This window comes from Ptychodera flava, chromosome 9 (assembly GCF_041260155.1).
Source record: "Ptychodera flava strain L36383 chromosome 9, AS_Pfla_20210202, whole genome shotgun sequence".
Taxonomy (NCBI): domain Eukaryota; kingdom Metazoa; phylum Hemichordata; class Enteropneusta; family Ptychoderidae; genus Ptychodera; species Ptychodera flava.
Window position 1 is genome coordinate 35382512 of NC_091936.1, and position 279854 is coordinate 35662365.

The 279854-nt window shown below is 37.3% G+C and overlaps 9 protein-coding genes and 1 long non-coding RNA gene across 10 annotated transcripts; 6 read left to right on the forward strand and 4 right to left on the reverse strand.

Annotated features, from left to right (window-relative positions):
- The first annotated feature begins 15584 nt into the window (after positions 1-15584).
- On the forward strand, positions 15585-49535 carry LOC139140838 (sorting nexin-33-like). Its single transcript, XM_070710287.1, has 14 exons — positions 15585-15727; positions 17662-17823; positions 20062-20280; positions 26276-26370; positions 27286-27376; positions 36953-37078; positions 37255-37369; positions 38536-38666; positions 39827-39930; positions 41045-41148; positions 41473-41550; positions 42295-42461; positions 43153-43267; positions 44703-49535. Exons 1-14 carry the CDS (start codon positions 15716-15718, stop codon positions 44840-44842), a joined length of 1659 nt encoding a protein of 552 aa, XP_070566388.1. The 5' UTR covers positions 15585-15715; the 3' UTR covers positions 44843-49535.
- A 4600-nt stretch (positions 49536-54135) lies between these two features.
- Positions 54136-146328, forward strand: LOC139140840 (MAM and LDL-receptor class A domain-containing protein 1-like). The gene is made up of 62 exons (XM_070710289.1): positions 54136-54383; positions 57144-57287; positions 63493-63610; positions 69147-69391; positions 73273-73401; positions 74480-74830; positions 75618-75758; positions 76215-76471; positions 77014-77098; positions 77554-77697; positions 78008-78125; positions 78659-78903; positions 79482-79607; positions 80108-80449; positions 81097-81237; positions 81549-81805; positions 82910-82991; positions 85507-85650; positions 86101-86218; positions 87107-87351; positions 89571-89705; positions 95922-96263; positions 99046-99186; positions 99784-100040; positions 100483-100564; positions 101067-101294; positions 101514-101770; positions 104038-104125; positions 104700-104873; positions 105490-105644; positions 106180-106513; positions 106648-106910; positions 107435-107519; positions 108218-108289; positions 108404-108550; positions 108894-109156; positions 109642-109729; positions 110671-110823; positions 112326-112679; positions 113334-113474; positions 114067-114329; positions 115549-115696; positions 116617-116757; positions 117319-117581; positions 118058-118172; positions 118862-119002; positions 120117-120385; positions 121125-121242; positions 123540-123680; positions 124248-124510; positions 127763-127892; positions 128532-128675; positions 129887-130149; positions 130545-130782; positions 131590-131846; positions 132433-132661; positions 133544-133806; positions 134299-134536; positions 136975-137231; positions 137817-138051; positions 142689-142825; positions 146201-146328. The coding sequence occupies exons 1-61, from the start codon at positions 54329-54331 to the stop codon at positions 142790-142792; spliced, it is 11466 nt and encodes a 3821-aa protein (XP_070566390.1). The 5' UTR covers positions 54136-54328; the 3' UTR covers positions 142793-142825; positions 146201-146328.
- Positions 143946-145076, reverse strand: LOC139141291 (uncharacterized protein C17orf113-like). The gene is made up of 2 exons (XM_070710916.1): positions 144521-145076; positions 143946-144190 (listed from the first exon to the last, which is right to left on the reverse strand). Exons 1-2 carry the CDS (start codon positions 145074-145076, stop codon positions 143946-143948), a joined length of 801 nt encoding a protein of 266 aa, XP_070567017.1.
- On the forward strand, positions 145452-168019 carry LOC139141292 (MAM and LDL-receptor class A domain-containing protein 2-like). Its single transcript, XM_070710918.1, has 32 exons — positions 145452-145481; positions 146176-146328; positions 146893-147058; positions 147859-148002; positions 148324-148586; positions 149627-149717; positions 149984-150127; positions 151251-151501; positions 151779-152052; positions 152716-152827; positions 153365-153527; positions 154241-154409; positions 154697-154840; positions 155321-155580; positions 155982-156072; positions 156625-156777; positions 157066-157226; positions 157708-157918; positions 158266-158412; positions 158926-159188; positions 159491-159755; positions 160077-160496; positions 161269-161418; positions 162112-162383; positions 163257-163350; positions 163936-164085; positions 164191-164313; positions 164481-164693; positions 165442-165492; positions 166240-166380; positions 166597-166775; positions 167846-168019. The coding sequence occupies exons 1-32, from the start codon at positions 145452-145454 to the stop codon at positions 168017-168019; spliced, it is 5622 nt and encodes a 1873-aa protein (XP_070567019.1).
- A 2208-nt stretch (positions 168020-170227) lies between these two features.
- LOC139140839 (uncharacterized) lies at positions 170228-171809 on the reverse strand. Its single transcript, XR_011554074.1, has 2 exons — positions 170830-171809; positions 170228-170420 (listed from the first exon to the last, which is right to left on the reverse strand). It is a non-coding gene; the product is annotated as an uncharacterized lncRNA (long non-coding RNA).
- Positions 171810-198631: 26822 nt separating this feature from the next.
- Positions 198632-204664, forward strand: LOC139141293 (uncharacterized). The gene is made up of 3 exons (XM_070710919.1): positions 198632-198768; positions 201496-201741; positions 202938-204664. The coding sequence occupies exons 2-3, from the start codon at positions 201505-201507 to the stop codon at positions 203046-203048; spliced, it is 348 nt and encodes a 115-aa protein (XP_070567020.1). The 5' UTR covers positions 198632-198768; positions 201496-201504; the 3' UTR covers positions 203049-204664.
- A 14769-nt stretch (positions 204665-219433) lies between these two features.
- LOC139141294 (uncharacterized) lies at positions 219434-219763 on the reverse strand. The gene has a single exon (XM_070710920.1). It carries the CDS (start codon positions 219761-219763, stop codon positions 219434-219436), a length of 330 nt encoding a protein of 109 aa, XP_070567021.1.
- Positions 219764-228318: 8555 nt separating this feature from the next.
- LOC139140841 (uncharacterized) lies at positions 228319-243361 on the forward strand. Its single transcript, XM_070710290.1, has 2 exons — positions 228319-228480; positions 242130-243361. The coding sequence occupies exons 1-2, from the start codon at positions 228338-228340 to the stop codon at positions 243190-243192; spliced, it is 1206 nt and encodes a 401-aa protein (XP_070566391.1). The 5' UTR covers positions 228319-228337; the 3' UTR covers positions 243193-243361.
- A 9023-nt stretch (positions 243362-252384) lies between these two features.
- On the forward strand, positions 252385-261886 carry LOC139140842 (uncharacterized). Its single transcript, XM_070710291.1, has 5 exons — positions 252385-252565; positions 256302-256360; positions 256608-256722; positions 259744-259846; positions 261187-261886. The coding sequence occupies exons 2-5, from the start codon at positions 256321-256323 to the stop codon at positions 261277-261279; spliced, it is 351 nt and encodes a 116-aa protein (XP_070566392.1). The 5' UTR covers positions 252385-252565; positions 256302-256320; the 3' UTR covers positions 261280-261886.
- A 6028-nt stretch (positions 261887-267914) lies between these two features.
- Positions 267915-268907, reverse strand: LOC139141295 (galactosylceramide sulfotransferase-like). Its single transcript, XM_070710921.1, has one exon. The coding sequence runs from the start codon at positions 268905-268907 to the stop codon at positions 267915-267917; it is 993 nt and encodes a 330-aa protein (XP_070567022.1).
- Between the last annotated feature and the right edge of the window lie 10947 nt (positions 268908-279854).

The following is a 279854-nucleotide window of genomic DNA, read 5'->3' on the forward strand; positions in this document are numbered from 1 at the left end:
TGTCATACAATATTAGTAGAATCTCGTATCAAACAAATTCATGAAACAATGGGTGACTTTGCCCCTTAATAAAGATGTTGAGACATAAAAGCTACAATATCATTCAACAATATACATAACCCATGTTTCATACCTTTTCATGAAGGGTAGTCATCTTCTCTACAATACAATCAGTGTATTCATCCCTTTCCTTGTCATCTACTTCAAAGATTTCTCCCATCTTGTCCTGTAAATGTGCAATCTGGATAGGGTAAAATATCACCGATTAATTACATTCCATGGATCTAAGTTTGCAAAGTAGAATGTACAAACTTGTAACAGTGTTTAGGAGCTCTTTGCAAGAAAGCTTGCACCTTGAAAAACACTATTAGAAATGTCACTAAGGCATATGATCACCAAGAAATAGTGTTGGCGATTGATGAAAGTTAAAACATGTCTGTCATAATCTACATCGTATAATTTAAATGTTGCAGCTATGATGATGGGGTGCATCAAGATATTGTGCACGAAATACATTGTTTATAAACAAAAACTCGCACAGGTGAAGTTCCGACGGCTGTTTCCCTCTGAGGACACTACTCTATTGAAGACACTTTTGCTGTTCCCTGGGCATTCTTACCAGACAGTTTCAATATATTATGAACTGCTACAATACTTTCAAAAAATTGCTGACAAATGCTTCCACTTTGTTGTACGACAAATAACGATTCAAAAACTCACCTCAAATGGTAATTTTGCACGTCTATGCAGCATCAGATAAAATGGTGTATACTTTGTCGTTGCCTGCTGTGCAGTGCGTAGTCCAAACATAACAGGATTCAAAAACTCATCCCAGTCATCCTGGTTGTCGTTGATCAGCTTGCTGATGGCTGTCTTCACTGTCTGGTTTGTCTTTTCATCCAGTCCATTAGTCTGCAGGTGATATGCGGCACTAACACTGTGCTCAATACCTACAAGTTGAAAAATTCTCTCGTTGACCTGAAAGCAGAAAAAGAAAAAAGGTAATTCTGTGCATCAAGTGAAAGTTGTCAATTTTGTAAGAAAAAATTTTCAGGATTTTTTCCACTTTGATTATAACCCTCATAATTGCAATAGTTCCCCCACTGATAGTCAAACTCTCCAATTTCTGCAATTCTTTTCTGATCTACCACTAATGGAGCTCATTAAATTGCTTGAAGAAAAAAAACTTTTGTTATCTTAGTTTTTACAAAAATCCAAAATTTAATTTTTCCCTCATAGAATTAACACAGGAATGGCGACCGTTTTGAATTTTAAATATAACAAAATGTTGAGTAATTTGTTTTGCTTGTTCCAAACTTTGCTCTATGACCCTTGATTTTTATTGTTGATTTGGTAAGAGAATAGTCGTAAGTTTCATTCAGGAAAGTTTGAGCTAAAGTTTTGTGCACGAAATACATTGTTTATAAACAAGAATCTAACACAGGCAAAGTTCCGACGACTGTTTCCCTTTAAGGACACTACTCTACTGAAGAAACTTTTGCTGTATGAGCTAAAGTTTAAGTCTTTCACTTTCATGGCGCATATTACCTTAAGAACAAGTTGTATTGCAATATTTACATGTTGCAAGACTGGAAGCGAAAAAAAAATGTGAAGTAACTAACCTGGTTTATAAATTCTCTTCCTTGATCTGAAAGGATTCTTGTTGGCATGCCTAACCTGCAAATTACAAGGAGATACTGAGTATGTAATGGTTGACACTGTTGCAATGGACACACAGATACACAATACCATGCAGCCTGGTATATCATAATTAATGATACAATCCAGTGCCGCCAAGCTTACAGCTACGCCCGCCACGCTATCATGAAGGCCAACATGCTGACGAGTCCGGCCGCCATGCTGATGACATGGTCACAATGTTTGTAAAATCTTTTCATTTTCACCAACATTAATGTTGAGCATAAGATTGCCTTACTAAATACATATAAGTGAAGCATTATGGTAACTTACCTGTAGAAGGTATCTACTAGACGGGCAGCAACCTCAGCAGCAGTCTTGTTTCGGAGTGGATAAGCCTCTGGCCATTTGGTATAATAATCTGTTACTGTCAAAACATACTGGTAGCCATTCATGGTTGGCTTCAGGGGACCAAAGAGATCCATCCCAAGAAGATGCCATGGCTCTGTCACCTTTATAGGACGTAATTCTGGTGCCATCGTCTTCACCTTTTAAAACGCTGACACTTGTCGCACGCATCGATCTGACAAAGAAAAATACCAAAAAAAAGTTAAGGTGGCACTGCATGTTATCTGCACACATTGTCAAATCAAAGTTTCTAATAAAAGAAACAAGATAACCCCCTTTTACTACACATTTTCAGACAGTTAAGTATTTAATATTAGCAAAGGAGCAATTGAAATTTTGAAATTCGAAGTAGCTTCATTTCAGGGGTACAAATCATCCATTTCAGTATTATATTGCCATCTAGCAAGCAGCTTTGGTGAAGATTATTTATTTTTTTAATTTTTGAAGCACTTTGCACATATTCAAATATAAAAGAAAAATCTAGCCATATACCCATGATGCAAGTACACATCACAAAATATCAAACTTGCCGGTAACTGCAATCCTCAAATTATTTTAGTTGACAGGCGTCATTACACAAATACATGCACACATACCGTACATACATACACACAAACATAAATACGTACATACATACATACAAACATACATACATATATACTGGTACATAAATACATACATTCATACATGCATACATACATACACACGCATGCATGCATACATACTTACATGCATACATACTTATACAAATACATACATTCATACACATGCATACATAAATACATATGTACATACATACATGCATACATACATTAAAAAGGTCAATTTTTTGTCTTGGAACCTTAACTTGACACTGATAAATGTCCTTTTCACTGTTAAAGCAATGTGAGCTTAACATCTGTACTGAATAAAATCCAATGATACATGTCTCAGTGTTTCATCTAGGATGCTACACCAGGGTGGGGATTGGTCTCCCTCTACTGTAATTTTTGAGGGGGATTTTAAAATTTTGGGAGGGATTTAACTGAAACATATAATGGCATCTTTATACATAAGTTGTAATGTTGCAGTGATGTTACTTGTATTATACATACTGCAAGCCATAAATAACTTGCTTACACAATCCAAGCTGCTGGCTGCAAACACCATCCTCTATACGATTTTTTCAAAAGTCAACAAATTTGCGTATCACTATTGTGAATGTATAGGGCTTCCAAGAGTGGCAGACAACTCATTAATATTCTTAATACTTCTTAATACATTAATACTTCTTTGTCTTTTGGCCAGAGGTCCATATATCTTTCTTTCATGAATTTGACTTTGTTTGTGTACTGTCTATTTACTGTCTGTTCTGTGCTGTTTTGTGTCTATGTTTACAACTATTGTCTTACAAATTTTGACCCAGTATTATTGGATTATGGATTGGTATGATTGCGATTATTCATAAGCATTACTATTCCTAAAAATTGAAGCATATTCTGTATGCTAAATTATTCTGTATGTTTGTTTGTACATATTCTGTATGTTTGCTTTCTTAGGGCTTGATGTACATTCAAACATAAAAATTAACAATAGTTAGCCATTCCCACAGTACTTTCAAGGGATTTTTTTCATTTTTCACTTAACTGTCTGCACTACGAAAAGCAAGAAAAAACTCTTTTGTAGTTATAAAGGAATGTTTTGTAGCTTCTGAAAAAAAAAGTACTTGTTTGTCACGTTTTTACAGTGCTTATATCATCCCTCACTACTGTAAGTTTGGATCAACATTGCCCTATACAAACCAGTTAGCTGTATTTTTCTAGTGACCTAGCTGGTCTTGTAATTTTGTGCGCAGACTCAGTAGAGTTAAAACGAACAACTTAGAGGGTCGAACCTTAGTAAGCCATGCAGAGTTTCTCGATGTCAGACTCACTCCAGTTGCTTTTTGTCAGTCATTTTAGAATGGGAAAATAACAAACAGAAAGGTTTGTTGTCACCGACAGTTAACTTTAGGGTTTATTTGCCCCCAAAAATAAGTCAGTGTCTGTTCAATGAATTCAAAAACCAGACCCATTGACACCACAGCATGCTTGTGACTTTCATTGCATGCAGTCTGCACTGAACACGTTCCTGTGACAGTAAAAGTCCAAATTTTCGTGTCAATTTTGCTATCAGAATTATTTTCAGAGTGTTATGGACATCCTTTTTGTGTCCTTTTCTCAATCGTATAGAGATAATGTGAAACAGAAACCTTATTGGGCTAGGGCAATGAACTTTTGTGAACGTAACTCTCAACTGGCTGACAGGCTTTCATATGCAAAATCAGCGTACGGAAATTTACGTGTGGTATTGTTTCAACAGCAATTTATTGAAGCAGTTCAAAAAGTATCAAAATCGAACTAAAATTAGTCCCTTCCATGTAAATGTTCTTGCAACACTATACAATGCCCGTTACCACAAGTGCCGATAATGGGTCAAATGCATCAAAGTGTGACACCCATGATAGCAGCCATTCCAGCCAGCTCAGTGCAGTGCGCGATGGGTCGCCCCTTCTACCTGTGATTGGCGGCGCGCAGCACACAAAAGAGGGGGAATCCCGCAATCACACAGCCAAGATGAAACACAGTTATGGCTCCGTACATGAAAAAATTGCGGCCATATTGGATCATATCATAAAAAAATACTGCAATTATACGGTGTCGCTCACATTTTATCAGAATTGGTACATACCAGTATGGGTACCAAAGATCAACCAGAAACACAAGAATGACAAAAGCAAGTAAGGTCTGCAACTTAGGTAATGGACGTAAACTTTAGAAACATGCATACCAACTTCTACAGCAATGGGACAAGCAGATCCTACATACATTAGCAAATGTCAACAAAAAAATTAGTAAGAGAAGCGTGACAAAAAGAAAAGGTTGGAGAGGGGGGAAAAAGTGGGAAAAAATATAAAAGGGATCTTTTAAAAAGGAATGCTACCTCATCAATCTTCTATCCCCTACCCCCTCCTGAATATCAAATGTTCCACCCCTTGGTTGACCATGTTTACATAAGACCAGCTGGCAGTATATTTACAACTTGGGGATGTTTTAATTAATGCTATGAGTGCTATCATTCAAATGTAAACAGCACTTAAATCAGTTACAGATAGTGAAATTGTTCCACTTGGGGGGGGGGGGGGGGGGTGATTACAACATCTGGAATTACCCTGGATCCAAATTTCTCATCAGTTCTTGTGTGTCTTACATGCGAAAATTGCAAAAATTGGTTCGCCATGAAAAAATTTACCTCAGCTTTGTTTTCTGGATCAAATTTTACTACAAATTGATATTAAATATGACAAAATTATGTTCACAGCCTTCGAAACTGTCTCACAACAAATCCTTGGTTGGTGTAGGTCATTTAAGGTCACAAAAGAAAATCACCTAAAATATAACTATTTGGGGGTTTCCCAACACTTTGAGCAGAAAATTTATCTAATAACATCCCTCGGGACTTCTGTACCAAATTACAAAGCTATCAGACACAAATAATTTTGAGAACAAGTTTTCTTGACCACATATGACAAAATTGTCTTAAAAATACAAATTTGTATATTTCGGGACTATTTCCACATATCTGACTATTGTCATCCCTGGACATCTGTACACCAAATATAAAAGCCGTCTGTCCAGGGGCTTTAAAATGAAAATATTTTTAACGATTTTTTGACCAAAAATGACAAAAATTTTTAAACACAACATATAGATAGTTCCATTCTAATTTATTTGTAACTCAGTATGTCAGCTGCACTGCAAACTTCTGTCTTCCAATTCGCTCATATTTACTTACACAAATTCCATCAATATTTCGATATATGGTAATCAAATGATCCTTGGAATCCAAATTTGATACCTGGCATCTGACGTGACTCTCGAAAACAAGACTATTGGCAAAAAATTGGTAAAAAATTCAAAAATATACTAATTATATGCTTTTCAATCAAAATATCGCATACATTGTTCCCCCTGTCATACGTACCACATAATAAAGTAATCACTCTCTTATCAATATAACTTGCAGATTATGAAAAATATTGTTTTTCTTATTCTTTTAGTTTTATCAACGCCTACAAGATTCCATTTGATTATAGATAACCATCGAAGCATTCCAAAGCTGGCCACATTTAACGTGGACATTATTCAGTTATGAGCTCCACAAACTTGATCAACAGAAAGACTGGCAAATGGATGGACATACAGACAGACTGACATGCACAGACTGGCTGTGATAACATTGGCTTCTTAGTGTGCTTTGGCCCATGAAGAGTGATAAATATATAACAAACAGCTGGATGTAATGATAAAATAGTTACAAATATATATACAGGCACTCAGGGTGAATATTATAAATTTGATTAGTTTCTTGTCCTCTTTCTACATAGCAGTTTTTGGAGAAAAAAAATTTTAACCAAAAATTGTGAAAATTTCCCCCAAATTACACATACAAAAAATTTACTACAATTTTGACAAATCCCAAAGAATATAGATACCAACTTTCATAGCAATTTGACAGGCTTTTTCAGAGAGGAAAATTTTTTGACTAAAAACTGAAAAAATTACCCCAAAAATGCAAACATGCAAATTTCATCTACATTTGTACACACCTAATTTAGAATACCTAAAGGAACCTACGTACCAAGTTTCAACCAAATCTGACCAACGGTTACTGAGTTCTAGCAGTTTGCAGGATTTTTTCCTTGTTTCTCCTCATTTGCATATTTTCGACACTGACATGTTCATTTGAACAAATTCACATCTCCACCCCTGGGTACACCTATATACCAATATATATTCTGAGGGCTTTCCAATTCAGAAAATAGTCTATAACAAATTGACATAAAAGCCATAGCTCAACACACGCTCTATATTACCAAATCAGAAAGTGAAACTTACCCAACGATCCACATCGCCATCCATGCCCCTCCAGTAACATACAGATGAAATCTTCTTTTTGGTTCTCTTCCTGCCAACATGTGCTCCCATCGGTGAATCATGGCATTGTTGGAAAACCAAATTCTTCTCCTCATCGGTGAACAGAACTCTCCTCCATTTGTCTTCATCTTCTTTATTGCTTCCAACATACCACAGAACTTCACCTAAAGAAAACATGAATCACAATGCTCAAAATTATTTGTGCCTCTATTTACTTTTAAAAGTTGCTGTAATTTTGACATTTTCCCTATCATTTTCGTTCCATGAATCAGCTGCAGTTTCTAGAATTTTCTTTTCACATTTTTATATTGAGGTCATCAAAATAGTTTACAATCTCGATAGTAGGAGGGTACATACATGTCTATTGCAAAAACTACAATGCAATGACATCAATAAATGTCAGTCAAGAAGCCTCAGAGACTATGTGCATTACATTTCTATAATCGTTGCATTCATGTAAGGTGCATGTTTATTGCCGAGAATTATTGGACTTAAAATTCACAAGTCAACAATCACAATCCTACCTTTAGTATATACGGCGTATGTAAACAACTTAACACTTAAAAAGCTTAGCTTTTCATCAGACTTTACATAGTTGAACAAGAACTAGTAGTGATACAGACAACAAAATTACTAAAAAATAACACATTACAGTTCCTGTCCCTGTAAAATTGGTAGTCATATTGACTACCAAAGAAAATCTGCAAGTTTGAATTGAATCTGTCGTATTAGGGCAATTGCTCATTATAGTCCTTTGATACAGACTTACAGAGCTGGTCCCTGATAATAAAATTCACAAGGCAAAAATTAGCTAGCAGAAAGTAAAGACCAACATCAGCTATCATTTGCTGACTGTGAAAATTATTGCTGCAATGAGTCTTAAGCTTAAACCACCAATAATTGTTATGAATATTATACATCACTGCCAATTTCACTCCTCAAATTGTAGTTATAAAATCATTCAAATAACCTTTAGCATCTGACTCACAAGAAAATATCTGATGAGATCTGACATTATGAAAGAAAATTCTTACTACCACTATCAACAACAACGTTACAAAGGTAATTTTTCATGAACACCCACATAGGGAAAACAAGGTTTAATTACTATAAACAACTCTTCAATCAGTGGAACTCTTTCAGGGCTTAACTTCAGCAAAATATTGTTCCATGCAAATGAGTATTCATACAGAGCATATACGGGCTGTGATTTGTGGAGTCAGTGGACTGTGATATAGATAATAGCTAGTCACCGGTCAAAATGCCTTCTGAACTCAACATGTGCCAGGCTTTACATTTCTAGAATCACAGGCAATGAATAAAGTTTGTGGGCCTTGATCAGCTGTTGTTGTTTTTTGTCTACCTCTTGCAGTTTAACGTATTTACATCACAAGGAGTACAGGCTAAATCCAAACTACTGAAAACAATGAAATCGCTTACCTCGCAAAGTAAACTTTGCCACATATCTACGAAAACTTTTCTGCTTCTCACCAGTTGAGCATATGGCTGGATACTTCTGTAAAGAAAGAAAATCCTTGACGTCAAATACATTGTAAACTTCCTTCATGATTGAAAAAGATCGAACACCAAAAAAAGTATTTTGATAAACGAATAGCAAATATGCAATAAATAATCTAGTAGCAAAACACAAGGAAACAAGGCGATAAACTGTAGTCCTGTAACACAATCTGGATAGCACAAGGCAACAATGTAGTTGTTATGTAGGTCATTTCCCCCACACTCATCATGACCTGAGTTCAATTAGTCTAGAACATTCTCAAGGTAGGTCATGCCCTTGATGACCTCACAACCTTGAATTCAATTAGTCATGTTTGGAATGTTCTGGAAAGTTGATTAGTTGTGTAAGGGAGATAATTTTAGAACAGTAATTAGCATGTCAATAAAAGTTCTAGATTGTTCTTATATGCCTTTATAAAGGGACGTGCACAGCTTCCAGTCAGACTTTTGGGATCGTGTCTCTTGTGTGTTACTATAAACTCCAGCAGTAGTCATTCTCAAGACTTTTCAAGACCTTCACTGTCAACGCTGGATTTATACTGTGGACTTTGTGCAGCTGCAAGCCTGCAAGGACTGTTCATTCATTCAACTGACTGTTACAACTCTGAGACTGGAGCTTTGCCGTCCCAGCTGAGATAAGTAGTCTGTACACTTTTAAAGCTTGTACTCTATCCCTGACTTAGCAATTAGTTTTTTTTTGTAATAAATTTTGTTTAAACGTTAACTGCTGAGTTCACCCTTTTGTTCGTTTTCTCTGCTGCACGTAACAAATTGGGGGCTCGTCCGGGATACGAATATTTTGAGCCGTTTGACAACATTTTGACAGCCTTTTCAAAACTACTGTATACTGTGAACTCAGCGAAATTCAATCATGGCGGAATTCAAGCCAGACGAATTTATGGATGACCTTGATCAGGACACATTTAATTCCCTCAGAAAGACAACCTCATAGCACTGGCAAATTTCCTTAAAGTAGATGTCAAAAGATCTATGCGCAAGCGAGAAATTCAGTTCAAGATTGCAAAACATTTAGTTAATTCTGGCCATTTTGAGGAGTCTGCCTTAAAAGATTATGAGCCTGAGTCTTCCTTCGAACTCAAAAAATTAGAATTAGAAATACAGGCAGATTTGGAGCTTAAGAAATTGGAATTAGAAAAGGAAAAATTGCAAATGGAAGAAAGGGAAAGGCAGGAAAAATTACAAATGAAAGACAAAGAATTACAAATGAAAGACAAAGAATTACAAATGGAAGAAAGACAGAGAGAAAAGGAGAGAGAATTGGAAGAACATCGACTACAGTTAGAAATGAGACGTTTAGAGCTTGGACAATCAGGAAAATTCTTCCCTTCAGACAAGTTTGACATCACTAAGCATTGTTAGTTAGTTCCCCCTTTCCAAGAAAAGGATGTTGATAAATATTTCCTTCATTTTGAGAAAATTGCTCAGAGTCTGAATTGGCCTAAGGAGTCCTGGTCTATGCTTTTGCAGAGTGCTTTGGTGGGTAAAGCCAGAGAAATTTACATTCAGTTGTCAGTAGAGCAGGCTTCAAATTATGATTCTGTGAAGGAATTAATTCTCAAGGGCTATGAGTTGGTGCCTGAAGCTTACCGTCAGAAATTTAGGGATTGTGAGAAGGTGAAGGATCAAACTTATGTTGAATTTGCTCGAACAAAAGAACAACTGTTTGATCGTTGGTGTTCTTCTGAAAAGGTCAGTCAGAATTATGACAAATTACGACAGCTTGTTTTGATTGAAGAATTTAAGAGGTGCATTCGGAGTGACATCAAGACATTTATCAATGAACAAAAGGCAGATACATTGGAGGTTACTGCACGTTTGGCCGATGATTAGTCATTTACCAACAAATCATTTCTCAGCAAACCATCCCAATTATTTTCATATCGTAACAATGCATAGAAATTTAACTCCTCCTCTTCATGGAAGAATTTTTCAAAGCAAAGTAGAAGATCAAATGACAACAGTTCACAGAGTTCAAGTAACACTCCCACATCATCAGATCCCAAGTCTCAATCTCCTTCTGACAAACAGTTTGGTACACTTTCTTGTAATTATTGTAAGAAAGACGGCCATTTAATGTCAGAGTGTTTCAAATTGAAAAGAAAACGTGAAGGTCAGAGTGGTCAAAGTGGATCTAAGCCCACCGGCTTTATTTCTTCATCAACTCAATTAGAGTCTAATAATGTGTGCAACACATTTTCTGAGGTTAAACCCCTCTCATCCCCAATTAATGAGGTCAAGGTCAATTCTTCTCAAGATAGCATTATGGGTATTTTCAAGCCATTTATTCATAATGGTTTTATATCACTTTCTAGTGATTTCTCTTCCGCTACCCCTGTCAAAATTTTAAGAGATCCGGGGCTTCCCAGTCTCTTTTGTTGGCAGATACCCTGCCGTTTTCTGAAAAGTCATTTTCAGGTTCTAAAGTTCTTATTAAGGGGGTAGATTGTAATGACTACATTCCTGTTCCTCTCCATAATGTCTATTTGTCTTCGGACTTTGTTTCTGGACCTGTGACTTTAGGTATTAGGCTTTTTTGCCTTTTGAAGGGATTCACCTTCTTCTTGGAAACGACCTTGCTGGGGACAGGTCATTACTAATCCACTTGTGACTGATAATCCTAGTTTAGATCAAAATCCAGCCAATAGAGGAAGACATTCCCGGCCTTTTCCCATCATGTGCCATTACTCGAGCCATGTCAAAGAAAACTTCCGAGAATCAAAATACTCTCAAAATAATGTCACAGATGTTGACTTAAATGACACCTTTCTCAGTCAGGTGTTTGACACGGATCATTCCGTTATCCCTCGTGGATTTGAAACTTCCAGTAAAACTTCTGCTGACCAAAGTCAGACATTTTCTAGATCAAATCTCATTGCAGAACAACACAAAGACCCAGATATTTTGTCTTTGTTTGACAGGGTAGATGATGAAGGTAAAACTTCAGATAGCTCTGTTTCCTATTATACAAAATCTGGTATTCTCATGCGTAAATGGAGACCTCCAGATGTTTCGGTTGATGACGATTGGCTATAAAACATCAAATTGTGGTTCCAAAGCCCTACCGTGCTGAAATATTGCGCCTGGCCCATGAAACTCCCTGGGCTGGTCACTTAGGAGTCAGGAAAACTTATCATAAAATTCTCAGTCACTTTTATTGGCCTAATCTCAGGCAGGATGTAGCACATTTCTGTAAAACTTGTCACACATGTCAAATGGTAGGAAAGCCAAATCAGACCATTCCAAAGACCCCTTTACAGCCAATTCCTGCATTTCAAGAACCATTTAGTAGGATACTAATAGACTGTGTTGGGCCCCTACCAAAAACAAGATCAGGAAATGAGTACATGCTGACAATAATGTGTACATCAACTCGGTTCCCAGAAGCCATACCACTGAGAAATATAAAGACAAAGACTATAGTGAAAGCTTTAGTCAAATTTTTCACTTTATTTGGCCTCCCTAAATGTGTCCAGTCCGATCAAGGCTCCAACTTTATGTCTGGTATTTTTCAACAAGTAATGGATCAGCTAGGCATAAACAGTATAGGTCATCCGCCTATCATCCAGAAAGTCAGGTGCTCTTGAGCGATTTCATCAAACTTTGAAAAACATGATTAGGACCTACTGTTTTGACACAGAGAAGCAGTGGGATGAAGGAATTCATTTTCTGCTCTTTGCTGTTAGAGAGTCAATTCAAGAGTCTCTTCGTTTTAGCCCATTTGAGCTTGTATTTGGACATACAGTCCGTGGCCCACTTAAGCTCGTTAAAGAGAAATTCCTATCAGACGATGATGATTGTCTGAATATTTTGCAATATGTGTCAGATTTTCGTACAAAACTCTCTAAAGCATGTGAATTAGCCAGAGAAAATCTTGAGTCATCTCAGCAGTCAATGAAAACCAAATATGATAAAAACACCTCAAAACGGAAGTTTGAACCAGGTCAAAAGTTCTTGTTCTACTTCCAATTCCTGGCAAACCACTCCATGCTCGTTACTTTGGCCATACCTAATTGATAAGAAATTGAGTGATTTAAATTACATCATAATAACACCTGACAGGCGAAAACAAAAACAGCTATGTCACATAAATATGCTTAAGCCATATTTAGATAGGGATAATCCTACTAAAACAAAGCCTGTCGGTACAGTCAGTTCTGGCCATTATGAAGATAGTGATACTGAACTGACTTGAGTGAAAATACTCTAAACTCAAAGCTGGGCTCGGTCAAGCTTCAGAACTCAAAATCCTGGAGAAGCTGGAGTCTACAAAGTTGGCACACCTCCAGCCAGAACAACAACAACAGGTGAAAGAACTGCTCCATGAATATAAACACCTGTTTCAAGATGTTCCAACGAGGACAAACGTCATCTATCACGACGTTGATGTTGGGGACAGTAAGCCTGTAAAACAACATCCATACAGACTGAATCCAACAAAAGCAAAATATCTCCAGGAAGAAGTCAAATACCTGCTGGACATGACTTTATTGAACCCAGTAAAAGTAACTGGAGTTCGCCGTGCATACTTGTTCCCAAACAGATCACAGTTATCGTATGTGCACGGACTTTAGGAAGGTCAACACTTTAACAAAGACAGACACTTTCCCAATCCCGAGGATTGATGACTGCATCGACCGAGTGGGAAAAGCCAAGTATGTGACGAAATTTGACCTACTGAAGGATTTTGGCAAGTCCCTCTGACAGATCGTGCTCGTGAAATATCCGCCTTTGTTACGCCAGACGGATTGTTCCAGTACAAGGTGATGCCATTTGGAATGAAGAACTCTCCGGCAACGTTCCAACGGATGATCAACGACGTCATATCCGGGCTAGACGGGTGTGCAGCTTACGTTGACGACGTCATTCTGTATAGTGACACCTGGGAGGAACACATCAAGCTCATGCGGAAGTTCTTGAGAGACTGAGTAAAGCAATGTTGACTGTCAACCTTGCCAAATCTGAGTTTGTATGGGCAAGGGTAACTTACCTCGGACATACTGTAGGACAGGGTGAGGTAAAACCTGTTGATGCCAAAATCAGTGCCATTTCAAGTTTTCCCATACCAAACTGCAAACGACAACTGATGCGCTTTCTCGGTATGGCTGGTTACTACAGAAAATTCTGTCCAAATTTCTCCACAATTACTGAGCCTTTGACTAACTTACTTAAAAAGAAAGTAAAGTTTGTTTGGTCAGAGCAATGCCAACAGGCATTTGATACACTTAAAGCCATACTGCAAAGTGCCCCAGTGTTGTCTGCACCAGATTTCACTTTGCCATTCAAATTAGCTGTAGATGCTAGTGATACGGCTGCTGGTGCTGTTTTATTGCAAGAGGATAGTCATGGGGTAGATCATCCTGTTTGCTATTTTTCACGCAAATTTAACAAATCCCAGAGAAACTACTCTACAATTGAAAAGAGTGTTTATCTTTGATATTAGCTTTACAGCATTTTGAAGTTTATGTTACTTCTTCAAATCAGCCAATAGTGGTTTATATTGATCACAACCCTCTTGTCTTTCTGCAGAAATTTAAAGGCAAAAATCAGAGATTGCTAAGATGGAGTTTAATGTTACAGGAGTTTAATCTTGATATTAGACATATCAAAGGCAGAGACAATTTAATTGCAGACTGTCTCTCTCGTATTTAGAACTTATTGTTGTTCACACTTTTAAGATTACATTTGTAAAAGAAAGATTTTTCATTGAAAAATTTTCTTTTTTGAAGAGGGGGTGTGTTATGTAGGTCATTTCCCCCACACTCATCATGACCTGAGTTCAATTAGTCTAGAACATTCTCAAGGTCACTGCCCTTGATGACCTCACAACCTTGAATTCAATTAGTCATGTTTGGAATGTTCTGGAAAGTTGATTAGTTGTGTAAGGGAGATAATTTTAGAACAGTAATTAGCATGTCAATAAAAGTTCTAGATTGTTCTTATATGCCTTTATAAAAGGGACGTGCACAGCTTCCAGTCAGACTTTTGGGATCGTGTCTCTTGTGTGTTACTATAAACTCCAGCAGTAGTCATTCTCAAGACTTTTCAAGACCTTCACTGTCAACGCTGGATTTATACTGTGGACTTTGTGCAGCTGCAAGCCTGCAAGGACTGTTCATTCATTCAACTGACTGTTACAACTCTGAGACTGGAGCTTTGCCGTCCCAGCTGAGATAAGTAGTCTGTACACTTTTAAAGCTTGTACTCTATCCCTGACTTAGCAATTAGTTTTTTTTTTGTAATAAATTTTGTTTAAACGTTAACTGCTGAGTTCACCCTTTTGTTCGTTTTCTCTGCACGTAACATAGTCTCAGCGGTAGCAGTATATAGTAGCACAAGGCAATGTAGTTGCAGTGGTAGCACAAGGCAAAGGTAGGGCTGATATCAGAAGAATCTCAGAGCGATGTACACCGTGGATTGTCAGATAGCAGTCTGATTATTCTCTTAGATTGCAGCACTTATATCGCCAACATAGGAATAAATTATCACTTTCAAATACTTCGTACTCAAAGAAAATCATACTTGAAACGAACCACCGCCCACCAAAGGTTTGAACGGCTAACGCCAATAACAATGCATTAAAAGTGGCCGCCCATATTCACAAGTACGTCGGCAAAATCCTACACAGTGTCATCCACAGGCGCGTTAAACACGCTCTCACGCGTAGGCCATAACCATTATGACATATTGATCAAAGCAATTAATTGTTTCATGCCGAAAACACCTTTAAAGACTTGTCAAATCAACAGGCGTTAATATTGCGTATTGTCGTGATTTATGCATTTACTTACCTCGGCCATGCCTCGGATGCGTACGCGATCTTGCCAGTTTGCGCCCCATTATCGACCAATACTGTTTCATCTGCAGGAATTTCGGTACAAGTACACGATTTGACAGGCTATGATAAGAATGCTTCTCAACAAAAAGTCGAAACGGCTGACATATGATAGAAGAAAGTGGCTTCAGATTCGGGGCTACATGTCTGGGGCCGTTTTATGAATAGAAACCATGTTGGATAGTCTGCGCATGTGCGGGGACGAAATCGGCAAGGGATAAAATCGGCACGGGACCGGTACCAAGGATGACTCATTCGAGATTCTATTCGTAATAGCAAAGTTAGATGGTCCTATTGGGTCACAGGTCATATTCTGTCACATGACCTCTCAGGCTACTTCAATATGGCGCTGAAGGTAAGGCTTCAATGACAAGCGCGATGAAAACATTGCATTTATTCTTCGAACATTATTTTTATTCCTCGTCAATGCCTATTAGTTACAGCTTAAGAGTAACTTAAACACCGTTAAAGTCTTGTTTGCCCTGTCATCCCACCTAAACTGCAAAAGTTGGCCAAATAATCGTTGTGTGTTGACATGATTGTAGGACGTCCGATCTGCAGTCTAGAGTTCGCTACCGGTGGGTGGGTACTCGACTCCCAGTGGTCATCCGATCTCACGCGAATTCTGATATCATACCAAGTCGGCCTTTCCATTCTTTTTGTCCGTCATTGTTGTTAAATTTTGTTCGAAGGAGTGTCTGCTGGTTCGACGTTCTCCATATGTTAACCCGGTGGCTGTCTCTTTATAATGTTATAGTAGAACGTGTGGCATACATTTATGTCTGTATTCCTATTCATTCAGTATGTGTGTATGACTCATGTCTTACTCAATGATGATCAGACAACGGTTCGTGTAACGTTAGCTTGGCCTGTTTTCATCCGAGTTAATAGACTACCAGGATGTGACAGTGTTATTGTTTTAGCATGTGCGTCACCGCAGTTCAACTTGTTGAAAGCTTCCGCGAGTGTTCGTGGAAAAGGTTTTCACCTGTGAAATATTTGTAACCATCTATCAAATAATGGAGATAGGAGGCGTCAACGACTTTCTTTGGCATTTTATTACAAAAATCTGTCCGTATTATATCATATTTTAGTGTTAATCCAACATCTCACGTTTTGTCTCGTTCAGACAATTATTGATATATGATAGATGAGTATTGAGAAACACTGTCCGAATACGAACCAATATTCCTTGTTTTCTCATGTGTCATATCTCTTTCTGAACATCCTTGGTCACATAAACCTGTATGTATAGCTACACTGTGAGTTATTGAGGTCACAGTCCCTCGTGACCTACAATTTCAAGGTGATATTAGATTTTGGTAATTTTTTGTGTAGAGAACAAGGTAAATTCATTTTATTTTGTTCAACAAATCTTTACTCCTGTGCCAGTGTCATCACATTCATTGATCCAGACTTCCCAATGTTGTCATCATTGATTTGAATGCTGTAATGACAAACCTGTTTGGTGAATAGCTTTTTAACCATGACAATATTTTTTTGATGTAGTTTATGTACACTCTTTTGCCATGGGAATGTTTGTGTGTTATTTTGGTTGTCATAGAAAGATGTGTATGATTCTCTTCCTCTGTCAGAGCATGACTCTTTACAATCTGCCAACACCAAGCAGTGAATCGGTATTCGTATAAATTGTTGCTTTTTTGATAATTCATCCAATCAAAAGGGAGTGTGTAGTTAAGTAAATGTATCCAAGTCTTCAAAGCTATGTGAACATCAGAACCTTACAGTCCTATTTGATTAAAAATTTTTATATGATGAAATTTAGGTTGACCAGTGAATGAAGAGATGCTATAATGCTCACAGAAAAAGTGTTGCATGTTTGTGCTTCGGGAACATGCCGGTATGTCCAGAGTAATGGACTCACTGTCGGAGAATTGTGAGTTCAAGACTCTAGCACGGTGTTGTGCCCTTGAGCAAGGCACTTTACTCCTCAGTGCTCCATTGGGGGTTAGTGGGTTATGCGTACCTCATCCTGTAATTGGGCTAACACCCGTTCGATGATGGACTGATAAAAAAAAGAAAAAGAAAGAATTGCAGTATGATCTACATTGAAAGTATTTCATTTATATGCTACAGAGTTGCAAGCCCTGAGGACATCGACAACACATAGCTTTTAAAATGACTGGATCTCGTATGCATTCTGCTTTATCTGTAATGAGGAAGATCCCAAATATGATCATACTTTTGTTGTGCTGTTATTGTTTTGTATCAATGTGCCAACTTCATGTCATCCACACCTTAATCAAGTCCACGTTATTGAATTAACAGGCGAAGGTGCTGTATGACTTTGATGGAGACACAGATCACGGAGAGTTGACAGTCAGAGAGAATGACATCCTCACAGTCACAAGCCAAGAAGTTGGGGAGGGGTGGTGGGAAGGGTACAATTCCAGGGGGCAGAGTGGCTTGTTTCCAGAAGCATATGTCGAGGTAAGGCAGTTATATGTCCCTTTAAGTTTGTATGCGCCTCGGAGCTGAAAGCCTTAAACTTTTGCTCAAACTTCCCTCATAGAAATTTTGAAACTCTATCTTACCAAATCAAGAATGAAAACTGAGGGTCATTGTGCAAAGTTTGGTACTAGAGAAACAAAGTACCTAACATTTGTTGATATTTGAAATTTAAAATGGCCGCCATTCCTATGTTAAATTATGGGGTAAATTAAAATTGCGGATATTTGAAACGCTAAGACAATAAAACATTTTTTGCCTTTCACTACCCACAAGCAGCAGACCTGAAAAGTATTGAAAAAAATTGAGAGTCCGAATATCTGACTCTGAGGCGTATTCTACTTTAATGTTATCTAGTTGCTAATTGATCCTATGGATTGCTTAACAAGTCACTACATATCAACCGATGTCTGTTTTAATACATTGCTTTAAATGGAAAATCACCTGCAAAGTATGGCCAAGTGAGAAGAGTAAACTGAAAAAGATAAAAAAATGTTGGACAACAAATGAGATCCAATGTTTTATTTAGTTTGCTGTGTGATGTTTAAGATTTCTGAACTCTCCCTGTTGGCTGAGGAATTTCTTGAAGTTTTCAGTGCAACCTTAATATGTAAATTTTTGGGGGTCAAAGAGGACATTAGTGAGTCAATAGCCTGTCAAATTACATTTCAGGGCTTCCTAGTGGTAGTAGAGAGACATGACTTGCAAATCAAATTTATACTCATGAAGTTTATTAGCCAAAAGTTTTCACCCAATTCGTTATTATTTCCGAGGCGTTATTGTTGAAGTCGAAACTTTACGAGTAGCAGAAGTGAACACATTTATGGGTGTCATGATATATCTATTGAAATTTGACTCTGCAATCAACGAGTCTGCCTACTTCCTTTTTCATACCTTTTATGACAACCTGCTTCATGTTTGCGTTCTCGACTATCATTTTTGATGTGCATTTGCAGTGATGTATGACACTTCTGCAATGACACAAGCATAGCTTGAATGAGGACAATAAATATTTGCCAAAATGCATAATTTATTACATGCCTCGTATAAGTATATGGAACATAGTGCAGCCCATAGGATTCAATGGTAACTTATTGATGATGTAGCAGGCTGCATATGTAGCTATTACTTGACTGAAACTGGCCAAGAATTATTTTCAACTTGACATAAACTTTTGGATTTTAAAATGATCGAATGCATAGCTGTCCATGAAAGATAGCAATCGTGCGGTGTCATCTGCCATGATTGACATAAGGAATCCTGTGTTACAAAATTAAGCAAGAAAAATTGCTCAACTGTGTTATAGTGATTCTCAAATGTGTTACAGTAATTCTCAAATATATATTCAGGCGCCACTGAATTACAAATGTTACTTGATACAGATTTTTATCTGTCATGGAAATCAAGAATATAATTATCATTTGCAAATCAAATTAAAAAAATTTGGGATGAACATTGTGCAGTATAGGCATGTAACTCACAAAACAACAAAGAATGTTGCGGAAAGTGAGGTTTAAGAAGAACAACAGTGTGATTTAAATTATAATAAGTTATATTGAATAGGCAGTGAGATCTGATCATCAGAAATATTCTATTGAAAGAAATATGCCCTTAGGTAAAGTTTGTAACCATTACGCAATTGAATCACTTTGTACTTGAAGCTGAGCAACAGGTGATGGTCTAGCTCATATAGCATCGTGTAATCGCGCTTGATTTGCTTGCATTCTTGCAATTCACTTTTTCATCTTTCATAAAAACAGAGATCATTAGTGATGCATTTATTTTACACTGGAGTTAAATAGTTATATCAACTGATGTCACTGGCTTCACTGTTGCCACGACGATGAGAATGAGGGGACATTTTCCTAATTTCGCACTGGCTTTTTTTTTTCAAATAATGTGTTTGGAAATACTAATCGGCACAGTAAAGGTACATATTCAGACAAATTGTGCCTGGGTGTGATACAGCAAATTATCACACAAATATGAGCCTGAGAGTGGTTTTTTTCCATAGCATTAGATCGGAACATGGTATATTATAATGTATATCACAGTAAATTCTCTGATGCTTCCCAACCTTTTCAAATATCTGTATATTCATTTCTCCAAAGTCTTGCCTTTTTACCCTGTCTGTTTCCAAATTTAAATGATTTGAGATTGTAGGTTACTGTGAATACTAGCGCTATATCTTCATGACTTTACAATTTATCTTTGTTTCAGTTAATAAATGAATCGGCACCACCCTCTATCCCTCCCCCGATGCCAACATTTGCACCCCCACAAGTTGGCCAGTCATATCAACAGACTTCCAGTGCGTACAGTAACGCATCAAACAATATAGCAGTGTATGATGGAGGGCGATCTGGAGGAGGAGACGAGGATGACTGGTCTGATAGCTGGGAGGATGATAGCAGTTCATATTCAGAATCCACAAGACATGTAAGTTCTCAAAGACACTTTACGAAGAAATTGAAATATTTCTTAGTTTTATTCTTCAACCCCATCTCCAACACATCTGAACAGGTTCCAAATATCACTTCTTGTGTATTTGTGTCTTGTTGTGTTTGATTTATGTTTTGATGTTATCAAAATGTATAACCCAGTGTCTGAACAGGTTATTTTAAAGCCCGTTGGCCAAGCCAGACTTGGCATAAATCTTCCATTCCTCAAAATGTATGTACCTCAGATCAGCTTCTAATGTCAATTTGCAATGTCATGGATGGAGAGCTCGAAATTATGGAACACATCACTGAAACCTGCCAAAAACAGGCATTTCCAGATGTAAACTCACAATAGTTCTTTTTTCCGAAACTTTAATCTGCGGCAAACATTTCACGACTGTGATTTCAAGATTAGGAGTTGTATCATTGTTCTGGTTTCCAGTGTGACAATGACAGCTGAGAGAGATGATTTTGTATAGTATATTTACATACAGGTTACAGTGAATACAAATAAAATATTTCGAAATAATTGAAATGCACAATTATTGTTTTCAACATTTTCATTTTCAATGTTGACACAAGCTTTCAGGAGAATATTAAGGTACATATTTAGACTTTTTGAATATTAAAAGGAACTAAAACCTTATTATCTATTTGGGTCAGGCAACATATTAACAATGGTTTTAATTTTCATAAGAGACTTAATTTCAATCAGAATATTCAGGTTTTCTGAAGAAGAGCAGCAGAATGGACGTATCTCATCTGAATAATGTTTTGCACCATCTGTAAAAGGTCTTTGTGTTTGTCTAGTACACTTACAAGATTTTATCCCAAGGTATCATGGGTAATTTAGCTTGGAATAGCCTTCAGAATAACATCATTTATTATTTATTATTAAAGAGTTAAAGGAGGAAAGATCAAATGCCTATCGATAGCCCTGATAATATTTCCTGTCCAAATTTCAAAAAAATTGAAAAATTATTCGTGAATAGGTTGCTGAACAAATATCTCTGTGGACGAAAAGATTCCAGGAACTGTTCAATGTAATGCGGATAGCACATCTCTGATTTCATTATGCTCTGACAGTGACAGTTGAGGCAGATGTGTTTCCTGTAATGAAGCACAGGCTTTCGGTCTATTGTCACAGAAAATGCCAACAATGTGTCACAACTTATGAAAAGACTTATTTTGGAATAATACTGTGTGATACAGTTCTTGCATACAGTATTGTAGCATACATCAAAATAAATTGCTGCAGATATATTTCATGAGCAGGAATGAAATGGTTCTTATTGCATTCACCAAGTTTTACGCCTTGGTTCATAGTATGCATATGAATTCATTAAGAAAGATTTCTTAGAATCATTTCTTTTAGGAAATTAAATATTGGCTTAAGTCATTGATATTTCCATAAGTTGTTGATAAATGTAGAAGAAACATCCGCTGCTTTGGCCGTTCTAGGTCACTTAATTTTTCATTTTGACATCTTGTTATCTCTGTAGTTTGAAGATAAGGTTCCCATGTGTCCCAGAAAAGATGGTTCCGAAACAGTGAAATATACTTTATGTATCAATGTCTATGTTGAGTTTTGTGTTTGATCCAATGTACTGTCTATCCTGCTGTAATCTTTAAACGTAACAGTGATCCAAGTTTCTGTTTTTTCTGATGTGTACCCGGGGATATAGAAAAAAGGTGTAAGGTGGAAAAAAAATTTCCTGTGAATGGCAAAGTTTTGGCTGTAGGCAAGGGAAAAACTACTAAATACATAATGCTGGCATTTAAAGAAATAAAACAGCTAATTGGAATACTAATAATCCTTTAATAATAAATAATAAATGATAAATAATAAATAATGTTATTACGAAGGAAGTCCCTAGCCAATTTTGTCTTACCTAATTTTCCATGTAATGAGAGTATTTCCTACATCCCTGGTACTAATTAAGTAATGACTTATTCCATTCAACTGTTCACAGGGATATGTGGTATATTTACACTCTGTTTGTCACAGTTCTGGTTTGTCTATCTTTAATTAGACCAAAGTTCCCAGTGAAGTCAAATATGTTGTCTTGAATGGATTAGTTGATGGAAGAAAGTCAATTTACATACTGGAAAAGCACAACATTTGTGAAGTTTTTGAATGTTTAATAGTATTATTGTGCAGGAAGTAGACATGGTCTCAAAGGCATGTGAAATGATCAATTGTTTAGCATGACACGGGGAGGCTTGGTGTTTAATGGATGATATGTGGTAGTCTAAGTGAACAGTGTAACAACATACCTATACATTGGTAGAAAAAAATCAATAATTCAAATTGTTCCATATTGAGTAAATGATATTGTGAGGTGAAATGGTTTCTAAAGGTCTGAACACTCCTGGAAAGTCATTGAATTTTAAAGCCTCATGGAAAGTCCATGAAAAGTCCTGGAAAATGAAATTCAGTCCTGGAAAATCCTGGAAAATTGATAAGCCTTCAAAATTTAAAATTTACCAGAAAGATTACCTTTGATATCATAAAAAAGGTATGTAAAATGATATATCAAAATGATAACTTGAAATGGTATTTTGGACTCAAAAGGTTTTTGAAAATTGCTGAAAAAATCCTTGAAAATCCTTGAATTTTTTATGACCTTGAAAGTATGGACCTATGCTCAACTTTCTGTCAAAATTTTCACTTATTAGTAGAAGTTCATCTTATCACCTAGATATGATGGTACAGGATTTGATAAACACACAAAACAGTTCAGTATTTTGAATGATGTCAGCTGGTTTTTTTTCAAAAGTAGTTACTGTATACTCTATGAGCAAATTTTCAGAACAACTGTAAATTGTTTCTGTGGGAAATCCACGATGACATCAAGATAACAGCTTATCTTCAGTGTTTCAGTTGTGTTGATGTGTGTAGTTGCGATACATGATATGCTCTACGGATCTGAAGCACTTGATGCTTTGTTCTCATGAAAATGTGTTCACAACAACTTTTACCTTTTTTCATTGGTATACTTCTTGCAAATTTTGTGAAAATTTCTCACTGCAATCCCTATGATGAAACTTGTCTATATTATGTGTTAGTTCAGAGAGAGTTTCTTTGGCCAGCATACATGCCAGATAATATCAATGAACATGTGATCAGTTCCTCATTCAAAGTTACACAACACTACAGGAAAATAGAGGAAGAAAGAGATAAACTTTTCATGGCAGTTGTTGTTTTGTTTCACTCAGTCATTGTGGCCACTTTACAATTTCCATAAACAAGGTAAACTTAGTGTCTTGTTTCATAGTTTCATGTCACGCTTAGGGCTGGATCTAATATTTGTGTCTGTCCCACGGCAAGGGTACAGTGTTTTGTAAAAGGGTGATCGATGCTGTGTGTATGTTTGTTATCTGTTATCTACAATTCAAGCACCATACAAAGCACATTGTACCCCATTAGTTGCGTGTGTACAACAGAATTTCAAAGTACAAGTACAGATAAATGGGGGTTTTATCACCATTTGGCATTCCCTAACATAGTAAATCATCTTTCAGGAGTTCAGCTTCGCCATTGGAAGTACTGAGATCAATTAATTTTTTTCCCCAAAAGAACTAGGAATTCAGTGATGTAATGTGCCTATAGATGTCCTTACACTGCCAAGGGCACTGAGTGAGAAATGTAAATGATTATATGACCTTTACTTTGAATGATACGTACATGTCAAGTGTCATTCAGTCTATATCAGATGAACCTGATTCTGTTTAGCCAGTGCTTGCCTTTCTTCAAACGCTAATTTTCATTGCCAAAGTAATTACTTGCATTTTTACTGGAACTTTCTATCTTCACCAACAGTATCAACAATTTGTTCATTAAAGTTGAATTTTTCTGTACACTTTCTGCGGAGACAGACTTTGTATTTTTACATTTGAAAAGCATAGCATTGTTGTTATAATTGAAATGTTGACAAATGTTACTGTTTATTTGATGCAAACCCCCCTCCTGAAAAAACCCCAAAACCTACAAAAACCCCAAACAACAACAACAACAACAACAACAACAACAAAAACAAAATGATATCCAAACAAGCAAGGACATAAAATGTAAGTGTTGCAACCTTCAAGCTGTTTTCAAAGAAACTGGTTACAAAAAACTCAAAACAGTCTGGTTGATGTGGAGAATGTTAGCGTTTTTATGCTCTGCAGTCACTGAGGTCAATATAAACAATGTCTGCCCTCAGTTTGAAGGAGATACCCTTGCGGGTCAGTAAATACTGCAAATATATGCCCTATCTCATGCATCATCCTGCATAGCTTTGCTCTTGTAACAGAGCTTCTGATTGGTTGGTTGATGACTTTGGTCAAGTAACCCAGTTTCCATTAGGATAGTTCATGCAGTTCATCACACTGTTTATCCTTTGCTCTACTTCAAAATACATTGTCACGTAATGATTATGAAACCTTTTTCTGTCATTTTAGTCATCGTTAAATCAAGCGGTGATCAGTATACTTTAATTTTCCTTTCCAGAATGATGCGAGGTTTGTTCTTTTCATCCAAATGCAGTCTTCAAATTATTCACATTCTTCTTGTTTTTTTATCCATTTGTCATGACTTGGCATTAATAGATTAAATCTTTATTGAAATCATAAGCTCTTTGATGAAGTTTATCATACGGTTATTTTATCAGGATATTGAAAGGCCACATGGTAGTATGGTCTAAATCATTGAATATTAGCTCCCAGGGTTTCCAGTTTCCTAGTCCAGTTCATGTGAAATCATCATTCATTGTAATATCTTTGCTATTCATGTCTGAACAGAGCAAGAGGTATTGTTTACTTAGCAAAGAAAAAATGTGAAATTCTAAAAAAAAAGTGGCGGGTGCATGTATTTGTTCATGTGTACATGGAGTGAAAAAAAATGTCATTCTTACGTTAAGGAGTTATTGAAACTTATCCTTGAGAAATTAAAATATGTGAGTAACTAGGGATTGTGTCATCAAGTGCTTGTCAGGTTCTGTTGAACAATGTCAGTGTTCCCATAGTGATATGCAAATTAGATGTCTCTAATATGAATGATAAAGGAAAGCATACCCGCCATTGTGACATCTGAACAGGTTCTTGTTCATCAGTTAAAACATTTTCTGTAATGATTGAAAGCATTTGATCCTTTTCTTATTTCTTGAAGTTGAACTTCTGTTCCTAGTCAACATGAATTCCTTGCAATGTCATTATCAATACTACCGGTATAACTTACCATCTAGATTATGTGATTTTATGATTTTTCTTATGGCAAAATATATTCAAAGTTTATTTATAGACACTTCCTGAATTCTGTCATGATTATGATTTCTTTCCTGTGATATTGTTTCTTGGCAGCATACTACTCCAGGAAGTCAAAACTGGATACATGTATAAATCCATGAATGATTATCCATGCAGCTTCTGGAAATAAGTTCATTGACCTTTTTCTTTCCCTGTGTCTATGTACTGAGGTCCAATAATGTAATTGAAAACAAAGAATCAGACCAGAAATTGACATCAAATTTGCCTGGCCCTAAAGAAACGAATGCAAATTGAGCAATTATATAAATTGATTGTTTGCCATACCAGTTACGGTGCATGCATTAAATGATTTCAGACCTGACTCTCTGGTAACTTACCATGCATGCTACCCGTATGTAAGGCTTTGAGACTTGAGAGGGTTACTGTCCCCAGAGCCTGAAGTACAGCTTTTCCTTCACCTGTGTTGACTGTTGTCACAGTGACCACAGCACATCTTTCGAAATCGATATGTACATTTGAAGTTGTCTTGTTTCTAAATGTAGTCAATGTAGTGAGATTGTCAATATTTAAGAGATGAAATGTACATACAGTACAATAATACCCTCTGTAAAGTTGCAGCATTAAAGGTGAACTTGATATGCGATAAATATGCACTGTTTCTCAGTCATTGAAAGCAATATTAATTATTACTTTGTGTTATTTCCGATTTTTAACAAATTCTTAATATTTTTTTTTATTTGCAGATGTCAGTTGGTTCACCCACAGAACATGAACCACATCTCAGGCGGGGTGGTGAAGGCCGGGCAGCTGGAACAATGAAAACCAAGGGATTTAACAGGTACATTGCGATTGTATGATCTCTCCATTTTCTTATTGAACAACCATACAAAGCAAAGTGCATGGAATCTTGATTCAGAATGCTTTCAAAGATCGCTGTAAAGTCAGAAGATTTTAACCTGTTCACCCCCCAATACCTTGTTGTAAACAGGTCCACACTCGCCATTGATGACAGTGGGTTTGGGCCAAACCATAGCTGTTAAAGAGGGTTCAGTTTTGTTGATGTAGATATCTTCCATACACATGTCTTTGCGTTTTGATGTTGTGCATAAAGATCTCATGCCAGAGGACTGAAGCAGTTGAATTTATTTTTTCATGGCAAATGTGTTTTTTAAATTTCTATTAAAATAATTTGAAAATTTACAGTGAAAACAAAAGATAACTATTAAAAAGCAATATGTTGCAAGACAAAGCAAAAATATGCGAATCATAAAAAATATACAAAGACAAACAAAAAAAGAAGAAACTGCAATGTTTTGTTCACACACTAACAGTGTATATAAATGGAGTAAAAAAATTTACTCACAAAACTTATTCATTGTATTTCATCTTGAGTTTTTATCATTCTTTCTAAATGAGGCTAAGTTATACTTTTATTTTTCTGTGTTTGTTTTTTGTTGTACCAAAATCACAGATTATTGAGTGTATGGTAGTTTGTGCATCCTTCTACAACCATATACAGATTCCTCAGACAGAAAGTATTGAAAGTTGTGGTAAATTAATTCCTTATCTTTCCTCAGTTTCCTGAATAAAAATCTCTTGAGTCTGCAGTAAGTTGAATACCAGAAGCATTTCGTCTCCTCACCAAAATTTTATAACATTCACATTCAAAGAAAAGATGTTCCATGGTTTGTTGACAATTTTTTCCAGTACTGAAGATTCTTACAGTTGGTCTTTTTATTTTTCCTCCTGGCAGATTTTCAGTTTTTGTAAAAGGAGGTGGAGAAAGCTATGTTCTCGGCAACGCCAAAGCTGACGTACCCACATCGCAAGAGATAAGAATAGTGGTGAGTGTGTGACATTCAGATATTTTACATTGAGAATCTACCACCGTTGTGCGACTCAGAAGTGACAAATTTCATTCACGTATGAAAACAGCAACAAAACAGTTGTGTTGAAATTGTATTAACTTGTGTGTTTGATGGCCTTTGATTTACAAATAGATATGGCTTGTCATTGCTTTGAATTGTTGGCAGTACCAGTGTTTCATTATATAATTCAGTGTACAAGTACCCAGTACAGTGTGACATAATTCTGTTCACATACTCATGTGTTTGAAAGTTATGAAGAATTGTATAGAAACACTATTTCCCCAGTTTGATGTTGTTATTTGTGACAAATTTTGTCAGAAAAATGTTTTCCTGCAGCTGTCCAGCTGTTTGACAAACAAGCCAATCAAGAGCACGGCAATGTGCAATTTAATATTAGAGCCCCCCCCCAACCCCCACACACACATCACCCTTACCCCCCATTTTGTTGTTCTCTTGTTTTTGATTTTGCAATATGCATCACCTTGAATTTCCCATATTTAGTCAAATACTTACCATATTAAGAATAGCCCTTGATTTCCAATGACTTCAGTTTTGGTACTGAATTTGAATCTTACATCATAAGTAATATTGGTATTTAGATGTTTGGAATTTGAATGAATATACAACAGGTGCAATTTTCTGGTTGCTGATATCTGAGTCAGCAGGTCTTATACAGTCATATACGGTATTTGTGGAAGCCAGTACTGTGACCTCACAGTGCAAAAATCATCTCCAAGTTTGGCAATAAGGAAATTCAGACAAGGGCAGTTGGGCGAAAAACGATTTATCAGTCGTCTGTTATAAATATGTCGACGTGGTGTATTTTTAGCCATAAGTGGAGAATAACTGTGTGGGAGAACCAGTCCTGAGAATGTGGCCGTGCTCTGTGTTGTCTGAATAACAGGGTACCGGTATAAGGAAGTGTCTGACAATAAAAACTATGCTCTGTTGATTGTGCGTAACCCTTTCACCGCTTTAACCCATTGAGTGCCAAAGTCAGTTTATGTCACCTTTACAAAATATACCCCAGTCAATTTTTTTCAGATTTTTTGCCAAAATTTTGATAAAAAACTGTAGCCAATGAAATGTGATGTCCATTTTGTTCAAAATTATCAAAGAAACTACAGGAAAATTCATAAAAAATGGTAAAATGTTGCTCTAAAATTTTGGTGGGAAAAATTGCAGCTCTCAAAGGGTTGATCTCATTGTGTCAATCACATGACTATATACCTGTCAAGATTAAAATTTGATGGAAGGGTCCGGGTCACGAATTACTGCAACCTGAAACTGTTGCCCAGTTCTTCTGCTTGTACATGAAGGATTATACAAGAAACCTAATGTAGTGTAAGCTGAGATTCTATTTGTTTCTAGATCAGATGCAGACATAAAAGAAATAGATACATTACAGAGGTAGCGTATAGCTTTGTCAAAGAAATATAATGTGTCGGATAAGTTATAGGAAACTGAGCAAGACAATAAGGCCATTATTCCTAGGGAAAAGGAGGAACAGTGAAAAATCTCTTAATTTGTTTTCTGCTTCTTTAAGGGTCATTAACGTTTAAACTTATGTTACAGTAGTGTTTCCATTACTGTTTTGCTCTATACTATAATTTTGAAGTGATCTGACAATTGCGATTGACAACTTTTGCTGTCCTAGTTTTCCAGATTGCAATGGTGAAATTACAAAATTACGTATAACTAAAATACATGTAAGGATTGGTTAAGGACTCTGTACACTTTGCTGTCAACACATTTAGAAGAAAACAATTAAAGCCTCTTTGATGTCAGACTATTAACAGTTTGTCATTCTTACGACTCTACATCACGCGCACCTTCCGGTGCAACTGTCGATGACATCACAAATCTCTGAAATAGTGCTCATCATTACATGACTGTGTCCATTTGCAGAGGAGGACATCATAGCTAAGCAGCATGTGATTTCAAACATTTTATGATGTCAGTCTCTTTTCCTGTGAAAGTTAAAGAACAAAAAATTGATGTTTTATTACCCCGTGCAAGTTCTGATTTTTGTTACCCACTAAAAGGCAGTTTTGCAGTTAACCAAGATCTCTTTGGTGTCACTTACTCATATACATTAAATTCTACTTTTTCACATCACAGCTTTTTTCAATACTGTGTTGTCTTGATTGGCCAAATCATGTACACAGTTGATGTACCAACAAATTTCCATATCGCTACTATCCAAACCAAATGAACAGTTACAGTATGTGTTTCGTAGTCACACCCCCTCTAAAAAGATCTCAAAATGGACAGGCTGTATATAGGGGTGTTTATTTGTGATGATCTTTATAACATGCTGATACAAATAATTGATAAACTGTGCTGGATTTTTCAGTTTTAATGTTGTCACGCCAAAATTTAGGTATCTTTCTAGCTGACGAGAAAAATGAATTTTAGAATTGAAATATCTAAAGACAGTTCACTAATTTGCATGATCCGAGGTCAGACAATCATGGACAATATGCCAGGAAGTAGGCATTGTGGGATCAAAAGTTCACTGAGGTCAAACTATTGTTTCAACAAAAGTTGCAACAAAGTCTCTTTGTGTGATCTATCAGATAGTTTGATAGGATAGTCTGGTTGTTTGGAAAACACATGAAGTTGCTCCCGGTTCAGTTCACATACCCAGGATTTCTTTGTGCCGTAGTTTCACCATGCCCCCATGTCCACTTAGTGCTTTTATGACCCGGATACCCCATACAATAATAGCTGTGACAGAACACAGATTTGCCAGTTTCAAAAGTGTATATAGTTTCCTGTATTCCCGATACATGACTGAGTGTACTGTAAACACTTGATTATCACAACGTTATGTTAAGTTTACTTATAGTGGTTTTAGTGTTTCTTTTAAAGTCTGAAAAAATGACTACTTTTGGTTAGGCAGAGATTTGGTCCAGTTTAGACAGTGAAGAGGGGAAGGCCACTTGTCAGTGACTGTGAGAGGAATGGTATCAGGACACAGATATTTCAATCTTGGACAGTTCGAACAGTGTAAAGACTGATCATCAAATCTAATGACTCGTTAATACTAGGCAACATTGTCATTATATATTCATTCCAAAATTATTACTGACATTACCAAATTGCTTAGGATTTTTGTGTTAACATCATGAGGTCTTCGTGAAATACTTTGTTATAAATTGAAAGCTTATCAAATACAACCCAGCTGCTGTCATGCAGTATGTTATGAATTAAAAATTTGTCTCTTTTCCAACAACCTTTATCCCACCTACATACATACTGTATAAATCATAAACTTAGTTCAGTTAGTTTGTTGGGTAGTTTGTTTGATTATTTGCTTTGTTTTGTTTGTTTGTTTAATGGCTGACTTCTTTGTGAGGTGAATAGGCAACTTTTATTGTAAGTTCCATTCACTAGTACAGAAATTTGTGAGAAATTTGCGAGAAATGGACACTTTCTCGCTTTATTACGAGAAGTAAGCGAGAATACATACTTTCTCGCAATCAAGCTGCGAGAACTATGCTTTCTCATCTGCATCTGCGAGAAATTGTGAAATTTTTGTGAAATGCTTACACAGAAGAATACAATTTCTCGCAGATGCAGAGCAAGAAAACAAATTTCTCACTGATTGATTGCGAGAATTCAGTTTCTCGCAGATGCTGAGCGAGGAAACACAGCTCTCGCCAGCTGATTGCGAGAAAATTAAATTCTTGCTAATTTATTGCGAGAAAGTATGTACCGGTATTCTCGCTTAATTCTCGCAAAACAGCAAGAAAGTGTCCATTTCTCGCAAATTTCTCGCAAATTTCTGTACTAGTGATTCCAATCAACAAATTATTTTATTATTTGCCATTTTGTCTATGACTGTTTAGCCTGTGTTACAATCGTCCAGATACATTTCATGACACTGTGTAAGCTGCTATCTCACTGTCTGAGTATCCAAACTTTACAGTCTGCTGTGTGTGCTTTAATCAAAGATTTGGCAAACTGTGACAAATCAGTGTGGTTTGATTATTTGCATTTCAAATGTATCATTTTCAGTTGTGTGCTTGCAACATTAAAACCAAGGTGCCAGCCAGCCGCCACTGCAGGAGACTTAACTGTCATCCAACCCTGGATCTGCCTTTTTTTTGGCTGTGAACTTTGTTCGTAATCTTTTGGATCTCCGCCAACTGAGCAGGAAGTTTTCGCTTCTTGGATGTAATTTGTACATAATGTACATTTAATTTGATCATGAGTGGAGGAAGGAAAGCGCGTTTTTGGATATATGAGATTATCAAGTATTGTAAAGATTTTAGTCATGTCATATTGTCAGTGTCTGTGATACCGCCCTTGTCCAATGTGCCATACCGGTATGTTGGAAAAGTTGTGATGAAAGCTTTTTGACTGAGTCTGCATCCCATGTATGTTATAGAACAGCCTTTCCAGCAACTGTCTATTGAATTGCTTTGAAATTTGATATTTAATGTCCTTGGGATGTTCCCGTTTACATGTTGTCAAAGTATTACAAAACATGCAATAATATATTTTTTACATTATTTTATCATACAGTATTTTGTCAGTAAGTCTCGGATGATGCACGTCAGATTGCCATTCAATGTGTTTGATCAATAGTTTGTTGTGACGGTCTTGTTGAGTTTTGTGATAATCATGACAAAATGTTACACTAATTATTCCACCATTGATGATGTGTATATCTATTAGTAGAAGTAAGGTGGTTCTCTTGAAAGTGACCAGTATTAGGGCAAATGTATTTTATGTGTATACCATACACAACCCACATGTGTGCATGCTTCAAGGGTCTATGGTGCAATTCTGATTCAGGAGGAAGACAGTATTTTTGACACCAGTGTTTGTTTCAATTCAGCTCATCCATACTTCGGAGTCCTACAAATTGTCTTTCAACTATCCCTGGTTAGATGTCACCAACAGGATGGTGGCTTCGTTGATGCAAAATTGTGTAAAATTCCCTGTGTCAATTAGTTAATTAATTTAGAAAAAAAACAATAATACCATGTAGAAAGACTCGGACTTCTCTGTGCTACTGTAGTCTGATGGCCAAATTCATAAAATACATATACAAGTATCAGGGTACCATTCTTTCATTGAGTCAGGTAGAGTCATATTGAAATGTCAGCAAAGTGCATCATTTACATTCCAAAATCAACAGGCATTAGATATTGTGTTCAGATCAATGAGTCGATTAAACCCATACGATGCAGGAAAGCCTTGCCTAACCCTAATTCTATATTAAATACAAAGTGGACTTTCAACCCACATTGCAACTGTATAATGTGACTTCTGATGAAAGAAACTGTTAAAGTTTAACTGTATGAAATGTCATTTTTAGCCAGGACATTATACTTCAAATATTTCTGTTTAATCTGCCAACCATATGTCAAGAGCTGAATACAAACTCTTACAAAATCTAAACAACTCGAACATGTCAACTATTTGCTTTTCCCATCAGAAGTTAATGTACACAGCATAAACTGTAAATGCATTGTGAAAATTTTTTATTAGATAACAAGATGCATCAGATTTTTGACATAATATTAATGGTGTGGTGATTTTTACAGATAAACAATCAGAATCTTAAGACTGATTAGAGAAGGAGGTCCATCCTTGGTCACTTAAGTGACCAAGGATGGACCAATGTTGATGACAAATATTGCACTGTTAGAGTGGGTTTATTAATCCATAGACGGTAGAGAGGGGGAAAGTCATTCATTGCATACTAAGCCAGTAATTTACAGACAGGATGTTGTAAAGTTGGAGACAACACAGTAGCAAGGGTCAGAAATGTTGAGTGCAAAGAATTACAATGCTGTAGATCATGAAGGTCATCAGTCCCTACTTCCATGCTTGATTCACAAGCAATTTTTGTGAAATATGTTGATTGATAGTGAAGTAGATGTGTACATAAAGACTGAAAAAAGAAAATTCATAAATGGAACGCTGATCTGACCTATTAATTTAAATAGTGCCATTGGCAGCGTTTTCAGGTGAGCATTACAGTATTGCTAGTAAGCTGTTGACCTTTGATCCCTGTCACCTCATATGGCCTCATTTATCAACAAGTAATATTCATTGTGATATTGACCTCAAGGAAACAAAAAGTTGTCTTTACCATACCGTGTATGAAAGCACAGACAAATTATCACATGTCATTAACTTTAAGGTATTTCTTGCCTTGGAGCCGAAAACCTTTGCTCAAATTTTCCATAAAGAAACTGTAACCATTCCCTTTCGAAATAAAGAATAAAAATCAGGGGTCACCAAGCAAACTTTGATACCAAAGAAACAAATAACCATCCCCCTGATAAGGAAACATTAAATTTTCAATTCTGACAAAAATCACCTGGTGAAAACTATATTTACCCCACATGCTTCAAAATACAATGTAAATCTCACAAGTGGTAAATAAAAAAGGTATTGAAAAAGTTTTAAGAGTTTGGCTTTCTGTCCCTCGAAGTGGGCATTTTGCCTTAAAACAGGTGTCTTATGAATTTATAGTGAAATGCTATGTATTATTGAAATGATTATGTATATCTTGAATTTGTGACAAATTAGTTTACACATACCGTTCACAGATTAAAGTCATCCCGTTTCTGTCATCTCTACTTTCCTCTGTACGTGTCCAAATAAGTAATCCATAGAAAACTTTTTGTTATGTTTATTAACGATATTTCACTGTTAGATATTTCTGCAAAGCTCAGCTTGTATGCCGACGATGCCAAGATCTATCGCACCATCACATCCCTCGCTGACTGTGTCATGTTACAGCAAGATCTTGACAAGTTTGTACAATGGTGTAACAACTGGAAACTGTCACCTAATATCAGTAAATGTAAATTTATCAGTTTTACACTTAAGAAAAGAATCATTTCCTCTCTTGATTACTCCATCAATGGTACCCCTCTTCAACGGGTCTCTGTTGTCAAGGATTTGGGCATTTACCTTACTTCCAACCTTAATTATTCTTTTCACATTAATAACATTGTTTCTAGAGCCTTCAAATCTCTTGGTTTTATTAAGCGTCTCTGCCAGCCATTTAATGACATTTCAGCAATTATTTCTCTGTATTTTGTTTATGTAAGATCTATTCTAGAGTATGGCTCTGTTGTGTGGTCACCCCACCAGAAGGGCCGGTCAGAAAAAATCGAGAGAGTACAAATTAAATTTGTGAAATACATTTGTCGCAAACTCAATGTTCACTGCAGTAAATCCAGCTACCCATTTTATTGCAGAATTCTGAACATTCCTAAGTTACACAATAGAAGACTAACCCTTGACATGTGCTTTTTGTACAAAATAATTCATTCACATTATGATGCTCCAGATATTCTAAATCAAATCTGCTTTTATGCCCCCAGTAGAACTTTACGCAGGAAACCCCTTTTTAAACCAGACTTGTGTTCTGTTAATTGCAGAAAATTCTCGACAGTGCCCAGATGCATGTCTGTTTTTAATGATATCTCTTTTAAATGTAATATAGATATTTTTTCTACGCTGTGTAGTTTTAAAACTATTTTATCCAGTCATTTTAACAGTTCTCCTTTTTGATTTGTGTATGTTTTTTTTTTTTTTTTCAATTTAATGTATCGTGCTACTTTTATGGTTGTCTTGTACATTTGTCTTGTGATTGTGTGACTTTTTTGTTTCGCAGATCTGTTAGTGGGTTTGCCCGTTGATCTGTGTATCAAATAAAATAAAATAAAAATAAAAATAAAACAATAGACTTTTCCCAAAAATTTGACGGTATGGGAAAAGTTACATCTGTAGCAGTACCGGGTATGTTTAAACTACTAGAATACATTAAGATACATGTACTTGGAGCCGCAAAATTGAAAGACTTCAATTAGCTCAAACTTTCTTCAATTAAGCTTTCAAATATTCTCTTAACCAATCAAAAATAAAACTCAGGGGTCACTGTGCTAATTTTGATACTAAAGAAATAAATCTAACATTTACCAATATTTGAAAATTAAAATGGCTGCCATCCTGTCTCAACTATATTTGGTAAAACTAAATGTTTGATTTTCACGAAACTAAGATGGTGAAAACTTATCCTTCTTCAAGAGTTTCAAAATGAGCCCCCACAAGTGGTAGACCAGAAAAGAATTGTAAAAATTTGAGAGACCAGGTATCTGTCCGTGAGTGCATTTTAACTTTTAAATACTCTTTCAGATCAGATCAGGTCATTCCAAATCAAGATAAAAGTCCCTGATACCCAGCTATGTACGGTACACACTGCTGTCATGTATTGCAAACAATGTCACTGTCAGGTCAAATTAATACACATCAACATGTCATGTTTTGTCGTAGCAAGTCAAGTCTGTGAAAATTATGTTCATGCATGACTGTAGTGGTCTTGAACTTGTTAAAATCAGTTATCAAATAGAACATGTGATGTTGTACTGGTTTGCTGTCTTGATGGCAACAAATGAACCTGGTCTATGAATATAAATGTTTATGTTTTATTTATTTATTTTGATAAATGGTGATTAATAATATCTTCAACAAATGTAGTTCCCCGTGTACCTTGTTTCCACATCTTAAAAGTTAGTGCATTTTTACCATACCATTTGTGTTAAGGTAAAGGGCGACGAATTCGGACGCACACACGCTTTAGAACGTTTCTGCGCAGATTTAACTCCAGCCTGCCGCAAATGGGTTATTTTGTAGCGCATGTATTTAACATCACCTATCATTGTTGAAATTGCGCTTTTACCTAATTTTTTTTACCCAGTGTCTTAGAAATACATGTGACCTATAACCTTGTCATATTTTGACCCCCTAGGAAGCTGGTTTTTATTCAATATGACAGAAAAATTAACATTTCTCTCCCATTTATATGGCGCAAATTACCCATTCACCTGGAGATATTGTAAAAAGTAGCGTGGTGACACCCTTTTATTAAAAGTGTAAACTAAATGGTATTATGTCAGGAGTTAATTCGCCAAGTTTGGTCAAAATGACACCATTCAAAGCGACAGGAAGAAAGTTCGAAAATTGTGTAGTGATATAATTTCGATATCGTCATTTTGTAATCGATACTTATGTTAAAATTTCTTCACAAACATCATGAAAACTATACCTTCGACAGATATGGATCTTAAGTCTTGGTATTTATTAAAATTAACTCATTTGCTAAGCGTTTTATAATTGCTTTCTTTAGTTTAAGTGAATTATATCATTTTTATTTATTTCTAACGACGCCATTTTAACGTCCGTTTCCATGGAAACAAGCGTGGTGACCCCCATTTTTTATTTCATTTTTGCACTTGCACAACTTCCAAGAATATTTGTGCAAAGTTTGAAGAAAATGACACCACAACTTAATTTTGACGTAATTCGTAGTACTTCACCTTAACTTATGGTATGTTGTAATGAGCTAATTTAGTTTCTAAACCATTGGAGCTAAGGCCTTGATGCAAAGGTTATGTTAAATTAACTTCAATCCTTTCGCCAATGAATGGTTCCGTGGAAGTGTAGTCACTGGTGGACAATATTTCACTTTATTCACAATCTGTACACTGATATTGCTGACATTGCTTGTATTTCCAGGAAACTGATGGTGGTATCAGATGGGAAGCCAATCCGCAACCCTTCACATGTACGATAGCGAATCCCAAGAAAGAAAGTAAATATAAAGGCGTCAAAAGTTACATTGCATATCAAATTACTCCTTCGGTAAGTTCAGTTTTCCATTTCTTAAGCTCATTTTTCAGCAAGATACATTACAATCCTGAATAGCTGTGTGAAAGATACATTTGCAATAGGCAGTACAAATAAATAATATTGTTTTGCAATTTTATGTTTCTCACTGTTTTTTTTTTCTATATTTTTCATTTGTTTTTTATAAACAGCATACAAATATACAAGTCAGCAGACGATACAAACATTTTGACTGGTTGTACAGCAGGCTTGTGGATAAGTTTACAGTCATGGCAGTTCCTCCATTACCAGATAAACAAATAACAGGTAAGAAGTAAAGATGGAAATTTGTCCTCAAGGGTTGGTATGTACACATGAATGTGTCGTATAATAGATTTTATTTATGTACATTTTAACTGTTGTTTTAGACAGGAGGAAGCAAATCGTACATTGCTGGACCATTAACAGTTGTACTGTCAGTGATTGTTTTTTTGTGATTACCAAATACAGCATCAATTTGCTCATGCCTGATTTGAAATTATTTATAGTGCTCAGTCTTTATGTATGCAAGATGTTATTGTAGAATACTCCTGAAGCTCAGGGCTGTAATGGCTATAAGCAGTCAGAAGTCCTGTTGTTTCTCTAAACGGTCTGTGTGTTTGTTCTGGTTGCTCAGAAGCTGAAGTAAAAGAAAAAAAAGCCAAATGTTTGTTCTGTCTGCTTGTAGGAGCTTGACACATGGGGGTACTATTCCGTCTGTCCATTTATTCCGGTTGTTTGGAAGGAGAAGTAATGGAAAAAAGGCCAAAAGTCTATACAGCTACTTGAAGAGATCAACACAGGGGACAGGGTACCATTCAAACTGGAGCAAACAGACAGATGGAATGGTACCCCATGTGTTGAGCTCCTACAAGAAGACAGAATTAATTTTGTGCCTTTTCTCCTTTACTTCTGCTTCCAAGCAACTTGAACAAATGGACAGAACAGAAACAAGGAGAGTTCTAACTGTGATTCTGGCCTTGCCTTGTTGAAAAGAAATAAATGAAAGAAAGAAATCTTCATAGTGTTGATTATTTACAGTCAATGGAGACATCAAATGGGGTTACAAACTGTTGACTTGATAGTAAGTGAAGGCTGAAGATGGACCAGGGAGTTTTGGAGCCAATAGCCTGGTAGATGTGCATCCAATGAAAATTTGCACATCTGCAAGGTTCTGCATATCAATATCAATATACTAATCAGTACATACATCCCAGCCGCTCTGATGCAGATAGTGCATTTGTTCAGTGTTTTTCCTAACCATTTTTACCATCATCCAAATTGACCAGTCTGCCTGGCTAGTGAGAGCCTGTGTACATTTCTTTTAAACACGTACAACAGAATTGTGTACATTCTTGTTATTACCGTAGTTCTAGTTTAAATACCTGTAAGCTCTTTAGACAGACATGTTCAACGCAGAACCATCAAGACTGAAGATTGTCTTACCATTTTAGGTCGATATGAAGAAGATTTCATACAGGGAAGAATGACGCAGTTACAGGCCTGGCTTGAAAGAATGTGCACACATCCAGTTGTGTCTAGGTCAGAAGTATTTCAACATTTTTTAAAATGCACTGACGAAAAGGTGAGTTATGACTCATTTGTCAAAATTTGGATCAGATTAAAAATTGTACACAAGGAAGTGACTTCATCACCTTTGTAATCATGTGATTTCTGACCAGACTAGTATACAGAATCTTATATTTATTTCCTTCGATATACCACGGGCATTATGTAGCATATGATTTGTATCTTAGTAATGTGTGTAGGTCTCAGAACTGAGAAATCAAAAGAAATTTTGTTTGGTAAACTAGTGATATAAACTTTAATAAAATAATCTCAATTTATTCAACTGTCCTGTATTTTATGATCGGTACTATAATGCTGCCAGGAGAGGGATTGCTTTATATTAAGAATAAATGACTAAAAAATGAATAAATGAATGAATATATAAATTAATAGGATTGCATTGATAGTGAAGCTAGCAACTATTGTTATGATAAATGTAAACTTCTATCAACGCTACCTTTTGTTTGTACCCATTTATTTAAATATACATGGCCAACGCTTAAGAACTGCTCCAGAATAACCATGATATCAACAGCGCCCTCTATGTTATCAATTCAGTATGTATGTTGCCTCACACAATGCAGATATTTATAAAGTAAACTGACTTCTGAGATAGTTGTTCAGGCCTGTTTCAGATGCACACGCTTCTGCCCATCTGTAAAACAGGTTGGTGAACACCTCTGATCTTTTTGCTCATTGGCCATCGAAAATTTTACCCCGATGTTAGTCATTCACATACAAGAGCAACAGATCATTTACCCCTAAATATGTTCTAGAATGAATTTCTTGTTGTTGATCCTGCAAGGACAATATTTGGCTCATTCCTCAGTTTTCATAAATGCATTTTTAAAGGATTTTGATACTAACCTTTTATTTTACCCACCATTAATAATATATTTCAGTATTCCATATGCAATCGTGTCTTTGTTATTGTAGAAAGGTGTAAATTCACCAGAATTGAATGAACAAATCCTTAATATATACATTGTATAGTACCATGTTTGTTGTTTATGACTGATTTCCTGAAGTGACAAGACCTGTGAACTAGTATTGTATGACAGATTAATAATTTATGTAGTGCACTGCAGGCAATGGACCAGTGAACGTCAGTCCTGGCAGGCGAACAGAAAAAATGAATTTCTTTGATTTGTTTGTTGTCTATTTTCTTCTGTATAGCTTTGGAAACAAGGAAAGCGGAAAGCTGAAAAAGATGAACTCGTTGGAGCAGCGTTTTTCCTCACAATAAAACCACCTAATGCCTCATTAGAAGCATCAACAATGTAAGTGAATGATATGGGAAACTCATGTTCTAAGAATGATTGTGATTGCTGTATGTTCTCAAAAATGTTTGTCACATAAAAACCTCTACAAGAGTAAAAAGATTTGTCACATAACGTCAAAATTTGTACAAAGTTTGTCAGTGTAGTAATCAGATTTGAGTATAGCCTTGAACCAGTGTAACAGACACATGTATGAAGATAGTGATTTTAATTTACCTCTAGCAATGAATTACTGGGAGCACCTGCTGTATATGACACCTCAGTAATCAAAAGTTGCCATCAATTAGCCAAATCCTAGAAATTCAATTCATATCACCTTGGTATTCACGACCAGCATGCCTTCTTAGCCAGTTTACGTGCCACTGATGTGAGATTTTTTCCCTTTGACCCAAGGAAATTTCAAGAACTTCAAAAATTCACACAGAGTTCATTAATATTTAATAAAGGGGCATACCGTTAAGGACATGTGTAAAACAGAGAGAGCTTAAATACGAAGGTGTCTCAAACAGACACATCACAAAATTATTTGGCCTTTCTTCCAGGTTTACTACACAGTGGCATTGAGTGTATGGCAGGAAGTGCATCAGTGTCTTTCAAATAAGCAAGTAGTAAAAGACTTTGGAGCTAATCCAGACACTGAACCATCTGCAAAACGTTACCAGTGTGTTTCTAAATGTCCTTGTCCTTTTGTGTAAACATCCAATTACCTTTGTTAAACTTTACAGGAAACTTCCCACAGATTCCTTTCCAGATCTCAAGAGAAAAACTTTTTGTCTCAATCCATTCAAGAACTTTTTTGACATTGCCTGCTTGTATCTGTAAAGCTGAAAAGGGGAACCATTCATAACGGATATAGAAAAAAATTTTCGATTTAAGATATAGACCACAGTGAAAACCCAACCTTCTCTATAACCTCCATAATGAGCCAACCTTCCCCGCAGTATGGTACAACATTTCAACGTCAGGAACACTGTGTTATGGTAAATCTCTCCATTCTATCATGAAGAGGAACCGTAAACCCTATTTTCTCTAGTGTCTGTGGAGCAGCACATATAATGTTACTATCCAGACCCTGACAATATCATTAATTCTGAATCTCGTATATCTTTGACAGAGAATTTCAACATGATAATTTGAACAAGTTTGTCCGAAGCATGGATGACAGCGTCAGCAAGTTGATGCAGGTTGTACATGACAGGGAGAAGAAACATCAAGGACGTAAGTTTGACTAGTCACCGGCATTGCTCATACAGTTCTAGCTTGCTTTTCAAGTGAATGCATGAGTTTGTTTTCTCGACTTGGCAATCTGTGTTGAATTTACGCATTCAATTTGGTGTATGCTCTCTTCCAAAGTCATCAGGTTAAGTTAGTATGGCCGTTGAAAGTGAAAGACTTCAACTTTTGCTCAAACTTTCCTGAATGAAACTTTCAACCATTTTCTTATTGAATCAAGAATAAAGATCGGGGATTTATTTCCTTAAAATTGATCCTGTTGTACTTCATTGGATGATATATTTTCTTGTTTTTTTTTTTATTTTTCAGCGTTTAGGAAGGAGTTCAACAAACTAGGAGGTGGATTTAATGCGATAGCAACATCATTTGAGATTGATGCTAGTGTTGGTAAGTTCTTTCATTTCGAACCAACCATCTCTGCGATGTATAGATCTGTAATCCTTGCTCCATCCCTGTTGTGTGGGTCATATTGTAATTGTGTTGAGGGTATTCAATCAGGGCAATGGTATGTGAATTTTCATCAAAACCATAGATTTTTAAATTACACCTGATTTGACAAATTATTTTCAGATTCATTATGACCAAACATGACTTTCTCATCTATTTTTTGGAAGAAATATCAAAATGAATCAAGTTTACAATCAAAAAGCATGCACTTTTACATCCAAAATTATGCAAATTTTACATCCAAAATTATGCAAATTTTAGATTGTATGACTGCATTATGATAAGTAGGCCAAATATTATGGATCCAGAAAGATTTCAATGTAAAAACTTGCAAGATTTCACCGCTAAATTTGTTTTGCAAAAGAGTTGAGAGAGTTCTTGAGTATTTTAGTATATCAAAAAATGTGAAATTCATGTTTAATTTATCACCCCTACAAATATAAATGGGGCTAGACTAGTTCACAATGGCTGTGAAAAATTATTTACAATATGTCACAAGTTTAAAAGATAATTTTGTTACATTAATAATATGCACTTGGTCAAAATGTCATCAGTTACTTAAGTAGGCCAGCACATGTGCATTGAAAATTTCACTGTAAAAATTGTATTTCAAAACACTCTATCTATCTGAACTCATGTTAAAAAATTCCATGTACAATAATTTTTGTTGTTGTTGTTTTTCAGCTTCAAATCCACTGACAAGAGCCATACACCACACCGGCACAACCTATGAAGAGATAGGGTCAATATACTCAGAGCAACCGAAATACGACTTAATTCCCATGTACTGTAAACTCCATGAGTATGAAGGATTGCTCTCTACTTTCCCTGAAATGCTGCAAATCCACAAGGTAGGCACTAGTTTCATTTCTGTTACTTTAGATGAATGGATGGATAGATGGATGAATTAATAGATAGATATATAGATAGATAAATAGGTAGAGGAATGGATGGATAGATGAATGAATGGACAGATGAGTAGAGGAATGAATGGGTAGGTGAATAGATAGATAGATAAATGGATTGATGGATGGACGGATGAAAGGTAGAGAGATGAATAGATGAATGAATGGATTGATAGATAGATAAATAGATGAATAGATGGATGGGTAGTTGAATAGATAAATAGATGAATGGATGGATAGATGAATAGTTGGATGGATTAATGGATGGATAAATGAATAAATGGATAGATGGATAGATAGATAGCTAAACATGAATGGATTGATGGGTAAGTGGATGAATAGATGAATGGGTGGATAGATGGATAGATGTATGGATTAAAGGATGGCTTGATGAATGGATGAGAAATGAATAGATGGATAGATAATTAAATGAATAGATGGATAGATGATTTGATGAATGGATAAATGAATTGATAGATAAATGGATGAATAGATAGATGGATCAAAAGATGGATGAGTTGAATGAATGGATGGATAGATGAATTAATGGATGGATAGATGAATGAATGGATGTATGATTCCACTATTGTCCCTCCACATCGTCATTTCACAAAGTTTTTACTGTTTTGTTCATCAGGGAGCCCTCAGCAAGGTTAAAGAGTGTCAGAAACTAGTGGACGAAGGCAAAATGGATGGCAGTGATGCAGCTAGTGTTAGTCAAAGAGCTGACACAATATCCTATTCTCTGTTAGGTGAGTAGTTTGATCTCTGGTCAAAACCCCCACACAGCCTTTCAGCTTCTACTTTGTCATGTCTTTTACAAAGGGAGCTTATCTGTCTGTTTGTGTGTCTGTCTGAACATGTATGTATGCATGTGTGTATGCATGTATGTATGTATGTATGTATGTATGTATGTATGTATGTATGTATGTATGTATGTATGTATGTATGTATGTATGTATGTATGTATGTATGTATGTATGTATGTATGTATGTATATATATGTGTGTGTGTGTGTGTGTATGTATGTATGTCTGTATGTATTTAGGGAGGAATGTTTGGCTGTCTTATCCAATTTGCAAAAACTCAAAATGTACTCTATGTATCATTTGGTTGGATATTTATTGTGGAGGTATGTGTCATGGAGTTAGGGCTACCATTGTTGTTATGAAACTGCACATCTCTGAAAATATGCAACTGAGCTTGAAAAATGTGATATGGTAAAACATCTAGAACTCAGGAAACTACTTGTCAGATTGCACTTGTTGTTTTAGGTATAGGTTTATATGTCATCTTTATCAGAAATATCAATGCTGGTAGTACAGACTATTGGTAACTCTCGCAATGGGCTGCCAAAGGGGACGTGGCTGCAAGCGGCCTACTGATAGATATGAATCCCTGCACACTGCACACTAGTAGGAAGTATGATAAGAATAAAATCTTGACAGCATAGTTACCGCCATTGCAATCCCACAATGCATTCTGATTGCACCATCGCATATCACAGCCACAGCTTTCATTTTTTGGGATTTTATCAATTTGCAATGGATGAAATTATATCGTTACTAAGGTAAATTCAGAATTTGAAATAAGTTGGAACCCATCAATATATTTTTGTTTGGGATGAAACATAAATACATGGTTTGATGGCATCCATTGTGCGTGCTGGCAGGCATCATGACTGATGTCCTATGCTCAGCAAACTGCCGCATGTGTATTCAGCACAGCCATCAACACCTGTGATGAAAAGGAGTTTCTTAAATATACCTTTATCAAATACGCATCTACTATGAACAGTGAACTGTCATTTTATTGAAATTACATACCTGCGTGCACTTATTGGCTCAGCCGTAGTGGGATTATTATGATAGAAGAGACTTTTTTCGTCTCATTATGAGATCTCATGAAATTTTGACATGCACTATAACAAACATAAGTTTGCATTTGAGCGTGGTTTCTGTAGAGTTTAGCAGAAAAAAAAAAAAACTTGCACATTTTTTTTAATTCTGAAAATATAATTGTTTAGCACACGTCGCAAGACATTGCACTGTTGTTCACAGTAGCAACACCATCTCATGATATGCACAGCACAGAAATCTTCTACTAAATGAGTTCTCAGTGGATTTCTATTCCTTTGTACATTTTGTTGCTTACAAACCAACTATTTTCTGTTCTTTCATTTTACAGCGGAGCAGAATCAGTTTCAAGAACAGAGAGTTAAGGACTTCAAGGAAATGATGCAGGGATTTCTACAAGAACAAATCAACTTTTATAAGAAAATCACAGACAAATTGGAACGTACTTTAGCAATGTATGATGAGTTTTAGAGAATTTTTTTTTCTATTCCTTTGAAGATAGCCAATCAGCAATCAAATGTAGACTGTATGACTTTTCAGGTAGCCAATCAGCATTTGTGTTTCTTGTGACAATGTGTCCATTAACTGTAACAGACGCGATGTTTTCTTTTGCCATATTTATTTGAATTCTTCTTTATTTGAGTTCTGCCAATTTACTTGGAATAGTTTTCAGTTTACTGTTGTCACATTTCGGTGAGTGCTCAAAAAATATAATTTGTAACTTGCAATTTACTTAATACAGAACTTACGTATTTCACGGAAGTTCAAATATGATATAGGTGAGTCCTAAAAACAAGAAGTGTTATGTAGATATATCTGAACTAAATGTGCTGATATTTTGGTATAAATTTTTCCGTTTTGCATGTTTCTTTCGTTTTATTTTGGTCAGACTTTACTGTGACCAGGACATTGAACATATAAATTGAAAAGGGGTCGGATTTCATTTGGCACCATGCCAAATGATGGAAATTTAAGCTTGTCTTTTGTATGCTATCCCAAGCTCTGATTGGCTCACATTCAGATAACACTTATCTGACAGATATACTTTGTTGTAACATATGTTCTGATTGGCTGGGGAAATTTTTGGTATATTTGTAATATTCAATCGAATGTGGCATTAATTGGCTCATGTACTTTACATAAATCATTACACTTTTTTTATAGAGGAGGGTTTATTTTCCAGAAAAACACTACTAGGTAGCTATGTATTGCTGTGTTTATACTGTACAGTGAGTTGGCAGTGATGGAACGGTTTTGTTCTCTTCTTTCATTGAACTTTGCAATATTTTGAGAAATACTTATTTACTTTTCAGCACAATTTAGCAATATAACATTACACGTAACTGAATTACCGATTAGGTTGATCCTAATTTTAGAAATTTCACTGGTTTATTCTTGACCGCTCAAATTGTATCTCAAATATTGTATGTTCCTTTCAATGTTAACAGCAAATGGAATTCAAAAGATGAGTTAATTTCTTTCTTTCCAAAAGAAACAATGTGTACCTTTTTCCCCCATAAAATCATAATATGTGATGTCCATAAGGTGTTATAACATCGACGACATTTCAAAGAGAATTGACAACGTATTTTTCCAGCAATCTTTGGCAGAAAGCGTACCATAATTGGTTGATTAAATCATAGACAGTCGAGAAACGGGATGAGAAGCTGCGGTATTTTCTTTGAACGAACTAGTCTGGAATAAATTATGTTGGGTTTGCATACCCAATGATGAACAAATCTAATTACCATCCAAATGTCACACAATCTCCCACAACATGCTACTGTCTATGATTAAATCATTTTACAACTTCACTATCTGGGACAAGCTAGAGCAAACTATTTTTTAATGAAAAAAATACTTGACAAACCAAAGTGATGAAAGGTATATACCAGTAGGCCCAGGATGATAACTCTTATAATTATTCGTAAGGTCCACAAATGTTGACAATGTTTACCTCTTGGTAAAATCCATCATTTTATCAGATATTACATTACAGTTCAATTATTTGATTTAGAGCACTGCAGCAAGATAGATATTTTCATATAAGATGTAAATTAAAATAACTTTATCATTTAACATTATTTTTCATTACAGGAAAATGTAAGAGTATGTAAAAAGAGCTAGTGAAAGGTTTGGGATAGGGTTGGCAATTGCTTTGTGACTCTAATAAGAATGGATTAATTTTGTCTTCAGATCTAAATTTTTCATTCAACAAATGTGAATGAAATCTCTGCTAATAAGATGAGAGTTTTTGTAAATGTTTATTGAAAAATGAGTACGATGCAGTGCATCAAAAGTTATAATGAAATTGCTTTTCTATTGATAAGCCGTGTCTGATATGTAGTGGTCCTGCAAAGTTGTGTCCAATTTGATCGCTGGTTAGTTTTTTCCGCAAATAAGTGCAGGGTAGAGCAAATCATTTCCAAATCCACTTGTCCATGGACTCATTGCAAAAGCACTATTACTACAAACCAAGCGTAAGTTTCTATTAGACGACCTTTGACATTGTACTGCTCGTCTGCCCTGCTATCATGTACACTGTCTTCTGTTAACTTTGACACCCACTTGTAGCTGATGTCCATAGTATAATGAACATTGAAAGATATGGACTTACGAAATCACCGATTTGGCCGTCTTAAAATATAAAGAAATGGCATCTACTACCAGTTGACTTCCTGAATAAATGTTTTCCTTTATTCAAATATGCAAATCAATACATAATGACTCATTATGAGTGGAGAATATTCATTGGTCCAAAATTGAGCATTGTTTACGAAGTGAACCAATCACAGACAGCTTTGTGAGACCACTGTGTACTGCGACTCATTGTTACTAACTTTATTACATCAAACATTCTGTGATTCAGAGAATTAAAGATCTGTGTTCATCCTTACATATTTTATTTGTATATCTTTAGTGCTTCAAAAAAATCGATTGAGATCTGTGCTAAGGAGGAACTTTCAAATATATTGCTCATTCGTCTTATACAGAGATGAAAAAATATCATTAACTCAAAAAGGTTTTGACGGTCAAATATTTTCCAAGCAGAAAAACTGTTTTTATGTCATTGTGGAAATAGCACCACACGAGTCTTTTCACCGTTAATTCAATATCACCATAAGGTGGTCACTTTGATTTAAAAGGTCAGAAATGATAACAAATCCCAGGAAGGGTGATACCCTGAACAGTTTTTGAGAAATTTTAAATTTTCTCGTCAAAATAAAACTTTATTCCTGTAAATATTTGCCATGAATTGTTTGACTGTCAAAAATGTCACTTCACAAGTCGTGGCCCTTTGAGATATCTGAATCAATATTTTTCAAAAGCATAAAATTATTTTCAAATTGTCAAGCAGAAACTGGTTGCAGAAATGATGTTTTCGATAAAAGCCGTCTTGGTTGTGTTGAACTGAATTAAATTGATGAAGTCGGCGATATTTGTTGATTATTTCATCGCTTTGTAACTCGGTACAGATGTATTTAAGCTTGACAGTGTTCTATCTTTTTTATCTATCCTCCAGTCTGATGAAGTTATATATTTTGAATTTTAGAAGATATGTATGTAGAATTCTCTGTGTGTTGTGTGGGTGTGGGACAACGGGTGTGTGTGTGTGTATCTGTTTGATTGGATGGGTCACTGCTCTTTACATGTATTCACTTTGATTTCATAATATTGGTCAATTTCAAGAACTCTACAAAGTGCAAGATATTTCATGTCCATGAAAAAGTAACAAACATAATCAGTTAGGTAGGATGTCTCCAAATCTTTTACAATGTCATTTGCAAATAAAAGTGATTTCATTTACTAGTATATATTGGTCTACATATTTTCTACATTGCATTTTTAGTGGTATTCCTCGCTGGGTAAGAAGCTGTGTAGGGTGTATGCCAGTACTAAAAGTGATCCAGATTTTGTAAAGGTTTCAGAAAATGTACAAACAAATGGACAGGTTTCTATGATGTTCCTTCACTGATTTAACGACACTGATGTATCCCAAATATGTTAGCTCTGTATTGTGTACATACTATATTCAAATAAGAAAGCCATACTAGCTGTAATTACTATAAAGCATGCTTTACTTTTTTTAAAACAATGTATATTTTCAACAATCTTTACTTTAAAATGTTATTTCATGCTTTGATTTAATTGTTACAACTTCAAATATGATTATCAGTCAGTACCCCTATCCCCCCCCATGTGAAAATTCATCTGTATCTTGTAAAACATGGAACCATGGAACATATAAACATGTAAACATAGAACAGAACATTTAAACAGAGAACAATGTAACATGTAAACATAGAACCATTGAACATGTAAACATAGAACAAAGGAATATGTAAACATAGAACCACTGAACATGTAAACATAGAACCATGGAAACATGAAAACATAGTACCATGGAATATGTAAACACAGAACCATGGAACACAAATCCATGTAAACATAAAACCATGGAACATGTAAACAGAACTATGGGAGATGTAAATACGTGAACATAGAACCACAGAACGTGTAAACATAGAACTATGGGCATGTAAACATAAAACCATTGAACATTTAGACATAGAACCATGGAACATTGGACCATGGAAATAACTGGGTTGAAGTAATGTCATGATGACAGAAAGGTGAAACCAACCACCTCACTGCTTGTGTCATCTTTGCTTTTCTTGTCTACTTTCATTAGCAAATGTATCGTAGAAGTCTTCTCTTTGCATTTGTAAGTCTGTGTTCTTCTTCCTTTCTGTGTTTTAACTATTTTGTTCTTTGGAATGATCTGTTAATACCAACCATATTGTACAAATACCGAGAGAATCCTTGGTGAGTGCAAGGACACTCTCATTCATATTTCCATTCACTAGGCTCAAAACCCTCACCCTTTGAAATAAGGGTAATCAAATCAATTTTATGAAATAGTTTACTTAGGCAGATGCTTTGCCAAATGAAGAATTTGGTAAGCACTAGCTGTTCATCACCTGGACATAAGAGAAATTTTTATGTACCAGCAATATTTTTCTGTCCTTGTATACTTCAAATGCAGTCACTTTATGAATCAAACATATTTTCTGAGTATGTATGGGTAATGTAAGGAAAATTGTTTTAGGTTTTTTTGCTCTTTTTGTTGTTGTAATAAATTTGAAACAGAACAGTGAAATAACTTGTTCATGTACCACAAAGAATAGATGTGATGTAAGAGTTGGATGCATATGTGTTGTTTGCCGGATAAAGAAAAGCAATGATATTAAAAACACCCATCCATCACACTGGAGCAAAAGACATTATCAGTCATAACAAAAATGTTAAAGATTGTTATTGATAAATTTGTAATTATTGATATTGTTAATGAAAATTTATTGCTTTTGTCATAATTGTGTACTTAGATACGTACCCAACTGCACTGGAATTGGGTTAGGGTTAGGGTTAGGGTTAGACTTATTCACTCCCTCTATATATTGAGACAGAGGAATAAGTCTAACCCTAACCCTAACCCTAACTTAAGCCTAAGCCTAAGCCTAACCCTAACTTAAGCCTAACCCTAACCCTAACCATCGGAAATACGTATCAATAAACAAACAAACAAACAAATAAACTGCTCTTTATTGACAAATATTAACAAAATAGCTTTTCACTGTTATTTTATTAAAAATAACAAATAAACAAACACAAACACTTACACACAAACAAACACAGACACAAATAAACAAGTACGAGCCCCCTGTGGTCACACTTGTTCCTCTGTGCGTCTGAAAACCATTTATGACATGGTCACTCCTCTCCTCTCTGCAATTGCAATTGCTATACTGCACTTTGCTGGCTGTACTGTATCACAACAAATTTGTTTCATTTTATTTGCTCACGTGTTAACACACGTTAGCATAAGTCGCAGCGATGTCTGTCTGTCTGTCTGTCTGTCTGTCTGTCTGTCTGTCTGTTGGTCCGATATCTCAAAAACGGCTGATCAGATCAGAATCAAATCTGGTACATATATTCAGTTAACAAATGGCAAGAACTGATTAGTTTTTGGTGGGTGTGGCTTGCACACTTTTTGCTCATTTGCATAATTAATGATTTTAGAAAAAACGGATATACATTAAAAACGACTGCACACAATTTGATGAGATTTGCTACAAATGTTGATCACACCAAGATATATCAGCAGTGGGAACCATTAAGGGGTGACATGAAAGATAGTTGCTAATTTGCATATTTAATGAACTTTCCTAATTAGGGATATATGTCTGATTTGACTCGATCAAAATTGACCAAACTTGGTATGTATATTAAAGATACAGTTATTTAACATTATTGAAAGTCATTCAGCGTTCTAACTTTAGCCAATTCCTAATTTGCATATTTAATGAACTTTGCTAATTAGGGATATATATTTGGATTGACTGGACCGATGTTGATGAAACTTGCTACATGTATTTGGAGCTACTATGATACAACATTTTTGAAAGTCTTTAAGCATTTTTACTTCAGCCAATTCCAAATTTGCATATTTAATGAACTTTCCCAATTGGGGATATACATAAAAGATACTGTGATATAACATTATTAAAGTCAAAAGACATTTTTACTTCAGCCAATTCCTAATTTGCATATTAAATGAATTTTCACAATTAGGGATAATTATCTGAATTGACTTGATCAAAATTGATGAAACTTGCTATGTACATTAAAGACACTATAATACAATATTATTGAAAGTCATTAAGCATTTTCTCTTCAGCCAATTCCTAATTTGCATATTTAATGAACTTTCCTAATTAGAGATATATATCTGAATTGACTGGACCAAAGTTGACAAAACTTGCTACATATATTGCAGATACCATGATACAACATTATTGACAATCATTAAGCATTTTTACTTAAGTCAATTCCTAATTTACATATTTAATGAACTTTGCTTATTAGGGATATATACTGGGATTTACTTGATCAAAGTTGGCAAAACATGCTATGTACATTGATGATTATACCTGGTTAAAACAATATCGAAAGTCATTTCACATGTTCATGTCAGCTAATTTATAATTTGCATATCTAATGAGCTTTCACAGCTCGGCATATATGGCTTGAAGGACTGGGCCAACGGTAATTACACTTGCTATATAAAATGGTGATACAATGACAGCAGTCAAAGAACTTTAATATTTTTATTTCAGCTAATTACATATTTGTATACTTCATGACCTTTTAGAATTAATCGGCAGTGAATATTGTTCATTATGTTGATCATAATACTTTCAATGGAGTTGCAAACATGTGGCAAAGGTTCAAATTTACACGTAACTGCAATATATAATGAAACACGTGAGCATTTTCAGTTCCTATCTGGTTAGCTCATATGTGTAACACATGTGGGCTTATGGTTTAGCAATGTGTGTGTGCGTGTGCACGATATCTCAAGAACGGCTGTTCAGATCTCCACCAAATTTTGTACATAGCTTCAGATATCAAATGGCAAGAACTGATTAGATTTTGGTGGGCCTGGTATGCATATTAATGAAGTTATCAAAGTTTTAATTTTTCTGTTACATGGTTGTCTATGGGACGCATGATGACCATAGTGTTATATACCAAGATTTACTGCACTAAATATGATGAAACTTGCCATATAAATTGTAATATGCAAGAAATGATAATATTTGGAGCACCATGCCAATTAAATGCTAAATTGAATATTGTAATTAGTGATACAATTCTGAAATTGGTTCACCAATTTTGATAAAACGTGCAGATATTGAAGTGACAGACATTTGATGGTGCTGTGAGACATTTAGCAGAGCCAACAGCTCACAATGTTGATGGTATAATCTGAACCAGTGAAGGAAAGGACTGCTGAGTACTGAATGCTGGATTTTTCTTGCCTTTGTCACCTCAGTCCTGTGGTGAAAGAGGCTAGTGATAGCGCCACCGCTGTGTGGAGTGTAAATATGTTAGTAAAACGATAGTTTGATCATATCCGCTGTTTGAGGGCGCTGTAAGTACCATGTATATGTATGGAGTGTGACTGGACGGAAACTTCGAATATTAACTGGGATAACTATAAAAAGTCCTTGCTCCAGCTTTTAAATACAGACAACATTGTCAACAATGTTGTAGATGACCTAAACTGGAAGATCTATCGTAGAGGTTTAGTCATAGAAAGTTTGGCAAAAATTTTCAAAGTTAGTGATGGGAAATGCCACATCTGTGGGGACGAAGAGACCATTGAACATGCAATTTTTGATTGCAGATATGCAAACGAACTATGGGATAAATGCAAATTGTTCTTAACAAAAGAGCATGGACTACATGAAGACACTGACTTGAAAAAAATGGCAATAACTGGAGCAGACATTGATGATTCAATCTCAGAAATAATATATTGTATTACTTCTTATGTTAAATACACTATCTGGAATATACGAAACTCTGTGGTTTTTGATAAGATAAAAGTTACAATCAATGCATATCTGATTCAGCCAAAGATTGAGAGAAACTGACCATAACTTCTGCAACTGCACACATGAGGGCGCACTTTCTACTCCACTATCACTTTTAGGTATCGCTCATACACAAACAAATCCATACTGCACCCCTCTTCTACAAAAACATTTCCAGGAAAATTTATATAATGAATAGTAGGGCAACACTCCCAAACCTAATAGCATCTACACTGTATCAAACCACAGACCCTCGTTTTTCTCGAGGGTCTATGATCAAACCAAAGGAGAAATTTCTCCAAACATTCTGTAATCAACTTTTATCATCAATGATGTGTTTTTCAGATCAGACTATTTTTATTCTCAAAACATATTAGCATATTAATCTTACAGACATCTTTCTGCACTATGCGACGACATTTAAGAATGAAACTCATCAGCCACTAATTACCATATCCTGTAATTTATCACAAAAGTTAATGAAACTTGCTACTTATGCTTATGTCACATACCATTCTATGATAAAGACTATTGAACTAAATGACAGCCCTGACTCACTAGTACACATGTGAGCATGTTCAAGTCCAATATCAACATCCGTCGCCTCCTTCTGGTATCCTGTTAAATATGTAAATTATTCGCTGATTTAGCATACCCTCTGGTCCGTCACATACCATTATTCACACTTTCCAAACAATTATGCCAGCGTCATTCAATGAAATGACCAATTTCAGAACAAATCACTGACAATGACAGGTATGTTTGGACGGGCGGCCTGGTGTGAAGAGCGCCCTCCAAGGTCAACCAAAACAACAATATACAATATACAATTGCATTTTGTCGTTTGCCCGGTAAAAAATTCACGTATGAAGGAGCCTGATATGCCAGTGGGTCAATACGTCAAAAATTTCCCTGATATTGAAAGGTTATGTATTAAGAGTATTTGCTCTTCATGGAATTCTGGTCTATGATAATATTTAGCACCGACTCTCATATTACAGCAAACAACAAACACGAAGCATACATGACTAGACTCCCGAGGTATTCTCCTGTGCTAACTCTTGGTCCATGCACTTAGTTAAATGAGATTAAAAAAACTGTCCGCAGCTGCCCTTCCGCCACGGTTTTAAGGAGCGTCCCCTCCCACCAAAAATTTCCCAAATTAATTTAGCATTGATTGCAAATACAGCGGAAATACAATCACTCCAGGGCACGTGAGTTCACCTTTTGTTGGACGTTTTGAAACTCTGGAAACGATACTATTATCTGCTATTATCTGATTTGATCTTTAGATTGTTAGTCGTTGCAGTGCACAGTAGCCTCTGAGTGCACGACGCGTCACCATGATAAAAGTGCACTCGTAGTTATTACTACCGAGCAGTACAGACCGCCTTCCTCTAAAGGGTTGCAGGGTTGATTGCTCTTTGGACAACAATTTAGTTGCGTATCTTCGGCGAAGAACTATCTCACGACCTCAGGTGAAATTTGGCATCCCCGACAAACCCTTTGCCTCGACATGGAGGGGTGGCATATGCTACTCAGCGTACTTATGACATTTTATCTTGTCTCAGGTAAGTTTTAGTCAAAAGTTATTCAAAAAATCAGAAAAAAGATCCAAACAACATTCAATGTTAGATTTATAATTTGAAAATATGTCTTATACTGTAATTCAATGGATGCAAACTGTAAAAGACGCGTTTTTTCAGTTAGTCTTAAAGTGCAGCAAAGGGGCGTTGTCAGTTAACTTACATTGTAAATCGTCTTCCCGAACTATCATTACAAACGACACTTTCAAATTGTAACGACGTGTTTTTTCAGCAAACTTCGCGACCGTTAAGCTAAAGCAAGTATTAAGACAACGTCATAAAGAACTAAAAGCCACCCTCTAGGAAAACCTGAAGAAGTTCACATAAAGTTTTCAGACAGTCTCACAGAATGGATAAGTTTAGGAATGGCCGAAGATGAGCACCGGTAACTGTTCTATAAGAGTTTTTAGCGTTTAACGACGTTTATCAATAAACCTACGCGGAATGGCATCGATGTCTCTTAAAATGACAAATTTTCTCCATATCCGAGCATTAAATTGTTTTATATCAACCTGATTCAGCCTATAAATACTGTTTTAGTGTGTCTTTTAACGAAGAGGATCTGTTGACCATTGCTCAGTCACGGTGATGTAATGTAAACTTACTTAAGTCGAATCCGAGCATGTCTGCATTTGCTGATGTCATCATGATTTCATCTCTCTTATCATTGCTATGGCCCTGGAATCATATTGCATGTATTGCACAGCATGGTACCTATGTACGTAATATTTAATGCAGTAAAAATATTCTATGGTTACTAGATTCTGTCAATTTGATTTGCATTTGACGGTGGACAGCGCAAGCACAAATGCGAATGACAGAACGACATATAGGGACTCTGGCGATAAAAGAGCACCCGTAGTTGCATGGACATTCGCAAAATGTAGATTATTTGAACAGTCGGTGTTCAGTGAATAGCAACATCGGAGCTCGCAATGCTGTTAAATCATATTTTTAATCACAATCAGCACTCGTTTGTGGGAAAACCAAGGCTGCATATGATGGGTTCTGGTGGCCGCAGCGAAAAATTCCTCTGGCAAAATGCAGGAACTACCGAGAGACTATCAATAAAAATGTACAATTAACATATGTCTCTCAAAGTAATTAACTATAAGGGTGTTGTAATCAAACCCCCCCCCCCCATATTTTCCAAGGTGTAGCCCCATAGAAGTTGGGCCCCAGGAGGACGACTGTTCGTGTTTGATAGTGGAAAGAGAAAGTAAAAAGTTATGAGAACGAATCAAGTTAGAATAGCACTTTCTAAAATCAATTTGGAAAGTACATTATACTTTGTCATGACATTTTCAGAATCATTCAAACCCAAAGCGTTCCGAGAAGATGAAAAATGCTTTCCCGTCGATACAGTTGAATTATTTTACCCTTTGTGAGCATAGCGTGACATACTGTTTCGCTAGGATCGCTGTATTGACTTCTAAAACATTCTGAACATTTCAATATCATGCCTGAATATATTTAGCTCCTCTGCTGTCCATGAAAATAGAAAACTTACAAAGGGAACGCGTACCAGGTGGCCGCGTCATCATGAGTGACTTTATGGAACAGTCGCGCGATTCATCGTTGATCATGGTAAAAATTATGGAAGGGCTTAGTACGGCTCAATGATAAAATGTTTTCATACTTTCTTTCGTGTAAATCCTTGCTCAGCGGATTAGCCTAATCCCCTCGCACGACGAGCAGAATACCACTGTGACACCATTTTTATGGTAAAATAGCCATGCAAAATTAAATAAATGAGAACAGTTTAAACTACTTAAGAAAATACAAAACACTTGGCAAAGAATCTGTTGCCTTTGTGATAATTACGCAAAAAATACTGGATGTAAACACTCTGCAGATAAAAGGAACAAAGGTTGTAACTATCAGTGTATCTTTTGTAAGTGACCTTTGATTAGGTCATGATGCAGGCGGCAATGTTGTGATTTCTTCTTTAGGGACTATCAAGTTTTGCGATAGGTACCAAGGGTCATGTGATAAAGATACTGCTTTACACAAGCGATTTCGACTGTGTTCCGTTAACTGGTCTGCCTGCATCGGCTTGCTCAAGATTACGTTTTGATTTTAGCAACTGAAACAGCCTTTCAGAAAACCAGTTGTACTATTTGTTGTGGTTGTGAAATTTGCGATCGTCTAGGGTAATTTTTGTACATCAATTAATCTATTTACCTCTCTTCGGCTACTCTGGCTTCTTTATATCCACAATGTAAGCCTCATCGTTAGAAGAAACGTAATAAATTATTGCAAATAATTGAAAGCTATCGTTAATGTTAAAGGGGAGTGGTCGTCGGAACTGCGCATGTGCAACTTGTTTACAAACATTGTATTTCACGCACTGTATATAGATGCATCATGTCAAAATAGCTGCAACATTACGATGTACATTAAGACAAACATATGTTTTAACTTTCATCAATCTCCAACGTAGCTTGGATACAGTGTTTATATCGGTCGTAGGGGTCCCTAGCGACCTCTGAGCGCCGTTCCGACGACCATCGCCCTTTAAGGAAAGGTGTGGAAATTGAGCCGATGTGCGTTTTCCCCTTGATTGTCATCAGTAAATGCAAGGGGTACGTCCAAGAAAACTATTGTTGAATTTCTTACTGTAACGGAGCGTTGTAATAACTCCACACCTACTTCCTGGCGATGAAAGAATTAGTTTAGCTTAGCAAACGTTACATATACATAGATATATCTAAATGGAAATGAACTTCTACGTTGATTTTGTAGGGACACTTGGTCAATTTGACTGCACATTCGAGACTGGTTTATGTGGATGGAGCCAATCAAGTGGTGACGAATTTGATTGGACGAGACAGCAGGGCGAAACGGATTCACCACACACCGGGCCTTCAGGAGATCACACGATAGGAGGTTTGTAGCCAGGGTAACATAATTGATAGGTATTCAATTATGATTAATTATCATTACATATTAATATTACACAATTAATATTTATCGGTTATGTAAACAAAGTGCATTACATACAGTACGTACCAAAGGGACTGGTCAGTTTCTGCAGCCTGGGGGCGGTGGATTATATTTTGCGGACGTCAAAGAGTGGCTGACCCCCCATTCCAACGTTCGAAAATAGGATGACCCCAATTCCAACTTTCGAAAACACGGTGCCCCCCCCCCCCAAGACAAAGGTTAAACAAAAAGGTATATTCTGTTATGGTAAAATTGTTGACATGTTTGTGAAATTAATTTATAATGAAACAAGATGCTTCGCAGAACCCTGCTGAATGAAATAGTTCCCGATTATGTAGTAGCAGTGTTTGTGTAAGAGATATGCGCGCTACCAGAATGATTGAGAAGTGGATATCTTCAAGCAATCCCAACACCTCCAAGACACTCCTATTGAATTTTCCCATCAGATTCTGCAATTTTGCAATCCCCTTTTTCATCTCATTTCATGAACTTAAGATATTTGTTTCACATTTTCCTGTTTTTGACGGCACGATCTTTGACCCAACATTGCAAGTGGTTGCCTCGCCTGAAATATACTACAAGTTGACTGCAAAGTTGCGCATTCCCCCCAAAAAGCATATTGGTTAAAATAATTCACATAATGCGATTGGAGACCACGACATGATAAGCTCTTCATGCTTTTTTACAGTTATCTTGTTTTTTATAAACTGCAAGAGTTGAGGATTTCAAAATGATCTCTCAATCCCTCACACGTGATCTTTTAATTATTTAATTGTCCGAAAATAAAAAATATGAAAGGTTTAAAAAAATGATCAAATAAATGATCAAATTCCTGTTCCCTGGCATCTTGTGTCTAATGTGTCTCTGCCATTGGTTGGGCTCAGTAAACTCTTGGCTAGAAGGGTTAGATTTAGATGGGTGAGATTCTTGAATCTCCAGGTAAATACACGGTGTTGTAGCTGAGGGACAACCTTTGAAAGCTGATTTTCACCTGGGTTATCCATTTCAAACAGTGACCCGTAACAGCAACATGATATTCACCGCTACATGAAATCATACTAAAATGTCACCTTACTTTCATTCATTCATTCATTCATTCTGCATCAGTTTTGTGAAAAGCATATACTAATCAATAAATATTGTTTATTCAATATTTATTTCTAAACACCCCTAAAAATTCACGTAGATGCCAAACTTATTTCACGCTATATTTTGTACACTTGGTATTTCTGGATACACTGGTATATTTCTGATATCACTGATATCTACTGATTTTTGCCTGCATTCAGTTGTATTCATTCATGAATGTAGTATTTGTGAGGCCAATCAAATCAGAGTTCACGATAGTGATTTTCAACTTACCTACAGTATAATCTCAATCCTTTCTCGGAAAGTAATAGTAATTACTCCATATCAAACATCGAAAATATCATTTAAAATTTTGTTTGGTAGGATAAAAAAACGAGTACTTCGCGTTTGATCTTAACTGAGGCCCACGTAATTAACTTTCTGTTTTGCAGCCCTTGTAAATCTTTTCGTTTTTTATAATCTGAAGTAACTGCATTTTACATTCGTGTCGTATGGTATATCGGCTACTCAGATTGATGAGAAAGTCTGGCAAACTTTCGAAACAGTACGGTTAAATGATCGTCGTGTTGTACGTAGTCTCTCAACTCCTGAGTACAGACTGCAGTGACACTCAGATTACAGCTGTCTCGCCGTGCCTGATCGGTTCTATACACAAGATAGCTGCAGTATAGTAGCTCGAGGTTTTGCCTGGGTGTTTGGGTCTGGTTTTGCCGTCCGACCCAAATACAAGGCAAAACCTCGAACTACTATACTGCAGCTGTACACAAGATCACCCTAGAGTATGACGAGTGTCTGGCTTAGGCTACGCTGCTCGAGAGGTGGCAAAGCCAAGTTGTTATGCGCCAGTCAATGTAAACCCCCACCCCCCCCCCACCTCGGGCGATACGGGAAAATGTGGGGGATTAGACCGTATGTGCCATGAAACTGTGCCCGAGGGGGTGGGGCAATTGCCTCGTTTGATCCCCCTATTCCTTTGACGGACAGGCCCAGAATATGTTCGTAAATAACTACGCATGCGCACGTATGCAGGGCCTGAAAATTACCCGAGGTCCCGGACCAGTGTTTTTATCCCGAACCAGTACTAATTACCCCTAAAAAGTCCGCAGACCAATACAAAAAAGGAGCCAATTTATTTTGCAAGGGAATGTCCAGTGCTTTTCCCAGATTGTGTTCTAGTGTCTTTTGACGAAAAATTAGAAACTACGAAGTTACTGAAACCATGGAGGTAGCAGAGACGCACTAAAGCCAGTTACACTAAAACCAAGAGCCCATTCCATTGAGAGACTACGTCTTATAGGTACAAAATTACAATAATTATCGCGTCTTTAAGTCGATCAAACATTTAAAATTTAGTCTATTTCTTTCATCACAACATAAACTCTAAAGGAAAATCAGTTACTCTATTACAGTTTGCGATTCATGATATGAGCCAGGCGATGTGCGTCCACTAGCCACTGCACTGCAAAAATCAAATGACGGGCCACGTACTCATTTTACATGTAAAATTTAATGTGGTAAAAACCAGACCATAGCCTCAGCTAAAAATATCAGCAACCCCAAAATTGTGTGAAAATATTATATCTCTGTCTATTAAAGTAGTATTTTGCAGTAAAATTCTCTGGAAGGAGTCTCATTACAACTTTCCGATCGTCCGTGGCAAGCAAGCTTCTGAATTTAGAAGGTCACCATGCTGAATTCTTTATATAGTCAAGACCCCCTAGCTCGATTGTAGTTGACCTTAACAAGAACCGCCTAGCTTGTCAAAACAGCGTTATGGCAATTTGCTATTGCTGTCAAAGGAAAAAGAAGTCCCTCTCAGATATTTGGTGTTTTCAACCTATTTTTTTACAATTTAAATGGAAAAGAATCAACCGCTGAGCAATTATAAAAATGAAGTGAACTTTATAGCAATAGTAAAAAACATGTCAAGTGTGTGTACAAGAACTTGAGAAAACTACCAAGTAAATGTTTATGCAGTGTGTCTGTATTAAAAAGATTGGCAGTTTATGCTGTATGTAAATCCCAAGCAAATCTGATAGAAATGCATATATAACATGAGTATGAGAAATGAATCATTCTTGTATGCAAATTTTGAGGACCAGTGGATTTTACCTTTGGACCAGTGAAAAAAAAAACAGGTCACTGGTCCTGGGACCAGTGGGAAAAAACAAAAAATTTCAGGCCCTGGTAATGGTATGTTGTTGTTCAGGGCGGTAGCATGGCGAAAGATGGCTGTCAAGGCCATGTGGGCCGGTAAGCAGCTTTTCAACTGGCTATTGATGAACGCGATGCAGCAATATTCAGAGGTGTGTATGACAGTATATTTGTGATTGATGGCTTAAATATCGATAACTAAATAAATGATTTTCATCCGCCGTGTATTCTTATTTTTTGGAAAACTGAACATACCATACGCAAAATTTCCTGCATTTTCCCACGTGAGCGTGACATTTCGGATGTTCACGATGCGTCATCGACATGGTCCAGCACTAAAAAGACCTCCGGGTCAACTCTATTTTGATAGAGCTTAAAGGGACAAAGTCAGCCATTTTTCATGAATTTTGTTTGATGCGATATACTACTTATTTTGTTTGACATGTTGAAAGATACTGAATGAATGAGTGACCATACATATATTCGACCCCAGTTTTATACAAATTAAGTAAAACCATCGCGAAAACGAATTAATGGTCATGACCATTAATTCATTTTCGCGATGGTTTGCATGTATCGTGTCTAAAACCGGGGTCGAATATAGCATGGTCAGCCATTCTTTCGGTATCTTTCGACATGTCAAACAATATAAGTAGTATCTCACATCAAACAAAATTCATGAAAAATGGCCGACTTTGTCCCTTTAAATTGCTTTGTATTTGGAAAACATGTTCGGTCACGACGGGATTCCTTTTTATGTCCGCTAAATGTATTATCAAATTTATTCATGATGACCCATATAGCTAAGGAAACAGTTCTGTTTCATCAGTGTGATCATTCTGATCATCTGTTCTGCTGAGTTTTACACAGTATCTTTCTGCCGTGTTTTATGATGAATAAACACGGATCATTATGAATTTTCATTCCTCTGCTTGTTTTAAATCAGTGCATGACTGATGTAGAATGTGTCATTGTGCTTGTAGCATGAGAGCGAGAAGACAAAAAGCTGCACTTGTGAGATTGGACATCATGTATCTTGTTTATCAGCTTTAATCAGTTTATTGAGGCGACATGTCTTGTGTGATACATCTGGTGTTTTGATCTATTTAAATCATTTGTTCTAGCCTGAAATATGTTTATGCCTGACAACATACAAGCAAACTAGACTGTAAAATATTGTAAATATTTGCTCCAAAATAGGTGACGTGACTGTGACACCTCAACACTTTTATCTGGTCACAGTATAAGTGGCTGAAAAACAAATGCGAAAAGTATGTTATTTTCCTGGATCTATTTGTGTTGATTGTGATAGACATTTGTGAACAGCATAAATGTCACAAAACCCTGTTTTAAATGATAAAATTGTTCTAAAGTTGAACATGAACTTTTTATATTGATGCAGGTTGTTTACGACATGAAATGAAAATTCCAAAGAGTGGTTGTGTGTAGGAATTTACAAATTCCCCACCCCCGTATGTGGGGGATTTACTTGGTTTAGGTGGGGATTTTCCGGATTGTCTTGCCCCAGGGGGTGGGGCATTTGGCAGATTTCACAGGACTAATTCCAAATCCCCCACTAAACCCGAGGTGGGGGGGGGGTTTACATTGACTGGCGCATTATTCCACAGCTGAAGTTACATCCCCTTTGTTCAGTATGACTTTGTAACCCTTTTTTCGCAAAAATTGTCAAAATTCCGAGCAGTAGGCTTATATTAGCCTTAACCTATATTAAAATGAAGACATGGCGGACGATAATGAATTATGAGCGCGAAAAGAATTTGTCTCGGAAACGATATGCGAGAAAAATGAGTTTCATGGATGTTTGACAGTCAAACGACGATATATTAACCAAGATAATTTTTTTGCGGCTCGCAACCCGCAGCTCGCAAAATACCGCATCCGATCATCAAAGTAAAAAAAAGGTGACACCCCACCTAAAACAACTTGTACTGAACAGAACAGAACAGAACAAAGCACAGGCTCTAGAGTCAATGCAGGCGAACCGCTAGCCGTCACTGATATTGATTTTTATTGTTGACTATAGAGCCTGTGGAACAAAGTATCATTCCCCGACGCACAAGTGGACAAGAGAGGGCGCTGTAACAACCTAGAGCTCGAGTGGAGTTAAACCACAGACACCACAGGGAACAGATGAAAGGACCCTGGGGTGGGGAGGAGGGTTTTTTGTGTGCAACGGTTTACCTTATTTGATTTTATTAATTTTGACTGTGATATTTCAAATAAAGAGTTCAACTCCACACCGTCTGACTGCTTTATATATTACCGACAATTCCTTATCTCCTCTCCAACTTGTGTATACACCACTGTAATTGCTCCGAAAACATTGCCAACTTGCTAATCCGCTGTCCGTATCAGCGGATTAAGTGATTGAGTCAACACCACAGCCGTCACACACGTAGTAAAATGCGTGTGGGACGGCTGTGGTGTTGACTCAATCACTTAATCCGCCGATACGGACAGCGGATTAGCAAGTTGGCAATGTTTTCGGAGCAATTACAGTGGTGTATACACAAGTTGGAGAGGAGATAAGGACTTGTCGGTAATATATAAAGCTGTCAGACGGTGTGGAGTTGAATCTTTATTTGAAATATCACAGTCAAAATTAATAAAATTAGGCTACTTGTAGCAATAAAGAAAACAGTCAGACGGTGTAGAGTTGAACTCTTTATTTGAAATATCACAGTCAAAATTAATAAAAATTAAATAAGGTAAACCTTTGCACAAAAAACCCTCCCTCCCCACCCCAGGGGACTGATTTCTTTCCCCTACGATGAGACTTTGCTGTAGTGTCAACGATGGTTTTTCCTGCTGCCATCCAGATTGTGTCATGTTTGTGTCATGTATTCTTAGAAAGAGTGTCATATCAAGGAAATATGTTTTGCAGATAATGGCTGGTATGTTTACATCGACAATGACAGCGCACAGAGCGAAGGAGACGTGGCCCGTCTCGTCAGTCCAGATGTCACGATGGTTGGCGGTCAGCCCAAGTGTCTCGTGTTCTGGTAAGTGCAACAAAATGTTATCGTAGAAGTTCAGCATCCTGAAATCATGTTGCTAAACCCAAAAGAATCGTAAAGAACACTGCTGCGCGGGATTCACTCTTCCTTGGCGTGTGAAAGAAGCCCCCTCCCCCACTAGCTCTGCATGGCAGGGCTGTGTGTTACCGGCGTTACACGGCCTCCCACCACATGTGGTGGGAGGCCGTGTAACGCCGGTAACACACAGCCCTGCCATGTAGCTGCAAAATTGTAGCTCTACGGTGAGGCGGTCGCGGTCGGTGAGTTTTGGTTTTTGCGACATCGCTCACCAGTAGAGCTACAATGCCGAAGGCCCTGAAGCATACAAAATAAGCACGCTGCACATGGCACGGCATTTTGATGTAAAATCCCATATATTTACTGCATTTGGTCATACTGATTTATCACTACTGAAGATTAAACACTATACTACACTAAACTTGTCGTGTATGGGGTTTGGTATTTGTTCAAATACGTCGATCGCGTTCCAAAAACATTTCTTGGAGCCGCCATTACCAACTTCCGGTAAATGGAGGCTCCCAGAAACACGCTCAATGTTTATCGAACGCGATCGACGTGTCTGTGCTAATACCAAACCCCATAAACGACAAGGTTAGTGTAGTATAGTGTTAAGTCTTCAGTAGTGATAAATCGGTACGACCAAATGCAGTAAATATGTGGGATTTTATATGAAAATGCCGTGCCATGTGTGGCGCGCTTATTTTTTATGCTACAGGGCCTTCGGCATTGTAGCTCTACTGGTGAGCGATGTCGCAAAAACCAAAACTCACCGACCGCCTCACCGTAGAGCTACAATTTTGCAGCTACCCTGCCATGCAGAGCTACCTCCCCCACCAGATCAGTAAGAGCTAGCTGTCCTCCAACCATGGTCAAATTATGATTAAGTTATAGTTTTTACCCACAAACTGAAATTCACCTTCATATGGTTTTAAAGTAAGAGAATGCACCCTGGTTGTAGAGCTCGTGAATTATTATATTATGGACGTTTGAGTGCGTCCCATACGTCAATGTTTTACTTCCATGAGTACTGAATAACAACCGGTATGGAGGTATTGCAAAAACTATTACTGCCATGATGAGTACATGTATGGAACAGCGATAAACACTCGAATGTCCTTAAAGCAGGGCCAGCTGTATGTTACAAACGCTACTCCGCGCCTCACATCCCACAGCCCTGCCATGCAGAACTATGGCAGGCCCTTGGTGATTGACGTAGCGTCAGTGTCTGCTCACAGCAGTGTAGTGCGTATTCCTTGTTCCGGAAGTTGTTCTTGTCGTCATAGCTAGTCGCCCTGCACACTGCAGTAACAAATTCGTTCAGGCCCAGGCATCAGCGTCTTCTCATTATGAGAAACAAATGATAGTTTCCAAAGCAAACAAGGTGTTAATTGCTCTCTCTGTTCATTTGCATCTCATTAAGTCTAGACAGATTGATGCACTATTGTATATGTGTGAACTGTCTTTGTTAGCAATTAGGCTGCATTCACAAATAACGATTGGGGGGGGGGGGCTGGAGGAATCGCGATTGAAATCTTATATTTTTTCAGATCCCCTCCTCAATACCCTAAAAAATTTTCAAATGCCCCCCCCTCTATATGATCAAAATTTTTCAAGTCCCCCCCCCTAACTATCATAAGCACGCATATTTGTAAAGGATATTTTATGTGCGCCCAGACAAAATAAACACGTATTGCTCCATTCCACTCGCAGATGTTCAACATTACCTGTTATTAGTACTTTGTAAGCCATATTTCTAAGGCAAGTTTTTAAATTGATTCATTTTTAAATGCATCAGTGAACTTTTTGGATTTACAGTCTCAGTCTAAGCCAACTTGAGTTAATCTAAATCTGGCCAGGTCAATTGCTCCTGCCGAAAAGCACACAAAATGATGATCATGAGAGAGTATGCAAATTGTGAATTCTGGCTAATTGCAATATTTTAAAAAACTGAGTACAGTGACCTACCAAAAATTTGTTTCAAATGTACAAGACATATATGAATTAGATGCTACTCAAAATTGACAATATTGGAAGGTTAAAATATTCCATCAAATAAATGTTTTAATCTCTGAAATTTTGGGTGTAATAATTGCAAATTTGGTTAAAAAATAAATAATTCAACCTAGTCACATATTTTTCATTTAGTCTTTACTGTTCAAAGTTTTATCTTTGTATATGACTTGAATATGAAAATTTAGAAAATTGAACATGGTGACCCTATCCTTTTTCTTTAATATTATTCTCACATGCCAGTCTCCTGGTCTTCCATGTGTTGCTCTCTGGCCTAACCTTGTGTACAAGTACCGGTATGTTTCACTGTCATGAGCGTCATTTGACACAAACTCTTCTTCAACTACCATATACATCAGAGTCAGAGTTATCTCTATCACTGTCCAGGTATGCAGTGACAGTGACACTGCAGTAGCAGGGCAGTATCTGATACTATAGTGACACTGCCCATAGGCAGTAGCTGTATTAACTTTGACAATTTTGACAATATTTTTGTTCAGTTTATACAACTGCATTCTTGTTCTACTCCCTACAGCATGTTGAACTGTCCAGTATTCAGCTTGCTATCACAGCCTGTGTATGTGTACCATGCTTTTGTATCACTGACAACTGACTGTCACTGATTAAATTATCACACCTAATACATATTTATATATACAGGTTTTGTCGACAAACTAATGTTGCGTGTTTGATTATGCTGTAGGGAGACAGCAAGAAATTGTAGTTGATACATTACAGAGAAATATTGCAAAAATCATCAACAGTTGCAGCTTCTGCCCTGTTACTTTAGATTTTTTCAAGATAAAAGTCATGAAATGTGACAAATGGTTCTAGATTTTGTTAAATTATTACTAACATTACAACAATTGGATGACATGAAAGTGGTATTCATTTTCATTGAATTACCTACAAAAACTTGGAATTGGAAAATGTAAAACATAAAAGGGAACCAAAAAATTTTCAAGTCTCCCCCTACAGGATGAGCAAAATTTTCAAGTCCCCCCTCTACTATCCCCAAAATTTTCGAATCCCCCCTGAATTCCTCCAGCCCCCCTAACCATTTTTTGTGAACGCAGCCTTAATGTACATTTTGCAAGACCAAAGGGAATGAAAGTGAGGGTGTCTCACATCATAGTATCTTGTACGTGATGTGTAAATGTTTATACAGGAGAGGCTACTTCAATGCAAAATTTTTTATTTAGTGCAAAAAGAAATCTAACAAAGACTTTGCTGGATGCAATCAATGTGAAGTTAAACGCTAGACATTCACAATGGCAAGAGTCTCCTGTGCAGCATTAAGGCATTGTTCCCATCGAAACATTTCTATGTAGGACCCGTGACCTTTGTTTCAGGGGGCAGAACTAAAATTACTGAAATGGACGAAACTTTGATTCAATCCGGATTCATACTGTTGAATAATTGATACATACAGATCTATTTTTCCCCATAAATTGAATGCAAAAGGCATAAATTGCTAATGTTTACAAATGAGTACTTTCAGAATTTGCCTTGATATGACCTTTTATGACCTTATGACCTGATATGACATCACATCCTGGTATTATCTGTTGTTATAAATGGATGGTTTTATTAGTCCCCACGGACACCGTCCGGGGGGACTTATAGGTTTGGTCATGTCCGTGCGTGCGTCCGTGCGTGCGTGCGTGCGTCCGTCCGTGCGTGCGTCCGTCCGTTCACGCAGATATCTCAGAGATGCAAGAAGCGATTTCATTCAAACTTGGTACAAGGATTACTTCATATGTCATACAGATGCACGTCGATTTGTTTTGGGATACGATCCAATATGGCCGCCAGGCGGCCATTTTATTACGATTTTTTCATGTACAGAGCCATAACTCAGACATGTTTCAACCGATTTTATTCAAAGTTGGTACAAGGACATTGACCAATGTCATAGATATGCACGTCAATTTGTTTTGTGATACGAACCAATATGGCCGCCAGGCGGCCATTTTGTTACGATTTTTTCATGTACAGAGCCATAACTCAGACATGTTTCAAGTGATTTTATTCAAAGTTGGTACAAAGACATTGACCAATGTCATAGATATGCACGTCAATTTTTTTTGTGATACGATCCAATATGGCCGCCAGGCGGCCATTTATTATGATTTTTTCATGTACAGAGCCACAACTCAGACATGTTTCAACCGATTTTATTCAACATTGCTACAAGGACATTGACCAATTTCATAGATATGCACGTCGATTTGTTTTGTGATACAATCCAATATGGCCGCTAGGCGGCCATTTTATTACAATTTTTTCATATACAGAGGCATAACTCAGGCATATCTCAACCGATTTTATTCAAAATTGGTACAAGGACATTGACCAATGTCATAGATATGCATGTCAATTTGTTTTGTGATACGATCCAATATGGCTGCTGTGCGGTCATTTTGTTACGATTTTTTCATATACAGAGGCATAACTCAGGCATATCTCAACTGATTTTATTCAAAGTTGGTACAAGGACATTGACCTATGTCATACATATGTACATCGATTTTTTATGTGATACGATCCAATATGGTTGCTAGGCAGCCATTTTATTACGATGTTTTCATGTACAGAGCCATAACTCAGACATATTTCCACCAGTATCATCCAAAGTTGACATTGACCTATTTCATACATATGCTCGTCAATTTGTTTCACGTCATGTAGCAGTAACATGTCAATTATTGAAGTTTCGTAAGTAGGCTGATATGTCAAGAAATATGTACTGCATCAAATTCATGAAACTTTATACAGATGTTAACCGATGTTAAGCTCACATTGCTTTAACATTGAAAAAGACATTTATCAGTGTCATTTTAATTAATTTGTAATTGCATAAGTAATGAACTTTCCTAATTAGGGTGATATAGCCACAAATTAATACAACGTCAAATGTGATGAAACTTGATACAGATGTTGATCTCCTAGTGTTGTAAATACTGCATCAAACTTTATGAAATATGGTACCAGTGATAATCTGTTAAGTGTTAGAATTGTATGCAAAAATGTTTTGCAACATCCTGTTGATTAATTCCTAGTTGACTCATTTTATGAACTTTAGGATGGTGGCCTACATTGGTTTTATGTTTTCATCACCATGGAACTCATTCTTGGCCATTGAGCGCCATCTGTATCAAAGTATTTTATCACAGACCTAATTAATGAAGAGGACTCTGTCCTCTCTGAGGACATGTAATCAAAGTACCCATTATTAACAAGTGGGGACTGTGTCATCAACGATGACTTGTTTAACTATCACTGCATAAAGTTACTGAAGTCTGACTTCAGTTGTCATCATAATGTTAATACTGCCAAGCAAATGTTTTGATTTTCCTTCAACGGAACAATGAATTCGTGAACTGAAATATCAGTATGTGATATCACAGACAAGGAGGAAAAAGTTTGTGGTTATATCATATAGGGGTCATCAAAAGGTAACTGATTCAAATTATGTATATTTTTATAGGTATCACATGTATGGCTCTCAAGTAGGAGCCCTGAATGTTTACGTTCAGGATGGTGTTGTCCTTGGTGATGCGGTCTGGATCAGAGAGAGCACACAAGGAAATGTTTGGAGACAAGCACAGGCCAATCTAATCACAGCAAGCAGTGGTACCAGACAGGTTGTCATAGAGGGTGTCCATGGCTACAGAGTCCATGGTGACATTGCTATTGATGATGTCAGCATTAGTGATGGATACTGTATGCCAGGTAAGTAAAATTTAATATTTTACTAAGATGTTTTGCTTTGCTTGTGCAAAAAGGCATCCCTGCTATTCCAAATCCATGCTATTCCAAATCAAAACTTGCGTTCTGTTTCCTTAGTTCTTAGTTGTGCTTTCAGATTTTGTTTGTGTGTGCTCAAACTAAAATGAACATGTTTTTCATTCAAACAAAAGATACTTGCATAAGAAATTATAAAGTTGTGCTTTTTAGCTCACATTTGGTTATACCAATGTGAGCAGTGTTTTGCCCAGAGTGCGTTCTTGCGTCTTTTGACGCAAAATTATCAACAATGTCCCGCAAAAATACCGGACATGGGTCACAGGGACGCAGTAAAGTCAGGGCTAGAATTGTAAGTCCAGCGTCCACAGAGAGACTACTTTACATACTTGATAGCCCGTACAGTTATTGCTTCTCTATTGAGACAATGAAACATTTAAAATTTAGTCTATTTTTTCGTCACAATGTAAACACTATTGGAAAATCAGTTAGTCTGTTACAGTTTACGATTCAGGGTATGAGCAAGGCGATGTGCGTCCACTGAGCCCTGCAGCCTTGGGGACAGACTCAAATACCAGGCCACGTACGATCCCGATAACCAGGCAATGATTTCGGAAGCGGAAAGCTTGTAAAAAGAACAACAAACTTTTCACAAAGCAAATTTTATTGACCACCAACTTTGAATTAAACTTTTACTTGTAAATAAATGTATATGCTAGTACAGTGAAGTACGGAGAATCAAATTTTCAGTCACTATACTAGCCCGGGCACATGGCATCAAACGGAATTGACTGTACGTGTATTTTGGTGTACTGGAAGCTCATGACTTCACCTAAAAATATCATCAACCCCACAATTTTGTTGAAACACTATATCCCTGACTTTCAAAGTAGTAATTTGCCTTAAATTTCCCCAGAAGGAATCTCATACAACTCTCCGATCGTCTGCAGGCCAGAGAGATCGAGGTCATCATGCTGAATTCTTTATATAGTCAAGACCCCCTAGCTCGATTGTAGCTGACCTTAACAAGAACCACCTAGCTTGTCAAAACAGCTTTATGGCAATGTGCTTTTGCTATCATGAGGATCAAGGAGTTCTCTCAGATATTTGTGTTTTCAAACTTTATTTTTTGCAATTTTCAGGGAAAATTGTCAGTCATTGGAGCAATTATAAAAAAGAAGAGAACTTTATAGCAGTAATGATAAAAACCCAAGTTACAATGTGCGTCAAACTATTGTCTTCAACCACTTCTAGTTCTGGAGTCATAAGCGTAATGAAACATCTTCTTTATTTCTGTTAAACACATGTAATGCAGTCACTGGCAAGAATCACCATGCGCATGAAATTGATTTTATCATGATGATGTCTTTTTTTTACAATTCGAAACTGTAAATACAGCCAGTTAAAATGACTTTCCCACAAACCATTATAGGAGACGTCCAGCAATATTAATTTTAAAATGAATGTATACCTTTCTGCCTTGGTGACTTTACTTTGCTTTGCGTTCTTCGCTCACACATTGACCCCTATTGTAACTCAGTGTCCCCCTATTTTGACAATCATGGGACACTGTGTCCACCTTTACAATTCCTGGCAAAACACTGTGTGAGTTTATCGTATAAGCTGAAAGTCGATGGCGTCTGTATGTATGTGTGTATGTAGTATGTATGTATGTATGTATGTATGTATGTATGTATGTACAGTATGTCCGTCAACATCAAAAACACGCAAACCGCTGCACGTTTCAGCTTGGTATTTGGTGTGTGATGCATCCTGGGCTATAGATGGGATTTTGTTCAAATGAAGTCTGCATTGCCAAATTATGCAAATGAGCTTACAAAATGTGAAAATGGTTAAGAATTAATAACTCAAGAACGCTTTTTTGATTGCTTTGAAAATTTGTGTGCAAGTACCTTAGGTGAACCTTATACAGTTTTATGAATATTGTGAAGATATCCTAATTTTGTATTTTTGCTGAATTTTTTTGTGATTTTCTCATTTTCAGTAAAAATTCTTCTTCTCTGAAACCGCCAACCCAATCGCTCTGAAATTTGGGTCGTCTCTTTACAAGGGTGTTACTCTTGTAATTTGTTGAAATTATGACAAAATTGGGAAAATTACTATTTTTAAGCAATTTTGTCATTTTTGGTCAAAAAATCTTAAACAGTATTTCCTTTTTAAACCCCTGGACAGACAGCTTTCATATTTGGTACGCAGACGTACAGAGATGACAATAGTTAGATATGTGGAAATTGTCCTGAAATATAAAAAATTGTATTTTAAGACAACATTGTCATTTTTTGTCAAGAAAACGTTATCTCAAAATTACTTGTTTGATAGCTTTGTAATTTGGTATAAAGTCCCTTGTTTGATAGCTTTGTAATTTGGTATAAAGTCCCGAAGGTTGTTATGAGATAAATTTTCTGCTCAAAGTGTTGGGAAACCCCAAAATTCGTTTATTTTAGGTAATTTTCTCAGTTTGTGACCTTAAATGACCTACACCAACCCAGGATATGTTGTGAGACAATTTTGAAGGCTGTGAACATAATTTTGTCATATTTGGTATCAATTTGTAGGAAAATTTGATCCAGAAAACAAAGCTGAGGTGATTTTTTTCATTTTGGACAAATTTTTGCAACTTTTCTATGTAAGACATACAAGAACTGATGAGAAATTTGGATCCGGATAATTCCAGATGTTGTAATCACCATCCACAGTGGAAGGCATTTCACTATCTGTAACAACTTAAGTGCTGTTTACATTAGAATGATAACACTCATGGCATTAATGAAAAAATCCCAAGGTTGTAATATATTTCCTGTCATCTGGCGTTATGTAATACCAAGGGATGGAACATTGATATTCAGGAGGGGGTAGGGTCTAGAAGATTGATGATGTAGCATTACTTTTTTACCAGATCCCTAGTGCATTTTTTGCCCACTCCCACCTTTTCTTTTCATCAAGCCTTCTCTGTTTTTTGTTGTTGACATTTGCTCCAATTGCTATAGAAGTTGATATGCATGTTCCTAAAGATGACTTCCAGTACCTAATTTGGAGACTTATTTGCTTTTGTCATTCTTGTTTTTCCTGGTTTAAATATCTCTCGAATGGACCAATTCAAACCGAATGTGAGCACATAGTGTCCTTGACGGTATTTTTGATTGTCTTCCTGTTTAACAGCTAACATGCCTTTCACTGAAAAGTAACATGGTTACATGTGAACAGGATAAAACAAAACTTAAATTAATGATATCCAGTGTCAAAGCAGATCCGTGCAATCTCATCATGTCAGTGAAAGCTTATAGAATGTCACCAATATCAGTCAAGTGTTCTTACAAATGAATCTTTACTGACAGAAGTAATGTACCGTAGAGTGCTTGTTTTTGACCTACCTTTATCAGCATTGCTCTGAGAGACGCTGAGCAATGGATATACATATAGGTTGGTTGACAGTTTTATATCCTTCGTCAACCTTTCACTTCTTTACAGAAACCCTATGCTCAGAAAACTTTCATATTTTATAAATATCAAAGTCATTCATCTTGAACAGGCTGTGATTTGGAACAGATTGCTTGAAGTACAATGGTAGTGAATCTTTACACTGCTGACTGGACAGAACTCTTGCATATATGTTAGTGGTCAAGAAAAGACAAGAGTCTTCAAAAATTGATGAAGATGCATATGGCAATAAAAGTTATCCTTCAGAAAGCCTGTAAGATTTTGTAAGAGATTCCCTAACTGAGAATTGTTTGAATTAGCATGAGTTTGCTAAAATGTAAATTTTAACAAAGAACCCCCCAGCACAGCTATGCTGTCCTAGAAAGCTTTGTTTTCCTTTTTTTAACGTTTCTTTACTGTTTTTTCTTCAGTGGGAGGTCTGTGTGACTTTGAAGATGGTACATTGTGTGGTGGCACTCAAGATACAACTGATGATTTTGATTGGTCAAGAAGCAGTGGAGTTGCTCCGTCTACAGATCATACCTATGGATCAAGTACAGGTACATGTGTTTGTTTCATGTGTCTGTACCTACCATAGGGAGCAGTATTCATATTAGTTGGACTGGTATCTAAGTTAGTGGGCCCAGTATGTATTTAGTGGAAATTGATGGACACACTTGACAGTACTACCATCAGGCCAATTTTGATAATTGGGACCACATAGTAGTTATCCAGCCCAGTATTTCAAACAAGTAGCCCAGTATCTACGTTATTGGGCCCAGTATTAGGTAATTGAAAGTTAGTTGACCGCTCAAAAGTACCTACCATCTGGTCTAGATGGGCAAAGTATTTAATGATTGAGAATTAGTGGACCTAGTCAGTAGTCCTCTACCTCCCGTTCGGCTTTATTTTATGAATGGTCCTACATAGTATTACCCACTGTGAGGCCCAGTTGTGATCTGTGGACCAGTATCTGAGTTAGTGCGCCCAGTATTAATTGATTTTATAAAAGTGGGACCACACAGTACTACTTACCATCAGGCCCCGTGTTTTAACTCTAAAACCAGTATCTAAGTTAGTGGGCTTAATATTACTAAATTTGAAATTGGTGGACCCACCTGATAGTACAAACCATTTGGCAAAGTATTTTTAATTGGTCAACTTAGTATAAAGGTTACTAGGCCCAGTATTAATTGTTCTAAAATAAGTAGTTCCACCATTGACCAGTTCATGTAAAATATTGGACTCGTCCAGCCTGGTACCTACCATTTAAGCCAGTATTTTAATTAGTTTGCCGATGTGTAGGTACCTACCATCGGGCCTAGTATTGAAGTTAAGGTGTCCAGTAGTTACTTTACAAGGTCTGATATTAATTGATTTAAAATTAGATAGTATCTATTGTATGTCCTAGTATAATAGCAGGACCAATACTCACCAATGGACGAATTATTTAAACTAATCATGCCCAGGGCAGTATTGAAATTCGTTGGGCCAATTATTTAAATTAGGGGACCCACTTGGTAGGACCTACCATCTGACCATTACCTACTTGACAATACCTACCTACTAAAACAAAAGTAACATGAAGTCAAAACAAAAGTTTCTTTTAGTTACACCCGATGTAATTTGTCTTGACAGGTCATTATCTATCAGTGAGTGCATCCGATGGAAGCAGCGGAAACTCGGCCAGATTTATCTCAGATATATACAGCGCCACCACACCAAGCAGTCAGTGTTTGACCTTCTATTACAACAACCATGGCACTGACATAGCAACCTTGAATGTGTACACCGCTGTCAATGGTAACTTGGGTCAAGTATTATGGTCTAGGAATTCCCAGCAAGGTGATGGTTGGATCATCGCTCAAGTGACTGTCAGCAGTGGTAGTGATTTTCAGATTGTCTTTGAAGCTGTGCTCGGTACTGCGACGTCAGGATATCTTGCTGTTGATGACTTCTCATTGGCTGATGGAACATGCAACAATCCAGGTATGTAAATTTTGGTTTCTATTGGATCTGTTTACAAAATTTTTACTCAACAGACTGTAATGCTCTGATTTCAGTAATGCTCTGCCTCTCTGAATGTTATAATTCCAAAGTTGTAGCAAGTACTAGCCTAGGCAGTCTATGCTGTGCTTTGTGTGCCATGATTGTGAGCAGAAATGTCTCCATACACAAAGCATATTGTTGTCTGCAGTGTATTCATTAACTTCATCAATTTCCCAGGTTCCTGACAGAAATTTTTAGCGTACGTTTGGTATATGCATATATAGCAAAGAGATATGGTAGAGCTGATATGGTAGGTGATGTCTATATGTATGTATGTATGTAAATATGTGTGGATGTATGTCCGTCCACATCAAACTCTCCAAAACCGCAGCACCTACCATCTTAGTATTTGGTGTACAGGTGCACCTAGGGGTGGAGATGTGATTTTTTTCAAATGAACTTGTCAGTGACAAAAATATGCAAATGAGGTAAAAAAGGGGAAATCTAGCAAAATGGTATGGATGTTCTCAGGGCCGGTAAACTTAGTTAAATATATTCTCTCCGGCCTGCAACATCGAACCAAATGTGAGCCAAGTGCCATTGATGCTATATTTTATTGGTTGTTATCATGGTAATGGCACTGCTCCAGCCTCCAATTTGAGATCACTGAGAAATCAAATCACAGTAACGGCAGGTTAATTATGGTTGGGGAAATAAGAAATGTATTCACTTTTGAATTGATATCTGATTCTATAAGGCTATCTTATTTTATATCTGATTAATCTAGGTGAATGTGATTTTGAAAACGGAAGGTGTACCTGGACTAATGATTTAGTTGATGACATCGTTGACTGGCAGATGATGCAGGGACCGACATCATCTGGAAAAACTGGACCAGACTTTGACCACACAATAGGAGACATCACAGGTATAATGGTGCTATCATGATTTAAAAGTTTTGAATCATTTGTCTAAAGTTCAAATGGCTGAAATTGTTGCCACTATTTTGTTTTAAATATCCAAGCATCTATTTTCTGAATTGTTTGGTCATCTGAATGCATGTCTTTTCTACATCAGGGAGGATAAGAAACTCCATTTTGCTACGATAGAAGATAAAATTCATAGTCAAGCAGCTTAATAACCTAGCTCATCCTATCATTTTGCGTGTCTGCAATGTTGATGATGGCATTTTTCTCTGCTACAATGTGCTTGAAAATGATTGCAAAATTTGTTTCAATTCTGGCTGTATGATTTTGTTACCAATATATATGGTACTATACATGCCTATTTGTAAAAAAATATTGATGGCACTTTCCGTCTCTCTGCCATGATGTAGTAATCAAGTTTTCTTTCAATTCTTGCTTTATTTTTTTGTCTCCGATAGGCACATACCTGTACACAGAAGGATCCAACACTAAAAACTTTGCCTTTTCAAATCTGCTGAGTGAGCCCTTCACGGCGTCGCCAGGCAACGACAAATGTTTGGGTTTCTGGTATTACATGTACGGTGAAGGCGTAGAATCACTCTTGGTCTATATGGTGGTTGGAGATGTGAAATCACTGATTTGGTCTCAGAGCGGTAACCAAGGCGCCCAATGGGTATATGCAAGTATTGGTGTCACCCAGGCGGTAGATTATCAAGTACGTGTATCTCTGTGATTGTGTGTCTATGTGAACTGTGTGTGGGATCCTCTGAGCCTAAATAGGACTTCAATCATTAGTTATCACTGAGATCCTCTGAGCCTAAATAGGACTTCAATCATTAGTTATCACTGAGATATGCAGCATTTTTGAAGTTCAAATTTGATCAAAGGAAGCACATCGATAGTCTTTTAGTAGCAGTGTAAATGCTAAATATATCATAAAGTTGATTGAAAGACCAAAGAAAGATAGGCCTTTAACATATACTTGACCTAATGCTGTACATTAATTATCTCCTCTGTCATCGTAAACTCATCAAGTTCCATACAAACAAAGTGAACATGATTCTTTCTTCAGAAATGGTGGATGGTTGCAGATTGCATACAAAGATGGTGATGCAAACATGCTGTCATTTCCATAAGTCAATTGTAAATTTGTTTATTTACATAGAGACACCATTGGTTTGAGGGTTATAGAAGGTGTTTTATCTACTTTATGTGCATTATTCCAGTGCAATTATTTCACACAAACTTTCTATTCAGATACAATTCACCAGTGTAAAGGGAGAGGGATCAAAGACAGACATGGCCATTGATGACATAACATTCACTGATGGATTTTGCACAGGTGAGGTCAAAGGTCACACACTGAAAGATATCTGGTTAGGTCATATATAATTAAAATTAAATGTAGAAATCAGCTGCATCTTTACCTCTTGCCAATAAACTGCTTTTTCTCATTCTCTTGTGGTCGCTTGCCCAGAGAAGAGACACAAACTATGTGCTATAATTTGATCAATAGTATCAGTACTGCTTTTAGTGATTTTTTGGCTCCATAGAGTACATATAAGGACTAAGGAGCTATTCATGATGATTGCAATGACTTTTTTGGGAAGGTATTTCTGTTTCAGTTTAAAGTTTTGAAATCACTTGCACTTTCTTTTCAAGTTAGTAATCTTTCAGATAAACGAGCGATCGATTTTAAACTTTCAAAATGGCTGTTAAAATGCTAAGTTTTAAAGCTAATAAATATGGAGCACTCTGCGCATTGAACACCACCAAACCGTTGACCATCTATTACAGCCACACCAGTCCAGTTTGCGTGTACATTTGAGTCAGATCTATGTGGATGGACACAGTCTACCAAAGATGACTTTGATTGGACCAGACAGCTTGGTGACACAGGAACCCCTCATACTGGCCCATCACAAGACCATACAATAGGTGGTAAGATACCCTCCCCTACACCTCCCACCTCCTTCACTTGGTGAGATAGTACCCCCGTCTCCTCTAGTGTGAGAAAGCCCCTCCTGTTACTATGATGAGATACCAGCCCAATTGTAATATTGAGCACACATTCATAAGACGTAATTTGTAAGATTACTTTGAAATTTTTTACGTCTGTCTTATATATCTATGTTAATTACTCAGAGATAAATCACACAATATGGCAAAAATATCAGAGAGAGAAATGTGAAACAAACAGAATACTGAAACATGGAACAAGACTTTCATTGTTGCTAATTAAAACTTTCAGATGCTGGGTGGTTTTTGTATATTGAAAATTCTGATCCCCAAGTACAAGGTGATGTCGCCCAGCTTGTCAGTCCAGCTGTGTCTTTTGTTGCCAATGAGGCCCAATGTCTTCAGTTCTGGTAAGTCCACAATATTACTGCAATGCATTTTCGGCAAGTGCATCATAATATTCGGTCTCGTCTGAGCCGTTGATAATTGCTGAGTAACTTGTTAGTGTACTACCAGGTTCCATAAAATGATAAGTAGCCAAGTAGAACATTAATGATGTCAATTTTCCAATTTAAAGATTATGGACTTAAAACTTCATCTAGCATGCACTCTGAACAAAACAAGGCTACATTTCAAACCTGTCGTTCTTGCACACCTTTCCCAGTTCTCTGCTCTTGCAAAGTTCTTAAAGGAGCTAGGGTATAGCGTGATTTCAAAGCCTGTATTTGTGATTTCGTACAAACCACGGGTAAATTCTCTTGTACCATCTGAACTTCGATTTCGTAAGCATTGAACAGTACCAGTGTGTGTATATGTAATACAGCTAATACACCATATAATAATCCTCTCATTGTGCCATGTCTTTCAAATATCTCAAAAATGATCCAGTTAACAAAAACTTGTTGTTTGTACTAATCATAAGTTGGTTAATTGACGATTTCAGGTACCACATGTATGGTGCCCAGATAGAAGCCCTGAATATTTACACCCATGATGGTAACACCATGAGTGACCCCATCTGGACAAAACGCGGCACACAAGGGGACGTCTGGAAGCAAGGACAGGTCAACATCATGTTCACAAATGACACCACCACTCAAGTCGTCATAGAAGGTGTCCATGGTTACCGTATCCATGGTGAAATTGCTGTTGATGATGTCAGTATTACACTTGGATACTGTGATTCAGGTAAGAAAAGACACTTTCCCAATTTTCATACTCCCAGGTTCAGCTTGACACATGTTGATCAGAGAAATTATTCAATATGGAGCAAAAATGAGTATATTGAGATATTAACTTGTATCCAGATAAAACACATCATTATATATTCTATGACAGTACCATGACAGCCAGAGAGAAAACATCTTTAATCATTGTCTATATAACAATTAAGATCATTGTTATATTTAGATACACTGTCAGTTCCAAAAATATATATCACTGTCTTTCCCAGATGACCTTGACACAGGCTTTTTGATAGATATCATTTGACAGTCATGTTTTCATTAATTCCAATCAGTGTCTTTTTTGTGAGAGCATCCATTTTTCTCATTCATTTGAAGCAGCTATGTTCTTTTCAAAATATTTCGTCCACAGCCATTTTTGTGAATATGAGGTTCCAAGATCAAAGTTACAACAAACAGGATCTCTCCTCATTAAAAGTTGAGTGTCTTTCTGCGAAGGCAGATGTTCAGGTAGTAGAAATATTTGTGAACTTTTGTGTTGTTTCATTATCACAAACTTACACCAGTTTTTCCCCGCGGTAGGTGACATTTGTGATTTTGAAGATTCAGTTCTGTGTGGGGGAAGTCAAGACACCACGGACGATTTTGACTGGACACTAGCTAGTGGTGGTATCCCTGTCAATGATCATACCTATGCAAGTGTTTCAGGTAGGTCTTGTCATTATTAATGCCCCAATAATTTTGTTTGACCAAGTCCAAACATCACCTGTAAAGGCAAATGTCACAAATTAGATAATTAAGAAAAAGTAGAATTTGTCAGACCCATATATGAACAGAAATGGAGCTCTATATTTTGTTTGTATACATTTCATAGTAAGTAATTAGAATGGACCAATCATGGAAGTTATTATTATATGCAAAAATTTGAAACTTAATAAAACCTAAAACACCATCAAGCAAAATAATATTATCAATAACATTGTTTAGATTTTTGTTTCACACATTAAAGACACATTTAAGTTTAAAAGGTCAATTATTCTGTCATTGCATAAAGCAGACATGATGCATTGCTTGCCAGTTGTCCCCTTGGTGTGGTACTATGCAAAACTGTCAAAGTGTTGGTACATGGTGAAATGACTGACATATGATTTCCTTGGATGTGGTTTGCTTCTGTCTTGATGTTCACACCATTTCTTTTATCCACACAGGACATTATCTTGCAGTACAATCTTGCACCACTGGCCAAATTGCAAGATTTATTTCAGAAAAATACACCCGCTCCTCTGGAAGCCGGTGCTTGACATTTTATTACAACAGTGATGGCGCCGACGTGGCTTTGCTGAATGTGTATGCACAAGTCAACGACAACCTTGGCCAGGCATTGTGGTCCAGGAATTTCCAGCAAGGTGATGGCTGGATCATCGCTCAAGTGACCATTGATAGCGCCGATAGGTATGAGATAGTGTTTGAAGCTGTTTGTGGCAGTGGCAAGTCTGGCTATGTGGCTGTTGATGATTTCTTTCTCTCTGATGGAGCATGCAACAACCCAGGTGAGTGCCATTTGTTACTTGTTGCTGTACAAAGCCTGCCGATGTACACATTCATGTCTTTCTTCCAAGCATTATTGGAAGATGAACTATGTAAAAGAAACAATATCAGCAGAATAATATACCGGTAACCTCAGAGAAATCTTGCCATAATGCTACATAATGAGTCTGTATCCTCCCCTAAAGCCCAATGGAAAGTCTTGGAAAAGTCCCTGAAAATTAAATGGAGTCCTGGAAAGTCCTAGAAAATTAATAATCCTCACACAGTTTTCATAACAATAAATATCAGTCATGATATCATAAAAATAACATTGTAAAGTGGCACAAATATACCCCAGTCAAATTTTTTCAGAGTTTTGCTGAAATTTTGATAAAGAACTGTAGCCAATGAAATTTGCTTTCCATTTGATCTAAAATTATAAAAATGTTACAGAAAATTTCACAAATACTGGTAAAATGTTGCAGTAAAATTTTGGTGGGTAAAACTACCCCACTCAGAGGGTTAATTTGATAATGACTCACTTTAATAATTCTTTTCCCAGTACACGTAATTCTTGTTGATCAGCAAAACGTAAATCCTCAGTAAACCCACTTTAATACTCAATATTTTATGAAGTTTCTGACAGTCTTTTTTCCCCTTTCACTGGTAGGTGCATGTGACTTTGAAAATGGTATGTGCACATGGAGCAATGAACTTGACAATGACGAAACAGATTGGGAGCTAATGTCAGGGCCAACAGATACCTCAAAAACTGGTCCAGACACTGACCACACCTACGGCAATATCACAGGTGAATTGTTGTCCATGACTTAGTCATGAAGTTTTGTTAGTTTTATCCATTCTGCATTTTGGTGAAGCAAATATTTTGTTAGCTGAGATGAAATTATTAAGATAGTTATGTCTGTGTTCACAGTGTGGATCAGTAAAATCGGTTGCATTGAGATTGAAAAAGTGTTGCGATTGTGCATTTTCTGGGATTTAGTTACTGGGTAATCTCAAATATTTCTTCTTCATGAGCATTCGTAAAGGCTTTGAGGATGAAAGAAAGTTCACAAAACATGATGTTATTCATCAACCATACTTGATACATTGTATCGACAGGTACATACATCTACACTGAGTCATCCAACACTGCAGGTGGCACTTTGTCAATGCTGGTCAGTGAACCATTCATAGCATCACCAGGCAGTGACAAGTGTCTGCAGTTCTGGTACAATATGTACGGAGCAGGCATTGGCACTCTACAGGTTGAACAGATCAGTGGTGATACCCGCACTACACTGTGGTCGATAATGGGAGATCAAGGCACTGGGTGGCAGTTTGGAAGGATCGGTTTCAAACAGTACAATGATTATCAGGTAACGTCACAGATTATTTCTCTGCTCAGTTATTGCATTTCCCTAGGATACATAATTGAACAGCGCTGTTCGCGGTTACAAGTATGTTACTTAATATAGCTACTTGTCTGGACTTCAGACACTGCTGCTTGCAATGTGGACAAATTTTGTCACAGTTGCATGAGTAGCTGTTGAAGTCTGACCAGTATATGTCTTTTAGTATTCATAGTCACACTATCAGGTGCCTACCAGGTGGTACTTTCGTCATTCTTGCATGTGTAATTTCCAACAGTGTGATCTAAATATGCAGACATATATTTACTTTTGAATATTAATGAGAAAACAATGACATCATTTGTGAACAGTCCAATTTAAATAGAAAGTCTGCACTTAGATTAATTTCACCATCATTCCAGTAGTTTGTCTTGCTTCACCTACTGAATGTCTTCATATACCTTGTTCTTTCCAATTTAAGTTGTTGGTGATATACGAGGATACAAACTGCACTACTTATCTTCAAGTTGGCCCAAATGATTTTATCATTATCCTTAATGATTTAAATCAAAAACGGAACATCAAAGATGAAACCAGATGCACCATGAATGTATTTATGGTCAAATAATATTTTATTTATCCTGCACAGTTCGGGAAACAATGCATAAGCTGTATTCTAAAAATGGTGGAAAGGATATTCATGATCAGAATTCAAAACAAACATTCTCAACTTTAAGAACTGTACAATATAGTCAAACAGTCATTGTAACAGACATCAACAGCACAAATGCAGCCAATCTGTTTAAAGTCAGTTGTAGAGATTTCTGCGTGTCTTCCTTTGCTTGTTCTTTGCTCATTAACTAAATTGTCACCTCATACATCTGATAAACTGCCATGGGAGATCTCTTCAAATCTCTGAGTAAAACACAAAAAAGCTTGTTTGCAGATTAAGGGACGTTAAGTAAAATATTATCGACCAAAAATAGTCATTTTTTAGCTGCTTGCTGGTGATCAGGAGGTCAAGAGATCACCTGCCCTCAGCAAATATTTGCCATGTTCAGTCCATAATATTTTCTTGATCGATTTCAAAATAGTTTGTCTTGAATTTATTTTTTTTTCTTGTTCAATCAGCTTGTTTTCACCAGCAGAAGGAGAGGTACCAAAGGTGACATTGGCTTGGATGATATTACAATTGGTGATGGCTACTGTTCAGGTGAGAATCTTTAAAATAGATTGATGGTGAATACTCAGTTGGAACTGGTTGGTAGGAAAAACATTGACATCTTGGTTTGTGATGACATCATTTATACACTGGTTTATAAATAACCTACAACCAATGACAGAAAATATAGAGCTATATTTCAGCAGTCGTTAATGTTGGTGTCAGTCAGTATATATTCAGTCTGAAAGGAGCCTATGAAATTTGCATAAAAGTTCGTGTTTGTAGAGCCTCGTTTTCGTCACGCTGACCGCCACTGCAGTGAGGGATAAAATGCGGCGAAAGGGCGGGCTTTAAATGTCAACGTGCAGCAAAACGTACAATAGCTAGAACTATAATTTTTGCTTTCAGTTGTAGCATACATACTAATGATCTGTTTTCCTAGGGTAACTCACAAAAGTTGAGAAGATTTTATTTAAATCGCTACAAAGTGGGTGGCGAGGTCGACCCGCCAAATGCGGAAGTAAACTTCACCTTTTTCGTAAAACAGCTCGATAATGACCTTAGAGGTCTTAAGCCAACCGAAAATTTCAGAAAATATTCATTTAACTATTATCAACATTTGGTGAAATTTTCATGACCGTTGCGACCATGGACATGTATTTGCGGCAGTGTTGAATGTTGGCATGCAGTTACCATATCGCTGTATACGTAGATCTCGAGGGTCTATGAGTATACGAACACCCGTTACGCTACGTACACTCCACGCTGTTTACTGCGACCAAACCACTTGTCGTTCACACGGCGCGGGCGTTACACGATTAATCTTTCATTTTTTTCAAAGTTTACTCCTATAATCTGGGTCACTGATGTAATATATAAATAAAGTATATAATTAATGTCACATTATGACCATCAATACTTTAAAAAAACCCAAAATTTTGCTAGGGCCTACATTGAGTTATAAAATGTGCCATGTCTAATTCGAGCACGCACCGTTGCCGGCAATGCTAGCAGGGACGGCCGCAGCGCGCAGCTGTCATCGGCTATCATTCTAGCCGCATCTATTGTATATTCACATACTTGTGTGCGGGATACAGGGTAGCCGTATTTATCCATGGAGATTTTTGCGGCCGATGTTATTTCCTACAGTTTTTGTATGATTGCTAGCTACTAGAATGCGAAAACGGAAAAAATCACTCATAAACGAAACAGCACTGCTAGTCAGTACGACGGGTGTCTTCCACTATACTAAGTGTACGGCCGCATACAGTGATAAATGTAGCCCTTCTGTCGCGGTGTCACCGTAGTGTTTTTTTTCCATTTGCGCTGTCCACGACTTTACCGAGAAGCCAGCAGGCAGATTGTGTGTGGCCAGTGAGGTAACACAAGCTTGCAGTCTGGCTTCCTCGTCACAATCATTGAAAACATAAATAGAACCGAAAAAATCTGCTAAGTTAGCCGGTTAGGACCGAGAAAGAGCTGAGAGAGTCTACGTGTACACCTCACGCTGCGCTGTACGCTGGTCGCCATGTTAGATTTAACACATGAACGGCGCTGCATAGTCAACTTCAACGAGACGTGTTTCAAAAACGGAGGCTTAAGCCACTGAGATTTTTTCAGATCGTATGGACCTACTCAAGATACGTCTCCTCCCTACTTCTCATGGAAATTTGACTTTGGATATGCTTTTGCGGCATTGTTTAGTGAACGGCATTTTCGGTCGCTCGAAAACCATGAAAATTAGGCTAACGCAAAAACGAATCGATAAAACCCCACAAAATTCATCGGCGAAAAACTAAATAAGAGTACAATTCAGCCGCTAATTGAAACAGGACGGATGCTAAACGAAGGCTGAGATATCTGCGGATAAAATTCTGGCGAAAAATGCCATAACCGTCACTCACTGGCTAGAGGGCGCTGTTCGAATTTGAACTAAATCCCTAATTATGCATGCAAATGAAGTACCCTCCTTTCAGACTGTATTATCAATGTTATGATTTGTTGTCCATGATGAGAGTGGTACATGTAATGCACATCATTTAGAAACAAGAGAGTCCTTGCGACCACAAATGATCATGCAGTGAGAAAGTCATAATGAAATTCATTTTGCTACAATCATGTTGGGCCGGACTACAACTTCTGTTTGTAACAATATGCACACATAGACTGTGGGAGAAAATGCCCACATTGATACTTCTCACTCAGTGAAATATAAATGAATGTGAATTGTTGATGATCAAAATGCTCTTTGCTCCACCTTTACTGAGTGTGACCCTTAAAGTCACTTGAGGTCTGCAGTCCTTGTGACAATTATGGAATGCCTGTACATGTAAAATGTATGTCATACTTGGCTGGTTTTAGAGAACTAATCCTGATAGGGGTGGGTTAACTGGGCAAGAAAAGGATTAAATGTTGATCAGGGAAAGTTTGAAACAAGATCACATAAGAATGACAAAATGAGAAGGAAGATCGCTAAAGGGCGATATATCTAACTGCATTGAATGGGAAACTTGAACCTATTTCTATTTCCATGGAAACATTGTACCAATGGATGTTATACTTGCAGCTTCTCCAGCCCAAATTCCATGCACTTTTGAGAATGATTTATGTGGATGGACTCAGTCATCGTCGGATGTGTTTGATTGGACAAGAAATCAGGGAGAGACAGATTCTCCTCACACCGGACCCTCAAAGGACCATACCATTGGAGGTAAGGCCAGGCTACATGAAGGAATTGCTCCTAATAGTTAGAACTTGTACTTTTCCTGACTTTGACCTTGAATTCAAAAATGCCGCAAAATCTGTCAAAAAGACTTCAATATTGTATATTACAGTGCATCTAATTAATGACTTCAGTTTAGTTGTTTCATTTCATATTGAGTGAATTCAGTTAAAACAGTGATATACCCGTATACTTGCAAAGTCTGGTCATTTCAATCCATCAAACTATATTTAAAGATTTCTGCATGTGTTTGCCATGAAAATATAATTTGCATATTTTGTTTCATGTTGTGACACTATTCACATGATTCATGTGAACTTCTTTACATCATGTGACCTGAGACTCATCAACTTTAACTCCCTATGTATTTGCAATGTCATAACAGAAATACCTAACCAAACTGTGTCACTGTGATTATATCCTTGTGAAATCTCACAGATGGTGGTTGGTACATGTACATTGAGAATGACAGTTCTTACAATAAGGGAGACACAGCGCAGCTGGTCAGTACATTTGTCTACATGCTGTCAGATCAACCAAAGTGTCTAACATTCTGGTAAGTCAGAATTCTCAGAAAGAAAAATAGACCAGTAGACCATTGTGCATCCGTAATTATGTGCAGGTGATGCAGTAGTAACTTTGAAAGATATCTGTTCAAAGGAGCTGCTCTGGTCATTGCACAGGACTCTGTGACAAATATGTTTTATGAATATCTCTCAGCTCCATGGTATTACTCCATCACCCCTAGGGTAAGTTTGCTCTCGTAATTATTTCAAGTAGTGCCTATTAATTAATCTCTTAGGGGAGAGTGTTTATCTTTTGTTTGTTCTTACAACTAATTAACAGCTTTCAATTTTACATCAGTAGCTGCTTTACCTGTTTCTCAACCAGAATATTCTCAAAGTGCCATATCACTGCAGTGTAGAGACTTTTCTTGTTTGGAGTGGATATGTATTACTTTTTTTCACTTAGGATTATTGATTTCTTGTTTAAGGTAGTATGCACCTCAGAAGTGAAAGACTTCAACTTTTGTTCAAACTTTCCTCAGTGAAACTTTCAACCATTCTCTCACCAAATCAAGAATAAAAAGCTGGGTTGACTATGCAAATTTGAGCAGTAGAGAACACAAATTTCTTAAATTTGAAATTCAAAATGGCTGCCATCCCTGTGTTAACTTGATGAGGAGAAAACACTATTTCAAATATTTAAACGGTAAAAAATTTTCTTACACAAAGAGCTTTAAAATGATCCCCCACAAGTGGATGACCAGAAATGTGTTGAAAAAATTTGAGAGCATGAATATCTGTCCCAAAGGCACATTCTACCTTTCAGATTGTAACCTCTGACCCATGTATTTCTGCACACTGACCTTGCCCGGGTATAACCAATAGGGTTTGTCAAACCCATCATTTGGAAAGGTATAAGTTCATTGATATCCTTTCAGGTATCACATGTATGGATCACAAATAAATCAGCTGAATGTGTATCTTCAAGTTGGTACGGTGCCAGGCCTACCAGTCTGGACATCTCAAGGCACACAGGGTGACGTGTGGAGGAATGCCCGTGTAAACCTAATATCAACAACTGATGGTAACAGACAAGTTGTCTTAGAAGGTGTCCATGGTTACCGTACCCATGGTGATATTGCTATCGATGATGTCAGCATCATTGATGGATACTGCCAGTCAGGTGAGATTTCCAGTACCTGGAAGCGCCCTCTATGGCCTTATAATAAATGCCTTTTGTTTCATTAGGTGTTTGTAGCATTTCAGCTGATGCAGTTACCTGATGAAGGCAGTAACCTTGTGAAAGAAAAAGTAACTTGAAGCTTGTGATCCAAGTGGTTTCAAGTGAAAAGTCCCGTAGTACACAGGGCTGTCAATGTTTTTCAGAATAGAAGGGTACAAGTGAAAGAACAGGAGGGTACAGCCTTGCGCGGAGCGAAGCGGAGCAAGGCGTGCGCGCAAGCGGCCTGTGGTGGCATTTTTGAGGGCAATTTACTGTCAAGTTTATTATAACTGAAGTATCAAAAGTAACATGAAATTGAATCTTGTGAAATAAATTATGAAAGACAAACAGAAGTATTACAGAGTTTATATGTTTATTGATACACCAGGTTATTATTATTTGCATACAAATTCTGTTGAATTACAACCTGCTTAATAAAGATCATAATCTGAACCATAATCAGAATCACTGGAGTACTCATCTAAGCCCAAGGCTTGTATGGCAGTACCAGCTGACAATACCTCAATATTGTGTGATTCTCAGGCTGATGAAACAGTAGCTTCAGAAACTACATCTGCAAAAACTATTCCTTCAGATGTAGCTTTAGAAACTACACCTGCAGAAACTATTTCTTAAGAAACAACATCTGCAGAAAGTAATTCAATAATTGTAATACGTTCCCATTCAATAACAGCTAATCGTATTAGAATTAAACAAAATCTTGTCCCCACTGCAAAACTGATGTGACCATATTAACGTCACGACAAAAAATTCCGATCTGCGTCTGGTTGATACTGCGTAATTTTATTTTGTCTGTTTCAAGACCTCTCCACAGAGTTACCGGCTATGAATTTCCAGTGTGAAAATTTACAAATGTAATGGGGTAAATACGAGACCAGTACCAGAGACAATTTGAGTAGACGCTACGTCATACAAACAATTACATACGAAAGTTTACATCCGCTAATGAAATTGCGTGGCATCGTTGTCCGTCGGCCTCTCAATCGACAAGATTGACAATATGTTGATTTATTTACGTAGTAAATCCTTGCGCGTGAAAGTTAACGATCAAATCTTTTCTCCTGATGACTATCTATTCTGATATCCCTCACAGTAGTCAGAGTTTTGTCGAAACCCACGCCGGCCAAGTGGGTAGGCTCACTACATGCATGATATATCCATATTCAAAACATGGTTTACCGCCGTATGCGTACGTGCAAGATACCGCGAAAGTATATAGTCAAGCCTAGCTAAATTTTTTGATTGCCCTAAACATTAAAAAAATGTTGGTCTTGGTAAATGATTTTGAAGGATCGGAATACCGATATTTGCTTTTGAGGAAAGATTTCGGATGTCGGAAAATATTTATCAAACTTCAATACTCGGGCCTTCGAAACAACCACAGTACACAGCATGTACTACCGTAAGAATACATTTCATAGAACGGCGGCTTAGTGCAAACAAATTCAGTGGTAGTCAAAACTCACTAAAAATTGAGTCAATCCCCACAAAGTTTTTTTGCGCTGAGTAAACGATTCTTACTAATTGTAAAGAGTGTTCACGATCTGCAAACGGGAAAACAAATCAAAAATTCCAGTCGCTAAATACACGTAATGCTATGGCACTTTGCTCAGACCCGGCGTGAAATCTACATTGCATGCTATACCATTGATGGATTGAACCCCCGATCACTGAAATTCCTCAGGAAAATAAAATGATTTACAAATATGAACATTACTTTTATCTCCAAACTAGTGTAAGCCTCTCGGGGTCTTTTTGCACCCATACATCCAACGTGGCTGTCGTTCTTTTCGTAGCCATATCGATCGTGTACGTCCGAAAACCCATCACAACACGCGAAGCATTTTGATAGTACCGATTGAAACCAATCAGAAATCGGCTACCAACGAGCCTTAGGGGCTGCGCCTCTGCAGCACAGCGCAGCCAACGGTAGAATTGGGACAGGAAAGAATTTATAACGTGCGTAAAGATCATTATTGCAGGCCTTGAATAGGGAAAACAGGCGGCGGCAAGACCTGTGTCAGACGGCGATTTGCGCCGGTGACCGGCTATAAATGACAGCCCTGAGTACATGAAATTGTCAATGATCATTTGTGCTATGTTTATTTCAACATAACAGGGCTTGCTTATCGTTTGCTAACTTGTGTGTCAATTCACAGATGATGTATGTGACTTTGAAGACACTGTTATCTGTGGAGGTGTACAGGACACAATGGATGATTTTGATTGGACATTGGGTAGTGGAGGCATCCTCCCCACGTTACCTAATGATCATACATATGCCACAGCTTCTGGTAAGTCCTCAGTCATCTCATTCATCAACTACAAATAATTAAGCTAATTTTCTGTTCATTTTTGGGTGAGGGATAATTATATCTTATAAGACGATAAAAATGTGGTATCGGGCTGAAGGAGATTATTACAAAGAGGGAGAAATCACTAAATGTTTGTGATTTTGCCGCGTCATATACCATATGAGTCACCAGTGTACCATCTTTTCATGAGACCTCTGTTTGTCCCCTCCGAAATATTTTCCCTCTAATTTTAAGAAGTCAGAGTTTTTAGTATGCCCAGCAAAAATTCAAGAGTAATTACTAGCTACCCTTGATGGGGTATGGAAATGAATTCAAGAGAGAGAGAGAGAGAGAGCAAGCACAATCATACCTGTATTACCGTACTCGTCCGAGTATAAGCCCCTGCTCGTGTATAAGCCCCCTACTGATTTTAGAGGATTTTAGAAAATACATTACATCCGTGTATAAGCCCCTACCTACCCTAGTGTAACTCAAATACAGAAAGGTTAGGAGAGTATATTTGGTCATTTAACTTGGCAAAATTACTTTTAGATAATAAAGAAACCATTAAAAGGTGTTAAAACAATGGGAAACGGAGTTCCCTTGACAGCATCGTAAGGAAAATGACACTAGTCCGTGGGCTGGAGGGGCCCACCGTGCACCCCCCCATAAACCTACTACATGGGTATTTTTTTGTTCTTTGGGATCTGCTGACTAGAAAAAAGATGTTAACATTGGATATTTTGGGATGCACTACCTGTCTGCACTGGTTTTTGATTTGTATGTACCGCAAAAAATGGCGAAAAATGGGTAGGGTAGGGGTACTATATCCTCCCCTAAATTGAGTAAACTAGCATGAAATAGCACAAACCTTACATTTTGGAAAGCTCAGATACTGCTCTTTCTGAGGAATACCAACTTTAGCAAAATTGATTTGTGTACATAGAATAGGACGACTTTAAAATGAATTTTTTTGACAATTTGAAATTTTTTACCCAAAATACCATGTAACAATTGTGATTTACTTTTTATTAAGCAAAATTTTCACAACTTTTTGTGTTTAAATTATTTATTCCAACATATTAAACAAGAAAAAAAGTGTTAACATCAGATATTTAACTCTACACTACTTCTCTGGAGTCAATTTTGAATTGCGTGTATCTGTATGGGATGTGCAAAAGCTAGGGGTAGGGGTACAACATTCTTTCCTTGATGAAGTAAACTGGCTTGAAATGCCATATACCTTATAGTTTTAGAAAGCTGAGATACTGGTCTTTCAAAACTGCATAAGATTTTAGTAAAAAAATATGACGTCATAGCATTGGATACTTTAAATCGTTTTTTTCTGGTAATTCAGTATTTTTAACCGGAAGAAAATACGATAACTATTGTTCCTCCAAATGAAGCAAATCAAACAGATTTATGGATGTTATTTACTAATTGCAATGTGCTGAAGAAGAAAATAAATGTCAAAATTGGGTATTTACAATGCATTATTGTCTCTACTCACTAAAATTGCAAGTTTTGCTACATTGGTATATCGTGAAGGGGCATTTTATTATGCAATGAACTAATGCACAGCTTTAAAAAGAAGACTAAAACGCACATACATAGTCATATTGCCATTTTCTCCTTAGAGTGAATAGATTGTTGATGACTGTCTATTTTTATAATTTACCTTTTAAATATTTTTTATAAAATAATTTTGATAAGACGTATTTGGAAAATTGTCTATGCCTCCTTGTCTTACTTATACAGCAAGCATTCCTTGTCTTACTTATACAGCAAGCATTACTAACAATCTATTAGGCCGTGGGCTAGAGGGGGCGTCTACGTGCACCTTCCCCCCCCCCCCCCCCCCCAGGATAACAAACCTGTATTTTTCAGAAGCCTTGGGATCCCTAGAATAAGAAATAGGATTTAACAGACAACATATAGGGACTGAATAGCTGTCACGGTCATGTTTTGAAGGGTACCGCAAAATCACGATTTTGTGACCCACGTGGATTTTTGTCAACCTGTCTTCATGTACGTCATCTGCTGAGCTTACTGTTAACATGATCTGGCTTATGGGGTATCATTAGAAAGGTGATTTATTTTTCTTGAAAATGGTATATAGTAATATGCAATATCTTCTATAGTTTTCATTAAATAGGGCCATAATTTACCCTTACCCCAAAGTTTATGTCGCAAATTACTGTCAAAACTAATCGAAATTCTACCAATTATTTACCTAGACATAATACAAAGGGCAATGCTGTGTATTAACTTTGTGTTATTTGCTACAGGTACATGTTAGAAACCTGAAATAAACTTTTGACAGAAAAAATATTGGGATCCTTTAGCTGTGACAGTCATATTTGAAGGGTCCCGCAAAATCACAGTCTTACTGAATCACATTCGTTTTTGTTAAACCTGTCTTCTAGTAAGTCTTCTGCTGAGCTTATTTTGAACATAACGAGGCAGATGCGGTATCATTAGAAAGTTAATTTACTTTTCTTTAAAATGATATATTGCAATATGCAATTATTCTATAGTTGTCATGAAATGAGACCAAAACTTACCCCATATCCCAAATTCGCAAACTGCAAAGTGTAAGAACAGATGTAGGTTGCAAATCAAACTAAAGGCTGGGTGATGAGTTTTTTGCTATTTCATTACAACTTAAGATGATAATGCACTTTATGATATGCTAAAAATAAGAGTGATAAAATCTTTGTAATGATACCCTACAATCTGGGTTACGGATAAAATAAAGGTTGGAAGATAAATTTCATGGAAACCTGTTTAATAACATTTCACGGGTGTCAGCAACATATCCTGCTATCCTTCAAACCATGATGCTAACAGCTATTAAATCCCAATAATTATCCTGTTAATGGTATCTCTCATAGTTGGAAATGTCTCTGTAACAAATAAAATAGGTTTCATACAAAGTTTGTCTTTTTTATAGAATTTATCGAAATTAAATGCTAGTTTTGACAGTAATTTACGACATAAAACTTTGGGGTATGGGGTAAGGTTTGGTCCTATTTCATGAAAACTATAGAAGATATTGTATATTACAATATGTCATTTTAAAGCCAAATAAATTGTCTTTCTAATGGCAGCCCATAAGCTAGGCTATGGTAAAAAACAATGTCAGCAGATGACTTACAAGACGACACATTTAACAAAAACATATGCGAGTCGGTAATACTCTGACTTCACGGTACCCTTCAAAACATGCTAGTAACAGTCATTCAATCCCAATATTTTGTCTGTTTAAAGTCTAACTCATATTTTTGACATGTCCCTGTACCAAATCAAATATATTTTATAAAAAGCATCCCTTTTGTAAAGTGTCTAGGAAAATAATTGGTAGAATTTGAGATTAGTTTTGACTGTAACTTGCGACATAAAACTTTGGGGTATGGGGTAAGTTTGGTCTCATTTCATGACAAACTATAGAAGATATTGCATATTGCAATATATCATTTTAAAGAAAAGTAAATTAACTTTCTAATGATACCGCATCTGCCTCGTTATGTTCAAAATAAGCTCAGCAGAAGACTTACAAGAAGACAGGTTTAACAAAAACGAATGTGATTCAGTAATACTGTGATTTTGCGGATCCTTCAAAATATGACTGTTACAGCTAAAGGATCCCAATATTTTTTCTGTCAAAAGTTTATTTCAGGTTTCTAACATGTACCTGTAGCAAATAACACAAAGTTAATACGCAGCATTGCCCTTTGTATTATGTCTAGGTAAATAATTGGTAGAATTTAGATTAGTTTTGACAGTAATTTGTGACATAAACTTTGGGGTATGGGGTAAATTATGGCCCTATTTCATGAAAACTATAGAAGATATTGCATATTACTATATACCATTTTCAAGAAGAATAAATCACCTTTCTAATGATACCCCATAAGCCAGGTCATGTTAAACAGTAAGCTCAGCAGATGACGTACATGAAGACAGGTTCGACAAAAATCCATGTGGGTCACAAAATCGTGATTTTGCGGTACCCTTCAAAACATGACCGTGACAGCTATTCAGTCCCTATATGTTGTCTGTTAAAATCCTATTTCTTATTCTAGGGATCCCAAGGCTTCTGAAAAATACAGGTTTGTTATCCTGTGGGGGGGGGGGGGGGGGGAAGGTGCACGTAGACGCCCCCTCTAGCCCACGGCCTAATAGATTGTTAGTAATGCTTGCTGTACAAGTAAGACAAGGAGGCATAGACAATTTTCCAAATACGTCTTATCAAAATTATTTTATAAAAAATATTTAAAAAGTAAATTATAAAAATAGACAGTCATCAACAATCTATTTACTTTAAGGAGAAAATGGCAATATGACTATGTGTGTGCGTTTTAGTCTTCTTTTTAAGGCTGTGCATTAGTTCATTGCATAACAATAAAATGCCCATTCACGATATACCAATGTAGCAAAACTTGCAATTTTAGTGAGTAGAGACAATAATGCATTGTAAATACCCAATTTTGACATTTATTTTCTTCTTCAGCACATTGCAATTAGTAAATAACATCCATAAATCTGTTTGATTTGCTTCATTGGGAGGAAACAATAGTTATCGTATTTTCTTCCGGTTAAAATACTGAATTACCAGAAAAAAATCGATTTAAAGTTATCCAATTCTATGACGTCGTATTTTTTACTAAAACTTTATGCATTTTTGAAAGACTAGTATCTCAGCTTTCTAAAACTATAAGGTATATGGCATTTCAAGCCAGTTTACTTCATCAAGGAAAGAATGTTGTACCCCTACCCCTAGCTTTTGCACATCCCGTACAGATACATACAATTCAAAATTGACTCCAGAGAAGTAGTGTAGAGTTAAATATCTGATGTTAACACTTTTTTTCTTGTTTAATATGTTGGAATAAATAATTTAAACACAAAAAGTTGTGAAAATTTTGCTTAATAAAAAGTAAATCACAATTGTTACATGGTATTTTGGGTAAAAAATTTCAAAATTGTCAAAAAAATTCATTTTAAAGTCGTCCTATTCTATGTACACAAATCAATTTTGCTAAAGTTGGTATTCCTCAGAAAGAGCAGTATCTGAGCTTTCCAAAAATGTAAGGTTTGTGCTATTTCATGCTGGTTTACTCAATTTAGGGGAGGATATAGTACCCCCTACCCCTACCCATTTTTCGCCATTTTTTGCGGTACATACAAATCAAAAACCAGTGCAGACAGGTAGTGCATCCCAAAATATCCAATGTTAACATCTTTTTTCTAGTTCAGCAGATCCCAAAGAACAAAAAAATACCCATGTAGTAGGTTTATGGGGGGGGGGGGGGGGGTTGCACGGTGGGCCCCTCCAGCCCACGGACTACACGTTTTCCCAGTACTATCTTGATTCTTTGACCCTGCTCACCCCCGTCGCCTAAATAGAACAGTCTCACTCACGTCGGCCATTGAAAATTTCATTCACAGCCACGATGTTTTCATGCTTGAAACATGCTGTTTCTTTTGTTTGAAGCAATTATCCTTTCATTTGTGAAGACTTTTCCTGGTGACTATTACAATTTTCACTGCTATGTTGTTGTTTTCACAAGATGTAGACAGTTTGATACTGGAATATTGAGTTGCCTTTCCGTGTAGGCTAAGGCAATGCATGCCTGTTCACATTACTGTTGATCAGCAGCATACATGACGTCTTTGTTTCAAGTTTTGGGGGATTTTTGACGCTGAATTTCACCAAAATGTCACTTCTGTATTCAGAGATTGTACAATCAGTTTATTTGGATGTGTAAGTCGATTTTGAAAGCGATAGAAAGATGGAGTGGTGTTGAAAAAAATCGTGCATAAAATTAGCATAAATTATGCGTCGGTGCCAGATAACATGGGGTTGCTCGAGTATAAGCCCCTCCCCTAGTTTTACAGCTGTTTAGTGTTGCCGAACCGGGGCTTATACTCGGACGAGTACGTTAAAGCAATTTTGATATGTCATTAAATCAATCAACAAACAACATCAAAAGAGGTCCAATAATGAGTAACATTTAAGGCCAATGAATAATCTGCCAGGTCCAGGAAAACAGGAAAATTGACAATAGCTGCAATGGTGTCATCTTGATTATATTCACAGAGAGAAAACTTCCAGTAAGCTTGCTCATCTGTTTCAAGAATTATTGTATACATTGCTAATGCTATTTTTTAACCCAGAGAAAGTAACAAATTTACAAATTCATTTTTGTCTAGGTCATTACCTCTACATACAAAGTGGGAACATGGGGGACAAAGCGAGATATTGGTCACCAACATACACTCCGTTGGCAAACAAACAGTGCCTCCAATTCTTTTACAACAATGATGGTGAAGACATAGCAACGTTGAATGTGTACACTGCTGTCAATGGCAACCTGGGTCAAGTATTATGGTCTAGGAATTCCCAGCAAGGCGACGGTTGGATCATTGCTCAAGTGACTGTCAGCAGTGGTAGTGATTTTCAGATTGTCTTTGAAGCTGTGCTCGGTACTGCTACGTCAGGATATCTTGCTATTGATGACTTCTCAATGGCCGATGGAGAATGCTATGGTCAAGGTCAGTTTTGAAATTAAACATGAATGATTTGTAGCCATGTTTTGATCTCTCCATGGTACTGCCAATCAATGTTGTGTCATCTTTTTTCTTTATTGTGCTATAGGGTGTTGCAGTGGGTGCTGTTTTGTCATACAGTCTCGTAGCAAATTTATTTTTTATTTTTTTTATTTATTTTTATTTTATTTTTTATTTCAAGAACCAGCTCATACACCAAAAACATACAGGAAAAAAGGGGGGACTGATAAACTATAAAAAAAATACTATAAAAACACTAAATCATGATGGAAATTAAAACTGTCAAACAGAGAAAACTGAAAATTGTACCGCATTTACACATTTCAAATCACTGCTGATAATAGTGATAAGACTTTTCATAGTTTTCACAGTGTTTTGCCCAGAGTGCGTTCTTGCGTCTTTGACGCAAAATTAGCAACAATGTCCCGCAAAAATACCGGGACATGGGTCACAGGGACGCACTAAAATCAGGGCTAGAATTGTAAGTCCAGCGTCCACAGAGAGACTACTTTTTAGCTACCAAATTACACACTTGATAGCCCGTACAGTTATTGCTTCTCTATTGAGACAATGAAACATTTAAAATTTAGTCTATTTTTTCGTCACAATGTAAACACTATTGGAAAATCAGTTAGTCTGTTACAGTTTACGATTCAGGGTATGAGCAAGGCGATGTGCGTCCACTGAGCCCTGCAGCCTTGGTGACAGACTCAAATACCAGGCCACGTACGATCCCGATAACCAGGCAATGATTTCGGAAGTGGAAGGCTTGTAAAAAGAACAACAAACTTTTCACAAAGCAAATTTTATTGACCACCAACTTTGAATGAAACTTTTACTTGTAAATACATGTATATGCTAGTACAGTGAAGTACGGAGAATCAAATTTTCAGTCACTATACTAGCCCGGGCACATGGCATCAAACGGCATTGACTGTACGTGTATTTTGGTGTACTGGAAGCTCATGACTTCACCTAAAAATATCATCAACCCCACAATTTTGTTGAAACACTATATCCCTGACTTTCAAAGTAGTAATTTGCCTTAAATTTCCCCAGAAGGAATCTCATACAACTCTCCGATCGTCTGCAGGCCAGAGAGATCGAGGTCACCATGCTGAATTCCTTATATAGTCAAGACCCCCTAGCTCGATTGTAGCTGATCTTAACAAGAACCACCTAGCTTGTCAAAACAGCTTTATGGCAATGTGCTATTGCTATCATGAGGATCAAGGAGTTCTCTCAGATATTTTTGTTTTCAAACTTTATTTTTTGCAATTTTCAGGGAAAATTGTCAGTCATTGGAGCAATTATAAAAAAGAAGAGAACTTTATAGCAGTAATGATAAAAACCCAGGTTACAATGTGCATCAAACTATTGTCTTCAACCACTTCTAGTTCTGGAGTCATAAGCGTAATGAAACATCTTCTTTATTTCTGTTAAACACATGTAATGCAGTCACTGGCAAGAATCACCATAAAAGAAAAATGCGCATGAAATTGATTTTATCATGATGATGTCTTTTTTTACAATTCGAAACTGTAAATACAACCAGTTAAAATGACTTTGCCACAAACCATTATAGGAGACGTCCAGCAATATTAATTTAAAATGAATGTATACCTTTCTGCCTTGGTGACTGACTTTGCTTTGCGTTCTTCGCTCACACATTGACCCCTATTATAACTCAGTGTCCCCCTATTTTGACAATCATGGGACACTGTGTCCCACCTTTACAATTCCTGGGCAAAACTTTTTTCAGGTGCACCATGGTGATAACTTTTGTATGAATTGTATTGTGATGTACAATGTATTTATAATGTGATATAGTGTATACTTTGGGGTAGTGTTTACAAGCAAACTGCTCTGCAGTGTACTCCTGTAGAAATATATGCATGGCACATTTTTACTGTGGTATTGTTATGGTAAGTTTTTTATTTGTAATTTTACAGTTATGCTATGAGTTAATTCCAATGAATTACAGCATCATCAATGAAGCATAGTTTCTTTTAATGATTTAAAGCCCCAATTGCTGCGAATGTGTAATAAACCGATCTCAAAATATCCTCAGTTTTCCCAAAGTTTCTTTGAATGAGACCCATTAAAGACTGAAAAAAGTGTATAATACTGTCATAAGTGTCAAAACTGGCATGTAATTCAAATGTTTGAACATCATTCAGATTTCCGGCCATTTTGAAAAACTAATCATGTGACAGAAAAAATAAAGATTACAACAACAAAATGTTGGCCATCGTGTGTTGTGCGTTCAAGTAAATGAGATCATGCTTTTTTTGTATGATCACAATGTGTATATGCCGGAAATACTGTGGTTTTTGTACTTTCCCTCGGGGCGCCATTTATGAGTTGCAGCACCCGTTTATTATTTAATCTATTAAAGCGCAAGGCATGACCCAAATCGGTGAGCAGTGATACTTGAATACACTTCCTTCCGTTAGCACATTTACATGAACCCACTTTGGTTTGAAAATAAAATCATAAAAATAATGCATAAAATTTGCAGCTATTGGGGCTTTAAAAACTGCCAGAGGTAACTTTCTGTGACAGGCCAATGTGCAGAGACTTTGAAGACAGAGGGCGTTTTCTAGAAAGAAGTGACTTGCAAAAGTTCCCAAAGGATCTGTGTAAATTTGGTGATTGAACCACAACAGGTAGTCAATAGGTCATGAGGTAGCATAAAATGAGTGTCATTCTGGTAATCTTTTGACTTTGTTTGTGTTGAAATTTTTATATTGTTTGTACGCTTCAGGAGACTGTGACTTTGAGAATGGTCTCTGTACATGGAGTAATGAGCTTGTCACAGATGAATTGGACTGGGTTCTGAATAAAGGCTCCACAACTTCTTCCAAGAGTGGGCCAGACGCTGACCATACACTGGGCAATGAAAATGGTAAAAAGAATATATTGAGAATCTTAACCCATATGTTATGCCATGTGAATTTTCAATTATGGTTCTGACCCCGCTTACCCACAATGCAACTTGGTCACAGTTGGAAAGAAGATGGACATGATGTTACACATGTAGTGCTGTTTCTAGTCTAGTTTTGATAATATGATTTAAAGGGTCAGTCGCTGTAACTGTTACTGATTATTTCACCATTGATGTTATGTATGCCAATTTCAAGTTCTTGTTCTACTCCCAAAAGCATGTTTAAACGTGTACCACCTATTTAGCTTGCAATCCCAGCATTGTGTAAAATGCACTGTTATTTTTGACTTTTGAGTTCAAATCCAGACCAGAATTCACATGTCAACAATAACAATGCAGTCTACACATGTACAGGCTGAGTTGACAAGCTGAATACTGTGTATCTCAACATGCTTTGGGGAATAGTGCAAAAAAATTGTAGTTGACATTAAAAACAAAAAAAGTCAAAAATCAAAAGTTGCGGCTACTAGCCCTGTACACTGCAGCATGCTCACTTAACATCATAAATCATTGTACATACCAAGAATGCAAAATACAGTTTTTTTTTTGCTCTTTCAGGAACATACATCTATGCGGAGACATCAAATGCTGCAAAGAATATCAACGCTGTGTTGGTCAGTGAACCATTTATGAATCAACCAGGCACCTACAAGTGTCTTGAGTTCTGGTACCACATGAGGGGAACAACTGTTGGAATACTCGATGTTGATCAGATGGTCGGTAAAAATAAATCATTGGTATGGTCACTGAGTGGTGAGCAAGGCAATGACTGGTTGTATGGCAGAGTCAGTCTTAGTCAGAAGAGTGATTATCAGGTGTGTATATCGATATCTGCATTACAGTTGCCAGTGAAATGTTGAAATCAAGCTACTGTCTTGGTAGTTTCCTAAAATCATTAATATTTGCCATGACTTGACTTTCATCACTATCAATGGTTTACTTTTGCGTTTAGTTATTTTAAAAATATTTACTATACCCCATTTTCTACTGATACTAAATTGTCAGACATTCTGAAGACAGATTTCTTAAAGTTGTCAAGTATAACCAAGAAGATGTTCTTGAGTTTCTGGTAACACTACACAAGGATGGGTATCTTAGCATATCAGCTGTAGTAACGATCATGTCTAACAATCAATGGCACACATTCACATGGAAACTTTGTCAATCCATTAACTCTTTTTAAGTTCTGGCTAATGAACGATGGAATTCTAAACATTTTAAATCCTGTTATCTTTTGGTTTATCTGAATATTACCAGATAATGTTCACTATGACAACAGCCGGCAATCAAGGTGATATTGGTCTAGATGACATTGCTGTGACAGATGGATACTGTTCACGTAAGTACTGTATTATCATGTGATCTGTGCCTTTTTATACCAGATCACTGGCAATAGCCCTCAGATGCCAACACAGATAGCAAAAGTTTACAGTGACATGCACATTGGCAATTTTGTCTGTAATGTTTGTTTGTCTTGTTGATATTGAATACGTCACAACCAGGACACCTACCGCCTTGGGTGTTGTGTGTACATGCTTTATATATTGTAGAAATGAATTTTCTTTAATTGAATCAGTGACCCTACTTTGAATGTGGTAGTGTAACAAATGTGCAATATGCAAGCATAGCAAAAGTTGTAAAAAGATTTGACAAAACTTCTGTTCCATTCTTGATATTATTGCAGCGTATTCTAACTCAAGTAATGAAACCAGTAGGAGATATTGTGTAAATCTGCTGTGCCACATATCTTTAGTAATCATTTGCCCAACTTTGACATTTGATATTGATTATTTTGCCTGAAGTTCTCACTTAAATTTTGTTAAAATGTTTCACTGGTATAGCATTGCCAGATGGAGCTGCACCAACTGTCCTTCCAACCAGTGCACCAACGACTGCCGCAAGAGTAACCACCACTCCAACATCAATGCCCATTGGTCCAGACAATTGTGACTTTGAAACTGGGATTTGTGACTGGTCACAAGTCAGCACAGATGATTTTGATTGGACAAGATTCAGTGGCTCCACACCAACAGCTGGCACTGGTCCATCAGGAGATCACACAACTGGAAGTAAGCCTCTTTTGCGTGATAATCAGGGATAATCAGGGTCAGGGAATATTTTCCATGAATACCAGGCTTTCATTGTACTTGTACGTGTAACATGCAGTTACATCCACTGCCATGGTAAATTTCAACTATGTGGAATAATCTTCTGCTCAAAGTACAGATCTGCCGTTAACCATCTCTGACAGATCAGATGGCATAAGAATTCTTGTTTGACTGTTACAGGTGGATATTACATGTACATAGAGGCAGACTCTCAGCTGCAAGGTAACAAAGCCCAGTTGATCAGCACTCCAGTCATAGCCAACCAAGACGCCTGCTTCCATTTTTGGTATCACATGTACGGTTCTCACATGGGCACCCTGACTGTTTACACCGCTAGTGGCTCTGTCCTGGGCAGTCCATTGTGGACCAGAAGTGGCATGCAGGGTAGTGTCTGGAGATATGCCTCTGTGACCATCAGCACCAGAGATCAGTTCCAGGTAAGCATTATGGACTATGATCATGATTTAACATATGCCCTCAGGGTGTTTGATGGACATGTCAACCATCTCTATTATTTCGTATGTTGATGCATGATGGGAGCAGTTATGGTACATATGTGCAAGGGTATATGTTTGTGCATTGCTTCTTTCCTATTGGATTTCAACTCACGAGTACAATCATTTGATGAGCCGAAAAAAAAGGAAGGTGAATATTCATCAAAATTAATTGTCTTCGGAAAATTTTGATATGATTTAAACTGAAACCCCCAAATAGCTTTATGCAATAATTAAGTACTATTGATAAGAAGTATTTCTAGAATCAAAATTAGAGATTTCTGCTCTATAAAATGATAGGACAGTGTTTCTTAAATTTTGTCTGTCATCTCTTGTTGTAGGAGCAAGTTGGTCATATGCAATTGTTGTGATCTAAAATTTCCTATTTCCATTGTAGTGAGTATTTGGTTATCATTACAAGTAGGGAGGCCAGCAGGTCGCCCAGGACGTGCTGAATTGACACTCAATCACCAGTGACTTAGTCATGTTCAAAATTGAAAAACATCGATAACGGGAAAGAAAATTGTGGAAAAAAATACATGAGGCTAAAAATTAAAAATGCAGCTATTCTCTCATATGTTTTTTATTTCTTTATATGAACTACTTACTTTTTGAATAAACTGCAAAATTGAGCTAGAAACGGTACCGGGAACGGCGATCTGAAACATGGCAGCACCTAATATTTACATCACTGATTTTGAAACGCATTTTTGAAGGTGAGCCAATCAAAACATCCCTTACATAGAATACTCATTTGAAAGCCCAGATCTCGCTCTTTCTCGTGATATAAGGTTCTTCACCAACATAGGGCAGTGTATATGACCAAATCCGAGACAAAAAATTGAGAGCGATTTTTCCGAGACCTAACCCGACCAACTCTCAGTGAAACGTCCTCTAGTACGCAGTTTATCATTATTTCTTTTGAATTTTTGCTAGAAAAATGAGAAATTTTGAACAGCTCACGTATTTATTGACGGAGATATTGACCACGCTTCACAGTAAGTGAGGCTACCCACAACTCTCCATGATCCGTACACACGGAGATCACTCATTGAACTGGAGCAAATTTCTTCTGTACACAGAACAGCTCGGTCCATATATCAAAATTCTGGGACCATAGTTTTGATAATCATAATTCTCTAATTTCTCATGGTGAATAATGAGAAGATCAATCCCTTTTGCGCAGAGGAGATAGCAATTTTGTGATTTTGTCGACATAGATTTTTGACAGCCATACACAATATTTTCAAGGAAACTAAGGGAATAAGTTGCATCTGTGTTGGCAAAAGAAAGGGTATTGATTTTTTTAAATGTTTGTAACAAAGGAAATTTGCATGTCTGACAGGTGGTATGATGAGACCATCTTAGTTGCTGATAACTTTACCATGACAAGTATGCAATTTTTAGCACCTCCAAACATCGACTTCTCATTCAATTTACTCCTGAATTTTAAAGATGATCAATAATTTTGGAACATAGTTTTAACCAATAATCCTTAAATTAAATTCTAAGTTTCAAATTGTTCAGAAACTGATAAAATTGAAGAAGCCTTTACCAAATAATGTCAAAACTCCACATGGCCCCAGTGGTGATGTTTTGAAAGCCTTTATTTGGATAAAATACTTTTTGTAGGTAGTTTTAATGCAGTAGAGCTATTCAAAAGTGTCATCAGCTCAAAAAGACCTTCAATTTGATATATCACTTATGCCATTTGAGCTTAATATTTTCATTTTGTCATTTCTCGTTAAGTGTCGTTCATCCGTTGCCATGGATAAATCCAATATGGCCACCATCGTAATCGCGTAATTTTAGGATACATTTGTGTGTGCCATTGAAATCTATCTCCATGCCAAATTTGGTACAAAAAGATGTTTTATTAACAAAGTTACAGCAAATTTACTGTAAATTTCAGCTAAAACTCCTTCATTTTTGTCCCATTGTTCCCATTGTTATTATATGTATTGTCTTTCTACAGAAAGAGTAAAAGTGAATGTTTTAAAAAGCTATAAAATTGTAACCGTTCATCCAATTTCGAAAATTAAAAAATGTTTAGCTTCTCTCATTGAAATCTAAAAAACTACATTAATTAAAATGTAGATTGAACATTTCAAAATTTCAGTTGGCCTCCCTATTACAAGCAAGGTTTGGTGACACTTCTATTGCCTACATCTACATTCTGTGAGCAATGTCTCTGGTTTTTTACTCCATAGATTGTCATAGAGGGCATCATTGGTGAATCATTTGAAGGTGACATTGCTATTGATGATGTCAGGTTAGACTTTGGTCAATGTCCACAAGGTACGTACAGTGTCAGATACCATTGCCATTGTGTGAGCAACAGAGGTAATAATGTTCATTGCAGCAGGTCTGATGGAAAAAAGTGTTGAAACTTTGATGTAACATCTTCACTTCTTTCCCACATTTTTTTCATTGCAAATGTTTCTTGGAGAAAGTGTTCCTCAATGGTTTGTTTCCATGCAAATAGGGCTTTATGCAGTTACAGGTGTTTTAACTAAGTATAGTGACACTCCCACGTCATCAGACTCTGCTGCTTGAAATGCAGACAAATTTTGCCACAGTTGTGTATGTGTGGCTGTTGTTGCAACCTGTGGTCTGAGCTGTTAACATGTCATTGTTACACTAGCCGTCATCTACCAAGATGTATTTTTGTCATTCTTGCTTACGTAATTTTCAAAGCTGTAATCTAAAAATGTGAACAAATACTTACTTTTGCATATTAATGAGAGAAAAATGATCTCTTATGTGAACAGCACCCTTTATGCGTTTTACAATGGCATTCATGGAGATGATCATAAACTATGACCACATCTTTCATATTATTCTTGCTCATATTTCTCAATAATCTAATTAGTGACTCCAAGTCCTGGTGCTTCTCCGAGATATTGTGACTTTGAGAACAGCTATGTTGCTTGCGGTTACACCCAGGAGTACGCCACAGATGACTTTGATTGGACGGAAGGGTCAGGTGGTACATCGTCTACTGGCACAGGGCCAAGTGTGGATCATTCAACAGGCACTGCTGCTGGTGCGTGTTCAATTCAGACCTAGCCTTGTGTCAAGGCTATAAATAGACATACACACCAGTACATGTATGCTGATGGAACACGTCTTTGCTACACAACTCAATATTGCTCATTCGGTAAACACCTTCTGGTGGCATTGGCTCTACCCGATTAACTTTGTAGAGTTTAAATCAGAAGCCACTGTGGTCATCATATCATCACTGAAAAAACACTCAGGTCTGCTTTTCAGTGGAATCCAAATATCATGTTCATTTCCACACAAGTTCAAATTTCCTTTCTATTGACTTCAGTTTATAGGTAGTAGAAAGTAAAACTGCTGTTTTTTGTTTATGATGCGTATGACATTGCTTTATAAAGCCAACAACAGGTTTAGGTACAAACACAGAAATGGACGCTTTTGAATTACAAAACATAACTGTAAATTAAATGTAATATTTCTCACTGTGGATATGTGCCCATAATCATAGTAATGCGGTGAAAAATTATATTTAAAAATCTTTCATTACAAATAACGGCTATATATGTTTCAGGTAGAGTAATAATTAACTGACATGGTATTATAACTGATCAACCTGAATGTTTTATACAATATAACTGACTTTTACTTTGTCCAAACAGGCATATACTTGTACACAGAAACCTCTGCTCCTCGAGATACTGGTGACAGAACAGTGCTTTATACGGGATCCTATCCACAGACTACTGGAGACTGTCTAGAATTCTGGTATCACATGTATGGATCTGATATTGGGGAACTAAATGTGTACTCACAGGTATCTAGATCAATTCAGTTCTTTGTTTAACTCAAATACATGTCCTGTGTCAAAATTTGTATTGACAACATATTCCTTAAAATTATTAGATGGAACTCACAGTTCTCAAAGTTACAATTCTCAGATATTACAGGTACAATGTGTGTCACAACTGCGTATTTCACAAAATAGGATACACAGTTAAAGACACTCAGAGTTTAAGTGTAGCATTTCCAAGATGAAATAAAGTATCATGTATATTGACTATTTTATGGAATTTGGACACCAAGGATTGCCCATTTTGTACCAAAGTCAGACTGCTGCTAAATTTGTTTTAGCGTTCAAGTATTTACAAAGTAATTTAAACTGAGATGAACTGTATATAAGGGAAACCAAATCCTGAATTTTTTTCTATAAGAATTTGCCAGCTTATAGATTTCAAATAATTTATATAATCACAGAGACCATTACAACCTAGCAATCTCTTAATATGCCTAGAATTCTTGAATGTCTTGAATCAGAAGTAGAAATTTCATTGTTTAAATCTATTACACAGACCAGTAACCAACTCAGCAATCTCCTATGGAGTAGAAGTGGAGACTTTGGTGATCGCTGGAATCTGGCTCAGGTTTCCTTAGCAACCAGCGATACCTACCAAGTTGCATTTGAATCTGTGAGAGGCGATGGTTCCTTCGGTGATGTGGCACTTGATGATGTCACTGTCAATGTTGGAGCCTGTGGCAGTGTAGGAGAGTGCACATTTGAGAAAATTGGATGCACGTGGACAAACGTTCAAAGTGGCGATGATTTTGATTGGATTGTTGGGAGTGGAAGTACAATCACAGATGGTACGGGGCCCTCTATTGACCATACAACAGGCAGTAGTGCTGGTAAGTTCACAACAAACAAATGTGCATTGTCTGTCTCCACACTGTGAATATACTGTAAAAATCTGGTACATTTACTGGTAGTGTGCAAACACGTCTTGGTGCGAAAATAGCAGTGAGTTTCCTCATCGTTACAGGAAAATACTTGTTCTTGGAATCATCCAATCCAAGGACACCGGGTGAAGTGGCCCGACTGGTCAGTTTGATCATGGAACCAACCATACCGTCTGGTCACTGTCTGAAGTTCTGGTACCACATGAATGGCACAGACATTGGTGCCCTCAGGGTGGTGTTGAAGGAACAGTTTGGAAGAGAGCAGGTTATATGGGAGTTATCAACTGGAGACGATGATGTTTGGTTTGAGGGACAGGTTGGGATTGACACCAACCAGTATTATGAGGTATGTCTCTATAAACACAGCGTAGGCAAAGATATTCATCCTTTGAACGCCAAAGTCATTCTGTTGCCTTTGTAAGATATACCCTTGCTGAGCAATTTTTTTCAGATTTTTGCCAAATTTTGATTAAAAAATAGCCAGTGAAATATGATACTTCTTTGGTCCAAAATTATCAAGAAAAAATGCAGAAAAATTCATAAAAATTGGGGAAATGGTGCCCTAAAATTTTCTAGGAGAAATCTCAGCATTTAAAGGGGTAGCTCTTTTAATGCCACCACTAGCTTAGAAAATGTTTCGTAATTTTTATCTTGTTTTGAATTAGTAATTATGTGTTTGTGTAATTTATAAGAGTAATGATGATGTATGGAACACTGACAGAACAAGTTGAATTGAAACAAAAAAAGCAAAATATTAACAAAATAATTGCTTTCTAACTCTTGTCCATAATAGAGATTATAGATTATGTAAAAATAACCTCTTTCTTTTCCTAAGGCAGTATGTTAACTTGAATATTTGTGTTTTCAAAGTTATTTTTTGAAGGTGTTATTGGTGCGGGTGAGTTAGGAGACATAGCGGTCGATGACATATCATTTGGAAATTCCTACTGTGGAGGTAAATACAGACTATTCAGTTGATTCTGTAATTTTGAAAGACTTCAGAATGGAGAGCAGCTTGATTGTTATAATTGTTATTTTGCATATGACTTAATTGGAACGTTTTTCATGGCGAAAAATTGATTTTATGTTCATACAATATCAATGAAAACTATGTCTAGAATCATTTTTATTTTTGGTCACAAACATCAAAATTAATGTGAGTAAATAGTTCATCAGTTACTATGATTTAATATCAACTAATGATGTGTCACCATTTGCCTTTGAGAATAGAGTACTCCAATTGTTACTGTATGTTGCTGAAAGTTCACCTTCGATTCAAGTAACACAATGTGAATCTACAGGCATCTCCCCAATTCTCATGAAAAACACTGTAGTGCTTATGTAACTTGCCAAAAGACAGTGTGATGCAAGGTATAATAGCAGCATTCTCTCGGATTCATTCCCAGCTACTGAATGTTTAACATGTATAGCCTCTAGAAAGTTTGCAACTATAACATTACACTATCTCATGAGATAGTGTATAGTGGTTCTGTTTTCATGCTTTTATGGCGGTATGTTTTCAACAGCATTGCTGTACTTCAATCAAATTTCATCGGTTAGACTTGCCAATGTGAATCCTAGTACTGCAGTAAAGATAGGTAATATGTACTTGAATGTCAATATTCATCCACCTATGGCATTTATTTTACACAGTGCAACCAATTGATGCTGTCCCAACAAGTGTCCCCACAGTACCTCCTACAACGACAGCTGCATCCACAGCGGGTGAGTTCTCTGGATCTCCACTAAGATTTCCTGCAGTTATTAAATTTATTACAAGTTAGTGTGAAGAATGTGTGTAAATGATTTTCAACATTGTTCCTGCTTTTGTAATTCCAGCTCCTTTGCCATTTGACTGCGATTTTGAAACTGACACATGTGGATGGTCACAAGGCTCTGGAGATGATTTTGATTGGACAAGGAGCAGTGGCAGTACATCTTCTCTTAACACAGGACCATCATTTGACCACACTAAGGGAGATTCAAGTAAGTGAGAAAAATTGCCATGGAACCTTGACTTTTAGCTAAATGACAAGAAATGTTTTTATCATTTAATGTGCAAATTTATTTTATTCTTCTGGTCTACGAGGATTGTTTTGTTACAGTTGCTATTTGCTTCCAAATTGATTTGATCTCCAGTGATTATCAGCCTACAACAAGTTTGAGCTTGGAATTTGCCAAATGGGCAACATCAACAATCTCTCTCCAACAACTGTCAACTCACAATTGTTTGACTGTTTCTATGGTGGTCCATATTTGGTACTGTTTTGTTCATCATACTAAGAGGGACATTGACACTCATTTTCTTCACACTATTGTTTGGTTACAGCTGGTTTCTACATGTACATAGAAACATCGTCACCAAGGGTGGCTGGGGAAGTGGCATACCTCTACAGTCCTGAGGTTGTTCCAACCTCCGGCACTAAATGCTTGCAGTTCTGGTACCACATGTATGGCCAACACGTCGACACCTTGAATGTCTACGTGGAGACAGGACCATCGCTGACTACGCCAGTGTGGACCAGAACTGGTACTTACGGTGATGTTTGGCTAGAAGGACAAATAACCATAGCAACGCTCAACAGATTTAAGGTTTGCTTTTATAAACCTCTCTTTAGGTTTTATTGATGTAAAATTGTGTTGCTCTGATTCTAATGGAATAAAAAGAATATCTATGCTAATATATTGTGTTCTCATTTATGCAATCAAAATTGTAAAAAACCTGCACTTCATGTAACTTGTTTTGGAATTTTTTCAGTTTGTCTTTTGTTCTCACAGGAGTTGGCTATATCAGATGTTTTTCTCTTTTAACAGCAGGTTTCATGAAAGGAAGTTTAAACACATCCAGCAGAACTTCCCAGGCTAAACTCGTTGGTTCTGTTTACAAACTATTTTCTATAGTCTAAGAGTTCTAGGCAAATTTTTCCCAGTATCAGAAGCCAATAATACTAAATTACAAGATATTCTTCTGAAGGTTACATCATCAAATGAACAATATATTTTGGAGCTTCTGCTAGTTACAACTACACAAGCTGATCTCTGTTGCTTGGTTACAGATGTTTTGTTTTGATTGACAGGTTGTCTTTGAAGGCACAGTGGGCACTAGTTTCGAAGGAGACATTGCATTGGATGATATTTCAATCATTGATGGAGACTGCCCATCAAGTAAGTGAATTTTCATAGCCTGCTCATTACATTTACGAAACTTTTAACATTGAAAAGGTATTTTCTTTTTATGTCTTGTTTGATAGCTATTGTTGCTAAAAATCATAATTTTTCTTCACTTGGTCAACTTTGGGATTTTCCTTTTGAATTGTACCTTGTTTGATTTTTTTTCATGTATTAGGTGTTTTAGAGCCCTAACTTCCTCGCATATGTACAAAAAATGACATTTTATGGTACTAGGCAGCCCCCCCAAAAAGTTAAAATGTTGACAAATAATTAGCTAATTATTATTCATGAACTTTAAAATGCTGTAAGTTAATTGAATTAGCATAGTCATAGAGCAATAATTTTTGCACGAAAATGCTTGGCTATTAAAATGTAGAATCATTCAAATGTAAATTACAATGGACCCTTTGTCTAAAATAAGGGTAGAACCTGGCCTTGACCCTTTGAGTGCCGTAATTTTTTCCTACCAAAATTTTAGTACATTATTTTACCAGCTTTTGCAAATTTTTCTGTAATTTTGGATCAAATAGACATTTTATTTGCTACAGTTTTTATCAAATTTTTTTATCAAAAAATTTACCAGAGTATATTTTAAAGAGGTGACAAAAATTGACTTTGGCGCTTAAAGAGTTAATGGGACACTGACACTACAGAAACCTAGCAGATGGAACAATGTGTTTGCCTGTACAAACTTAAGAACGAACAGCATATCAGTAATCCAACGGTTTGATACTGCACTGTAACCACGCATTTTCTTGACCCTGTACTTTGCCTCACAGCAAGTTTAGCATGAGACGAGACATTCTCATACAAAATGAAAAGGAAGAGAGTGTTATGCTCCCATACAAACCAAGCTGTTAAAAACACTCTACAAAAGACTTCAGTAGAAATCATGAAGATCTGACATTTGAATGTACCTTTGATTATCCACACAGATCCGTCCTATCAACTTTGCTCCTTTGAAAGTTCGACGATTTGTGGTTATACCCAGGATGCATCTGACGATTTTGACTGGATACTTGATAGTGGCGGTACCCCATCCACAGCAACTGGTCCATCTATAGATCATACATATGGCACCTCAGCCGGTAAGACAATATAGATCTACCTTCTGACCATCTGTGTGTCACATCTCAAATTAGTGTGAGCATCTGTTTTTTCCAATTCAGTGCTCTCGACCCAATTGTACACCATCGTTGGACATGGCAGGAAATTCTCTCATTTATTATAATATCTCTGTCTTCTCATTTACCCAGATCTGTAACGTTATCTTCAGCAACAATTGCTGTGCCCATATGTCAGTATTTCTATGCACTAATCTTCCACTGGCATGGAAAGTATGTGTGGTGTTGTGTTTTCATGAGCCAGATTTGTAAATTGTCTATGAATGAACTGCCAGTGTACATGTGTGCATGTACCGGTATGTCAGTATGAGTATCTATGTAATTTTTAGCTCATATTTGGTATGTATATAAATACCAAAAAGAGCTTAATATGGTGAGTCGATGGTGTCTGTATGTATGTATGTATGTATGTATGTATTTATGTATCTATGTATGTGCAGATGTATGTCCGTCACACGCAAAAGCTTCCTAACCGCCGTACCAACCATCACAGTATTTGGTGTACAGGTAGACCCAGGGGTTGAGATGTGACGTTGTTCAAATGAACATGTCAGTGTCAAAAATATGCAAATGAGGTAAGAAAAAGGGGAAATCCTGCAAATATGTGGGCATGGTGGTATTAACCGAAACCGCCCACACATTTGAGTTGGGGATTCTGTAATGCTCTAACCTATTTGTATGCAGTATTATGTGTAGGAGTGGTGGCAGTGACTGAAACAGGCTACTCCACTGACCTTGAGTCATTTCCTGTCATTGTTCATGTAATGATACATATTGGCAGACCTGCTGAAACCATGAAGGGCTGTGTTGAAACATTCCTCTGCTAAGCCTGTTCCTAAAGTTGACCTCCAGTACCTAAAGTTTCAGACCTTATTTTACTTTTGTCATTCTTGTTTCTCTGGTTTAAATATTTCTTGATGGACCAATTCAAACCAAATATGACCACACTGTCCTTGACGGTATTTTTTTTATTATGTATCTATATACATTGTATGGTTGCATATGAGACTACTTTTATACACCTTGCAGATCTAACATACATAGATCTATATACATATGTGCATTTGTGTATATATGTACTGGTACATTTATTCACCATGTTGACAGCACAGGCCGCACAACTTAACATTGTGAACACCAGTTGAGTCAAAGACCGGGCAACCTGGAGAACTGAGGCAACCTTTGAGTTGTTGAAACGTCAGTACTTTTTATATGAAATTTTAAATATGAGGTCCCGGTTGCAGCCATTGTTTCTAACTAAACCTACTGATATGGTAATAATGTTTGTGGGGATCTTGACAAAATAAGTAGTTGTACATGATTCTTGGCAGAACACTGAACGCTGTGTATACATCTCACGAATGACAAATGCATTCACAAACTATAAACCAAATGATTCAGATTTTGAAAATCCTTATCAGTGGAAAAAAATAATTACATCATTTTACTGTCCATATTTCCATCAGGATTTTACATGTATACAGAAGCTTCTGCCCCAGCAGTGGCCGGTGATGTAGCCAGACTCATGACCCCTCTACAGACAGCTACTGGAAACACAACATGCCTGGAGTTCTGGTACCACATGTATGGCACCACGATGGGAACCTTGAACGTGTATGTCATGAAGAATGGCCAACTGGGCACCGCGTTTTGGAGTCAGTCCCAGAATCTTGGTGACCAATGGAATCTTGGGAGATTCAACTACCTTGCAGACAGTCCATATCAGATTGTCTTTGAAGGAATAGTAGGTTCAAGCTATGAAAGTGACATTGCCATCGATGATGTCTTGTTCACCTCTGGGGATTCATGTACACTTCCAGGTTAGATTGAATTATACATCTTCTCCATAAAGACCACAAATTTTAAAATCAACAATTTGCCTCAATATCGAGAGGAACCAAGCAAAAATTTGTTTTGCTATCTCCTGAGAGACCTCTTTGAAAGCCATAAAAACTAGTGGTGCCTGGATAGTACTGAAAAAAATTGTTCACAAATTAAGGTAGAATATACCTCAGGGACAGATATTTGGACTTTCAAATTTTTACAACCTTTTTCTGATCTAGCACTATAAAGAAGCTCAATTTAAATCTCTTGGAGTAAGAAAAATTTTCACAATAACAGTTTTTTTAAAATTGAAAATTTTATTTTTCCCCTCAGACTTAACACAGGGATGGTGGCTATTTTGAATTCCAAATATCAGTAAATATTAGGTAATTTACTTCTCTACTACCCAACTTTGCATGGTGACCCCTTATTTTTATTCTTGATTTGGTAAAGGGATGGTTAAAAGTCTCACTCTGGAAAATTTGAAGGAAAGTTCAAGTAGTTCACATTTGAGGCACATACTACCTTAATTATATATGCTCTGTACCTGTAATAGTGGACACCAAAAAAATTTAAATACAGTGTTTAAAATTTACTATAAATTCTCTCTCTCTCTACATAATTTGTTATCACACAAATTTTGGTTTCAGGTGCCTGTGATTTTGAGAAAAGTATCTGTTTCTGGCAGAATGAATTGAGTACGGATGATTTTGATTGGACCAGACAGAGTGGGGCCACATCATCTCTTGATACTGGACCAAGCATTGACCACACTACTGGAACATCTGCCGGTATGTCATCATTGAAAATTAGCAGAGAATTATATGGGGGTGTCATATTACCACTAAGATATCAAGAACAAGGAAATTTTAAGTCAGTTAATATGTCTTTATTACTAAATAATCTATTAAAATTCAAAGTCATTCAAGCTCTAAAGGCTGCGTATTGAATTTGATGTAGTGTATCATCTTCTTGTGTAACAATCTCCTTCTTTTGATGTTTCAGTATTTTTGATGAATTATGATTTCTTTTTTTATCCACCAAATGGACCTCATGCCAGGTATTACAGTACAATCACACATTTGTTGCTTCCACATCATAAAAAACTGATAAGGAATCAAAGTATTGCAGTGTTCATCCAAATCAGAGACTAAAATTGGTAGTTATGTGTGCTGTTTACAAATTCTGTCCTGACAAAAGACAGAGGGAAGTAAACACGTTTTAGTGCTATGTTGATCCATATCTATAGAATGACCCATCTTAGAGTGTTATAAAGCAAATTAATGTCTGATATTTTGATAGAAATGGGCAAATGTTTTTACAATTAATGGCTGACATTTATCACTTATCAATAAATGTAACTTCACTTTAACACTTTTGCAGGATATTATGTGTACATTGAAACTTCTGCACCACGAGTTATAGGAGAAGAAGCAGACTTTGTGAGTGAATTACTTGATGCAACATCAGCCAATGGTACGTGTCTCCATTTCTGGTATCATATGTACGGTCCAACTGTGGGAACTTTGCAAGTCATTGTAAGACCAGTAACTGGTTCGCAAATGACTATTTGGGCACAGTCAGGTGACCAGGGTGATCAGTGGCTTGAAGGACAAGTCAGGATTGACTCCACTTATCAATACCGGGTAAGATTTGGTTGATTTGAATTGTTAATATTATTGCTTCATCTGTATATGGATTTTCATGCATGGAATTCCTATAAATGAAGTTTTGATAAAATAAAGAAAATCATTGGGAAAATTTATTATCATAATAAAATTTAAAAAAAAACCCAGTTGTGATAAAGGAGAATTATCACAAACAAACAAAAACAGAATTAAAAAAATTGCTAAGAACTATGATTATAATATCGACAAATTATTTTAAAGTATGGGCAGTGATAGAGGAGCAGTGTGTACTTCAGGAATGCAGTTTTTGATTCTAGCTTTATACTGATGAATTGCAAAGTGTTTGATGAGAAAAGTCAGACAAATAAGCAGGTACCCTATTTGCTGATGCATTTGGTGACAACGTTTTGGAACCCCTAAATCACTGGTCACCAAGCAAAATTTGGTATTAGAGAAACATTGTTTACAGACACTTGAAATTCAAATGGCGTCATCCCTGTTAACTGGCCGAAAAAACAACAGTTTTGCTTTTCACAAAATAAGGCAGAGAAAACTTTATCTACTCCATGAGCTTCAAAATAAGCCCACTCGAGTGGTAGACAAAAAACATATTGTAAAAAGTTTATGAGTCTTAATATCTGTCCTGAGGCGCATTCTACCATAAAGACACATTGCTGAGTTTACATGCCTAGTTGTACCTGATGGTTGACTTTTTGACCACTATATAGATAGATGAAAGTTGTAGTATGCGGTGGAATGAGAACAATTATACAAATTTCTGGCACAGTTTGCACAGGTTATATTGGTAGTGATTCATGGTAGTTGTGTGCATCTTCATAAAGGGGCACTTAAAGTATGTCTCCTCTCAATATTTGAACATATAGCAAATAATCTCCCTCCCCCGTCAAATATTACACAACAAATTACTAATTATACTTTTAATGTAGGGAAGGTTACTGTCAATGCACAGCAGTGTATTCACATACGATAAAAAAGATTACCAACATAAATATTTGAAGTAAAGTACAAATAGCATAGGACAGCAGAGTCTAAGCCTTGTGAGAAAGGCAGGCCGCTGTGTGTTCATAAACCCATAATCTGATAGCAGCGTTTCAAAAGGAGTGAAGTTACCCTTACTGTACACACAGGATGTGCTAGACATTAATTGTAACTCTACATGTGGAATGCATGTATGAAAATACACAACATGTAAATTTTCACAATGTTATTATTTTAGGTTGTATTTGTTGGTACAGTAGGCAGTAGCTTCACTGGTGACATCGCATTAGATGACATCACATTTGATGATGCCCCTTGTCCAATTATACCTAATGATGCTGTACCCATGACAACACTGCCGCCAACTACGCTACCACCAGTTCCAGGTAATGAACACAATAATTTTTTTTGTGCCTGAGAATGCAAGGAATTTTATTGCAGTACATCTTTTCACTCTGCTACTAAGAGATATCCATGTTTGTATGAGATTTGCAATATATGAATTAAAATATTATTGTCCCGTCTTCACAAGATCAAATGCTTCACAACCAAAACTGTGCAAGTGGATTTTTTTCATGGAAAAGGTAGATCTCCATGGACAGAAAGAGGGATGATAAAGGTTGGTCAATGGATGGTGGAAAATCCTCAGAGATGCCTTTCACTTGAAACGTGCCTATGCGATGTCATTATTGATAAATTTACTTGAAGTGAAGAGCTGGAGGCTACTACTGCTGAAGTTTAGCATGAGAGAGCAGCATAAAATGATACGATTGAACTACAACCTTTTATGTGATCGTTAAACCATTCCGTCTGTCAAGCTATTGTATGACCCTTCAAAAATCAAACGTATTCTTCAAACTTAAAAGTATGCTCCAGATATTATTGTTCAGTCAATCCATTTTTTAAATCAAGCCTGAAAAGCTATATTTTAAGGTGGAACTTGCCTAAGGGATAGATATTCATTTACCATCTTAGTTATTCGGTAATCAAAAATGGTATTTTCTTTACAGAGTTAACACAGGGATGGTGGTCATTTGAATTTTAAATATCAGGACTTCTTAGGCAGTTTCTCTCTCTAGTACCAGATTTTGCACAGTGACCCCTGATTGTTATTCTTGATTTGGGAAGAAAAATTGTTGAAAGTTTCATCGAGGAAAGAGTGAGCAAAAGTTTAGGTCTTTCACTTTTGAGGCACATACTACCTTATGAATTGCCTTTTGCCATATTTGTTACAGTGCGCAATATATAGGGACTGTTGTAAAACCTTGCCTTAGAACACATTTTATGAGGAAAGTTTTTATTTCAGGTGCTTGTAACTTTGAAAATGACATCTGCAGATGGCAGAATGAATTGAGTACGGATGATTTTGATTGGACCAGACAGAGTGGGGCCACTTCATCTCTTGATACTGGACCAAGCATTGACCACACTACAGGCACATCTACAGGTATGATTGACATATGCTACGGGGTCTTGCCTCACAGTTGGTACAGTGCCCATAAATTGAATATCACATCTTTCGTTTAATATCTGCTTCACTGATGGTCTTCACATGGTCATTTATCTTTGTAAATATCAACATATTGAGGGATAAAATTTGGCATCAAAAATTCAGCTGTAAACCCAAATACACAAAAGGCTTGACTTTAATCAAATATTTCTGTTCAAGGATTTCTGTGAAGACCTGTAAGAAATTATTGTAATTGAGTGGAAATATCTCGTAGACTGTAGAATTCTGCCATTTGGAAGACATTATAAACACTTAAATCTTATATGTGTTAAGGGTTGAATGTTGTGTCATCATTATTGAGAGATGACAAAAAGCTAGCATTGCCATTCTGTTATTAGGGGCAGGTTTTATATCAGCTTCAGCTCTGAACAAATTGATTAATTGCACACAACTTTGAAAGGAGGACAAAGGATTAAAATTGTGCAACAAGTATTGCAAAAAGCACTGAGTAAGGACTGCTGCTTTGAATACTTAAAATACAATCATATAAATTTGCAGGATATTATGTATACATTGAAACTTCTTCACCAAGAGTTATTGGAGAAGAAGCTGACTTTGTGAGTGAATTACTTGATGCAACACCGGCCAGTGGTACGTGTCTTCACTTCTGGTATCATATGTACGGTCAAACTTTGGGAACTTTGCAAGTCATCGTAAGACCGGTAACTGGTTCAGAGGTGACTATTTGGACGCTGTCAGGTGACCAGGGTGACCAGTGGTTTGAAGGACAAGTCAGGATTGACTCCACTTATCAATACCGGGTAATGTATTGCTACATTTTAAATCATCAAAGTGCTGTGCAAGACTGCCCAATGAAAGTTCTCATCACAACCTAGAAAATATGTTTGCCTGTCCATCAGACAACATCTCAGTTATGTGGTTGAAAATGCCAATTATTTGATGTCTGTACATGTAGACACTGAATCTAAAAATTGTTGATAGACTATTTGTTATGGTAATTTTAGGAATCATCACTATGTTAAACTGGTTATGTAGAAAACAGTTTGTTACAATTAGCAGCCAACAAAATAAATACTAGACCTATCACAAACCAACTTTGTACCTTTTAAATTGATAAATACACTTGTTTGTCACATTGAGTTCACCCATACATCCTGTCCAGCTTCTGGGTACTGTCGACATACCGGTACATGCTAATGACTCACATTTGAACATTTAATTAGACACATGCAACACCCCCATTGATCACCTAAAGTATGTTTGACTCTGCTTTTAGGTAGCATTTGTTGGAACAGTTGGCAGTAGCTTCACTGGTGACATTGCTTTGGATGACATCTCAACTGATTATTCACCATGCCCAACTTTACCTGGCACACCACCTGTAACTTCAGGTATATTTCATACCTTTCCTCTTTCAACCTTAATGAAAGCATAGTATTCGTGTTTGTCGGGCATTCGTATGGCACAATCTGCTTATTTTCAAATCCTCCAGTCCATGAAATCAAATAATGCCAACAACCCATGTGCAGTGGGTTTAGGTAGGATGTGCAGTGGGTATGGGCAAGATGTGCATTGGGTATTTGCAGGATTTGCAGTGTGCAGGATGTGCAGTGGGTATGGGCAAGATGTACTTTGGGTATGGGTAGGATGTACAGTGGGTATGGCTAGACTGTACAGTGGGTATTGGTAGGGTGTGCAGTGGGTGTGGGCAAGATGTGTAGTTGGTATGGGTAGAATGTGCAGTGGGTATGGGTGGGGTGTGCAGTGGGTGTGAGCGGGATATCTCCACCATAAGGGTTGCCATACCATCCCTTTACAGGGGGTTGCCATACCATCCCTTTACAGGGCGGTGAGGTTCCCTACAGGTCATGTCTATGTTTTACTTTACTAAGCACCAGCTGAAGCTGTTGACCCAAGTTAGAATAGATGTGTCAAAATCCGTTTTTAAGGTCTATGGTCAGACTTAATTTGTTTCAATGTTATCATGAAATGCATTTGTGTTTTGATAAAACAAGTGCAATAATAGCAACATGCATTATTAGGTAGAAACAAAATGTTATCTTTTTTCCTTGTTGTTCAGATGCATGTGATTTTGAGAGTGATACCTGCGCTTGGCAGAATGAATTAAGTACGGATGATTTTGATTGGACCAGACAGAGTGGTGCCACATCATCTCTTGATACTGGACCAAGCATCGATCACACTACAGGCACAGCGTCAGGTATGATGAGGATATGAGTTTGATTTTAAGTGCAAATATTCTTGTTATGCTTTTAAAAATAGGAGGTTAAGGACATTTTCTCCTATTAGACAACAGTAGGAAATATTGCCACAGAGCTCTTGGCCCTGTTTGGCTATTTGTACAAATTTCCAAGTCATGTGGTATTTGTTTTCTTGAGTTGTGATATCTTGTAACTGAATCAAGCCTTGTAAAAGAAAATTTGGAACTCTTCATGCTTGTCCATGTGTGCATCTGTCAAAGCCATTCCTTAGACATACGTTGATCAATTTTATTTTACGTCAGTGTAGCAATATATATTATAGCATCAACAAGGGACAACCGGTAGATGTTCAAGGGCAGTCAACCATTTGCAATCATATTCATTACACAGTTTTTGGTATGATTTACACATGACAATCGTAAGGCTTTGTTATTGCAATGGAAAAGAATTCCTTTAAAAAAGGGAAATAATCTTTGTCATTTAAAGGTACATGAATATACTTGAATGACTGTAATGACATCTGTTCAAAAATTGGAGACAAATTTGAGACATCAGATTCTTAGGGTTGTGTCCAAAAACCATTCTTTTTCCCTGTTTGGGGGGGTCCAGTTAGAACAATGGGTTCAAAATAAATAATGAGACCCTAGGTTGCAAGAAATATTAAAAATGTTCTATCACCTTGAAAAGTGGATTTTATTGTGAGTTGAGTTTGATGAATATGTAGTTTCAGTATTTTCACTGTGCCATAGATGTGTTCATGTCCAAAACATGAAGATTGCTCAATGACTGATACACATTTGCTACTTTTGTCTGCACATGAGTTCTCTTATTGCAAATATATAATATGGACTTTCATTAAGGTACATACAGTACAAGTAAATTTCATACGACTGATACTATTTCAACTAACCAGTATGATAACTGACACATCTGTAATGAAACACTAGAATGTCACCTAATATTTATGTTCACTTTCATTTTTACCATTTTAGATGTAAAAAGACTTTGCCAAATACTGGACAAATTCTCAAAACTCCTCATGTCTTCCAATAGCTGGTCATGCAGATCATGAGTAGTTGTGGTAAAATTTTATGACAAATGATGTGTTTTCAGGATATTACGTCTTCATTGAAACATCTGCTCCAAGAGTTATCGGGGAAGAAGCTGACTTTGTGAGTGAATTACTTGACGCAACACCAGCCAGTGGTACATGTCTTCACTTCTGGTATCATATGTATGGTCCAACTGTGGGAACTTTGCAAGTCATCGTAAGACCAGTATACGTTATTGGTCCAGAGGTGACTATTTGGACAATGTCCGGTGACAAAGGTGACCAGTGGCTTGAAGGACAAGTCAGAATTGACTCCACCTCTCAATACCAGGTAATCTGTTTAAAACTTAGTTATTCAAATGTGTTAATGCTTTTCTGAAGACATTACAAAGTGCTCAGTCGAAATAGTAAAAAAAAATTACAAAAATAAAGTAAAAAAATAAATTAAAGTAACTTTAAAATCAGATATGACCTGCTTGTACTTCCACACCTAGATTCTGATATGGACAATCTTATTGGTAAGACAGAGCCATCCCTGTACAGCTGTCAATCCAAAAATGAATTGGACTGCTATGAATGTTTAGCGGTAGAAACATGATTATGTTTAAAAGAAAGTATCTCAAATTGGAAACTCTCAGATCAAAATTATGACTTTGAGGCGGGAATTTTTTAAGGTAGTACGTGCCTCAAATGTGAAAGACTTACATGTAGAGACTTTGCTTAGACTGCTTTGAAAGTCAATAATAACAGTCAGGGTTGTCATGGAAGATTTGTTACTAGAGAGACAAATTACCCAATTTTTACTGACACTTGAAATTCAAAATGGCTGCCATCTCTGTATTCCCAATTGAGAAAAATTTTTCTTCTAATTTTCACAAAAATAAGCCTATGAAAACTGCTAGTTACGTCATGAGCTTCAAAATGAGCCCCGACAAGTGGTAGACAGAAAAAGAATTATAAAAGTTTGAGAGTCTAAATATGTCTGTCCCTAGAGTGCATTTTAGGGGCAACGTTTTGCTGTACTTTTATGCATGTGATATTGCACTTCCATTATTTGTTCTGCGTTTCAGATCAGGTTTGTTGGAACAGTCGGCAGTAGCTTCACTGGTGATATTGCACTGGATGACATTTCATTTGACAATGTCACTTGTCCAACATTGCCGAGTGATGCGTCACCACCAGTTGCAGGTAATCGTGTCTCTCATGTTTTCCTATCATCTCCAAAACATTTTACTGTTCATGAACTTACCCCATCACTGAAGGTTGTCAGATTGAACAACTATGAACCAAGAGCATAAACTGTACTTTAACTTTGAAATCGTATCACACTTAAACTGACAATAATTTTGTAGTGTGCTTCATACTTTTACAGAAACAAAACTTTTGCATGGGTCAGTTTTTAGCTACTATAGACTATAGTCTACAGAAGCTATGGGATGGGTATCCGTCCGGCGTCCGTCGTCAGTCTGTATGTATGTATGTATGTATGTCCGTTTGTGAGGCGTCCGTCCACTCAAATATCTTGAGAACCGCAGTACTTACTGATTTGATATATGTTGTGTAGATTAAAATATGATTTTGAGAAACTTTTTTTTTTATTTTTGATATTGTTGAAAATAGGCAAATTAATGCCAAAAAGGCGTTTTTGGTAAAAAATCTTCTTCTTCGTAACCACTGGTCAGACCACTTTGTTATTTGGTATACAGGTCCCTAGGGATAACCCAATTTTGATTTGTTCAAATTGTGATGAAATATGCAAATGTGTATTTTTAAAATTTTTTTTGTCATTTTTGGTCAAAATTTGACTTACATTGTATTTAGTTCTTGTACTGTATAAACCCTATCAATTCACCCAGAAAAAAGTAATTAATATGATTTTAAATAATTGAATTATTTAGGCAATCATCAAAGCCAAAATAATGTTAGTGTAGAATCATCAGAAAGTTCAACTTTTTTTGACAGTTCATAGTGAAATGCTTACCATCTTGGAGGATTAAAACAGCTTTCCTGAATCCCAACTTTGACATATTCTGAACCGTCATTTATTGTGCCCTGTATGTTATCTAAAAGAAATTGCTCATAATAGTGTCATGATAGGGTGGTCAAATAAAGAAAGATAGAGAAAGTTCAAGTCGGTAAGGATAAGATAAAATTACTTTTTGAGGAAAAAAATAGAGTGGTCAATTAAAAGAGTGGTCAAAGTGATAGGGTTTTTATGGTAAAGCTGGGCTGTAAGATTCCTCATGTGCTATTTATAGCAATTATGCAATCTGTGTAAACAGTGCAATGAAAGTGTTACATGATGCTTTTGATGACCTTGAACTTCTCAAGTTTCAAACATTTGTCTCTTCAGTGTGCTTTCTCTGAGTACCTACAGGCTCAACTTATTCAACAGAACTTACTTGCAATGTTAATTTGAAAGTTAAAATGTGCTTGGTTAATAGGATGAAAATACTGATAAAATAACCAGCTTAAGATTCTTTATAACCTGACAGATATGCTGTTTTTTTATGACGAAAATCTTGATTTAAGCAAGTCTTGTTTACTTTAATTAGAATGTAATTAACTCTCGTTTACTAGCTACTATAGACTAATATAGTCTTATAGAAGCTATTGGGATGGGTATCTGTCCAGCGTGCACTGTCAGTATGTATGTGTATGTATGTATGTATTATGTATGTCAGTTTGTGAGGCGTCCGTCCACTCAAATATCTAGAGAACTGCAGTACTTACTGATTTGATATTTGTTGTGTGGATAAAATATATGATTTTCAGAAACCCTTTTTATTAATTTTTTGATATTGTTGAAAATATGCAAATTAGCACCAAAAAAAGGCGTTTTTGGTAAAAAATCTTCTTCTTCATACCCACTGGTCAGAGAGCTTTGTTATTTGGTATACAGGTCCCTAGGGATAACCCAACTTAGATTTGTTAAAATTGTGATGAAATATGCAAATCTGTATTTTTACGGAATTTTTTTTTTCCATCCTGAAATGAGCTATCAAAGATATCCACCTTCTTCATCAATACAGGTGTCACAAAAAGTTATTCTCTACATAACACAGCAGAGCTCTGTCAACTGTTGAGTCGCTTGTTTTTTTTTCAAAACCGCTGGTCAGACAGCTTTAATATTTGGTTTACAGGTCCCTAGGATGACCTTAGTGAGATAATTTCATACAGTCAGGAAATACTTAATTTTGTATCCATGTCTATAGTAGCTTCAGGGACTTTGGCCCTATGTTTTGCAAGTTGAAGTTGCAGAGCAGTGTACACTTTCTGATGAAAGAAAATGCTCAATACATTTTATGTTCATGAGTAAGTAAATATTGTATGCAATTAATTAATGTTTAAACCAAGGGAAGAAGAAGAAAAAATGGCCAAGAGAAGTGAAGATATTCAACCATCAGCTAAATTCATGATTATACATAGATGGTGTCAGAGAAATGAGAGTTCAACACTTTTCTAAAACCTTTCCTTTTGTTCAGGTTCTTGTGACTTTGAGAATGACACTTGCACTTGGCAGAATGAACCGAGAACAGATGAATTTGATTGGACCAGACAAAGCGGGGCCACTGCATCTCTTGATACTGGACCAAGCATTGACCACACAACTGGCACAGCGTCAGGTATGATTTCAACACAGTAGTGGAGATTGGTGATAGAAGTTCATAAAATCAAAAAGTCTGGCTAGTAAAGACTGAAGTACCATTTGTTTCCTCAATTAGGCTTTGTTCTTGTTCTGTGAAACAAAAGTTAAATAGACGCATGATCATCACATTTGACTGCCGTTTTTACTTGTTTGTTACTTTCAACTGCAAATCATATCATTTGAACACATCAGTGGCATGTTTTATAAAAGAAAATACAACATCAGTGTGCAATGATTTGGTATTTGGTATGTGTGTCTGATTGGTCATCTGATCAACACTTCAGTGCTTTCAATGTAATTTCCCGAAGCTATTTCCATACTTCCTTACATTATGTCCAAAATATACAGCCATTAGCTTCAGTTTTAGCCCCTCAAGAGCAATCAGGAATTTTGCACACTCAAAAAAGCTACCCCTTCCTTTTGCACTTTGCTTTCACTTTAGTTGTTAAATTACATATTTTGTCTGTCCAATGATGTTTTGTGTTTGACTGATCAGGTTTAAGGTAGAAGACAAAAATCACAGATATTTCTCTATTTCATATAGGGTATTATGTCTTCATTGAAACATCTGCTCCAAGAGTTATTGGAGAAGAAGCTGACTTTGTGAGTGTGTTTCTGGATGCAACACCAGTTGGTGGTGTGTGTCTCCACTTTTGGTATCACATGTATGGTCCAACTGTGGGAACTTTGCAAGTCATCGTAAGACCAGTAAGTGGTTCAGAGGTGGCTGTTTGGACATTGTCAGGTGATAAGGGTGATCAGTGGCTTGAAGGACAAGTCAGGATAGACTCCTCTGATCGATATCAAGTGAGTATTTTATGAAAAGTTATGATAAGTTGCATCTAGCTATCTAATTTATTCAAGGCAGGTTCAATATTCTCAACTACAGTAGACCAGTGTTCTCACCAGGCAGCATTCTAACAGAATTCTGATTTGTGTGCACCAATATAAGCACACAAGAATCCTTCATATGAATCTAGTTAACCTCCAGTAGTTTTGCCATGAACTCTGTGCTGTTCAAAGTGCCTCCAGGTACCTGAAGGGCTGCGACCAATACCTGCCCCAAAAGATGCCTGAGACTTCAGCACTTTAGGTTTGTTCAAAAATGTTTTGAATATAACTTTTTTTCAGAATATATGTCTTATCAGTTTTCATTGACGTTCAAGTACCCGTAGGCCATGTAATGAGTTAATAGCGTTGAAAATCTTAATGGGCAATAGGTGAGGTTATTAAATATTGTGCCATTGCATTGAGAGGGGGATGCGTGATCTCTTTAGGGAAATCAGCATGTACAGCTTTATAAAGAGATGACTTTCTGCAAAATAGATTATTTTTTCCAGAGAGATCTTACATCAGCCACCAAAGACTTTGCATGCCATTTGATGATGTTGAGTAGACTTGGTTCAAGTCAGTGAAATTTTAAAAAGTAAAATCATTTATAATAGTTTCTCCTGTGTCTCTCCTATTTCGTACAAACCTATTCGGAATTTAGTAGCGCAGGCCAGGTTTTCCCAGCGATTGAATGCGTTACTTTTGAGTCTGCGCAGTATAGTGAGTTAGTTTCTGCCGGATTCACCGACTTGGACTTCTTGCAAAGTACCGGCGGTCAGACGGACTGTGTACACAGTGACGTCAAGCAAATACAAAATGATTTACAGTTCCAGCCATTATTCTGGCCAATAAGGAGAACTCGTAAACTTTGTGTTAGTGGTGTCGAACAGGACTCTTTTGCTGAGCCTTTTATTTTCGCACGGAACAAGCCGCTTGACAACTTCTTCTTTGGTCCCGATGGTTGATCATGTAGATTTGAACTGCTGTCTGAACTGCTGGAGGCTCTTCAGCAGAGTCGATGCCCGATTGCTGCATGATCTGCAACTCACATAAGTGCAGAAAGGGGTCAAGACTTGTACCGACAGCAAACTCTATTTCTTCACAGGACAGTGTCTTTTTTTCCACCCCTGAATAACCGGCGACGATTATCGCATTTTGCAACATGGGCCCACAAACAACATAGATATTTCCACGCGTTTTCGGTGATACAAAACAGGTTGTGCTGACTTTTGTGGGAGTGATTGCACTCGACATCTTCTGAATGATATTTATAAGTAAATAAAAACGTCATCATGAATAATTTATAGCAACGCAAACCCTGCAGGAAAGCCAAGTCTGTGATTCTGGGTGAAACTCCCCTGTATAGCGTTCACTCGACTAGCATCGCGTCCACTCCACTCACGTGCGCGTTTCACATGAAAGCAAAATACATATCATTGCGTTCACTCCACTCAAACATTAACAAATCACAGACTTGAACCAAGTCTAGATGTTGAGTCGCATTGCCAGTGCAACCAATCATAGATCTATGGACAACAAGGATAGCATTGCTGTGGGTTATGGTTGCTATCATTTGTCCGCCATACTGCTAGAGGCCTGTCATGTGCATCACTAGTTGAAAATTTTTCTGAGCAAGAAAAATTGCTATCACCGTGCTGTTAAGGTAGTATGCACCTTGAGAGTGAAAGACTTTGTTTAAACTTTCAATATGGAATCTGTCAACAATTCTCATTAAAAACCAGAATAAATATCGTGGGCCACTGCGCAAATTTTCGTACTAGAGAAACAAATTACCCAAGATTTACTGATATTTGAAATTCAAAATGGCCGCTGTCCCTGTGTTAACTCTATGGAGGAAAATAAAATTTTTGAGTTCGGAAAACTAAACCGGTAAAAGTTTTTCATTCACCAAGAACTTTAAAATGAGCCCCCACAATTGGTAGTTCAGAAAAGAATTGGAAAAGTTTTGAGAGTCAAAATATCTGTTCTGAAGGCGCATTCTACCTCAATAAGACCACATAAGCTATCTGTGTTGGAGTTCTGTAGAAATGCCAAAACATCTGAAAGTGGCAGTCCTCAATCCCGAGTTCTCATATTAGTTGCTAGTTAACATTGACCATTTACGAGATGTTAATCCTATGTTCTCCTTTGAAAGTTGTTTTCAGTGAATTAATCAATTTATTCAGAAGAAGGTTATAAACAGTCTACCCCTTCAATGACCTTTAGCAAAGCAATTAGTTAAATGAAAAGTTGTATTCATTATTCAGAAACCACAATCATTAGGGGACATTTCCATCTAAAAAACAATGCATATTAATGCACATTCACCCCTTGAAATAGGGGTTTCAAGGGGTATGGAGCTCCTAATTAAAGTTATTTGCCATCTCGTAAGCTGTTTGCAATATGTGATTAGAGATAGCGATTAAGTGGGTGTACAGGGAAGACATCTTTGCCTTATACACTTCACTCATACAGATAATCGTTCGTCTTGAAATTCTTTGATCATTGTACCCTAATTTTCACAGAATAGGACCTATAAATATACTACAAGCCATATGTTAGTTCAAATTAATAAAAGTAGGAACAAATTCCGATGTCCTGAAATGATAATACTGTTGTCAAGGTTTACACGAGACTGAGTTTGTGCCGCTTCACTGTACAATACCTTGGCATAAAGTAGTACCGGCCAAGCTATTGGTATCTGAAGTTGTTGACTAAGCGTTATGTAATGTCTGATTATATCTGATATAACTACTTTAGATTGCATATTATCAGTGCAGAAAGAGCCCAAAAAAGTGCACTGTTTTTTAGATGCAAGCGTCCCGTCATGATAATGATTTTAGTGCATTAACATAAAATGCACCTCGGGGACAGATATTCAAACTCCAAATTTTTACAAATCTTTTCTGATCTACCACTTGTCAAGGCTTACTTTAAAGCTCTTTGAATAAGAATAATTTTAACCACCTAAGTTTTTACAAAAACAAAAAAAAACAACAATTTTCCCCATAGGGATAACACAGGGAGGGCAGCCATTTTGAATTTCAAATATTGGTATATGTTGGGTTATTTGTTTCTCTGGTAGCAAATTTTGTATAATGACCCCTAATTTTCATTCTTGCTTTTGTAAGAGAATGGCTGAAAGTTTCATTGACGGGAGTTTTAGCAAAAGTTTGAGTGGCGTATACGTACAATCTTAATGGTTAAATGATTCTCTCTTTTCATCAGGTTGTGTTTATCGGCACTGTTGGCAGTAGTTTCACTGGTGACATTGCACTGGATGACATTGTATTTGATGAGGCGACCTGTCCCACATTGCCTATTGATGCAGCACCAAGTTCAGCACCTCCAACACAAAGTAATGTAATATTCTTTGCATTAATGCTTTTTGCAATCTTGAGAGATGTATGATCAATTGTGTACTACTTCCTTGATGGTCTTATTATATCTCAATATTCAAACCTCATAACTTAAAAAAGAGTTTTGAAAGAGGTTGGTTTGTAGTTTTGAATGTTAGAAAAATTGAATCTCTTCTTGATAAAATTCTTTCATTGCATCAGCTCAATTGCTTTCATTATATATTGAATAATTTTGTCTTCTAGGCTTGAATTTACACTTGTTAGATAGGAGCTGTTAGAAGCAGTGCAGCTTGCCTGTAACTGTTTGCCTTACAGATCCTGTCCATGTGATCAGACTGTGTATGTACTCGAATTGGAATCCTGTTTATGTAATCTGATTTGTGTTCAATAAGTATCATATTACCAGGAAGAATGCTGTACACATATATTTGTCAAGATTGTTTTATTGAGCTATTCATAATATTTCAAAAATTAGATTGCGCAAAGGCTGTTCACTCCTTATATCTCTTAAACAACCCATCTGGAGGGTCTGTCCATTTGTAACTTCATTCTTCATGATCTTTGTAAAGTCTAACATCAGATTGCTATAGATGAGGATTTAGACTAACAAAATGTGTTCACATTTCAATTGTTTCTAGGTCCTGTTGACTGTGACTTTGAAGGTGGCAGTCTTTGCAGCTCATGGAGTCAGGCTACTGATGATGATTTTGACTGGACATGGACAACTGGGAGTACACCATCTACTAGTACAGGGCCAGGAGTGGACCATACAACTGGCACAGGTAGGTTTTCATTGACAACTTGTAATGCAGCATTTTATAGTAGTATTTAACACAGGGCAAACATACCTTATGGACCAACATGGACAATACAAATACAAAAGTTAGGTCATCAACACCACTGGCAGTCAACTGTCTAATAGCATGCAATAGTATAGGGCCAGCAGTGGACAAGAGGAGCAGCTAGCCCTTGGGTACATTAACATTAAAAAATGAAACTACCATCTATGTGTACAGGACCAGCAGTGCACTATACATCTTGCTCTGAGTCAACCATCTAATGGCATTTATAGTATAGGGACAGCAGTTTTTCACAGAAAAGCTTGCAATTTAGATCATGGAGAGAACTGTCATCTCATTTTGCAGTACAGGGCTAGTACAAAACAATAGTGCATGTACAGTAGGTTACAATGTCTGTCACTGAAAAGATTATACAGAAGTAGGTAGCTGCACATGTTACTTGTACTAAACACAGTGTAGGGGAGAACAAATTTTCATGGGTTGTATACAGTCAGGCAGTTTTAGATTTGAATCAAACTTAATACATAGACTGTTTGAAATGGCAACAACTGATTAGCTCTTGGTGTGTGTTGGTTGCATATTTTATGTTTATTTGCATAATAAATGGTATAGAAAAAACATATACATTGAGAATGGTTGCACAAAATTTGGTAAGATTTGCTACAAAAGTTGATCACACTAAAGTGTATCAGCTGTGAAAATTATTAATGGGTTACATGAAACTTAATCACTAATTTGCATTTTGATGAGCATTTATAAGTTTTGATAGATATGGAAACATGTCACTTTCATTCAAGATACTATGATATAACAGAATTGAAAGTTAATTTGCATCATTAAAATAGTAGTGACAGATATTCTGTATTTTCATGTCAGCTGAATTATAATTTCCATATTTTAATAAGCTTTCACTTTTTGGCACATAAAGCTTGAAGGACTTGACCAAAGGCCATTACACCTGTTATGTAAGGTGGTGATACAATAACAGCAGTCAAAGAAATTTAGTATTTCATTTCAGCTAATTATTTGTGTACTTCAAGATTTTTTGAAACTTGTGGCAATGGTATCCGAGAAAAGTTTCGATTAACAGACATCTGCAATATATAATGAAACACGGGGCCATTTGATGTCTAGTTTACAGTATTTTCAAGTGAGCCATGTTAAGGGATAAATATAATTTTATCTTTTTACAGATCAAGGTGGTTACATTTTCATTGAGAGTTCCAATCCTAGAGTAGAAAATGACACCGCCCGTATTGAGAGCAGCACACTGTCTAACACAGCTAATCTGTGTCTGCAGTTCTGGTATCACATGTATGGTCCAGATGTGGGTACATTAAATGTTTACATTCAAGAGAATAGCATCAGAGGCAATGCAGTGTGGACTCGTAAAGGAACTCATGGTGATGTCTGGCACTATGGATATTACAATCTGCCGATCCTAAACTCATTTCAGGTATGTTGGATTAGATTATTGACACAGTGTTGATTTCATTTGTAAATGGAAGACTTTAATAAGTTAATTCAATGTTTTGTCATGTATTGAAACAATATCTACCAAAGGCCAAGATACGTTATTACTATATGCATCCATTAGAACCAAATTTGTAATTTCTAGAATGGTTAATGCATGTTAACAGATTAAATGTATTGGTTATGAGATCCTTTCAGCAGGATTTTGTATTCGTATTGGATCCTTTATACTGATAACAACAAAGTTCAATTGTATTTTCACAGAGCAATGCGCAGACCTTCAAGTTTTAAAACAGCTAAGTCAGTGTTTTGATTTACAGAATCTTTTATTCCATAAAGCTGTCCCCTTTGGTTATTATATCTTATTTGGTATTACAGATTGTATTTGAAGGTGTAAGAGGCATAGATTACCGTGGAGACATATCACTTGACGATATCACACTGACAGCTGGTGTGTGTCCAGTACCAGCTGAGATAGATTGTGACTTTGAAGATGATCACATCTGTGGTTACAGCCAAGACAGCAGTGATGATTTTGATTGGAGTCGTGGCAGTGGTGATACTCTGAGTAATAACACAGGGCCATCATATGATCATACTCTGGGAACTGATAAAGGTAGGTTATTTACATTTTCATGGGATTTGTAATATGTAAGTGTTTTGTTATAGTGGATTGAATACACAACAAACACTTGTGGAAGGAGAAGCAGTCGCATATGATCAACTCTCCTATATGTTATTTAAGCAATAAAGCACACCCAGCGATGGTATACCACTCGATTTTGACCAGTTTATGACGTATGTAGCAATATGCATATATGAGCAATTGTGAGTGCCTATATGAAGTGAACTGGTTAATATAGACTTGTATACCATCGCTAGGTGTAATTTATTGCTTCTATGCCATAACTAGTGTATTGAAATTTTGTCATGGAATGTCAAAAAAAGGATATTTGCTCTTGCCAAAAGCTCGCACATGTGCCAACCATGGTGTATTGCAAATATATCACAGTTCATTTCATGTCTAGACCAATCACATCGCTGCATTTGTGCCATCAATATACAGCTATGATACAGCTGAAACTAGTGTAAGCAGTTTTATTGCTGTTCACTGCAGTAGTTTTGCCGTCTAATACTGAAAATGGTTGAAATACCCAATATTGCCTGTACCTGTGCCATATCAGTGTAGATGTCATTTCTGTTTCGTCAGACATGAGACAAAGTTGAGAGTCTTACTTAGCAGAAATGACATGAATGCTGATACAACATAAGGAACTGGCTATATTCGTAAAAAACAGATTTATCATACTCATGTCCATAACTTTGCAATTTGAAGGAAAAATCTTGAATTGTGACACTTTAGTATGAATTAACTCATTATATTTGTTTAAGGTTGTCAGTTTTCTGAATTGGTCTTTTGCAGGTCATTACATGTACATAGAAGCATCATCACCGAGGGTTGCTGGAGATGTGGCTAGAATGATGACCGTGAGCCAACCTGCCACATCTGGACAGTGTTTGGAATTCTGGTATCACATGTATGGTAGTAAAGTTGGTACTCTAAACGTGTACGCAATGGATGGAAATCAAACGCAATCACTATTATTGAGCATAGATGGTGGTCAAGGGGACATGTGGTGGCCTGCTCCAGCCACAGTTTCATCTCTGTCTGCCTTTCAGGTAAGATAAAAGAATCACTCAGTATCATTGTACACTGTCCATGGCATTTGGTTTTACAAGGTGTCTAAAGGAATAAATTCTCCAGACACCAGATATTCACCTCTAAGTCATATTGTAATACTGAAACTAACTCTACTTGAGTAAGAAGAGTTGACAAAAACTCCAAAAAATTAAATCATGGTCAACTCTTTTTTATGAAATTGCACAGAAACCGTCTGTAAAAGCTTGTTCTTGTGCTGTGACTCTCTGACAAAGACTAATCACCTATAAGCAGTTTGTTTAGACTGATGAAACTGATAGAAACAAGACAAGCCCATACACCACAAATTTTACTGAAACAAAAAGAAATTAAGGTTGCATCATATTGACAAATCTTAGGAGTGGAACAGAAGGATGGATGGATGAATTTTGATGATTACTGCTTGTCTGAACAGGAAAGTCATGAAATATGTGTATGTGATGAAATGCATTGTCAAGCACAATTCAGCTGTCATATAACAGCATTTGGTACAAAAACATGTTTTATCTTCAAGGTATGTGAATATCAATAGGACACTCAAGTGTGACTTTTGCATTTATTGCACAGATTGTCTTTGAAGCAATTGTCGGAGGAAGTTACTCTGGTGATATTGCTATCGATGATGTCCAGATAACAGATGGCGCTTGTCAGACAACTGGTGACTGCGACTTTGAAGGTGGCAGTCTTTGCAGCTCATGGAGTCAGGCTACTGATGATGATTTTGACTGGACATGGACAACTGGGAGTACACCATCTACTAGTACAGGGCCAGGAGTGGACCATACAACTGGCACAGGTAGGTTTTCAAGGACAACTTTTAATGCAGCATTAATTAGTGACAGGGAAAGCATACAATAGAACTTGCACAAGTGAGTTTATCATGGAATTCTGACAGAACACCATCTAGCAGTAGCAGACCAACAGTAGACCACTGTACCAGCTAGCCAGTGGGTACATTAACATTAACATTAGACAATTAAACCATCATGTATCAGTAAAGACCAGCCATACACTTATAGACTTACACTGGTAGGTTAATATGGACAACAAACAGTATGCCATCCAGTAATAAAGGGCTATAATGGCTATATAGGCACAGCCAGGCGCAAAAGGACATTTAGCCTTACCAATGCAGCAAAAACTAGTCAAGAGATAAAAGTTGTAATGGAACAGACATGTAATTTTGACCAATAGAGAGAACTGCTTTGAATGAAACTAAATACAAAGACTCTGTGTGGCAAAAACAACAAATGATTAGATTTTAGTGGGCGTGGGCTGCATATTCAGTACTTATTCATAGAAAAACAATATACATAAGGACAGCTGCACAAAATTCGATATGATTCACTGTGATGTGAAAGTTAATTTCTAATTTGCATATTTGATGAACTTTCATACTTTGCAATATTTACGGAAAATTGCTATGTTCATTGAAGATACAGTGTTGAAACATGAATGGAAGTTGCATAGCATTTTTATATTAGCTAGTTACTAATTTACATATTCAAAGAAAATTCCACATGATTCCACATTGCAAACTTGTAACAATTAACAATTTACACACATCTGTATTATATACTCAAACATGGGACCATTTTCAGTTCACATCTGGTTTACAGTATTTTCATCTGATCAGTGTAAATTTAAGGGATGACCAAACTATCTTATCCTGTTACAGATCAAGGTGGTTACATTTTCATTGAGAGTTCCAATCCAAGAGTAGAAAATGACACTGCCCGTATTGAGAGCAGCACACTGTCTAACACAGCTAATCTGTGTCTGCAGTTCTGGTATCACATGTATGGTCCAGATGTGGGTACATTAAATGTTTACATTCAAGAGAATAGCATCAGAGGCAATGCAGTGTGGACTCGTAAAGGAACTCATGGTGATGTCTGGCACTATGGATATTACAATCTGCCAATCCTAAACTCATTTCAGGTATGGTGGATATAATTATTATGTTAATTAGTCCCCCTCGGATAAAGTCCGTGGTGACTTATAGATTTGCTGATGTCCATGTGTCTATGAGTGTCACTTAAATTTCCCGGTGATGCCTAAGGGTGATTTCTTTCAAACTTGGTACAAGGATAGTGCACTATACCATACATACACACGTCCATTGGTACAATGATACAATCCAATATGGCCGCAAGATGGCCATTTCCTTGCCATTTTGTAGTATCCAAAGCCATTACTAAGACTTGCCTTGGCAAATTTCTTTAAACTTACAAAGACAACACAAGATGACTCACATAAGCATGTCAAATGTCTTCATGACACGATCTAATATAGCTGCCAGGCAGCCATAAATTTTCTTGTGACTTTTTGTATGTCCAGAGCGATTACTAAGACATCCCTTGATAAAGTCCCAATTACAAGCAGGGACTATGTCATTGTCAATTACATCTTATATCTTATTTTCAACTGTAGATTATATTTGAAGGTGTAAGAGGCATAGATTACCGTGGAGACATATCACTTGACGATATCACACTGACAGCTGGTGTGTGTCCAGTACCAGCTGAGATAGATTGTGACTTTGAAGATGATCACATCTGTGGTTACAGCCAAGACAGCAGTGATGATTTTGATTGGAGTCGTGGCAGTGGTGATACTCTGAGTAATAACACAGGGCCATCATATGATCATACTTTTGGAACTGATAAAGGTGGGTTAATTACACTTTTGTGAAATATTGAGTAAGTGTTTGTTTGTTATAGTTGATAGAGTACACAACAAACACTTGTGTAAGGAGAAGCTGTCACATATGACACACATACAATCTCTCCTGATTTCAATAGTGCTTGATTCTCGTACAGAATGGAGAGATTGAGACAGCCATTTTGTTTGTTTACACTGAGAGTTGCCATATCAACAGGTGTTACACACTCGTCATCACTGTCACGCCAAATGCTACTACCTGTTCAGAGGTTGACTGTATTGAGCGAACAGTAGATATTTCCTAGAACTTGTTTAAAACATAGGGCCAAAGTCCCTGAAGCTACTATAGACATGGATACAAAATTAAGTATTCCTTACTGTATGAAATTATCTCACTAAGGTCATCCTACGGACAAGTAAACTAAATATTAAAGCTGTCTGACCAGCGGTTTTGAAAGAACAAGCAACTCAACAGTTGACAGAGCTCTGTTGAGTTATGTAGAGAATAACCTTTTGTGACACATGTATTGATGAAGAAGGTGGATATCTTTGATTAACATTGTGAGTTCTGTTTAATAAGTTGAGACTGTACATACTCAGAGAAAGCACACTGAAGAGACAAAGGTTTGAAACTTAAGAAGTTCAAGGTCATCAAAAGCATTATAAGGAATCGTGTTACACTTTCATTGCACTGTTTACACAGATTGCAAATTGCTATAAATAGCACATGAGGAATCTTTATACAGCCCAGCTTTACCATAAAAACCCTATCACTTTGACCACTCTTTTAATTGACCACTCTATTTTTTTCCTCAAAAAGTAATTTTATTTTATCCTTACCAAGTCAACCATAAATGGAAATTAGAACTTTCTCTATCTCTATCTCTATCTCTATTGACTATTTTGAGCAATTTCTTTTAGATAACATACAGGGCACAATAAATGACGGTTCAGAATATGTCAAAGTTAGGATTCAGGAAAGTTGCCTTTACATGTTTTAATCCTCCAAAATGGTAAGCATTTCACTATGAACTGTCAAAAAAAAGTTAAACTTTCTGATAATTCTACACTAAAATTATTTTGGCTTTGATGATTTCCTAATTAATTCAATTATTAAAATCATATTAATTATTTTTTTCTGGGTGAATTGATAGGGTTTATACAGTACAAGAATTACATACAATGTAAGTCAAATTTTGACCAAAAATGACAAAAAAATTCCTTAAAAATACAGATTTGCATATTTCATCACAATTTGAACAAGTCTAAATTGGGTTACCCCTAGGGACCTGTATACCAAATAACAAAGCTGTCTGACCAGCGGTTATGAAGAAGAAGATTTTTTACCAAAAACACCTTTTTTGGCATTAATTTGCCTATTTTCAACAATATCAAAAAATTAAAAAATATAGTTTCTCAAAATCGTATTTTTCATCTACACAACAAATATCAAATCAGTAAGTACTGCGGTTCTCAAGATATTTGAGTGGACGGACGCCTCACAAACGGACATACATACATACATACATACATACATACATACATACATACATACATACATACATACATACAGACTGACGACGGACGCCGGACGGATACCCATCCCAATAGCTTCTATAGACTATAGTCTATAGTAGCTAAAAACTACAAGAACAACAGCATTATTACTGGATAACATTACAAGATAAACATAATATATTTCCTGTATTTACCTACCAAAACTATCTTTGTTGCATGCTCAGAGCCCTTCAAATTTTTATGTTGGGAACATTGCATCACAGATGGAGAGCAGCAGCCATTTTGTTTGTTTTCTTTGTTTACTGTCAAATTGCAAAATGTAGTTTGGGAACACCCAAAAATGATAAAATTTGTCATGCATATATCTCAATGTTTACCTTAAAATGTTGCAGCTGAAATTTAATGGTAAATGTCAGCACGATGGGGAGATAAAGCCGAACAAAAGAAATTGTGTTGTTCTGATAACCGGACCTACCCTATTTTTTATCTGCTGACTCTAAACTTTAGAGCTACGTAAACAAAGAAGTAAAAAAAAGGAAAGTAAAAACACTGTAAAATCACGCGTTCATTGCCTGGCATTTGATTTTGCTTGAACGAGGATGTCTTTTTATGTTCTTTCCTTTTATATGTATGATACATTTTTCTGGAAATGTTGTGGCCAGTGTTTGAGTGCCTTGAACCCCTGAAAAATGCATATGTAAAAATAAAAATATTTTGGAAAAAAATTCCTCCAGCGACCTACCTACCCAATTTTTGAAAACCATGTTATCAGGAGAGCACAATTTATTTATTTTGGCCTAATGGACATGGGTATATGGTAATGAGTACTTACCTTCTGCTTACACAAGTTTGTAGATATTTAAACAGTATAAATTAAGTCATCACATTTGTTTAAGATTGTTATTTTTCTTAATGGGACTTTTGTAGGTCATTACATGTACATAGAAGCATCATCACCGAGGGTGGCTGGAGATGTGGCTAGAATGATGACCGTGAGCCAACCTGCCACATCTGGACAGTGTTTGGGATTCTGGTATCACATGTATGGTAGTAAAGTTGGTACTCTAAATGTGTACGCAATGGATGGAAATCAAATGCAGTCACTTTTGTGGAGTATAGATGATGGTCAAGGGGATACATGGTGGGCTGCTCAAGCCACACTTTCATCTCCGTCTGACTTTCAGGTAAGATGAAAGTCACTCAGTATCATTGTACAATGTCCATGACATTGAGTCTTATAACACGACTACAAGAAATAAATTCACCAGAAACCAGAAATTCTCCTCAGATCATATTGTAAAACTGAAACTCTATTTGACTAAGAAGACATTGACAAAGCAGGTAAGCATTTTGTTTAATGTAGCTGATAAACACCTATCCCTTTGAGATAATCCAATACATGTCATTTTACTGAAAGAAAAAGAAATTAAAGTTGTATCAAATTAACAAAACGTTGGAGTGCAAATCAGATAATGAAAGCTGAATTATTGCCCAAATTTTGAATGCCCATTAGCACACTGTGTGAATGATGTTAACAACTATCTTACCACTATCAAGATCGCAGCAAATTCACTCTTGAAATCTATTTCAATGGCATTAATTGTTCTGTACTTGTCTGAACAGGAAATTAAAGAATTATGCACATGTGATGAGATTTGTTGTCAGTCACAATGCCATTATCGAGTAACACATTTGGTAATGTGAGTGAACTTCAAGATAAGTTATTACGAACAGGACAGTCAAGTGTAAGTATTGCATTTATTACACAGATCGTCTTTGAAGGAATTGTTGGAGGAAGTTTCTCCGGTGACATTGCTATCGATGATGTCCAGATAACAGATGGAGCTTGTCAGTCAACTGGTGACTGCAGCTTTGAAGGTGGCAGTACCTGCCTGTGGAGTAACACTGGCAGTAATGATGACTTTGATTGGCTACTGGGACAGGGATCTACCAATAGTGACTTCACAGGACCAGCAGAAGATCACACTACTGGTACAAATCAAGGTAATTGTGCCAAGTTAACCCTTTGAGTGCCAAAGTCAGTTTTTGACATCCTTATAAAATATACCCTAGTCATTTTTCTTCAGATGTTTGCAAGCAATATTGATAAAAACTGTAGCCAATATGATGTGATGTCCCTTTGGTCCAAATCACAGAAACATAGATGAAATCAGTAAAATATTATGCTAAATTTTTGGTTGGAAAATTACGGCATCCTAGGGTTACACAATATGTTTATTCAAAACGATAAAGGTGGTCCTATTGTTGCTTTGAATTCTGTCGGAAGAAAGAGAGAGCAAGTGTTCAGGCTGCACTAACTTCCCCCTGTTGCTGCTTTGATTGTACCGCATTAATAACATTATTTTTGGACACCGTGGTTTGAAGCACCAAAGGTGTCCTATGTCGCCACAATGTCTGTGTGTGTGTCCGTCTGTCCGTCCGTCCGTCTGTCCGTCCGTCTGTCCGTCCGTCCGTAGACAGATTTTGTTCCACTCATAACTTAAGAACCCTTAGGTCCAATGTCATGCAATTTGGTATTTGGTATTATCATGATGAGACTTAGATCTGATTAGATTTTGGTGGGTGTGGCTTATTAATTAATTGCTCATTTGCATATTTTATGACTTTTTTCGTTCACGCAGATATCTCAGAGACGCCTGGAGCGATTTCGTTCAAACTTGGTAAAAGGATAGTACTCTACCTCATACAGATGCATGTTGATTTGTTTCACAATGCGATCAAATTTGGCTGTGTTAGAGGACTTTTTAGTTTTCACCTCCATAGACTCCCATGTATAAGGCAGTCCATAGACTCCCATGTATAAGGCCAAGAAAAATAAAAATTTAGTTTCTCATCGTATTCATATTGCAAAAAGGATGCAGTGACACAGTTTTTAGTCCCCACAGATAAAGTCCAGGGGGCTCATAGATTGGGTCATGTCAGTCCGTTAGTCCATCCATGTGAGTCCATCCGTTCACGCAGATATCTCAGACGCTTTGACAAAATGTCACATGACCTTTGACCTCAAATATACATATTTGTCCATAACTCAGTAACCACAAGTGCTAAACCTTTCATATATGGTATGATGGGACACCCTATGATGCCACATATTGTACCTCATTAATTATGTGCATATCTAATTTTGAGCAAGCCAATAGAGCTAGAGGTCTGATTTTTGGTATATATGGATAACTTAGCAATACAATTTTTTTGACAAAATGTCATGTGACCTCGGTGACCTTTGACCTCAAATATACATATTTGTGCATAACTCAGTAACCACAAGTGCTACACTCTTCATATTTGGTATGATGGGACACCTTATGACGCCACATATTGTACCTCATTAATTATGCACATATCTAATTTTGAGCGAGCCAATAGAGCTAGAGGTCTGATTTTTGGTATATAGGGATAACTTAGGGACCGTCTCAGATTGTCGCAGAAGTTCAAAAAGCGAAATTCATTCGTTTAGGGGGGGAGGGGGTTTGACCTCCATTCAATTAGTGAACTTCACTTTCGCACTTTTATTTTGTGATCACAAGTTTTCGTGTGTTTATTTTTAAATTAAAGAAAAACTGCATACTCGTGCCAACAAATTTGTAACTGTTTCCATCTTGTTTGTGCCCCAAACACAATTTACCGATAGTAACATTGTATCCTAATCATTTCATTCATCAAATTATACAAAGACAAAAAGTATCATTTTTTTTAAAATGTGCTATTTATAAGCGTCTGCTCTAACCACTAGATGTCTTTATTCTCACTTGTTATGCACCTTGTCATAGTCGTTTTAATATGATTGAACATGCCTGGGCCCCCTCGTCAAAGTTTTTCGCTTATTTACCGCCCCTACCAAGTACAAATTGCGTGTTCAGAAAGACAAAGAACAGCACAAGAGATGCAAAAAGGGAAACTAAAATAAAATGAAACTTTTATGCGGTATAATGCCCTGTTAGTACTCAAATCCGATCAATTACTTTAATTGTAATGTGGCAAGGGTAATAATACGTCTTTAGTAGCTATAGCAAATAGCAAAATGCAACATTGTACTCTCAGGCAGACATGACTGAACATTTCGCACTTTTGAAGTTTCGTTTAGGGGGAGGGGGGAGGGGGTTTTGATCTAAACGAAGAAATTTCGTTTCTTGAACTTCTGCGACAATCTGAGACGGTCCCTTAGCAATACAATTATTTTGACAAAATGTCACGTGACCTTTGACCTCAAATATACATATTTGTCCAAACTCAGTAACCACAAGTGCTACACCCTTCATATTTGGTATGATGGGACACCTTATGACGCCACATATTGTTCCTCATTAATTATGCACATATCTAATTTTGAGCGAGCCAATAGAGCTAGAGGTCTGATTTTGGTATATAGGGATAACTTAGCAATACAATTTTTTTGACGAAATGTCATGTGACCTCGGTGACCTTTGACCTCAAAATACATATTTGTCCATAACTCAGTAACCACAAGTGCTACACCCTTCATATTTGTATGATGGGACACCTTATGACGCCACATATTGTACCTCATTAATTATGCACATATCTAATTTTGAGCGAGCCAATAGAGCTAGAGGTCTGATTTTTGGTATGTACGGATAACTTAGCAATACAATTATTTTGACAAAATGTCATGTGACCTCGGTGACCTTTGACCTCAAATATACATATTTGTCCAAACTCAGTAACCACAAGTGCTACACCCTTCATATTTGGTATGATGGGACACCTTATGACGCCACATATTGTTCCTCATTAATTATGCACATATCTAATTTTGAGCGAGCCAATAGAGCTAGAGGTCTGATGTTTGGTATGTAGGGATAACTTAGCAATACAATTTTTTTGAAAAAATGTCACGTGACCTCAATGACCTTTGACCTCAAATATACATATTTGTCCATAACTCAGGAACCACAAGTGCTACACCCTTCACATTTGGTATGATGGGACACCTTATAACGCCACATATTGTACCTCATTAATTATGTGCATATCTGATTTTGAGCAAGCCAATAGAGGTAAATGTATGATTTTTGGTATAGGGACAGACTATAGGATAGAAATTTTTTGACAAAATGTCATGTGACCTCGATAACCTTTTACCTAAAATACACGATTATGTCAATAAATAAGTAACCACAAGTGCTATGTCCTTTATATTTAGTAGGATGGGAGACCTTATGACAACACATGCTTTACCTCATTAATTATGCCCGTATATAATTGTGGGCAAGCCAATAGAGCTAGAGGTCTGAATTTTGGCATATATGGATTAATTAGCAATACAATGGTTTTTTTTTTCAAAATGTCATGTGACCTTGATGACCTTTGACCTTGAATATGCATATATATATGCATAACTCAGTAACCACAAGTTCTTTACGCTTCAATTTTGATAGGATAGTAGACCTTAAGATGTCACATCTTGTACCTCATTTATTATGCACATATGTATTTCTTGGCAGGCCAATACAGCTAGAGGTCTGATCTTTTTTCCCGATTTAGAACCATAACTTAGACATGCCTCTTGTTTCAAAATGGGAACAATGACATAGACCTATGTGTCCATAGATCTGAACATATACACTCCAGTGATACTTCTGACCTCATTTCCCTGCCCCATCAAGACTAATACTCCTATTACAAGTGGGGACTATGTCATTGTCAATGACTTGTTACTTCTAGAATATACAGTATATTATCTCACATAGTGAGTGTCTGAATATTATTCTGAATTGTATTCCAAAGCACATTCTGAAAGGACTCTTCTGGAATATACAGAATATTATCTCACATAGTGGGTGTCTGAATGTTATTCTGAATTGTATTCCTAAGCACATTCTGAAAGTAACTCTTCTGAAAATTTCACATTCTTTGCCACTGCACCATCTCCCTAATACATACTGATGACCCACGGTGTCCACTCAAGTCTCACTTTGATTAATATACATTTCTGAGTGGACATGTACTTGAGCATAGACATGTGAAGTGTTCACTGTTGAGTGAAAGAAAGAAAGATGTGACACGATTTTGCCCACAGGAACCATATAGACAATAAATATTGACGTATTACGAGGCATACAACATAGGACACCTCATGCCAACAGTCAGACATCTTGAAAGTAAGAAATTACCAAAAGTGAACAACGAGGATGAAGAAGTGCTTACCAACTGACAATGGTAAACTTTACCATGGCCTGGCTTTGTTCAAAAAGGGTAGCTAGTCATTATCTGTAGCCTGTTTGATAGCTGCTTTAAATTTACCTGTTGCAGGGCCACAGGTACAAGTGGAATGCTAATGACTATGTATACTGATGCACTATTGGAAATATAGTGTTCAAAGTGGCTGCAATATGTAGCATACAAAAGCAGTGGTTTTCGAGCCGAAATCAAGACTCTATGCTGGTTGCTTGAATTCAAAATTATGGCAGGCTTACACTCCAGAGCTGTTTAATTAGCTATCAATGTAGAACGTTTATTTGAGTGTAAACTCCATACTGTATTGGAATCATGGTCTAACAAGCGAAACAATGTCATATAACCGTTCATCGATTCCGCATATACCACATTGGCAACTGCGGATGCATGTGTACTTGAGCAGGATTTCTTCTTCTCTACAGGGTACTACATGTTTATTGAGACATCAGCTCCCAGGGTGGCAGGAGACTTGCCTTTCTTGAAAGTCAGAAGTTCATCCCAACGGACAGCAGGGGTCTTTGCCTAAACTTCTGGTACCATATGTATGGAGCACAGATCGGTAATGTGGATATTGTGATATTGAATTTAGTATTGATGGATAGATGGAATGGGGGAAGAATGGCATGGCAGATGGTTGGATTGATGGATGGATGGATGGATGGATGGATGGATGGATGGAATGATGGATGGGGGGTAGATGGATGAATAGTATGGATGGAGTGAACAGACAGATAGATGGATACATGTATACAGTGGTCGCGCTTACTTTCGCAGTTCTGCGTCCCTAGTGACGCAATGTAGCCAAAATCTGCGTCCATTGCTATTTTGATTGCATCCCAACTAATTTGCATGTTAACTAGACTCAATTTGGTGACGTTGTTCTTGAACAGTTTCTCACGTCGTAAAGGTCACGATAAGGTCAATAACCCAGTTGTTCATGGTAACAAATGTTCAACGTTGTAACTGTGCAAAATTAACAGTTCGAATCTTGCAAGTAATTTATCTCAATAATTTTTTTACTTCTTTCGTTTCTTTTCGTTAAATATTGCTATAGCTTGATTGATATCGAAGTCCTGTAGTGCTGGACCGTGTATGCTTATTAGCATTAAATCATCGACATGATCATCGGAGAGACGGCTGCGTCGAGCACATTTTATGCAATTCTGGGTACTAAAACCCCTTTCACATGGTACACTTGTAACAGGGATAACCAATGCTATTGACGCGAGAACTGCGTAATCGGGAAATATGTCAGCATAATCGGTTGTGAGCACACGGCAGGCATCCTCAAAAGAACGAACTCCATGACCCCGAAGTGTACGCTTGACTGCGAGGAACTCATTGCGTAGATTGCCGCCATTCAGTAATGGCTCTACCTCAACTCCCGTCGCGTCCTGTTTCGGCTGCCCGTAAAACACTGAAAGTCATTCAAGACTTTCAGTTGCATAGTCCTGAAGACGTTCGTCGTCATCAGGATAAAGACTCACATTAAACACCTTATTGAAACTACTCAGCAGATCTAACGCGTTGTTAGGGAAACGATCCACAAGTCTCGATATCAAATGTTCGATAAACGATTGTCTCACACGGTTGTGAGCGGTTATATTTGCAGCCGCAGCATATGTTACTAGTATTCCACGAATTGTGCAGTTGCTCTGTTGAAATTCCTGATTGAAACGTCATTCACTGTCGCCAGACATCGGCTCATTGAGGAGATCGCGAAGTGCCGCAATAGTTGTGCCAACCATTGGCTGCACTCTCGACAGATTAACACTCTCTCGTTGAAATAACAAGTTCAATCGGTCCATAATTAGCAGGACGTCTGTGAGCGTGTAGGTCAACGCAATGAATGAGTAAGGTTTGATCAGTCTTACCAAGCCTTCTGCCGTGGGATTTTTTCTTGCATCCTCCTCCAACTCTAGTACTAAAGCAGGCCAATTGCTTTCAATTGACTTTACAGCCCGTGATAATGACAGCCATCAAACTGAACATGGCTGCTTTAAACTCAAGAAATCGCTGTCATCGAGGGCTTTGTTGAGTTCACACAAGCGCTTGTAACGAGCAGCGGAATATTCAAAGTAATTATATACCGAATTAACCGTATTTCTATATTTGGCGACTGCTTGAACACCTTTTGCAGCATCGCGCACGAGTGCAACTCAATGAGCGGCGCAATGCACCTGTAACATGAACGGGTTTACACGCTGAAGGCGTACTCCGACTCCGTTAAGACGTCTGGTCATTACAGACGCACCGTCTGATCCAAGTCCAACTACTTTGTATTTCGAAATATTCATGCGCTCAAACTGTTGTAATATCGCCTCAGTCACCGTTTCAGCATTGCCTGCTGCAATTGTTACATTTCCGGAAAAAACTGTTTTAGCTTCTCCGTTCTTTACTATGCGAATAAATATGATGAGTTTCTTATTGACCGTAATATTTACGGTTTCATCCACGATGACCGAAATAACGGGACTTGCAGCAATCTCTTTATCAAGTTCTGTCTGTAAAACTTTGGCAATCACGACTTGCATCTCCCTCACACTTTCGTGGTGTTTGTAGTATTGGCCGTCTGAAAGCGCTTGACACTTATTTTCGTTTTGTAGCTCAAGCAAAGATGAAAACATATCATCTGGTAATTCCTTCTTAGCCATAAAATATACAGTTCGAAGCATTGCCGCATGTGAATCTTTCTGTTTTCCTTGATTTATTTCCACGGTCTTTTTCATACTTGACTGAAGTGGCTTGTGTTTCACTGCGTCGATATGATCGGTGTGTCCAGAATGACGTACTAAAGCTGAGCGGTGCATGTCGCTACATCCTACGGCACTAGTAAAGGAATTTTTTTACCACTACTTTTGCACAGTGAACAAAACATCCTGTCTTCACTTTTCCCATCAATAAGGGCGGTCTTGTTCAGTAGCTATGGAAATTCCCTCTCCCACTCCAATCTATATTTTCGCTTTCTCGATTTAGCTGGCGTAGTGCTCGAGTCGGGAGTCACATTACCGTGTTCAACGGCTGCGGCAATACTTGAAGTTTCTGGCTGACGAACCTCACTCGGAGTCGCAGTAGTTTCATCACAAGTTTCTCCCGTTTTGCGACCAGCTGTTGAACATTTTTCACCTGATGAACCGGAGTTTGTGAATTTGAACCGGAACAGGGTTGACTGTTTACGAGAACTCATGTCTGCTGAGGACGACGACGTACAAACGGTGTGATCACACTGTAATGAGTGACTGATATTTGAAATTTCGCAACCGTTTGAGGATTTCATTTTTAGAAAGTGTAAAAATTGTCAACTAATGAGAAAAAGGGAAACAACGAAAAATGTCGCAACTCTTATCAATCAAAAAATGAGCACAGAGACGACGCGACGGTTTTGATTAAACTCGATACGCTACAAATTGTTTCATGTTTATTTTAGTGAAAGCGTTACCACTGGTAACTGTCAATCACCCTCGCGGCCGGCCGTCTTTGTATATTCACACATGCAGTTGTTGAGTACCCCAATTGGACGCTAATGCGTCCAATTGGACGCAGATGCCATCAAAACTGCGTCCACAAGCTTGCTATTTGCGTCAAATACGCACAATTATGCGTCAAACGCGACCACTGGTATATGGTCTGAAACTCTTGAATTGCTTGATGTAATGTATCAGCTGAGTATTTTTGGTAAAAGGAAATTGTTTTTAGTTTCTATGTGGTAAATTCATTCAGGTTTAGTAAGAGTATTATGAAATTCACAGATTTAAATTTTAGGGGCACCTTGTTAATGTTGAGACAAAGCAGATACCTCACTTACGCCATGGTCAGCTATTGACACTCACATGAGATCATCTCATAAAACGTGTAGCGTAATCTTTCTAAGATGTAATTAATAGCCTCTTTCATGTGAACTTTGTCAAGAGTTATGAAATAATTGCTGTCGCAGGAACTCTCAATGTTTGGCTGAGGACAAGTGGCAGCAATCAAGTATTGATATGGACACAGAGTGGTGACCAAGGAGATGTGTGGAATTTTGGCAGAGTTCCATTCATTTCAACAGGCTCCAGTTACCAGGTATGTAATGTCTGCAACTTTCATCTGTTGAATCCAACTCTTTTGTAAACCTCATTGTTTTCAACAGGATAGTCTGGCTCACAAACAGCTTAAAGTTGGTGAAAGGATAAAATATATATAATCAAAGTTAAGCATTTTTCAGTCATCAGCATTGTTGACTTTCCTTTGGTGTGTTGTTGTTAATTATAGCACCAATTTATGTGCTTAATACTGTCTTTCTATGTGTCCAAAAGTTATTTTTCTGTTCCGATAAGACATATCTCCTGTCAGACATAGGGCATACTATTGTTTTATTTTAATTAGACCTGTGCATCTTCCTGTTAAATACACCACAGTCACTCGGCAAAATGTCTTCGTCTACGTATGACAAAGTTACTATGATATTGATTACATATAACAAAGGACCGGTAACTTGCATTCACCTTGAGAGCTAGCTTACTGTCTTTCAGTATTTGACGATAAGATTGATGATTGACATTGAATGCAGTGATTTCATCATATCAAGTGAGACAATTCATAGAAACTGCAATCCTTTGGATAACTTGAGCATGTTTCTGTTTTCAGTTAATAATTCAAGGAGTGTGTGGAAATGGATATACCGGTGACATTGCTATAGATGACATCTACTTCACTAGTTCTGGCTGCTCCATTCAACCTCCTGTAGCAACACCAGCACCGCTGACATCAGCGTCACCAGTGACGCAGCTTACTACAAGATCAGGCACATATCGTAAGTCCTTGATCTATCCTACTACTGCTATCTGATCAATGATGACCTTTCATCTTAGTCCTTCTAGCCATCCTTCCATATTACTTTATACCACGCCACCTTCTCAGGTGTATAAAAACCTCTCTCACTTCTCTGCAAGTATAATTATATAATTACAAAGTGATGGATGGTCACTATCTATTTGGCTTAGTGATATGTGAAAAATTCAAAACAATTATTAGTATGCATTAATCCTACCCTGTCTAGGTATTGCAACTTTGATTTTGCAAACAGGAAACACAAGCCAGAGTCAATCGGAGAGTAAGTGAATAGTAAATGTACAATAATGTAATTGATTTCGAAGTTTTGATATGCGGATCCTTCTGCCAGTACTAACCTTTCTTACGTATAAATTTGCAAAGGTTTCAATTAGTCAGTATTATGGGACTACTATGAGTGTCATCGAGTCCTCACTTAAATATGTAGGGGTTATGATGTAATGCAGTTTTTTCATCAAGTTTTTTAACATATTTATTTTTGGATTGGTTCATATTTCAACCAAAGGCCTCTTGGTGTAAAAGCTAATCATTTGGTAAAAGTGACTGATAGTTGCAACAGAAATAGAATGATCTAATCTTAGCTTGAAAGATTTGACCATCAGCCGAGCAATATGTCAGACTGAGGTCTGTTAAAATCTTCAACAAAGGTAAGATTTATCACAGCAGCATGATGCTGTAGCTGATCAGTGTCTTATACAACTCATGAAAGTTTAACATTGTAGAATGTTTCCTCTAGTTAACATTGTTCTTCCTTGATTCTAGCGCCCACTCAGTGGGACTGTAACTTTGAATCAAGTTTCTGTACATGGACACAAGCCACTGATGATGAGTTTGATTGGACCAGACAGCAGGGCTCTACAGTTTCTGTGGACACAGGACCAGCCTATGACCATACAACTGGAACAGGTACATCTTTCCTGCAGTCACATGCTACTGTGCTAAGAAATGTCATTTTATATGGTAGAGATGACCATTGTCCCTTGTTGTCCTTGATGTTCAGGAAGAATTAGAACTTATTTACACAAAAAACAAATGTTTTTTTTTCTAAAAAATCTGATGTGTTGGGTGAATTGGGCATACATGTAATTGTGATCACAGCCATATGGGAATTATGGTCTGCAATCTTGCGAAAATTTCATTTTTCAATTCATCCGGGCAGGATCGGGAATCTCATTTTAGTGAATACCTGGTATACCGGTAGTCATGCTTTCTGCTGTTTGTTTCTAGCACAAGGTTGGTACACCTACATTGAGACATCTAGCCCCAGGGCAGCTGATGATAAGGCTAGATTAGAAAGCACAGCAGTACCAGCTGGTAGTGTACGCTGTCTGAGGTTCTGGTATCACATGTATGGGGCACACATTGAAACACTCAATGTGTATGTGAAGACATCAAGTGGTCTTGGGAGTGCTGTTTGGACAAGAGGTGGTGGCATTGATGATCTGTGGCACTTTGCTGAAGTAACAGTGACAGCTGCTCAGACATACCAGGTGAATTTTGAAAATAATTTCCTCTCTGGGGATGCACAGTACTGTAAATTTCCCATAATTCATTATGATTTGTATCCTCAGAGATTCCCCAGAGAAGTCTACCAGGTCTCCCATGTGTAAACAAAATCATAGACTAGTTGTAAAAATTCTGAAAACGTACTTTTAAGAACACCATTCTTCTCAATTCTCATTTTAAATGATTTGGAAAATTATGCAAGATTGAGAGAGGAGATAGCATTTTTGTAAAATTTTCCACTGATTGTGTCTTCAGCCATACAGAATAATGTGACGGAAAGTAGGGAGACCAGTTGCACCTGTTTTTTGAAACAAAGGGATATTGATTTTTTCCAATGGAAATGACAAGATAAATTTGCATTCTAAGTTTTCTCAGAGAATGACCCCTTCAGTTCGTCATAATTTGCTGCCTAAAAAGTTTGGCATTGGTAGTACCTACAGAACATGACTTCGATGGTTGTTTAATGGTTATTTTGAAACTTTTGCTGAAATTTCTAAACTACTTTTACTGGATATTATTTAACAATTATTCTGATGCTGAACATTAGTGCTTACATGCAGAACTGAAAAAGTTTTTAGAAAAGTAACCTTCATGGATACAAATCAAAGAGAATTGTGGGTAATTTATTGTACTGAGGGATGTGCTTTGGGCCATGACATAAGATGGTCGAGTTCTGGTAACGAGGACTTGTTTTGTTGTGTACATGTGATAAAAGGAATATAAAAATTTTCCATGTTATGATGTACAGATATTCTGTGGATGTAACTTATTTCCGTTGTGCTTCAAAAACTATTCTTGCAACTCAACCTGTGATCACTCTTTTGACGATTACATTACACCAGTTGTTCTCTTTAACTGTTTCACCTTAATTAATGTGAAACCACCAAATTTCAATCCAGTATGAAATAGAAATCTGTTTTACATGTACATGTACATGTGAAATCAAAGTAAGTTTTACCTTCTATGTTTATTGTGCCTTTTCATTTTCACAACATTCAAATTTCCTATGTGTGATATTTTTCAGGTTGTCTTTGAAGGTGTGCGAGGCACAGATTACCAAGGTGACATCGCCCTTGATGATCTGACCCTTATTGATGGACAATGTTCTTACATCTGTAAGTGAATATTTACGGAGTCATTATGCGGAGGCTGTCCTCAACTGATATTTTTTCTAGTACAGTGTAGTTTGTGTGCCTGTTATTGTTGACTCGTACTTTGCCAAACTCTCTCATTCTTTCACAATGTCATTCATATATTCAACTGGAAATATCACTACATTCATCTGTTTATAAAGAAAAACAACACTGACCCTCTCTATATACTCTGGCCCAACTAACAGTTCAAGCAGGATACCTCAGTCTTTTATTGTTTTACTCAACAGCTGGTCTGACCTGTGATTTTGAAAGTGACCAGTGTGGTCTGACCAATGATGGTCTTGACACCTTTGATTGGCTGCGCACCCAGGGCAGCACGATAACACCTGGAACTGGTCCCTCAGTTGATCATACGTTGGGCACAGCCCTAGGTAAGAAATCAGTTTTGTGATATACGTATGTCACATGCAGGTCAGTGAAGTGGGCCACAGCATTTTCACTGTGTATCAATTTGATTTTACAATCTGTGCATTGATACAACAGATGTGTGAATCTCATGACCAATAACATTATATCTTCCTTTTCCTATGGTTCAGCTCTAAGTGGATGATTCAGCTGTTTATGTCTGTTGACTATGTTCCTTCACAATGCTTTATTGATTATCCCTCTGTAACATCACTGTCAGCAACATTTAGCTATTTAGATTTATTTTTATTTGTTTAGGTGCTCACAGGTGCCAACTTTCACTTCTTCTATGAAACTTAAGCATTTTGTCTAGTCACTCAGGATGACTTCAGTTGAGTTTGTTTAAAATAATGAGGAAATTTGCATATGCATATTTTTGGGACTGATTTTACTCATTTTAGCTCAGACAGCTTTTTCATTCGAAAGTTTCTTTAAAAATCTTCCCCGATAATGTTGTTCCTGTAATTGCATTACATTTTATTGGTAAGTTGGCAGGGATGGTCACATTCAGTTTTCTTAAAATGGTGAAAAATTTGAGTGTATTTTCTCAGTTTTTGGCAAAGGATTGTTTTTACAGCATTGAAATTCAGGATGAAGCTTTTCAGGGATGCCCAAGTTATTAGATTTATGTAAAATTTTGCTTAAAATTTGCAGATTTGAATTTTTGATGACTTTATTTTCTTTATGTGTGCTTAATGTTGTCATAAAACTTCTCAGAAATTCGATAATACTGGTCAAACTTGATTTTTCAGTTCAATTAGGGTTGCCTTAGTTAATAGTGTTCAAATTAGCAACATTTTGTAGATATAAATTTCCTGAAGAAAATAGCTGAGCAAGAGCAGCTGCTAGGTCACCAAAGTTTCTTTAAACTTTATGGAGCACTACTATGCTCTTTCTAGTTGTAACCACCATCTAAACTTTCCCATAAGTTCAGATTAGCCAATTTACGTGGAAATATAGGGTAGAAGGGTGAGCATTACACAAGTGTGAAAGTTGAAGAAGTTGTTGTTGCATGTTCTACAGAAATTCATGCCAAATTTATCAAACACGTAATCCTCAATATCATGTCTTTCCAACACCTCTGTGTAGGTTACTACATGTATGCAGATGTCACCAATCAGGCAGTCGGTAGCTATGCCAGATTGACAACGCCAAATCATGTACAGATCAGTGGAAGTTGTCTGAATTTCTGGTATCACATGTATGGTCCCGACGTTGGATATCTCACCGTGTATCTGAACTCTACGCTTGGTGAGCAGGTCATATGGAAAAAATGGTTTGATCAGGGTGACCAATGGTTCCTTGGTCAGGCATCTGTCTCCAGCACTGAACAGTTCATGGTGTGTACATTTACATTTTTCATTGTGCACTTTTTTAAATCAAAACCAAATTCTCAAATTGACGTATTGAATAAGAATGAGTTTATTCCAACTTGCAGTGGGTTGAACTCTGAGCTTGGTGTGCAAATAGTTTCAAATTCCAACTTCCTACTGTCCGTGGGTCTGCCTGTATGTTCTTGTATTCAGCTCTTTTCCATTGGTCAAGTGCAGATGTAAAGGTGAATTGCAAAGTGCTGATTCATTTCACTGTCATTGTCAATGTCATCTACGTTGACAGCTAGGCATCATCTTACCAGGCTTCACTTCTTACCTCACCCAGATTGTGTTTGAAGCCAGCCACCAGGTTTCATCCGGTGACCAAGGTGACATCGCTATCGATGACATCATTCTTGACACCAGCGGAGCCTGTCCGGAGCCTGGTGACTGCACTTTCGACTCGGACACCTGCACCTGGACCAACATCCAGGGTGATGACTTTGACTGGGTCAGGCAGACTGGCTCCACAGTGAGCGTTGGCACCGGTCCAAGCAGTGACCATACATCAGGAAAAGGTAACAATAATTCACTTAGTGCCTACCATCTGATGAAGACAGTGCATGAATGCATGAATATACTCAAAATTTGAACTCTCAGTAGTTGTCAGGCAGCTTGCATGTTGCTAAACCATTCCACCTTTGAAGTACCAGATTTAACTGTCTGGAGTGTTGCTTGAGTAGAAATACATGTAAGTTTACATGACATATGTATAAAGGTGAGACTTACATGGACATCTAAATATATGTCTACAGTATATGGAGATCTTTTCTGTGAAGCCACATGCTGATTTCACAAATCTCATAAGAAATTTATCTGTTCTTCAAATTGTCGTACCAAGAAATTACGTTTGGAACACTTTTAGTGTTCATGAAAATGTAGACAGGAGTTTTATCTTGAATGCATATGTAGGGCAAACGTATTGAGCTATGGCGTGTGATCACCTTGACCCTCTTTGCCAGTGAAAAAAGCACTCACACAGGTAATTTCATGAATTAAATATGCCTTTTAATCCTGGGAGTTATTTATCAGTAGTAAAAGTCTCAGATTGAACATGCAACAGTGGACTTAAATTGACGATGTACCTACCATTTTATGTCATGCACAGTATTTTCTTTCCAGGGCTCTTCATTGGTGTCCTTATCAGTGACAATTTTGAATTTCTTTATATGCCCACTCAGGTTACTACATGTATATCGAAACATCTAGTCCAAGAACCCAGGGTGAGACAGCAGTGTTTGTTAGTGAAGAATTTCCTCCAACTGATTCCCAGGGTCTGTGCATGCATTTCTGGTAAGTGAGTTTCCGTGTCTTTGATCTCCCAAGTGGTGCTTGTGATTTCAAAGATCGAGAGAAACCCAACATATACATATTCCATTTACACAGACCCTTACTGGTGTGAAATTTGACATTTCATAAAACTCAAATCATGGCTATTATAAGTCTACAGCAAAGAAATGACTCAGCACTAGTTCTTTGCTGACATAATAAAATATAACTACTGCTCCAGAGCAAATCTCCAAGAAGCAAAAATATCAGCAAACTATAGTGTTAGTAAAGTCTATATGTCCAACCGTTGTGAGTTAGTCTCCTTGAGTTAATTTATATGTTAATTTTTACTTTGGCTGTTTTTTTAGTAATCTTTTCATAACTACTACCAAATTTTTTTAAAATAGAAAAACATTCTACCTTGAAAATTTGCATTTTACATTTCTAGTGAGTGCAAACAATGTTTACATTGATGAATTATTATTTCATATTCAGAGGTTACAAATGGTAAATATGGGTATGTATGTACTTCCATTGATATTTACATTTTATTATTGTCAGGTATCACATGTATGGCAGCACCATGGGTAAGTTCAACATTTACATTGACACAGGAACTCTGAGCAATCCGAACAGAATGCTTCTCTGGCAGCTTGGAAGTGATCAAGGCAATTATTGGAACAGTGGGCAAGTTCCTGTGGACAGTGTGTCAAGTCCATACAGAGTAAGCTAGTTTTGTGAAATTGCAGCTTAGGCTGTTTTTATCAATCGTTTTTTACTCAAAAAAGCATTAGAGCTACCAGTATTGTTTATGTATATTAACCAATCAAATAGCCTGTTACAGTTGATATAATGTTGACAAAGTATGAACAGCTTCATTATTGGCTATTTTGGTTGTTTGAAATGGCTCTGAAGTATTCTGTACCTCATCGTTATATGGATTAATGTTTAGTAATAGTTTTTGCTGCCAGCTGGGGTGAATAGTTTGATGTACAGCAGCATCATTACAGTCTTATCATGATTCCCAAATCAATGTGTCTAAGGGACAGATATTCAGACTCTCAAACTTTTACAATATTCTTTTGGCCTACCACTCGTAGGGGCTCATTTTGAAGCTTATGGAGTATATGAAGTTTTCACTGACTTAGTTTTGTGAGAATCAGGAATTATATTTTTAGCATAGAAATAACACAGAGATGGCAGCCACATTGAATATCAAATACCAATGAATGTTGAGTACTATATTTCTCTAGTACCCGAATTTGCATGGTGACTCAAGTTTTTAACTCTTAACTTTCAAAGACAATAATTGAAAGCGTGCTTGACGAAAGTTTTAGAAAAAGTTGAAGTTTTTCATTTTCGAGGCACTAACTTAAACTACAAGTTCAAATAAATCTAAGAAATTTTATCACCAAATGCGTTTCTGTTTTTTTTCAGATGGTGTTTGAAGGAGTTGTAGGAAGTAGTTACTATGGTGATGTGGCCATTGATGATGTCAGTTTCACTGTTGGTACATGCAGTCTGCAACCAGTGTCAGCCATCCCAGTACCAGGCTCAACCACAGTCGTTCCTACAACCCTGTCTGTGCAGACTTCTCCAAACTATCGTAAGTTAGATTTAAATAATCCTAGCTTGTGATTTCAACTATACCAGCACATATTTTCAAATGTCAGCTTCTTGTTTTGTTTGTAGGTATTTTGCAGTCGATTTGTTGGTTGTTAATTAGTTTAATAAATCTAACATTCAGAAATATTTCAAAATATACCTTTAGGATGAGATTAAAAAGGTGTTCACAAAAATCGTTGAAAAATTCAAGGGAATGCATAAATTGCATTTGATATTGTGTTAAGCCATTGTAGTTTAATGCTTTTCTGTTGTTTTTTTTCTTTTTAGCTCCATCATACTGGGACTGTGATTTTGAGCAAGGTCTGTGTAGCTGGACTCAAGCCCAAGATGATGACTTTGAGTGGGTCAGAGCCCAGGGACCAACTGGCACTAGCAATACTGGACCGGTATACGACCACACAACTGGCACGGGTATGTGTTGGATACATCCATGGTAATATGGCTCGTTCCCTCAAAATAATTTCTGTCAGTCTGTTGTAACAGATATATATTACACACTGAAAAATTGTAAGAAGGCTTTTTCAATTCATGTTATTTATTACATTTGTGAGTTTTGGACAGGAAAGGATCATGCCATTTTTTTCTGTTTCAAGATAACAAAAGTTTCTAACAGATGAATTATTTTATTTATTTTAAGGAAACATGTCAAAATAATAATTTCATAAAATTTTCATTACACTGTTTTGCTTGTACTTGTTACTGAAACATACCGGTACACTGACAGACATTCTATAACTCAAAGTTGTCCAATTTCATTACATCTCTACTTCCTTCTCATTTTTATCCATGCACTTTGACCTCTGTACACAGAAACACAGGAGGTTGACATGCTCATAATGAGTTTTATGAATTTCTTGTTCTACCTCTTTTTTGCCTCTGGTCTTTTTACAGATCAAGGCTGGTATGTGTACATAGAGGCAAACAACAAGGACGAAGACGATGCAGCCCGTCTTGAAAGCTCTGTCATACCAGCCACCAGTCAGAGTTGCCTTGTTTTCTATTACCACATGTATGGAACCCATGTCAATACACTGAGTGTCTATATCAAGACGAATGGCCAGTTAGGATCACCTGTGTGGACAAGGTCTGGGGCAGATGAAAATGACTGGATGTATGCACAGTATTGGATCACCTCAACCACCTCATACCAGGTTAGATATATTTTGGCAGAGAGCTTGTCAATGAGTATTTTGCTAGAGAGTTGTGAGAGGTTGAGAGTAGATTCATTAAAAGTTTCAAGTAATCTGCAAAATATGCCATAAAAGCAGGATTATTGTGATGGTAATGTTGGATTTGCAACTTCCACATGCTATATATATGTATGATCTAGAGTTTTTCCCAATGTTTTTACTTATCATCTGTCTGCATATTGTTGGATGTTTGGTATTCTGTCAAATGCAGGGAGTTGATGCACTCTGCAAGTAAGGTATTGTCTTTTTATTTGAAACATTTCACAAAAATATTACTTTCGTATCATTTTCTGATCCTCCCAAAATTGTTCAATTAAGATTAATTCTAATTTTTTTACTTCTGAATGTACTACACAATTCAGATTGTGTTTGAAGGTACAGCTGGTAGTGGTGTGAGAGGTGACATAGCATTGGATGATATTGTCCTATTTGATGGAGAATGTCCTACTCCACGTAAGTCTGCTATCCAGTTTAGTTTCAATGCAAAATAAAGCACAACTCTTCAAAGATAATTTCTTTACACTGATACATTTAACAATCTTAAAATACTTGAACTACTATAAATTGTCTGATGTAAGCATGGTAATTAATCTTTCTGAAAAGAATATAAAGCTAATGAAGCAAAGGCACTCAGAAATTGAACTGAGATCTTTCAAACAGATTTTGTAGATGGAGATACAGAGATTAAACTACATTTTTCAGACGAGGATGTGTGCCCCATGCAATGGGAGAATTACATAGAAACCCCTAGCAATATTTGCAGGTGTACTAGCTTTAATTTAATAACAAACACTTTATGTTGTGATAAATTTGTCTCATGAATTGCTTGGTGCATAGTCTATGCCTTCACAAATTCCATAGGTCCTGGAGCTCATACGAAATTATATGTTTTGACCAGAGTAATGTGATATATCAACGTTATTGTTCTTTCCTCTGCAAGTCTCTCCATCCATACACAACTTGTGGTTCTCACCATTTTATCCTTTTGTGTTCCACCATTCTTAGCTTATCACAGCTTAGAATGTGACTTCGAAGACAACCATCTGTGTGACTGGACACAGGAAAGCGATGATGACTTTGACTGGACATGGGGAAGTGGTTCAACAGTCACTCCCGGAACTGGCCCATCAGTGGATCACACCACAGGAACAGACCAAGGTCAGGTCAAGGTCATTCTCATTAAGGTCCAAAACCATTGGTCAGATATGTTTGAACTTGTCAGTTGAAGGTTGATACCGGTCACAGAAAAGAAAGTGTAATGAAGTGCGTTAGTCCAATATACATATATGTGGCTCAGTTGACCATGATTGCTATTTAGCAAAGAAAAATGTATGAGCACTGAATTTTAACACCAATGGCATTTTCTTCAATTCTGTCAGACTGTCAGTCACCAGTTGTCCATCACTATTGATACCTCAATTCTTATCATTCTGACATCTGTCACAGGTCACTATTTATACGTGGATGCTGCATTACAAACACTTGGTGACAAGGCACGTGTCAAGACTGGTTTGTATCAATGGCCAGATGATTCCGCTGTCAAGTGTGTCAACTTCTATTACCATTTCTATGGTGATCACATCGGAACTTTTGGTATCTACAAAGATGTAAGTGGTGATGTCTTCAAAAGTGATTTTAGATTCTTGAAGATAAAGTTCAAAATTTGTATACAACTGTCCAACATATTAAACCAGATTGGAACAGACGTTTTTCATACCTTTCATAATTATCTGAGTTGCTTCTTTCTCAACTTGGTTTTCAAAACTTGAATCTTGAAAAAGGTACTTACACAATCATCCTTTAGAAGAGGCTTAGACAACAGTACCAGATAAACACACACTTTGTTGCTATAATCCTAACCATTGTAATCCATGTAGCTTTTAATAGTCCATCATTGTTGTAGAGAATGAGTATTGTTCCATACCTAGCTTGGAAAAAGTTCAGCATATTTTATGGGTCTATGCTACTGTTTTCTTTGGTTTTATAAAAAGAGCAACACCATCATGGATAAGATGCAATAGTTGGTAAACATGTAGTGAAACTGAATTACATGTGTATCATCACAGAATTTTTAATTTTCTCCCTCAGTTGATGGCAAATGGTCAGACCTCCCGAGTCTTTATTGGACAAATCACCGGCCTCACACTGGGTGATAACTGGGTCCTGGCGCAAGTCCCCATCTACTCCTTTGAAAGTAGCAATGTCAGCATTGTCTTCGAAGCCACGGTTGGAAACGGTATCCAGGGAGACATGGCAATAGATGATCTTTTCATACTGGATGGAGCATGCCCAACAAGAGGTGAGTGGTACAAAAACAGAAACAGCGGAACACTTGAGTGATGGCCATAAAGAGACTTTTTTGTTGAACTCTTTGAAAAGATATATCAACAAAAATCTAAACAGTCCATATTGATGATGAACTTTCTTCAAGAAGTCAAAGTGTGCTAAAGTTTGTCTTGCTTTTTGTTTGTCAACTTCAGCACGTGCGCCATGTGGATTGAATTTTGTAGATTTTATGTGTATCGCCTCGGAATAGTATGATATGACATATAGAAATATGCAGAAATATGGGATATGTTATATCATAATTTACAAGAATATAACATTATGGAGTATAGTAAATTGATGTAAGTCTTTCACCTTTAGGTTCCACTGACTTTGAGAATGGTATGGGAATGTGGTATAATGTCCATGACAATCAAGTTGATGACTTTGATTGGATCATTGGTTCTGGTCGAAGTAATGTTGCATTCACTGGTCCTGCAACTGATCACACTCTTGGCACTATTGATGGTTAGTAAATGCCATAAAACTATTATAAGAGATTGATACAAAAAGAAACATATAACGATCTGAAAAAAATTGTTTCAATAGAATGAAGTGTCTGATTTGAAGTACTTGACTTAAGGTGTAAGAATATCTATTCTTTGTGATCTCATTTCAGCAGTTGTGAAAATTCATTGTAGCAGATGGTACTGATTTCTATGTATAGCGCCCTCATGAGGTGCAGTTTTTAAATAAGTCACCCTGATGTAGTTCTCCTGTCCATTTCTTTGTGTGAAGGCCAATGCTTGTGTGCTGTTTTTGTCAATCTGATATTTTTTCCCTCCATCATGAGTCATGAGTGATTCTGGCAACCCAACATGAGGAATATTAATTCTGATGTATGTGTAAATTATATGACATATATTTTTTTCACATCTAACAAATGGGTACCATATTGTACATGTAATGATATAAACCTTTCCAGAGGGGGACTTCTTTGCTCTGTATTGTATAAATAATCTTTTCAAAATTATCATACAGGACACTATGGCTTTATTGATGTGTCTGGAGGATCAAAAGGAGCCCTGGCAAGACTGCAAAGTGTTCCCCTGTCAAACATCAACAGATGTGTGATGTTCTGGTATCATATGTTTGGTGACGAAATCGGTCAGCTCAAAGTCTACATGAAGAGTGAAGTTACGCAAGCTGAACTGTTCCTCTGGAAGTTAGTCGGTGAACAGAATGATCAAGATACCTGGATGTATGGCCAAGTACCGTTTGCTGCAATGGGGGATCCATACACTGTAAGAAGTTTTCTTTCTATATAAAAACGTGTTTTAAAATTTCTAATGTGAATGTACCTTACTGCCTGCAACTCAACCTCCCTGGAATAATATTGATGTTAATACAGCTGTCGTATTTCCTTCCTCCCATGAGTGTGACATTTTTGTGAAGTACATAACATTTTGTGATTTCTGGCTCAGTCATACACCAAAATAAATTTTCTTTGAAACTTTGTTTTGCAAAACTTTTTACAATCTGTCAGTGTATCAATAGTGGATTTACATATGACGAGTGAGGTAATTCTTGTTTTCTGCACTTTCAGATAATATTTGAAGGTGTTGAAGGATCAGGTGATCTGGGAGACATAGCTATCGATGACATTGTGATTCTGGATAACCAGCTCTGTGAGCTGATGCCAGATTATGCTGATCCAACCATTAATCCATCAACAGCCGTATCATGTGATTTCGAAAATGACATCTGTGGCTGGATACAAGAAGCTGAGGATGACTTTGATTGGAGCAGAAAAGTGGGTTCTACTTCAACATTATACACTGGTCCTCAGTTTGATCACACAACTGGAACAGGTTAGTGAATATCAACTTTTGTTTTTGTTTGATGCATTGGAAAAGCAGTCATCATGAAACATACTGTCATCTCAATCTTGCAACAACAAAACTCTGTTTCTTTAAACAAGAATGTTTAAAACATACACAATCATGTGATTATTTCTTTCATGCCATGTTTTGAAGTGTGTGTCCAAATACACCTAACTTAACTCTTTATGTGGGTTTCCCACTGTGTGACAGATTTTGACAGTTTACGTTTACTTTCATCAGTGCATAGACCTTATGGAATTCAAGCAGCTTCCTTAATATACAATGAGAAACTCAAAATTACCTGTGCAGGTTTCCTGGAGTCACAGAAACAGATTTTCACTCAAAACTTTGAAATGTTTATCGAATTCACAGGCTACTACATCTACATTGAGACCTCTACACCAAACTTTGAAGGTGACAAAGCCCTGTTGGTCACAGAAGGTTTACCAGCCACAGGACCCAGTGGAAATTGCTTTTCCTTCTGGTATCACATGTACGGTATAGATGTGGAATCTCTTGATGTTTATATCAAACTGGTTGGGCAGTCTTCCAGGAGTCTCATCTACCGCCGTGAGGGTAGCTATGGTAACGAGTGGAGATATGCTCAGCGAACCATCCAGAGTGAATTTGATTTCAGGATAATACTGGAAGCAGTTGTCGGGGAGAGTGTCTATGGTGATGTGGCATTAGATGACATCTCATACAGTGTTGGACCGTGCAGCGTTATCCGTAAGATCCTATAATCAAATCATGCTGCTTTTGCTGTGACAGTTTTCCCCTACCGTACTATGAGATCCATTGTCCCTATAAATGGCATACTAGGAAAGGAAATAATTACTCCCGTTCACTTTCAAAGAAAGAGACACACTTTCTGCAACACCAACTTAAAATTGAGCTCTTGCTTCCCAAGGATTAACAAAGTAAAAACAAATCAGCATAGCAATTAATATAGCTCTACCCCAATTTGTGGAAGATACCAACAATCAAAATTACCAGAAGTTTGTTTCTCTCTCTGTTTTATCAATTGATCAAAGTAGACCAGCTGAGGGACAGATATTAGCTCTCCAATTTTCACAAGGGTTTGCTGTTTGTATGGACCTGGAGCCTGTAGAATAAATGAATTTTTCACCATCTTGTTTCTTTTAAAGTTGAATTTCATTTCCCCACAAAGTATATACAGGGATAGCGACCATTTTGAATTTCAAGTATCAGTATATCTTAGGCAATGTGTTTCTCTAGCACAACATGCCAGGCGACTCCTGATTTTTATTATTGATTATGAAGGAGAATGGTTTGATGATGTGAGTCACCAGTCATTCATCTCTGAATCATAAAGCTCCATGTGGTTGACAGTGGAGCAAAAAAATAGCCATCGCTGTAATAATACTTATTTAGTACTAACTTAATGTATTTAGTACTTGTAAATATGGGACCATTTTGAACATAAAGAATGTCAGATCCAACCATGTTTATCCATGCGTGTGTTTTCTTCTCTAATCAGCTGGGTATTGTGACTTTGAAGCAGACATGTGTGAATGGACAACTGGTACCACTGGTAACTTTGAATGGACCAGACAGAGCAACAGTTCATCTCTTCTTGGCATCAATAACGATGGACCATTGTTTGACCACTCCACAGAATCAGGAACAGGTTAATTCACTCTGGATGCTCTAATCACTGAACGGAAAGAACTGTCGATTTTGAAGTGCTTAAGAATTTGTATATTTTACTTCTAACTGGACACTGCTACAATCATCATAGCTAGCTATAGCTATTTAGCGACTGAATATTTTGTTTGTATACATTTCGTACATAAGTATATATATTTTATACTTTTCCTAATTCAAGTGATATTCTGTTGCAGTTGCATTCCACCTAATCTTCTTAACTACAAACAATTTTGTTGACATGTTTCATGTAAATCAAGCTAAACAAGTACTCATTTTTAGTGATATGAATAATCAATTTAATACAGCTCCATGCACATGACTTTTGTTAACCATTAACCCTTTGAGTGCCAAAGTCAGTTTTTTTTGCCCCTGTAAATATACCTCAGTCAATTTTTGTCAGATTTTTGCCAAAATTTTGATAAAAAACTGTGGCTGATGAAATATTGTGTTCATTTGGTCCAAAATTATCAGAAAAGTTACAGGAAAGTTCATGATAATTCGTAAAATGTTGCACTAAAATTTTGGTGGGAAAAAATACAGCACTCAAAGGGTTAATGGCTTAGATTGCTTGTGCTACAGTGATCACTGATTTGTGCCTGTTAATGTCTGTGTAACTCTAAATGTTCTACAGATTAACTGATGGAAAGCTTTTACTCTTGTGCTATTGGTCTAGGGTACTATGTGTTTTCCTCGATGTCTGCCCCAAGAGTCCGTGGTGACACCTCCAGTCTTGTCAGTGCAACCTATCCTGGAAGTGCAAGCGGAGACTGTGTAGAGTTCTGGTATCACATGCACAGCAGTGCAAACACTGGCCGTGGATCGGGAACACTCACTCTTTCGTATCAGAGTACTGGCTCACCTACTGTTCTGTGGAGCACATCAGGCGAGAGGGGTGACCTTTGGAGATATGAAGCCGTTTCTGTTAATAGTCTCTATAACTACCAGGTATAGTTCTGTGTTTTAGCATGTGTAACCACCAGATATACTTGTCTGTTCTGATTAAGGTAGTATGCACCTCAAAAGTGAAAGACTTCAACTTTTACTCAAACTTTCCTGAATGAAACTTTCAACCGTTCTCTTACCAAATCAGCAATAAAAATTGGGGGTCACTGTGCAAAGTTTGGAACTAGCGAAACAAATTACCCAACATTTTGTGATATTTGAAATTCAAAATGGCCGCCATTCCTGTGTAAACTTTATGGGGGAAAAATAAAATTTTGGAATTTTGAAAAACTGAGCTGATGAAAGTTTTTCTTTCTCCAAGAACTTTTAAGTGAGGCCCCCCCCACAAGTGGTAGATCAGAAAAGAAATGTAGAAATTTGAGAGTCAAACTCTCTGTTCCCGAGGTGCATGTGTTGACATACTTGACAAGGTACCTGCAGGTCTGTATTCCAATATTCGTTGTATATTCCCAATCTGTTGTAACCAATTAAGAACAGATAACATTCTCCTGCTGGAAGTTTAATCAAACCGCATTCAGCAATTGCAGCGTACCACCCAATCCTTATTGCTTTTCAACAAATCTTTCACTTGAGCAAAAGAAGAAATTTCACAACCCACCGATACACTGCAGTACAAAAAGTTTCTCACTTGCTACCAAGAAGAGTTGTCCATTATGACAGTGTTCTGGCTTCCCATGTTTCACATATCAATCTTCAACCAGTATTGTCCCCTGAAGGGATGAGGCAAGTTTTTCTAACAACTTACAGTATGTTTACACCAAATATACTCCTTCATTGACTCTTGTTTTATATAAAGCTGACAGCTGAAGTAGTATGATTTCTGAATGTTTGCAATGATTTTATGTTCCTTTCCAGATCATCTTTGGAGCCACCGTTGACCAAGTAGGAAGTGCTGATATTTCCCTTGATGACATCCGTATAACCACGGGACAGCAGTGTCCACCTGCCGGTAGGTTATGGTTCTTTTACCAGAATATAACTTTCAACTTCAACAAGTCGCTGTGTCTTTCCATAATCTGACATATTTCTTTGCAAAATATCAATTCTTTTGTGCCCCAACTTAATCTATCATTGTTACCTTTAGGTACAGTATATATGTAGATTGTTTCATCATCAAATTTTGAAGACTGAATAGTGCTTCTGCATATATTATGACCAAGGGTTCAGTTTTGTCATGGAAAAATGACAAGAAAATGTGATTTCTTTGTGTTCAGTAGGACAACAATTTTGAGTTGAACAAAAACCAGCAATATAGGGTTGGAAATGGTAGCCAACTGGTTTTGTGGGAGGCCTAGCAGCTAGGCGATGTTGCCGTGAAGGTGCGGGGGTTCGAATCCCGTTTGGGTTATAGTAAAAAAATATATTACTTGGTGTGTGTGGTTTATCTCTTTGTAATACCTGTATTTGTATCCAGTTATTTTAGCATCATCTCAATATCACCAGGACCACCATACCGGTATGCTCATATAATATACATACCAAAATCACTTGTATTTGTTAACCAGTCAACAAATGTATTTATGCAACTAAATAGGATTCTGTGACTTTGAAGATGGTTTCTGTTCATGGACAAATCCCAAACCAGTGGAGGGTATGGATGACTTCAATTGGGCAAGAGGCCAAGGTGGCACCGCAACTGGTTACACAGGACCATCTTTTGACCATACCAAGGGGAATGACCTAGGTAAAGCATATTGCATTTTCTGTAATCATTTCTATTGAATATTTATTCACAAAAATTATCTCCTGTTGAATTCTCACTCATATTCTGTCATGTATTGTTTCCTAGGTTACTTTTTGTTTTTTGAATCATCCAAGACTACTACTGGAGAGACTGCATGGCTTATGAGTGAATATTTCAACCCAACTGTAGATTCCTGCCTGACCTTCTGGTATCACATGTATGGCGACAGTAAGTTACTTCTCATATTCAGCCTAATGTATAATTTTGAAATTTTAGTAAAAAGTTAATTAGATATCCTATAATTAGTCAGAGTATGTGCAGACCATTCTCTCTTAAAGATTTCAACTGTCAATTGTCATCATGTTAGATTCAGTTTGATTTAACTGTTGTTGCAGCTATCGGAGCACTGAACATCTACATCTACAGTGGAAGCACACCAATATTACTGTGGTCTAAGAGTGGTAACCAAGGTGATGTGTGGCGGCAAGGACAAGTTAGTGTTTACAGCAGTGTGGAATACCAGGTGGTATTTGAAGGAGTTAGAGGCAGTTCAAATACTGGTGATATAGCCATTGATGATGTCAATTACCAAAACTCAATATGTTCAGGTAATTCACATTGCGTAAATATTTTACAGTTTTTTTCCTCATTTTCATTGACAGAGGTATTGTCTTGCCACAGAAATGATAGAATTGTACCATACTTTGGTGGGTAAAGGCCATTAGGGAAATGTTGATGAGAGTATAACATTTTTGACCGATTTGTCATATGTACCAACTTAATTTAGAATACTGGATGTTTGATTTTTCTCAATTGTCTACAATAATGTTTCTGACAACAACTTAAACGCTCACCTCTTGCATTCAAAAATGCTTGAATTTTGTACAATTCATGCAATCTGACTTCCTGTCCATGTTTTCTGGACGTTTGAATTTCCTGAGGTGCACCAAATTACAAATTGAATTTAAATGAAATTTATGTCACAGAATTTGAGAAACACATATGATTTTATAATCGTTTTGCTAGATGTAATTTACTCTTTCTCTATATGTGATAAACATTGTTAACATGTACAGCAAACAACCATGCATAGCATGCTATACCTACATTCAGGTACTTTTCGTCATCTTAGAAATATTATCAATCTTTCTGTTATTCTAACCAAATGTGTGATATACATGTACATAACTCATAGTGAACAAGTAAAATAGTGGACCCAGTCCTCTGTAATGTGTTAATCTTGTGTTACTGGGTGCCTTTCATAAATGTAGGCAAATTAAATAGAATCATGTCACCTTGTACAGTCACTAATCCTACATTATTTACCATAAAAATATTCTCTTCTTTCAATTATAGGAGTCACCACATTATCCCCAACGACAACTGCTACAACTGCTCTAGCAGTCAGTAAGTCCATGGATATGTTCTGGTCAATCTGAAAGCCAATTCCTGGAGTGCCATGTGTAAAAAATCTTTGCTCTTTACATTTCAAAGAAGAGTTACTTGACTTTGCTACTTTTCACTTAAAGTGGGCCATTATTTTGGCAGGATGTTGTAAGTTTCAGTTGATCATCATGGGGCAGGATGTTTTAAGTTTCAGTGGGTCATCCTCTTTGCAGTATGAGCTAAGATTCAGTTGGTGGTAATCTAGGCAGAATGAGTTAAGGTAGTATGCGCTTCAAAAGTTAGACTTAAACTTTTGCTCAAACTTTCCTCAAGGAATATTTAAACAATTCTCTTTCAACATCAAGAATAAAAATCGGGGGTCAATGTGCAAATTTTGGTACTAGAGATACAAATTACCCAAGATTTATTGATAGTTGAAATTCAAAATGGCTGCCATCCCTGTGAGCTCTATGGAGAAAAATAGAATTCTTGATTTTCGAAAAAAAACTGAGATTGTGAAATCATTTTTCTTACATCAAGAGCTTTCAAAAGAACCCCCACAAGTGCTAGATTGAGACAAAAACTGTAAAAGTTTAAGAGCCCGAATATCTGTCCCTGAGGCGCATTTTACCTTAAGTTTCAGTGAGTCATCATCTGGTCAAGATGTCGTAGTTTTATTAGCTCATCATATGGGCAGGATGAGTTAAGTTTTCATGAAAGGTTTTTGCTCATTAGTCACACTCATTTTTCTGTGTATGTCTCCTGCAGTATATGATTGTGATTTTGAAGTGGATTACTGCACTTGGACACAAGACCCAAATAATGATCTGGACTGGTTGAGAAACAAAGGAGATACACCTTCTGATGATTCAGGGCCAACATTTGATCACACAACAGGAACTGACCAAGGTGAATATAATAATTATATATTGAAAAATAATTGAAAATGATGTATTTGTAATGATGTATTTGTGGGCTTGTAGCTTTAATGAGTACTGTACCCCATATTCATCTAATTTCTGATGTCTGCAGTTTAACAATATTGAAAGGAGATATATATTTCAAAAATTAAATACTCTTGAATCTGAAATTTAAATGATTAGAATTGTCTCCTCTCTACGACAGGTTATTACATTTACATTGAAGCAACCAACCAAGATCCAGGTGATAAGGCCAGACTTATCTCTGCACAGGTACCCTCAATGTCTGGTGAACGTTGCTTACAGTTCTGGTACCACATGTATGGAAGTTCTGTGGGTGAACTCAATGTGTATGTCAGAAATATCAATGGAGAAGACATCATGGTAATGCTTGGATTTTCTTCTATCGGTGTACATTTTCAAAGAGATAATCAAAAAATTTGGCAAAAGATTGATTGTTCTCAAATAGATATCATTGTTGAATATCAGTCTACTTGGTATAATTTTAAGTTTCTTAATTCTTCTGTGATATTTTAACAAATGCATAAATGTATAACTTAGTTTATTTTTCAACATATTGTATGTAAGTTTAAGAAGGATATACAGTGGTTTGCATTGAGCCATTGGCTATATGGGGACTGATAGGCATACCGTCTAAATTAAGGAATAGCCTACACTGTCAGGCAAAATTATTGTCTAGGTGGTAATACTAGTCAGTGTCAATGAAATCTACTCTGCAAAAGTCAAAAATAACAGTCCAAAATAACACCACATATCCACACACATCCAGCCCCCTTTTTGTCCAGAACGCATCATTTGTTTGCTTTGTTTGTGCGGATCTGGTGTTGTTGTTTTGATTACATCTGACCTCCTACAATGTTTCAACTTTCGCAGAGTTGATTTCTTTATGATCGAATGATATTACCACTAGATGATAGTTACACCTGACAGTGTTGCCAACTCCTCTGTTAAGACACTATGTTGAGTTCCCATATTGCCACCAGTTCGACGCAAATAACTGTAAATCAGATACTGTGACTGATTGAACCAGTGAAATTAACATGAATGGGAGTAAAGTATTATTTCAGCTACCTGATAAGTTCATGATAAGAAGTCAAAACATAGCTATATCCTTTCTTGTTCTTTTTCATGTCATGACAAATACAGTTGTTAATTTCAAGTATCCATCAATTTTATTCAAACATTCTGGCACAAGTCAGAATTACTTGAATACATCTGTAAATATCATAGTAAGTAAAAAATGTTTTTAAGTGTTGACTTTTGGTCCAAGAATAATTATTCCAAATTGCCAGCAGATATCTTCAGAAACTTATCTACCAATTATTGTGACACTATCTAAAAATCACTGAGAAATTTGTGTATGAAATACGGGTACTTCATTGAGCTTCAATGCTATTTCATAGTTGTTACCTTGGCGATTGTATATTTTACAGATCTGGAGAAGAACAGGCAGTCAGGCTAATGAATGGAGATATGCTCAGAGAGAGCTGAACATTACAACAAGCTATGTGATCATATTTGAAGCCGTGAGAGCCACACACTACAGGAGTGACATTGCTTTAGACGATATCAAAGTAACATCAGGATCCTGTCCAGCACAAGGTTAGAGTGTGATTTTTGTGTTCATGGAACATAATCCCTCTTGGTAGTGTATGGCTGACCATGCGCCTGCTTGTAAAGAATTTGTGCGGATTGAATGTGTCAAGGTTAAACCCATTGAGTGCTGTAATTTTTCCCATCAAAATTTTAGTGCAACATTTTACCATTTTCATTAATTTGTCAGTAATCTTTTTGATAATTTTTGAGCAAATGGACACATTTCATTGGCTACAGTTTTTTATTAGCTCACATTTGGTTATACCAATGTGAGTTTATCGTATAGGCTGAAGTCGATGGCGTCTGTATGTATGTGTGTATGTATGTATGTATGTATGTATGTATGTACGTACGTACAGTATGTCCGTCACATCAAAAACACACAAACCGCTGCACGTTTCAGCTTGGTATTTGGTGTGTGGATGCATCCTGGGCTATAGATGGGATTTTGTTCAAATGAAGTCTGCATTGCCAAAATTATGCAAATGAGCTTACAAAATGTGAAAATGGTTAAGAATAAATAACTCAAGAACCGCTTTTTTGATTGCTTTGAAAATTTGTGTGCAAGTACCTTAAGTGAACCTTATACAGTTTTATGAATATTGTGAAGATGTCCTTAATTTTGTGTATTTTTGCTGAATTTTTTGTGATTTTTCTCATTTTCAGTAAAAATTCTTCTTCTCTGAAACCGTCAACCCAATCGCTCTCAAATTTGGGTTGTCTCTTTGCAAGGATGTTACTCTTCTAATTTGTTGAAATTATGACAAAATTTGGAAAATTACTATTTTGAGCAATTTGTCATTTTTGGTCAAAAAATCTTAAACAGTATTTCCTTTTTAAAACCCCTGGACAGACAGCCCTTGCCAAAGATATCATCTTGTAACAAACTTTAGACAAGTTATGTTTTCAACTTTGTGACAAGTGTACAGACCATATGACTCTCCACCTTGTCACATCCGTGTTAACAAGCTTGTCAACACGCTTGACATGAAACTTACACAAGCGTGGACAAGTTTGAATCTTACAAGCTTGTAACAATTCAAAAGGTTCAGGAAAGTGGAAGGTTGAGAATTACAAGCTTTTAACAAGGTTGTGGAACACTATGTGTGTCTGCTGGTATATTCATCTATCAAGGTTGTATCAAGGTTGTATATTACCCATAAGCCTTTGCTTCATTGCCAGCATTATTGCTGCCCATTGCCATAGGCAACTGTATTGAGCCCAGTTGGGGTCATCATGCCACAGGCACTTAGTGCCACATTTGCGGGATATTAACCAGATTTGACTGATTTGATAACACAGTGACTTCATTATTTATTAAAAGAACCAATATTGTATGTGTTACGAGTGTAGGTTTGGCAATCAAGAATGAGACAACAACATGCTAGAGAGTATGTGTACACAAAGTATGTCCTCAATTATGGCTGGAATATGGCTCTCATCACCAAACCTCTATTTGAACTACCCTACCCAAAATCCAAAGTACATCGTTGGACTTAAAACTTACCTCTTACATCAACAGATCTCAATTTCAATTACCTTACCAAAATTTTAGGCCTTTCGCAAACTATTACTTCAAATTTGCCGCAAGCTTTGCAGTAAATTTGCAGCAAACTTTTCTGCAAATAAGCCGGCGATTCATTTTTCAGATGCAAATTAGGTTTCTTGTGAACTTGCTGCAAATATGCAGCAAACTCCCTGCTGCAATGTTGCTGCAAACTCTTTGCAGCAAATTTGCGGCACAATCCTTGCAGCAACTTCCGCCAAATTAATTTCAATGTTACTGAAAATTTCCCGCAAACTCCATACAGCACATTATTTTCCATGTTACTGCAAATTTGCTGCAAATTACACATGCAAAATTGCCTTCAAAAGTTGGTATCATTCCACAACAGTCAGCTCTGGATCAGTAATAGTAAGAAAACTGAATACATATTGAAAACCAAAGAAGCAAGGCAGCAAAATTTCTTGTATTGTACCACAAGTTTCAAAATTTTTATCTTCTCCAAAAATATAATAAGTTCAGCTCAGATGTGTACACACAGTTGTAAAATCACTTGTAGACATGGCCAATGAAAACCTGACAAATCTTAAGACAGACTGTGGACAGCACAAGATGTGTTTTATCCAACTAAGCTCTGAAATACCAGTTTCACGAGAAACAATGGTCAGCGCAAATAGTTATTATTTAATAAAAAGACAACAGAGAAATAAAAAGGTTAAATTCAAATTGTGGTACAATTTATTTTATATGCCATGTTCATTTCATGCCACATAAGTGTCTTCAAGATATTTCTTTTGGCTTGAGAAGTTTCATTATATTTACATTACTGTCAAAGGCTGCGATTTGGCTTTCTGTTTTCTGAATTTCTTGTCCCTTTTAGGCTTTAATTAGAGAACCAGCAATGCATTCTGAAAAATAAAATCGTTCAGGGAAGAGTGTAAGTCTTTTACCGTTTGACCAAACATTGTAAATTTCATGAAAGAAATCAATAATTATTTGAAAATGAGACAGAGTCAAGTTGAAAAATTGATGCAGAAAAATGCATAAATATTCACGATCGTTTAATGATTTAATGTCCGACAACCGACAACTCGCCGTATGCTGTTTACATACACGACGGCGACAATCTGCAAAAATCTCAGCAAGTAGTTACTGCATGGAGGTAGTACCACCTCCATGGTTACTGTAACTGTTGTGAAACGAAAGTGAATTCAGTATGAATCAGTTCTCAACGAAAATTTATCTGTAGGTAAACATAGGAATACAAGGATTACAGAACATAATAGCGATGTACAGACGGACGGTACATTGACTTACATTTGTGAACGGCTCGCAGACGCTGGAAGATTTTCGGTTGCAGGTCTCCCGTCTCCGTGCTGTACCACGGTCCCTCCACGACGACCGTGGCTGTACGTACATACAAATATAGTCAGCAACTTTACTGCTTTTCGCGTTCACAAAATTAGAACTCCGTCTGTCCCTGGTACTGTATACACGTTTTTCCAACACTGTGATATCATTTGGCTGGCGATTCCATAGAAAGATCACGAAATTGTCCACTAGATAACTCCCTGATCACAAGTACACAGCCGATGGTACCAAAATCTAACTTCGCGCCGATCAAGCCTGATGACGTTAACGGAAGTGATATCTATATATCATTACGCGATTGATAATGTAGTTCCAATTTTAAACGCTGGAATTGACTCTACATCTGCACCAATCCGTTATATATCATACTTAAAATAGCATTTAATTTATTAGTTTAATGAAAATGGTTATTTTTACCACAGAAAGACTAAAAAGAGAGTACAAATTCTTTCAGCACGAAGAATCAATATCAATACGCGAACTGAACTTGATGAACCGTGACCTCAGAGTGTAAACATGTCGACTGGGCTCCTCGTCGCTGGATACACAGGACGTGTTTGACGTTGCAAGTAGCGCATTTGATTTGCGTACAGCGGCTCGGGATGGAGTGTAATCCTAAACCTCAATTTGTGCTCGGCAATATAATTCTAACGCTGAACACATGGACAAAAGCCTTTTACCTCAATTCATGTCATCAGAAGGCGAGATTTTGTTAGCGAAATCGATGGGACACACACTGTGGATAGAGCCTAGAGCCTAGAGGGACTGAATGTACGTACCATGGCATAGGCCTACTATGATGTGATATTTAGCTAGCTTCGAGCACAGCCACTACTCTGCTTGGAGGGAGTAGCGGGTCCTTGCTTATACCAAACATTGAATGCATTGACATTTACTTGTCTGTTTCTACAATGAAAAGTTCTCATCAGTCGGTACAGATTTGCAGTATACAAAAGTTTACGACGTGTCCGTACAGACCATAACAGACGCACATTTCGTTCGAAACTGCTTGCATTTTGGTATCATTCGTAGAACATACAAGGTGTAACTTGCAAGACAGACAAGTCCCTGTTTTAAAAATTTGTTTTCCAAAAATTCAGTTGTCGATCCAACCATGATTTACCCAATCGGATTGTCAAAGGTTACTATTATGAATGTCACTACGGTATACTATAGATGCGCTCTTATATCCATGCAATATTGCCGAGTTATGCCAGCTTAACTGAAGTGTCAATTATATACCAGTTATTATTATTTTAACAAGAGGATTGTCTGTCACGAAAATAAATGAATATAAATACAAATGAAAGATCAATTTTGTGTTGCTTGCATATGACAGGTCACGAAGTGCAATGGTACACACTATACTCCCTGGTAATGAAATAGTGGGCAATCTGTCAATCATGTGTTGCTGCATATTTGCAGCAATAACCTGGCTTGACTGAAGTGCTTGTGACAAACTTGAAGTTACAAACCTTGCAATTTAATTATCACAAGCGTGGTACAAGATTGTAAGTTTTCACTGTGATGTCTTACAACCTTGTCAAACCTTGAAACAAGTTAAGGTATTGCCTTTAAAACTTGTGGAAGGTTGTTGCAAAGTTGTACAAGCATGGCACAAGATGATATCTTTGGCAAGGGAGCTTTCATATTTGGTACACAGACGTACAGAGATGACAACAGTTACATATGTGGAAATTTTCCTGAAATATAAAATTTGTATTTTTAAGACAATATTGTCATTTTTGGTCAAGAAAACTTTATCTCAAAATTACTTGTTTGATAGCTTTGTAATTTGGTATAAAGTCCCTTGTTTGATAGCTTTGTAATTTGGTATAAAGTCCCGAAAGATGTTATTAGATAAATTTTCTGCTCAAAGTGTTGGGAAACCCCAAAATTTGTATATTTTAGATAATTTTCTCAGTTTGTGACCTTAAATGACCTACACCAACCCAGGATAAGTTGTGAGACAATTTGAAGGCTGTGAACATAATTTTTACCTTCTCGTGTCTATTTATAGACAGAGAAGGTATTAGAGTTGAAAACCAGTATGCTGGTGTCAACTACTTCCGTCTGTCAATACTTCCGTCTGTCAAGATCCGTTGACGTTATGTCATTGTGATGGGTCATATCATAAACTGGTGGGGGTGTTCATGGTTCAGGTTGAGGTGTAGGAGAACGATTTTTGAGCTGTGACAAAAATCAAAAGGGACTTAGTGGCATAGCTACAGTGTTACATGTAAGCCTTTCTCCAAGGTTCTTAGTTGACTACGATCTATTACAGACTACTGAGCTGACGTTAGGGGTACTCACTTTGTGTCTGCTCACCCTGTGTGCGCTAGTGTTTGGTACTGAGTTGCGTGGATATCCCCTCATGGCCTCACGTGATATGGCCTGTTGCATAATCTGCAGATGATCATATGCCTCTGAGTCTGAAAACGGTCATTGTGCAAGCCTGTCGGCATTTTCCTTCCATTTTTTCTCATTTAATTTTGCAAAATATCGGCGAGTACCACAATATTTCAAGATAACTCTTTCTTCCCAATCGTTTCCTTGAGTTTCAGAGTCATATGAACGAAAATGAGTGAAAGTTTTAGACAGGAAAATCGGACGTCGGCCATGTTCAATGTTTACAGTACAATCAGAAGTTTATGTGGAGGAAATAACTAACAAACACTATTCATGATGCCCGCCCTCTAGAGGCAGACCTTCCTATATGAAGTACAACATTTGATGCTTGTGGAAGCTTGACCACACAAAGGAGCATTTTAACTTTTAGAAAATGACAAATTGAATAAGAAGCTATTCTGAAAATGTCAAATATTGAGAAAAAATGCGCAAATATTCAAATAAACAGGTTAACTGACTGGTCAGCTATAAAAAACAATGAAAATGGTTATGATCAAAAGTTTTTAAGATGCGCACATTTTAACAAATACAGAAATTATTAACATTATAAATATAAGACCAAACTATTTTTTCAGGGATGGGACAGGTTGGAAATGAGGGGTGAGAGACAAAGGCACTCCTATTGCTGCATGTGGATGCAGCCACACCATTTCATTTACAGCATACTTATTCACTGTGTGTTCCATATTGTACTGACTGTCATACAAGGATAACATGAAAAAACAGTAATTTCTTCACTTTCAATTTCTTTTGAATACTATGACAATTATCAGCCATGAGGTTTTACAAACACAAGACCAGATAAGCGTTTTTCATCATTTCCACAGGACTCTTTGGAATATCCCTTAAAAACAGTTAAAAGTGACTTAAAATGATCACTTGGTATACATTTAATTTACAGATGCCAGGTTGTGTATTTCACATGCACTCAGGTCAGTAGGGAAGTGCGTCGTTACTATTTTGGACTGTTAATTCTTATTTCTGAATTATTTAACCTTTTTTCCACATTTAACTATCTTTAGGCAGTTTATACTGTAGCTTAGAATTTTTTTTGATTGATGTATTTAATCATCTTTTGGGTTCTTTGGGTCCATATCTCACCTCATGCCCCTACATCATCAACTATTTACCAATAACTCCATGCCAACAACCAATTACCTGACCTGGCCACACATTAGAGAAGGTACAGCGTCATTGACGGTATTTTGTCATATTTGGTATCAATTTGTAGGAAAATTTGATCCAGAAAACAAAGCTGAGGTAATTTTTTTTTCATTTTGGACCAATTTTTGCAACTTTTCTATGTAAGACATACAAGAACTGATGAGAAATTTGGATCCAGGATAATTCCAGATGTTGTAATCACCGCCCACAGTGTAAGGCATTTCACTATCTGTAACTACCTTAAGTGCTGTTTACATTAGAATGATAACACTCAGGGCATTAATTAAAAAATCTCCAAGGTTGTAAATGTACTTCCTGTCATTTGGTCTTATGTAATACCAAGGGGTGGAACATTTGATATTCAGGAGGGGGTAGGGTCTAGAAGATTGATGATGTAGCATTACTTTTTTACCAGATCCCTTGTGCATTTTTTACCCACTCCAACCTTTTCTTTTTATCAAGCCTTCTCTGTTTTTTGTTGTTGACATTTGCTTATGTATTTAGGATCTGCTTCTCCCATTGCTATAGAAGTTGATATGCATGTTCCTAAAGATGACCTCCAGTACCTAAGTTGGAGACCTTATTTGCTCTTGTCATTCTTGTTTTTCCTGGTTTAAATATTTCTTGAATGGACCAATTCAAACCAAATGAGAGCACATAGTGTCCTTGACGGTATTTTTAAAATTTTGACAAAAAACTGGAAAAAAATTGACTGGGCTATATTATACAAAGGGTGATGATGAGGAGGTTAAGATTGTATATGTTCTGACCAATGTCTGGTGTATAAAGACGGACAGCAAGTCTTTGTGGTATCAAGACAGCAAGTTTACCCTGTGAGTTGTTCAACAAATTTGTAACCATTTGTTTTTTAAGATGGACACCAAATGTTAAGCAGGGTATAATGACTTACCTACTGAATCTTTGTTTTACCAGATGAAACCATCTTTTGATATTTCAAATACTGTGGGTTTGGTAGAAATTTTTTTTTAAATGATAACAAATACATATTTATTGTAACAGTAGTAAATCAAAAGAACTTGGTGATAATCAAATTCACCATCCTTTGCCTAAAACCAGCAGTTAGATTGCATACTTTTATTTTGTTTACTGATTGCAGCTGAGTGTGACTTTGACTATGGATTCTGTGGTTGGACTAATCCTGATACCACTGATGACTTTAATTGGCTCAGAGGTGCCAATGGTACTGAAACAGCAGGCACCGGTCCAAGTATTGATCATACAACAGGAACTGAAACAGGTATTTATTCATTCGTAAATAACTTCATTCACTCATTCATTCATTCTTGTAATTTTACTAACCGTTGTTTACTGTATCGACTGAGAAATCAGTTTGGAAGTTACTTCCATTTACTGGCCCAACAAAACCCCTAAAGATAAAATATCTTTACAGCTTTGTCAATGTCAATATCAATGAATTTTGTGATGTCATCCCCTGAGATTATAAATGATAATCTTTTTCTTTTCTTCAGGTGTGTATGAGGCTCGATAAAAATTACTTTACCAGTAATTCGTCCACTCTATAAAAGTGTCAATAAATAAACAAACAAACAAACAAATACATAAATAAATAAACCAATAAATAAATAAATAAATAAATAAATAAGTGTATCCAGCATTGTGATCCCGGATATTTTCTATGTTCTTAAATCACTGGCATTGCTAAAACTGTAAAATAATAGCAATAATGTACCTGGCCCATACGGACTCAAGCAAACCTTGAGGGGTTACATTACATGTATTGCATAAACATGAAAGAATTTCAAGTATGAAAATTGCCATTATACTCTTTGCAAAGGTGGATAGTTGGTCAGAACAAGCATGCTGCAAGCAACACATGTAAAGATGAGGAAGGATTATGACAATGAAAAGTGGCTAATGAAGACCTTTTTAACCTACAGGTTATTTTGCATACATTGACACATCCGACAACAAATCACCAGGAGACACAGCGCATCTTGTGACATCTGAGATTGCATCAGACTCTGAGAAGTGTTTGAAGTTCTGGTATCATATGCACGGAAAGGACATCGGTACACTGAACGTGTACCAGAGAGACATAGCTGAGGTGTTTGTTCCACCATCATGGTCAAGGTCAGGAGATCAAGGCAACGTATGGAGAAGAGGAACACTGCCATTACTGCCCAAAGCAAGTGGTAATCCATATCAGGTATGTACAAATCCCCAAGCAGCTCTTTCATTTGAGCATATCAACATTCACACCTCTGGCTATTATGAAGTGTTGACCATGCCCAGTTTATACATGAACAAGAAAAACTAAAACTTGTGGCACTTAGGGTCATTCAGTTGTTCAACAATAAATTCCCCGCTGTCAAGTATGAAATATGATGTACATAAGATGCCTTGACAGTGCAGTTTAGAATTATTGTCCTCAAAGACACCATGATTACAAGAAATGCACTTGAAAGTATGTAATGTACACAGAGCCTATGGTCAGAACTCTACAACTATACTAGATGGCGTCATCTTAATTTTGACTGTGGATGCAGTCAAGATTAAGATAATATGTCCAGACTCAGAGCGTCAGGATTTTGTCTCTATGCAAATAGAGTTACTGACTTCAAACTTGGTTTGGAAAGGTAAGGCATCAGTGTCAAATTCAAATGTTTCAACATAAATCAATAGCACATGCAATTTGCAAATGATAAGCAGAAATGATAAATTGATAAACTGATACTGATCTTGCATTGCGCAGTATAGAACTATGATTAAACGATATATTGAATTGAAAATATATTAAGTTTCTCTGTGAATGGGCACCAAGTCATTGTTTGTTTGAAATGGGAACTTTCATTTTTTTTATCAGTTTAGAAATTATGTTAGTAATCTAAATGTTCTCGTCGCACATCATGAAAAACCACAGAGGGCTTCAGTACTTCTGGATAGCCATTTTATCCGTGTTTGGCAAATAGATAAAATGTATGTATATGGTGACTGCCAAAATAAGACCTTGGTGTGTCTTTTCTGTTTCTGATTATACCCTCATGTTGCATTCTATCATTTTGTGGCTTGGATGGTGTCAGTAACACATGTGCATTTTTCTTTTCCCAACAATGTAGTTGGTATTTGAAGGAGTTGCTGGAAGTGGAGATGCAGGTGACGTCGCCATCGATGACGTGCTTGTTGACGACACGCACTGTCAACCAGAAGGATCGTGCAGCTTTGAGAATGATATGTGTGGTTGGAGTAATGAGTTTGCATTGGATGACAACTACGACTGGCTCAGAATTGCTGGATCAAGCCCAACTGACAATACGGGTCCCACGGTGGATCATACACTAGGCACACCATCGGGTGAGTTCAGTGTCATTAATAAAAATATAACTTGTATGCAGTGATCTTTGTTGCCTTGATGTGTCCTGCATTTTCTCATATTACCCAAAGATGTACAAGTATATTTGTAAAATGTGCATCTAATTAGCTGTAGCACAGATTCATGTATATGGGCAGACATACACCATGTTTTATACATGCTTATTAGTCCCCATGGACACCCCAGGGGGACTTATAGGTTTGGTCATGGCCGTGCGTGTGTCAGTGTGTCAGTGCGTCAGTGCGTGCGTCCGTCCGTGCGTCCGTCTGTTCACGCAGATGTCTCAGAGATGCCTGGAGCGATTTCATTCAAACTTGGTACAAGGATTACTTCATGTGTCATACAGATGCACGTCGATTTGCTTTGTGATACAATCCAATATGGCTGCCAGGCGGCCATTTTATCACGATTTTTTCATGTACAGAGCCATAACTCAGGCATGTTTCAACTGATTTTATTCAAAGTTGGTACAAGGACATTGACTAATGTCATAGATATGCACTTTAATTTGTTTTGTGATACGATCCAATATGGCCGCCAGGCGGCCATTTTATTACGATTTTTTCATGTACAGAGCCAATCAAAGTACCCATTAACATGTGGGGACTGTGTCATCAATGATGACTTGTTCTCATGAAATTTGGAAGGGAGCAAAAACTAACTACATAGCATGCCAGATCATACATGCATGCACAAATTTGGGCTTGATAATTGCCCTACATATGACACCTGGATCCTAACCCAGTAGCAGTGTGTTTGAGATGATGTGACTCATCAAAGCCATCTACACAAACAACCAGTGATGGTCAGGCGATACAAATTAATAGGAATGAAACAGAAACTGAAAATAAGTCATTGTAACATGCTGTTAATGTGCATAAGTTTACAAATGCCTGGGATTCACATACCAGTATGTTTTGTGAATTTGGCATACAATTGCAACCCTTGGAGTTTCATCTAGCAAAAGAACAATTAATAATGATACTGTATGTTGAATTGTCAGTAGCATCTTCAAGTAACTGCACCTTCTGCCAACCCAGTAACATGTATTTATTTGTATTCTCTATTATTGTGTGTTCTCCAGGATATTACATGTACATTGAAACCTCAGTTGGTGAGTCTGGAAACCGTGCATGGCTTATAAGTGAACACCTATCAGCAACCCAAACAACTGGTAAGTTTGTAAAAAGACCCGAAACAACCAATAAGTTTATTAAAAAAAACAAAACAACTCGTAAGTTTATAAAAAAAAGTGATAACTAACTTTGCCCAATTCTTTATGATTGTTTACATCATGCAGCATATATATATAACGAAATGATAGATCTGCACGTCACCATGTAAAATCAGTATCATATGAGTAAAATGAAAGACAGCTAAACCTCAAAGCATTATCTAAGGTGATGTCAGGTACATTCAGAAGTCCACTTCTATTTTCAGTGTCAATCAAATTCATACTCTATGACAGAAAATGTCAATATACAACTGATCATTGACATATCAATACTCTCAGGCCAGCTGTTACAATGATAGATCATGTTTGCTAAATGGGTATATCAATTCCATTTCCATATTTCTCTCTGTAATATCATAATGCTTCATTTCACTTTTTGAATGACCAAGACAAATGTTTCAAGTTTTGGTACAACATGAATGGTGCTGGGGTCAAAACTCTCAACGTGTACATGGAGACAGCTGACCAGGCTATGACAAAGATGTGGTCACTAGAAGGTGATCAGGGAGATGTCTGGTACCAGGGATACTTCACAGTCACATCCACTGTTGAATACTGGGTAGGTCAAAGTCATTGGCATTGTCATTGTAATGAACTATTGAACCAATCACAGTAAGCAGACCTGCATATGCAGAATAAGGGGAAAGAAGTTACTTCGCTAATGACACTTTATGAAGGATATAATAAGATAAATTAAATTTATTTCCATCGTTGTTTGCAATTTTACGGTATTAATTGTTTTGTTGAATCCAAATAGATGGCCATACAAAATTGATATGTTACGCATTGTATACTATTGGCACGGTATTGGTATTGGTGATCTGTGTCAGAGAACTGGCAGCGGCAGGCCTAGCATAGAAGGGCCAGTGTTTGTACTGGAGTGGCTCTTGCTCTTATGCTCTGCCTTCCTCTGCAAAGGAAAATCCCCCAAGTTCAACTGAAATATTTCTATTCATGCCATTTTACAACTTAGTAAAATTTTAGTCATTGTAAGTGTTTTTTGCATGTTGATCCAAAGACAGCATAACAACTTGTCTCACACATTGGCAAACTTTGAAAAATGAAACCTTTCTCATGTTATATATCATAATTTACCTGTAATTGAAATTCTGATAACTCCATCAACTCATGTCTATAAATGTTTCAACTGACCTGATTGATATTCTGTGATTGCATCTGTCAAGGTCATTGAAATCATGAATTCAACGTAAACTTGTCCTTTTACGGTATCGACAGATTATCTTTGAAGGCATACATGGCGATGATAGATATGGTGATATCGCCATTGATGACACAGAAGTTGATGATGGACCGTGCCCAGTTACAAGAACAACAAAGCCCCCAGTAACACAAGCTCCCGTCGTAACCACTGTTACAAGTAAGTTGAATATACGAAAGAATATAGCTCAGTGTGTTGAACAATTACATCCAAGTTTTCTCTAATGTGAGGCCACCAAAAATATAAACCCCAGAAAAACCAAATGATGAAAGGGAGATCCTGTTGCAGTTGAAACTCTTACAGTGGAAATGTGTACATGTGATAATGCTTAGAAAAATGCCAATTGTGGTTGTTCTACAGCCTGTGTTACTTAAAGACACATTAGCTGTATTTTTTTTTTGCATTTTTTTTGGTAAGACAGTTTGAAATCAAGTAGCTTATATAAAAATGGTTACTGAAGTGTGATCACAGAATGTCTTTCAAACATTGTCAATGAACGATCAACTTAGATTTGTAACAACTAAATAATTAAAGTTGCAACTCAAATATGGGCACCACAAATATATGTTCAGACACCTTGAACATCACAAAAGATATTAATAGTGACACTTTCAAAGACAAAATGCCCTAATAATGGGAACCAAAAATACTCTCCGAAGATTGCATTTTAATTTTGAGGTAAGTAACATGCAAATGATACTGCTAATGGGACTATGATATTTTACTTTGAATTGAAAATGAATCATATCTATGAATCAGTGTGCTTGTATTTTAGACCACATTCTTAGTTCACCTAAGTTTATAACTATGCTGTTTATTTCTTAATAGATTTCAAAACTCACATCATTTTAAGAGATTATCCTATTACTGAACCTTTTAATGTTCCTTAGAAATGTTGCTTCGATGAATAATATTGTTCACATCACATCACGAACATTCTATGAAACAATCTCTCTCTCTCTCTCTCTCTCTCTCTCTCTCACACATATTGCAACAGCATCTAAGCCAGGTGGTTGTGGACTTGATGAATTCCAGTGTACTGACCTGACGTGTCTGGATGCATCATTGCGATGTGATGGCAAACAACATTGTGCTGATGGTTCAGATGAGCTTAACTGTTGTAAGTGGAGTTCTCATGGAGTTACTACTGCTCACAATGAATTCACTATCAATTTGTATAGATTACTTCATGAATTTGAATCTATAAACTTATTATCTCATGATATTTCAGTAATAGCAAATGACTGAGATTAGGTTTTGAACTCATATGTTTTGATATCTAGAAAATAGGCAAACATGCTGTGTAAGGAAAAAACTAATCCATACAAAGGATGACAGGAGGGGTAGAAAATTTGTAACAGTCAATATTTTGTTAACAAGTTCAGAAAGTTGCTCTTCAGTAACAATTATCTGCTGACAAATGATTGGGTATACCTGAAATATTTCATGAACTAATCTGAGAGGTTCTTGTTACCCACTACTTATATCTAAAACCTGTTTTTCAGGTTTACAAGCAACTTATTAATTTATTTTTGTGTTGATACTTCTACTATTTACAGCAAATCAACCGGAAGGCCAGGGCAGTGATAGTAAGTAGAAACAATCGATATCATGTTGTTCAGATCAACTTGACAAATTTGCTGTTAACCCTTTGGTAGCCAGCCTTTATAGGACAAAGCCCTTTGGTTCAAGTGGTGTTTGATAAGTGTGCATAAATTAGCCTAAAGTATACATGTATGGGAGATAGTATAACCCCACTTTTGTGTTGCCAAACTAGGGAGTTATAGTCGGATGAGTATAATAATTTGAGATCTGAAACATACCAGATGTGTGGAGGATATATAATGTACGCAAGTCCTAGTTTAGTAGTATTCAGCTCTTCATCTCACTCTGCATGTATGCCTTTATAGACTGCATTGTTATCGTTGACACGTGAATTCTGGTCTGGACTAGAATTTGACAATAACATCGCTCTTTACGCTTAGAGATGCTGTGTTGGTAAGCCAAGGTATTTCTATATGTTTCAGGTTGTAGAACAAGAACTTGCAGTTTTCATAAAAATGCGGGAAAAAATTATCATGTATTTACACCTATTAGCCCTTAACCAAGAAGGTCATTTCTAGAAAAAGCTCCCAAAATGGATCGTTGTAATTAATCTGTTTGCATTATGGTAGTTTTAAAGCATTATTACCAACTGGCAAGAGTATTTTAACTTTCAGATGTTGTGTCCATTGTACTTGGTGTTCTCGGTGGTGTCCTGCTTGTCATCGTTATCGCGTTCATGATCTTGCTCTACATGAGAAGACAGCAGCAAAACAAGTAAGTCCGTTCTTCATAGAGTGTAGCCCTTGAAAGTGTTTCTTAGTTAAACCAAAATCAGGCAGTACAACCTGTTTCTGTCAAATGGTGTCTGTTCAGCCTCAGGGACAGATAGATATTAAGAGTCTAAAATCTTACAGTGTTTTGAAGTCTACCACTTGTGGGGGCTCATTTTAAAGCTTTTGGAGATGTAAAGTTTTCACTGCCTTAATTTATTTCAAATCAAAAATGTTATTTTTTCCTCAAGAGTTACAACAGGGATGGTGGCCATTTTGAATTAGTAAATGATGGGTAATTTGTTTCTCTAGTACAAAAAATTGCGTGGTGACTCCTGTTATTTTTTGTTCTTGATTTGTTCTGATAATGGTTGAAAGTTTAATTTAGGAAAGTTCAAGCAAAAGTTTAAGTCTCTCAATTTCTATGCATATTCTACCTTAATAACTAACATTTTCACAACACACAAACTGCCTTCATCTTGGGTACACCAATAGAAACAGGCAGAAAATGGTAGAAAAACAAGATACGTGAAAAAGTGTATTGCATTAGCAACTTTATGTAGAACAAGGCTTAGTGCTCCCTTCAAGGCATGTAATGCATTTCTATAATGTTGTGGGCTTTTGTTTTATAATTCTATTATTTTGTTTGTTTGTTTGTTTTTTCTATCCTGCAGACGATATGGTGGCATTAATCGCACCAGTACACAGGGAGTAGTGAACGCCCTCTATGATGAGTACTTGGATGATCAAGGCTTGATAAATGATGTAAGTGCATTTCCTTTCTTTATGAAAATCAACGTTTTACATTACACACAGAGCAATTCAGACGCTGAAAAGAATCATGGCATTACAATTGTATTACTATCATGTACATAGTGCAGGGAGACAACTGAAAATGCCCAAACATTGTTTATCTCTTAAAAACCAAAACATATTAGCTGTAATTTTGTTGCATGGGAGTCAAGCTTTGTCAGAAAAGAAATTATGATGTGAAATCAAATGTTCATAAACTTCATACATGTATGTGTACACAAGTAATAATTATATATAATAGTATTATATTCTTTTGATATATTCACAAAAATTTTGTCCTTATTGTTGAAGTGAAATGACTTAGGTTTATGTTGCATTCTGTTTGATCTGATGTACAGTTTCCCTACTTTGTTTTTTTATTCATTTGTTTATTAATGTGCATTTTGTTTTGTAGTTTTCCATGACAGATATCGACACCTCAATGTATTCAGGACGGGTAAGTCAAATTTCAGTCACATTTGTATGAATGTTCAGCTTTGATCAATTTTGCATTTCCGTACTATCAAATCCTTTCCTTCTTACTCAACCCTTTCATAACTGTGGTTTTGCCATAACCCAGTGTTGATGGTGATTAGGGGTTTGTTTACAGGGAGTTTGGAATGAGCTGGTCAATTTAAGCCACCAATAGTATATTTGCCATTTGACTGAAGACTTGTGTCCTATAACAATAGGGAATTTTGAATTATTTGTGTTCTGTTCAAAAGGTTCTGATTTATGCTCCTTCTTGCTATGTTGCCAACTTGTCAGTAGTAGACTGCCTGATATTTGAACTCAATATATCAGACGAAATTATTAGCTAATTTGTCAGATTTTCAGTTTGTCATTGTTTGGGAGACTATGAAGGAATCGCAGTAGCTTTCATCAACAGTGTCTCAATGTGGCAAAATTAATTTTTTCTACAAAGAAGTTTACGTTTAGACTCCAGCGCACTGTTGCATGTTGAAGAGTTTTAGTTATTTTTATTCTTTTCTTTTTTAATTGGGCTCCAATCTAATGAGTGAACTTTAACCTTTTGATCCACCAGCCAAGCAACAAATGCATTCTAAAAATTCTCCTTCTTTTCCCAGGAAAAGATTTCAGCTGATCTTGAAATTGGTAGTAATCTGTATGGCCAACTAGACCCAGCTACCATAGAAAAATCCACACATGTCGATACCGACGCTTAGAATGTTTAACTTCAAGAATATTTTACAACTGCCTGTATTTACAACAATGTGATTCACGACTTTTTGCTTCCAAATGAATTGTAACAAATGAGATTCAAGCTTTGAAGGTCTATGTAATAAATTTAAATTATCTATGTATATGTGTTTGTCATTTCAGTATTTTGTACATCTCTGTTTGTTTATCTTAGCACCCTGTTTTATGAGCCAGGTGATAATGCTATGTAGATTTTCTGTGTGTCTCTCTCTACGTGTTTATGTTTAACCAGCACATACAGGTGCAGGAAAGTAGTTTCGCAATTAATTCACAAAAAAATATGTCTGTTTGACACTAGCTTCATAGAGGCAGGGTTTTAGTGCTTGTCCAGATCATCTAAAGTTATTTGATGTGACCACTTGATTGTTATGGAATCATTTATAATTGTGAATGATTTAAGAGCAAGGCATACTGGGTAATAAGAATCAGGCACGAAATGTCCATGCTGAGTCACTGTATCTGCTGCCATTGCTATATTTGTATTCTTCACAGATCACAAGTGTATTTACCAATTATCGACAACAGATATTGACAATCAGGTAGTGGCTATCACAAATTCTTGGAAATGTTGCAAAACATGCGCAAAACAAAACTTCATCTGCATGGGTATTAAGGTAGTATGCATCTCGAAAGTGAAAAACTTAAACTTTCCTCAATGAAACTTTAACCATTCTTTTTCCAAATCAAAAATAAAAATCGGGATTCACTGTGCAAAATTTTGTGCCAGAGAGACAAATTACCTAAGATTTCCCGATATTTGAAGTTCAAAATGGTTGCCATCCCTGTGTTAACTCTGCGAGGGAAAATAAAATTTCCGATTTTTGAAAAACTAAGGCGGTGACAAGTTTTCTTTCACCAAGAGCTTTAAAATTAGCCCCTACAAGTGGTAGATCGGAATAGAATCAATAAAATTTGAATGCCAGAATATCTGTCCTTGAGGTACATTCAACCTTAATACTGGAGAGACCTTTATTGCATTCAAAGGGTAATGTTGGTATGGTGTAGGTTGCAAGTACAGTCCAGGTATTACCAATCCTTGGGAGAAACAAGAGACAGCATTTGATGCTCATTACAATCTTTGTATGATAATCATTGGTTTTAGTCTAATATGATGACATAGTGTTACATTATATCTCAAGTGTCAGAGGCTCTCCCTGCCACAATTAAGAACTTTACTTGTTTAGGCCTATTCACATATGTCTGAACATATGTCTGACTGTTGACACCAACAGCCTACAGGATCGAGTAAAATGAAGGTCTTGCTGTATACTCGCACATAATTACCATTTTTAGGTTTTCATAATACATAGTACCACAAATCGTAAGTTTCCAATCCCTGCCCGTATACAGTCTTTATCCGCTCGCATAGGTGCCGCTAACTAACTGATTTTGGGGAGCAATATTAATAAGCTGCCTGGACAAGAGTAAAGATGGTATACTGCACAGGCACCGCCGTAGTTTGCAGCACTACTGCACTTAAAAAGGCTGTCAACCACGGCGGTGCGGATGTGTTTGTGATATACTGTGGCAACGCAATTGTACTCCGTGTCTCCAGTATCGTTATTAATAACACTTTGTTGCAAAGGTGACCACATGCATGACATGGAGACAAGATGCAAGTACACCACTGCGTTTCACTTCTATGCCTTATAATTCTCTGACCATCCTCTGAATAGGGGTTCTTGATTTAGGTGATAGATGCAATTATGAAGGCTATGAGCCACAGGTGAACCAACGCACAAGCAGAAAGCATGCAATATCTTATTTAAGAGACCTACAATTGTAAGTTAAAGGTATACTGTCACCTGTTCCAATTTTGCCACAGTTACCATGGAAAGAGAAAATCTAACCAATCACAGATTTTAAGCGGGTGGCCGCTTTTTAAAAACATCACCCTCACTTGGGCACTTTGAATACCAACGAACGCCCCTTTGACCATATATGGGCATATTTAGATTACAGGTGACTGTATGCCATTAAGAGGACACAAGTATGATGACATTTTGTCTCTTTTTAGTTATGATTATGCCTTGTCACCCGTCTGACATTAATGTGCCCAGCTGTAAACATGTTTCTAATTGGTCAAGATCTTGATTGTTTAAAATCCAGACCAAACGAAGGATTGTTTGGCTGTAGCCTTGAACGCCACAATACTACATTAAAAGGAAAAGGAACGAGCTTTATCGAATATTGAATTAAAATTTGGATCATATTTTCATAATTGGTGATATGCATCAAAGGTGTAAAGGAAACTTCAGTGATTTGTCCCTACAATACAAGTCACCAATTTTCCATTCAAACTGATCCTGTATTTGACATAGAGAAAATAAACAGCATATGATGATTTACTCTCTGCCGCTATTCTTTGCGTAAGCTGAATGTCTCCCTTTATGGATAGTATTAAAATAATCAGCTGGAGAGTTATCAAATTACGGAATTTCTTTTACTTAAAACGATGAATTTACTGACGCAATCGTACATGCCTTTGTCATGCTATTTGCGAAACAAACAGCAAAGGCTGCAGTACCATAAATTTAAATTGCAAATGTAAATACAAATCTGTTTAATATCACTTTCGTCCTCTTCGAATGTAAATATCAAAGTTATTTAAGAATACGTATATTTGAGCATTATTGTCAGCGTAACCGTGATTTTGCATGCAAATTGACAATTAAAATCTCTGTTTACAGAGGTCATGTGATTCGTTTGGCCTCATTGTCAATTCAAAAATGTGCACTTTAATACACTGCTGTCAAACGCTAGCGCTGTGATTTTGGGAGGAGCGATGAAATCTTTTGATATCATGACCGACTACAGCGCAGTGCACTTTAAGGGCAACTACCCCTTGATACAATGGTGTCTCCCTGTCGAGCGGTCTATTTTCGCCTACCGAAGTGATGTAGACTATCGAACAGATGTCATAAATTTCACAGGCCTTTCACTTTTGTCTTGTTCAGGTCACAGGCAGAAAATCATTTACACGATAGGAAAACATTGAGCAATTCGCGTGTATCACGATAAAGAAAGTAATCTCGCTGGATAATTTATGTGGCTGTTCTTACCGGAGATAAGGCAATCTCTGATGGCAGATTTCGAGGACGAGATAAAATGCTGTTAGTTCAAACAAGAGCAATCGTTCTCTCTCTGATTCGACAAGAATCTGTTGGATCGTAAGACATTATTTAAACAGTAAAGGAGAAGACAAGAATCGTAAAATAGCTGCGATTGAGAAAAAATGTATTGATTCTGCTGTTCACAGAAGAACAAACTCCTTTCTCAACCTTGAAACGGTAAGTGTGACTTGTCCAAATCTCTTCAGGATGTTTCGGGCGCAGGCCGTTGCATGGTTTTTGATCAAGATTGTCTACTTGGTGTTTCTCGGTAGGTTTGACAAGCTTTCTTCACTTCTGTTTGCTGGATATACAACTCATGATTGAGAAGATAACGGCCTGTGGTTAAAGTCAAACAAAGTGTGAGCTCGAAAATGCAATAAAACAGCTTTATAAAAATACATAAAAATTAACCCCCCACCATGCATAGCAGAATATTGCGAAATCTCGAATGATGCACATTCAACATTATAGTTTGTCGCCGTTGAAACGAATAATATGTAGAAATAGTTCATCCTGTCACTTTAAATACAGTTTTATTCCTGCCCAGCAACGATCCCCCCACACTAAAAAAAATTAGTCGGTCTTTCTTTGTGAGGCGATATAATATATCGTATCCGTTCACCCAAGAGTCATCTATTGACGTCGATGCCGAACTGTTTAAAATTTATATTTTGCCTTCAGATAAACGTTGATACAGATGCCAAATCGTATAGAAGCCACTACTCAAAGCTTGTCGATAAAACAATTGAGATTACTTAGGGTTGATAGATACATCTCACCTCTGTCTTTCCCTTTTCCCAAGTATTTTGCTTTGTTTCTGTGTCTCACCGCTATCTCGGTCTCTCTCCCTTTCTGTCTGTCAGTCTGTCTCTCTGTCCGTTACTCCCCTCTGTCAACCTCTATATGTCTGTCTGTTTGTCTCTCTCTCTCTAACACACACACAGAGCATCTACTTTATTAGACTGGACTTTGAAAGTTTCTATGCTCGATTGTTGATGAAGCTACGGACGAAATTCACAGGAATAATCCAAAGTGATGTTTTATAGTGTGCAAGTTCTTCCAGAAATTCCCCGTCCAGTAAGTCTTAATTCGCCGAATTAAATGATCTGTGGTGCATTTTTCGGCAAGAGAGTCTTTTTTTGTTTCGAAATTTTTAATGTAAAGCAATGTTTTCACATCAATGGCAACAAATGTCATACAGTAACAACACACTGATTTATCATGAACGGCAAACGGCGGTTTCACGTAAAGGTACGACCAGTTCATGTCATAATACAACATTCGCAATCAGAAAGTGAAAAAACACTAAGTAGATTGGAGTGCATCAACGTTGGTTCAATTGCAGTCCGTTTGAGTCTGATTTCTTCAAGTTGCTATAATCCTCAGAACGAAAGAGCAATAGAAAATGACAGCACTCTCCATCAATATATTTACATCACAATCTGAGCAATTGGTAATCAGCGTCCTTTTTGACGATCTTATGGGCTCCATTTCCTTGGAAACTTTATGAGCTACATACATTTCTAATTACAATTTCAATCCATGTAGTCTGGCACATTTCAAGGTTGTCAACCTTCTCCCTAATGTTTTCTTGCAGTTGATTGTAAGAATTCAATTCACTTTATGATAACCTAAATTCAAACTGTGAAAATTGGAGATTGACTCTGCTTCAACTAGGCTGATCAATATTCTCAAATGGTGAAAAGTTTACGAAATTATTTGAACTTTTCCACAAAAAAAGGACAAACTTAAGAAAAAGGTTGTCGGAATATTTAATAAACTGCCGAAAGTACATTAAAAAAAAAACAATTTCAACGACTGTGACGATTTCGTGTTGAACGCATATACGTGATTTCCGTGGTGTGACCGTGGAAAACAATCAGTGCGACCAATTTGCTCGTGATAATCGAAATGGACGCAACAAATTTCGTGTGTCGTGCATGCATTTTCACAATCTCGGGCTGTAAGACAACTGCCACTATTAAATCGTTTAATTCATACCCCAATAATTGTTTTACCGGTTCCATGATGCAGAGCGCGCTAGGGTATACAAAGTGTGCGTTACTCATAGAACTTTCAATTGTGTAGCCATAGGGTATACGCAGGGCATACTCATAGAACACTATGGCAGGTTACACCCGGACCTGTATTTTCGTCGCCGATGGATACAAAATACACGAGGCAATTTTGCAAATTTGATGTACAAAACCAGTGGAATAACCGGGAAAAGGGTCTTTTTGGCTTCCCATGACCTTGGTAATACGGTAACACGGTAGTAGTGTTGTAGAAATCAACACCCACATCTGTGCACGTTCTTTTGATCCAATTATCCCATCTCCTTGCTGTTAGTCGTCTACATATTTGATTAATTTTACTTCATTTCATATGAGCTAACGCACACCATTGTTACGATAAATGTGTGTAATGAAACACTCTGTCGGTGCCTTTGATAGCCTGCTTGACCAAATATGCCGTCGACAGTTGATGTCAACACTGCTTAATAACTTATCCCAATATTGAGTCAATCACATCCAGCAATGGCCGAAGATAAATTCAGCTAGAACAGGTTAGTTTTCCTTGTTTAAGTCGAAGACTGAATCGACCGGAATTTGCTCATTGGAAATCCATATTAACAAAAAGATTTTCTCATATCTTACATGACTTTAGAGATTGTAGGTTCCATCAACATCGAATATAGGGTACCAACATTCGTGAAATTTAAATTCTCGACCATGTAACGAAATCAGCGACATTTTGGGAGAGAAAATAGTGTTTTGAACGATCCGCAACGTTCCTTTCCAAATAATGGTCGGAAGAAAGCAGAGAGAATACGCATGCCCTTTCTTATCATGTGATACCTCTGATTAGGAAATTATTTACCAAAAAACTGACAAGATTTTTTTTTATGACAATGATTCTGTGTAACTGATATCAATGCATAGATCACGTTAAAACAGTAAGTGCACTAGGTCATTAAAATTCACACTCACTTTTTGAAAAAATGACATGTTAGTAACTATGTAGGCCTAGTAACCGATCTGTCCATAAATAAATATATGTGTTTTATGGTTTGACTTCTCTGTCCATAATTAACAGGGATTTTATCGCCTGTGACACAGGCTGATGCTGAACTAGAGATCAAGTTTGTACGCGAGTTAGAATCATAATTCACCACAATACAAATAAATTTGACGTCAAAATCAAGTTAAACTATACAGACATGCAGTTGCCATTGATACGTAAAGATAAATTATATAACGATGACTCGTGTTGAACGATATATAAGAAAGTACGAAAATTAAAACACAAAAAACGTGTAACTTCAGGACTATGTCTAAAAAGCAAACTCTATACACAGACTTATTTACCTGTCGTCCAAAAAATGCAAAAATGTTTCCATTTCGCCATGTTTAAAGAAAACGAAGAAGCCATCGGCTGTCTTTTTTAATTGGTAGTTGCACTATTTGATGCAATTTCAGATATGAACCTGATCTATGTTGTAAATGGTTTCAATCGAACTAAACACTGTGCCAGCACGAGTGCAAGCTCGTTGTGTGATTGTCAACTTTCATCAGTTAGGCCCCGTGGCCATCAATTTCCTGGAATGAAAGATGTCAAACACGGGCATGTACATCAATTCAAAATATCGATTTTAGTTTGATAGGGATTAGCTGGGAATAAAGGGCGATAAAGTACTTTTCCTTTGCCATATTTACCATCATGAGTCACACTACATTACATTCGATAATACAGATAGGTCCATACATGCCATCGATGACATCCAAGAACATTCATCATCATATTTCACCGAATATGATTTTGAAAAAAATGTCGATCATTAAAGCCCTATTATACGTGATCTCGTTGAATAGCATATATATATATATATATATATATATATATATATATATATATATATATATATATGCGTATGTGTGTGTGTTTGTGTGTTTGTATTTGTGTGTTTGTCTGTCTTTGCATACATACATACATACATACATACATACATACATACATACATACATACATACATACATACATACATACATACATACATACATACATACATACATACATACATACATACATACATACATACATACATACATACATACATACATACATACATACATACATACATACATACATATTTTAGTAGAAGAAATGCGTATGTCTCTCCAATGCCTCACTTCTATTAGGGGAGGGGGGTAGCCAATCGGTTTTACTACAAGACTCAGTGAAAGCACTTTGCCATTGCAAATTTCAAAACACTGAAAGAGTGTTTGCTTACATATTTTGACATTGCACTTCCTTTACTGCCAAACGGATATCGATAGCAAAGTCGACCGCGCCACTGTTAATATTCTTTTTAACGGCCATACTAAATGTTTAATGTGAAAGACCTCATTTATGTCTATCGGCACCACCATTTAGAGTATCTGCTAAAGCGCCATATCCGGATCTTTTGAAAGCATTCAAGCAATTTTCGGTAAACCACTATGTGTCGGAAAATACGTACAAACACTAATAATGGAATTTTTAAACTGAAAAGGCAGTAGTTTTAACGCTGTGACTGTGACAGTCTTACGACCATACCAAAATAGAGATTGATGGCAAATATCCATTGTGCCAAACACGCGTCATTCCAGTGAGCGTGTATTGCCAACCTTGCCACCTTTGAGAGAGATGCAGAGATTACAATGCAACTGAAGAAACGCAAAGGACAAGTTGCTTGACGTTTAATCGGCTATATATCACTTTGTGTATTAATTGTGTTCCGTCGAGTTACTCACTGAGATCACTATGGCCAAATTAAATGATGCCGAAGAAGACAATACTGTATAGCTCTCCTTGACGAACAAAGAGTCAAGAATACTTTCTTCATAATCAATATTAATAATATTAATATAACATTGGTAACATTAATATTACATTGACAATTACGAGGCACCCAGAAAGCAACATTTTCTAAGCTGAAGAAGCTATTTTAGAGGATCTTAATACAGCAATATGAGTGACCATGAAAAAATGTTAAAAAGCTTTCTTAATGGCATTTGCGAACCGATTCTCTTAGTTATATTCGACTGTCATGCTGGTCTATTTAATTGCATTTGATTTATAGGCATTGCGACACATGTATATTGTAACTTGTTGGAATGAATTGTATTTTCTGTGTGCCCACAGTCGTTTAATTTCCCACTCAGCTATCGAGCCCGTTCAGAAAACCTTACACTACTCTATAAAATTTCTTTCCGACGTGCGATGCAGGATGAACTCATTACATTAGCAGTAAAGGGAGGGCAGTTATTACTCGTGAACCAGAGTCGGAAACTGTCATTGATTGATTATGTGGTTCCGATCATCTTGAAACAGACTCAATTTAATCATGTGAGGTGCACTCACCTACTGTAGACTGTCCTCCACCAACGTTTATGTTGGTGTGGATTCTGTCAAACGATTTACCTTAAACATATTTCACAAACAAATGGTTTTAAAAAATGGACTTTACGCCACTCTGTGTTCATCAGCCCTAAGCACTACAACGTTAACATCATAATGACATAGATTGCTTCGTATGGATAAGAAAACATCGAAAGCTTTGATCATCTTTTGGTTGTTCTCGTGACTTCTTCGATCCCGTTGTCGTGCAAATAAAGTGTTTCTCTTTCATTCACAGATTGTCATGGACTGTCGTGTCTATGGTTAGGTGTGTCAGTGAGCACGATACACCACAGCAACCAACTCAGCGACCCCGGGCTGTTGGAAGCATCCTTTATTTCACGTCAGGCGGAGAGAAGCATACAGAGTGAAAGTTGATATTAATCCTCATCGACTCCGCATGTACATATTCGTTGTTGACGGAAAACACTCATAGGACATCACAGTTCATTATAACATTACTATATCAGCTTTAATTTCTGTCATCTTAATTTTTTCGTTGTATCTCTGATAATTTTCATAAGTATTCAGCACAAGATGGTGCATCACAAACATCTTACATTTGCTCGGCGGTTGATAGTTTTGCAGATGATTTTATTCACATGCGCTACAAATACCAATCCGATATCCTATGGCGATAACAGCGTTCAAACTCACGATACAGGAGAAGAGCAGAGCTCACGACAAACGCGGGATCCAAAATATGATGAGTTAGATTCTGAAGAAGACGATGATTACTATGTAACCGATGACACAGCGCCATCTACGACTACATCGTCAACTTATGTGATCATAGCGTTGGGAATTCTCGTCGGTCTGGCGCTGTTCACACTAGCTTGTCATCTCTGTTTCAAGGGAGAAGCGTACAGTAGAACATAGAATCGGTGTGATTAAAAAGTAAACCCGATAATGAAATCACCCGTTGCAACTTTTAATGTATTCTTTAAAGGGACAAAGTCGGCACTGTTTTCGTGAATTTTGTTTGATGCAAGATAAATCTATATTGTTTGACATGTTGAAAGATACTGAATGAATGGGTGCCCATGCGTGTATTCGACCCAGGTTTGAGACACGATACATGAAACCATATCGCGAAAATGAATTAATGGTCATGATTTTACTACCGGGCAAAATATGTGCATGGTCACCCATTCATTCAGTATCTTTCAACATGTAAAACAATATAAATAGTATCTCATATCAAACAAAATTCATGAAAAAATGCCCGACTTCGTCCCTCTTTCCGTCTCCTTTTGGGCTATAAACACTTGCTATGAAGATTAAGCTTACACACAATTACATGTATCTTATTCCATAAAACAGCATGATGGTCCGTCAACTGTTCCATGAAAAACCGACACACATTGGTAGACTATTTCGATAATTAAAAAAAAACACTTTACATTACACCTGTATTCTCTTAATGAAAATATTTAGCTATGAAACAAAAGTGCATCACCTCGATATTTTCCCGAAATTAAGCGAGACCAAAATCTGCAAGCGATAACATGCGTAAATTTGCTTAACTCTTAGCAAACTGAAAATGTTGATGACCCGAAATGACCACCAGGTATATCTATAGAGGAGACTATTGGTTTTCTTAGCCTTTTCTGGTTCTTTTTCTAATGTCAGAGGAACCTTTCGTGAGATGGATGATACTGTCATTCTGGATGCTTTGCTTAGCCAAGAAGACAGTGAAGTGACGAGTGAGCGTCGTAAACTTTTGCCTTTTTCCTGAGTGTAACCTTTAAGACTCAGCCCCGGACAGTGCGGGCGCTCCCCGGATCGTCAACGTCAAAGTGCCGCTGGGGAGTAAGAGCGACCCTAAACTGCTGAATCTTTTCATCTCTTCCAGGGAATTCAAATGAATACACTTGCTTTGCGGACTAAGTTTACAACTTACAATTATCTTGTTGGCTTTTTTCCATAATATAACTCAATACATCAATGCTCAATACTCAATACATGTAGTGGGACAACTGTTCCACGGAAAACCCTCACACGTTGGTAGACTTTAATCCGATAAAAAACTAACAATTCGGCATCAGCTCAATATTTTCTTGTAATTAGTCAAAACCAAAAAACTGTAGGCAACGAAATGCGTGAAACTTTTTAACTCGTAGAAACAAATGGAGCTCTTCCTCCTTGTTTATTTGTGTCTGTGTTTGTGTGTAAGTGTAAGTGTTTGTGTTTGTTTATTTGTTATTTTTAATAAAATAACAGCGAAAAGCTGTTTTGTTTATATTTGTCAATAAAGAGCAATTTATTTATTAATCAATTTATTTATTTATTTATTTTTGTTTGTTTGTTTTTTTATATGTATTTCCGATGGTTAGGGTTAGGGTTAGGGACTGGTCAGTTTCTTCGGCCTGGGGGGGGGGGCGGTGGATTATTTTTTGCCGACGTCAAAAAGTGGCTGACCCCCCTATTCCAAATTTTGAAAACAGGGTGACCCCCCTATTCCAAATTTCGAAAACAGGGTGACCCCCCCGCGACAACTGTAAAACAAAAGGTGGACACAAATTATATATATATATATATATATATATATATATATATATATATATATATATATATATATATATATATATATATATATATATATATATATATATATATATATATATATATATATATATATATATATATATATATATTTATATAACATACATTTATATTTTGACAGTCATTCTGTGTTTTAAAGAAATTGTTGACATGTCAGTTGTAAGATAGGAATTTCAAAGTGTCAATCTTAAAGTTTGAATACAGTACATTTTGAATGAACTGTGAATGTATTTCACACTTTCTATGCTTAACCAGATGTCCTGAACTGTTGTACAGAAATGGATGTCAATTAATTATATCAAAGAGGAAAAAGCAGTAAATCAAAAATGGGTGAAGACTTGCCAGCCATCAAATTAAATCTCCTGAGGAGCCATAGAGAGGCATTTTAGCCGAATCTGATGTGTGCAGTGAGAGAGCTGACCTTTTCTTGTAACATTGAAACCATAAATGCACAGCTAATAATGACAAAAACTGCCTTTTTAACTGTTATTTTGGTCATAAAAAAGCATCATTCTACAGAAAACCTGAGACACAAAGGAAAACAGTTGCATCAATGAGAACGAAAGATATCTTGTCATTTTTCTGTCTCTAAAATAAGTCACTGTATCAAATATATATTGTGAAATATTTGTGCATGTTGCTTTCTCATACTGAATTCTCATAGAGAGAACAGAAAAGTATCAGGAATTTGTCTTGCTTATCATATGAAATTGAGTTGCCAAAGGAAACAAGGCCCTCTATCAAATACAAGTTGTTATAAAGAAATTGGGAGGACTTCCTGTACTTCAAGCATTTAAACTCTTTGATACATCAGTTGTCCCGGTAATTTGTTATGGGGCAGAAGTCTGGGGATACGAGTACTCTCCAATTATAGAAAGTGTACAATTTAAGTTTTGTCGTTTCCTTTTGGGTGTCAACTCAAGCGTAAATGTTGAAGTACTTCTTGGAGAGTGGAAGGTTCCCTCTTTCCTGTTTTTACATGAAGCGCTGCATTTCATACTGGCTAAAACTTATTGAAATGGATACAAGTCGGTATCCTCGAGCTTGTTATGAGATGCTAAGAGTCTTGGATTCTTCTGGTAGAATTACTTGGGTCACAAAAATCAGAGAATTGTTATACAGATATGGGTTTGGAATAGTATGGATTGAGCAACAGGTGGGGGATCATAGTATTTTTCTGAAATTGTTTTACGAAAGGTTAAAGGATTGCTATAGGCAAGAGTGGTCAGCTGCATTAACAGACTCCCAACGATTGCGAAGCTATGCTCAATTTAAAAGCATGCTTGAACCTGAAACCTATCTGTCGAGTATTAATGTCACGAAATTCAAATATGATTTGGCAAAGCTTAGGTGTTCAAGCCATTCATTAGCAATTGAAAAGGGACGTCATTGTAATCCACCTGTGCCTGTCAATATGAGAATTTGTACGTACTGTAAAAGTCAAGGTGTTTTAATTGTAGAGGACGAGTGTCATTTTCTATTGTTTTGTCGGACGTCCATTATACGAAAATGACAGGTCTGAATTGATCCCTCAGCGATACCGGTTTTACCCTACACGTGATAAATGTTTTGCCTTATTAGCGTGCAAAGATCAACAAGTACAATATAAGTTGTCAGTTTTTGTTCACAAGTCTTTTAAGAAAAGAGAATTTTTTGTACAAAAGACACAGTAACGGAGTTGTATTTAAATGTGCGGCTTATAATTCCGATATTATTATGCATACAATAATGACCTTTGTTATATTGGTTTGTTTTTTGTTTTTTTTTCTCTCTGCAAAAATGTATTTTTTTTGTGTGTGCGATGGGCAGAGGCCCTACCACTGGAAATAAAGTATTATTTAATGTGAAATGCAGATTTCATAACGGTACACTTTCACTTAGCAAACATCAAGATATCTCTGGCATATATCTCTGATTTATTAAAGTATGGCACCCGAAGGGCGCGGAGAAAAATATGAAACATCCTGATATCTCTGATGTATATGTCTTGTATATTAAAGTCATGCACAGGAAGGGCATGCTGATATATTAAAGTAATGCACTCGAAGAGCATGCTGAAAAATATTGAACATACAAATATCTCTGATTTATGTATGCCTGATATGTTAAAGTTGGGTGTGCTGAAAAATATGTCTGATTATTAAAGTTACGCGCCCGAAGGGCGCGCCGAAAAAAGCAACTGAATGATGAAATTTGAGGCTGACACGATGCATTTTAGGCAATGATGAGCCTGTGTCAAAATTAGGCCTAAGTTAGGGTTAGGGTTAGGCTTAAGTTAGGGTTAGGGTTAGGGTTAGGGTTATGCTTAAGTTAGGGTGAGGGTTAGGGTGAGGGTTCGGCTTAGGCTTAGGCTTAAGTTAGGGTTAGGGTGAGGGTTAGACTTAATTCACTCCCGCTATATTACTTTAATATGAACGAAATTTTGAAGAAAAGGCTAATGTTTCTTGTAGAAAATGCATTATACATTTGCGCGCTTTTTTTGCATTTCCCGCACAATTGGCTATACCGGAAAAAATATAGTCATGATTTTTGATTTTACATATTTTTATTCAAAGTTCAGCTAGCTGCAACCAACCAAGTTGGGGCAAGGCGCGAGCCGCACGACAGAAGCCCAATCCCCACCAACAACCAAGGCTACAATTATTGCAGCTAAAGTTCAGCCAGTGTGCGAGGAGCCGGTGTCCGTACATTCATCTTGGACCCTCAGTTCAAAGCGCGCGTGCTAGGAATTAATCATCACGTATTTCAAATACACATCGCCTCGATTCGATTTTTAATTTTTCGAAAGAATCCCATTTGTCAGGGGATAGCTTCATCTCCACAGGCTACCGTAACACACCAGACTTCGATGTCCCCAAGGCTGGGCGCGTCTGCGTCTACGTCTGCGTCTTCGCTAGTTATGGAGGAGATAATAAATAACGAACTAACGTAGACAACGACAAACCCGGAAGTAACTCCTTCCATACACTGACCTGCAGCGCCAGGGTAGTCATCGCTTTGTGGAGGGACCGTGGTTTGGTATTACTTCTTGAGTACTGATCTACACGTGAGATAAAATCAAGGTAATTGATTTAAGCATAAACCCTTTTACTCGCTGTTACTGGAAGGCTGCACGAAGTAACATGGAAGAAAAGTTGTATAAATAATATTCAGGCCACTTTCAACATGTTGCACCGCAGCAGGACTTCGCGTTGCCACAGTAACAGCAACTCGAGCAAGTCGACCGCCCGTTTTGTTGTCCACAGAGAGTGTACTATGTACATTTAATTCTGCTGAACTTAGGTTTTTAAAAGGAAATTACGAAACGCCCGCCTTCAATCTTGCATTTCGTAACTCCATGCTTCATTCACCTTATCTGATCATGGACACGGCTTCTAGTCACTTCTACTACTACCGGGTTCTACCCCTGACCGTTTCCACCCCGTCAGCCCTGGTCACCTCGACCCTCTCATACTTGCCCTTCGGTAAAGGAGACAAACTTGTATCATTATCTTGAAGTTTTGTTCGATACTCAAAGCACTTTGAAGGGCTCCAGTGAAAGCAAGTAAAGCTGGGAATGTGCCACGGCCTTTTACCTAATCATGGACCTAATCTACATTGTATCATCCCAAAAACTCCAAGGCTCAGCTCCGTGTAGCTGTGGGTCCGTAGCTGTGGTGTTTTCAGACGGGATTTCTGCCTTTTATGTGCTGTATGTGGCTTTAGCGTTAACAACCCCGCGGTGGCAGGGTTAATAACGTAAAAGTCAAAAACAGCACGCAAAAGGCTGAAATATTGTCCGAAAACACCACAGCTATGGACCCACAGCTTAAAGCTCCATGCGTGGTTAAGTGTGGGCTGATGTAAAGGTGTACACAGCCAATTGTCGCTAGTATGTACCCTTGGTATGTACATTATGAATCATGCAGATTTTCAAACAGAAACACTAATATTTCTCGTAGTCAAATTGCATGATATTTAAGTGTCATATGAGGAATGTGTGATGAGGCTGAATTGATTGGGGTACTGTGGTACACTTGACCACAACCAGCGACAAGTGAAGAGGGTTTGAATTACTGGGTCCAAATAGACAAGGATAGAGATGACCTGCCCCCAAACCCCTCTGGTGTCAGCAATTGAGTTGGTCCCTTCCCACCTCCCGGATGGGCAAGAGTAAAGATTGTTTGACATTGAAATTGGGCAAAAGCGTGTTTATGTCCACTTATCTTAACATAGCTGCAATAATTGTAGCCCACGGGCCTTTGCTTTCCGGCTACAAATAGTTCCATAGAAAACATGGTGATTTTGCATAGCAGATCTGCTGTGCACAGAAACGGCCAAACTGGCGGGGAATTTCTCTTTTACCAAAGTGTTGCTTCGTGGTCATAAGCGATCCCATGGACACAAACCAAATGCTTGATAGTCGTAATTTAGGCTGAAAAATGACAGTTGAACGACTCTGAGTGTAGTTTTTACGGCAAGATCTCGTCCATTCAAGATGGAGGTAGATTTGAAAGAAAAACTACGCTCATAAAAATGAGTAACTGGAGTTTCGTTGAGCAGAGGTGTGAGAGGATAGCATCGGGGAAGGTTTGCAGGTAAATTCCTTTAACACGACAGTAATAAGCTACCTGATACCAATGAGAATCCCCTTTACCAAGCCATTCCCCTCCTCATCCATGCCTTCCACTGTTATGTGAAGCAGTGTCCTGTTTTGGTTCAGGTCTGGCATCCATCAATACAGAGAGACAGAAAGGGTAGAAAAGAGAGTACATGAACATTAGCTATTCTGTTCTAGTACATGAACATTAGCTATTCTGTTCTTGTCCTAACAATTTACACTCACGTCACCAATATGCACTGTGACTATATATCAGGCAAAACTGATATTGTGTCAAGTTTGTGAATTTTTCTAGCATTGTTGAATTGTGTAATATTGGGTGAGACTGCTTTATTCTCCCTAACTCCTTTCCTCTCCTTAATTGTGATGATGTTTTCAATGACACATTTATTTTGAAGGAAATTTCAACACAGAGAAGACAGAACAAGGAAAGCGAATATTCTGTTTGTTAGACATTTAGTGTGAACCTGTTTTCCTGTTGTGGCACAAATTGATTCACAGAAATTCAGCCACCCAAGTATCTCTTGACCAAAAAGCCATGTTCAGCACTTTGTGCTTATTCTAGAATAAAATGCATCTCAGTGCAGTGTCTTCTTTCAGTCTCTGACACAGTCCCTGCATCAATATGCAGCTCCTATTCTCTACTGTACACTCATGCGCCCTCTATAGTCTTGCTAAGGAAAACTTGCAAAGCAAGTGAGGCTTTGTGAAGTAAATGTGACATCACAAACTACATTGTATATGGCAGCCCTCTGAGCATTGATATTCTCAACTTTACTATTGAGAATGTACAGTTAGAAGGAGCTAGTACTGAGCACATAGTCAAAATAGAACTTTTTGCAAATGACATCATTTTTCTTTCATTAAATATTTGTCCGCATTTTCTGCAAGAATGACAAGAATGAAACTAGCTAGTGTTACAATGGGCTCAGAAAGTCACACCAATTTATGGCTTAGACTACAAGCTGCAACAACACCCACGCATGCAAAAAAAAAATTGTCAGAATTTCAAGCAACGGTGCCTGATGTCGCATGCATGCAGCTGTACATGTATTTAGTAACAAACCTGAAACTGTGAACATTGCTATTGGAGACCTTCAAAGAATCTCTGTCATCATTTAGATTATTATAACCAGTGAAACCTTAAGTTCTCAGTCAGCAGCTAACATTTTTGATTTGATCATTTCAGCCGATCAAGATGGGTTTATCTTCATCACAGGAAGTTGACATGAATTCTGCTGAAGCCAAGTACGTTGAAAATGTGATACACGACAACTGTGTTGTCGTCTTTTCCAAGACAACCTGTCCCTACTGCCGCATGGCCAAACAGGCCTTAGATGACCTTCAAGCCAAATATGAAGTAGTTGAGCTCAATAAGCGAAGTGATGGGCATAAGTTGCAGCTCATTTTGTCGCAAATGACAGGTGCCAGAACTGTGAGTATTCAATCTGTTGCACCATTTTGAGTCAAATCCTTACACTGATGGGTTATTTATTCTTTAGGCCAGGAAAATAGAAAGTTTGTTTCTCATCCTAGATATATTGCAAAAATGATGCGTTTTTTTTTTCTCTCAATTTTGTTTTTATTCTTCAACCAACAAGAACGTGCAAAAAAACAGGAAAACAACATAGGAATGTATGCAGAGATAAATGCACAGCAGTGTTGCCTAAATATTTTTGTCCAGCAACATTTCTGTGGTTTGACTTGTAGTGCAGCAATGCCCAGTTTACAAAGTCTGCCATTTTACATCAATTTTGTTTGATGCGAGACACTCTATTGTTTGACATGTAGATACTGAATGAAAGGGTGACCATGCATTAAATGAAATCATTGCGAGAAAGAATAAATGATCATGAACATTTATTCTTTCTCGCGTTGCTTTCATGTATCGTGTCTGAAACTTGGATCAAATATAGGCATAGTTACCCATTCATTCACAGTCTATTTCAACATGTCACACAATATAAAGAGTGTCTCATATCAAACGAAATTCATGAAAAATGGCCGACTTTGTCCCTTTAATATAACAGTGACATATGTGTACAGTTCTGAATGAATGTTAGTGTCAGTTATTTTGTTTACAGTTCTGTTTTATACAGCACTGTGTTATGCACTATCATTGCATATTTTTGCGTTTATTTTTTTTTCATCTTATTTCCTCATGAGCAAGAAAAATAAGGTTGACGCAGCGGGCCTGAATTGACTCGCTAGAGGATGAGAAACAAACTTTTTATTTTTCTTGGCCTTATGTGGCATCACTCTATTTTCCCCAAATTGTTATCACTGATAAGTATGAATATACAGCTTGTAGCTGTTGGAATACTGCTAACATTGTGAACAATATTCTTGTCCTTCAAAAACAAAAAGGAAAGAAACTTCATGTCTTGCCCAACAGCAGATGATTACTACTCCCAGTAGAAATGGTTTTTACCCTACATGCAAGCAATACAGTATCCTATACTCCTTAGCAATAAAGCCGATTGCTAATGCATGTCAGGTTCATCCTTTAGTGGTAAATACGGCTTCTGCATTTAATTGGTCCCACATACACTGTGTTTCCGTAGAATATAAAGCATGTCATACCAATGGTGATAAGCAATGTTGTCATGTGTTTGTCATATCTATTGGCAGGTACCGAGAGTGTTCATACAAGGCAGGTGTATTGGAGGAGGAACTGAAACACGTTCACTGCATCAGTCGGGAAAACTTGAACCAATGCTGAGAGAATGTGGAGCTATATAAAGTCACAGCAAACTATGTACTTGCCATAATTTATTGGACTTTACAAGGGATGTACAAAACTTAATATTAAATGTATATTTTCATTGGGTATTTATTACCTATTTCAAAAGTAAATTTACACAACACATGTTTTTAAACTTTTCTCAGGCCAATTTTTCAGCTAAACTGGCAGTGGACATATTGTCTTTGATCATTGATGTGTCTGCCCTAAATGGTACAGTTAGCACAGTGAACTGCTTCAATAGATTTTCCTGTGTTAGCTAATCATACCATGCTAGGCTCTACTGAACTTATCAAGTTGCAAATGCCAATGATATCAAGGAATTATGCTGCATAGTGAGCAAAAAGGTTATAGAGGTCTCCAGACTGGTAATGGTAGTTTTAATTGTTTTAATTTTCATGTAACTTTCCATGAACTGAGTGGAAAAGTTTTGTGGTATGTATTATCTTTGACAAGAAAAATACTAGTATGAAAAAGATGAATCCAAAACAAAGAGAAATGATTGCACATATTAAATGCTACATACAAAATGGTCTTTATCATGGAATTATTTTTGTTTTGTCATTTTGCTTTGTAAATTTGGACAGTCATTAACATCTGTTTCATTACAAATGTACAGATCATCAGTAAACCAGATACTCCAATTTGGAGAGTGGAAAAGCATGTTGTGTCAACTTCCTGCTGTCTGAGTTTAGATCTCAGTGATGTATAAAAACATGCGTTCATGAGATGGGTGTATGAAAGAGCTCTGCACAATGTAGTCACCTATCAAAATCAGGATGCTTTCCCACTGATGAAAAAATATGTTCTTCTTTGAAATTTCATTCTGTCTGTTCTGTGTTACCAACAAAAAATTGTTAAATGCCAAAGTAGGTTAAACATATTCCTTCTTGATTCATTCAATCCCGTTTTTCCCTATGAGCTGACCTGCATGCAGATACAAAACCAAAATATAATGTGCCAGTTAACTCACGGTGATATAGGAAAAGCTATCATTACATATGTGGTTTCGCAACTGATAGATTAACTTTTGCAAATAGCTCTTTCAGTGATATGACCTTTGAAACTTATTAATTTACATTGAGAAGAATGCTATTCAGTGGTACTTAGTCTTGCAAATTGAATTCAGGAGGTGCAATACACCGTGTGATTACATTGCTCCTATGATGTCATCATCCTCATGCTTGACCTTTAATGTTTTTGAAAAGAAAAATTGCTTCCTGGAAGCTTTTTTTCAAAACAAATTTGCTGTAAGATGCATTCAACCAACTTTATCAAGCGGACATTGCTGCATACAGTGACATTTTTAAGCAAGTATCCATTTTCCACTGAAGTTTTTACCAGGTCAATTTGATATCCGATGTTTGCACTCACTGTGTCAATCCTGTGTTTTCAGAGATTGAGAATTTTATACAGATCATTTGAGTGTGCAGCCTTTTACAATAATTAGGAAATTTTTGAATGTCATCTATTTTATCAGACTTGGTTCAGCTTTGACGGAAAGATCCGTCACTCGAGGGCGCTCTCTACGCTCGTGTTGCGTAGAGAGCGCCCTCAAGCGATGGATCTTTCAGTCTAGGTTCAGCTGTGAATAAAACAAATCACTTGAAACGTCCTCCGTGTATTTGTCAGTCTTTCTTCCACCCCAAGATATTTGACTCTGGTCTACGGCAACTTATTACTACCCGAAAGTTAATCAGGATGGGACTGTGCATTGATGCAATGATCCATTTAGCCCCAGTGTAGCTCCCTTTATCAATATTCTCATATTTGTCGTTAGACTCTCCACAGTCGCTGTGCCTTGTTTTGTGCGCGCCCACGATGGGCCTGCATTCGAAGGCTACGCTATGCAGCTGTGTGCACGCGCTGCCAGACACAGCGACTGTCAGTTCTTGCAAGGATATGAATATTCATAAAAGTAGTGACGTCAAAAGAAACAACTATCTAACTGGGCGGAGAAAATTTTTACTAGTAGCTGGTAGACTTATATACGCAGTATGTTTTTATTTTTCATTTTTAATTTTATTTGGCTATGGTACTTGTCATTTTTTTTGATTAACGGATGTGTGCAGTTCTATAAAGTACCCGGATCAGGCAGAAATCCGACCGGTCGCTTGCAAGAACGTCCAGACCCTGGGATTCGCGTCGCGTCTCTGAAGGGCGCGCGCGTGTTCCAACAGGGAAGAACGCGAATCGCAGGGTCTCTGCCAGACTAATTTGTCGTGAATACACGAACTGTAAATCTAGTGATTACCCAGTACACGTAGGGCTGTTGAACTTGTGAATGTTGAATTTCAATGAATTTTCTCTACTATTCTTTACATGAAACAGTAAATTTGAGTCTCATGAAGAAAATAGAATTCATCAAAAAAAAGTTGTATTCAGTTACATCACAGTTACAATGCATGGTGTAACATAGGCCTACATGTAAAAAACTATATTAAAATTCATATGCTTAATTTTTTTAAATTTTTGTTTTTATCAAAGAAAATTATCTACCTCAAACAGACAAATAGCAAATGTTTCAAAAAGTAACAGAACAAATACTGGATTGATCCGAAAATGTCCTTTTTTAGCCATTCCCTCCACACACAACATCCTGTACGGTTAGCAAATATTTACCCAGTGTCTTCATGAAGGGACTGAGGACTCGGATTTACCAGAAGAGTCTACAGATTTCGAAACTTTAACAAATGTACTCACTGAAGGATGCATGATAATATGTGTGGTATTTACATTTTCAATATAATTGGCATTGCTATTGTCATATCCCCTTGCATTTGGACAATTTTTACACATTTCGGGCATTCTTAATACAATGCATGACTGACCAAGACAAAAACACGGCTGCGCACAAATCTGTAGGCAGGTCCAACTGACATCGGAAAAATCAGTAGAAAAGTCAAAAATAGCCGATTGTCTCCACATTAAGTCGACCAGGGGTGAACCCAGATCATCAACTTTAGAAATTTCTACGAGTTCCGAACAGTTTCATGCATAACATAGCTTGCAGTTTTTGGTCTCGACTGATTACATGAAAATATTGAGCAGATGCCGAATTGTTTCATGGCTTATTTTTCTTATAAGAATGTGAAGCATTGTTAGTTTTTTATCGGATTAAAGTCTTCAAACGTGTGACGGTTTTCGTGTAATGGTTTTTCATGGAACGGTTGACGCGCCACTAGGCTGTAATTGTGTGTAAGCTTAAAGGGATATAGTCGTCGGAACTGCGCCTGTGCGAGTTTCTTGTTTACAAACAATGTATTTCGTGCACGATATCAAGATGCATCTCATCATCATATATAGCTGCAACATTTAAATTATACGATGATAGATTATGACAGACATGTTTTAACTGTCATCAATCACCATTGTGCCTTGGATACATTGTTGCCATGGCTCGTACTGGTCCCATACGACCTTTGAGCGCAGTTCCGACGACTATACCCTTTAATCTTCATAGCAATTGTATTCACTTATTTCCTAAAAGGACACGGAAAGATCCATATGTGAAGGTCGCTTTTGCGCTCATTGGGCAGAGCATAGGGGCACAGAGAAACATAGACAGAGTGGCAACACTTGCATGCCTTTTGTTCCATGGTCGTCTCGATCGGTAGACTATTTGCTTTTTATATTAAAATGAGCTTCAAAGGTGTTAAACTTTTTGGAGGCTTTGTTTGTATTGTGGTTGATAATTACACGAGATTATGCGAAAAATACGACGAGATGGCATCGTACTGCCAGTCGCGTAGCAACCATAGTTACTTTGTGAGCTCTCTGGCCAGAAACACTGCTTCACGCCAATCAAAACATAACACGCCAGCAGTTTCATAAACATGTCCTTCCTTGACGCACGTGTAAAAGACAGTATGACTGACCGTAAATCATTGAGTAAAACCAGACAGTATCGATAAAAGACTTTCAAATTTGGTTCAAACACACTCATTATATATTCATAAAAATATGAGAGGAATTTTTAAAACGGTAAAACTCACTTTTCTGAAGCTCAAAACACTCCCGTTTTCGCCAGCACGTCAATTCTGCTCAGCACCACACGACAACAACAACACAAACTTTGCCGAATATACTTTCGCTTAACAATTGGCGAAAATCCGAAAATTACCGAAGGATTCATGGTCGGCACTCTTCGCAAAAGAGAGGCGAGAGCAACCTGAGGCAAGGCGAACATGGATGGGTTACGTAACCGCTTCACGCCTTAAACAATACCCGTTGCCACTCTATCTATGTTTCTCTATGATAGGGGGTAGCCTATGTGTCCGTCCCCAGGGGTGGGTAGGTGTTTTGTTGTATTGCCAATAAAGGTTTATTCTGCCAAACTTTGGTGTTTTGGTCTTGCGCTGCTCTTGACAATCTTGCGTAAACGTTTTATCAGCATGCTGCATCTATTATCTAACCAGTTTGATTGCCTCATTCGCCAAGCAAGCAAGGTAGTAATTTAGTCTATTATCTGATGAGTTTGAGTGCCTAATTTGCCAAAGTAAGCAAGGGTAAATTACTAATCTGTGGACGCTGTAACCAGATTATCACCGGATTAACCTTGACAACGTCAACAACGAGCGCACCAGCAAGGTATAACTGAAGTTATACCTTGCTGGTACGTTCGTTGTTGCCTTCCCTTCATAAATATATTTAAAAATATTATTCTAAATAACTCTGGTTATGTTACTATGGCTGCCAGGCGCTAGCGCGGTGAAGCCCCTTGCCAGCCCACGGCAGACTTCCTTTGCCGTCGGGAGCAAATTCGTATGTTTGATTGGTTAAAGCCCCCACTCAATTATCAGATTTATCTAATATAAATATTATTTACTTGATGAAATATTCAATGGAAAACAAAAGAATGACAAACTGTTAATGGGCTGTTGACACGTTCGTTAATGCGAGAACCTGGGATTGAGAAGGGCGCCTTTAAAGGCATGGCATTCGGTGTATCAAAATTTCGACTTTATCTGATTTATGAATTATTTGCATATCTCCAGGGCGATGGGCCGTTTTACTCAGTAATTGAAAGTAATCCCGAGAAATAAAAACCAAGATCGCGACAATATCTTTGCAATCCTCGTTTATAATTTTGATCCATCCACATCAAACGAAAAGTAAGAAAACTGTTCATGTGATAAATATATAATCCGATATATATATATATATATATATATATATATATATATATATATATATATATATATATATATATATATATATATTTATACTGAGAATCTAGGAACTTGTAGTTGTCACTCTACAGGCTGTTTCATGCGCTAAGCAATCATCAGGAGTGAAGGTTTGGCGGCAATTGAACTGTTTATATTGTATTGCAGGTGGGCATGCATATTCAAATAAGCGGTTGTGGCCAATGGCAAGTCAGTTATTACAGAGGAGGAATTTGCTGCGGTGTCTGCATTTTGAGAGGAATTCAGCACGTTTGTTGATTTGCTATCTGAATAAATTATATGGAGTTTTTCTGTTATGCAAAGGTTGCAGCGTTTGGTTTTATTTGGGGGGAGCTCGGTCGATGATTGACCATTTGATGTCGTAGTTTATGTTGTTGCCTTTGAGCTTCCATATGAATTTTGAGAGCTCTGTGCTATTTCTGTGCTTGGGAGTTTCAAATAAAACCAAACGCTGCAACCTTTGCATAACAGAAAAACTCCATATAATTTATTCAGATAGCAAATCAACCCTCAACAAACGTGCTGAATTCCTCTCAAAATGCAGACACCGCAGCAAATTCCTCCTCTGTAATAACTGACTTGCCATTGGCCACAACCGCTTATTTGAATATGCATGCCCACCTGCAATACAATATAAACAGTTCAATTGCCGCCAAACCTTCACTCCTGATGATTGCTTAGCGCATGAAACAGCCTGTAGAGTGACAACTACAAGTTCCTAGATTCTCAGTATTACCGCCCTGCAGAAATGCATTGAGCACTATACTTTGCCTGCATTGACAAGCAAACCATTGTCGTATATATATATATATATATATATATATATATATATATATATATATATATATATATATATATATATATATATATATATATATATATATATATATATATATATATGTGTGTGTGTGTGTGTGTGTGTGTGTGTGTGTGTGTGTGGTGGTGTGTGTGTGTGTGATATGAAAGTCACGCGCACAAAGGGCGTGCTGAAAAGTATGTCTGATTATCTAAGTTACCTGCCCGATGGGTGCACCGAAAAATGCAACTGAATGATGAAATTCGTGATTAGCACGATGCATTTAAGGTAAGTATGAGTCCCAGTCGAAATGGGCATTTTAAAACATGGTTATCCCCCATCACCAAAGTCAAAAAACAGGGTGACATCCCCATGGATGCACCGGCCCCCGGGCCTAAGAAACTTACCAGTCCCTTATGCAGTGCAGTTGGCATACGATTTTATACGATTCAATACAATACTCATCGTAATGCCATCAGTCAGTGACGATACTTCTCTACAATGCCCACAATCATGAACAATTTCTCGCCGCTAAAACTAGTTCATTTGAAGGCTGATGATAGTGTTTTGACAAACACATCTAAAGGGTGGGAGAATTGATCGGGGGAGATTTGAAAAAAGTTTGAGGTTATGCCGGGACAGTATCGAAAAGTACTGAGATGGTAAGGGGAACTTGAAATTGTATTGGTGTCCGTCTCAGAATGCACAAAAAAGCACCATGTTGGCTAACAATTTAAAATAATCGACAGAAGCAGCCGGGACAGCCCCCTCCATATCCACCCCTACTCGCACATTATGTGTACACTTTTCACCTATATAGAACGAGAGATGCCAGATAATCAAAACCCCCAAGTTATACTCATGCCACGTTTATCATATACATTTGTAATAGACCAGAAGGTCGCCCATGCTGTCTGTAATATCGTGCACTTTTCAATACAGGAGATGGGAAATAAGTCTTCCAAACTTGAATATTAGGGACAGTTGCTTCAATTTTTGGCATTTTTTCAGTATTTCAAAGTTATGGAGGGAATGGAGTTCGGGAATAGCGCACTATCGCTGAAATTCCCCGTTTAGTTGGATGTCGGGCTGCAAATTAGTCCAGTCAATCTACGAAATTTTTGGAATAAATAGACAGCTGATCTCGGTGGGAGAAGTGCCTTGCAGCGGCATCGACTTAGAAAACTCCATAATCAGCTACGATATAGTCGACTGCAAACCTTTTCTTTGCTACGAGTCCAAACGTTACAAGAGAAGGTCACAAGGACAAGAGAAGTTTCGGTCGGGAAACCTGTTGCCATGACAACTCGGCAGACAGACCATGTAACACCTGTAACGTTTTGCTTTAATCTTCGCTACACTGTAGATACCCTGCATATGTAAAATTTTATCGAGACTCCCTAGCATACAAAAGAAAGTTACGATTGTTCGTTTCTGTTTTCTCGATTCTGGTTTCTGATTTTCAAAAACCAAGTTTGTAATTCGAGACCGATACTGCAGAACCAAATTTGAAAATCGTCCTAAATTCTTAATAAAGAGTACAAAAACACAATATCTGAATGAAAACTAACCCCAAACATTGAAATTCCCACACGACTTTTTTTCCTGTTCATATCATTGCAAACTACCCCTCCCCCATCATTCAACGACTTTGTTAGATCGGGCTCAGCGGAAATGCTCGTGGTCATGCATGGAGTATTGCGTTCAAGCCCATGTGTATATAGATTGATGATGCATTTGAGTAGATGGCTTGGTTTAGATAGATCAATAAGTAGATAGATAGCGATATAGGTAGATGGATGGATGGATGGAATGATAGATAGATAGAAAGAAAGATAGATAGATAGATAGATAGATAGATAGATAGATAGATAGATGGATAGATGGATAGATGGATAGATGGATGGATGGATGGATGGATGGATGGATGGGCAGAGGGATGAATGGATGGATGGATACATGCGTACCTACATACGCACCTGCTATTTTCCAAACCAAAGACTGACCCGGTTTTCTGACAGACTGTTCGAAATTTTACTCAAAGAATCACATAGGCTTAGTACTTTTCGCTCAGTGTGATAGCGTTTTCTTGACTTTTGATGTCCGTTTTCATAATTTTTTCCTGGTTATTGAACTTATAACAGGAATAATGATTGGCTTGTACTCCTGGTTTTTATCAGTAATCTACTTTTCACAATGTTAGGAGAGAAATTTAATCATACCGTACAATTGATACACATGGAGATTTTATGCTAGCAGTGTTTAGGTTAAGTCAGCTTTGGCCTTTTACGTTCGTTTTGCTGACACCAAAAAGTGGCAGACCCCCTAATGGAAAAAGAGTGATAACCCTATACCAACTTTCGAAAAAAGGGTGACCCCTACAAATGTAACAAAAAAGTTGAATATTTGACTAATTTACCTATCATTCTTCCGCAAGGACTTTGCTGACCAGTGACGTCAGCGTAGTTGAAATCAACTATCGTCTGTCAGGTTACGTGATGGTCTTTTTTAAATTCGAGTCGGTCTCCAACGGTATCCAAGGAAAACTAGACTGAAAGATCGTAGCTCGAGAACACTCCCATCGCTCCCCTTCTCGTAAGAGGAGGGGAGCGTAGGGAGAGTCCTCGAGCGACGGATCTTTCAGTCTACAGGAAAACGTAGCCCACCGGGAATGTGTTTAGATATGTTGTAAGACCAGTCGAAAATTGTTCGGCGGTATGCAAGAATGATAGGTGAATTAGGGCTTATATGCGAGAGTGTATTGAATGATAGTTCTTTTCGCCAGAAGTGAGGGTGGGGTTGTTTCGGTGAGTTGAGTTGAAATTGTGTGGGTGACCAAGAAGGTAGTCAGGCTTTCGTCCCTTGAGAAAGTAAGAATATATTCGTCCGGGCAGCGTGATGATAATTCAGACAGAGTGCGCGCTGTCAATCTGGCTTTCATTTTATACTTAATGTTTTTTTAAATGCATTATTTCGAATGAAATTACATCGTCATGTTTCAGCTGTATATTTATTAACTCAATGGCTGTATTTGTTAACAAATAATAAACAAACAAGGAGGAAATGAGCCCCTGTGACTACAGTAACTATCCACACGACACTGAACAAGATTTCAGCCTGGTTTCTTCAAGAGTGCCGTTAGTAATACTACTGAAAGTAATGCTCAACATGTTACAGTTACTGGTAAGATAAAAACCTTCAACTTTATTAGTGGAAATAATTTGTTAGTTAAATACAATACTTGCAACATTAAGATACGGCATAACTAACCGTCAATTAGTTGGTGTAATATAATGTAATACGTGCCAATCGGATGGCACAGCCGTTGTCGCAGTGCAGTGCTGTCATTCTCCCTTGTCATACGCAATACCGCCCTCACAATAATCGCGAGTTCGAGTGCGTGGTCAGCAAGGTCAGGTTACTAGTATCACACAACTTCTGAACCTCCTCAAGTTTTCATTTTGAACAGGTTTCGTTTGAGAAGATTCTAATCATAGTAACAGCCCAACAATTGGGTGCTTTGATGCATTTCGTTATCTGCCATGGAAAGGTTTCATCTGATATTTTAAAGCTCCGTCACAATATTTTACTTTAAAGGTATATGTATTACCTTTGACTACTGTAACATACGTGAATGGTAAAAATCTATTATGATGTTTGTCACACTGTTTTGGTGGTATTTAAACATGGTATCTCTAATTTTCCTTGCGTCTTTTGTCAATTCGGATCGGTGTAACTTGTTTATGAAATCCGTAGGGTCCGTTGTAGAGGGACAGATAAGTTTGTACGCATTGTTATTCGGCAAGAATTTTGAGCACACCATCGCCACCAGCACGCCACGTAACCGGTTCTTCTTTTCGAAGGTATACGTTTATTCTGTTTTCTCTTACCTACAAAGGCAAAGAAAATATAGTGTTTGGAAACGCTTCTGTGCAATTATTCCCTGGCTCTGAAACTTAGACAGTGAAGCACTTCCTAGTCGCCCAATAGTCTGATTACCATGTTCAAATTAGACCTCAGGGGAATCTGACTGAAGAACAGTGAACGAGTAAATAATAGTTGTTATCATATACCTACATTCACGTGCCTGTGTAAACCTATGGGAGGAAGCGCCCTCAGATCCGTGCATTTTTTTTACGTATCACGCCCCGGCCCGGTGCCCAAATATGGGCAATCGCGTGCATTTCTGAACTATCTCGATTCTGGTTACTACGCGCGTTGCTATCCGCAAACGTTCCATTCGTACACAAAGCCAGCGCGAGATTAGGAAAACGTCTGCTCGCTCAGATCGTAGTTGCGCGTGGCGACAGTGGAGCCGCGCCGGTGACATCGGCTTTTATTTCTAAATTCTAGTGAAATACTGTGTATACTAAGTGCGTGCCTGTTCAGTATAAATTGCAAGAAACTGACATCACGCTTTTGTCCCTCTTACACCTCGATTTCAGCCTTGATCTCTGTTGGTCACGTAATAGTACGGATGTTGCTTTGCGCGTTCTAGAATTCTGCAGGTAAACAAATGACGTCATTATGTATGTCAATCCGCGACGGGAAGCGGCCATCGTATTTATGACAAACTGACACAATTTGCGATGAATTTTTGATATCGCACGCATTTTTATCTCCTAACCAATGTTGAATATTATGTAAACTACATGTTTATCATTCCATAAGGTATATGATAAAACCTTTACGGCCCTGATACGGCTTTTGCGGCCCTTGGTCGTACGGCGTACAGGCCCTCGCACGCTCGGGCCCTTCCGCCGCACGACCTCGGGCCGCAAAAGCCGTATCAGGGCCGTAAAGATTAAGTCGTAATACTATGAGGTTATTACGAAAATACCGCAAAGGATGCACGAGGACTTTGGCGCAGCGTATCGCCCGACGCGAAGCGGAGGGCGATGCGCGGCGCCAATGTCCGAGTGCATCCTTTGCGGTATTTTCGTAATAACCTTATTATTATACATCTTACATTCCTGATCGGGGCATCAAAATGTCGGAGTAGTGACCGTTTTCGTGCAATGTCAACAATTTTTCTTCCGATTTTATCGCGCCAGTGTGGAACGCTACCTCGGACGCGCTTCTGCAAGTTTTGGAGTGTGTGCACTACACCATGTACATACGTACGTACAGAGCGCGCGCGAGACTTGTTCTGGCACTCGTCCAAGGGGTCCCTTGAAACCGTTCTACAGTGAACGCTCAGATAACCGCAGGGAATGGGGCGCCTTGAAACCGTACGTGTTACGGAACTGGCGCGCGTTCCGTACGGCTTTTTTAGCGCACGCTAAATCCTATTGTTCTCGATGGTAGATGTATAATACTCATTCAACAAAACCAGGTCCAACTCCCTGTCAAGCTGCCGTATTTGATCAGCCAGATCTTCCCGGTTTGTTTGTTTGTTTATTTATTCACCTTTGATATGATGCCAGGATGAGTTGCACAGGTGACTAGTACCTATAGAAAGCGACCCTCAACAAAAGAACAATCTTTACAATTTACACATACAAATGAGAATAGAAAATACAAATGAATAAAGATACATTAAAAAATATAACAATATAAATATAAAAAACTGTACAAAAAATACAGAGAACTTAACATAGACTGCAACTTTTACAATGGCACTTACCCACCCAAGTACAAGTGTTGTCAGGAGAAAATTTATTGTTTATAAGACCCATGTAATGTTTTGATAATTTAGACTTGCATGACCAAACACTTGCTAAAGATTTGCGATGAAAGGGCACTACACTCCATGAGTAAAAAGCTCTATTAAAAAACGAATGACGAATCATTCAATTTTAAAAAGTGGCATCTTCATGAAAGTATCATCAGGGGATTTGAAAGAGACAAGCATAACCATTCAACATAGAAGATTTGAAAACGTTTTATGTTATATTTATATTTATATTTATATTTATATTTGTATTTATATTTATACATGTATTTGTATTCATATTTATATTCCATCCATCACCAAACAGGTAAACGCCCAATTACAGGATGAGGTACCCGTAACCCACTGCCCAATGCAGCAATGACGAACTAACCATCCTCTGATAGTAAGACGTGATAACGGTACCCTAATCACTTCCCCATGTTTTGACATAGGAGAGACCATAAGCTACCTTCGTATAGGTTTACCGTTTTGAGGTATAGCAAGTTTCAAGATTACTGTGTAAATTTAAAGACACCGCCGAATTCCTTCAACAAATACAAAGTTGAGACGTCTTTGCATTTAATATTTGGCCGCTCTTTCACTTCAGAGTTGATGAGCGAGTATCCCCATAAATGGAGAAATCGAAATACAAGGACACTCCAACAAAAGTTCGCAACAAAACGTTCTCATGAACATTGTTTGCAGATATTTGACGGGAAGGGACAATAAGCTATCTCAATTGATCAAACAAATTTTATTCACTGCAGCAACTTTGTTTGGCCTGACTCATTGCATGACATTACTACTAGTATACGTTTTCATTTGATCATTTTAAAATATATGTCTCTTAGAGTTCATGAAAAACTTAAACTAAGCGGTAAAATTAAGCAGGACGCTTTCAAACTCCTGTTCCCCGCATTGCAGACTCCACACAACTCCAGCTTGTATATCACTTAAAGTGTCACTCATCAATGCAGATTATCACGAAAAGCTTTTATCAATTGAAGACTCCATATCAAGGAAACCTATCGGAAGGTCAAATCAATCGTACCTGAAAACCCGGATACAAAATTCTCCAGTGCAAAACGAATGACTCCTGAATTAGGACATCGTTGTCATCCACGTGATGTTGGAGATACTGAAGCCTGATGCTGAAGCGTTACAGATCTGATCATCAGATGATCAAACACACAACGGCCCCTTTCAGGGCCGCACGAACCGCAGCATGCAGCGCTGCGACATTGAAGTGCCGGCGATGCTAAACGAGCCTAATTTTGCAGGATTGTGGGGCTCTAAATTTATTAAAATTTTCATCTCTTTGTGTTTGAAAATATAATGGTCTAAACTACTGTAAATATGAAAAATACAATTATTATTTCTGTCACAGGAGGGACTGTGTTTCCGTTAGCTTACAATCCACTTGACTGTAAATAAACAACTTGCAGTTCTAAAAGCTAAACATGAATGTCTGATTTTTTTCGCCTACATTTCAATTTTACTTTAAAATTATAACTGAATTGTATATGCGATTATCAATGATACAAAAATGTAATAAATAAGGAAGGGAAAACATGGGACGGGCCTGCTCAAAATTACCTCTTGCCGACGTTTCTGCATGAACCTTTATGCGCGGTCGTTCGATATTATACACCTCTCCGATCTAGCTCGAGTACTTGCCTGAGGAGGAGCCTTCAAATATTCCTGATCAGCATTGTGGTAATTAAAAAGTGTTGGAATAGCATCCGGCTTAAGGCGTAATGACTTTTTGTAATCCAATTGATGCTATGATGATCGGAGAAACGACAAATGCCGAGTCTTCAAAGTGCACCGAACACCGTAGCCGTGAGTATTGACTCAGCTGACGATATTTTCTCCAGACTGCTTCAATCCATTTTTTCTGCGTCGCGGCTCTGTAGGGAAGCTAAAAAAGCTTGCTCCTGACCCTGTACCGTTATTGCAATTAAACGCAACACAATAGACCATCGTTTCTGTTTCCATAAAGAGCGCAACATCTATTTGCTAAGAAAAGATAATACACTCTGCTAGACCGCCGCCGTGAAAAGTAAGCACGCACTTGTGTTTGACTCAACTGACGTCACTAAGCACAGAACCTGGAAGTAAGGACATTGGCGGGCATTTCAAATTGCGTTTTGTGGGCGGGGCTGACACCCAACTACATTTTCGAGAAATGCGATTAATTTTTCGCATCGCCGACAATTTTTTTATCATAATGAGCATATGTGAGATATAGGATAAACAAAATTCTCTAGTTTGTGCCCATTTTAAAATTTTCTTTTTATTTCGCCTTTAAGTTCCCCAGTACAAATTTATAAAACCTACATTTTTGGTACACTTCAAATATTTGAAACTTAAAGGCTCGCGATGTGTTGACATCTTGACTTTCTTTGTATTAGTTGGACATATTTCAGTATTTCATGAGCGCAATAACACCTCGATAACGACACTGCACGCAGTTTTATGACGTACCATCCTAAACCTATTCCTGTGGCGAGACAAGCGGTGTAATGGTGTGATGATTAACAGCCATACCAGACGCAATACTTAGAAAGATCGGCATTGTGTTTAATGGTTAATTTGTTCTTTATGTTGATAAAGGGTACGTTGAGTTCATAGTATCTCGCTGGACGTAGCACTGCACTTGGGTCAAACGCAATACCAGGCGCAAACACACCACTGCACAAAGAGGATTTTACACAGATTTGACGCACTTAAAAGACTTTGGTAAGTCCGTTTATTATAAGAGAGAGCGTTTATTGCATTTCCAATCAGATTATAAGGGCTTTTTTTTCTTGATAGCATTGGCGTGGACATTGCAGAGAAGGAAGTGACACAATGTTTGTCGATCGTGTTATCACGAATATTCCTGCCGTCGCCATTAAAGTCTCGAGATCGAATCGCGATGACAGCCATTTTGGGTAACTTTTCTGTAATCTTTAATCGATATTTATAGGCCCAATTCCACGATTTGGCTGACAATAGAGTCGCGACTTCAGACAGATTCAGGAGCAGATAAGTCAGCAAACTACAGCAGACTGAAAGAAACGGTTTCTTTTTTTATTCCATATGCTACCGTGATAACAAACTAACTTGTCAATATTTTATTAATGTCGACACTTTGTGTAAGCTGTTCGACTTGAAGCATATGAATCACCAAAACGTCGCCCTCGCGGTACACGTATCTCACTGAAAGGTTAAGAGTGAAATAGTTTTAATTTGAATCGATTAAAGCAATTTGCAGTTACTTCTTGATTCAATATTGATATTGATCTTAAGCGTTTCAAATTGATCTCAATGAGTTTTATGTTTTATTTATCACATGATGGTAAATTAATATCATTAATAGGCCTATTAATATTCTCATTTGTGTCGCTGACACCAGTTTTAAGACCTTCATCATCCTGGCTCATTCTCTTGTACCAGTGCGTCATGTCATGCCATTACGTCGTTCTGATTTGGACGAGACGCCACATCAGCTATGGTAAAATAATAATATACCAGTTCTAAAATAGGCCCCAAGACTGGAGCATTGCATTATAATGAAACAAAGGGCGCTACATGACAAGCACAATTTGATTAAATGCAAGGAGAGTATTCAAGTGGTAGAGTAAACGTCTTGAAATTGTGGGGTTGGCTTTTGCCCTGTTGGAGAATGTGGTACGTATTTGCGAAGCAATATCTTATTTACTATTTTTATCATCAGCGTCCTTTCCGTTCTCAGCATCAAGTAAGCATGCGATGTATCCCCGGGCCCTTTTGATTACAGTAGTCAGTACCGGCTCGGAGTTCTCGTTCAATTACGTCCGCCCAATACTAAAATCAGCTTTCTTGTTTTCGGATTCTGAATCTAACATGTGACAGCAGGTCTCACCTGAGAGCGAGTGCAGCGTAAAGGTATATCGTCATTGATGTTATCATGCAACAGCATGCTAATTTTTATGTTCATTGCATATTTTTGCCTTAGATGATGAATGGCCGTCAATTGTTTTCTAGACAATAGACTTAGGCAATTTAACTCGGAAATGCCAAGTTTACCGAAAATCAATAACAACAGGTAAATTACAGGATTCAGATCAGTTTATTTGATTGGCTTGTTTCAAAATGGCGGCGCACTTCGATAACGGAATCCGGCTTTCGAAAGTGATCGAAAATAATAATTTTGAACTAAATTTCTCACTTTCTTTGAAACAGAGAGGTCCTTCTGTCGGAAAACACATTGTCGAGTAGGATTTGTGGTGGATGACATCTTTAATTTCACGCAATCCATGATAAAATAGTCAAAATGGCCGCCTCCATGTAAACAATTTTTTGAAGTGCACTCTTTTCAAACTCGTTATATAGAGATTCCATTCTAAATACATTCATGTACACGCGTTAATCTGAATGCTCGCTATAAAAACCTAGTAGCATAATGTTGATGAGGTGGACACCATGGCCGTCTAGAGCGGCTTCCTGGCTTGGTCTGCAACAAAGCCTTAATTTTGACATGCACAGAAATTAAGGATGTTATACCTAGCCCAGGATCATTTCAACTACCTGAACGAATTTCAAACAAACTGCAGACGGGCTGTGGTGGGTTAAGCGCTTTGGCCCCGGGGACCCTCCCTCTCCAGTTGCTGTGCTGTTGCCCCTTCCGGTCTGTGTACCAACTCCCAACTTCCAAAGATTTTATTATTTCTTGCTAGCCAGACTGTATATGTTGCTCTCAGGGCTGTAATGGAGATGCTATGTACAGCCCATCCTGATATCTTTATTTGAGTGACCCATGTACGTGAGGCATGAACGGGTAGTCACATTTGTAAACCCTCTGGAACCTACTTCAACTGCAAAATACTGTGTCTTCCATCCAGCATCATGGCAGTCTTGGATGAGTTCCACATACTTGCACTTTTTCCTGGAGCTTGCTGTTGCAAAAATTTCTTCTGATGGAACTGTCAGCTCTATCACCACGCATTTTCTTTCTCTATTCGAATAAATAGTGACATCCGGTCGCTCGGCTGTAACCACAATTTCTGTAGGAAAGATAGCAGGATTCTTGTCTTCATCCAAAACCATTTCCCAGTCTTGGCAGTGCTGTATACGAGTATGTTCCTCTTCTCTAGTCAAAGTCAAAGTTAGATTGGAATTTGGTAGGAATGTTACCTTTTCTGACTTAAAAGCTATCCCTGACAAGTGACACCTCAAGGATTGTCCTTCTGAGGAAGCACTCACCCGCAGAATTGCTTGAGTAATGTAATGCAGGATTTGGCGTAACACCATATCATGCCTCCAGTTGTACCTTCTTGTCCTGAGTGAATACTGGCAGCAGTTGAAAATATGGATCATGGCACAGTTGTTGTAGCCACAAAGTTTACACAAACCAAGTGAATGCGTACACCAGTTCTTCAGCTTTACAGGAGATGGTAAAGTTTCCTGCATCGAGTTCAGATAGAATTTTAGCAATTCAGGTGACCATGCACACAACAACCTACTCCATGTAACATCCAATTGCATTGCAGTCTCCCATCCTAATCATCGGCCTTGTTGTGCCATGCTGTACAGGTTGACAAGCAGGTGCTCCTCAGTAATCTCTTTAACTAATGTGCGAGTACCTTCCTATGTTCTTTGTTATTCATTTCTGTCACAATCTTGTTATCCTTCTTCATAAAACCAACACCCTGTCTCCCTTGTTGCCCTCTACTTAGCTCATTAAAGAACAGGTGTCTTTGCTCTCCAACTCTTTCACTCCATTCCAGTGTTTCTTCTTTTTCAGTCTCTCTAACATATGGTCATAGACATACTGTGTCTCTCTGTCGCCAGAGTACTTTAGGATGTGGTACTTGACAAGTTGCATGCATTTGAGACGTGGTTGTCAGTGCCTTTAATTGCAGTCCTTTCTTATCTCACTTTCGATACAAAATTGAGAGGTTGGTACACCTTGCTAAGCCTGTCCACTTCTTCAGATTACGGTTTGCTATTGATTCTAGGCTTTCAGCAAAGGATAAGGGAAAACAGTAGACATTGAATTCCCAAGTGATTCTCTGCTCATGATTTGGTGTTCGTAAATCCACAACTTCCCAATATTGTTCACTTTATCCCTGTCTGTTTTTATCATCAGGTCCTTAAACTTTTTGGTGACTGAACTTCTTGCCTCTATGTCGTTTAGATCCTTGTAGATCTCCTGCCCGAGTAAATCTCATTGGTGCCCGATGGATAAAGGGCATCTGTTTACCTGAGATTACCTATATAATAGCAATAACTAGTTTGTGTTCTGTCCTAATATGCAGATGAATCTGGAACACTGCGCACACACACACACACACATTCATATTTGCATAACGCGACCCAGTGACACGAAAGCATGAGGATGTACAAAGAAACATGCAAACCACATTAGCTAGAGTATGTTTTTGAGAATACTTTAATTTTGATAATACATTGTATTAACATTTATTGTCATTGGTTTGCATTTTTTTGTACATCCTCTTGCTTTCAATAAAACCATATTAGCTAGAGTATGTTTTTGATTGAAAGCATGAGGATGTACACAGGAACATGCCAACCACGTTTCAAAATAATTGTAATCAACTGAATTTCAAAGTAAATGAATGGGTGAATCCTGAGAATTTGGCATTGTTTCATAACAACCACCAGGTAAACAGCATTGCCATCACGTGTATACTGATTGGTGTGTTGAAAAGCTGAACATTTTTGTGTAAACATGCTTCAGGAATTATGTCGATAGTCAAACACAAAATCAAGAAATTAAAAGATGTAGAAAAAAGAAGTAGACAGAAAAATACAAACATAATTCAAAGAAGTTACAGTAGAGGTCCCTCTTAATAACTGCACAAGTATCAGACTGTATTTATTACAATACTTGATATGGTTATACGAGGCGCAAAATGTAAAAAAATAATTTACACAATCACACTTATTCAAGAGATAGAACAGATGGAATATATATATATATATATATATATATATATATATATATATATATATATATATATAATATATATATATACATATATATTGTATATATTACATAAACATATAAACATACGGGCGCGCATATAGTGTATTGATTCATACAAGTAGAATATATATATATATATATATATATATATATATATATATATATATATTATATATATATATATATATATATTATATATATATATATACATATAAACATAAACATATAAACATATAAACATACGGGCGCGCATATAGTGTATTCATTCATACATGTAGAACACATACACACATTCATCATACGTACGCTCGTACACAAATACATGCGCAACAACATACATACATACATACATACATACATACATACATACATACATACATACATACATACATACATACATACATACACGTATCTAAATCTGTATTAAGGTAGGTAGATTTGTAGAAGTTAAAATATCATTCAAATTGTTTTGTAGGTCATTTCCCCCACACTCATCATGACCTGAGTTCAATTAGTCTAGAACATTCTCAAGGTCACTGCCCTTGATGACCTCACACCTTGAATTCAATTAGTCATGTTTGGAATGTTCTGGAAAGTTGATTAGTTGTGTAAGGGAGATAATTTTAGAACAGTAATTAGCATGTCAATAAAAGTTCTAGATTGTTCTTATATGCCTTTATAAAAGGGACGTGCACAGCTTCCAGTCAGACTTTTGGGATCGTGTCTCTTGTGTGTTACTAAACTCCAGCAGTAGTCATTCTCAAGACTTTTCAAGACCTTCACTGCCAACGCTGGATTTATACTGTGGATTTGTGCAGCTTCAAGCCTGCAAGGACTGTTCATTCATCCAACTGACTGTTACAACTCTGAGACTGGAGCTTTGCCGTCCCAGCTGAGATAAGTAGTCTGTACACTTTTAAAGCTTGTACTCTATCCCTGACTTAGCAATTAGTTTTATTTCGTAATAAATTTTGTTTAAACGTTAACTGCTGAGTTCACCCTTTTGTTCGTTTTCTCTGCATGTAACAAATTGGGGGCTTGTCCGGGATACGATTTTTTGAGCCGTTTGACAACATTTTGCCAGCCTTTTCAAAACTACTGTACACTGTGAACTCAGCGAAATCCAATCATGGCGGAATTTAAACCAGACGAATTTATGGATGACCTTGATCAGGACACATTTAATTCCCTCAAGAAAAGACAACCTCATAGCACTGGCAAATTTCCTTAAAGTAGATGTCAAAAGATCTATGCGCAAGCGGGAAATACAGTTCAAGATTGCAAAACATTTAGTTAATTCTGGCCATTTTGAGGAGTCTGCCTTAAAAGATTATGAGCCTGAGTCCTCCTTCGAACTCAAAAATATAGAATTAGAAATACAGGCAGATTTGGAGCTTAAGAAATTGGAATTAGAAAAGGAAAAATTACAAATGAAAGAAAAAGAAAGGCAGGAAAGATTAGAAATGGAAGAAAGACAGAGAGAAAAAGAATTGCGATTAGAAGAACAGCGATTACAGGTAGAAATAAAACGTTTAGAGCTTGGACAGTCAGGAAAATTCTTCCCTTCAGACAAGTTTGACATCACTAAGCATTTCAGGTTAGTTCCCCCTTTCCAAGAAAAGGATGTTGACAAATATTTTCTCCATTTTGAGAAAATTGCTCAGAGTCTGAATTGGCCTAAGGAGTCCTGGTCTATGCTTTTGCAGAGTGCTTTGGTGGGTAAAGCCAGAGAAATTTACATTCAGTTGTCAGTAGAGCAGGCTTCAAATTATGATTCTGTGAAGGAATTAATTCTCAAGGGCTATGAGTTGGTGCCTGAAGCTTACCGTCAGAAATTTAGGGATTGTGAGAAGGCGAAAGATCAAACTTATGTTGAATTTGCTCGAACAAAAGAACAACTGTTTGACCGTTGGTGCTCTTCGGAAAAGGTCAGTCAGAATTATGACAAATTACGACAACTTGTTTTGATTGAGGAATTTAAGAGGTGTATTCGGAGTGACATCAAGACGTTTATCAATGAACAAAAGGCAGATACATTGGAGGTTGCTGCACGTTTGGCCGATGATTATTCATTGACCCACAAATCTTCATTTCTCAGCAAACCATCCCAGTCCTTTTCCTACAGAAACAATGCAGGTAAATTTAACTCCTCCTTTTCATCCAAGAATTTTTCAAAGGACAGTAGGAAATCAAATGACAACAGTTCACAGAGTTCAAGTAACACTCCCACATCATCAGATCCCAAGTCTCAATCTCCTTCTGACAAACAGTTTGGTACACTTTCTTGTAATTATTGTAAGAAAGACGGCCATTTAATGTCAGATTGTTTCAAATTGAAAAGAAAACGTGAAGGTCAAAGTGGTCAAAGTGGATCTAAGCCCACCGGCTTTATTTCTTCATCATCTCAATTAGAGTCTAATAATGTGTGCAACACATTTTCTGAGGTTAAACCCCTCTTATCCCCAATCAATGAGGTCAAGGTCAATTCTTCTCAAGATAGCATTATGGGTATTTTCGAACCATTTATTCATGATGGTTTAATATCACTTTCTAGTGATTTGTCTTCCGCTACCCCTGTCAAAATTTTAAGAGATACCGGGGCTTCCCAGTCTCTTTTGTTGGCAGATACCCTGCCGTTTTCTGAAAAGTCATTTTCAGGTTCTAAAGTTCTATTAAGGGGGTAGATTGTAATGACTACATTCCTGTTCCTCTTCATAATGTCTATTTGTCTTCGGACTTTGTTTCTGGACCTGCGACTTTAGGTATTAGGCCTTTTTTTGCCTTTTGAAGAGAGTCACCTTCCTCTTTGAATCGACCTTGCTGGGGACAAAATCATTACTAATCCACTTGTGACTGATAATCCTAGTTTAGATCAGAATCCAGAGCCAATAGTGGATGGAATTCCAGGCTTATATCCTTTATGTGCTATTACTCGAGTCATATCCAAGAAAACTTCTGCGAATCAAAATATTCTCAAAATGGTGTCACAGATGTTGACTTAAATGATACCTTTCTTAGTAAGGAGACACGGATGATTGTGTTATCCCTCGTGGATTTGAAACTTCCAGTAAAACGTCTGCTGACCAAGGTCAGACATTTTCTAGATCAAATCTCATTGCAGAACAACACAAAGACCCAGATATTTTGTCTTTGTTTGACAGGGTAGATGATGAAGGTAAAACTTCAGATAGCTCTGTTTCCTATTATACAAAATCTGGTATTCTCATGCGCAAATGGAGACCTCCAGATGTTTTGGTTGATGACGATTGGGCTATAAAACATCAAATTGTGGTTCCAAAGCCCTATCGTGCTGAAATATTGCGCCTAGCCCATGAAACGCCCTGGGCTGGTCATTTGGGAGTAAGGAAAACTTATCACAAAATTCTCAGTCACTTTTATTGGCCTAATCTCAGGCAGGATGTAGCACATTTCTGTAAAACTTGTCACACATGTCAAATGGTAGGAAAGCCAAATCAGACCATTCCAAAGGCCCCTTTACAGCCTGCCCCTTTCCTGCATTTCAAGAACCATTTAGTAGGATACTAATAGACTGTGTTGGGCCCCTACCAAAAACAAGATCAGGAAATGAGTACATGCTGACAATAATGTGTACATCAACTCGGTTCCCAGAAGCCATACCACTGAGAAATATAAAGACAAAGACTATAGTGAAAGCTTTAGTCAAATTTTCACTTTATTTGGCCTCCCTAAATGTGTCCAGTCCGATCAAGGCTCCAACTTTATGTCTGGAATTTTTCAACAAGTAATGGATCAGCTAGGCATTAAACAGTATAGGTCATCCGCCTATCATCCAGAAAGTCAGGGTGCTCTTGAGCGATTTCATCAAACTTTGAAAAACATGATTAGGACCTACTGTTTTGACACAGAGAAGCAGTGGGATGAAGGAATTCATTTTCTGCTCTTTGCTGTTAGAGAGTCAATTCAGGAGTCTCTTGGCTTTAGCCCATTTGAGCTTGTATTTGGACATACAGTCTGTGGCCCACTTAAGCTCGTTAAAGAGAAATTCCTATCAGACGATGATGATTGTCTGAATATTTTGCAATATGTGTCAGATTTTCGTACAAAACTCTCTAAAGCATGTGAATTAGCCAGAGAAAATCTTGAGTCATCTCAGCAGTCAATGAAAATCAAATATGATAAAAGCACCTCAAAACGGAAGTTTGAACCAGGTCAAAAGGTTCTTGTTCTACTTCCAATTCCTGGCAAACCACTCCATGCTCGTTACTTTGGGCCTTACCTAATTGATAGAATTGAGTGATTTAAATTACATCATAATAACACCTGACAGGCGAAAACAAAAACAGCTATGTCACATAAATATGCTTAAGCCATATTTGGATAGGGATAATCCTACTATAACTCAGCCTGTCAGTGCAGTCAGTTCAAACCATTATGAAGATAGTGATACTGAAACTGACTTGAGTGAAAATACTCTAAACTCAAAGCTGGGCTCGGTCAAGCTCACAACTCAGAAATCCTGGAGAAGCTGGAGTCTACAAAGTTGGCACACCTCCAGCCAGAACAACAACAACAGGTGAAAGAACTGCTCCATGAATATAAACACCTGTTTCAAGATGTTCCAACGAGAACGAACGTCATCTATCACGACGTTGATGTTGGGGACAGTAAGCCTGTAAAACAACATCCATACAGACTGAATCCAACAAAAGCGAAATATCTCCAGGAAGAAGTCAAATACCTGCTGGACAATGACTTTATTGAACCCAGTAAAAGTAACTGGAGTTCGCCGTGCATACTTGTTCCCAAATCAGACCACAGTTATCGTATGTGCACGGACTTTAGGAAGGTCAACGCTTTAACAAAGACAGACACTTTCCCAATCCCGAGGATTGATGACTGCATCGACCGAGTGGGAAAAGCCAAGTATGTGACAAATTTGACCTACTGAAGGGATTTTGGCAAGTCCCTCTGACGGATCGTGCTCGTGAAATATCCGCCTTTGTTACACCAGACGGATTGTTCCAGTACAAGGTGATGCCATTCGGAATGAAGAACTCTCCGGCAACGTTCCAACGGATGATCAACGACGTCATATCCGGGCTAGACGGGTGTGCAGCTTACGTTGACGACGTCATCCTGTATAGTGACACCTGGGAGGAACACATTAAGCTCATGCGGAAGTTCTTTGAGAGACTGAGTAAAGCAATGTTGACTGTCAACCTTGCCAAATCTGAGTTTGGTTGGGCGGGGTGACTTACCTCGGACATACTGTAGGACAGGGTGAGGTAAAACCTGTTGATGCCAAAATCAGTGCCATTTCAAGTTTTCCCATACCAAACTGCAAACGACAACTGATGCGCTTTCTCGGTATGGCTGGTTACTACAGAAAATTCTGTCCAAATTTCTCCACAATTACTGAGCCTTTGACTAACTTACTTAAAAAGAAAGTAAAGTTTGTTTGGTCAGAGCAATGCCAACAGGCATTTGATACACTTAAAGCCATACTGCAAAGTGCTCCAGTGTTGTCTGCACCAGATTTCACTTTGCCATTCAAATTAGCTGTGGATGCTAGTGATACGGCTGCTGGTGCTGTTTTATTGCAAGAGGATAGTCATGGTATAGATCATCCTGTTGCTATTTTTCACGCAAATTTAACAAATCCCAGAGAAACTACTCTACAATTGAAAAAGAGTGTTTATCTTTGATATTAGCTTTACAGCATTTTGAAGTTTATGTTACTTCTTCAAATCAGCCAATAGTGGTTTATATTGATCACAACCCTCTTGTATTTCTACAGAAATTAAAGGCAAAAATCAGAGATTGCTTAGGTGGAGTTTAATGTTACAGGAGTTTAATCTTGACATTAGACATATCAAAGGCAGAGACAATTTAATTGCAGACTGTCTCTCTCGTATTTAGAGTTTATTGTTGTTCACTTTCAAGAAATTTTACTTTAGAGTAAAACAAAATTTGAGTACTTAAATCCTTTTCAAGATTACATTTGTAAAAGAAAGATTTTTCTTTGAAAAATTTTCTTTTTTTGAAGAGGGGGTGTGTTATGTAGGTCATTTCCCCCACACTCATCATGACCTGAGTTCAATTAGTCTAGAACATTCTCAAAGTCACTGCCCTTGATGACCTCACAACCTTGAATTCAATTAGTCATGTTTGGAATGTTCTGGAAAGTTGATTAGTTGTGTAAGGGAGATAATTTTAGAACAGTAATTAGCATGTCAATAAAAGTTCTAGATTGTTCTTATATGCCTTTATAAAAGGGACGTGCACAGCTTCCAGTCAGACTTTTGGGATCGTGTCTCTTGTGTGTTACTAAACTCCAGCAGTAGTCATTCTCAAGACTTTTCAAGACCTTCACTGCCAACGCTGGATTTATACTGTGGATTTTGTGCAGCTTCAAGCCTGCAAGGACTGTTCATTCATCCAACTGACTGTTACAACTCTGAGACTGGAGCTTTGCCGTCCCAGCTGAGATAAGTAGTCTGTACACTTTTAAAGCTTGTACTCTATCCCTGACTTAGCAATTAGTTTTATTTTCGTAATAAATTTTGTTTAAACGTTAACTGCTGAGTTCACCCTTTTGTTCGTTTTCTCTGCACGTAACAAAATGTTCATATTTATTCTAGCTATTCTACATTTTTACTTTAAAGTTTGTCTGCTTGATTGTATAGAAGATGGTTGGAAGGAATATAAAAGCAAAAGCGTTTGCATGGATTACCATATCGTGCACCTTGGCTGTCTTCCTGACAGTTTGGTCGTTGACTTCACATCAAAAGGAAAACACATCTCTCACGAAACAATACCAAATTATATCAACGTGAGTATTGAGTATTTATTCAAAATCAGTTTCCTCTTTCAATGACGGACACACATAAGATACATTATGTACACAAACATACACACACAGTCGACATGCGTAACGCTCTAACTATCATCTTTGTTGGGCCTGGTTTTACACCAATTGCGGAACAACGATTTAATCCAAAGATTCATAGTGTGCGTGTGTGTGCGTAAAATATTAGAAGAACAATCAGGTACAATTTATTCCAAAATTGTGTTAGGCAAATCATTTTGGAATGGCAATATTCAACGAGACTTACCTGCGTGTGTTTCACAAAAATAAGGTAGTAAAGTACCATCGGTTTGTGGCATTTACGTGCTATGCTGAAAACCAGGCACCTAAGATGAATGTTTATTATTCAAATTTTGTAATGCAGATCGACTCTCATATTATACGGATAAATCATCAATTATATTTGATGATGTCAATTTTTGAAATTCTTGGTTGATGTGTCGGTCTTTATTGACATGATTTTAAATTTCGTCGTGTTCTTGACAAGTATAGATGTTCAATCCAAAAATGGTGTCAGGGTTTTTTCCCACCTGTGTACTATTTTCGCATACAATACATCGTGAAGTTGTACGTAGAATAATATTTATTTTGTGTCTTCGAAACTGCCAGGGGGTGTTTGTGGTCTTTGAGACAAATGTTACATGCACTTGTGGAGAGACGGTTGTAAAAACGAGGCGGTAATAAATTGTTGAATGTTACTATGGACTGAAAGGTCACGTAGGTTATTCGCTATAGCAGGTGGCCATCATTGGTATTTTTATGGAATGGCGTTTTTTGACGAATGAATTTATGCAGGATGAGTAATGTCTGATTATTTGTTGAATGTGATGGTTAAAGGGGTTGAGTACGCTATTACATGGTATACGTGGCTAATCATTTGTGCAATTGAGAAATGTAACGCTAATTAAATTATGGAAGCGGTTGGTTCAATCAAGTAGGTTCAAATAGTCTCTGATCTTAATACTACATCGATGGTTGTGACATTAACTCACTGCTTAGGCTGCGTTCATAAATGGCGAGGTGGCAGGAGAAATCGCTTTTGAAATAGTTTTTTTTATTCCCCCTTACTTAATACCCTCCAAAACTTTCAAATCACCCATCTACACGATCAAAGTCTTTCAAGTGCCCCAATATATAGCAGTATATTTATAAGGGATGTATGCGCAGAAAACATGCAAGCATTGCACAGTTCTGCTCGCAGATATTCGACACTACCTTGTTTTGACGCTCACATAAATATTCAATAGCGGTCATAAAAATGTTGTCAGCAGTTTGTAGAGTCATATTCTTAATGCAAGTTCTTAAATTGATTCATTGTTAAAGGTATACTGTCACCTGTTCCAATTTTGCCACAGTTACCAGGGAAAGTAGAAAATCTAACCAATCACAGATTTAAGCGGGTGGCCGCTCTTTATAACAGCGCCCTCACATGGGCATTTTGAATTCCAAAGAATGCCCCTTTGACCATATATGGGCATATTTAGATTACAGGTGACTGTATACCTTTAACGCATCAATGGACTTTTTGGATTTATCAGTATAGGCTAACTTGTCATGAGTTAATCCAAATCTGGTCTGGTCAATGCTACACGCTGAAGAGCACCCACAATGATGATCATACAAATTGTGAATTCCTGGCTACACATCACATAGTAGTGAGAGACTGAGCACGGTGACCTACCGAAGATAATTTTTTTACAATTTTTTTTAATGAAAAGTACAGACATATTTGGCCTAGATGCTACTTGAAAAACTTAAACGAAATTGATAATAATGAAAAGGTCAAATATTCCAGCAAATAGAACTTTTAATCTCTGAAATTTTGGGTGGAATAATGACGTCAAATTTGGCGAATAATGAAACAATTCGCTTATTTTTTCATTTTAGTACATTAGAATTTTTACTGTTCAAAATTATACTTTTGTAATATTGTACGATGAGAATGTGAACATTTCATTCACTGAATTAACTTGAAATGAATGGTTTTATATATCGATTTTAGGTGATTTTCATGAAAAACTGACTTTTCGTCATACGTTTTTAGAAAATCAAGCATGTTGTCTCCATCTCTAAATGTTTCTTTTTTATTTGCTTATTCTAATGTACGAGAATTCAAAGGTAAACCAATAGCAACAGATTTTCTGATCATACACCCCTAAGCAAACAATGTTAAAAACATAAAAATTGTGTTACTTTTGGGTATTTTTGCTTTTTGTGCTAACTCCGATCTCTTGTTTACATCTGATGTTGAAGTATGCAGTATTCAGTTTATCAACACAATCTACACATGCGTTATTTACACTTATATTGTTGCCAGCTGCATTTCATATACATCGAAATGTCAATATATCATAAGACTGCTGCATATTAATAGTCAGGCTGTGTGAATAAGTTTAAACAATCAGTCACTGATTGCATGTAGTGACACTGACACTGTCCGTGGGCAGGAGCAGGGCAGTAGTAACTTTGATGATCATTTTGACGATATTTTTATTTTGTGCAGTTTATACAAATGCGTTCTTGTTCTTCTCCCCACACCATGTTGAATTACTTGCCACGGGTTGAGGATAATCCGTAGCACTTTGCGGCCAGTCTATTTTCTAATTTAGATATTCATTAGAAAATAGAATGAAGGATAATTATCAAATTTCAAATATTTTAGGCGAGCAAATGAATCACATTTGACTCACTTTTAATGATATTAGATTTGTCTCAAGATAAAGTATTAGAAATAGGTAAAAAGCCTTATGAGGATGGTACATTGCGGCCAATTGCTTGGAAAACTTCATGCAATATTTTAAAATCACAACTTTTTCAAAATTCTGCTTAGCTAATACCTATTTATTTTCCTTTTAACTTTCAAAAAAATCAAATCGCTTTCAACTTATCGATGTCCGCATGGCTATATTCCATGTTGAAAAGCAAACTGCAAATTCAATCCGTGGCACTTTGCGGCCACTCCATTTTTTGCTCACGTGTTGACACACGTGAGCATATGTCGCAGCGATGTCTGTCTGTCTGTGTGTCTGTGTGTCTGTCTGTCTGTCTGTCTGTCTGTCTGTCTGTGTACTCAATATCTCAAAAACAGCTCATCAGATCAGAATCAAATCTGGTACATAGATTCAGTTTGCAAATGGCAAGAACTGATTAGTTTTTGGTGGGTGTGGCTTGCTTACTCTTTGCTCATTTGCATAATTAATGATTTTAGAAAAAACTGATATATATTGACAACGACAGCACACAATTTGATGAGATTCGCTACAAATGTTGATCACACCAAGATATATCAGCTTTGAAAGATATTAAGGGGTGACGTGAAAGATAATTACTAATTTGCATGTTTAATGAAATTTCCTAATTAGGAGTATATATCTGAATTTACTCCATCAAAATTGACGAAACTTGGTATGCATATTGAAGATACTATGATTTAACATTATTGAAAGTCATTAAGCATTTTACTTCAGCCAATTCCTAATTTGCATATTTTATGAACTTTCCTAATTAGGGGTATTTATCTGAATTGACGAGACCAAAGTTGACGAAACTGGCTATGTACATTAAAGATACTATGATACGACGTTATTGACAGTCATTAAGCATTTGAACTTTAGCCAATTCCTTATTTGCATATTTAATGAACTTTCATAATCAGGGATATATATCTGTATTGACTGAACCAAAGTTGACAAAACTTGCTATGTACCAGTACATTAAAGATGCTACAATACGACATTATTGAAAGTCATTAAGCATTTTTACTTCATCAAGCTCCTAATTTGCATATTTAATGAATTTTTGAAGGTAGGGATATATATTTGAATTTACATGACCAAAATTGATGAAACTTGCTATGTACATTAAAGATACTATTATGAAGGCTAAAATTATTGAAAGGCATTAAGCATTTTTGCTTCAGCCAATCCTAATATGTGTATTTAATTAACTTTCCTGATTAGGGATATATACTTGGATTTATTTGATCAAAGTTGGCATAATATGCTATGTACATTGATGATTATACCAGGTTATACCAATATGGGAAGTCATTTCGCACTAAGGTTTTAATGTCAGCTAATTTATAGTTTGCATATCTAATGAGCTTTCAAGTTTGGAATATATAGTTTGAAGGACTTGAACAAAGGCAGTTACACTTGCTATATAAAGTGGTTATACAATGATAGCAGTCAAAGGAATTAATTATTTTTATTTCAGCTAATTACATATTTGAATACTTAATGACCTATAGAGTTAATCTGTGGTGAATATCGTTTATTATGTTGATCATAATACTTTAAATGAAGTTGCAAACATGTGGCAAAGGTTCAAATTTACACATAACTGCAATATATAATGAAACACGTGAGCATTTACAGTTCATATCTGGTCTAATTTAGGTATTCCATTAGAAAATAGAAATTAGGCTAATAATCAGTTTTTAAACGTTTCTTCATGTTGATGAAGCGCATTTTGGTCCTTTTCGAAATGAACAAGTTTTCAACGAAATTAATGAAATTATGATAAATTGGTAAAAACCCTTGTGAGGATGGTACTTTGCGGCAAATCAGTATTACATTTACAAACATCATCGTAAATGCTAGTTATCTTAGAAATGCGCCTATTTTCATTTATGTGAGGAAACTCCGTGCAGTGCGGTGTTCACCTTTCAAAACTGCAAGTGGGAATTGGCGACTGCAACCTAATTTCCAATTTGCCATTTCCCAATTTCCTACTTGAGTTTTGGTGTGGTCTATGCTAAGGAGAGGCGGAGCATGAGATGAGTTATCATGGCATCTAAATTGATACATGTTAGCTGTGGAAACGCAGCTCTCTGTTGGCGGGGTAGCGTGCGTCACCATAGGGGTCATACCCTGGCCATGGCGGGGTTGACCTTTTTATGACCCACATAGCAACGCACGCTACCCCACAAAGAGATAGCTGTCGGGTCAGTCACAATCAGGGTCCTCTAGACAGATTTCGATGTTACGCTCTAATATAAAATAATGTTGAGCAAAACTTAATGCAACATTGTTCCTAATATGAAACAACCAGTAGAACCAAACAGGCCCCATCGAAAAAGTGGAGATTTTAGCTCCCAAAGCCATATGTATATATGGCAATGGAAGCTATTCTTATAGGCTAGGGAACTGTCTGTATGTCTGTATGTCTGTATGTCTGTCTGTCAACATCAAAAACTCCAAAACTGCTGCACCTTTCATCTTGATATTTGGTGTGTACATTGATGATGGGCTGTAGATGAAATTTTGTTCAAATGAAGTTGTCATTGCTAAAAATATGCAAATTAAGTGAAAAAATGTAAAAACAGTCAAAATTGAAAAAACTCAATAACCACTGAGCAGATTACATGAAAATTAGCATGTAAGTACTTTGGGCTGACCTGAAATGATTGTGCACATCTTGGGTCAGTATCTTGGACTGCTATTTTTCATGATTTTTTTGTAATTTTCTCCCATTTTTGGTCAATTCAAATCTTCTTCTCTGAAACCACAAGTCCGATTGATTTGAAACTTGGTATGGAAGTGCATAGGAGTGACCTTTCCCAAATTTTGGCAAATCGTGGTGAAATTTGCATATTTTTAGTTTGCACGTCATAGACTTCCATGTATAAGGCAGATCTCCATAGACTCCCATGTATAAGGCCACGAAAAATAAAAATTTAGTTTCTCATCATATTCATATTGCAAAAAGGATGCAGTGACACAATTTTTAGTCCCCACGGATGAAGTCCAGTGGGCTTATAGATTGGTTCATGTCCGTCTGTTCGTCCATCCGTGAGTCCATCCATTCACGTAGATATCTCGGATATTTTGACAAAATGTCATGTGACCTCGATGACCTTTGACCTCAAATATACATATTTGTCCATAACTCAGTAACCACAAGTGCTACCATGGGACACCTTATGACGCCACATATTGTACCTCATTAATTATGCGCATATCTAATTTTGAGCTAGCCAATGGAGTTAGAGGTCTGATTTTTGGTATATAGTGATAACTTAGCAATACAATTTTTTTGACAAAATGTCACGTGACCTCGGTGACCTTTGACCTCAAATATACATATTTGTCCATAATTCAGTAACCACAAGTGCTACACCCTTCATATTTGGTATGATTGGACACCTTATGACACCACATACTGTACCTTGGCATATAGGGATTAATTAGCAATATAATTTTTTTTTTCAAAATGTCATGTGACCTCGATGACCTTTGACCTTGATTATACATATATATGCATATCTCAGTAACCACAAGTTCTATACCCTCCAATTTTGATAGGATATTAGACCTTAAGATGTCACATCTTGTACCTCATTGAGTTAATGGTTGTATCACAGTATTCGATATTTCTAATTCTGTATTTTTTCCATTTTATATTCTGAATAAATACATTAAACATATTTCACTGTCTCCAGTACATTACATTTAAGTATTTTCACTTCATGCACTTTATCCCTTTCACACATGTTCAAATATCTGACCAGAGAACAAACACTAAATAGTCCAGGATGGGAGCTACAGTGTCATTGACGCTATTTTTTTAATGAATTTGAGCTGAGTAGTGAAAAAAGTACCCTAAAAATGGGTCAAAATGGGCGTTACGCTGTTTCATCTGAAAAAGCACATTTTTTTTGACTCATTTTTTGAAACTGTTGGATTAATGTTTTGATTATTCAGAATATTTAAAGTATCACATGGCATTTCTTCTTTCTTTTGCAAGTTATTTCATCTTAATACATGGATTGGAATGGAAATGGCATTATAACAAGTGAAATTGGTGTGTTGTTACGCTTTTTATATTTTGACAACAGCATTGATTTATGTCTCTATTATCACTTGGAAAACATTACCCTAGAATGTTTCCTAAAACATCTTTTTGATTGGAAGACCAACTATGTTTAGTTGGTACTAAATGTAGATAGGGTCAATGTATTGATTATGAATGACAAATCATGAAAATTGCCCACATTTTTTGTCTAAAAAATTTTGTAGTGTCCGTGACACCCTCATTACTTGCAGCCGTATTCAGATAATAGAGATCTAATGTCATTAGCCAAAGTGGCCCTGTTTGCCTTCCTTATGTGTTATAAAAATATAACCTATTTACCACTTGTATTGTTTCAGTATATCAAAAAGGGGCCAAATGTAGTGTCCGTGACACCAAACCCATACATTACTTGTTACAGTGATATAAGCTCATAATTCTATTGTTTACCAACTAAAGTTACATTTGTATAAGAGAGTAACTTAGTTTTTGAGTAAGACATCAAATAAAATATACTAAACCAGTGAAAGATGTTTTTTCTACATTTTAAGATTGTAATGTTATAAAAATGTCCTATAAAATAACGGTAAAGGTTAAAAAAAGGAACAGAAATAGTGTTATCAGTTATTTCCCAACATAACTTTAAGATAGAAATGTTATTTAAAGTGAAATTAAGGCATAACACTTAACAAACTAATTTACTTTCACATTAAACAACTTTCCATTTGCAACTGGCTTCATGTCACGGACACTACACCCAACAAGTGCTTAACCATTTTTTACTGCATTTACATTTAAATCCACCTGATATCTGAAGTAATCTTCATAGACCATAATAAATCATTTTAAAAACAAAAGAAAATGTGGTTTTGAATTATATAAGGGGAGAAAGTGGTTGCAAATCTGACTATTTATGATGATGCTGCAGTAGTGTTGGCTCCAGTACAGATCTCTGTCAACAGTGATGTATATAAGGGGAGGGTTTATATCCCTTAAAATCATTTTTCTGTTTTAAGCCTTTGTTTGCATTATAAGGCTGTATTATAAGTGTTTGATGAAATTTCAATCGTGTGTTGGTTGTTAAGGGAAAGCTATGGTGAGACATAGTCGGATCTATCATGTGGTGTCTATTGAATGCTGTGATCCTGAAATCTGTTTCGAAACCCAAGTGTGTGCTTTCTCCTCAGTCGCAAAGTTCTGTCTTTCCTAAGTTGTTGTGTCAGATATTTTGCTGTTTTTGTTATACTTGTTATTGACTTCAAATAATGACATCAATATTTCTATATTTTTATCTTTTGTTGAGATTATTATTAACGTTTTGTCTCTTTTTGTGAACTTTGTTTTGAAAAGTGTGTCTTTTCTGTTCTTTTTTCTTTTTGTGGGTTATTATTGGGTGGTTTGGGAAAAGGATTTTTAGTGTTTCGTCCTTTTCAAGTTCCTGTCGGTATTTTGCAAGACTTTCTTTCCAGTCTATGGACGCCATTCGGACATTGATAAAGTGAAATGCGATTTGACAAACGACTTTCGGAAAGTTAAAAGGGAAATAAATAGGTATTAATTAAACAGAATTTTGAAAAAAGGTAGGATTTTCAAATATCGAATGAAGCTTTCCAAGCAAAATTCTGATTGGCCGCAACGTACCATCCTCACAAGGCTTTTTACCTATTTCTCACACTTTAACTATAGGCAAGATCTAATATATTTAGAAAAGGGCCAAATGCGCTTCATCTGCTCGCCTAAAATATTTGAAATTTGATAATTACCCTTCATTCTATTTTTTAATTGAATACCTAAATTAGAAAATGGAGTGGCTGCAAAGTGCCACGGATTCAATTCGATCCAAAATCCTAATTTTCATTGGAGTTTAGGTGTGGTCTATTGGGAATCCCCCTGACGTAATTAATGGACACCTCAAAACAGCCAATCACATTGAACCAAACAGTGACCTTGACATATCACTTATAATATCAGCAAGCGTGGTGGCTATGCTATCAGGTGTGTTTGGATCTGGTGTGGTGTCATTCGTTTTGACTACAAGTCTGACCTCCCGCCAGACAATGTTCCAACTTTCGCAGACTTGTTTTTTTTGTTATTACCGCTCAGCAGATGATCACAGCTGAGTGTTGGCAACTCAATTTAGACAGCTAACGGTTCAACGTAAACCAGGAGCAGCAGCAGGAACTCAGTCAAGGTGAACAGCTTAATAGTCACGATGTTGAACATCTTGACCGGCATGACATTTCAAGATAGGACATCTAGTTATCTTTAACTCTGTGCAGTGTGGTGTTCACCTTTGAAAATCTCAAAAGGGAATTGGCAGCTGCTTACCTAAATTCCCATGAACCATTTTCCCATTTCCTATTTGAGTTTAGGCGTGGTCTATGCAGGTGCAGCCAACGGAGCTATTCATCAAAACAGCTATTCCGGGAGCAATTTTTGAGGGCAGGGGAAATTTTAATTTTGCTTGGGCAGGGGACATATTTTAGGAGGCAGGGGAGCAAAGTTTATGTTTTTTGTCGGGCAGGGCAGCTATCGATTGATTGTCCTGGGGACAGGGCTTTGCGAAAACGAGGAGAGAGGAAGCTACTTTTAAAATGGGGACAGGGGAAGTTGAGCCATGGTTTTTCCGGACATAGGGACACAGGGTAAGTACTTATACCTTTTACAGGTTACCCAGACTACTTAGCCTTGTAATAAAGGGAAAATGGATTCACACCCAGCTTGTCGTGTATGTGCTTTAGTATGTTTTGTGTCTAAATTGTGTTTTGGCTGTTAGTGTGAAAATTAACAAACGGGTCGTTAATTTTAAAGTAAGACATGGCGAAAAATTCGACAAAATCGACAGGTATTTTCATCACAGGGTAGGGTAGCTTCATGTCTGCAGGGGAAATGGAATGACAAAATTTTGAGGCGAATTTTTTCCAGGGCAAGGGAAATCGGCAAGTTTTTGTCGCCACAGGGCAGGGGAGCTTCAAAAATTCACAGTGGGGAGGGAACAGGCAAAACTAAGTGGGGAGTGGGTAAAAATGAAGTTAGAGTGAGGGAGGGTAAGTCGAAAAATTTTCAGTGGGAGGGTAAATTATGAACAGCTAATCAATTACCCTCCTGACTTGTAATTAGTCAGTTCACATTACTTGTCATGCACAATTATATCTTATCATGGTAAGGACCCCTATAAAAGCGCAATGTTCGTTGGCTGCACCTGTCTATGCTAAAGAGAGGTGGAACACGCGATGAGTTATCATGGCATATAGATCGATACATGACTGAGCTTTCCCCCGTGAATATTACGATTAGACATAGGGAGCCTTCAGTAATTGCAGGGGAAAATGCCGGAAAATGCAAGTGAATGATGAAATTTGTGGCTGGCACGATGCATTTGAGGCAAGTATGAACCCGTATTGAAATTCAAAAACACACTACCCTCCCTATTGGGCATTTCAAAAACATGGTGAACCCCTATCACCAAAGTAAAAAACAGGGTGATCCCCATGAATCCACCGCCCCAAGGCCGAAGAAACAGACCAGTCCCTTATGAATCAGCCTATTCCTGTACTTTTTCTGGAAGTATTTCTGATAGAAGTGAAAGGATTGATATGAATGAATTGTTAATTTTCTCCACCTTTGTACCATAGCATAACATCCCCATACAAATACTCCAGTGGCAAAAACGATGGTTTCAATCGGGTTCGAACTCACAACGTACGGTACCCAATCACCTAGCGGAGAAAGCGACAGACAAAATTAGTTTATGAAGTTGATCCAACGCGCCGAGGTCTATCACTCAGGTACAATCCAAGCGCTTCTTGCGTACCTTGCTACCGTTACGAGGGAACCAATAAATGGTACAAATTTCAGAAATTTAATTTAAATAATTTTATTCAGGTCACAGGAAATTGCTCTATCTTGAAATATCCTGCTGGTCAAGATAATCAACATCGGGACTGCTAAGTTTTAATCCTTGAGTTCCTGTTGCCGCCCGTGGTTTACGTTGAGCCGTTGGCTGTCGATTGAGTTACCAACACTCAGCTGTAATCTTCCGAGCGTTAATATCAGCCAACCGCAAAAAAAATTAACTCTACGAAAGTTTGAACATTGTCTTGCGGAAGGTCAGACTTGTAGAGAAAACAAATGACACTACTACCAGATCCAAACACACCACTTGAAATTTGATTGATTATCCGGTTTATTGACACTTCTCTCAAATACATGACACAGTTACAAAATAGACTAAAAGAAAAGTGTTGATTATACACATGCAAGTGCAATTCTCAATCAACACAGTACATTTTGTGCCATTGAATAACACACCCTGTTTCTGAAATAAGTAATTTCTCGGACTGCATCATACACGGCAACAGGTAAGTTAGCATGGAGGAGACGGCGTCAATTTGTTGCAAATGTTTACTTTTCTGATGATAAGCAGCGTGTAGACTCGTCGAGCTCTGCAAGGCAAACCGGACACTTAATCAAAGTCCACTACATATAGGAATGGTGTATTTGTACAGTTGAATTTGATTGAGTGTCCGGTTTGCCTTGAAGAGCTTTACAAGTCTACATGTTGCTTATCATTACAAAGTAAACATTTGCAACCAATTGAGTGTTTGGTGCATGCATACACTTTCTTGTCTTTAATCACGGCAATCGTTTCAGTATTTCACTCACAACACGCTTAACACTGCACTACATCACCGGACACTCAATCGAATTCCACTGCCATAAGCAAGATACGACCGGTAACTAGACCTTTGACCGTGAATCGCTGGTAAACTAACGGTTTGGGACATCACGAGAGCAAATTTTTTACAGTCTGTGAGCGATGGACTTATTCCGGTAGCCCGGGTCCGGTAGGCATAGAGTAAAATCAAGATGCTTTCGGCCAAAAATAGTTAGAAAAGGTAATTCTTCGTGCCAGGTCAAACTCGGAACCGCGAAGTCTGTCGTATCTTGCTTATGGCAGTAGAATTCCATTGAGTGTCCGATTTGCCTACATGTTGCTTATCATTCGAAAAGTAAACATTTCCAACAAAGAGCTTCATTGGTGTTAGATTAAAGCGTGCGGCGAACGTTTCCCATACACTAGTCTTCAATCACCACAGTCGTTTCAGCATGCCACTCACAACAAGCTTGACACTGCACTACATATCAACACAGTTTTCTTTCAGGTATTTACTTTGATTTGCACCGTCTGACTCTGGGCGTTCAGTTGAACATTGCTTCAGCAAGGTGAAGAAAATTTTGAAGGCAGAGCGAGAGATATTGACTTAGACTTGCTCTTTGAATTGTCCCATGTGTTGGGAGCGGCATATATAATTCTGTGGTTATTTTCATCTCATGGGGCTCAGGGGAATTATGCTAGTCCTTCGCCTAAAATTAGTTGACAATCTCTGAAAGTTGCTATTCCGGATAAAAGAAACATTATCAAAAGGATTACCACGTTTGTAATGGCCGTTGTTTCAACTGTACACACAACTCAAACAGCACAGCAGATTCACGAGATCAAGAACCAAGTGATACATCTTAGGGAGTGTTCAGTTTTTACGGCCTGGGGGAAGGGGGGGGGCGGCAAAATCTTAGGGGCGACTTGCAGCGATTTCGAAGCTGTTATCCCATTGGTTGGCACAATCTTACCGTTACAATTAAATAATACAAATAAACTCCCTAATTTGCTGTGAATAGTGACAATCGACCAATCAGATATAACCTTGCAAACACGCTGCGAGTCAGCCGAAATCTTGTCGCAGGTGTTCAAAAAAATATAGACCCCCCTGCATTTTTTGTGAAAAAAGATGACCCCCCCCCCCTTTGTCAGACGAAAAAAATTGATGACCCCCCTGAAAAATAACCAAAACCCATATGTCAAATTTACCCGCATGGTTTGGATTTGAACTCCTGTACGCAGTGCACTTTATTCGTGTAGCAGAGATGCCAGTGCACAAACTTCTCAGCCACATCCATTCAAACGTCTGTTAATTAGGACGACTGTAAGGCTATTTTAAACTTCATTTCCATAGACAACTTATATACATTGTATAAAGTTAACTTTATTGGAGTGGTTCGTCAAAGGCAGCCCTCCGGTTAAGAGGGTCATGGGCCATTACGTAAAGTCAACTTTATTCTAGTGGGCCACCAAAGGTGGCCCGCCGTGGTAAAGAGGGTCGATCATGGCTATTGCATAAAGTAGACTTTACTGGACAGGGACGCTGAAGGCCCGCGGCCATTACCATTATTTAGTGCGTGATCCCAGGGGTCCCTCAAAAATGTTTCTAATACAAGTCGCGGCTTCAATTGGGAATTTTACGGTGAGATTGCCGTGGGGTATTACATAAAGTCAATTTATTGTAGTGGGCCGCTGCAGGCGGCCCGCCGGTAAAGAGGGTCGATCATGGCCATTGCATGAAGTAAACCTAATTGGAGTGGGCCGCCAAAGGCGTCTGCCCGTTAAGAGGGTCATGGATAATACATAATGTATATTTATTGTAGTGGGCAGCCGAAGGCGGCCCGCCTGTAAAGAGGGTCGATCATGGCCATGGCATAAAGTGAACTTTATTGTTGGTATTATGTTTTTGAAAATGTGGTGACCCCCCTTTCCTACCAGTGAAAAAGCGATGACCCCCCCCCCCCTTTGCGGATTCCAAAATTACGATGACCCCTGAATTTTGCCGGCCCCCCCGGCCGTAAAAACTGAACGGTCCCTTAGTTTTGGTTCATTTAGAATTCGATTCGAAGGGGGCGCTCGTATGCGTGAATTAGAGCACAATTCAGATCTCAACACCTCAGACGATAAACTATTTTACACTACTTTCCGTTTTTATATGCAGGTCACGTGAAAAAAACAAACGAAAGAGCCGTGAGGAAGAACTGCAGAAAGAACGGCTTTATGCCATCTTTAATAGGTTTCCCTGGTTAAACAGAAAACTGTTCTCTCCAAATTATTTCATGAGCGCCGGAAACAGCACAGACGCAACTGTAAAGCCCCGCATCAAAGACCCGACCTTTATATTCGTCCACAATCAAAAATCAGGAGGTACAACCCTGAAAAAGTGTATCGACAGAGTGACAACTGAGAAGAAAATGGCCAAGTATGTTGGTGTATACGACCGTGTCGTGTCACAGGTCATCCGTAAGGTCAATCTACAGCAAAACAGAAGCAAGTTTTACGCGGGCGAGAATACATTTGAGATGTGCGACGAGTTTAACCGTTGGAACTGTTCCTACTTTACTTTGATCCGGGATCCTTATGAGCGTCTGATATCTTGTCACGAATTTTGCAAACACGCTCTCAAGGATCCGCTCTGCGCCGCCAGCGACGCACGCAAGTTGACGTTGAAAGAGTGGGCTCTACACCAAGGAAGTTACTTTTTCCGCCAGCTGCAATTTAAACCGACATATGTGTGCTCAGGTAAAATCATGCGCGAAAACATAGCCCCCAAAATTAAAAGAGCGAAGTATCTCGGACGCAACGCCGTTCGTCCACCTTGCTGGTATCGACATAAGCTGTTTCTAGATGACGCCCTCAACGACACGGAAAAGGAAGCTCTGCTGAATTATTTCTTAGACAATCTGAAGAACTGGTTTACAGTGATAGGAATAACGGAAGAGTACAGAACGACTCTAGGTTTGCTGCAGCAGGCCTACGATTTGCCATTTCAAGATTTGTGTAGGAACCTTATTTCGAAGAAGGGTCTGTATAAAGTTAATGGCACACGTGCTTCTCCCAAATCAAAACAAGAACTAATCCAAAAACGAAAAGCTGAGTTACAAGCAGACCCTGAAATAAACAGGGCTTTGTACTATGATATAAAGATATACGAAAAAGCCAGAGAAATATTTGAGGAAGAAAAGAAACAGTACTTTTCAATGATTGGATTGGGAAATCATTAGAATATAGACCTAAATAAAAACACTTGACTGGAACTGTGTATTTTGAAGGGCTTCAATGTTTAACCAAGTACTAAAACCCCCTTTAGCTTTAAGACTTTCAATACCTCTTGTCGACTACGTGGTTGGTTGATTTGACAAGTCATGATCAACAAGTCGAACAAAGCTAACGATCTGTTGATGTTAAAGTGAAAGTGAATTTCCCACACGACTTTTTTCCCTGTTCATCTCATCTTGTCCCCCTCCCCCATCATTGAAAGACTTTGTTAGATCAAGCTCGGCGGAAATGCTCGTGGTCATAGTACATGGAGTATTGCGTACAAGCACCTGTCTATACAGATTGATAATGCATTTAAGTAAGTAGCTAGGTAAGTAGATAGATTCATAAGGCCGCGTTCAAAGAAATGGCGAGGGGGTTTGAGGAATTCAGGGGATGGGGTGGGATTCGAAAATTCCGGGGGTAATCGAAGGGGGACTTGAAAGTTTTGCTCTGCCTACAGGGGGGGGGGGAACCTGAAAATATTTTGGCTCGGTAAGTAGATAGATTCATAAGGCCGCGTTCAAAGAAATGGCGAGGGGGCTTGATGAATTCAGGGGTGGGGTGGGATTCGAAAATTCCGGGGGTAATCGAAGGGGGACTTGAAAGTTTTGCTCTGCCTATGGGGGGGGGGGGGGCTGAAAATATTTTGGCTCCCAACATTTTAATGTCGTCCAATAGTTCTAATGTAAAGTAATAATTTAACAAAATCTAGAACAGTTTTGTCTCATTTTATGACTTTAATCTCAAAAAAATCTACAAATGTATGAATGCCATCATTTTTTATAAAAACAACAAGTTGGCCTTGTAACGGGACAGAAGCTACAAATGTTGATATTTTTCCAATATTTCTATGCAATGTATCTAATACAGTTTCTTGGTGTCTCTCCACAGCAAGGTGAAAAACACAATATTCAGTTTGTCAACAAAGCCCGTTTGTCTAAATATTGGTGATAATTGACTGGAAAGACTGAAAGTTATTTGTCAATGATACAAATGCACGGTACTCGTAGGCTGTGTTTGCAAGCTGAATACTGGACAGCTCAACATGCTGTAGGGAGTAGAACAAGAACCCAGTTGTATAAACTGAACAAAAATATTGTCAAAATACAAAGTTTATACAGGTACTGCTCTAATACTGCCCACGAGTAGTGTCATTGTCACTGTATGCCGGCAGTGACAGTGACAGCTCTGACTATATGTAGTTTACAGCTGGCGTACGAGTAATCGGCACATCATTTCAGGTAATTTACCAGCAACTTACCTGAGCACTTCAGTATATGACATGGAGTTTATATGGAGACTCGTTCTGGTCAAAATTATATTATATTAATTTTAATGTGTCAAAATTTATTTCATGTAGTCTCGAATTAATTTAACTAGTACTGGAAATTAGTTTTGTATATTCTTTGAATTAATTAAACATATTCAAAATTAAGTAAATGGCCGACTTTGTTCTTTTATGATAAATCCAACAAAAGGTTTCAAAAGTTATTTGAAAAATAGTCTTACTCGGCATTTTGTTATATTATTGACAAAATTAAGGACCTTAATTATATTTTAAAAACTAGAGCGTTGACCTAGTTTTTATTGTATACTGTAAATAATGCTAAATAGGAGAATTCGATTTCTAAAAAATGACATTTTGACTTTAATTATTGTACATTCTCAAAGGGCAAATGTTTATATAGGTATATGTATACATATTTCCTTGCAATTTCAAAGCTGCTGTCTTCACCCTCATCTACCTGGAGTGTTCCATGTCCTCTGATGTCAAGTTTACATGCTGGGCACAAAAAAACCCAACTTTTTAAGCAACAAAAGAGACAATTTTGTACACTTTTGATAGAGATGGGGTCACTGTTATTGACCCTACAAGTACACTGGAGTAATTGAGTTTTCGGCATGCAATTCTTTGCCCTTTTTTGTGCGAAATAGTCAGGGGCCGGGAAATTGCCCTATTGTTTCGTAGTAAAATGTCTTCTGAAAAGAATGCAACACGCTAAGTTTTTGACTGCATTAACGCAGTGTATGCGGGGATCGACCGAAAATGCAAGTGTGAAAATCAAATAGGAAATTTGCTTATTGCCGAAATACCGATACGTCGATATATCAATTTCAACTAGATATATCGTTTTGCCGCAAATATGTCAATTTTCTGATCATGTCAAGCTTATGCAAGCATATATTTAAACTTTTTCCCACATAAAACCACTTAGTAGATCCTTATTTGGAAAAAATAGGCCTCCACAGACTGCTAAGTTTTAATACAGTCAATAACTTAGCTATGAAACAATCGGGCATCTTCCCCTAATTAAGGTGGAGCTGAATGTTGCCAACACAGATTTTTTCAATTTTTTTAATTTTTCTCATCAAAGATGACTAGGAAACCCCCTCATACTATATATTTTCAAACAGCAGAGACTCTTAATTTTAGAATGTTAGAAACAGTTTTCTCGATGGATGAAGTGGCTGTGTATTTGGGGTAAAAAACGCAATTTTGGTATTAATGATAAAAGCTAATTTAAATTTAATTTTAATTTTAAATTTAAATTTAATGAATTTAAGTAAAAAAAACTTGATGCTATTTTCTGAAATGTAACATTTCATTTGAAAGAAGATTATATGAAGAAAAAAGAAAACGACTATTTTATTTTCCATTATCTATCCTCATTCTAAAATTGCTTAGGTTGAAAGACTGACACTCCAAAAAGTGATTAAAATCATGATTATCAAAATTAAAAAGCCTCTGATTCAAAATGTAAGAACTATATAGTATTTAAAGAACATAACGTTAAAATTTCGGAAAACTTGACTCAGCCAGAGTGGAGTTAAATTCTTTGCAAATCTTGAAATTTAGAGAAAAAAGAAGCCAGGAAAAAATCGGGTTATTTTTCTGTCATGCGCGTATTTGGCTATTCGTAGTCGGCAGGATACGTTTTACCTGAGTTCGAGTTTTCCGACATTCAGAAATTCTTGTTTAACTCGAGATTAACATGAGAAAGACGAGTGATAAAAGCCGCGTCATGCTCCTTCGGATGTGTAAAGTGAGGAGAGGAGTTAGTGTGAGAAACTGTTGTCCCTCTCAAGAAAGCAGAGGCGAGTACTCGGTCGTGTGAGGGCGTTTTTGGCTACACCAGGCAAAAAAATAAGTGTCCGCCGGAGTGGCTAAACACTCCCCAAATGGCCGAATATTCCCGTCTTTTTCACTCGAAATTCTAATAAGTCAGCTTTCTGATCACGTCAAGCTTATATTCAAACATATATTGGATTATTTCTGGCATAAAAAGCACTAAGTATCAGGTGCAGCCAACGAACAATGCACTTTTAAAAAGGTCCTTACTATGATAAGATATATTGTGCATGACAAATAATGTGAACTGACTAATTTTAAGTCAAGAGGGTAATTAATTAGCTGTTCATAATTTGCCCTCCCACTGAAAATTTTTCGACTTACCCTCCCACACTCAAACTTCATTTTTACCCACTCCCCACTTATTTTTGCCTGTTTCCCCTCCCCACTGTGAATTTTTGAAGCTCCCTTGCCCTGTGGCGAAAGAAAACTTGCCAATTTCGAGGTATGTAATTGTCTCGAAATTGACATTGTACGAGCAGAAGTACTGGCTCGTACTTTCATATTACAAGTGACGTATGCAAGCTATAAGTCACACATGCCTTTTGACCTAATTTTTTATGAATACGCTTAGGACTATGTTGTATTCCATGGATGAAAGATTTTTGTTTATGTGAAAGGATTTTACGACAAACGAACGCTTAGACACATTTTCTGTGTATATTCGAAACTCGGAAGTAGGAGCGGGTGTGAACTTCGTATGATTATTTTTTGGTCGTGAGAGCGGGTTCAGTGCAGTGCGGAGGAATACTTTTAGGCTTTGACTTTCGGACGAGTCTGTACGTACGGGTCAAGACTGGAGACGACGCGACACTCTCTGACTTATTATACGCCACGATGGTAGACTTTTTTGCCGACGTCGATTATAACATTAAGCTGTTAAAGAAGAACCAAAGAAGAGGTTGCAATGTCCGAACATCAAGGAAGAGACCTCGATTGGTTGTAATGCACTTGAACCTACCGCCGTTGTAAATCTTTTTTACTTTCTCGAATTCGAAAGTGCAATGATTTCACAAACCTGCGTGGCTCGCGAGTCAGCTTATGACCTCGAAATAATCTGATCACCACATTATGTTAATCACAGTGTACAATGAATAATATGAAGGATTTTATGAGTTGGCGGGTGTTTTTGTGGCACCCGTATGTACCTCATGTTGTACAGTCTATTTGAAAATGACCTCTACTCGACAATGATTTTAAAGACTAACATTTTTCTGAACTCGCATTCAACTTCAAGTTTTGAAAAAGCACATTATCGGAACCACACTATTATTGGTGTGTATTGTTGAGATTACGGCCCCGCCTATTGAATAATGGTATAGTCAGGTCACTGTGGGGTCAATATTCCTGTTTGTCATCGCGGAACTTGCAGAAGCCATACAAGATATCGATGCTCGATACTTCTTTATTACACCTCACTCATTCAGCGTGCACTGCCATTGGTTAAACACGACTCACGTGACATGTAAAAGAACGTGATGATGCCCTCTGCGAATGTGATGATGCCCTCTGCGAACTTGATGATGCCCTCTCCATTTGATATTACATGGATGACGTCATTTTACTTACTGCGCGTCCTTTCTGCGCAAAACAAATTGTCGTCCGCTTGTTGTACTTTGCAGTTGGCAACTTATGGCTGCGAAACGTCATGCAGAGCTGTCACCGGCACAGTTAGACGATATTTTGATGCAAGTAAACAGCAAACGAACGAAAATGGCAACAAGGAATGCAATTTCTGTGTTCAGCGACTATGCAAGCAACAAATTTGGATACGCCACCGAGGAGATCGGCAAACTTTAGCGGCAACCCTAGACTCGGCACTGACAACGTTTTACGCTGAGGTCCGGACTCAGAAGGCGAACTGTACTCGAAGAAGTCTTTGAATTTTTGTTTCTTTGCATGTTTGCTTGTTCGGTGTAATAAAAATAATAACACATGAGAGCTTGGGCAATATCACGATTTTTTGCCTGCCCTCGGGCTGGTGGTCATGATCGAAATACTGATGATGCCCTCGCCTACGGCTCGGGCATCATCAGTATTTCGATCATGACCACCATCCCTTGGGCAGGCAATAAATCGTGATATTGCCCTCGCTCTCATGTGTTATTATTTAAATATTCAATTCGTTCGTTCGCGCTCCTGATCAACAAAAAAACATCACTCAAAACCAACTCATCACATTCCAAACTTACCTAGCTACACTCGGTTCGGTAGATAAGTTCCAGGCATCAGTCGTAGTATAAATGCTGACGTCGATTTGTCGACGTCAATGAAGTCGGCGTCGACGTAATAATGTATTTTTACAAATTTATTTATTTATTTGGCGTTAATTAGAGGAAAATAACATCAGAGGGTGGATGACGTATATATTACAATATCCCGGGTAGGCTAAACTGGCCGTTTTGTTTATCGCTATTAGGCCTATTGCCTACTCCCACCGTACCGCCCATCGTCTGTAACTTGAACGCGATGTTTGCACACGAACGAACGCCAAATGCCAGTCACTCAGAGTCGTCGGTTTTCTTGCTACCCAAGTTGAAATATATGCAATTATGAATGTCATTTTTGAAAATTCACTAATGCATGCAATACCAATTACGATGAACCCCAATTTATTGTTGTTGAGATTTTGTCAACAGTGTTATAAATATAGTGCTGCAAAATCAGTAGTAGGGCCTACCCACGTGAAAGACGTTTTGAACTCGTTCCCGTACTTGCTATATTCAAGCTGAAATCAGTCAAGTCATTACGTGTTTATTTCGCATATTTGCTATATTTTAGCACCCGTACTCAGAACCCCTCTTTGACATTCTGTTTGGCATATTACTACGTTCATTTCGAATCCTATTTTGTCTTTTTTTTCAACGCTCAGTTCGACGCTGTTTTTGTTTTTCCACGCTCAGCTTGACGCTCACTTTGTCGATTTTGGGACCTGCATTACGTCACTCGTACTTTGAAAGTACGGCACATTACGTCACTCGTAGTTCGTTCGTACGAGCTCGTAGGTCTGCTCGTAGTTCGTCCGTTTTGAGACGATTAGATAAATGCAATTTCCCCTGCCCTGGACACAATTCCCCTCAAAAAGTTTTTCGCCAAGCCCTGTCCCCAGGAGAATCAACCGATATCCGCCCTGTCCTACAAAAAAACTAAAATTTGCTCCCCTACCACCTAAAAACATGTCCCCTGCCCTAGCAAAATTAAAATTTCCCCTGCCCTCAAAAATTGCTCCTGGAATAGCTTTTTCGATGAATAGCTCCGTTGGCTGCACCTGAAGTATGTCAATATTTGGATGAAAGACCTCCACTGGTATGTAAGCTTTGATGCAGTCAAAAACTTGTGTTTCATTCCTTTTAGAAGACACTTAGCTACGAAACAATCGGGCATCTTCCCCTCACATTCCAGCTTTTGGCCATACAAATTTTGAAGTGGGCACTATCCGGTTCAGGCCCTGAGAACCGGATAGTGCCCACGTCTATGAATATTCAGCGTGAACGAGGGCGATAAAACTACAAAGAATGCTTCGGATAAGGCTGGCAGGAACGCAAACAAATTATCTCCACTTTATCCCAAATTATACACTTGGCTCTTCTAAGTATTTCTCTGCACTCCCACCTGGTCAGTCCACAAGGACTGGATTTTTCGGTAGTTGAGAACGGCGACACCAAACGATGTGTCCATTGTCCATTGAGTTGAAACGGATACTAGCAAACTATTAAAAGTGCATGTTATGTTGTAAAATACCAAAGTCACCATTTTTGGTCGAAAATGAAAAGAAATGCGTTGCGACACACGATAATTTCGAGTATTTTAAGTCCCTCAAACCACGGCCATACATGAATGCGCTCGCGTATGTCCTTACGCACTACGCTGACTTTGAATGGTATGCATTAAACGTCAGCGACGAGTGCTACGCTTGCGATCATATCGATCGGTACGACGGTATGACATGTATCAATGGTCCAGTTCAAGTGACTTTGAATGGGCAGATCGTCCATGTAGCCGACACGAACACGAAGTGTCTGATACCAGCTACGAAAACTATGAAAAATAGTAAAGAATGAGCTACAAAATCACTATCAGTTTTAAGTTGCAGGTAGAATAAGTCTGTGCCTTTGTATAAAATACTATGAAAATAGTAGAAAGTGAGCAACCAGCTGAAAGTTAGTCGAGTCGAGGAGACCTTAACCGCATATCATTTGCATCTCATTGTCGGCTACATGGACTGTGTGCCCTTGAAAAAAAAATGACTAAAAACAAAACTGTTTAGATGTTTTCTGCTCTGTTATGGACAAGCGTCCGGCATTCACAGGTGCAGAACATTTCGGCCAGGGGGACATAATACCTTAAAAACAAAACTGACCAACTTCGCCTTTCGTAAGCACTAGCGTTACCGGGACAAGTAGTACCGCCCGTACCGGGGCCCGTACCTCCCAGCTTTGTACTTAGCCGGCGGTTAACTGTTTTTATCTTTTATTTACACCCACTAACTCATTAAGCTGGCAAAAGCTCTTGCAGAAATTTGTATGGCAAAAAGCTGTCATGCATTAATGGCACCAAAAAGGGCAAAGAATTGCATGCCCAAAACTCCCTTACACTGCGGTGTACTTGTAGGGTCAATGACAGTGAGTGATCCCATGTCAATCCACACTGCAGGAAATTGTCTGTTTTGTTGCTTTGTTGTTATGCCCTGTCTAAACTTTTTCCCAGTACGGGTGGATATCCTTATAGATGAGTGAGTTGACTGTCATGCGGAGTGCTTTGTTTCGCACGAAGATAGTCCGTAAAGAAAGTAGTGCCTGATTTTGAGTCGTCTTTTAACTTGAGCAATACTCTTGCCTATCTTGGCTAACTTGGGCTTCAGATTTGAAAGGTTGGTAGGGAATCAGTTTTACCTCCCAATAGAATATTCAACGTCGATGGAAACTTTGTGGAGATCAGTTATTTCACTGTCATGCGCAGTACTTGGTCATCCATAGTCGGCAGGGTAGATTGTACCTAAGTTCGAGTTTTCCGACATTCAGAAATTCTTGTTTAACTTGAGATTAACATTTGAAAGACACATGATAAAAGCAGCTTTATGTTTACGGATTTGTAAATGAGGAGAAGAGTAAGTGTCAGAAACTGTTATCCCTCTCAAGAAAGCAGAGGCGAGATCTCAGCCGTATGAGGGCGGTTTTGGCAAAACATAAGTGTCTCGCTTTTTCTCTCATAATTCTACTAAGTAAACTTTCTGATCATGTCAAACTTATATTTAAGCATATATTTGACGTTTTCCGACATAAAACGGCTTAGTAGGTCAATATTTGACGAGAGGCCTCCACAAGTAGCTTGGACTTTGTCGGCCAGGTTTTCCTTGCGATTAATTGAACGCGTTACCTTTGAGTCTGCGCAGTATAGTGAGAAACTCCCTGCATTGCGTTCACCCCACTCATTGCGTTCACCCACTCACTCGTTTCACATGAAAACAGACCACAAATTATCGCGTTCACCCCGCTCAAACTTTCACAAATCACAGACTTGAACCAAGTCAACACGTGCTTTCTAGTAGAATATACCTTTTCTTACGTCAAATGTACCTTTGCTTACGTTATCAATTGTTTACATGTATTAATTGTTTACATGTTTACATACAGATACTTGCAATTATCGACGTTAAACTAACCATTTTAACGTGATGTACGCTCAAAAAGTATAGCTATAAAAAGGTTAACTTGACATTGATCCAGGTCAAGTACGATGCTGCAAATTATAACTGTGAGTTCCGCATGGTCGCGAGAATTTCCATTACCTCGATCATGTCATCACGGTCGCTCTGGGACCGCGATGTCATGTTTCGTCACCGACAGAGCTTAATGGCTGAAGTTACAAAAAAGACTGTGAAATTGCGGCGAAATGTTGTTTGACCCTCTCAATGCATGAAAGACATTGAAAGCCAAGACTTTTTTCTGCAAATTAACATGACAATACTTGATTAACTCATTCCACTCATGGTGGTAGCTACCTCCACGTTCCAATGAATAGCTGAAAGGGTCTTTTACGTAATAGCAAGGTTCTCAGAAGGATGTGACAGGATACAAACCCAAAAGTGTTGTTGTCGAGTCAAGCAGATTGACGTCTTTGGATTTCTCATTCCCATTCGAGCTGCATTCGCTTCCCTTTTGCGCCCCGATACCGAGAGTCAAAACCAGACAGATCTGAAGAATTCGGTGAGTCCTTTCGAAAGCAATGCTGCAAAAAGTAACAGCACATAGGCGTACGTGTTAAACAGTATTGTTGTTGTCAGCCTTACCTCACTTTCATGTATGAGCCTCTTAAAGTTTGCCGCCGTTAACTTTTCAAACAAGAAATGCTGCGCACTTTTGGAATTACAGAAGAAAGTAATAGGTATCTGAAACCTTCCCACAAGGATCGTTCTCCCAACCATGGAACAGAAATCTATCTTGATCTGTTGCCTGCGTTATGTAAATTCCATTGGTAGCTCCATGCATGGTAAATTCCTCGGTCCATTGAGGAAGAAGTGGAACGGTCATTCTGACTTCAGAAGCTGTAATCTGTGTGCTGGCTCCATGTGCTTTGATCTTGATGTAAGCCCAAGCCTCTATGCTATGATCCTACCCGATTTGAACCATATACATATTTCACTGGTAAATTTTGTATTGACACTAAAGGATACTTGCTAACTGTGTTGGAAAACTACAGAGAGATGTCAGTCACCCTGGCAAGTTCATCTATCTCGATTGATTCACCATTCGGGCAAACGATTTACCAATACAGACCCACACATTAAACGCCTTTCACGACATCTTGCATATATTTACTATCCCAAGACACAAGGTAAAAAAACAACCATCACGAAATTCTTAATGGTGTTTTCCTCAAACATTTACACAGTTACAAGTCAATCATGTGCTCAGAGCATTCCATGATAACGTTCTCATTTCTGTCGATAAAGTGTGATGTAAATGGCCTGGCAAGAAATGCAACTGTACAGGCACAACATTTGTACGATAGTAATTACACAGAAATTAAGCTGAGGCTTCGTACCTCCACGATAGAAGATAATCAGCGACTCCATCGTCACACAAGATGGTTAGAATACAAGAGAAGTCGGCCAGTTGGAGAAGTCGGCCAGTGGGCGAACTCGGCCAGTACAGTATGCACCCAATTAGAATATATGATCTATAATAGTGTTTCTTTTTTTGAAGTCTCACCAAAGTTATATGCGAAAGCGATGTAAATGTCATGCATAAGGTGAGCGTAATGTTTGCAAACTTCACAGATCACAGTTCAACGCACGTATGAAATACACACATTGGGTAAAATTAAAGATGGCGGTGTATCGCGATCGTGGCAGCGAGTTTTGCAGCCTTCGTCATTGTTACACTTGAAGTTCGTTAAAAAGTCATAGGAGATGGTGAAGTAAATTAGTTAAGAGTCGTCAAGCCATGAATTTTACTGAAGAAATGGCATAATGTTTGCCTGAACTTTAATACAGGTACGCGCGCGATCTGCAGAAACACTGATGCAGACTGTAGGCCAACATGTTTTGCAGGGTGGACGTGGGACCTCGTCGAGTTGTTTTCTGAATGTTCATAGTAGTATTAAACCAACAAAAGGACAAAAACTATGGTAGTAAAAAGTTAAAACTGGCATGTGCCGATTAAGTATTCATCTGTGAAGAGAATGCAATCATATTGCTTTGTTGCGAGTGGCCGACTTCTCCTGGCCCGACTTCTCCCACTGGCCGAGTTGGTCGGCACCGGCGCTGGCCGAGTTCGCAACTGGCCGACTTCTCCGGTTACCGATGGGAATGTCTAAAAGAATTTTCGGAGACTGTTTCGGTACTTTTCTATCGGTAATTCTACTACTTTATCTGTTAAAGGAACACTGAAAAGTTTCTGAGAGTTTTGTTTTAAAGTGACCATTTTCAGGATATCGAACGAAGCTGTCGTGTTTTATTTGGTTGGAAGATAATTATATCTTCAAATGTCCTCTGTTACTATGGTAACTTTGTGAACTATACCTGCAAAGGTTTCTAGACGTTTCGGCACCAAGTCGTTTCGGCCCAAGACGTTTCGGCCTCCCGATTTCAGGCCCCAAGTCGTTTCGGCACCGCTCAGGGCTATCTGAGGGAACTAGTGCTGGAGCGTAATGTTGCAAATCAAAGCACTAAAAAAGTAAGTGTCAAATAACATTCATACATCATGCTTCACTTGTGTGAACAAATACCTCCATGGTGTGAACCTAGTAAGAGACCGTAAGAAAAAACTTCATATCGTTTTAAATCTGTGACACAAGTTTCCAAAACAGCACAGCAAATGTCACACAAATGCACAGAAAAGTACTGGTCAGAACGCAAAGGTCACGCTTACGAATATGACTGGTCAGTCAATTACTAAATAGTTTGAAAACAAATCGAAACAGGGATGCCGAAACGTCTTGGGTTGTGGTGCCGAAATGACTTTGGGACGGAAATTGCGAGGCCGAAACGACTTGGGCCGAAACGACTTGGTGCCGAAACGACCAGTTACCCCTGCGGTGATAGCCCCTGCCTGGACACCCACGCAGGTTTGTCAGCGATCTCCGATGGCTCTTGCTTTGCTTTTGTTTGTTGTCAAGTTTTCATCAACGGTACTGTAACAATGGAAAGTGACTTCGTAAGCGCATTCTCGATTACTTTTATTACTTTCCAGACAAAAGAAGTCGGCCCTTGTTTGCATACATACGATGCAATGTTTTCTTCGTTTTTGTTTGCTGTTTTTCCAAATTATAGGGATTAGGGTCTCTTACTTTTTTTGCCAGAACAACAAACGTGTCAATTATATGACAAACCAGATTGAAGCATATTTCCTTTAAACCAATGGGGACATGGAAGCCAATGAGTCGCTGACTTACACTGCAATATCAAGACACATTTATTCCCTTATAGACCTAATTGCGGTCTGGTACAGCGTAAACTTGTTTTCGTTCTAGCATGGAGGCAGAAGCCAGAGAAATCCTATCGGTCATGGTAAAACTAAATTCATCATTAAATCAAAGATTTTGACGGGTATGACTGTTGATTTCATTACGCAATCTTATATCAGTCACGATAAAACTAAAAAGTTATCCGTTTTTGAGTCGATCGTTACAGCTTTTAGTAAATAATTTACTCGCTACCGATGAATCGTGTTTTCCTCGATTGAAAAGAATGATTAACTGTTTACGGCTGCAGCAAATATGACGAAGACACAAATTTAAGCTGTTTTGTTGTCGAGTTTACCAGGGTCGAGGTGATTAACGACCAGTTGTAGACTTAGTACAAGTCTATGAATAAAATACACTAACACGTATACACGACGTAGTAGACTAACTGCAACTGTTTTTTCCTGACCGCGATGTGGCGGAGTTATCTCGAGATGCCTGGAAAAACTTGCTGCCTATTGCGTCCACTCAACGCAAGCGCAAACTCACTATCCAGAGGGTTCATCTCACGCACAGAGAGTCCCTCTACCCGTGATTCTCAGCCCGTGCCTCAGACCGACGCAGATGCCACGTTCAGCACAAATCAGTGAAGACGGGTCGTATTTCGATCACAATTAAAACGTTTCACTTAAAAAGCAGCATTAATGCTGCATCATAACTTGCTAAAGTTGCTTTATTTTTACACAATGACCGACTTGAACCAAGTCTAGGCTTAGTTGTTAAAAAACCTTGCACTCTTCTCTGCCATTGTTGATAATGTAGACAGAGTCAGTGTCAGCAGCTTGAACGTTAATCACTTCCTCGTATTATCATTATCAGGGAATCTATGTCAAGTCAAAGCGACCGTCAAGGTCATGTTTGTTCACATGTAGCAACTGTTGAAAACATATGCAAACTCTTCTTTATCCGAACCAAATAAAATGAACTAATATTGTTGTTAATAATCATGCTTTTCGCATATTTTATCTTTTTTATTAGGAATATTCCTTAGTGAGCCATGAGTTCGAGCAGTGACATTAAATATTTGACGGATTTGAGTAAGTGAACCTCACTGACTGTCTCTGAATTAGTGTTCTCATTCTTTTCGTGTATGTATACACACCTAAATTCATACTCAGAGAAACACATGCAAACTAGGAACATTAAAAGATCCTTCCGTCTTTACATCAATGCATACCTAGGTACAAACGAGGAAGCGAGACAAACAAGAACAACTTTTGTGTTGCTTCTGATAGAACAACTTTCATGACACACTGAATTAATATCAAATCTTATTTTCAACAGGTATATCGGAAACCAGCGATTTCAAATACATCGAAATCAAAGCACAATGCCCAGGTTTGACGATGTGGAGAGAATTAACAGGGGCAGTGAAAGTCGAAGCTAAGTTTGAAGACAAGTTAGTAATTTATTGTCCTCGTTGTTTTGTCATGGTTCTGTCACTCGATGTTGTAAAATAGAGCCGACTTCATCAGTAATAGCACCATACTCCCTCTGATAAGGTTACCTGTGTACAGCCAATGCTTTTCTATTGTAGTGACTAAAATGCCATTACATGTCCACACTGCTCCCGTTCAGTGGTCTTGTTCCCATTGAGACTTGGGGACAGATACTCGGACTCTCAAACTTTTTCATTTTTTTTCTGATATACAACTTGTGGGGGCTCATTTTAAAGCTCTTGGTGTAACAAAATTTTTCATCGGCTAAGTTTTTTGAACTTCGAAAATTCTATTACTTAACATTCAAGTTAACACACAGGGATGGCGGCCATTTTGAATTTTAAATATCGGTAAATCTTGGGATATTTGTTTCCCTAGTACCAAAATTGGCATGATAACCCCCGATTTTTATCCTTGATTTCGAAAGCGGATAGCTGATAGATTCCTTAAAGAAGTTTGAGCAAAAGATTCCTTAAAGAAGTTTGAGCAAAAGATTCCTTAAAGAAGTTTGAGCAAAAGTTTAAGTCAACACGATTGGAACTAATTTGGAATAATTGGATAGTAAAATAATGTCGATCTAATCCACAAATGTAAGCCCAGCTGCTTTTCTTTTTATATTACACACTTAATTTTATGACTAATTTGTATTATTATACACCTACGTCTGTAACCTATGGAGTTTCGTCGTACAGTAAGTTTCGTTATCACATGCACAAGCCAAGTTTGTCGTCTCCGAACAAAAAATACGGGATTTATTCTCTGATCGTTCTACGTCACGACAACCCGCGTCTATGTCATCAATTTTGGTGCGTTGGACCTTTTTTAGTCGATCTTCGGTGTGCTCGTAAATATGTAAACAAACAACATGGCGGCCGATGTTTCTCCCACGATCAAACTGTGTCTGACGTGAAAATATCGCAAACATTAGTCATGATTATTAGAGTCTGTCAATACATCAACTGGGCAAATTTTTGAGACCTCGTGTTTGACCGTGTTTTGTCGCCGATATGCATGGGGGTTCGTGTCACGGTATGGACCCCGCCGACGCCTGAACTTTCGACGCACTGTGTACTTTCATGTGGTAGACCACGGTATCGGTAGACATACGGTTTCCACTGCAACAAGGGGGTCAAGTGCGGTCTCCATGCCTCCAAAAGTCATGTAATGAAATCGATATTTTCACTGGCTATGACATTAATAATCCGAACAATGTAAACACAAGAGTGTACCGCCTGTATATTCCGAAGGAATTACGTGAATAATTTGCGGAAACAACTAACTCGAAGCTGGTCGGCGTTACCGTGGGTTCCGTAAGCATTGCAAACAGGGTCAGGCGCAACGTTTACAGTGCAGTGTTCGCGCCGTCGAGATTCAGTCGATATTTGTTCCCGAAAAATAGCGTATCTTCGTCTGTGATAAATTTCTAGGACTATGCTATCTTTGAAATAGAGTATAACTTTGCGGAAAATAGCCTACGTGTACACCGAGAGCTGTCATATGCTCCACACACGAACGAACGTGAACGCTCAAGCACGCGACGGACGACTGGAAATGATTGACAACTTGTGCACGGCGTACTTATATTATTCCTAAAGTAGTTCAAAAGTTGAATCGTCATGGAAAACTTATTTTATTTTGCAAAACATAACGAATTCTTGGCTTGTGCATGTGATAAGTATATTATTCCCTAATATTTTTCTTCGTTCAGCTCGGAAAATACTCGTGACGTAAGCTTAATGACCGTGTCACCACTCGTCTTCGACTCGTGGTGACACGGTCATTACGTCACTCGTATTTTCCTTCGCTGAACGAAGAAAATATTAGCCTAAGAGAATAGTATCTAAGTATCAGAGGACGCGATAACTTTGACGCGGAGTACAACAACTCCAGGCAATCTCCAGGCAGAGTCATACGCGTATTACCCACAATTCCTGATGTGTTCGATTCGACGATAAGTGACTCTGCCACAGGTGTCCTGTTTACGTGGTAAATCAGCACATACCGATAAGTATTTTCTCACTTCACTCGGAAACGTACTGACGGCAGAATACACCGTATCCCTCGGGAAATACCTTCGGAACTTCACAGAGTGCCCTCGACCCTCCAAGGCCATGCCATGGGGTTCTGTCATAGCGTACGCGCGATAAGAACTCGGGTTCCGAGAGTGTAACTTTAGGTGTTATTGGACGCTATTTGACCTTTGACCTCAAAACACCTTTACGTCAACGCGAGGAAAAAGAAGAGAATATTTTACATTTTTACAACAATATATACTTCTTAACATTCAGTACTTCATAAAGCAAATCATGGTCAGTCCAAAACCGGTGAATTTGTGTGAAATTATGCTGCTGACGTAAAATTTCTACCACGCGCACTTCGCAGGGCGGGTTGAAATTTCGTTCTGTGCGCTTAGCGGACGCGCTGAACGCGTTTCAAGTCTCCTCGCGATCGCTCCCTGCAGAAGCATCCAAAAACGCCTAAATTTCGACTTTTTTCAAGTAAAGTTGGACTAAAAAGGTGTATAATAATAAAAGTTGGACTAAAAGGTGTATAATAATAAGGTTATTCACAAAATACCGGGATTTATGTCCGAGTACATCGTACGCTACGGTATTGTCCTCGACGCTACGCGTCTCGGACAATACCTCCGCTGCACGATGTACTCGGACAGAAATCCCGCTATTTTGTAGAATAACCTTATAATATTGCAACATTCAACTATAGGGCACCTAACACTTTTGAATAATTTGAAAAATATGAAAATCCGATTATCCCAAATTAGTTCCACTCGTCGTAAGTCTTTCACTTTCGAGGCGCACACTACCTTTACGACATAGTCTACAATCTCAAGTTGTCATCCCATTAAAGAAACCAGGACAATTAGAAGAAGAAGTAACTTTTGCGTTATAACTTGCTGAGCATATTTTATACAATCAGCGACTTATAATACAAGTTTATCTCAATCTCTGATTCGCCTACAGTTCCTTTGATGTCAAAGTGAATTACAATTCGAACAAGTATGCCTTTGAGGCAAACGGAAAACCACTCTTCAAACCTATCATGAAAAATAAGTGTTCATATAAGGTAAGCTTTTAATCTTGTTTCCGGCTTTTAGTTTCTTGTGTCTGCAATGGGCGATGGTATATTTTTCATCCGGGTCATGCATGCCATGCTCGGGCCTACTCGGCAGACACATTTTGTGAGTCTGAGGTTCGTATGGATATTTCTAATCATTTGTGCATCCGTAACCTGAATCTCTACTCCGTAGAGAAATCGAAATGTTCAATACATAAAACAACGCATCCGATTTGTTTTAAAATATTTAGCGTACATGATCCCAGCAAGATTACATGACTCAACAGCAGAGGTAGGCAAACGTCCAGACGTCTGGGTCCACTGTGTTGTGATCAACACATCTGCCAATACATTCTAATGCCCTTGTACATATATACACAGAGTAACAAACTAAATCAGAAAACCGCCGGACTGACGTTTGTACTCGTCCGGGACAGTGACCAACTAATTCTGCGCTGATTTGCACACCACATATACTCAAAGGTGTCTGTAGCCTCATTATAGCATAGAAGCTGCTAGACTGATCCAGAACTCAGATTATGGTGTTTGTGAATTGCCGGAAATTATTTAAGAGTAGTAGAATAGTATTGTAGCCTGAATCATGTCTTAGAAAAGGCAATGCAAGAATCAATGTTCTTAGTTCAGGAGAGTTTGAGGGTCACAAAATATGTTATCAATGAATAATAGTAAACAAGCAAATAAAAAAAAGATCAAAATGGAAAAAAATGAAATGAACATAAATAAAAAAGTAAACAAAATAACAAACAAACAAACAAACAACAAACGACTGAACGATTAACTGTGAGAAAAAAATAGAAAAAAGGTAAAAAATTAGACAATAAACAAAAACAAACAAGTAAACATAAACAAACAAACGACTGACGGATTAATTGTGAGATAGAAAAGTAAAAAAGTAGATTAAAAGGTAAAAAATTAGACAATACACGAAAACAAATAAGAAAATATAAACAAACAACTGAATGGTCCTTGCTATTGAATAGTCCTCCTTTCTGTATACTCAACAAGGGAGCAACGGCCTTGTGTATCAATAATACGTCACAATTGATCCGCCATTGGTTTGTTTGTTTGCTTGTTTAATTTTTTTGTTTACCTCTTTGTTTTTGTTTATTATGAGCATTTTTACCGCTTTTTTAAATTTTGTTTTTTTTTCTATCTTTTATTTACCTGTTTACTGTTATTGAGTCATATTTCCCTGTGGTTTAATCGGAACATGGTAATCACTGACAGACTATTGGGCGACTAGGAAGTGCTTCACTCTCTCAGTTTCAGAGCCAGGGAATGATTACACAGACGCGTTTTCAAACACTATTTTTTCCATGCCTTTGTAGGTTAGAGAAAACAGAATCGAAATAAGTCTTCGAAAAGAAGAACCGGTGACATGGCGTGCTGGTGGCGATGCTGTGCAGATTCTTGCCGAATAACAATGCGTACAGATTAATCTGTTCAACAGCGGACCCTGCGGATTTCTTAAACAATTACACCGATCCGAATCGTCAAAAGACACAAGGGAGTTCAGATAACACGTCTGGAGTTTTAATGCTACCAAAACAGTGTGACAAACATCATAATAGATTTGCACCATTCACTTATGTTACAGTAGTAAAAAAATTATCACCTTTAAAGTGAAGAGATTGTGACACAACTTCAAAATATCAGATGAAACCTTTGCATGGCAGATAACGAAATGCATTGAAACACCCAAATGTTGGGCTGTTACAATGATTAGAATCTTCTCAAAGGAAATCTGTTCAAAATGAACAACTTGAGGAGGTTCAGAAGTTGTGTGCTAACCTGCCCATTCTTACCATGCATTCAAACTCGCAATTATTGTGAGGGCGCAATTGCGAATGACAAAAGAGAATGACATCACTGCACTGCACCAATGGCTGTGCCATCCGATTGGCACGGATTGTACTTTCAACATTATGCGAACTAATTGTAGGGTAGTTATGCTGTATCTTTATGTTGCAAGTATTGTATTTAACTAACCCATTATTTCTAGCAATAAAGTCGAAAGTTGTTATTGCACCAGCAGCTGTCTGTGCATTATTCGGAGTTGTAATATCACTAACTGATTGCACTCCTAAAGAAACAGGCTGAAATCTTGTTCAGTGTCATGTGGATATTTACTGTAGTCACAGGAGCTCACTTTCTCATTTTTTAATTGTTATTTGTTTATAAATACAAACTTTGAGTAAATAAAAATATAGTCAAAACATGACGATGTAATTTCCTTTGAAATAATGCAATAAACAAAACATAAAGTGTAAAATGAAAGCAAGATTGACAACGCGCACACTCTGCCCCAATTATCATCATTCTACCAGTACGAAATATATTCTTACTTTCTCAGGACAAAAGCCTGGCTAACTTCTTGGCCACGCACATAAATTCCAACTCGACTCACCGAAACAGCCCCTTCCTCACTACCGGCGACAAGATAACGGATACTGTGTGAACTATCAGTAAATACACTCGCATATAAGCCCTAATTCACCTATCATTCTTGCATATCGCCGAAAACGGGCGATTTTGAAATGGTGAAACGCATTTCAGGTGGAGTACGGTTTTCTTGGATACCGTTTGAAACCGACTCGGATTTCAAAGGAACCAATCACGTTACCTGACAGGTGATAGTTGATTTCAACTACGCCGACGTGACAGGTCATCAGACCTTGCGGAATATGACAGGAAAATTAGGACGTATATATATATATATATATATATATATATATATATATATATATATATATATATATATATATATAGAGAGAGAGAGAGAGAGAGAGAGAGAGAGAGAGAGAGAGAGAGAGAGTCAAAAGTAGTTAAACAGTTTAAATTCACTCGGATGGAAGTAAATACAGCAATGATGTAAAGTACCGTCATGCAAGTGCAAGCAATAGATCATTATGGGTTGTCTATGATTGTGTCATATGAATTATGAAGATATGACATCAGCAGGATTAGTTTATAACAATTAATATACAGCAAAGAAATAACATCATCAAAATCTCCTAGGTGTTCATCAGTTATTTACCAAGGCGACTCTTTCGGGGATTTGAAAACAATACAGTCAACTGCCTTGGCTCCCCAAGCAGTACGGATCAGGTACCACAACACCTCAAGTTATTCTGAGTCTGATGTTATATATGATGTCTTTCGGTGTTGCATTGAATTTTTCTAAAAAAAGAGGGTGTCTTGACATAGCTTTATGAAACTGTCTGATGATTTTAGGTTGTTGTCCTCCTCGAGACAACATCCTGTTGTACAGGCTGGCATCTTTTGGAAGAAAATCTTCTATTAGAAGTGTTGCACGAGCAATGCGAAGATATTCTTACAATACAGTGCCAAAAAAAATATACGAAGGGATGTTACTTTCGCGATCTGGCATTCGCACTATAGAAAACTTAAAATCATCGCGCTTGTCAAAGAGTTTATGGACGAATATTCCATCTACTATACATATGTCCAATTCGCCTTACTCAACTAAAGCGCTGTAACCTCTGCATCACGGAGAAATTTCACATTATCAACTCAGACAAGTCAACACTATGGAAATCCGGTCGCGACATGCGACCTGCGACTTCAAAACCGCGACCTGCATCCTGCAAGTTTGAAACATGCGACCTGCGACTTCGGCATTTAGACGTAGGTGTAACCTGAGACTTCAGAACAGCGACCTGCGTCCTGCGTGTTTGTCAAACTGCGACTTCACAACTGCGACATGCGACGTGTTACTGTTAACATGACGAGCACTAGCAACGCTCAAAATATGCCCTAAAATAAAAACCCTTATAAGTGTCCGGAAACTCCGGTCGATGCAAACGGTTCTAGAGCTCCGATGATGATGATGATTAAACATTTAAAAATGAAGAAAAATAAAATTATATTTGGACTCAGAAAAGTTGTTGTTGTTTATTGTTGTTGTTGTTATTGTTGTTGTTGTTGTAGTTGATAGTATTTGCAGAAAAGGACAAATTATGCGCTGCAAAATTCAATACAGCCTCACTGTACACATGGAGGTAAGCTACCTCCATGCTATACACAAAATTCAATACAGCGATATTGATGATGATGATGATGATTAAACATTTAAAAATGGAGAAAATAAAAACATATTGGACTCTGTAAATTTGTTGTTGTTGTTGTTGTTATTATTGTTGTTGTTGTTGTTGTTGATAGTATTTGCAGAAAAGAACAAAGTATGCGCTGCAAAATTCAATACAACCTTACTATCGGGTCAGTCACAATCAGGGTGCTCTAGACAGATTTCGACATGTTACGCTCTAATATAAAAAAATGTTGAGCAAATTTTAATGAAACATTGTTCTTAATATGAAACAACCAGTAGAACCAAACAGGTCCCATCGAAAAAATGGAGTTTTTGTGATGATTTTGAGCTGAGTAGTGAAAAAAGTACACTAAAAATGGGTCAAAATGGGCGTTACGCTGTTTCATCTGAAAAAGCACATTTTGTTAACTCACTTTTTGAAACTATTAGATTAATTTTTTCGATTATTCAGAATATTTACAGTATCACATGGCATTTCTTCTTTCTTTTGCAAGTTATTTCATCTTAATACATGGATTTGAATGGAAATGGAGTGATAACAAGTGAAATTGGTGTGTCGTTACGCTTTTTACATTTTGACAACAGCATTGATTTATCTCTCTATTATCACTTGGAAAACATTACCCTAGAATGTTTCCTAAAATATCTGTTTGATTGGAAGACCAACTCTGATTAGTTGGTACTAAATGTTTATAAGGTCAACGTATCGATTATGAATGACAAATCATGAAAGTTGCCCACATTTTTTGTCCCAAAATTTTGTAGTGTCAGTGACACCCTCTTAACTTTCAGCCATATTCAGATAGTAGAGATCTGATGTCATTAGCTAAAGTGCCCTGTTTGCCTTCCTTATGTGTTATAAAACTATAATCCATTTACCACTTGTATTGTTTCAGTGTATCAAAAAAGGGGCCAAATGTAGTGTCCGTGACAGCCGTAGTGTCCGTGACACCAAATCCATACATTACCTGTTACAGTGCTTTAAGCTGGTAATTCTATTGTTTACCAGCTGAAGTTACATTTTTATAAGAGAGTAACTTACTCTCAGTCCACAAAAAGAGACAAAAAGTTAAAAATAAGCTCAACACAAGATAAAAATATAGAAATATTGATGTTATTTGAAGCCAATAACACGTGAAAGCATTAACATCAACAAGTATAACAAAAACAACAAAATATCTGACACAATAACTTAGGAAAGACAGATCTTTGCGACTTAGGAGAAACCACACACTTGGGTTTCCAAACAGATTTCAGGATCACAGCATTCAAAAGACACCACATGCTAGATCCGACTATGTCTCGCCGTAGCTTTCCATAAACAAACAACACACGACTTAAACTTTATCAAACACAAATAATACAACCTTATAATGCATACAAGGGGATAAAACAGGAAAATAACATTACGGGACAGAAATCCTTCCCTTATATACATCACTATTGACAAAGATCTATAATGTAGCCCACACGACTGCAGTTACATCATAAATAGTCAGATTTTCAAACTCTTTCCCCCTTATACACAATAGATGCTGACCAAATACTTAAAATACTCCAGTCACCTCTAAATATCACTATTAGTGGCAAGAGAGTATTATATTATACCCTTCATGACTTTAATTAGACTTCTGATATAGAGAATGTGTTTTATATTGTCTGTTAAAACTGATAACGAAGTTGCCCCTTTAAGAATTCAAATGTGTAGTGTCCGTTACGCTACTGAAATACTTATCACAATAATATCTTGGAAACCAAATGTTCAGTAAATCATTTATTGTTCACTTTATAGTGTTACTAGGACAGTTTAGCATTGTATAGCATTTTCTACATACCAGTTATCATTGTCTACATACCAGTTATCTCAAGAATTTTTGCATTCAGTGTTGTTTTTCTGATAAAATTTTCTGGTTATTGACAAATACCAGCACTACAATTATTCCTTATGTCAAACTTCCTTAATAATATGTTTTTGAATTGTTTAAAATCAATTCTTGTCATAATTTTACTGTTTTTACAGGTTTACTGTTTATAATTAACAACAGTTTGTTTCACACACATATTCCTGAATGTGTAGTGTCCGTGACGCTTCTTCTATACTACAAAAATGACTAGAAAACTAACAAAAAATGAGCAAAATTTTGCTGCAAATACTATTTATGTTTTCTAAAGACTTCAACAATTGTAGTAAAAATAATTTAAATGTACTAAAGGGCAAATCTGTAAACTACAGGAATCATAAGCTCATCGGGAGAAAAAAAATGAAAAAGTTTTTTTTTTTGTAACAAATCATTTTGCAGGAAATCATGCAGGCTGGGTAAAATCCTGATACATTCACCTTATTTTCTACAACAGATGTATATATTTTCTGGTTATACTTTTAAAAAGAATATTTGTACAAATGTTGTATAGTCTACTATGTTATTTCTCCATCAACTCATAATATTTTGTAGTGTCCGTGACGGTGTCTCAACACAATAAAGAACTGGTTGCCATGGAAATACTGAGAAGGTTTTGTTCACAACTTTTCAAGAAAATATGTACCAAACCTTAAGCTTTGTGAATTTAGTAAATTTAGAGATGTGTTTACAAAATGAAATTTTGACAAAAGTGAAATAGACATCAAATCAGGTCCAATAATCGTTATCATTCAAGGTAAACTGTGAAATTTACCAGGTCCAAGGAACATATAGATGATGACAAAGGCAATGGGCCATCTTGAACCACGAAATATTGGTGACAAAAGTGAAATACTCTAGAGCACCCTGGTTGTGACTGAGCCGTATACATGTGCGTTGCAGCCTAACTATACAATGCGTTGCAAATTCAATACAGCCTAACTATACATGTGCGTTGCAGCCTAACTATACCATGCGTTGCATATTCAATACAGCCTAACTATACATGTGCGTTGCAGCCTAACTATACATGTTCGTTGCAAATTCAATACAGCCTAACATTACCCAAGGGTTGTCACTTCATTGACACACACATTTTTCAATCGCCAAAAATGCACCTAGCATGCATCGAAATCGGTAAAATTCGACGTAGGGTCAAAGCACATTAGTATTTCTCAATAATACTCCAACATTTTTACCTCTTACCGATGAAAAGTCGAGAAATCAGCAAGTTTTTCAGCGTATCTGGACGTCTCTTACATTTCAGATTTAAAAGACGAAGTATACATATGTCCTCGTGGGAAATTACAGTGCTCAATGCTAAAGGAGAGCGTTATAAATAATAACAAAAAATTAATTCAAGTACAACGTAATGATATCTGTTACTTAATTTGTTACCTGTTTTCGAAAGTTGGAATTGGGTGATCACTTTTTACCTTGTGGGGGATCTGCTACTTTTTAGTTTTCGCACAAAAATTCCTTTGGGCCGCGCCAGGGCCGAAGAAACTGTGACACTGGTATTCTCACAACTGTCCCACCGTTTATAATGAAATTATAAACGTAGTCACTGGAAGTGTAAGAAAATTTACATGAGTGACAGAAAAGGCCAAATATGTTTCGTATCTGCTATACAGAAAGACTACAGGTGTCTGATCCCTGTAGTACCCCTCTGTACGGGTTGTAGTTTGTACACACGATATGGTGAACGAGTTTCAATTTTACCGGTTCTTGTATGGCGATACAAATGTAACAGACCAGAGTTCACTTAAACCATAGACCCTAAAAAACACATCCCTCTCCTTTTTAGGGCATACACTTAAACCATACACTTCTAGCATAAAATCTCCATGTGTTTCAATTGTACGGTATGATTAAATCTCTGTCCTAAAAATTGTGAAAATTATATTACTGATAAACACCGGAAGTACAAGCCAATTATTATTTCTATCGATAAGCTCAATCGCCAGGAAAAATATCAAATACGGATCAAAAATCAAGAAAACTCTATCACACTGAGCGAAAAATACTAAGCCTGTATGATGCTTTGAGTAAATTTCGAACAGTCTGTCAGAAAACTGGGATCAGTCTATGGTTTTGAACACAGCATGTTCATTTGTTTGTTATACACCACTTTGGTCATCGGATTTGTATCCATGAAGAACAAGTTACAATAGTCAGAAGTAGGCTCATTTTCACATTCGTCGGTAATTCTCTTCTTGATGTTGCGAAATTCAGCAAGATCATTCTCGAAGTCACCATCATAGTTCTTAACCTTTTCCCAGAATGTCTCGTTGAAATGGTTGTACAACTGCATGTCCGCAATGGCTATCTTGTCTATGATGCTCTTCATTTTGCCAGTTATCGGCGGAAGTCGATTTTTGTTGACATTTTGAGAGTAATAAACGATGTCTTCAAATTCCCAGCACATTATTTTTTTCAACAAAATGAGGGACTCATCATAGTACTCATTCAACAAAACCAGATCCAACTCCCTGTCAAGCTGCCGGATGTTAGCATTAAGAAGTTCAAGTTTCGTAGCGCATACGCCCAGTCTGTGTGATAAATAACTTCCTTCTCTGGACTCACAGCATTTTTGTTGAATGTTATCCGGGGGTTCTAATGATTGCAGGTAAGCTAAGAAAGGATTAGACTCTGAAGGTGAATTGCGTAAATGTTCGAACTTATTAGAATAGAAAAAGTTTGACCTAATCTTAGTGTATGGCGATCTCAATATGGTGATGTATTTTGCATCCTTGACGATTTTTTCCATTTCAGCACGGCGGTAGAAGATATGATTTGCTATGAAATCAAAGCCTGTAAAATTCTTGCAGTTGTAGCGCACAATATTGTAGCTTTTAGAGGATAAATTGTAGCCTATCATTGGTGAACCCTGTTGTTGCACAGCTGCAATAAGTCCGTATCTAAATAGAATACATGCAAGCGTACTACTTCCTGTTTTGACCGTTTTGATGTAAATGAACTTTCTGACCGGGTTACAAGGTTTTTCTTTCTTCCGTGAGTGCAGATCCGTGCTCAGAGTTTCAAGTTTAAGTTGCTCATTCGGGGTACTAGTTTCCATTTTACTCTTCCCTCTGCAATTGAAAAAAATATGATTTTAGCCATGCTATTATTGTATTCAAGTATGCATGTCTGTGTGTCTGTCTGTCTGTGTGTCTGTCTGTCTGTCTGCCTACCTGCCTGTATGTATGTATGTATGTATGTATGTATGTATGTATGTATGTATGTATGTATGTATGTATGTATGTATGTATGTGTGCATAAGTAAATAAAATATTCTTGTTAATAGCCCCACCTCACGATCCTTTCTAGAAACACACAGCGCTTCAGTAAGCAAATACGGATGGGGGTGAGGGTTTGATGCTTGAGGAATTCAGTTGGGATTCGAAAACTTTGAGGGTAATAGAGAGGAAACTTGACAGTTTCGCTCTGCTTATAAGGGGGGATGATATTTTGGTTCCCTTTTATTTTTTACATTTTCCGAGTTTAGGATTTGGTAGGTATTTCAATTAAAATATTCAATTAAAAATGAAAAACTTCTTATTTTATCCAATGGTTTCAATTTTGGTAATAATTAAATCAGTATGCACCTCGAAAGTGAAAAACTTAAACTTTTGCTCTAACTTTCCTCAAGGAATCTTTCAATCATTCTTTTTCAAAATCAAGAATAAAAATAAAGGGTCACCATGCAAATTTTGGTATTAGAGAAATAAATTACCCAAGATTTACCGACATTAGAAATTCAAAATCGCTGCCATCCCTGTGTTAACTCTACGGGGAAAATAAAAAATTTCGAATTTCGAAAAACTAAGCCGGTGACGTGAAAAGTTTTCTTTCTCCAAGAGCTTTAAAATGAACCCCCACATGTGATATATCAGAAGAAAATTGTAAAAGTTTGAGAGTCCGAATGTCTGTCCCCGAGGTGTGTTCTACCTTAAACAAAATCTAGAGCCATGTTGACGCATTGCAAAACTTTTATTTCGAAAAAATCTAAAAATGTATGGTTGTCATTGAATTTTCACATGAAAACAACAAGTAGGCCTTGTAACGGGGCAGAGTCTGCAACTGTTGAAAATTTTTTAAATATTTCTATGCAATATATCAAAGACAATTTCTTGCTGTCTCCCTACAGTATGACGAAACACACAATATTCAGTTTATCAACATAGTTTGTATATGTAAAAGCTATTTGTAATAATCTAATTAGAGTCCAGGCTAAAAGTCATTTGTTAATGATACAAATGTAAACATACATAGGCTGTGTTGGCAAGCTAATTATAAATGCCGGAGATTTCAGCACGCTATAGGAAGTAGAACAAGAACGCAGTTGTATATTGAAATATTGTCAAAATTATCAAAGTTAATACAGCTACTGCCCTGCTGCTGCCTACGGGTGGTGTCACTGTCATTACATGCAAGCCGTGACTGATGCTTTAACCTTATTCACACAGCCTGGGTATTATATTCAGCAGTCTTATGATATATTGACATTTAGATGTATATGAAATACAACTGACAGCAATATAAGTGTAAATAACACATGTGTAGATTGTGTTGATAAACTGACTACTTCAACATCAGATGTAAAACAAGAAATTGGAGTTAATATGAAAAGCAACCATTCTGAAAAATCAAATCAAAATGTTATGTTTGTAATATTGTTTGCTTAGGGATGAAGAATCAGAAAAAATGTAGTTATTGTTATACTTTTGTATTAGAGATTTTTGGATTTTTGAATTCTGGTATGTTAGAATAAAACCATTCATTTCAAGTTCATTCAGTGACTAAAATGTTCACACTCTCATCGTACAATTACACAAAAGTAAAATTTTGAACAATAAACATTCTAATATACTAAAATGAAAAATGTGTGAATAAACAGTTTATTTTTCGCAAACTTTGCCATTATTACATCCAAAATTTCAGAGATTAAAATTTTTATTTGATGGAATATTTAAACAGTCCAGTCTTGCCAAGTTCGTATATGTCTGTAGTTTTTATAAAAAAAACATTCCTTTGGTAGGTCATCTTGGTCAGTTTTTAGTACCTGATATATTGCTAGGAATTCACGAATTGCATAATCTCTCATTATCGTTTTTTGGGTAATCTTTAGCTGGTTCCATTGAATAAACCAGATTTGGATTAATTCAAGTCGGCTTAGACTGATAAAAAAAGGTCTACTGATGCATTTAAAATGAATCTATTTAAAGGGACAACGTCGGCCAATTTTTTATGAATTATGGTTGATACGAGACACTATTTATATTGTTCGACATGTTGAAAGATACTGAATAAATTAGTGACCATGCATACGATCCCGGTTTTAGACACAATACATGAAACCAACGCGAAAAAGAATAAATGGTCATGAACATTGATCCTTTCTCGCGATGGTTTCATTTGCTTTGTCTAAACGATGTTAGTTCGAGCGTTACGCATCTACATTGTGTATTTGTGTGTGTATGAGTGTATATGTATTTTATATGTGTCTGTCGTTGTAAAAGGAGAATGATTATGAATAAGTATTCCATACTCACATTGACATGACTTTGTATGGTGTTGTGCGAGATATAATTTCATCTTGATATGAAGTCAACGACTAGACTGTCAGGAAGACGGCCATGGAGCACGATATGATCATCCAGACAAACGCTTTTTCTTTTATTTTCTCTCCAGCCATCTTCTATACAATCAAGTAGACACACTTAGAAATAGCAATGTAGGATAGCTAGAATAAATATGTAAAGTATAAGTTTTACAAATCTACCTACCTACCTACAGGTGTAGATCCGTGTATATGGAAAGCCATGACTGACTTAAATGGTCTAATATCATGTTGTCCTAGGCATTAACTATATTGTCCTGTACATTTAATATATTGTTCTTGTCATTTAATTTGTTGTCCTGGGCATTCAATATGTTGTCCCAGGCATTTACCATATTGTCCTAGGCATTCAATATGTTGTCCTATAGGTCTGCTTGATTCGCGACTTTGACGGAGTTTTCCAAAGGGAATTAACATAAACAGTGAGGCACTGACTCAAATTAGGGGTAGAATGTACTCCTTACGCTTAATAGCCTGCCAAATGTCAAAACCCAGGCCTATAGTGGCGCCAAGCCTAGCCAAGGCAAATCTATTGTCAGATTAAAAATTGATGTCGACATGGATAGGTATTATTCCGCTCTTTTTCATCTGCGATCACACCCTCAATGAGGTATGTATGTATGTATGTATGTATGTATGTATGTATGTATGTATGTATGTATGTATGTATGTATGTATGTATGTATGTATGTATGTATGTATGTATGTATGTGTGTGTGTATGTATTTATGTGTTTGTGTGTGTGTATGTAAACTTGAGTAATGGGTGCCAAATATACCCGATGACTCCTCATTTTTATGGTTGGCAGTGGTTATCCAGTGATGTGCATTCTTTATATTGTAATGTGCATTTCTTACATTGTGATCGTCATTCTTTACATTGCAATGGGCATTTGTGATATTATGACGGGCATTTGTGATATTGTGATGGGCAAATTTGTTTGATTGTAATGGACATTCTTCATATTTTTATGTGCATATAACAAATACGCATCACAGATCACATTATTACAAATGCCCATCAAACATGTAAGAATATACATCCCAATATAACCAATGCACATCACGATATGAAAGATGGACATTATAATCTAATGTAATACATGGCCATCAATTACAGGTACTTATAGATTACTTACAGGTTCTCTTCTGACTACAGGCCTTAATTAGGCCTCTAATGTCAGCTCTGTTCGGTTTTGTCGAGTAGGTAACTCCTCATCTATGTTAAATTTAAAGGGTTGATGTTTCCACAATTTATCCAGTCTATTTTCAAAAACTTGTACTGATTTTGCTGTCACAACTGCTTCTGGTAAACTAGTCCATAAGTCCACACTTCTATGAATAAATGAATATTTCCTGATGTTGAGCCTGGTATATTGTTTGTTGATTTTGTACAGGTGTCGTCTGGTGCCATGAGCTGATCTATGTAGTTGGATGAAGTTGGATACTTCACTGTCATATTTCCCAGTTAAAATTTTATATAACTCTATCATGTCACCTCTGACGCGTCTGTATTTCAGCATGGGTAGGTTTAGTTTACGTAATCTGTCTTCATAGGAGAGATCTTTGAGGCCTGGTAATAATTTTGTCGCTCTGCGTTGAACGTTTTCTACTTCTATTTCCTGTTTCCTGAGGATAGGTGCCCATACTTGGTTTGCATACTCAACATGGGGTCTTACAAGAGCTTTATAGAGTAAAAGAAAAGACTTTTCATCCAAATATTCATATGTCCTCCTTATGAGTCCCATGATCGAATTGGCCTTATTCACCTTGTTACTGAGATGCATCGAAAAGGAGAGATTTTCATATTATACACCTATGTCTTTTTCAACTGATGTACGCCGAAGTATATGCCTATCTTGGCCCATAGTATAGTCTTTCCTATCTAAGTGTGATTTCCCGACTCTCATGGAGACACATTTGTCTGCGTGAAAGTTCAGTAGTGAATGATGAGTCCAATTGCACATTGCATCCAAGTCTTCTTGTAGTTTACAACAGTCATCTTCTTTAAAGATACCTTTGAAAATTTTAGTGTCATCCGCAAATAGGAATATCTCAGAATTTGTTATCACTTCTGGGAGTGAGTTGATATACATCACAAAAAGAACTGGTCCAAGAACTGTTCCTGCGGTATACCACTAAGTACTTCATGCCAAGGTGAATGCTTCCCATTGACAACTACCCTTTGCTTTCTGTTCAGAAGAAACTGTTCTATCCAAGCCAGCACTGGTTTACACACACCATATTGTTGTAATACTTGTAGTAGTCTTCCATGTGGTACCTTATCAAACGCCTTCATGAAGTCGCAAAAAATGACATCAATACAGCCACCCATGTCAAGGATTTCTGTCCATTTATCAAGTACTTGAATAAGTTGCAGAACAGTAGAGCGACCTTTTACAAAGCCAAATTGTCTGTCACTTAGTATTTTATTTTCTTTCAGGTAGTCCATCAGGCAATAACGGATCAAAGATTCCATGAGCTTGCACACTACACTAGTAAGACTGACTGGTCTGTAGTTGCCCGCTATTACTTTACTCCCTTTTTTATGAAGTGCAGTGATATTGACCTTTTTCCAATCATCTGGTACAGCTTGGAGTCTAACTGTTTCCTTAAATAAGAGAGTCAATGGTTTGCATAATACTTCCCTTGCCTCTGCTAAAACTCTTGGGTGAATTTCGTCAAATCCCGGTGATTTAGAAATATTAATCCTTTCAAGTAGTTTAAGTACATCTGTTTCTGTAAAGCTGAATGCCATTGGAGAAGTTGGTGCTATTGGATTTGGTAGTTTCCAAATACCTGCTGGTTCTCTGGTAAATACAGTTGAGAAAATGTCTGCGAGTACCTCAGCCTTTTCAACTTCATTAATGGTCAGATCTCCTTTTTCGTCACCACTCTTCGATAGATGAGGTATTCCACTCTTTACTTTTGTTTTAGTATTGACATAGTTCCAAAATTTCTTTGGGTTCTGTCCAACTTGTTTAGCTAAGCTACTCTCATATATTTTAACAGCTTTTCTGGTCAGTCTTCTTATGTTATTTCTCAGTTTACAGTATTCCTTATAAACTTCTTGGTCCTTTGTTTGTAAGTAATTCCTCCATAGTCTGGTTTTTCTTTTAATTTTTGCTCTAGTTTTATGGTCAAGTGGAACACGCCCTTTTATCCTGTTAGTACTTTGTTTCAGTGGGATGCAATTCTCTTCCGCTTTTTTCACTTTTGTTTTAAATGCCCGCCATTGGTTATCAATATTGTCCTCATGACTGTTTAGTAGTTGCTCCCAATCTATGTTCAGTAGTTCCTTCAATTTTCCATAGTCACCTTTATCATAATTTCTTCTGGAGGTTTTACTGTTGTTGATTTTGTGAGAGACGTTCAGTTTGACACACAGTATCGCATGGTCACTCTTACCTAGTGGAGCTTCGATTGCTACATGGTCAACAATGCTTTCATCATTTGAGAGAACAAGGTCAATCAAGGATGGCTTGTCTGATCCTCTGCCCATTGTCGGCGAAGTTACATGTTGAAATAGATAACTATCACGTGTAGCTTCTAGAAACTTAAAGTCTTCACTGTTTTCACTTGTCGCACATTTGCCAATTTGCTAGTCAATGTTCCTATAAGTTAGATCTCCTGTGATTATTAAGTGAGAATAGCGATTGTCTGCAAGCTTGGTAATCAGATAATTAATGTTGCTATTGGTAGAAGCTGGGCTTCGATAAATGGAACAAAAACATAGAATATCCCCCTTCAAAAGTTTCACTTCCAATACTATAGCTTCGTTGATATCTGTATTTACCATTGTAGAAATATCGATAACTGAAAAGTCTAAATCCTTATTTACATAGATGATCATTCCTCTGCCAATCTTCTCCAAGATATTTATATGCTCACACTCATATCCATCGATGCCGTATAGAGCTAAGTTAGTTTCCATATTGCGTGTCTTTGGTCTAACCTCTGATATAGCTATAATGTCTGGTTTGGTAATTGCAGAGTTAATTTTGGCTTTAAGTTCGATGATTTTGGCTGAAGTAAGAACATCGGCATTGGATGATCATATCGTTAAATTGTTATGTTTTCTCCCCTCTTTTTTATTCGGACAATTTTTCTGTTCCATGGTTCGCCTCGAACTGTATAAAACACTTGAGGGTCCAAGTTTTCCTGTTTTTTTTTATATGCTTCTGATCTCAATTCCTTGTCTCTGCGTCTATCTTCTTTTGACATATCATACTTTATAGTTATGTTGTAGTTACTACCCTTTAATCTTCTTAAATTTTTCAGGAGTTTTATTTTATCCTGCTCCTTTTCAAATTTTACGAGTAGGGGTCGCATTGCAGTGTTTCCACCATTTTCTACAGTTGTTTTCTTCCCAAGTCGTCTTGTTGTAAAGCTGGTCTCCTCGGCACTTACTTCACTGGTGATTTGTATTATACTTCTGATATCTTTTTCATCTTTTGCTTTGATTTCTTCCCTCAAGTTACTGTCAGCTTCATTAAGACCGAATATAACTATATTATTTTGCCTTTCGATCCTGTCCTTCATGTTACTGCATACAGCCTTGACTATTTTCTCGTTAGATTTAGTATTTTGCGTTTTATCACCTGCCTCTTGAATATCGCTTTCTGGTTTTAGTATTTTCGATTCTAGTTCTTTAATATTAACTTCCAGTTTATTGACTTGTGTTTTTGTTGCACTGTTGGCTACTTCCTTCTCAACAGCTTCTAGTCTATCTTCGAATTTATTCAGAAAATCTCTACATCTATCTTCAATAATTTTATCTGTCTCGACTGCTTCCATCGCTGGTTTTATACATTCGGGGCAAAACCAATGGAAGTCAGGTCTCGAACACATGTCATATTCATCCTTACTTACTTTAGCGCAAGTGATACACCACCAGTCGGCACATCTCTCACATTGAAGCAACATGTCTTTATCATTTTGGAACGGATTAGTTGATGAAGTACATTGAAGTTCTCCATAGTCGACATGTTCTACGTCACCTGGAATCTTCTCCAGACCTCCATTTTTGGATTTACCTTTCATAGATATTTAGTCTTGTATTATTCCATGTAGTTGCTTATTTTTCCCTTTGGCGTCACCCAACTTGGACTTACTGTCATTGGAAGAACTCCTCTGACCTTTTCTTTCTCTACTTGAATTTAGCCTTCCACGTGTGCGGGCCGCCATATTGTTTTCGTCATCTTCTTCTTTGTTCTCCATTTCGGTCAAAAGTTTTCAGCTCATGGCAGGAAATTCCGTCTGTTATCGGATAGATATTCGTTCAATCTGACCAAGAACGTTTTAGTAATTACTGGAAGTACTTGTCAATGCTTCAAAACACGTTCAGGTTCAAATATTTGCCGAAAAATACGGAGCCCATCAAAGTGTGTGGTGCACTATGCAGCGCCCTCTTTTTATCAAATCACAATATGGTAAATGCGTAAACAATACAACAAATAAAGTATACCATATCATAACAAATGCGCATCGCAATATAAATAAAACATATCACAATATAAAGAACACCAGTGTACATCTCAATAAAACAAATGCACATAACAATATACAGTGTTTTGCTTTAAAGCATTGGCATTACGCGAAGTAGACATATTGTCTAAATTGAGGTGTTGCCAACACTGTCGGATGTAATTATCAGCTGAGCAGTAATTCCAGTCGACCACAGAGAAATCAACTCTGCCAAAGTTGAAACATTGTCTTACAGCTGGTCAGATGTAGTCAAAACAACTACACCTGAAAGCTAGTGATGAGACTAGGACAGTGTTGGACATATGTGGTGGTGTTATTTAGACTACGTCTGACCGTCTGCTAGACAATGTTTCAACTTTTGTAGATTTGATTTTTTTAATGATCGACTTACGTTACCGCTTAGCTGTTAATTGCAACCGACAGTGTTGGCAACACCTCGATTTAGACAATATGTCTAGTTCGTCTATTGCCAATGCTTCAAAGCAAACCACTGTAAAAATGCACGATGTAATATACGACATGACCATCAAGATGTAAGGAATACCATAACAATATGAGGAATGCACATTACAATATGAACAACTACTATCACAGTAAAACAAATGCACATCACAATCAAGGACTACACTGAACAATATAACAAATGCCTATGACAAAGTAAGAAATGCACAGTGTCATGTAAGAAATGCACATCGCCGTATAACAAATGTGCATCACAATATCATAAATGCCCATCGAAATATGAGGATTGACAATCACAATATACCAAATACGCATCATATCATCATTTTATATATTACTTAAGACAGCTATGATTTGCCATAATGATCAGCGCTCACGTTCATGTGCGGGGCAATTTGACAGACGATCACTCGGTCTACACGTACTTTCCACAAAGTTTTACACAATAGCCCATGGGCTGCGTTCGCAAAAACAGCTAGGGAGGACTGGATGAATTCAGGGGGTTTCGAAATTTTTGGGGATAGGAGAAGGGGGGAATTGAAAGTTTTGCTCTGCCTATAAGGGGACCTGAAAAATTTTTGGTATGCCTAAAAGAACATGTAATACTATTCAATGTTATCCAATTGTTCTAATGTTAGTAATAATTAAACAAGATCTAGAACCATTTTGTCGCATTTCAATACTTTTCTCTAGCAAAAATCTAAAATTTTTGAATTTTCAGGAAAAAAACAAGTAGGCCTAGTATATGGGGCAGAAGCTGCAGGCATCTGTTGATAATTTTTTCAATATTTCTCTGCAGTATAACAAATACAGTTTCTTGCTGTCTCCCTAGAGCATGCTAAAACACACAATATTCAATTTGTCGATAGAAGCCTGCATATATGAATATTAAGTGATAATTAAATTAGAGTCTAGATTGCAAGTCATTTGTCAATGATACAAATGCGGGGTAGATATTCACAGGCTGTGTTGGCAAGCCGAATACTGGGCAGTTCAACACGCTGCAGGAAGTAGAACAAAAATGCAATTGTACACATTGAAAAGAATTATTGTCAAAATTATCAAAGTTAATAGAGCTACCACCCTGCTATTGCCTTCGGGCAGCGTCACTCTCACTACATACCGACAGTGACAGAGATAGCTCTGACTATGAAGTAGCTGAAGAAGAGTTCGGGTCATGTGACCCTTATGACAGTGAAACATACTTAGACCAAACCGTTTTTTTGTGAGCGCAGTTTTGGCCTAGAAATGTACCTCAGAAAAGGTTTCCCTAGAAAAAGTTCAACATAAGTTCAGACGCACCAAAATTGATGACATAGATGCAGGTCTGTCGTGACTGAGAAAGGGTAGAGAATTAATTCCATGTTTTGTTTTGTCAAGAGATGGTAAACTTGGCCTGTGCATATGATCGTGGAGATCGTCTGAACCATCACTTGATGATTATTGTTAACGCCCACCGCATAAACTTGGCCATGCTATGATAAATTTGATTATACCGAGCCCTATATTGCTTAATATATGATTACATTTACAAAGTAGGTTGAACGCTTACATTTTTCTTACCGTAAGCCGGTGAATCAGGTACGTCCGACAGGCTGGGCAGAAAGTCTGATAGTTCACTGTACGATTCATGCGCAGCTCTTTTATAACAATATTTGTCTCCGTTTCGCCAGCGTCAGCTTGAAATGCAATATACATAATCGGATCATTTTCCTTCAGTTTCCCAGCGGCCTTTCTCATTCCTTCACTGCGCAGTGTGAAGTTTGTCTACGCCATGTAATATATGGTGCTTCGTTAGACAACTGAACCTTTGGCTAAAGAACTTGATGGACGTTTCGATATTTTACGACAAATTTCCTTTGATGCAGCAGCTGTTCAAATATGCCATGCTCAGCATTTTACAGGGCTCCCTTTTAGGCTTGCGGTAGTTGATCCATCGGCAGATTAAAAGTAACTCCGACTAAGTATAGTATACATTTTAAACAAACATTTCAGTAAGCAACTTTAAGAAGAAAAAGTAACATCAAGAATACCGTTAGTGTCAACACTCCTGCAAAAAACCCTTATTTCGAAAACATTGTGCTAAAAAGGTCTGTTTGTGTATGAAAGTAACATGCAGATATGTCTAAATGCACCTCCGCATACGAGCTATGATTAATTGGAATATATATATATATATATATATATATATATATATATATATATATATATATATATATATATATATATATATATATATAACAATTAAAAATGAAGATGTTGCGACATCTAACACAAAGTTTGAAGGTATTTTTGGTGTTAGCAAATCTGCCAAGATTCCTATTCTTAATTTTGATTTGCTTGATTTACTGTCGTAATTGCTCAATATTTATTATGTGTGACAGATTGTTGGATCATTATATCATTTATTTATTTTGTATGATCACGAAATTGAAAACATAATTGGATACAAGAA

Coding starts and splice junctions, on each gene's coding strand:
- LOC139140838 (XM_070710287.1), top strand. Junction 26,371..27,285: donor AAAACCAAGGGATTTAACAG/GTACATTGCGAT, acceptor TCCTCCTGGCAG/ATTTTCAGTTTTTGTAAAAG. Junction 41,551..42,294: donor TGAGATTGATGCTAGTGTTG/GTAAGTTCTTTC, acceptor GTTGTTTTTCAG/CTTCAAATCCACTGACAAGA.
- LOC139141293 (XM_070710919.1), top strand. CDS start 201,505: ATGGGTTTATCTTCATCACAGGAAGTTGACATGAATTCTGCTGAAGCC. Junction 201,742..202,937: donor AAATGACAGGTGCCAGAACT/GTGAGTATTCAA, acceptor ATCTATTGGCAG/GTACCGAGAGTGTTCATACA.
- LOC139140842 (XM_070710291.1), top strand. CDS start 256,321: ATGAGTTCGAGCAGTGACATTAAATATTTGACGGATTTGA. Junction 256,723..259,743: donor GAAGCTAAGTTTGAAGACAA/GTTAGTAATTTA, acceptor ATTCGCCTACAG/TTCCTTTGATGTCAAAGTGA. Junction 259,847..261,186: donor AAAATAAGTGTTCATATAAG/GTAAGCTTTTAA, acceptor ATGCCTTTGTAG/GTTAGAGAAAACAGAATCGA.
- LOC139141291 (XM_070710916.1), bottom strand. CDS start 145,076: ATGCACCGCTCAGCTTTAGTACGTCATTCTGGACACACCGATCATATC. Junction 144,191..144,520: donor AGTTGGACTTGGATCAGACG/GTGCGTCTGTAA, acceptor GGCCTGCTTTAG/TACTAGAGTTGGAGGAGGAT.
- LOC139141294 (XM_070710920.1), bottom strand. CDS start 219,763: ATGGTTTTGGATGAAGACAAGAATCCTGCTATCTTTCCTACAGAAATT.
- LOC139141295 (XM_070710921.1), bottom strand. CDS start 268,907: ATGGAAACTAGTACCCCGAATGAGCAACTTAAACTTGAAACTCTGAGC.
- LOC139141292 (XM_070710918.1), top strand. CDS start 145,452: ATGTCTGCTGAGGACGACGACGTACAAACG. Junction 148,003..148,323: donor TGACCATACAACTGGAACAG/GTACATCTTTCC, acceptor GTTTGTTTCTAG/CACAAGGTTGGTACACCTAC. Junction 159,189..159,490: donor CAATGGGGGATCCATACACT/GTAAGAAGTTTT, acceptor CTGCACTTTCAG/ATAATATTTGAAGGTGTTGA.
- LOC139140840 (XM_070710289.1), top strand. CDS start 54,329: ATGGAGGGGTGGCATATGCTACTCAGCGTACTTATGACATTTTATCTT. Junction 101,771..104,037: donor GCACCAGAGATCAGTTCCAG/GTAAGCATTATG, acceptor TTTACTCCATAG/ATTGTCATAGAGGGCATCAT. Junction 119,003..120,116: donor CACTACAGGCACAGCGTCAG/GTATGATGAGGA, acceptor ATGTGTTTTCAG/GATATTACGTCTTCATTGAA.
- LOC139140841 (XM_070710290.1), top strand. CDS start 228,338: ATGGTTGGAAGGAATATAAAAGCAAAAGCGTTTGCATGGATTACCATA. Junction 228,481..242,129: donor CAATACCAAATTATATCAAC/GTGAGTATTGAG, acceptor TTTTATATGCAG/GTCACGTGAAAAAAACAAAC.